At 32.6% G+C, this 267062-nt stretch overlaps 4 protein-coding genes, 3 long non-coding RNA genes and 1 pseudogene across 43 annotated transcripts; 4 read left to right on the top strand and 4 right to left on the bottom strand.

The window, feature by feature from the left end:
• Positions 1-10556: 10556 nt before the first annotated feature.
• Positions 10557-33560, bottom strand: LOC145331365 (uncharacterized). 3 transcript variants are annotated; one of them, XM_080175987.1, is made up of 15 exons: positions 33487-33560; positions 32257-32323; positions 31497-31533; positions 30744-30813; positions 30246-30302; positions 29899-29959; positions 28305-28356; positions 27736-27865; positions 14901-14974; positions 14412-14458; positions 13512-13590; positions 12592-12731; positions 11648-11701; positions 10903-11201; positions 10557-10726 (listed from the first exon to the last, which is right to left on the bottom strand). In XM_080175987.1, exons 2-15 carry the CDS (start codon positions 32312-32314, stop codon positions 10595-10597), a joined length of 1290 nt encoding a protein of 429 aa, XP_080032113.1. In that variant the 5' UTR covers positions 32315-32323; positions 33487-33560; the 3' UTR covers positions 10557-10594. The 3 variants fall into 3 exon arrangements, with proteins under 3 accessions (XP_080032113.1, XP_080032114.1, XP_080032115.1); XM_080175988.1 differs by having other exon boundaries at positions 10903-11174; XM_080175989.1 differs by lacking the exon at positions 32257-32323 and having other exon boundaries at positions 10577-10726; positions 33487-33539.
• LOC145332983 (5S ribosomal RNA) lies at positions 14504-14621 on the top strand (annotated as a pseudogene).
• LOC145331366 (uncharacterized) lies at positions 21410-23344 on the top strand. Its single transcript, XM_080175990.1, has 4 exons — positions 21410-21488; positions 21945-22025; positions 22497-22635; positions 23031-23344. The coding sequence occupies exons 1-4, from the start codon at positions 21413-21415 to the stop codon at positions 23209-23211; spliced, it is 477 nt and encodes a 158-aa protein (XP_080032116.1). The 5' UTR covers positions 21410-21412; the 3' UTR covers positions 23212-23344.
• On the top strand, positions 24919-27036 carry LOC145331367 (uncharacterized). Its single transcript, XR_013883708.1, has 5 exons — positions 24919-24983; positions 25188-25238; positions 25810-25881; positions 26438-26493; positions 26814-27036. It is a non-coding gene; the product is annotated as an uncharacterized LOC145331367 (long non-coding RNA).
• Positions 33561-37304: 3744 nt separating the features above from the next.
• On the bottom strand, positions 37305-239028 carry LOC145331869 (MAP/microtubule affinity-regulating kinase 3-like). Of its 30 annotated transcripts, none has more exons than XR_013883931.1 (41): positions 181692-181888; positions 161592-161641; positions 161394-161446; positions 160869-160910; positions 160204-160292; positions 145768-145814; positions 145038-145152; positions 144124-144321; positions 143719-143826; positions 143082-143356; positions 134625-135124; positions 79721-79822; positions 76152-76304; positions 72280-72370; positions 68897-68975; positions 67463-67548; positions 67128-67187; positions 66643-66751; positions 66034-66100; positions 64821-64865; positions 60009-60083; positions 59441-59492; positions 58781-58866; positions 57931-58309; positions 55275-55363; positions 54910-55083; positions 51081-51232; positions 49441-49623; positions 49183-49267; positions 48666-48817; positions 46295-46369; positions 44570-44642; positions 44065-44153; positions 43074-43157; positions 42040-42153; positions 41773-41839; positions 41374-41478; positions 40710-40764; positions 38436-39773; positions 37964-38051; positions 37305-37631 (listed from the first exon to the last, which is right to left on the bottom strand). XR_013883931.1 is itself a non-coding variant. In XM_080176729.1 (39 exons), exons 2-39 carry the CDS (start codon positions 161629-161631, stop codon positions 39715-39717), a joined length of 4389 nt encoding a protein of 1462 aa, XP_080032855.1. In that variant the 5' UTR covers positions 161632-161641; positions 181692-181889; the 3' UTR covers positions 37305-39714. The 30 variants fall into 30 exon arrangements, 18 of the variants coding, with proteins under 18 accessions (XP_080032855.1, XP_080032853.1, XP_080032854.1 ...); XR_013883932.1 differs by having other exon boundaries at positions 37979-38051; XR_013883933.1 differs by having other exon boundaries at positions 37979-38051; positions 38440-39773.
• Positions 168225-173542, bottom strand: LOC145331872 (uncharacterized). Of its 2 annotated transcripts, XR_013883939.1 has the most exons (5): positions 173454-173542; positions 172607-172693; positions 170798-170854; positions 170062-170127; positions 168225-169156 (listed from the first exon to the last, which is right to left on the bottom strand). It is a non-coding gene; the product is annotated as an uncharacterized LOC145331872 (long non-coding RNA). The 2 variants fall into 2 exon arrangements; XR_013883938.1 differs by lacking the exon at positions 168225-169156 and having other exon boundaries at positions 169883-170127.
• On the bottom strand, positions 175088-177457 carry LOC145331873 (uncharacterized). Its single transcript, XR_013883940.1, has 3 exons — positions 176717-177457; positions 176065-176160; positions 175088-175183 (listed from the first exon to the last, which is right to left on the bottom strand). It is a non-coding gene; the product is annotated as an uncharacterized LOC145331873 (long non-coding RNA).
• Positions 239029-243288: 4260 nt separating the features above from the next.
• On the top strand, positions 243289-257756 carry LOC145332690 (ras-related C3 botulinum toxin substrate 1). 5 transcript variants are annotated; one of them, XR_013884265.1, is made up of 9 exons: positions 243289-243452; positions 243868-243959; positions 244733-244822; positions 245881-245955; positions 246514-246636; positions 249184-249281; positions 251104-251169; positions 254006-254593; positions 255959-257756. XR_013884265.1 is itself a non-coding variant. In XM_080177709.1 (8 exons), the coding sequence occupies exons 1-7, from the start codon at positions 243410-243412 to the stop codon at positions 251159-251161; spliced, it is 579 nt and encodes a 192-aa protein (XP_080033835.1). In that variant the 5' UTR covers positions 243289-243409; the 3' UTR covers positions 251162-251169; positions 254006-257756. The 5 variants fall into 5 exon arrangements, 1 of the variants encoding a protein (XP_080033835.1); XR_013884268.1 differs by having other exon boundaries at positions 254006-256975; positions 257130-257756; XR_013884267.1 differs by having other exon boundaries at positions 254006-256990; positions 257130-257756.
• The last annotated feature ends 9306 nt before the right edge of the window (positions 257757-267062 follow it).

Genomic DNA, 267062 nt, shown 5'->3' with positions numbered 1-267062 from the left:
TTTGGTATATTGATTTCTGGGACAACAAAGAACAATATTATAAGCGAAGCAACTCTATAATCAAGTCCAAAAATGTAAGTATGTCCATAAACATTATCCTGTTTTTAAGCAGTTTTTCAACAAATTTACCTACAATTTTGATTCGACATTTATACATTTATGTTCCGATTTTTCAGTTCAGATACTATATAAGTGTTAATGTCCGTTTGTCCTACCGTTTCAGTGCTTCGCTTTTATGGATGTTGTCATCCTTGTTACATTAAAATGCCCATTATTATGTAGTCAAAATAATTGAAAAAATTCAGTTTAACTTGAGTAGTACCGAGAGTACTGTAGTATTTACAGCCAATCAAAAGACTGAATCAGCTCAACACAGCTGAGCTTGTATAAATTTCATTTTTTTCCGCTTTGATTTTCCGCTTACAAACGCAAATTATACCGATTTTTTAAAAGCGAAGCTTTTTTTAAAAGCGAAGCTTTTCTATAATTAGGGTCGGTCCGTCCGAGATAGATAGCTTTTATTCATTAATTTAGGCATGTTAGAATTGTCCTATCGATTTCAAAGTTTGCATGATGATTCCTGTAGTAGTTAGGTACGATTTAGAAAGCGTAGCAACTCTATAATCATTACCAGAATGTCTGTATGTCTATTTGAAACATGTTGATTTTTCTACTTTTTTAACAACGAATTTTTATGTGATCTTATTATCCGTTTGATCTGATTTTTGGTATATTGATTCCTGGAACAACAAAGAACAATATTATAAGCAAAGCAACTCTATAATCAAGTCCTAAGAATGTAAGTATGTCCATAAACACAATCCTGTATCAAGCAGTTTTTCAACAAATTTACTTACAATTTTGCTTCGACTCTTATACTTTTATATTCTAATTATTCAGTTTAGACACGATACAAGTGTTAATGTCCGTTTGTCCTACCGTTTCAGTGCTTCGCTTTTATGGATGTTGTCATCCTTGTTTCAATAGAATTTGACTATGCTTTGTGGTGTTTTTATTGTAAAAATGTAATCAGTTACCACAAGTTCCTGACAAAGATAAGGTTAAAATTTTTTGTCTAGGTGACGTCATTTAATATTGTAATTATTTCTCTAGTGAGCAATGGAAAATCTTTGAAATTTTCATAGAATGCCATTTTAGAATGCCTAAAACTTTTTTGTTATTGAAGCTGGAGGCTTCAAATTTGGGGTATTGGGTCTGCATGTGGCAGTCTTTCAGTAGTTAGAGCGGTGTATTTCTTGCAGGCTTCCTTTAAGAACAAAAATATCACAAATGTCAAGTGCAAATATAAGTTGAAAAGTTGTAAAATATCTAAAAATAAACTTGCTAAAATTAACTACTTTTGTATTTTTCATCTAAAATGTTGTTAACTTTTTAGCTTGCAAATAAATTTTTTCTAATGAGAATGAATTAAATAATATATATTTTTTTTCTTATTGGTTCTGAACTTAATACTTACTCTAATTTTAGAGGAAACAGTTGGTACTCAAGTATCTAAAATGAAACCAAATAGAGATAAAAATCCCAACTGTGATATATTAGTGTATGAGAGAGAGGTCTTGATTGAATTACAAACATGTGAATTGTCATTAACCAAACCTGTAAATCTTCCAGATGAATGTATAGTAATGTCTAAGAAAAGTCTAAGAAAAAGAATACTGAAATTACAATCAGAATTAGGTGGCAATGTAGCTGTTCACTCCAAGCACCCAAATAGAGAAACAATTACGAATGCAAACGAAGGAAATAACATCATAATGGAAACCAACAACGTTATATGCCAGAATAACCGGTCTGTAGAGGATATTCCTGCAAGCACATCAGAATCTGATACAGCCACCATTGAAGTTGTCGAAGATAACTCAGGACTTAAATTACCAACAGACACATATAAAACTTGCACAGGAAACAAGATAAGTGTCACTCAAACAATTATAGATTGCCTTGACTGGAAAGAAGTGTCATCAACAGAAGTTGAAGGAGTAAAGGAAATTGAAGTTGAAATTCGAGGAAAACTGAAGATAAAGTCTTCACAAGAAGTTTTGGCAATGAAAGATTTACGCACAGATGTTATTCTTAATTTGAATAATTGAATTATTTTTCTTTTTATACATTTATCTTCATGGTATTTCTTTGTGATAATTCTTAAAATGTATTGCAAGTTATTACCATTTAAAAATGCATTTATGACCTATAATCAAAACAGAAGTTTTCTTTTTATTTATAAACTATGACAAAGCAATATACTTACATTCTGACCTCAACATATTTTTATAGTTATAAATTAATAAAACTAAATAATATCGTAAAAAAATGATTTTACATTTTAATATTCCTGGAAAATTGTCTGTAATAGTATGCTATGATTTTTAGTATAACTGAGAATCGGTTCTAATCCAGCAGATATTACAATCGGTTTCGAAGCCATACTGGAATATGTATTAATTTCATTGTATTATATCGTAATATAGGCAGTTTACTACAGCTAGTAAAATGATTATAGAATTAATTACAATATTTATGATTTTTGTTTAATTTTACAGAAAAATTATCTTTAATACTATACAATACATTTTTCAGTATGGCTCAGAACCGATTATAATCCAGCGGTAATTAATCGAATTCAACGCCATTTTGGAAAATGTTTTAACAAATGTTCATATAACGCACATCACCGTGAGAGAGAAAGTTTTACACTGACTTAAAGCAAAAAAATACAATGACTTGCGTTTTTATAAATTTCACAACTGTGCACTAAAGGGTTGGTTGGTGGTTGCCTAGAAATGGGGGAGTGAGAAGGGGTATTAGGGGGGTGTTGGACCCTTCCCTGAATTTTATATGGGGTGACGCAAATTTCAGATCTAAGTTTTCGCTATTTGATTTACTATTTTTCTCTATAAGATAAAAGCAATGCTTGCTAGATTATCTAATTCGCTATAATATAAAGAGAAATTTTTCTCAAATCGCCGAATCTGGGGTCTGAAATTTGCGTCACCCTTCCAACCTGACGCAAGACGCATAACTGCTACGACCGTGGCATAATTTTGTCCACTATCAAAAATTTGATGCTGGCTATGATGAAAGTGGTACCTTTTGCTTGCGCGGTACATTTTTAGTATGGGGGAAATACCTTGGCCTATAAACAGGTGCTTTTATTATACTATGTACAGTTAGGACAGAGGTTGTGAAATAAAGTGTTGGTTGTCTGTTGCCTAAATTCCCTAGGTGGTGAAGCAACACGTTTAGTTAATTTATAAGGGATCTAAAGGGATAAGAAAATTGCCGATAAATTGAAGTACAAACCAAATGATGATGACAAAAATTACCCCTGCTTTAGATTAAAATTAGTGGGTGAAACGTTTAAACACTAAACTTAATGAACCAACCAATAAAAACTCAAAAGTCCTAAAAGTTATCAAGAAATCGTTATTATAAAACTTTGGGGACTAGTGTAATATACAGCCCATTGTCCTCTCATTCTTTCGCGCGGTCAATTTATCGATGCTCTGAGGTCTTTGGACGAGCACTTCAAGTCATAGAGAACCTCACCTCCTCTTTAGTTTTAAGTTTAAACAAGGATGACAACATACATAAAATTAAAGCTCTGAAACGTTAGGACAAACGAACAGAATATAAATGTATAAAAGTCGAAACAAAAATGTAACTAAATTTGTTGAAAAAGTGCTTGATAATGTTTAGGGACATACTATTTTTAGGACTCGATTATAGAGATGCTTCGCGTATAACATTGTACTTTGTTGTCCTAGGAATAAATCGGATAGTTTTGACTTTCTTAGTGTTGCTTCGCTTTTTAAATCGTACCTAACTACTTCGGGAATCACCATGCAAAGTTGGGAATGAATCGATAAGACAATTCTAACTCTTTAAATTAACGGCCGAACCGACATTAATTATAGAAAAGCTTCACTTTCAACAAACTTATCAAACAATGAAAAAGTTATCTTTTAAAAAATTTTATTTTTAACACAAATAACAAATGATGGGATTTTAACGAAAGGACTTTTTCAAAAGTTTAAAATATAACATATAATGAAATTTAATGAAACATATAACAATTTAAAAAATGAAATATGATTACCTATATAATATACAATATTTGATTTTATGATAATAATTTAAATCTGCGGCTCACAAAATTTAGTTGCACATGAAACAAAGTATAGTGTCCAATAAAAAAAATGACGTCATACAATACAAATTATTAAAAGCTTTGCGCCTTAGTTTAATGACCTTAGTTTTTAAAATAAAGTATCTTTTTCATTTAAACCATAGGCCTCACCTTTCACAAAAAAATGTAATCCCGGGTTTAAAAAATATGGGGGGGGGGGGGGTTCACAAGGGCTCTGGTAGGAAATTGACAACTTATTCATACGTACTGTACTAAATCAATCATTACTTGGACTAATTTAACCAAATTAGGTTTTTGATATTTCATACAACCCCCTTGAGTTATTCATTACAGTAAAATACAATTTTAAAATTTATTTACTGTGTAAATATGCATAAATATGACGTTTTTACTGACAGTTATGTTGATTTTTACTCAAAGCATATATCTTGTAGACAATAAAATGATTATAACTTTCGTTCTATTTAAGATAAATTGATGAAATAAAAAGTACATTCAATTTTATTAAGCTGAAAAGTCACTTATTGATATTATGAAATAATAAACCACTTTGAGTGGGGGAGGGGGGGGGGCGTTGAGTATCGAAATAAGAAACTAATGTAAATTTCTTTTCTACAGTGGGTTTTAATGATTCATATAGCAGCCAAACTGTTTTAGGCAATACCCATTTGTCTGTCTGTCCCTCTGCCTCTTTTGGATTTCAATGAATTATCTAGCTTAGCCTAATTGTAATTTGTTAATGCCTCAAAGACTCTCTGTTACTATTTACCTGTCCCTCTGTCTGTCTGTCTGTCCCTCTGTCTGTCTGATCATTCACAGGTTCTCTATTGGATTTTATCTAATTAATTGTCTATTTTAGTAAAACTTTGATAATTCTTCTTGCCCGTCTGTCTGTCTATCTACTGAGTTTCTACCCTTGGTCTAACAGACTTATTCACTTAATTTATAAAAAATTAGATTTACCTAATAATATGGTGGTATCTTGTACCAAGAGATACACAAATAACCTTGTATTGAAAAAAAAACAAATAAAAATGATTCAATTTCTTCTATGAAGAAAAGTGTAATACATGTTCCTTTATTCTCTTTGTACATCAAAAATATGTTTCAAATTTATAATATCAGGTTATATTCCATTAATTTATTAACAACTAAATTTTTTGACACCCCACTTATGACTTTTAACAGCCCCCTTTAACTAAAATCAAGGGTGATATTATTAAGATTTTACCAAACCTACTTTACATAAGAAATTTATTACATTTTAAAAATTTTTTTATAAAAAGAGGATTGGGATATATCTCCCTCCCAACATTAACTTTAAAAACTATTGTAAAATATATCAAAAGTTATAAACATATATCTATCAAGATCATTAAAGGAATTAACTCAAGTTTGAGGGGGGGGGGGGCTTAATGCAACCATCTCGTAATCAATGCCCAAATTGCACTTAGAATTCGAATTTTGTTACAAAACTTGGCATGAGTAATCCTTGGTACATCTATTTTCCCAAAATGGAACAAAAAGTTGCAAAAGTGACGGCTAACAGCTGGCGGCTCAGTCCTTTAGCCGTTTTTGGGCTATATTCAGGGCGAAACTATCATTAATTGCATAGGAATCAACTTTTTGAAACATATTTTTGCTTTAAATATCCATTTTTAAAATTTCTTGTACCAGCTGCTAGAACTGGCTAAAAATGGCTGGGAGTGGCTAAGAGTATGAAGAGTATATAGGGCTTGTGACATGTCTAGGGGTAGGTTTTTATTGGTACTGAGCTCAAAAATACTACTATAAATAGTGGGGTCCATCCATTTGGCAGCTGGGGCTGTTACACAGACTGTTAAAAACCTACCTAGAGACACGTCACAAGCCCTATCTACTCATTCTACTCTTGGCCGCTCCCAGCTGAGCTGCGGCCATTAGCAAGCTGCCAAATGAATTTTTTTGTGGTATTTTAAAAATTATTAAAATAAAATTAATGGTCTTCTTATCAATAAAGGGGGGTTTGGTGCTGGAAGGTGGGCAAAATTGATATATATTGAGCTAAAATTTTTAAACTACCTAGTCCAGTAGTTACTGCATCTAAAAGAAAAACAAAATTAAATTTTTTTTTTAAGTTAGGTAAGAAAAACTGCAAAAATGGAATTTGACTTTGCAGATTTCTTGCTACACCTTCATATGTTATTATTGAGACTGCTCCATTTTTTTGGTAAATTTCAGGTTTATATTGACATACTAGAATTGAAATTTTGTAAAAATCTTTAAAATTGAGATCACACAAAAGAACTAAAAAAAACATTCTTTTTGCAGATTTCAAAAACTTTGAAGTGCTCGTGAGGTCACAATTATTGCATCACAGAAAAAAATATTTAGCATGGGTCATTTTTTTGCTTAAATCAACCACATTTTTACTGGGGGCAAAAATTTTTTCAAAATTTTTTCATGGTGGGATGATTTAATCTACAATATATACTTTTGGCTGTTGACAGCTGTTCTCAGCCATTATTGGCAGTTTTCAGCGAAATCTAGAAATTATAAAAGTGTTTTTAGTAATATGTCCTTGTCCATGACATAAAGTTATAATGTTAATTAAGAAAAGTTTAATTCCATGGAAATATTCAATTTTTTATATCCTTATAAGCCATTACCCAGCTGCCACTATTTTTGGTAGTATTTTTCAGCTCAACACCCCTTAAAACCTATCCCTAATGGATGATTCCTACGTAATTATTGCTGAAAAATGGCTAAACAGCTGAGCAAACAGCCCTTAGCCATTACTTTTCCAAATTTTTGTTCCATTTTGGGAAAAAATCTACCAAGGATTACTCATGCCAAGTTTTGTAATGAAATTCGAATTCTAGGTGCCATTTGTGCATTGATTACATGATGGTTGCCTTAACCCCCCCCCCCTTAAGCTTAACTTTTTGTTAAATTTTGAAAAACAGACCTACTAAGGATTACACAATACACATGCCAATTTTCATAACAAAATTTGGATTAATTGATTATGGGATGGTTACATTAACTCCCCCCCCCCCCCTACATATGTATGAGAGTTTCCTCATGTCTCAATTTACTAATTAAAAGTTGTACAGTACAGTTGTACAGAATATTGCAAGATTTTTTTAGTAAAGTCTGGTAATTAATTTAACTAAAAATAGATAGCATAGAATTATCTGAATCAGTGACTTGCTTAAATACACCCTCCTTAAACAACCCCAATCCCACTTTAAGGGGTGTAAATTTATTTCCTTTATACCCCTTGGAATTTATAGAGGGGTGTATCTGAGGGTGTAGGCTCTTGTCAAGAGGGTGGACATGGGTGGACACCTAGGGAGGTGTATCCATCCCCCTTAATTTTACAAGGGTGGTGTAAACAACCCCTATACCAACCTTTTGCACGCCTTTGATCTTAACTATACTTTTAGAGTACATAAAGTTGTAAATTCAGTAACTATTCTACAAAAATTATCTTCCTAAATTGATATATGATTTTCAGGGTAATCTCCGGTGGACTAAACATTAAAATTTTATGGAAAAAAAGATATCTTTGGAACATGCATGTCTTGAAATTATCCCCCCTTTGTACTCAATACGCATTATTAATTCTAAGTGCGTCAATTTTGCGTTTAAAGATACCCTTAGTTTAAGCATTAATTTCTCCAAAAAATGATGAAAAAAGATAAATTTTTTTTTGATAAAATGATAAAAGTATATGTAAAATGAAATAACCAGCAAAAAAAAATACAAAATTACGTTAAATAGAACGAAAATTAGAGCGTTTTGTATGCCTTATAAAATGCGTATTTCTCATGAAAATTGTAACGATTTAGTGCCTTGAGTAAAATGTTTACAAACTTCTCGCTTTTATAAGAAAATAGAGCCTTTGTGGGTTCAAAATGGACATTCTGGAAGCCCATTCGTGCAGGAAATCAATAGCGTTACGGGCGTACTGTCGGACAGACAGATGGAGTGACGTATAGAACAATGAATAGTTAAGAAGTAGCGCAACCATTATTTTTCTTATTCTTTTGTTGAGCTGAAGAACAAGACGACCTTCTCTCCTGGTTATATCTTGATACTCTAAATATATATGAAATGTTACAAGGATGACAACATCTATAAGTAGATAGATAGAAAGGCGGAGAAATAGAATAAGAGAAGACTAAGAGAAGAACTAAAAAAGGGATCAAATCTTATTTATCTATATTAGCTGTTTATTTGATGCGTTTTAATTTTTGAAGAAAACTTTCTTATGGTATTTCTAACATGTATCAAAATTAAGTGCTGTCTGTTATGGACGGTGGGACGGACGGACCTTCATTATTTCAAAAAATTGATATTTGAAATTAAACAAAAGGCACTTTTAAAGCGGTTCCCTAAACCTCCTTGGCTACTATGTACCAAATATAACCTAACTTAACCTATCCTAAGGATATAATAACCACCAGAAAAATCTACTCCCTCCCCCCCTATTTTCAATTTATTTCATAATAATTGGGGGGGGGGGGGGGGGGGAGGGGTACTTTGCCCATTATGGCACTTTATAAGGAAGGCCACCATATTAACCTGAACTCTGCTGTGTTGGATTTTAATTTTCTGAAGTCATTGTTGCTTCCACTTTCAGTCTTTCTCTCTGTTTCAGCCTACAGTTATTTCAGTGTATTAGGATTATTATTTAAAAGGGAAAGTTGGGTCGGTTCGTCTGTTTGTAACAGATGGCACTTATCGCTAATTTCATGTTAGAATTGTCCTATTGATTTAAAATTTGGCAAGATTATATATAAGAGTTAGGTACGATTTTGAAAAGTAAAAAAACTCTATGATTATCATTACCCGAATGTCCGTACGTTTATTTAAACTATGCTGATTTTGTACTTATTTGTATAAATGATTAAATTATATTAATCTAATTTTTGTGACAAAATATAATCTAAGTATCTCTTTCATCATATACTAAAGTACTGTATCCTGTATTTACCTAATTTTACATCACATTTGTAAACAATTATAATAAAAATTCTGCTTTTAGTTCTCGAGGAATTTCTCCGAGGCTCGGCATCCAGGCGTCAGCCGCGAGTAAGCCTTAAATTTAAACTAATTTGGATGCTTTGAAATTTATTTTTGGAAAAGAGGGATTGTGATATTTGGGTCAGTTTAGATATTTAGGTGGTGTTTAAAATTATAAATGGTTTATTTCCCTGTTGCTTACAGGCGGCTGATGCATGAAGGCCGAGCCCTGGATTTCTTCCCTTTTCTTTTCTTAGCGTATAATTTCAACTTTAACGGTAAGATTTTTTAAAATTGACCCATCCTAATAATTTCCTTAAATCTAGAAACCGTAGCACTTCTTGGTCTGACTGCCACCCTTTCCTGTAGAAGCTCTTTATAGTGCCTATATAAAAAAAATGACTCCATACAATACAAATGACCATTGACAGGCCAATACACAGACTAAATTACCAATTGCAGTCCAGTATACATTTTAACTGACCAATGGTGGGCCAGTATTGCGTCATTTTTTAAGACACTATAAAAAGCCCCTTTCCTGTAATACTTCACCAGCTTTCTTTATGGTAGTATCTTCTACAAAATAAACTACCTTCTAATCATCCTATTATATAAAGTTTTAAAAGTTTTTGTCTGTGGCTTAAGATTTCAATACCTACTGAACTAATTGAGTTCTCCTTTGTCAGAGAAGCTTTATATAGATCATGGGTTTTATAATACGTAATTTTTTATTAAGTCATGTATTTGTTTTAGGATATTTTTCTGCCTCTCTTTACCTCTTAGAAAAAGAGCTCCTAGATGCTAGGGTCACAGCCCCTAGTATGTAAATAAAGGGTGTAAAAAAACAATATCTCATAATTTTCATTATAAACCCTACTGGTAGAAGTTGATTAAAGTCTCTCCACAGATCATGACGTCATACGATAAAATAACCAATGAGAGACCAGCATAAATTTTATCATTGGTCAATTACAGGGTATACTGGCCTCTTATTGGCTATTCTATCGTATGAGGTCATAATCTGTGGAGTGACTTTAATCATCTTCTCCTGGTAGTGCGAAATTCTCTACAAGGGCTAGGTATGGAGCTGTGGTGCTCTGGAGAGATAAGATGATATACAATTTAATATTGTGTTTTAATTGCCATTGTTTTTATGAATTAGAACCATTGAGAATTAGTTTTGAACCAAAACTGTAGTGTTTATAATCAAAATTGTGGGCGATAGAAATCTATTACAACCTTTATATTATTGAAAAAGCGACTGAAGCATAACACGTAGCGCATATTCGCTCATTGTTCGGGAGGTTACGGGTTCAAATCTTTCTTTTAAAACTAGAATTTTAAAAAAGTGCTCCTATAGGAAAAGCCGCTAATATACTAAAAAGACAATCAGACGGCCTGTAATACTTTTAATGTTTATTTCTTAAAAGTAGTTTTTCCTTTATGGATTTTCTCAATTGATATCTTTGGTATTGGAAGATTGTTTATGGATACCCTCTCAAGGGTTGATTTCATTAAAGATTTCGAGGATTTGATTACATTCTCAACCTTAAAATTTAGTAAAAGATATTTGTTTAAATAAAAGTAGATAATAATCATTAATTGTATTATAAAGCTTTCTGTTGATATAAAACGACAAATTCTAAGATTACAACCCGAGAGGCCAAAGATCCGGGATAACAAAACTGGTATTAATTCTATGATCAAATAAATATCTAATTAACCTGTTCGGTATTTTCTTTATCACTGCTTGCATCTTCATTATTAAGATCATCTTGTTTCATTCCATTAACATTATCATTAGTAGTAATAACATTAGCTATTATGTCAGTAAGTACTTCACCAACAAGATCTTTATTTGAATATTCATCATGCAGTGTAATTTTATTAATGGCGGATTTTTCATTTTCATTGGTATCATTTTCAATGTTGTCATCATTCTTGGCGTCGTCATCAAGATGGAATAGATCAGCTTCAGTTTGGCTTTGTTGATCAACTTGAATAAGGATTTCTTTGTTGGGATCTATAATCATACAATAATAAAGTACTATAAGCCTTTTAAACGTTTATTATGAAGAAAAACTATAGATATCATTGTATGTAGCTGTATGGCTGTATGCCTACCTTTTCTATTGACGTCATAGTAGGGGGATTAATAAAGGTAAGGTGGAAAAAAAAACAAAAAAAGAGATGTGGTATAGGGTATTTCCTGACTTCAACAGAATAGGTAGGCCTTACGCGGTGATATCTATCCCCATTTTGCTAGGGCACTATAGACAGCTATTCATTGTATGCTAAACTAACATTCAAAAAGTAATTAAATCAATTTTCAAAGAAGAAAAACAAATTTGATACATATGAAATATGAAAAATCCCTTCCTGTCTTAATAATTCTACAATAAAGATTTCAAAATGTTAGTAAAATAGTTCTATTTAGTATGTTAAACCTGAAATAATAAGTAGATATACCTTTATGATGGCTGCTACCACATTGTGTTGATCTATCTTTCTTTGTTAGAAAGCCTACAACAATTAAATAGATTTATTTCTGTCGGAATTCGGTTTCTAAAATTCCCGGGCTTAGCGGTCATTCTTTAAAGCATACATGAGATTTCACATATTAACATGCGTCCTTTGCAATTATCAAATATCTACATATATTGGAAATAACTATAAAATATATAATGCGGCATGAATCTATCAGCGATTAAAAAACCCCATGGCTTGCCAAAACAATTTCTCTAGATGATTAAACAGTGACAATAGTTTTTATCGCCAAGCAGGGACAAGTGACTAGGATTCTGACAAACAATTCTAAGTGAAAATTTCCCTTTAATCCACTGTGTTCTTTTCACCGCTTCTTACCCTTTTTCCTTTGAGTTACAGCACAAAACAAGTTTTATGCCAACATAACCTCACATAAATATCCAAACTTTCAGCAATTTCAAATTGAATTAATTTGCTGTAACAAAGCCCCTGTCTTCATGGAATTTCTAGCAGACAAATATTTTTGTTTTAATTTATATACATAGGGTTCAATCTTATCAAGCAAGGCTTAAATAGAAATATAATTATATACACTAAAAGGTTGTCATATAAATTTTTCATTTATCTAATGGACAGACGGACTGCTGTATAGTCATAGAGTAGCTACGCTATCTAAATACGGAACCTTGCAATTGATAGATAAAGCGTGGATATATTGACAGGGAAATATTTGTCGTCAATTTAGGTTGACACAATGGTCCTCATTTATTGGTCAGTTAGTTCATCTAGTAGAAAGGGAGGGGATATGGTAAAAGGGGTTATTTTTGGGTATTAATATTTTAGCCAGATGCGAGTATCTCTTTATTAGAGTAAATGAAAATATGGCGCAACATCCAGGTAATAATAAATCGATTAACATTGCATACCTAACATATTGACGGATTTATCTTCTATGTCTGTTTGTGTAGCAGCTACATTGTTAGAGAAAATACTGATATCAGTTTGAGCTGTTGAATTATTAATCAACAGCTCCACGAGGTCTGTGCTTTCAGGAATGTCTATATCACTAAAATTAACAGATAATAATTATATTAACCTTATTACTTAAAAATTATATTCGTTGGGTAGGGAAAAAATGCAGGGATCTAAAGGGATAAGACAATGACCGATAAATTTATGTATATTCCCGATGATTATGCACAAAATTACCCCTTCTGTAGATGACAATTGAAACGTTTGAATCAAATTAATGAAACAACCAATCAAAATTCAATAAAAGTTCAACGAATAAGAAAACGTTAATATAAAACTTTGGAGACTGGTGTAATAAACCGCCCAATGTCCCTTCCCTTCCTGAAAAAAATGAGTCATATAGCAGATATTCATTTTCATAAAAAAATGAATATAAAAACCTTTTGTAAAAAGATATGTATTTATCTTTTGAAGCATGACCGACAGACTGACGGACCAAGTAAAGTACGTACTTGATCAGAGAGAGAGGGTGCAATAGACTGTTTATTACTCTAGTCCCCAAAGTTTTATAAAAACGTTTTCTTATTCGTTGGCTTATTAACTTTGAGGACTTAAGTGAATTTTGATTGGTTAATTCATTAATTCGTTTTAACGACTAATTATAATCTACAGAAGGGGTAATTTTGTGTGTCATGTAAATGTACATTAATTTATCTGTCATTGTCTTATCCCTTTAGATCCCTGATATTTGATGATCATTTCCATCTTTCTTTAATAGCAGCCGAGAATTTCACGTTTCCCGAACAATTTCTTATAGATAGACAGTTGGACATTTCAAAATATAGAGAATTTTCTCTAATAATAATTATTCTACCTTTGAAAATACTGAGAATAAATTTGTGTTTTAAGTTGATTACCCTTGCAACTTCCACCACTGTACTCAGACATAATTTCTAAAATAAAATGGATATAGAATATACATGGATATTAAAAGAGGGGGAAAATATCGTCAATTTAGGTTGCTAACATGGACATCACTTATTTGTCAGTTCGTTCAACCAGTTGGAAGGAAGGGGTTGACGCATGAGGGGTTGATAGGGGGAACGTTATTTTAGCTAGCTTAGAATTCATGACAATCTGATGTAAGATTTAAGAAATAATAAATCCATTTGAAATAAACTAGATTTTTTTCTCCAGGAATCTTAAGGAATATGATTAACGAAAATGAAGATTAGAATTATTGATTGAAAAGTTTTACATTTACTGTTTCTGAGTCAAACATTAAAAGAAGTACCCAAAGTTTTTAAATTTAATGTCCCCTCACTTTCTGGTTTTCCCAAAAAACTTATACCTTAGAAAAAAGCTGACCACCCCTTCATAAAATAGAGACATGTATTCCGTGGAACGACTTTAGAATAATTTCTACTATTCCTTACGAAAATTCTTATGAAAATCAGATGTTAAAAGGCTAAAACTTGCCAAACGACTTACTTTCCTATGTTTCAAAGATAAAGAAATAGACTAACAAAGTTTTGTGGGGCGATGTTTTAGAGATCTTAAATTCGATGCTGTCTAAAATGGTGCAAAAAATGGGGACAAATTTCAAATTGATTTGACGGGGCTGTTTATTTACGTCACAAGTGAGGGGAAAGAAAAGGGAAGGAGGAAAGAAACCCTCTAGAAAAGAGATGGGGGTATGACGTCACACGCCAAAACAATTTGAAATTTGTCCCCATTTTTTGCACCATTTTAGACAGCATCCTTAAATTCTAACCTGTTGCATTTTCTTGAGGTTCTACATTTCTTAAACTTTCCAAGATCCTAATAAAAAAGATAAAATAATTTCTCACATCTTTGAAAATCATCTTCTACGGCCATACCATATAAATGCACCAGTTCTCGTCGGAACACTGAAGTTAAGCAACGTTGGGCCAAGAAAGTACTTGGATGGGTGACTGCCTGGGAATACTTGGTGTCGTGGGCTTAACCTTTTTTTTATATATAACCCAACCAATCCTAACTGAACCTCAAACAATTTTTAAAAATCATTTTGCATAGTTATATCTACGGCCATATACCATGTTGAACGCACCAGTTCTCGTCTGAATAATGAAGTTAAGCAATATTGGGCTTACATGGGAATACTTGGTATCCTAGGCTCAGTATTTTTGAACTAATCCTAACTAAACCAAGCACAACTTTAAAAATCTTTGTAACTTTATTTTTTTGTCAAAGAAATATTCAATTAAATGTTATTTATTACCTTAATAATTCTTGAGTAGAAAGATTGACAGGATCTGAGTAAACACCAACATAACCAACTCTTTCATCTGGAGTCTAGCAATTGCAACAATACATTAGTCTTACCTCTGTATTAGATATGAATTTCTGCTTTTTAGTAGCAATACTACTCTATAATTCACATTGTCTGTCCGTCTGTAAGTCCTAACGCTAGGGGGGAAACTATTTTTTTGGCTCCTGAAAGACAGCTGAAATTTTTAGTTATATTCCTATGGTATATGCTCATCTAATCTATACATTATTTTGTCCGTCTGTCTGTAAATTGGGGTGCTAGTTCGATTCCTAGATTTTTATATTTTCGTAATTTTCTCGACTACTTTTCAAGACAGACGACTGAAAAAAATTCACAATCTATCTACATATTTCCATCAAGTTTCATTGATATTTGTATATTTATTTGGGTGCTAGATCGATTCCTAGATTATTTATGATTTTTCGAACCTTATTCAAGATACACGGCTGAAATTTTCAGGGATTGAATAAGTTTACACTCTACATATTTCCATCAAGTTTTATTGAGATATGCTTATTGGTTGGGGTGCTAGATCGTTTCCTAGTTTTTCAAGTTTTTCTTATTAGCTTAATGCTTTAAAATACCACAAGCGGATTTGCCCCTAGCTTCTAGGGGCTTTGCCCCAAGAGATAATCAAAAAGAATTAAATTTTTTTTAAAAAGTACTACTGGTGCCTTCCGTAGTTTAATGTTCCCCAGAAAAAAAAATTTTTGGAGGGGGGAAATTTTCATTTTAGGGGGGTTGGGTTTTTCCCACCCCCCAAGGAAATTGCTTAAAACCACCACAGGACCAATAGGTATATACCCTGAAGAGTAGAATCCGATCGGTTCAGTGGTTACCGAGATCCCTCGGTACAGACACACAAACACACAAACAAACAGACAGACATCTTGTTACTTTATTATAAGGATTATACATATTTAAAGGTTACGTGATTTATTCTATTTGAGTTTTTTTATGACATACTCAACATATAATTTTTTCCAGGTGTCTATCCATAAGTTTTTAGCTTTGCTACTTATGAATTTTATCATCCTTGTTTTTATTGTTCTCTGGATATCCCTCTTATTGCAACTCCAGGGAGAATAGTTTTTTTTACAAAGCCCAAATTGTGTTTAAATTGTTTCAAAAATGATCCATGTGACGTCATAAAAATGAGGGATTATCCATCTCTTTTTTAAGGGGTTTCTTTCCCACTTCTCCTCTCCCTCATTTTATTACGTCACGTGGATCATTTTTGGCACAATTTTAACACCATTTGGGTTTAATCGTTTTTTTTTAACCTTGTGACAATAAGGGGTTGGTACACTATGATAATTTAACTGTAAGGAAAATCGTATTTTTGAATGTAGTAAATAAGATGTGGCTATCATATTTTAAGATCACATGCAAAAAGCCCTATGAATATTAAATTGTTTATTTAATACCTATATTTGCGACAACTTTTATTTAATGAAATCTTCCAATTTTTAACATGTACAAAACGGGCTGCTGTATTGCATCAAGATCCATGACAGATCTATATAGGAAGTAAACGTCTATAAATGAGCTCGAATCTCCCAAACATTTATTGCTCAAAACTCATAGTGCTTCAATTATCACTATTAAATTCTCATTGACCAGAACGATAATACCCATTATTCTACTTTTTGCATCATAAATGTATTTTTTATATTCATGTTGCTATTTAGATAACATTGATGTATTTAATTTGTATTCATAAAACAGAAAAACTTAAGTTTATAATATAGTAAACGTAAGAAAACTTAGTTTTATAATAAATTGATTTGTGCGACACTCCCCGTAATGCGGTCAGATATTAAACTAATCATTTTAACCCTTTCAGGACGAAAATTTGAAATGAAAAATATTAGGATTTTAATCTTTAAAAAATTATATAAAAATGAAGCAAAACGTTAAATCGTGTATTGTTACATTGTTATATAAAACATATTACTGAATAAATCAGTTCACAGATATTCTAATACGTTAAAGTTGTAGAAATCTTTACGTGTAACAGAGAGAGAGAGAGAGATAGAACGGGGAGAGGGAGAGAGAGAAAGAAGGAGAGAGAGAGGGGGGAGAGAAAGAGAACGGGGGGAGAGAGAGACAGAGAGAGAGAGAAAGAGAGAGAACGGGGAGAGGAAGAGAAAATATTTAGATTTTACCAAAAAGACAAGATATTTTATTTTACATACTAACGTCATGGTGATAGGGTAACTATGTAAAGCAATGGTAAAAAATTATGATTTTTACTTTGACTTCATTGCAGGACATAACAATTTCAAGAATTTTATTGTAGAGTTTGAATTCAATAAGACAATTCTAACATGCCTAAATTAACAATCAGAACTATCTGTTAGAGACGTACGGATGGACAGACAAACCCCCACTGTAAAAATTTTTGCTCTTAACAAGAAATAGATCATTAACAACATTATACAACCCTTTTACCCAATTTCCTTCCCTCTTACTGGATGAATGAACTGAACAATAGTTAAGGCCCATACTGGCAAGCTATGTAGGGAATATTTACAAAACTTTTCAGCCATTGAATAGCAAATGAGAAAATCACATTTTCCTCTAATCATAGCAAACAGACGAACGGAAGGACATTTTGAATTATAGATAATCTTCGCTTCTAAATGAAAATGAATTAATTAAAAATTTTATTATCTTTGATAAAAGCTGAAAAAAAAATATTTTAGAGCATTAACGATAGATCGACGGACAATTTTATTCATAGAGTAGAGGAGCATAGGTCAGCAAACATAAAAAAGCCTTCTGTCTTATCCCTGAAAGATCAGGCCCTCTACGAATTCTTAATTGACCGGATTTTATACTATAATAATTGCATCAGCCTTTTACCTTTTCCCTACAGATATTTAATGTTCTCAATAGAATTACAGACCAGCGAACAACGTGAGCTGTAGGCTAGTTTACGATATATCATGCACTTTAAAGGAACAAAGAAATATGCAGAAGAACCCAGAATAGTATTACCGCATTGTATTACATACAGCTTTCCGCGGGTATTAAAATGAAAAATTAAAACCGGGTTGGTTAGCCCCGAGGGGCTAAAGGTCCGAGATAACATAACTGGTATCAATTTTATGATTTTAATTTTGATATTCGTAGAAAAATATCTTTAATTATCAACTGTCTAGAATGGCTAGCTTTAATTTCATGTGTATTACAAATAAAAAAATTCTTGATAAAAAAAAGATGGTTATCTTAAATTTCCATTTCAGGTTTTAGTCTAAACAGTAAAAAATCCACTATCAAACTAAATAGAACAAGGATGCCAACATCAGTAGTAAAAGCGAAGCTCTGAAACCGTACGACAACCGAACATTAACACTTGTAGAGTGTCAGAACTAAATAATCAGAATTAAAATAGGTAAAAATCAACATGTTGAAAATGGACATACGGTCATTCTGGTAAGATTATAAAGTTGGTATGCTTTCTAAATAATACCTAACAACTACAGGAATCACCTTGCAAAGTTTCAAATCGATAGGACAATAATAACATGCCTAAATTGACGATAAAATCTATCAGTTCCGAACGGACGGATCGACTCTAATTATAGAGAAGCTTCACTTTTAAGAATGCTCTAGAAAAATAAAGAATTTCTCTTTTTCGAAAACAAGTCAAGCTTAGTTTATTCTTGAAAGCAAAATGAGTTACTGCTCACGAAATCTTTTGACATTAAGTAAAAATTTAGTTAAGCATCGGTATATAAAGTTATAAATATAGAAAAACTGAAATAGTTATACCTATCCTTTATACATTAAAATATTGTCTAAAACGTTTAGGTGGAAACGTGGTTTTCTAGACTTCTATTCAAGATATCCGCCTGAAATTTTTAGAGATTAAATAAGTTTACATTCTTCATATTTTCACCAAGTTTCATCAAAATTAATTGTTGTTCTAGATTGATGCCTAGATTTTTTAGTTTTCATAATTTTTTGGACTCCCATTAAAGGATTAAAAAGTTCAAATTCTTCATAATTCTATCAAGTTTCATTAAGATTTGCTTATTAGTTGGGGTGCTAGTTCGATTCCTAGATTTTTAAGTTTTCAAGATTATGGATGTTGTCATCCTTGTTTACTTCCGAAAGAATTGATAGATTAACAATATAAAAAAATTATAATAAAGTTTTTGTTAAAGAAGGTGTATCAACTTCTTTTTTTATAGCTAGCCGGTTCTTTTAGTAAGTAGTAGATGTAAAATTTTTCATAGAATTCAGATATGCAATCGGTTTTTTTGTAGACCTCTTATTTTTTAAGTAATTAAGTTTTTTAAAAAAATAATTAAGTCGGTTTTAAGGTACTAAAACGCAACAAAATAAAAGAAGAAAATGGCCAGTAAGAACAAAAATAGTAAGATCTTTAATTTGACACCTTACTTTTAAAATTCTGTTGAGTAATTATTGAAAAAAATCTATTTTTTTAACCTCGGTTTAATAAAAACTTTAGACCTAAATATTTTCTCAAACAGACATAAAAAACATGGGTTCATATATACCTTTAGAATCAGAAAAATATTACGAATCCATTGTAAGCAAAATTGAAAAAAAGTAAAAAAATAAAAAAATATAAAATGGCCAATTGTATTTTTTGTTCTGGCAACACTATCGTCTTCCCTTTTTTACCCCCTCTTTACCCCCTCTATACCCCCTTCCCATTTTTTTATACTCAATTGAAGAGTTAAGACGTTGCCTGTACAATGTAATATGATATTTTCATATAATTCCTTTTATTGTAGTTTATATACTATATTGTAAACTTTTTTTTTCAATTTTGCTTACAATGGATTCGTAATATTTTTCTGATTCTAAAGGTATATATGAACCCATATTTTTTTACTTGTGAAATGATAAAATTGAGTTCAAAGTTTTTATTCTCGTGGGTTTAAAATAATCGATTTTTTTAATAATTACCTGACAGAATTGAAAAAGTAAGGTGTCAAATTAAAGATCTTACTATTTTTGTTCATAATGGCCATTTTCTTTCTTTTTTTTGTTGCATTTTAGTACCTTAAAATCGACTTAATTTTTTTTTTTTTAAACTTAAATTACTTAAAAAATAAGAGGTCTACAAAAAAACCGATTGCATATCTGAATTCTATGAAAAATTTTACATCTACTACTTACTAAAAGGACCGGCTAGCTATAAAAAAAAAAGTTGATACAACTTCTTTCACTGTAAAAGGTGTGAAATGTAAATTATTTATTTATCGCATCATATTATAAACAGCTTTCCACGGATTTAAAAATCAAAAATTATGAGAGTAAAACCAGGCGCGGGCTAACAAAACTGCTATTGATATTATGAGTTTTATTTCAATTTTGGTGAAAAATCGTCTGTAATACGATGCTATACATGATTTTTCAATATGAATGAGAAACAGCTCTTAACCAGCGGATATCAATCGGTTTTGAAGCTATACTTGAATAGAAAATATTGATCACAATAAAGTTTCTGTAAATGACGTGATGTGTAATAACTAGGGTTGGGCCGGATACTTTTTTGGCCATATACCGGATATCCGGCTGATTTCTAATACCGGATATCCGATGACCGACCGAATATTGAATATGCCGCTAATATCCGGCAAATTACCCAGGGAGTAAGGGAGGGGACAATGGGCAATTAATTCAATTTAAGAGTTATCAAAGAAAGGGCATGAAATCCAGTTAAATCCAATAAATTTGTAGGAAATTATAAAGGGATTGTTAATTGAATAATAGATTTCCATAGCGTCATGTAAAGTGAAATCACAACTTGTTTTTGATGAAATATATTGAGGTTTTTTGTTGTGATTTTTATATTAAAAGATTATTGGACCCGGCCAGCTGCTAGCAAGAATATGACTGCCCCTTTTTATTCTGTTTATTTCCCTTGCCCCTTTCCCCCACCTCCCTTCTCCCCGTCTGCTGCATTCCAAACTAACACAACAAGTGTTTATTTCCCTTCCCCCCACTTCCCTTATCCCTTCTCCCCGGCTGCAATATTCAAAACATACATAACGAGTAGCGGCATTCTATGCGCAAGTCCCCAAACTCAGTCAGAAACTGCTAAATTCTTGCACATTCCCTTTAAGCCAGTCCCCAAAGTCTGAGACTCCTAAAAATTGAATATTTGATCCATTGTCCCCTCCCTTACTCCCTGCAAATTACCAGTTTTCTGTTTTGAAGTAATGAATATAACAATAAGAATATATAACAACAAGCGCTGCGCCCCTAGCATCTAGAGGCTCTATTCTAAAAGATAAATAAGGACAGAAAAATAGCCTAAAACCATACCCAGACTTTATCTATAAAATAAAATATCCTAAAACCACCTTAGGAACTATAGGAAGCTTCAATGTAAAGGAGAACCATATCGGGTCAGCAGTTAGCAAGATCCTTCGCTACAAACAAAAAAAAGCTTACTACTTTATATTATAAGATTTATGTATAATTTAGTTTTGATACATTTGGTCAGCTGTAATGATATTGAGGTTTTGAAGGAACTAAAAGAACGCCAAGGTATTACTTTTACCTACCTCGTAAGGGCAGGATTCTCCTCCGATTTTATGTGATCATCTAGAGAATCCAGAGCATCATCAACGTGTAATGGAATGCGATACTCTAACACCCAAAGATGTTAGGTAAAGTAACATCCATCAGACAACCAACTCTCTGTGATGCACGACCTTTGACTGAGAAGTCCTAACTGTGCATGGTAACGAGTTGCGCCTATTTTGGGCCAAGGCATTCCCCCCACTCTATTTATTAATTAATTTTATTCATTATATTATGGCGGTGAACGGCGGGAGCGGCATTCCCGCCGCATTTTTTTTAAAAGATACTAAAACTTGGGGTATTTAGTGACACAACTAAAAAGATTTTATCTAATTATCTCTAAAACTAAGGCAGTAGCACTCAAAATAAAATTGCCCCCCTCCCCTTTACCAAATAAAGTTATTATTTCTTTGATTTCAGGTACTTGTGAGCTAACATCCCCTGTAAATTTGATCTCAAGCTCTAGAGTTACAACTGTGCAGGAAGATTTCACTTTGTCAAGTAAGCTATAAGTTTCAGGGAGAAAGGGGACATTGGGGGTGTTATATACACTAGTCCCTAAAGTCTTATAATAACGTTTTCTTATTTGTTTGCTTAACAACCTTGAGGACTTTTATTAAACTTTGATTTAACGTTTTAATCAACAATTGTAATCTACATAAGGGGTAATTTTTTGTATTATCATTGGGGATGTACATAAATTGATTGGTTATTGTCTTATCCCTTCAGATCCATGTATAAGTTGACATTAATTTCACCAGAAACAGAAAATTATGGTCAAGTGCAGTAAGTGCACGGTAAAATTTTCCTGGTAACGAATATCTACAAAAGTCTATGAATCTATAGTCTTTACGTTCCGCCGTTTTTTTTTGTGAGAAGCCTTTAAAGTTCATAGATTTTTGAAGATGATCGTTACTAGAAAAATTTTACCGTGAACTGCACTTGACCAAAATATTGATTTCTTAATTTTAGGATATTTATTACCTCTGAATGGAAAATTTACTGCTACGAACTCAAATACTGCTACTCCACGTCCTTCATATGAAGCAGATAATTCAGAATATCTATCTATTAATCCAACTATTACTGGTGGTGTTCTTGGCTCAAGTTTGTACGTTTTTTTTTCAAGCATCATTAAATCAACAATCCTTATAATAAAGTAACAGGATGTCCCTCTATCTGTTTGTATGTCTGTCTGTTTGCCTGTCTTTTGTCTGTTTGTTTGTCTGTCTGTTTGTAGCAATGGATCTTGCTATCCGCTGAACCGATCAGGTTCTCCTTTACATGGTAGCTTCTCATAGGTCCTTAGTAGGTTTATAACTAATTTGGGCTAGAGTACCACCACCCTTTCAAGAGAAATCTCCCCTAAAAAAAAAATTACCCCCCCCCCCAAAAAAAAAATAAGATTATTTTTAAAAACTAAAATTAAAAATGAGGGGGGGGGATTGGTTGTCAACCGCCCCACCCAAAAAAAATTATCAATTTCTATACTCTTTTACTATTAAGGTTTGAGATTAGTCATGTTTTTGGTTACTTGGGAAGCAATAGCTCTCTGGGTTCAGAACATTCAATAAATGGAAAAAAATATCCTGCTGAAATTCAAATTTCTTTTTTTAATCGAAATTATAATGACGAAACTCCAGATAGTTTGGTAATTGCTTTCTTATTTCAGGCAAGTTTCATTTAATAGTTAATTGTTTTATTAGTTTAATCTTATTTAGTCTAGCTTATGAAAAATTTTGCTCTTTACCTGAATTACCTTGTCAGATTTGCCAATATTCTGTGCCCGCCAGGTTGGGGATATTCCACAAATTTTAAATCTCAAATATGTATAATCTAAGGGCAAGGTAGACCAAAAAGTTCATAACCCAAAATATTTCTTTTTAAATCTTGAAAATGAAAAGCTCATGCTGGTTTACTCAAATTTCCCTGAAATTCAAAAAAGTGTTTATTCCAACTTTTGATCAGACAATTATAATGATAACATTTTAGATCAGCAGTTCAGATAATGAAAATCTTCAGCCTTATTTCAATCTGGTAGATCAAGTAAATATTCTTTTGAATTTGATTGAAAACAAAATCATTACTTATTATCAAACTGAAAGTGTTTAATTAGTAATTAATCATATTTTAAGTTAAATTCTGGCAGCACATTAGATGGTAACCAGAGGTAAATGAAATTATATTTAATTATTTTTTTCCATTATTCTTAAAATTCTAAAAAAGTTTAATGAATTGCTAATCTGAGCTAAATAAATTCCTTTTTATTTGAATTTTTTTAATCATTGTTTAAAGTTATTTTTTTAAGCTACTAATGCAGTCTTTTGTCATTGGTAAATTTTGGCTTTATATTTAGTTTTTTTTATTTATATAAATACTTGAAATTTTGACAAAATCATGATAAATATATTTGATAGGTTATTTTTAAATGATATAATCCCTATGGAAAGACTAACTGGGAGTTACTACCAATATACAGGAAGTCATCCTTTTGATTCTTGTGCAAATGCGAATTGGATAGTTTATGAAGAACCTATCACTGTTTCAGAAATGCAACTAAACAAATTAAGGTTAGTCATTCTTGCTATGTCAAAAGTTTTTAGATTGGAATTGACTTTATATTCAACCTACTTTATAATTTTTAGTTGGTTGCAAAGAAAGATATTTTCTTGTATTCATTTGAATCCGGTGGATAGGAACTGGTTCTCATCAATACGAAAAAAATATGTCTAGCATCATATTATATCCAGCTTTCCACGAATATAAAAATGTACAATCATAAGATTAAAACCAGTTTTTTTAGCCGGTGCCTTCGGCATCTCGGGGCTTAAAAGACTAGTTTTAATCTCATAATTGTACATTCTATATCCGCGGAAAGCCGTTTATGATACAATGCAAGAAATAACTATTACTCTAATCTAAATTGCCAAAGTTTTGGGATTTAAAAGCCTTAACTACCCAGGGAAAAGGGAATGTGATTCTGACAAACAATTTTAAAGGGAAATTTCCCCCACAAACCCCTTCCCTTTTTCTCCCCCCCCCCCTTCAATTATATGAAAAAGCAAGTTATACTCCAACTTTACTCCAACAAAATATTAAATTTCCAATTGGAATTAATTGGCTGAATAGCAGCCCCTGTTTACTACCAAAATTGTTGATATTCTGATTAAACAATAACATTAGTAGAATAATATTTTAATCTGATAATGTTTACAGGTCAATATCCATTGATGGTCAAACATTAAGTGATAAAAATAGACCCATTCAACCAATTGGAACTAGAACACTTATTTATAGGTAAATAAATTTAATTTTATAACACCAAGGATTCAGTATTAGATTGCATTTTTTGGTTAAAACTTTAATGTAGAATATTTTTTATAATTTATTATAGACCTAAAGAGCCAACAGTTGATGAAATAGTAAGAGATGCATTTGGTGTAGCTGTTTTCAGTTCAGGTGAAGGAGAAGTTAGTTTTTATTAGTTTGATTTCCTATCAAGTGATATATTTATTATAATTTTAAAAAAAATAATTATCATTTATACATATTTATAAAGGTGTTTTTATTACATGTATAAGTTTTAATTTTTAAAAAGTTTAAAATAGAAATTTAACTGTTTAAAATCTAACATTATATTATTTAATTATATATTTCTTTTAGGAATTCTTTTATTTGGGAACATCTTTTCATCAATGTTCTTCATAGCTTTAAGTAGAGTTACTTACTTTGTTACAAAAAATACTTTTAAAGAGGGGATTATAAAACAAACTTGAAAGTATCAAGCACAGTATTAGCAAGTTTGGGACAAAATACCTCGTTCCTAGCCTGAAAAAATCTCAAAAAACCTCTACAAATTGGACAATTCTCAATAAACTCTAAAATTGGTGGTTTTTTAGTCATTTCTAAGGCTAGGAACGAGATAAATCGGACAAAGTTTCCTGATTCTACTCCTCAAGGCCTTTCTTGGGAGCACCATGAAGCCATAGTTCTGATGAAATAAATTTTTGACCTCCATAAGGGGGGCCTCAAATTTTCAAAGTGCTTGTACCGTCGCAATGTTTGCATTACAGAAAAAATATTTGGCATGGGTCATTTTTTTGCATAAATCAACCATATTTTGGCTGGGGACAAAATTTTCTAGGATAGGACACTGTAATGTATATGTTACTTTAGTAGTAGTTCATAGAATGTTCTTCATTTTATCTATTTTCTTATTTGCTGTTTGAATGATTGATTTTTAATTTTTTTAAAACCAAGATGAGTTGATTTAAATTTATTTTAGGAGCAATAGCAGCAAGTGCAGTTAGCATGGCAATGGCATTAGCTGGTTCTGTTTTGACTCCTGGATCTTCAGGTAAACAAATCATCATACATTACATCATCAAGACTCTTTCATGAAACATCTTTTGTGTTTTGCAAAGGTTAAAACTAATATATTTTCGGAATCCCAACAATAAAGCACTAATCATTCTCTTCAAATTTTTTTTAAAAATGTATACTTCCGTATAAAATTTAAGTTCCAGTTAAAGGATTTATTTAATTTAAAGGGGACTATACATGAACGAAAGCAAGTACCTTTTCGCAGTGATTCTAAAGGTTTTTTTGGTGTTTTGGTTTATGTTTGATATAGTTATACTAACTAAAAAAATTACGTTTCACCATGGGCTTGTAATTCTATGAATAAAAATTTGAAATGTTTAGCATTTTTGATGAAAAATCATCAAATGCTTTGAAGAGTTCAAAGGTTCAAATTAAATAACACTCCAAAACATAATCAAATGCTAAAAATTACAAAAGTACACTAATAAACTCTTTACAATATTAAAAGTTACCATCTCTTTTTAAATGAAAAGTTTACTTTTGTGTCACAGCAGTTTGAACTCAACAAAAGGTTTGATGATATTATTTAGGACTTAATATTGATGGTTTGCCAGTCTTGCCAGTCTGTCTTGCTAATGAATGTAGGGTAAGACTTGAATATTAATTACTAAAGACTTTAATTAAAAGAATTGTCAAACTGCATATTACATATGTATATCCGAGAAAAAATCATAGATATCATAGATTTAATTTTTTTACATTTTAAAGCATTCATAAAATTTATTTGAAACCTAAGTTGTCGATTATTAAAAATTTTCTACGAACGACTTCTACAATCTATATGACGTCACAGGAATCAAAAGTGACTCAAAAGTAATACAGATTGGGCTTCGCCGCAAATTCATATTTTATAAAAAAAAAGTTAGCAACATCAAATCTAGGAAAATTGATATTTTTTCAACCCAGGTTAGGATTGATAATGAAAGAACAAGATGCTGCAGAAGAAGGAGAATAGGACGGAGGCTTGTTTGTCCTAGAACATGTTGAACATTTTTATTAAAAATTGTTGTTGTGTTTTTGATCAAAATATTTATATTTGCTGTGATTTACTTGTGTCTTATTGCTTTTTTCATTAACTTATTATTAATTTATAATCGAGTTTTACAGTAAAATAAATATTAAATTCCAAGTCGAGTTTTGTAATGTGTACATTGACTTATTTCTGATATAGCAGCGTTATGTACTAATTTACTTTGATGCAGTTTATTTGACGTTTTCCCCCAAAAGTTCTTGTTGAGCACCGAAAACACCCATTAATTTTTGTTTATATGTCAGATTTAGTTGGGTTATATTGAATACTGAGGAACACAGTAATAGTGTCTGACTGATTATGACGTAACAAAAAAAGTTAGCCAATGAGAGGCCACTATAAATTTTACCATTGGTCAATAACAGCCTCTCATTGGCTTATTTCTTTTTGTTACGTCATAATCAGTCAGACAATATTACTGTGTTCAATACTGAGTAGTCCTGCAGAGCTATGCAACTGCAGGTATAGGCCCTGCAAGGATAGGCATCCATACAGGAGTTAGGAACAGGAAAAAATACTCCCCCTTATTATCATTTTATTTTAAAATTAAGGGGGTTGGGTTTAGTGTTCAAAAAGAAAATTTTTGGATAAAGGCAATTTTATTTGATAAATTCTTAACAAAGCCCAATCTGTCATACTTTTGATTCATTTGACGTCATAAAAATGAGGGAGATGAGAGGAGAAGTGGGAAAGAAAACCCCTAAAAAGATATGGACAATCCCTAATTTTTATGACGTCACAGTTATCAATAGTAGGAAAGATTGGGCTTCGTCAAATTCTTGCAAAAAGTTGTCTTACCAAAATAAATACTGTAGCTGAGGATTGCTTTGTACAAAAATATTCTTGTTCAATGCCAAATTTTTCAACAACTTGCAAGTTTGTGTCGCTGATGACTGCAAAATCAAGGTTAGCAATTCCACCTTCAGTCCTAAACTCAGAAAAATTACGATAATTTATTTTTTGAAATTTTGTTGTATAGCTTTTAATTGAATTGACTATTAAAGAAAAAGATTAGAGGGGGCATATGCTATAACAAACTCTACACAAAGGGTGGGGACCCTGACCTGATTTTGTAAAAAATTTGATAATAGTTAACAATACTACCCACCCAAAAAAAAAAAAAATTGAGCGTAATATCCTTATCAACAGATTTTCAATGACCAAATGGAAAGGTTGCACAAGGCGGAAGCGATGGGGAGATACAGTTATGTATCCCTTTCTCCCTCTAGAGTTTTACTCTAATTCCTTATCAGAGGGAAAGGAGGGTTAAAATTAATATATTTTCAAAATTTGGGGGGCAACACCCCTTCACCTCCCCCCCTTGGACATCCCAGTAAAGATGCTTAGCTAAAAATTAAAAGTTATACCTTGGAAGTGTTAGCCAATTTTGCAGAGAATATTTTGATTCTACTGTACATCCTACAAATAGAGGAAAAATAACTATAATTTGTAGTAACCAAGCTACTCTATAACTAGATTTTATCCGCCTGTCCATATGTCGCTTCTAGCTTTGGGGACTAATACAATTTACTGACAAATATCAAATATTTAATAATTTACTTTGAAAGGATGACAACATCCACAAAAGCCTTAAAGTAAATAGGATGAATATATCACATTACATAGTGTTTCTTAGCCAAAAATCATGTTTTAAATGGACGTACGGACTTTCTGGAAATAATTCTAGGGGAGCTACGCTTCCTTTACTGTAAATGTTACAGCAATTATTATGTCAAGCTTGAAACCGATAGGATAATTCTAACACACCTACAATAACCAGAAGTGCTAACCGTTACTAACGGACGGATCGACCTTAATTATAGAAAAAGCTTTGTTTTAAAAAATAATGGTTATTCTTTGCGGGCATATTGAAGGTCCAGCCGTAATTGTAGAAAGCCTTCGCATTGGTCAAAAAGGAATAAAATAAAGAAGTTGTATCAACTTTTTTTTTATAGCTAGCCGGTCCTTTTAGTAAGTAGTAGATGTAAAATTTTTCATAGAATTCAGATATGCAATCGGTTTTTTTGTAGACCTCTTATTTTTTAAGTAATTTAAGTTTAAAAAAAAAAAATTAAGTCGATTTTAAGGTACTAAAATGCAACAAAAAAAAGAAAGAAAATGGCCATTATGAACAAAAATAGTAAGATCTTTAATTTGACACCTTACTTTTTCAATTCTGTCAGGTAATTATTGAAAAAATCGATTTTTTTAAACCCACGAGAATAAAAACTTTGAACTCAATTTTATCATTTCACAAGTAAAAAAATATGGGTTCATATATACCTTTAGAATCAGAAAAATATTACGAATCCATTGTAAGCAAAATTGAAAAAAAAAGTTTACAATATAGTATATAAACTACAATAAAAGGAATTATATGAAAATATCATATTATATTGTACAGGCAACGTCTTAACTTTTGAATTGAGTATAAAAATGGGAAGGGGGTATAGAGGGGGTAAAGAGGGGGTAAAAAAGGGAAGACGATAGTGTTGCCAGAACAAAAAATACAATTGGCCATTTTTGTAATTTTTTATTTTTTTACTTTTTTTCAATTTTGCTTACAATGGATTCGTAATATTTTTCTGATTCTAAAGGTATATATGAACCCATGTTTTTTATGTCTGTTTGAGAAAATATTTAGGTCTAAAGTTTTTATTAATCCGAGGTTAAAAAAATAGATTTTTTCAATAATTACTCAACAGAATTTTAAAAGTAAGGTGTCAAATTAAAGATCTTACTATTTTTGTTCTTACTGGCCATTTTCTTCTTTTATTTTGTTGCGTTTTAGTACCTTAAACCCGACTTAATTATTTTTTTAAAAAACTTAAATTACTTAAAAAATAAGAGGTCTACAAAAAAACCGATTGCATATCTGAATTCTATGAAAAAATTTACATCTACTACTTACTAAAAGAACCGGCTAGCTATAAAAAAAAAAAGTTGATACACCTTCTTTACCTATAATAATGCAATCCAGTTCATTGAATTTACAATTTTCATCAGAAAGTGTCAGTAAAACCTGAAATACTTATATTGAAGTAACAGGATGTCTATGGGTTCAAACCGAAGGATATCGCTATAACTGCTGAACCGTTATGGTTCTCCTTTACAATGTAGCTTCTCATAGAACCTGGGAAGAAGAGAAATCCACCTTAAAAAAACCTAACTTTTTTTTACATTTTTTTTAAAAACTGAAAGTAGCCTCTAATAGCGTTAGAATTATTAAAGCTGCTCACTTTCCATCATTAAAATTGTATAAACTTCCTCTAAAAAATAGTTTTGCAGATCTCAGAAAAAAAACTCACATTTTGATTATGAAGAGTAAAGTTACTGCTGTAGACAACTAGTAGCACATATCTACCCTAAAATAATACAAAAAAAAGTTATTATCATATTTAAAAGTGATTTAAATTGATAATTAGTAAATTAATCGACGAATTATGTTTTTTAAATAATAAAGAATGTTTTTTTCTCGTATTCATTCGAATCCGGTGAATAGGAACCGGTTCTCATCCATATAAAAAAAAACTATGTCTATCATCGTATTATATCCAGCTTTCGACGAATATAAAAATGTACAATCATAATTGTACATTCTATATCCGCGGAAAGCGGTTTATGATACGATGAAAGAAATAACTATTAAGTGATTGGATTCGCCCCAAGATTTGTCTTATAACTCATAAGTATTCTTTGAGGAGGAAGGGGGTGGAGTACCATTTATCAAAGTTTTAAATTCAAAGAAAATTCTTTTCGATAGGATAATATATTTTACAGCCTATTACATTGAAATAAATTATTACCATTGCTTCTTTAAAAGAATGTTTCATTAGTTTTTGATGTTTCTTATGCCTTGTAGCAATTTTAGAACGTCTGAAAGAATAGTTATTTATCGCATCGTATTATAGACAGCTTTCCGCGGATATTAAAATTAAAAATTATGATATCAAAACCAGTTTTGTTAGCCACAAGGGGCTGGTATTAATTATAAAAATTTTTATTTTAATATTAGTGGAAAATGGTCTGTAATACGATGCTATGCATGATTTTCAGCATGACTCAGAACCGGTTCTAATCAAACTGGAAAATAAAATTTATGAAAGCGCACCTTCTCTTTAACTGGGCCATGTCTGTAACTCAACTTCAACGTAAAAGTACTTTATCCCCAAAAGTTTTTGATTTATATTATAATTCTATTTGCGTTGAACGCCCCCCCCCCCCCCTCCGGTTTTTTCTATCTCATTTTCTGTGTGTGAAAGATAAAGAGCCCAAACTGCGTGACTTTTTAAGTATAAGTATGACACATAACTCAGAGTTGGAATTTTTTGAATATCTCCATCTTGGCGAGCACAGGATGCCAGCAAACCTGGCAGGGTCATCCAGGTAAAGAGCAAAAATATTTACAAGGGACCCGACTGTAAAGGGATATGGTAAAAGAAAAATTGGAGGTGATTGATTGGATAAAAAAATATCATAAATTTCATTTAAATCTCTATATACTTTATTATTACTATTAAAATGCATTTTTTAAATATTAATTTTTAAAAATAATTTACCTTATATATTGAGAGGAACATATCAGAATTTCTTCTCCTTAAAATTTTTAACTTTAGATAGGTAAGGGTGGGGAAGTTATTCTCTATAACATATCTATAGTATAGATATATATACAAATAACTACCTCACCTCTTTTGCAATGACCTTTTTCGTCTGCTAATACACACCACACCATTGGTTGATTACCAATGACCAAATTGAGACTAGGCATAAGGACAGTGAGATGAAGAGATAAGGTTATTTAACCCTTTCTCTCTCTAATGTTTTACTCTAATCTTTCCAGTATGCCTTCGAAACTGATTAATATCCGCTGGATTAGGACCAGTTCTTAGCCATACTGAAAAATCAGGTATAGCATCCTATTACAAACAATTTTCGGCTCCTCGGGGTTAACAAAACTGGTTTTAATCTTAAATTTTTCATTTTAATATCGCCGGAAATTAGATATTTCATTTTAAAAAGAAGAAACTATTCCTTGGACCTACAAAGGCTTTCGATCTGTTCAGCGTTTTTATTGAGATGTACATCCTACTTTTGTAATGTAAGGCAAAGACATCCAAGCTTTTTCATTTGGGGCGTGCAGGGCAATTTAAAACTTTGGGGGTTTGTATCATATAGGCAAGGACGTTCAACCTTTTTTTATTTGGGGAGGGGGGGTAAATATTAAAAATTAAACCCCCCAAATTTATTTGGGGGAGGGGGGTAATAACTTCTTTACTCCCCCCCCCCCTTGGACGTCCCTGATGAAGGATCATATACCTTTAAATATAGCTTTTCCAGAAAAGTAGGGATACTTCTGACCTGGTCTTAATACCATTTTAAAATCCTAAAAATATATGGTACATATATATTAATTACTGAGTATGCACCTAAAGCCTCTAGGGCACTTTATACTTAAATACAGGATACTGTTTATGGACATACTTACATTTTTAAAACTTGGTTATAGAGATTCTTCACTTATAACAGTGTACTTTGTTGTCCTAGGAAACAGTATTCCAAAAATCAGACCAATCGGATAATTTTATCACGCAAAAATTTATTGTTAAAAGGTTAAAAATCAACATGTTTAAAAATGGACGTACGGACATTCTAGTAACGATTATAGAGTTGCTACGGTTTCTAAATCATACTTAACTACTACAATCACCAGGCAATTTTGGAATCGATTGGACAATTCTAACCTGTTTAAATTAACAAAAAGATCTAACTGTCCTTGACGTACAGACCGACTCTTATTATAGAAAATCTTCGCTTTTAAAAAGATATTTAAAACTTATACGCTTTAATTTTGAATATTGCCATTCTTGTTTAAACTATTGCATGTACTATTCATAAGGATTTAATTTGCGTATCTTTCAATCAAGTAAATTTTACAAAAAAGTTGAAAAATATAAACTTCAATAAAAATTTATGTTTTACTTTTTATCTTTATTATCCTATGTGAAAATCATCTGAATCTTTTTCATTACCCTACATACTGACATAAAATTTTGAAAAAAATAAAAAACAGCCAAAAACATGCCCTAGATCAAATCCACCCCCTGATTTTAGTATTTAGATTAATTAGTCCAGCCATTTGTAAGATCTTACTGAACACATATAAATATTACTTCTTTAGAATATAGGATACTAGTTGCCTCGCCCCTAGTCTCTAGGGAAGTGCGGGAGATTTAATTAAAATAGCCTAAGACCAACCCAAGTAAATATAAAGCTTTCCTTAAAAATACTACAAATTCAGACCATCGATTTCCGAGATTTTAATACATCAGAAAAAAATAACCATTTCTACTTTATATCATGGTATATGAAACAACAACAATAGATGCGCGGAAACTCATGGATATAAACGTACGTACGGACATGCTTTAATTCTAGAGTAGCTTTGCTTACAAGATTCGCTTATACATAATTTAACCACCGCATTTTGTTATTAAACCTGTTTATTTTCAAAACGTTCTGTAAAAAATCCTCTAAATACAAAATCACCTGACTCTCAATTTGTTGTTGTGTAAGATTTAAAATATTTCACTGTATCTCAATGCCTAGGCCTAAACAATACTAAAAACTTTACACTAAGGAAAGTCAAATTTAACAATGGTGTGTCCAGTGATAAAGTACCTGAGACACTTCTACGCTTTTTCACGCAAAAAACACTCCACCCCCCCCCCCCCCGCCTTATTTCTGAAAAAATTTGTTAATATAAGGGTTTGGGGGGGTTTCATTTGTATATTTATTACCAGATTTGGGTACTGGGTAGACCTGCAGGATTAGGGCACTACAGTTATAGTTCCAGCATGGATTAAACATTGAAGAAAAAACCACTCCGCATTTTAGTTTTTTTCTTTAAAGTTCCCAGTGCTCAACAGTTAATTTGTGTGAAGCATCCTCTTTTATATCTAAACTTTAAATCAATATATAAAACGAAAATTTCTAATGATAGTCATAGAATTCTATGAATATATTTATAAAAATAGACATACGGAAGTTCTGGTATTGGTCATGGAGTTGCTATGCTTTATAAATTGTACCTATCACCTTGTCAAGTTTGAAATCCATAGTAAAATTCTAACATGACTAAATAAACAAAAAAATATATAAAGCTTTGCTTTTAAAAAGTTTATTATATTTCCAAATATTTTGTTGGACACACTTTGGCTTTGCCTTATAAGGAACAATTACATTGCCCTAAGTAATAGAGTTAATATAGAGACAGACACACTCTAGAAACAATCAGTCGATATAAATCCTTTATCAAGCTGCAGCCGTTTTCAAATTTTAAACTTAGCAGAGAAACCTTTGTTCTAGCAACACTAGAAGGAGAAAGGGTTAAATAACTGTATCTCCCCATTGCACTGTCCTTGTGCCGACTCTCAATTGGGTCATTGAAAATCAACCAATGGTGTGGTGTGTATTAACACAGGAAATAATTTGATAGCAGACCAATAAGGTCATTGAAATAGGGAGGGAGGTAGTATCAGCATCCTACGATACAGCCGCTAGTATTATATTTAAATTCCAATTTAAGAACTGCATCAGTGCATATGCCATTAGGTCAATTATCAGCAACAAAAAAGAGCTCTAGACTTTCATGATTTAAAACATCGGTCTATTCTCGATCTAAAATTACGCCTACTAACTTCCTAGACTAAATATGTTAATGCTTAAAATATTTTGCATGTATTTTAAATAGTTTCTTTATTTTGTACTAGCGCCTACGCTCGTCATTTAGAGGGCTCTGTATTTAAATGGTCCTGAATGGGTTAAAATGTTTAGTTAAATGTTAAATTTTAGTTTAATATCTGAACACATTACGGACGCGTCGCTAGTATCAAATTATTTTAAAACTGAGTTTTCTTTGATTTACTATTTCATAAATTTAGATTTTCTATTTTATGAATAGAAATTTAATACTTGAATATAATTCAAATAGCAACATGAAGTAAAAAAATATTTTATTCTTCATAGAGTAAATAATGGGTCTTATCGTTCTGGTCAATGAGAGTTTATTATGGATCGATTATTGGAGCCCTATGAGTTTTAAACACACTACTATTGGAAGACTTGAGCTCATTTATAGACGTTTATTTCCTACATAGATCTGTCATGGATCTTGATACAATAAAGCAAGCCGATTTATAAAAAACCTGTCAAAAATAATTCATAAGGTAAAAACATAAACAGTAGTCGCTCATAGAGGTATAGAATGACAGAAGAAATTTTGTTGTTAATTTATATTGCTATATACTATAGTCCTCAGTTATTGTTGGGCACATTACTCTAATAGGAGGGGATGGGGTAGAAGGTGTGGATTGGGGGTAATTCCAGCTGTATAGAGTTTTCCGTTATACAAAATCCTGAATATGTCATTGAGATGGATCATGCACATTAAGGATAGAGGGGGCATTAGCTATATGTAACTCTGCCCACAGGGCGCGGGTACCCTGTCCAGATATTGTATTGGGTCTTTGCATGATGTAGCTAATAGCGCCGGAAATATAAACACAGCCGAGTCCCTGCAAAAGAACCAAAAGCAGTAAGGTAGCAGACAAAAAAAGTCTCCAACACTTGGGCCAGATAGTTGTCTGGATTATACATACATTTATACTTATACTTTTGTTAAATATACTATTTTATTAAATTCATTTATCAATAATTATTGGCAACCGTGTTCCTTTAAATAACCCTTTTAACTAACAATTATAAAGTAGTATATAAAAGTAATATATAAATGTTATTGTTCAACTAATTTATTTCAATTTTGTCATTATTTCAACACTTCAATATTAGTCTACATCATAATGTATAATGTATATGGATTGATTTCAATTTGAAGCTTTGGTATCGATATCAAGAATAATTCTTGTATCGATACTTTCGCCATTTTTCTATGTGATCTCAAATGTCGTCTTAGGGATGTGAGAAAATTAAAATCTTGATAATATAAAATGTCATTAACTAAAGTATTTTGATGGATAAGATTGCTAGGACTTCTTATGTTTATTAAAATATAAATAAAACTTTCAGGGAGGGAGTGGACATAGAGCTGTTTATTACACAAGTACTCAATGTCTATAACATTTTCCAATTTGTTGGCTTAACTACTTTGGGGACTTTGATTTTCTTGTTCATAAGTTAAGTGTCATAAAGTTTCAACCACAAATTGTGTCCGAATGTTTAAACTATTAATTGTAATCTACAGAAGGTTCAATTTTGTATTTCATAATTGGGAGATGTACATCAATTTATCTACCATGGTCTTATCCCTTTAGATCCCTGTATAGAAAATAATACTATAAATTTCTTAGGATTTAAACTAAATCGACTATAACCATTTCAATACCAATGAATGCTGCCCCGAAAAAAAGAACATTTTAAATTAGAGTAGTTAGCAAGATCTTCAAAGACAAACAAAATCCTTACTAATTAAATTAAACATTTAGGTTACTACAGTTTTGGGGTCCCAAGAGCCATACAAATGACGGGGAAAGCTTAAGAAAACATTAATTGGTGAAATAAGTGAAAACTAAAATTTTTAATTATCTGAATTTTTGTAGTTTTTAATGCATACTTGCAGATTCCTTTGTTAAAAAAAATTATAAGTCTGACTATTATTGAAAATAATGATTTTATGAAAAAAATCTTAGAATACCATTCTTTTAAAAAATGACATTAAAATCAATAGAAGAGAAAGATGGATGGGTAGATACCAGGGTTACATAATAACCAAACAATGCTTCGCTACTAATTAACTTTATCATCCTTGTGTAATCTTAAAACAAGGATGACAACATCAATATAAGCGAAGCTGTGAAACGGTAGGACAAACGGACATTAACACTTGTATAGTTTCAGAACTGAATAATCAGAATATAAATGAATAAGAGTACAAGCAAAATTGTGAGTAAATTTGTCTAAAAACTTTTTGATACAGGATAATGTTTAATGACATACTTACATTTTTAGGACTTTATTATAGAGTTGCTTTGCTTATAATATTGTACTTTGTTGTCCTAGGAATCTGTATACCTAAAATCAGAAAAATCTGATAATTAGATCACATAAAAATTTGTTGATAAAAAAGTAAAAAATCAACATGTTTAAAATGGACGTATCGACATTCTAGTAATGATTACAGAGTTGCTACGCTTTCTAAATCGTACTTAACTACTACAGGAATCGCCATGCAAAGTTTGAAATCGATAGGAGAATTCCAACATGCCTAAATTTACAAAAAAAAGCTATCCGTCTCGGACGGACGGACCCTTATTACAGAAAAGCTTCCTTTTAACAAATAAGCAAGACAGTTGACAATTATCTCACATTTAATTATAATATTATATGATCAGTTAAACTTGTAGTAGTAGCATCGTATCAGACAACAAACAAATTAATAAAACAAAATAGCAATCAGTTATTTATAGTTAGCCACAGTCCAATTTAAGTTTGTACAAAAATAATAATATTAATAGCATTAACAAATAAAATGCCTTTTTAAAATAAAGTTATTATACTAAAATTGTGCAATATGGTTGATTTTTTAGTAAAGTGATTATATTTTGAAACACACTTAAATTGGATTGTGTCTTAGTCAGGATATTTTGAACATGAAAACATTCTTTATATTTACCTCCCTAAAATTGTATTAAAAAGATTCTCTCATTTGTTAAATACATTTTTTGTCTATAAAGAGGCTAGATGCAATTTTAAGAGAGGATATTTAAGGGGGTTGGGGGGGGGGGGGGGGTCCTAATTTTATTAATTTACTTTACTAGGAAAATACTATCATACAAAGCAGGATTAGAAATAAAAATATCAATAGCTAAAAGATATCAAAATATATATGAATCCAATAAAGGATTTCTTTTTAGAAAATGTGTATTATTTACCTAGACCTACTTAAAAAAAATCCCAATATTTGATACTTTATTTTTAAGTCAATTTTGGCCAGGAGATAAATAATAACTGTAGAGAGAGATACTATGTTAGGATAAAAACTGGTTTTTGTTTATTGTAAATCTTGGGATATGCCAACTCTATTTTGCAATGCTGCACTAAAATAATGTAATTTTTTATAATTCAACACAGGTTTCATTAATCAAAATTGTAACAAATAATAAAATTTTAATAATATCACCAATTTTCAATAAATTTTCTCTCAAAAATTTTAACATTTTTAGTTCAGCATAGCAATTCTCTACATATTTTTCTTGACATCCTCAAAATTTAGATGGAATGTAGTCTGAACTATTTAAAAAAAAAAAATAATGAATTAGTATCATAGAGAATGCATTGGAAATGGGCGGGGGGAGATTTAGATGAGTAATAAGGGGTGTATTGTGGGGGGGGGGGGGGTTGAGCATATCAACTAATGGTTAATAACACCATTCCACTCAAAATTAAATAACAGCAATAATTAACTCTAAAAATAGGCATACCTACTTATAAATGTTGCACTAAATAATTGTCACATAAATAATAATAATTCATTTTGTTTTTATTTAATAATAATTAATAATAAGTATGGGTAAAGCAAATGACATTGTTCCTATCTGCATATTATTATTATTATTTCTATAATTAGGTATATAAATCATTTTTTCATCACTAAGGATCTTATCTTTGTTTCAGTGTAATATATTTGTGTGTATATTTAGTTGCTTGGTTGGTAATCATATAGTGGCAATTTGTTATAATTAAGTCATAATAAGTGGGGCATGATAAAACACTAAATAATAATAATATTATGTATCTACACAGCTGTTATGTGCCGTGGCAATACACACTCTTACAAATTATCACTAAGGAAAAATATAAAAATTCATATAATAATGTTTTTATGTCTTCTTAATTATGATTAATGTATGTTTCAATATTATATGATAGATGTCGCCATTGCATAATGGCGGGTTTTCTTTTCTTCTTCATTATGTGTGTGTATATGTGTGCTCTATATTCAATAATAATAATAATCTATTCTGAACAACATAATAATATAAAATAATTAACTGGGTTGGAGATAAACATGAATTATATTGTCCTTGTTTAGTTTTTTTGTGTGTGTGTATGTTCTCATCCACTTTTTAAAAAGTGTTGTCGATGGACTTTTTTTGCTAATATACATTTAACATTTTTTATTTATAATTTATATTCATCAACAATAGGTTTGAATCACTATGCTGTATTCACTGATCACGGAGACAGATATTTTGTGGCTGTCAGAGCGATGAAGCCCTTCAGACAACTGGATTAACAGGAAGAAGGTTATTTAATTGGAGAAAATAAGGGATCTGAGGGAAAGAGAGAGAAAGTGCTGTTTCTTTTATTCAAATGATGACTTTTTTTAGCCATCATCGTGCTAAAATTTGGCCGCCACCAAACTGCCGGAGGACCAAAAAATGCTTCTTTAATTTTTCTTGTTGAATGTTGTGTGCGGCATTTATGCGCAACTTTTAAATATTACCACGTGGTGTGTAATGCACAAAGTAGCTTTTTTTTCCATCTCAAATCAACACAACTTTCATTTTTGGGAGATTTTTTTATTCACTTGCTATGAACTGTTCACTCACAATTATTCTCTCTCCAAGGAAGTTTTTTTTTCATCTTCTTTTAAATGTTAAATTCTGGTAATTATTGAACAAACTATCATTGCTATTGTGTTCTTTTTTTAATATATATATCATCTAAACTAATTTTTTAAATAACTGGATTTTGTTTTCACAGTTTCAGTTCATTCGCAATCTTGGACGCGATATTCTTGAAGCCGATGGAGGTACCTGAAATTATTAAGATTGTTTATAACATTTTTTTAATTGTAATAAAAGAGGCAAGATCTCTGTGTGTTTACTATGTAAATATTATAGTAAAATACTAGAGGGGAGAAGGGGTTAAACAACTGTATCTCCCCATCGCATCAACCTTGTGCAACCTTTCTATTGGGGCATTGAAAATCAACCAATGGTGTCGCTTATATTAACACAGCCAAGTAGCAGAAAATAATTTAAAAGCAGACGAACAAGGTCATTGAAAAAGAAAGGGAGATAGTTGATTGTAAATACATCTATACTATAGATCTGTTATATGAACCAAAGGAGCTTTCTAATTTTTGTACCAATTAGACTATCTTTACAGAAAAGCTTCTTTTATGTCAGGTGAGGGGGGACCTCCACCATCCCAAGAGAAAAAACCTCTAACTCACATGAAACTAAAATTAACGTTGGTGAGTCACCCGCAATGCCCCTCCCCCCTTCCCATTGATAAATAGTAAATCCTCCATGATAGTAATTATTCAATAATTATTAGGGGTGTTATATATTCTGCAAAATTGACCCTGAAAAAGGGGGGGGGGTTAAAAATAAAAATATGTGGTTGGGGGAAAAAAAATGTAAAAATTAATAGAACTCTTTCTCTCCTCATTGATGTAAAATAAATAAATGAATATGCAAGAGGGGGGATAATATGGATAAAATTAAGAGTTCAGTAAATATTTTTCCATTTTTCCCCTTCCTTGCCGGAAAAAAAACAGAAGGCAAAAAAATAAAAAGTTTTGCAGCAGGGGAAAAAATGAATCTTGTGCAGAATATACACCCCTGAGAATTATTCGAGATTTTTTTTGGCAGTCAACCGATCATTTATACTAAAGAAAATTTTAAAAATGAGACAAGCGACGAGAATGAATTAAAAGAGACCTATAAAGATAAAAAAATAATCACCTGAAATCCTCTTAAATCTGACACCATTCAAAGAGAGACGGGGTAGCTTGCACACCTGGAAAAAAAGGTAAAATTTAAAAAAAAAACTAGATGTTCATAATAGATTTTTTGTCCTAAAAATGTCAGTATGTCCTTAAACAGTATTCTGTAATTGAGAAGTTTTGCAACAAATTTGCGTATAATTTTGTCAAAACTTATACATTTATATTTTGCATATACAGTTCTGACACTTCACAAGAGTTAATGTTCGTCTGCCATACCGTTTCAGAGCTTCGCTTTCATGGATGTTGTCATCCTTGTTATAATACAAAAGGGGCGAAGAAAATCATTTTATTTGAAAAAAAGTAGTAAAACATTAACTACGTGATAGATTGTACGAGTCTAAAGACTTAAGCACATTGATTTTGACACAAAAATTATCTAATTTCAAGTACAACAATAGAGGAGGAAGGGGTTAATTAACTATATGTCCCCTTCCCGAAGACCCTGTGCCGACTTTCAATTGAGTCCTTGAAAATGAACTAATAACGTTGGTAATATTATCACAGCCAAATCGGTACAAAAGAGCAGAAAGCAATTTGCTAGCAGACGAAAATGGTCCCCAACGGGGGATTCCAGGAAGTTGTCTTGTTATACATCTATATTTATATATATTTCTTCATACCTCAATCTCCCATTGTACAAGTGTGTCAGTATTAGGATCTCCGTGCACGCACAACAACAGAAATCTTTCCCTCTGCTCGTAATCACAATTGTTGGCGTCCAAAACCTGCAATAAATAGGTATTAATAAGCTATTTTTGAAACAATAATAGCGTTAAGTCAATTCGAAAAGAGGCAAATGATTTACTTTTTTTAAATAGGTACTTTGCTTATGCTACTCGCTAAAAACATAAATATTTTTCTTATTATGCTATCACAGGTTTCATTATAAAGAATAATCACTTAATCACCCCCCCCCCCCCCTCTCCAAAAAATCATCCTAATTGCACTTATCAAGGCAAGGGAGGTTACGGTATTAACACGTTCTCTTATTTGTTGTTATGAAAACTTTGGGCAGTTACCTTTTTGATCTCTGCCATGATTTCATTGGGGTCGCGTGACGAGGTTGTTTTCATACTCCATGTAAACCTGAAACAATCATGTGAATTAAAATTTCTGAAACTGCTGCTTAAAATATTTTATATCGCACACAAGATGAAATTTCCTAATTTATACTAGGGTTGGGCCGGATATCCGGTAAAAATCTAAGCATGTATGATTTTTAAAAATGGCGGGAAAATTAAGCAGAAAGTGGCGGGAAATTTGGCGCCAATTTTAAATGTTGTTACCTGAGTGACCTAGGTTTGACCTCTCCACTCTCGCCGCCACCAACACTGGATACCCCGGTGGATTTACCTCCCGGGGTCCCACTCCCGGGAATGTTCAAGGAACCCTCGTACCCTCTGAAATAAAATAAAAACACATGTAGGTACAGAGAAAATATTGAACCGCTAAAGAATGAAGAAAACTAAAAATATTGATAAGAATAAAGCTGCCAATTATTTGTGAAAATGTTAAAACAAAGAAAAATAATATATATGTATATTATTACTATGGTTTTTCAAAACAAGATGATTTCACCAAGCTTAAGCCTATAATTGGACACTATTCAAGATATTGCTTATTATTTTAATGGACTTATTATTTACTTTAATATTCGACTGCTTCACTCATAAAGGTGATTTTCTCTTGGGCTTTTTTTGAAATAAAAATTGTGAAAAAAATATGCAATTTAAACTAAAAAGGTGGCTCTAAAAATTGACAATTGCTGCATATAAAACTGGGCTTTTATTTGGTTTCAAATTCTTTATATACTAACATTTCTAACTACTATGTTTTCTTTAAAGCAATTCAAAGCAAAACTTTTAAAATACTTTTCAATAGTATTTCTTGCAAAAGGGTTGTAATTTAATAAAGGGGATTGTTAATAAATGTTAATTTTTTAAAGATGTGCTATTTTTGTATATTTAGCAAGTTTCTTGTTGTCTGTTTTGATTCTTTGAAGCAAGAATAAGATTTGATTTGATTAGATAATTTAATGTTTGCTAGCTTTTAAGGGTAAAAATTGAGATCCATACAAACAAAAAGCAAAAATTTAAGAAAGGAGGAAAAGAGTTTGTACTGCCCCTTGTTTTTTTATTATTTTATTTGAGTAGGTATAAAATGTACACTTAAATTGCTTTAGAGCCAATTTTAAATTAAAACTCCAATTGTTTTACAGAATTACAAGCCTTACCCTTAAAGCTCATTGCAAACTGATAATTATTTCTGTTTTTATATAAATATTGTGGTTTCGATTTAAAATAAATGTTAAATGACTCACAGATGAGGAGAAGTAGAATTGTCCCCAACTTTGGTGAGGAAGGCCCGGGAAGGATTTCCATTCTCTGATCCATCCGCGTCATACCTAGGGAGTTGACAGGTAGGGAATAGAACCTTGGAGCACACCCCTTCCATAATAAAACATGCAGACAAAGGTTGTGCAAATAATGGGGAATTTAATTTTGTTGTTGTTGAATGACAAGTTATCATAATGTTAAAATAGTTAGTATTTTTTTTAAGGCTAATTGTATTATTTGAATTTTGTTAGTATTTTTCTTTTCAAAGCCCAGAATCATATGCAGCAATTGTTAAAAAGTATTGAAAATGTGATAATCTACTTTTAAGCTTGTGCTGAAAATACAATCATATTTGTGAATTTTCTAGTAAGGGTTCTATTCAATTTTAAATAGCAAATTACAAATTACAAGGCTAAATAAGTTATTGGGTAAAGTCAATTGGTTAGTAATTGCATTAATTTGCTTTTCTAAATACAGGTTGGGTTTTTGCATTTATGGGGGAGAAGAAAGGGGGGAGGGGATAAAATATATTAGTAATTCCTTTACTTATCCTTTACTTAATCAATTATGAAGTATTAGAATCCATTTTATAAATTATGATTATGGGTCATGAGGTTTGAGCTACATTTGAAATACATAAAATTGGTTAGGATGTTAAAAAAGTTCTGCTTTCAAATGGAGCCCAATTAAAAAGAACACTGTATTATTTAAATTTTTATCACATATTTTTTTCTTAACACTTTATTTTTCTTTAATTGATATATTAATGTAAGGGGGGTGAAATTCTTTAATAGAAAGCCAAAACTTGACATGTAACACTGAATTAAAACTTAATTTTAGATGATTCTTACTTTGACAAAATATTTTTCTCTTAGGGCAGTTTTAGGTTGATTTAAAAAAAATTGTAATACAGTGTTCTTTTATTTCAAAATAATTACTGATGTGAATGGATGAAAAAAAGAAGAATATATTTACGTTTCAGTTCCATCGTACCGCTTACTGAACTTTGAACTCAGCTTAGAGAAGAAGGAGACTCGGTTAGCAGAGTTCAATGCAGAGGTATCCTACAAAAAAAAATAAAATAGAATTTCAAAAGGATTGTCGTAATATAAAATTCCAGCGACTACGCCCCTAGAGGAATCTAGGCACACTTAAGGTTGTTGTTTAAGATTGAATATGAGTTTTTTTTCAAGAATTTTTTTAGGTAATTTCTCTTTGGAGGGTGGTGGAACCCTCCCCAAAAATAGTTATAAACATTCCCAGCACCTGTGAGGAGCTACTCTGAAAAGGATAACCATATCGGTTCAACAGTTGCCAAGATTCTTCGTTACACACAAACCGACAGACAGAAACAGACCCTGATACTTTTATATGAGAATAAAAACTTATTGTAGTGATATTAATAAGCAAATTGATTAGCGCTAGAACTCCCCTTTCTTCCAAATACAAAATTCCAAGAAAGGATTTTGTATATTTTTACCTGAGTGGAGAGGGGTACCCCAAATTGACTAGCCGTTGGTCTACCTCTGGTCTGACCGCTACAGAAGGTTGCCCTATTACAATAAAAGAAAAATTAGGTTCGTCTAAAACACAAAATTTGATTTAAAAACAGGCATTTCATTTTTTACTTTTAATAGAGACACAAAATATTAGCCAACTTATTTTTATGACAAAAAATTATTTTATCACATACTAAAAGTTTTATTACTAGTTGTGCTATATCAAGTAGTGTTTAAAGGGGGGGGGGCGAAAGTGACACTTTTTGAAACCAAAACTAAAAGTCAAAGGAACTCAACTAAAAAAAGAGTTACAGGTCTGATATTTTGCATGGCAGTTGCTTTATAGGGGTACAATAAACCGCCGAAAACCGCCGAGAAAAGGCAACAAAAATTACGGCGGGAAACGGCGGTTTTCGGCGGTTGCGCCGCCGTTTCTTCACAGTTCCATATTGTACCCCTATAAAGCAACTGCCATGCAAAATCTCAGACCTGTAACCCTTTTTTTTAGTTGAGTTCCTTTGTTGACTCTTAGTTTTGGTTTCAAAAAGTGTCACTTTCGCCCCCCCCCCCCTTTAAAAGAACTATTTTTCAGCATTGATACTTCATAAAGAACTTATGCTTATTCTTTTTTTATGCGCTTTTGATTAAGTTGGTAATGTTTATTTATATATTCAAAGTGGCATTTAAGCACAACATTTATGATTGTACAAAAATTAAATTTCTTTCTTGCCCATAAAACTTAGATTTTCTATAAAAAAAAAATATAAAACTGAAGGTACTGAAGGGTAGTAATAATACAATACAACAAACTTATACTCACTTATAACATGGAAGAATAATAATAATGTAGAACTATATGCAATCTATCAATATACACAAAATAGGGCTCAACAATAAAAAAAAAACTTTTTTATTTAAACAACTTTATTTTAGCTGAATAAATGAACCATGCTTAAAAAAACCTAAATAAATATATTTCGAGCAATAGTAAAAGCTTTAAGATATTACTGATTATTGTATATTAACTAATAATCAAATAAATCTAATAGCTAGATGACTAGGTAGGTAAATTAGATATAAAGTAACAGGGACAATTAGAACAATTTTTAAAACAGAAAAACGAGATTTTGAAAAATACATTGAAATATAAAAATTCCTGATAACTTGTAAGAATTTGAAGTAATATAATTTTAAATTCCAAACTCTTATAAATCAAACAAAAAAGAATACAAAAAATCTAAAATTTCAGTCAACACAAATTTCATTTTTGGGTTCATCTAAAACTATTATGGAAATCAAAATTATGAAAGTTATGAAGTCAAATTAATAAAAGCTATAACTTTCATATTCTTGAATTCAATTGGGGTGAATCATTGGGAGGGGATATTACCAATATTAATCAAACCAACCATTTTTGTACAATAGTTTATAAATTGTAAGTATACTTCTAAACCAATATATGTACATTAAGTATATATAATAGATTTATAATAATATAATTTTATATACAGTTCCTTTATATATAGTTATGTGATTTTAAATATACAGTCAGACATTTAAAATTGTATTTTATTATGTATCTGCTGGATTCTTTAGATTTTATCATGGACTTACATATTCTAAATCATATTAAAACGTCTCAAAAAATACTGAATGGCCAGATTGATATATTTTCCTGTAAAAAAAACCTTATACAAATACAATACCTGGTTCGGTCTTGGCGTTGGAAAGCAGTGTTGCTTCTGTTTGCTACTGCACCAGGGGACAGGGTGGCTTTCAGGCTGAAATTAGTAATACTCTTTGCAAAACTAGAGAATAAGTATAAATTGGACTCTTTGCAAACTAGAGAATATAATTTTGACTCTTTGCAAACTACTGAATATTATTTGGACTCTTTGAAAACTACAGAATATTATTTGGACTCTTTGCAAACTAGGGAATATAATTTAGACTCTTTGCAAACTAAAGAATATAATTTGGACTCTTTGCAAACTAGGGAATATAATTTGAAATCTTTGCAAACTAGAAAAAATAATTTGAACTCTTTGCAAACTACAGAATATATTTGGACTCTCTGCAACTATAAAAAAATCGACTCTTTGCAAAATAGAGAATATAATTTGGACTCTTTGCAAGCCACATTAAAAAAATGTAATTCTTTGAATGCTTTTATTTCCACCTCTCTTAATAATAATCATTTCAAGACTTACGAACCCAATTTGTATTCCCCTTTAACGCTAAAAGACTTTTTAAAGTTTTGTTTTTAGTAATCAGCTAGATAAATAAACATAAGCAGAATTAAACTTTCACTAGCTGATCACTTAATTCTAGTGCTCGCACAAATGCATAGTATTAGTGTGCTCCAAGTGCAGTTTAATGAAAGATAGAGTGATGGAAGAGTATAGGCAGGGCACAGGAATGAACTCTGAGAATCATTACAAACAAACATAAAAAGATTAGAATGATTCAGTAAACATTGAAAATAGAAAAACCTTTGATAGCTAAGGTTAACTATCTTTTCTGTTTACTTAAATCTTTCCTTGAATCATTTATGTCTTTTTTTCTCAGAATCCTAAGACCAGTCCCTGTTTAGTTTGTCTACAAGACTGTATATGATTAGAAAAGGAGAAAATTAAATAGATTAAGAGGCAGGTCTGTTTGATGGCTCATAACATGTAAGTAAAAAATTTAATACAAAAATCATATACAGACTTGCACAGTGGTAGAGAGTTTAAGAAGAAGCTTAGCAATAATATTTAAATAGAGGGTTTATCATTATTGTATTACATTCAAATTAGTATTTAATATATAGAAATACAGATAGTTAATAAGAATTAACTACACAATAATACATACACAAGACATAAACTTTAAACAAAAGCTTATATCACCAATTATTTAATTCCTTCACCAAATTATAGATATCCCAATACTATTACAAGTCAAATGGAAAATAAAAAGATACAAGATATATAAAGTACACAAAGGGTGGAGGCGGATACCAATGCAAAGGAACCCAACCAAATGAGAGTCATAGTACTATTATTCTCCTTGCCATTTTCATTGTTGTGAATGGATATATATACATTACATGGATATTGTGACATGTGAAGTTTTGTTGCCAATTTAGGTTGCTAATTTAGTTACTATCTCTTGGTCAACATATTTCTCCCTGTTTAAATGAAGGGGATGGGGTAAATCAGTAAGTTAAGGGGGGGGGGATCTGAGTATTGTTATGTTAGCCAGCTGGAAGTATCATTATATTAGAATAGGCAAATATCTGGGGCAATATCCAAGTAATTCTATATCCATTAAATGTGACATTTTGATAAAATAGCGGAGAATTGACAATCAAGACATCTGATAGTTAGCAATAAGTGACACCACCATTATCAAATTATACTTCATTTATTCAACAGTCAGACAAAGTCACATTGCTTTAAATCCTTTTAGAAGCTGAGTTCTATTGAAAAGGTTTTATAAGTGGTAATGCCGCCATCCCCCTTCACTAATAGAAGTAATTACTATAGTACAAAGTTGTAATATGATAAAATTAATTTTATATCAGTTAGCTTAGGTTGAACAAGTCAATACTTTGACATGCAAAGGGTTTCATGCACACTAATAATAAGATTTACAGGATTAGTGGAAAGGAAAGTGAAAATATTTACAATTATTATGTCATTTATAATTAAATCTTCAATAATGAACAATTTTATATGCGCCCTATTAAGAAACAATTCTATAAAGCCATAAATTGTCATATAGTCTATGGCTAAGTCAAAGAAAAATTGGAAATGGTTAAGTTTATTGAAGGGGCCATTGAAAATGTTTAATCAAAAAGGCTTTTGCCTGAGTCTTTTTTTCTATTTTCTTTTTTTATCATTTTCATTTTTGGACACTGGTTGAAAGGATTAAAAGAATAAGGGATGGGATAATACGATCACCAAACTTGCATAATCAAAAAAAAATCAAAGCTGTCAAATGCCCTGTTTATTATTTTTGTGCGCTTTTTAAACAGTCATGCGCGCATATGCTTTGAAACTATATGTAAAAGATCGCGGCAAACGATCGCACCTTGCCCTATCATCAGAAGTTGGCCCTGCAGACGCGGGATGTGCGGACAGAACTCCAGTGCCGCCGTACACTGTTGCATTACCGCTGGCCGCAGCCACGCTGCCGCTGTTCCCTGCCTCCGCAGAAATGCTGGCACTCTTTACATGGCCCTGCAGGTGCAATTTATTTCATCAAATTTCTGGTATATTCATAATGGAAGGAAAGTATTGTAGAGATATCCAGAACACTAAAAAAGAATTATTTTCAGCATAGCATCCCATTTGATGGTGGGAATAAAAAATACTAATAAATATCATTTTTAAGCAGCCAAGAGTTATAAAAAATATACATTTGGATTAAAACTTTAAGCTGTTAAGATTTTTTACTTTACTTTTTGACCTAATAACCTAGATTAGGAGTTCCTCTCAGCAATCCCCACTTTATTACTTATTTTTCTGTTTTTTATCTCCAAATTTTGGAAGTAAGGAAATATTTTTGAAGACGACTTATTTGATGATGAAATAACATGGCATTCCTGTCTGGGACGAGGTGTGGCCGTCTCTGAAGCTGTGGCACTGCAAGTTTCAGGATCAGATTCTACTCCACTATGGAGCAGACTGGCACTGAGACAAAAAGATTGCCTTCAAATTTGTGGATTTAATGTGCTCTATGACTATTTAAGGTAAGTAATAAGGACATATTATGAGAACATAATTAAAACTAAATTCACTTTTCCCCTGTTTTGTCTGCAGTTGAAATATCCATGATAAAAAAAGTAATTTGGTTGAAGACAAACCTATTGAGGGCAGCCACACTAGTAGGAGTAGTTGTGGTGTTGTTTGTCCCACCACCTCCAGAGTTGTTACTGGCCGTGGACTGACTGTTGTTGTTGTTGGATGATGAGTTGGTGGCTGCTCCTCCCACAGCTGTGGCTGGACCAGACACTGTGCTGTTGTTGGATGTGGTAGGGGTGCCACCACTGCAAGGGCAATATATTAAGTTTTAACACAGGTTTTTTTAAAACTTTTTTTTACATTTTTACAGGTATAGGTTCCACATCTTCTTTTAATTCAGGATATAAAATATACTAATATTGTTTTATTTTAGGGGATTTTTAAAAGTTTTTTCATAAAATTTGTGGAGAGACAATTATGATTTATGATTTCCACAGGTCAAACTCTTGACAAATGACAGAGGAAACCAATTTCAAAGGATTACAAAATTCTTTGACATCATCTCTATTTCTTTACCCCCATCTTTTCTTAGATCTTATATAAAATTATTATCTCATTAGGGTTGTTTCTCAGTTTTTGTTTAATCAGATACCAGATTTAATTAAGATTGAATTCATTCAAGGCATTTTTTTTTACAAATAAATTTAACAAGTATTCTTTTAAAATAAATTTCTTAACATTAGTTCAGAATTTTATTTTTTTGAGTGAAGCCTAATTTTTCCCCTTCATTCTAAAATGAAATCCAATTCATCTGGCAGTTCCAATTTTCATTTCAGCTTTTCCAATTCTTACACTTTTTATTAAGAAATCAAATCCAGAAAGAAATTTGACTTGTTGTTTTTGATTAAATTATTGCTAAAAATTTGTATTAAATTTTTTATGGAAAGTTAAGTAATTCACCAATGAATGATTGTTTTATCTAGATTTTAATTAAATTTCTTATCTTAGTTATTAATAACATACAGTAGGTAATAATTATGTAGACATAAAATATTAATAATTGTTATCTTTAATAATATGAGTAATAGAAAGAGAGGACAAGATAGAAGTTTAGAATAGAGAGAAGCATAATTCTATAGAATATTGATAGATAGATAGATCAGATTATTAGGAATAAAATTGAAACAAATCTCACAAAAATAACTTACTTTGAATTATTTTAATATTTCAATAATATTACTAAATATCCAAGAAAACACCTTGACCCAGCATACAATTTTAATGGCGTTTAATTACAATCATTGCTCAATTTTGTAACAAAAAATATAATGTTAATAAAATACAGCATTAAGCAAGCTGAATGTAAGAAAACACCATAGATGAATAATCTAATATATATGACATGCATTTTACTCCCCTCAACCATTATAAGGTTAGTGTGCGCGATCATAGAAAAAAAAAAAATATAGATGATTTTTTTCCAGTTTTATTTTGAAGGACAATTCCCGAAATTTATACAGAATACTTTTAGTTAGGTATGTTTGCTTTTTTATCTATTAAAATCCAAATGTGACGGAGACATGTATTTTGAAAATCAATTTGTAGAACATAAAGGAAAAGGTTTTATTTGGGTATAACTTCAATAAGAGCTCAAAGTTTTTAAACTAGTTCTACTGTTTATTTCAGAATTATAAGTCTCCAAGTAAAACTTTAATTATTTTTAGAAAAACCAAAATCCAAAAGATTGGAACAAAACTCTTACCTTGTATTTAAATCTCCGCCAATACCCTTATCTGTCGAGGAGGACTTTTGTTCGCAGCCAATCGCCGACCGCCGATTGACCGCCGCATTGCCAAAAACGGCGGCTCTACCCGTTGCATTTGACATGGTGTTGGATTTTGTGATGCCTCGCGACTAAAAAATTAGAAAGAGGTTAGTTCGGTTTCAATGGTATTGGCCGCTAATTTAAGCAGTTGTCATAGACTGAACGGACGGATTACCATACGAGAGACAGGTTTGGGCATTCAGAAGTTCAGCCCTAGTTAAGTGTTCTAACCAGGGGTCTAAAGGGATAGACAATGGCCGAAAAATTAATGTACATCCTAAATGATGATACACAAATTTAACTCTTCTGTAGATTACAATAAGTTGTTGAAACGTTTGAAAACTCAACTTAATGAACAATCTAATCAAAAGTCCCCAAAGTATTCAAACCAATTAATAAGACAACGTTATCGTGAGACTTTGGGGACTAGATCTGAACAGTGAAATGTAATATTAACGCTTGGATGGTTAAATGGCTTTTAATCATTATGTTTGTCAACTCTTTAAAATCCGCTAAATGTATAATAAATTCACACAACCTTCTCTAAAATTTAAAACAAATAAAATCTTGTTTGAGATATAATAAAAGTGTTAAGTATAAAATGCTTAATGTTTGAAAACTTGAAAGGTTTCAATATATCTGCAGATTAGATTCTCAAACTATCACAACTTAACGCAGTAGTTGTTCTAGATAACTTTACTTATTTGTACAAATTTTGCAAGCTATGATTATTTAAGAGAAAATTTGAATTTTAATTGCTATGACATTATAACCAACATATATAGTATAACGCCATTTTTATTATGACATTATGATAGCAGTCTTATGTTGATGCAATAAAAAAATTAAAAAAACACGATGGAGACGAGAGAGCATTGGTTTTTTTTAATTGGTGCAAGAACCAATTTTTCAAAATACCAATAAAAAGCGAATGAAAATTTAAGGTCCGGTATCTAAAGAGAATAAACTTAGTGAAAATACTTAGGGTATCATTCAGTGAAGATACAAAGAGTATCATTGAGTAAAAATAAGAGAATTATTCAGTGAAAATACAAAGAGTATTATTCACTAAAGATACAAAGAGTATCATTCAGTTAAGATACAAAGAGTATCATTTAGTAAAGTGATATTGTCACTTTTCTTGCAAATAATCTCTTTCTAGTTAAAAAATTCTCTTCCTTTATTCTATAGCAGGCGCAGCTACTCCATGGTTTATCTTTCACTATCATTTTCGCACAATAGCCATAATTTTTGTACTTCTTTACATTAGTTTAGTTTTAAGTAATTTTTTTCTTTTGTGTTGTGAATTTTTTGTATAGGGGGGTATCCGACCCGACAGAAAATAACCTAAAACCTATGTGTGAGAAAAAGGGATATTCCAAAGTCCATTTGGTCCAACGGTTACCAACTGTATTCTACTTTGTAGCTTAATACTTGTCTAATATGAGATTTAACAGATTTCTTTGAATAAATATCCCTCCTACTCATAATCACGGTTTGGTATTCAGCGAATTAATTCCATTTGAAATTGTCGAAAATTAAATATTTTGTTGGAGTAAAACTTGTTTTCTAATGTTGTAACTAAAAGGGAAGTGGGTAAGAAGGGGGATAAAAAAGGGAGGGGATTAAAGGAAAATTTTCACTTAGAATTGTTTGTCAGAATCACATTCCTTTTTCCCTGCTCATGATAAAAACTAGTTGAGTAGAATTTATCAGTTTGTAATTTCTCTAAATTATGTTCTGAGAAAAGGGTCGTGTACTGTGCGTTCTTTTCTCAATCATAGAAAAAGGAATATGTAAATTAAAGAAATCTGCAAAGTAAATTTAAAATTTTCTGCAACAGTAAATAAGTTAAAAACAGTATATAAATGGAGTTGGGACAAAAGTCCGAAAGGTTTAATGTAGTTCTTTTCACCCATTGTTAACAATTTAAAACTCCAGTGTTAAGTACAATTAAAACATTCTATAGGAAGATATAAATAAATTTTCAGGTATCTGAAAAACAGGCAACTATAATTTTCTTAAATTTACTTTCTATAAAATCAGAATTTTCAAAATTCTTTTCCTATTAGCTCTGACATGCTTTAACAGGAAGGAAGAGAAAGAAAAATTGGGTTATGGAAAAACGTTAAAAAGAGCTAGAGCAAATATAACAAAAAGAAAAAATTAAAAGATTAGACTGTAAATTTTAAAGAAGTTATCTTACTCGTTGTCTCAAAAACTATGGATACTTTTATCTTATATTAATACTTAAATTGGTTTCAAACTACTAGTATTCAATTAATAAATACTAGCGGCTACGCCCCCTAGAAGCCTCTAGGGGCACTTAAGGTAGGAGCGGGAAAAGTCGACCTCATCCCATTTTAAATTTGAGTTTCAAAAGAGTAAAAATATACACCCTCCCCAAAAATAGTTTAAAACCTTCCCAGGACCTATAACAAGCTTCACTTAGAACAATATCGGTTCTGCAGTTAGTGAGATCCTTCGGGACAGACAAAAAAAGCTTACTACTTTATATAATAGATAATCTACAGAGAGAGTAGTTTTGTTTACCATAAATTTGAATTTTCATCAACATATGGTCCATTGTCTTATCCCTAAAGATCCCTACAAAACAAGTAGAAATTCGAGAAAGGGAGAAGACAATGTTCGTTATATCATAACACAACCCACCTTTCCCCCAAAGTTCTCTCATAGAAGATTTTTTGGGAAGATTAATTAAACATCCAATGTGCAATATATTAAAAGGTGACTGCAAATTTATTTTTATAAGTTTTATTCCCAGCCTTGCATTAGAAAGAGAGCAGAGGAAAAGGATTTAGGCCAATGCTAAAATTTGCACACCAAAACTTTCCAACAAAATTTATTTTCAGTTTAGGCCACTGAAATTGACAAATATTATCATTTGTAAATAGATGATGGTAGATTAAAATGATGACTCCATGACTAATTAGGTCCAAACCAGAGAGAGAGATGACAACAGTCTGTTTAATACACTAGTCCCCAAAGTTTTATAATAACATTTTACTATTCGTTTCAACCACTAATTTTAATCTGCAGAAGGGGTATTTTGTGTATTATCATTGGGGATGTACATTAATGTATTGGCCATTGTCTTATACCTATAGATCCCTGGGTCAAAACACTAAGAAACTATAAAATGATGAAAATAGATAAAACGTAATGTCGAATTTCCTTAATCTTTATCGGAAGGAAAAAAGTAAGAATACAAATTCCTATCCAAAACTTGGGGCAATTATTTCAAGTTTTGTGTAGGAATTATTTGATCCTAAATTTAGCTGATTATTGGTTTTACTTTGCCCCTAATACAAATATATTTGTTGTCCAAGAAAAAGACAAAAAAGCTACAACATCTGAACAGACACTGAATTCTGTAATAAAAACTATTTTTTGCCTATTCCTCGGATCGCCTATACATATCTTATTTAGATGTATCTCTGCACCAAATCTTGCTTAATGATATGCATGATAATATTTGGTAAAACGCCTTTCCGACAACCGACTCTATGACTGCACGACTTTAGTCTACAAGTCCGAACTGTGCATGGTGGTGAGTTGAACCTGCTTTGGGCCAAGGCATTCACCCCTACTTTATCTATTTATGCCACACACCTGACATAGCAGCAGTAGGAACCATTTTTAACGTCTTTAGATATGGGCCGAGATTCGAACCTATCTATCTATCTAACGTGTGGATGCGCTAAGTTTTACACCTCAGTAGTCGCGGGTAATTAACAATTATTACCTTAGGTGAGGTTGTCGAGGCATTGGATGACGTTGGCGTGGAGCCTTGCGGCGTGTTCGAGGCGGTGCCCGCCGTTCCGCTTCCGGTAGAGCTGCGTGGAGTCTCTGGCTTGGTTAGGCTGCTTCCACCGCCGCCCCCTGCCGTGGCAGGTCTCGCCTTAACAGGGTTGAGCTTCTAACCATTTCATAAATAGAAATTCAGTATAGGCAGATGTTGCAATTATTTCAAATACCATATTCCATATACTTTAAGTGTTAGCTTCTAAACTACAGAAGATTCCTAAAAATCTTAGGTTACTTTTTAAAAATAATCCCGTACGTACGAAGCGAATTATTTCGGCGCGTTTTTTGAGAATTTATTTGTACCTTGATTGTAGCTGAGTCGACTGTGTTCTGGCGCTTAAAATTTGAGCTGGTGGTTCCGTTGTTGGTTCGGGGGGCCGCGGTTGGAGGACCTAAATCAGATGCTTCGTTTAGTTTAACGCATTTTGAAGGGCGCCACTTTTAAGGGACGCCTAATTTGAGTAAGAAAAAATATGGGTTCAAGATTCTTAATAACATTTGGTGTACAATCTACAAAAAATCGCCTATAAATTGATGCATTAAAAATCCGCTAAAATAAATAAAAAGGAAGTTTGATTGTCCAATGTCAAATGTTAATAAGAATATTCCATTTTACTAAGAAACAACGAAGATTTTATAACATGAACATTTTGTTTCGCCCAGGTTAGTTGGAAGAATTTCTAATGACATAATTTTTTTCCGGTAATGCTTCGAAATCGATTAATATACGCAGGATGATAACCGGTTCCGAGCAATACTAAAAATCATGAATCGTATCGTGTTGAAGACAATTTCTCACAAATATAAAATAAAAATGATAGAATCACAGCCAGTTTTTTTTATTAACCAGGGACTTCGAGACCTGAGGCTAACAAAACTGGTTTTCTAATTATAATATCCGTGGAAAGCTGTCTATCATACGATGCTGTAAACAAGTAAAATTTCATTCAATGCGCCTGGACAAAAATGGCTTTCTTAAATATCACTCTTCAAAATTGAAAATATATTTTCTTCAGAAATCTGTGACAAAACAAGTACCTTACTAAAATTACGGAAAACAGAACTTTCAAAAATAGTTTAGCCTTATTAAAAATTTAAAATGGTTTATTTTAGTCAAATATATCCTAAATTTATATTCCATTTCCTATAAATAAATATATATCTGATGTTTAATGAAGGAAATACAATTCTAACCTTTTTAACCTTCATATTAAAATATAAAAACTAATACCTATTAATTTTGAAGAGAGATATTTAAAAATCATGATTTCTGATTTTCTATTTTTTGTAGAAAAAGAAAAGAGACAAATATTTGGTAGGAAAGGACAGACATAATTGGATAAGGTAGAGGATACAGGGATAATATAATGGACGAATAATTAACTTTCCCCAAACTCATGGGCATAAAATTCTGCATTCAGTAGCTTGTATCATTTAAAGGGAATAATTTCGATGCTTGTTGCTTTGTCTTTTTTAGGCATGTGTAATCAAATGGACTTTAAGTTATCATCCAATATCCTCTCCCTTCCCAGATAAAATAGAAAAATCTTGAAAGGTATTATTTTTCAGAATATTATTTCCTGCATAAGTTTAAAAGAAAACAGAATTCAGGAAGAAATAAAAATATAAAAAAAATCAAAAGGGATGAATATTTATAATTTTGCAAAAATTTAAATACTCAAGCTTCTTTGCTCAAGTATAATTTTACAAAATATTTATCCCTAGATTTTTAATAAAACAGCATTAAACTAAGTGTGGCTTTTAATTAGCAAGAGTCTATCCATTATCAAACTGTTAAAAAAAATCAAACTAGCTAATTAAAAGCCACACTCTAAAGAGCAAATAAAAACAAATCCTGATAGTTGGGTTGGGTTGGGTTGGGGTCAGGCAAAACAACTCAAAAGGGGGTATTTCAGTTGCAGTGTTACTTAATTTTGAGAAAAAAATAAAGTTTATGTTTGAAGTATTTTTTGGGGGGTATATTCATATATTTTTTATAAGTGACCTGTACATAAAATACAATATGAAGTAATGTATCCAAATCACTTTTTCATATATATTATGTAAGCATTTTTAATTGCACCATTTCTCCAAATGTTTAATCTTCTTAGTTAAAAAATATATATTGTATGTAAAGTATTTTTTGTTATGTACTTCAAAACAAAAACCATTTTATGACATAATTGATATGTTTATGATAAAAATCTATTTTAATTTCTATTTTGGGTTTTATTTAATAATTGGGTTTACAGCTCATGCATTTGGGTTTCAATTGGGGTTGATAATTCTTTATAAAAAGGTTGAAAAACTTGAAAGAATTACTAAATCTAAAGAAATTAGTTCATTTAAGGCTTCATAAAACAAACAAAAGCCTTTAATATTAGTGAAAATCTTTGGGATATAATAATATGAAAAAACAGAATAGAAATGTATGAAAGGGTTAACAAGAAGACTAGAGGGGTAAACTAAATATTTTCTAAAATTAAATAAACACACGCACACTCCACTATAGTTAGATCCATTGGCCATCTTGGTAAGAATCCATTCATTGATGACTTGGTATAATTTTCAGAAAGAATATTTAAAAAAGGTGTCATATGAAATTAACAATTAAAAAGATATTTTGGATGTAATATTAATTTTATTTGATATTGGACATATAAAAGAATGGATAAATACCAAGAAAGACCAAAAACCCATCTATGTTCCCCTTTCTCTGACTCTCTTCAATTTTCTCCCATTAAAAAACCAGTTGTTATGTACTGCCTGTACTATATATATAAAAACCACCCAACAGAAAATGCGAGAATTAGTTTTTATTGTTATTTTTGTACAGCTAACAATAGTTTTATTAATCGTTGTTTTTCCATGTTCTATTATCTAGGAAATTTTTAAAATAAATTGTACAAAAATTATCTAAACTAATTCCCGCATTAGCTGCCCAACAACAACTCTCTACCAGCATTTGTTTGAAGTTGCTGCGGCTGTTGCGCGGCGTGCTGCGCCGAAGACTGCAACTGCGGCGTCATCATCACCGCCGTAGCGGCTGTTGCCGCAGCCGCGTTGGCCGCTGCCGCCGACGAAGTTGTATCCGCACCCGTGGAACCGCGTCGCGGCTTGTTGCTCGTCGCCGAAATGCTCCGTTGAACACCGCGATGGCTGGAACTGCTCGAACCGCCGCCCGCGTGCGCCGGGCTTATCACTGAGTTGAGGTTGATTGCACCGGCGGCAGCGTGCGAGCCGTTGCCTCCGCTCTCGCCGGCGGAGCTGGGGGGCATGCCGCGCAAAGACTGACTGGACCCGGACCGACTTGATTCTGTTTCCAGCATGAAAAGGTTCTGAAAAAAAAAGATAAATAAGACTTGATCGAAAACTCTGCTTTGTTATTCAACCCCAAAAATTTTTGGAGGCCAGTGTTTTGGAGGTTGTTGGAGCCATATAATGACGAAAAACAATCACAAAAATTTACTTGATAGAAGAAGTAAAAAAACAAATTAAAAATCAAAACATACATAATAAGTTTTTTACGCGGTAAAGAACCGTTTAATTATTTCTCTCATCGTATTATAAACACCTTTCCGCGGATATAAAAATGTACGTACAATTACAAGATTAAAACCAGTTTTTTAGCCCAGAGATGCCAAAGGCACGGACTAAAAAACTGGTTAAATTCTAATGATTGTACATTTTATTCGTAGAAAACTGGATATAATACGATGCTATACAAAATTTTTCAGTATGAGTAAGAACCGGTTATATAATCCACCGGATATTAATCGGTTTCGAAGCGGTACCGGGGAAAAACTTACATCTGTGTTTCTTCTGCCAAGTAATAAGTAGGATGCGAAGCAATCATCAAATTTCTGTTGCTTCAAGGACTCTTCTAACGTTGTCTAATCACAGAACATCCAAATATTAAACCCAGTATAAAAAGATATTAATTCAAAGTAAAAGTTTCACATGTAAAAATCACGAAACCTTTTCCAAAAATTTCATATAAAATTATATAAGCCTTTTTATTCATAACAAAGAGGTAGTTGCACGAAATGCATTTGAAATTGATTTTAGTGAGCCACATGTTTTTTTCCTGTTTAATACTTTACACATATTTATAAGGCATACCTATTGTATTTGAAAAAAATTCATTTTTCTACTACGTAGTTTGAAAGATATTAAGACTGAAATAGTGACTTTTACCTACACAAATTGGACATTTTTGGACGTAACTCAAAAACTGCCAGGTGAAAGCTTATTTTTATTTTAAATATTTTCATGGCTAACCTGTACATAATACATATATATTCTACGAAAACATTTAAAGGTTCACTTCTGCAAGTGTTGGGGGAACTCGTTAAACAAAAGAAACTTTGTAAATACTACAGTAGTCCATTACAATCTCATAAACGGATGAACATCCAGTAATATTAATATTGGCCATTATTGGCAGGTTGATATTTGTATGCTTTCCTGAGGGAATCCCATTTGCTGCAAGATCTCTATCCGCTTGATATCATTCCAGTCCTTAAAAAATAAGGTATTTCTTAGTTTTACATTAAATTGCAATCCATGTATTGGCAGTTTCAGCTTTTGCAACGGCCAATCCAGGTTATGAAAGTACCAAAATACGCATAAAATAATGGGAGTTTGTGTTGTAATTTTTTTATGCTTATGATGAAATACATAATATATCTACCTACCTATTTTAAATTAAATATGTTGTGATGACTTTTTTGTTTATAATGAGAGATATATATGTCATTAGCATGTCCCAATGTTGTATCGTATCCTATTTCTTGAGAACCCTGTTCTAGCCCCAGAAATGAAACCACTGTGGCACTAACCCAGCAATTGCAAATATGAATGGACACATGGACAAAGTGATACATAAAGCAGACATTCATTTGCTTTCAGGGAGGAGAAACAGAAATGGGGATTTGTAACCTGACCGACAGACCAAGTAACATACTATATATACATTAGAAAAGACGTTTTCACAAAAATGAGCCACCTATCTCCAATAGAAGCTGAGAAATTCACCTGAACTGGTTCTGTGTAAGGTTTCAGCTCCTCCTCTTCATATCCCATGTTCATCCAACGATCTTTCATTATCACCTGAATTTTAGAACAAGATTAGTTGTCATCAAATATCATGTCTTTTTTAAATAAAAAAATACTACCTAAGGTAAAAAACTTGAAAATCCCAAGAAACAAGTCGTAGATACACGAAATTTTTTTTTAACAAACACACACACACTACAACATACACACACACACACACACACACACACACACACACACACGCACACTCACACACACACAAACTTTTTGGAGACCACCAGTTTTTTTAGGTTCCTAGAGCAATACAAATAACTAGTGGAAGGAGTAAAAACTATATCAAATAAAGTAGTAGAATGTCTTTGTCTGCAGCTTCAGGATTCTATATCTACTGAATTCATTTTATGGAAGCGTCTAGGTCCCTGGGTGGCTTTAGTCATATAATTGTTATTATATATCTTTGTTTGGTTTTAGGCTATTTTCCTACTTTCTTTAATCCTTCGAACACAGAGGTCCTATACGCTGGGGGAGCAGCTGCTAGTGATTTTAATTTAGTATCATTGCAACAAATTCATGAAATCCTACTATTGACTATGTAAGTAATTATCCTTGCTTAAATTGAATTGTCTAAGCCAATTCTTTTTATACTAGCGCAGGTACTCAATAACAAGGACATGCCCGGTTATCTGTCCGTCAATCCATAATACATGTAAAAGGTCCTTAGCTAGGTCCTAAAACTAAACTGCATTATTTATCACTCTCTGTATCAAATCAATAATAAATATTGCTAAGGTTGAAACCAATTTGCTGGAATAGAATCCAATTATTCTAATTATCAGAAATGAAGCCAGGGTAATAGGATAGGCAATGAAGAAAAGTTATTTAACGCATCGTATGATAGACAGTTTTCCGCGGTAAAATGCAAAATAATAAGATTAAAAACCAGTTTTGTTTGACAAAGGCCCGGACAAAACTGGTACAAATTTTCAGATTAAAAAAAATATTCGTAGAAAATTGTTTGTAAGAGTGCTATACATGATTTTTCAATGTGGCTCAGAACCGGTTCTAATCCGGCGGATATTAATCGGGTTCGAAGCTTACTGGAAAGAATATGATCTTAAGATTAAATTAATATTTGTTAATGCATGTTCATAAAGTATTTCATCAATTTAAATTTTGTGATGTCAAAAAATGAAGTTTCAGAATTTTTATTAAAAAAATTATTGCTTATCCCTATAAGTTGATCAATAAAGTTGAAAGGAAGTAATTAATTTCTTTGTTTTTCTAATTAATCATTTACACCCATTAATAATTAAATAATTAATAATTAAAATTCAAGGATATATGTAAAAATTTAACTACACTGCAATTAATATTGAAAATTAATTTTTAATAAAACTGTTTTTATTTTCATGTCGGGCCAGTTGCAATTAAAGGAAGTATAATGGGAATGTCTTGATCAACAAACAGGCGTAATACAAAATTTTATTGGCCCTGTGGGACCGAACGCCTGGGCCAGAAAAACTGGTATTGACATTATGATTTTTCATTTTATTATTCGTGGAAAATTAAATTTAGTAGGTAATATATGATACTTGATTTTTTAGGTTCCATCGGGATTCCTCCCACACGGGATCCCTCCCACGGGATTCCTCCCAAACGGGATACCTCCCACAGTATTCCTCCCACACGGGATCCCTCCCACGGGATTCCTCCCAAACGGGATACCTCCCACGGTATTCCTCCCACACGGGATCCCTCCCACGGGATTCCTCCACAACGGGATACCTCCCACGGTATTCCTCCCACACGGGATCCCTCCCACGGGATTTCTCCCAAACGGGATACCTCCCACGGTATTCCTCCCACACGGGATCCCTCCCACGGGATTCCTCCCAAACGGGATACCTCCCACACGGGATTCCTCCCACACGGGATTCCTCCCACACGGGATCCCTCCCACGGGATTCCTCCCAAACGGGATACCTCCCACAGTATTCCTCCCACACGGGATCCCTCCCACGGGATTCCTCCCAAACGGGATACCTCCCACGGTATTCCTCCCACACGGGATCCCTCCCACGGGATTCCTCCCAAACGGGATCCCTCCCACGGAATTCCTCCCACACGGGATCCCTCCCACGGTATTCCTCCCACACGGGACTCCTCCTTAAAATGTTTCAATTTTTTCCCATTTTCAATTTTTCAGGGTGGGGTGACCTTCCACATCCCTGTAAAAAAAAATTTTTTTTTTATTTTTTTTTTTTCATTTTAAAAATTGAGAGTGTGGTGACTTCCCACACTTTTTCATTTAAAAATTTTTGGGGGTGGGGTGACCTTCCACACCCCCCTAAAGAATTTTTTTTTCTTTCATTTTCAAATTTTTGGGGTTGGGGTGACCTCCCACACTTCCATAACAATTTTTTTCAAATTTTTTTTTTTTATTTTCGGGGGTGGGATGACCTTCCACACCCCCTTAAAAAAAAAAATTTTCAAATTTTTTTTTCTATTTTCAATTTTGTTGAGGGTGGGGTGACCTCCAACACCCCCAAAAAAAATTTTTTCATAATTTTGTTTTCCTTCATTTTCAAATTTTAAACTTTTCAGGGGGATGGGGTAACCTCCCACATTCCCATTTTTCAAAATTATATTTTTCGCCATTTAAAATTTTTTTATTATTTGAAAAAAAAAATTTTAGGGGGGTGTTGGAGGTCACCCCAACCCAAAAATTTTAAATCCAGAAAAGAAAAAAATTTGAAAAAAAAAATTTTAGGGAGGTGTGGAAGGTTACCTTACCACCGAAAATTGAAAATGGAAAAAGAATAAAATTTGAAGAAAAAAAAAATTTTAAGGGGGTGTGGAAGGTCATCCCAACCCCGAAAATGAAAAAAAAAAAATTTGAAAAAAAAAAATTTATGGAAGTGTTGGCACAGTGCCTTTGAAGGTGCTTTGACTTTAGTGTCAGAACCTAAATTGGGACATAGTGCATTTCATTACCCTAGGTTAGGTAACTTCATTTCACTTTTCAATAAAATCTAAAATGCAGCAGTTTTTGAGAAAATTAAATTTGAAAATTTTAAGTTCAATTTTCACCCACTAGGAGTTACCGCATAATCATGACAAGAAAAGCAAATCTTATTTATTTAAAACTTTGAACAACTTTGCTTTTATAAAGTTCTTCATAAAACCACTCCTGAAGTGAGTTAATTAATGGCCATTTTTATCAATTGCTTTGCTAAGGTCACGGAAATTCAGCCTTAAATAAATCATATATAGAGAGGTTTTATGACTGACTTTATAAAAGCAAAGTTGTTCAAAATTTTAAATAAATAATCTTTGCTTTTCTTGTCATGATTATGCGGTAACTCCTAGTGGGTGAAAATTGAACTTGAAATTTTTAAATCTAATTTTCTCAAAAACCGCTGCATTTTAGATTTTATTGAAAAGAGAAATGAAGTTACCTAACCTAGGGTAATGAAATGCACTATGTCCCAATTTAGATTCTAACACTAAAGTCAAAGCACCTTCGAAGGCACTGTGTTGGAGGTCACCCGAACCCCAAAAATTTGAAAATGAAAGAAAAAAAAATTTTTAGGGGGTTGTGGAAGGTCACCCCACCCCAAAAAATTTTAAAATGAAAAAAAAAATTTGAATAAAATTTGAATAAAATTTTTTTTGGGGGTGTGGGAGGTCACCCCACCCTCAACAAAATTGAAAATGGAAAAAAAAAATTTCTTTAGGGGGGTGTGAGAGGTCATCCCACCCCCAAAAATCTTAAAATGAAAAAAAAAAAATTTGAAAAAAAATTTTTAGTGGGTTGTGGAAGGTCACCCCACCCCAAAAAATTTAAAAATGAAAAAAAAAAAAATTTTAAAAATTTTTTTTTACGGGGGTGTGGAATTGTAAATGGGAAAAAATTGAAACATTTTTAGGAGGAGTCCCATGTGGGAGGAGTACCGTGGGAGGGATCCCGTGTGGGAGGAATACCGTGGGAGGTATCCTGTTTGGGAGGAATCCCGTGGGAGGGATCCCGTGTGGGAGGAATACCGTGGGAGGTATCCCGTTTGGGAGGAATCCCGTGGGAGGTATCCCATGTGGGAGGAATACCGTGGGAGGTATCCCGTGTGGGAGGAATTCCGTGGGAGGGATCCCGTGTGGGAGAAATACCGTGGGAGGTATCCCGTGTGGGAGGAATTCCGTGGGAGGGATCCCGTGTGGGAGGAATACCGTGGGAGGTATCCCGTTTGGGAGGAATCCCGTGGGAGGGATCCCGTGTGGGAGGAATACCGTGGGAGGTATCCCGTTTGGGAGGAATCCCGTGGGAGGGATCCCGGTTGGGAGGAATCCCGTGTGGGAGGAGTCTCGTGTGGGAGGAATACCGTAGGAGGGATCCCGTTGGGAGGGATCCCGTTGGGAGGAATCCAGTGGGAGGAATTCCGTGGGGAGGAATCCCGTGACTACCGATTTTTTAGTATAGCTCAGAACCGGTTCTTATCCAGCGGATATTATATATCGGTTTGAAAGCCATGCTGGAAATATAGATTCTAAAACTGTTTCTCGTATTCATTCGAATCCGGTGGATAGGAACCGGTTCTCATCCATACGAAAAAACTATGTCTAGCATCGTATTATATTCAGTTTTCTACGAATATAGAAATGTACAATCACAAGATTAAAACTAGTTTTTTTAGCCGGTCACCACGGGGCTAAAAAACTGGTTTTAATCTTATAATTGTACATTCTATATCCGCGGACAGCCGTTTATAATACGATGCGAGAAATAACTATTCTTACCTCAAGGGAAGCTCTTCTTGCTGGGTTTAAAACAAGAAATTTCTTAACAAATTATTCAATCATTCTCCATCCCAAGCTTTTATATTTTTAGAAGATTTTTTTCTCAATAATACCTATGAATTAATTTTTTCAATGAAAAAGTACTTAAATACTTTGATAGAAACGATTACAGATATTTAGGTAGTATCCTATGTCGACCAAAGTCTCCCCCCTCAACCCCTCTATACTTAAAATGATATTATTTTTAGGTAGGGTTATGCAAGGAAACAAGGAAAAAGAATATACCTATGCGGTTGATTTTTAAAAATATATAGTGTCCTAATTTATAGGTATAATATGAAACTATATGAACAAGACTATTTTGGCGTAAGCTCAACGTTCTGCTATAAATTAGATGTGAAACTTGTGGCTGGCTAAAATAAATAACTCCTCATCTACCCAAAGTATCCCATTTCCTCCCCTCCTACTGGAAGGACGAAATGACCAATAAGTGATGTCCACGTTAGCATTTTTCCCCTGTCATAATATCCACGTATATTTGTTGCATTATAATTTTGTACTTCTAAGTATAAATAAATGTTGTAAGTTGCATGTTCTTACGGATTATTAATATCAAATATTTCCATAAAACTAATAATAAAAGAACATATTATATCAAAGCTTAAAAATATTAAGTATCGTATTACTTACTATTACACAAAACATTATCTTTTGTACCTATTGATGTTATTATCGTGTATTGTAATTAACTTAAATAAGAAATGATGATTTTATGCGGTTTCTCTTAAAACACCTCATCCCCTTCACCTTTTTCTCCCCTTCTTACCCACTTCCTTTCAGATTCACCAAAAAACAGTTTTACTCCAACAAAATATTTAATTTTCTGCAATTAGCCATTGTTTCTTAGTGTTTGGACCTAGGATCATAGAAAGAAAACGAAGTTTCGGGTTTCGTCGCATTTTTACAGTAGCTTTTCTCCTAATTCTAGCCCCTGCGGGGAGGCTCTAACCCATGCGGGGTAATCATTAACAATTACCTAACCTAAAATAACCTTTCAAAACTTACTGTAAAAATGCAACGAAACCCGCAACTTCGTTTTCTTTCCATGACCCTGGACCTAAGAGTCATGGAGAAGGACGAGACACTTTTGTATAGCCACTAGGGCTATCAAGCTCCACGCTCAAATGAATTATGTAGAATGATTGTATTCCTTTAATAAATGTTCACAGTCAGTACTCATGTAGAAGGGAATTCTGTATTTGCCTCGTAATACTCGTTCTCTGCAATAAAAAAAAGTTATTGTTCATTTTTCAAAATTCATTTTAATGTTCTAAATAATCAAGGCTTTTTATGCAAATAAATATCTAACCCCTATGCAGAAATAAAAACCGACTAAGTCCTTAGGAAATGCAAATGAAGAATTTTTTTTATGGCGAATAAATAAGAAAAAACAAATGTATGTCGTTTTTTTCAAAATTTAATTAACATATAATCACTGCTTTACATTCTAACTCAGGATTTATTTGTTGTATTCCGTTACTTAAACTTTCATATTTAATTACTTTTTCTTTTTATTTAGGGGGAGTATGCAGTGCATTACCGTCAGATCAACAGACCGATAAAAAAGGTTTACAGAGTAGTGTCGTGGTTCAGTGATGGCATTATAAGTCACGATGGTGAGAGTTTGTGTTGAAAACTCCAAATGTTGACTCGAATTTTTTTAAATCGCAATAATAATCACGCAACTTCCTCCAGGTTATGTAAAAATATTTTTTTATGTGTTGAGGTTGCGTGATTTTATTGCAACACAAACTGTTCTTACCTTAACTCTCTGAGGGTGGAGCCATCGAATGGTAGACTGCCGGAGACAAGGGTATACAGGATAACACCCAGGGACCAAACATCAACCTCGGGACCGTCGTATTTTTTACCTGGAATATTTATTCAAGTAAGAATTTAATTGAACCCAAAAATAACCGAAAATAGCATCTAAAGTAATCTACATCCTGCCTTCGCTCAATAAATATAAGCTCTATACTAAAAAATGGCATAAATTTAGCCCAAGCTTTTATATGGCAGGTGTCCTTCCTAAATATCCAAAGTTTTTTCTGTCTGTAACATAAAATTCTAAAAAATACTGAACCGATTGAATTATCCATTATACATAGGTTTCACATAGGTCTCATGATAGTTTTAGGCTATTTTATCTTTAGATTCAAATCTTGGGATTGTACTAGACTATTTTTCTACCCTTCCAATACAATGTCCCTAGGTGCGCAGCCGTTAGTACCATCTTTTGTTACTTACCTTGGAAAAGCTCAGGAGCGGCATAAGGGGGGCTACCACAGAATGTATCCAGTTTATTGCCTGAAAACAATGCAAAATGTCATAAAAAATACCTTGTTTCAAAAAAAAGTAAAGGATTTTTATTTCCCAAATATAAAGAGTATATCTAGTGGTTGATTTTAAGGTATAAAAAATGTGCTTAAATATGTTGCATCCTTTTCATTATTAAAAGCACTTTGTTTCATTAACTATTACTTTTCACTAGATTTTACTAAAGCAAGGTTGACTAAATATCACTCGAATTAAAATAATAGACTTTTATAAAATAAGCTCCTCTATAACCAACAAAATAATACCTGGTACAAATTCATTGCTGAACCCGAAATCTGCAATTTTGATATTCATTTCTGAGTCAAGCAACAAGTTCTCGGCTTTTAAATCTCTGAAAAAAAAATAAAAATTATTAGCTTAAATAATAATGAAACCGTAACAAACCCAGGGATCTAAAGTGATGAGACAATGGCCAATAAATTGATATACATCCCCAATGATAATACACAAAAATACCCCTACTTAAGATTAAAATCAGTGGTTGAAACGTTTGAACACTTAACTTAACGAATTAACCAATCAAAATTCACTTAAGTCCCCAAAGTTGTCGAAGAAAACGTTATCATAAAACTTTGGGGGATAGTGTAATAAAAAGCCTTATGTCCCCTCTCTCTCCTCAGTTTTTTCTGCACATGACTGCTTTTGGTAAGCAATCAAATGCTCTAATGCAAACCTGCAATTTCAATTTAAGTAATTTTGACAACATTCAATTTAATGCTCAGTGTAAAAGATAGTAAGAAAATAAGTAAGGTTAGGGAATATTTACTAAAAATCACATTCAATTACAGAAAATGACGAAAATAAAATGAAAATGAAGTTGTTTGGTACTAAAATTAATGATATTCATTTGTTTATTTTTTCTTAAAGTGTAAACTGCAGTGAAATGAATGCCCCAAATACCAACAAAACTAACCAAGAGCTGGTTCCAAAGCTATCTAAAACATCAAAATTACAATTCAGTTAAGGCCTATGTTCTATCCCAAAGTTACTGTCATAATACTATAATTAAAAACTCTTAAGGAATTTCTTCCACGAAACTTTGAATAAACAAACACGTTCAACAGAAAAAAACAGAAAAAAAAACGAAAATCATTTTGTGCTGTAAAAATACTGAATAACTTGGATTGGGGAATAAGGTGGTCTAGTGTATACATTAGTGTGTTCAGGGACGTACAAGCTTTATATTTTGTGGGGTGGGGTGGGGGGGGTTAAATTTGTGGTTTCAAAGGTTTAAAGAGGGTATTCTAGTGTGTAATGTACACTGTACAGGGACGTCCAAACTTTTAATTTTAAGGGGGGGTAAATACCCCTTTACCCCACTCCCTTGGACCTTTATGAATGTGTACTTATATTTTAAATTCTTTTGGCTGTTTGTATTGAAATACATATTTTTGTGGGTATTAAAGTACATTCATTACTTACTACTTCTAAGAACTAATGAAAAATTAATAGGTTTTTTTTTTCATTCTCTTATTGTCTTTACATAATATAAACTTTAATGAGTCTAGGTTTTGTCAGGGAGGGGAGGAGACATTGGGCCGTTTATTACACTAGTCCCCAAAAAGTTTTATAATACATTTAATAAAATTTGGCGGGAAAGTTTATTTACATGTGTATAATTTTGGCGGGAAAATTTGTTTACTTGTGTATAAAAATTTTTGGCGGGAAAATTTATTTACCTGTGTATAATTTTCTTCTGATGGCAGTACTGAACAGCTGACACAATTTGTCGAAATTTGGCGCGGGCTTCCTTTTCCTGTAGACGTCATCAACAATTATCATTTATATTCGAATCCGCACCTAGAGGCCTCTAGGGGCCCATGAGGGGGGGGGGGGAAGTCTACACCCCAAATTCAATGTTGTTATATAAGAAAATAAAAAAATAAGGGGTATTTTTTTCTAAGGGCAATTTCTCTTTGTAGGATGGTGGTACCCTTCCTCAAAATAGTTATAGACCTTCCCAGAATCTATGAAAAACTACCTTGTAAAGGAGAACCATATCGGTTCAATGATTAGCGAGATCCTTCGCTACATACACAGATCCTGTTATTAGAAGGGCAAAATTGCTTAAAATAACTTCAAAAAGAATAAAAATACCCAAATTAGAAATAATAGAAGAAAACTTAAAAGTCATGGAGCAGGCATATTTGTATTTTCATTCTGAATATGCAAAAATATTTGTTCAAAAATATACATGAATATTTTTATTTGTTGACGTAGGTTAGTTTCCAGCGCTTTTTCTACAGAAAAATAGAATTTGATTATAGATGCAACATTTTCTGTTTAAAAAGTAGAAATCTTAATGTCCCGACAATAAGAAGGAAAGTGTCTTAATATTAGCATTAATAAGGTGACATTAGGAAGTACAATAATATAAAATACAGGTAATAATTAAGGTATGCGTATAACAGGTGTCCTACTTAATCCAATTTAATAAATAGGGCCTTAATCCTTAATTAAAGTAACAGGATGTCTGCGTGAGTCTGTCTACTTGTACCGAAGGAACTAAATAGGACCTTGAAAGGTTTGTGACTATTTTTTGAGAAGGTACCTTCACCCTCACAAGAGAAATCGTCCCTGGAAAAAAAAACATTTTTGTAATTTTTCTATTCTATAATAAAATTGAAAGCGCCCCTTAGTTGATTTAGCAAATAAAAAGGGACAAAAGGATTTATAATTTAATTTAATTGGCTTGCCCAATGATCTATTTTTAACAATCTATTGCGTATAAAAGGAATATATCTAAACAATAAAAAAACTAAATTTTTGACAGCGAATTCTATCTTTAGAACAATCAATAATATCAACTGTCGGAAATTTAGGAGAACATGAAAATGCAATTTTTAGATTTTCACGCGCTTTTTTCTGATATTTTGTAGTCAGAAAAAAAACTTAAATTATGTAATGTTTGTGTAAAATTGTTTAGGTTGTTCTCCCTTTCTGCCTGGTGTTGCATGTTTAAATGATTATAAACACGCGAATTTAAATCCTATTCATAGAACAAGTAAGATTTAGAAACTGTTCCTATCCTAATATATAAAGTATTTAAATGTTTTTTTTTGTTTTTTAATGTCTCAAATCAATCAATTAACAACTTATTATGTATAGCAGTAGGGTTTTTTTGTCTGAAGCTTATGATCTCAAAAACTACTAAACTGATTAAGTTTTCTATTTAAGTAAGCTTTACGCTTTATGTGGTTTTAAGCTATTTCATTTTTAGAATTAAGTCTTGGGATGGTTTAGGCTATTTTTCTAGCGGTCCCTTTGAATAACGAGCCCCAATATGCTAGGAGCGCAGCTTTATATTGGTCGTAGTCAGGTTTAGGCTGATTAACAGAGAAAAAATTAGGCAAAATATGATCGGATAGCATTGAAATAACGGGAGCCAACATAAATAATCCTATCTGGTAAAAACCGCATTGCAAAATAAATATTTCATTACAAGTTAGCACTGCTATATTTTACTATTTAAATTGTACTTTCTGTACCTTCTGATTTTGTTTTATTTCTTTAAATTTAAACCTCTTAAAACAAATTAGAAAAAGAAAACGCCTCCCCCCCTCTCCTTTATTAAAAGTATCTTTTTATATACAATGCCAAATAACATTTCTTGGCCTCACTAACCCTTTGGGGCTCTAGCAACCCATTAATAAGCTTAACCGATTTACCTTTACATTTTCTTTTAATATTTTACATTTTCTTACACCTAAATTACACAATCAAAATAGTGAACATAATAGTAAAAGGTAATTTTAACGTTCAAATATTTGATTACAGCCATCCATCATATAACACTGGCATTTTTGTTATTTTTAAGCCAAGCTAAATTGTTATTTATATCAGAGAAAGTTAGAAATTTAATTTGAATTAAATTGAAATATACACAAATACGTATTTATACATTTTTCTTAGAAATTCTTTTAATTTAGCTAGAAACATTTTAATCTTTTTTATTTTTTAAAGCGAAGCTTTTCTATAATTAGGTTTGGTCCGTACGTCCGTCCGTCCGTACGAGATAGTTAGCTTTTATTCGTTAATTTAGGCATGTTAGAATTATCCTATAGATTTCAAAATTTGCATGGTGATTCCTGTAGTAGTTAGGTAAAATTTAGAAAGCGTAGCAACTCTATAATCGTTACCAGAATGTCCGTACGTCCATTATAAACATGTAGATTTTTTTACTTTTTCAATAAAAAATTTTTATGTGATAAAATCATCCGATTGATCTGATTTTTTGATTACTGATTCTTATTACAATAAGGTACAATATTATGAGCGAAGCATCTTTATAATTAAGTATCAAAAATGTTACTATGTCCTTAAACAGAATTCTGTATCTAAGAATTTTTGCAACAAATTTACGTATAATTTTGTCAAACCTTATATTTTCATATTTTGTATATTCAGTTCTGACACTCAACAAAAGTGAATGTACGTCTGTCATATCGTTTCAGAGCTTCGCTTTTATGGATGTTGTCATCCTTGTTATTTTAAAATTGAGTTTATTTTTATTAGTTTTTACAAATATGGCCCAACAAAACAGTTTTAGGAAAGGGTCCCTTAATTCCAAGTCTCACCCCCCCCCCTTATCCTTATATCATATCCTGGAAAGAGTTATGACTATTTTGGTAAGGGGTTGACTTCCCTCTCTTTCTCCACCTCAAGAGACCCTAGAGGCATCTAATGGTGTAGCGGCTAGTTTAAAAAAAAACTAAAAATAAGAATACCAACTTGTTGCATGAATCATCATACACATGTAAATTAACATTTACTATCCCATAATTAGAAGTTAAATCCACTTACTACTTAAGGCGCAGCAGATATCATAGAAAAAAAGGAAGAAAGCAGGAACAAGGTATAGTCATTGGTCAACAAGCGAAAAAAATCTGAATTAATATTTGTGGGTAGATGAAAAAGTCCTATTTAAAAAAAAAGTTTTGCCCCCGAACGACAGCTGAATATCACGTATAGGTGTCACGATCTTCCCCCAAATTGATTTCGTTGTTGGTATAAGCTGTTAAGACTGTGGTTCCCGCATGGGAATGATAATTGTTAATTTCCTTCATTCTGCCGTGTAGAACTAGATAATCAAAAACTTCGCCACCACTGGCGTATTCCATTACCAGGTACAGAGTTTTCTGTGTCTCTATCACCTAAAAATAGAAAATAGTTATTTATAGACAGTTTTCCTCGGATATTAAAATAAAAAATTATAGGATTAAACCTGTTGTTCCCCCGAGGGGCCAAAGGCCGGGGCTAACAATACTGGTATTAATCTTATTCTTAATATACATGGAAATAATAATTCTATGCTATACATGATTTTTCAGTATGGCTGAGAACCGGTTCTAACCCACCGGATATTAATCGGTTTCAAAGCTATACTGGAAAAAACATTAATTTTTTTAGGGATGCATATACAATGGACGATAAATCAATCTTCAAATTAACCATCATGAACATAATTTCTCCATTGGTAAAGCAGAAATTCTTCTTTTTGTATTTTTTTTAAAGCTACTAAAGCCAGAAACTAGTGCAAAGAGTTCGAGGGGAAGAATTATTTGAAAAAAAAAGGCTTATTTTCTATTCATATAAAGACACCAAAATCCCAAAACTGACTGAAAATCAGTAACAATAACTTTAAAATTAGTTAACAGCTACAATATTTTTAAGATAAAATTCTAGAACAGAATATGAAATTGTAGCAATATTAAATTACCTAATTTTTGGAGAGAAAAAACTAAGTACATCCGCTTATTATTACTATTTAGTAAAACATAACAAGGAATTATAACAAGATTTTCTGAGAAACAAGGAGAATTAAGTCAATAGAAAGTGTAACTTATATTTTTCCCATTGTTCTATTTACAATTGATAGGATTTATCGCATCGTATTATAGACAGCTTTCGGCTGATATTAAATGAAAAATTATAAGATTACAAACAGATTTGTTAGACCCGAGAGGCCGAAGGCACATTTCATCCCCCCCCCCCCGTAATTAATTTATGGTTGCTAATATAGACCTCATTTATTGACAAAGGTAGTGGATGGAGGGGGGGAGGCCGAGGGGGTCGTTATTTTAACAAGCTGTAAGTATCAGATTATTAAAAGGACTCTCCACAGAAAAATCAACTTTGGATTTTTGAAAATCTAACCTGAAATTATTATTCTCTGTTCAATTTTAGGCATTTTTTGTTTTTGTGGCATCGCGATCGAAGCCCTTTGAAATTTTTAACCGCCTTTAAGTGAATCCTCCCGCCATTCAATTTGTGCTGCTTTAGTGATTTTTAGCTTCTATGTTGCCGCATTCATCGCCCTTCTCCGCCGCTACTCCGCTATTCATTGCTGTATGTCGCGGTTCAATACATGCTCCCCTCTCCCTTGTTCAGAAATTAAATGGAGGCTGGGGGTGTTGTGTATAGCGACGTAAGCAATGTATAGCGGAGTAGCGGCGGAGAAGGGCGTTGAATGCGGCAACTGCAGCAAAAGATGGTTATATTTGGCGGAGGCGAACACAAAATGGAGGCGGCAGGATTGTCCAGTCAAGGAAGAGGATAAATCGTAGAGCGGCCGGTTGCAATGGAGCAAATGTTCTTTAGCGGCAAACATATATTAAGTGGAGGAAAGTGTACTATATATTGTTATAGCGGCAGTACAAATAGGCGGCGGACAAAATTTTCAAAGGGCTTCGATCGCGATGCCACAAAAACAAAAAATGCCTAAAATTGATCAGAGAATAATAGTTTCAGGTTAGATTTTCAAAAATCCAAAGTTGATTTTTCTGTGGAGAGTCCTTTTAAGAGTATATGAAATTCGGGTGCAACATCCAAGTAATAATATATCGATTTTTGCACCAGAGTGTTGCCTTGACATTTTGTGGTTCGGTAACAACATTGTTAGGCAACATTATCAAGTCTATGAGGATATATTTATTTCAAGAAAGAACACTTTTTATCCTGTAATGTAAAGTAGTAAGGCTTTTTTGTCCTAAGTTATAGATTTTGGAAATTGCTGATCTAAATACGTTGTATTTTTCAGGGATGCTTTATAGATGTCTTCATTTGGTTTTAAAATTAATATTAAAGGCAGGTATGTAGTGATAAAAAACCAAATGCCTTAGCATTAAGTAGAAACCTTATTTACACCATACAAATGTGATGTTCAAAATTTAGCCTTTTAATATTTACAACCCCATTAATGGTATTTTTAAAATCCCAACTTAAATACCTACTAGGTATAAAAAAAAACATAAAAAGCTAAAAAAAAACAGTAGCGCATATGGCAGTAAAATCCAGATAATTTATATGTTAATTAATAATAATATATGACTACACAAATTTCTCCAACATAATAACATTCTATATAAAACCATTAATGACTTTTTTTTACTTTTACATTTAGTAGGCGAAGCTTTTGTGAAAATATTCCAAAATTTATCAGGATATCACTTTCTCGTATTTATTCGAATCCGGTGGATAGGAACCGGTTCTCATCCATACGAAAAAACTATATCTAGCATCGTATTATATCCAGCTTTCTACGAATATAAAAATGTAGAATCATAGAATTAAAACCAGTTTTTTTAGTCCGTGCCTTCGGCATCTCGGGGCTAAAAAACTAGTTTTAATCTTATAATTGTACATTCTATAACCGCGGAAAGCCGTTTATAATACGATACGAGAAACTATTAAAACCTTGTGCCATAATTTCAAAGGCAGCAAAACTTGTCTATATTAAAGGCCGGTACGTTCGTCCATAACGGATAGCTCTTATCTTTAATTTAGGCATGTTAGAATAGTCATATAGATTTTAAACTTGACAAGATGAAAACTGTGACAATTAGGTACAATTTAGAAAGCGTAGCCACTCTATCGAGAGTCATTACTAATATGTATGTCCATTTTTAACCTAAAGGTTATATTTCTTTTATGAAAACAATTTGAATTGTGTAAGAAAATATAGTGACAATTGGGACATGATTATAAAAATCAAAATAATGTGGTTAGGAAAAGTGGGGGAGGGGAGGGGAGGGGGGGCTTATGATTTATTGATAAGTATTTAGTCAAGTGGAAACAAAGATAATCAAACTTTACAACGACAAAAGTAGTCAAATCCAGTAGATATACAGTGGGAGGAATTTTACTTGTTGATTTTTCGTAATGATTGAAGCCTTATTTTATACTAAACGTGTTATAGAAATTATATTTACTTAAAATATTCCAAAAATGCTAACATCTTTGTTTTGCTTTTATTGATATACTGTTTGCCCTTTAAGATCCCATTAACAATTAAACCGTTTCAGTTCTCTTTTATAGCGAAACTTCAACAAATACTAGAAGATGGTTTTTTGCTGTATATTTTATTTCAAAGTCCTTTTTCTATCCCATACCTCCTTGTTCGAATACAGAGCCCCTAGATGTTAGGGGCAAAGTCACTAGATACAATCGCACAAAGCTTAGGTAATATTGTTAGAAATACTTTGAAAAGTACATAAAGCACAAATAAAGTTGCACAGTAAGTCGAAAGTTCATACACTTATAATCTACAGCCCTTTTTTTAACCCAATCATTTATTAGAAATCTGGTATTTAGTATTAATAGGTAACTGTCAAATATTTTTTTTTAATCCAGTGAAAAGGGAAAAATCAATCTTTCCTCTCAACCGCTTATGATTAATTTATTCGAAGAGAGAGGGGACAATGGGCTGTTTATTACACTAGTCCCCAAAGTTTTATAATAACGTTTTCTTATTCGTTGGCTTAGCAACTTTGGGGACTTAAGTGAATTTTGATTTGTTGGTTCATTTATTTGAGTGTTTAAACGTTTGAACCAATAATTTTACGTTAAAAAAGGGGAATTTTGAGTATCAACATTGGAGATGTACAAAAATTTATCGGTCACTGTCTTATCCCTTTAGATCCCTGAATTTGTTACCTGAAAAAGTTTAACTATGTTGGGATGGTCCAGGGTCTTCATTATCCTCACTTCTCTGAATAGTTTCTGTAATGACCCGGGGTTTAGCTGGGTTTTATCTATAATCTTGATGGCCACCTCTTTACCAGTAGGAATATGCTTCGCCAGTTTGACCTGAAATATTATTATTAGATGAAACACTGTGTATTACACAATCCATAAAAAAGCTAATAAATATATATAAAATTTAGGGGAAGAGCCACAATTTGAATATTGCTCCATATTAAGACAAAGGGCGTGTAATCAAAGGGTTTGTTGTCCCTTGATGAAAAGTGCATTAGCCCCTGTTACAAAACTCTTAAGAACCTTTAATAAGCATTTTAACCTTTTAACAAACAAATATGGTATAAAAATTACAAAACTCGGCCTTGTAAATAAAATAAATAGCTTACTAGGTATATACTTATGATTTATTAATTTCATATTATTTTTAACTAAATAATGAAGATTTATATCACACTTATCGTGTTAAAAATTGGTATATATCCACTTCCGCGCATGTATTGGTATTATTACAATGGATGTAGAATATACATGGATATTATGACAGGAGTAAAATTGTCGTCAGATTGCTATTTCCCCCGTCATTTATTGATCAGTTTTTTTATTCAGTAGGAGGGGAGGGGATAGGTTGAAGGGATTAGATGAGGGAAAAACGTTCTGGGGACCACTTATTGTAATTTACAGAAGGGATAACTTTGTGTAAAATCATTGGGGATGTATTGTAAATCAATTTATCGGCCATTGTCCTATACTCTTAGATCCCTGATATGAAACACAATGCGAACTTGACCATTAACGGACGCGATATCACACCAAAATTACTATAACTGCATTTGATAAATTAAGTAATATTAAAATGCATAAAAATATGTTCTTTTTTATCCTTAGTTTATATTCATATATATATTTATATATTTAATTTGTATTCAGGGAGGGAGGGGACATTGGGCTGATACCCAACGTTTTTGAACATGTTTTTCTCATTCATTAACTTAAAATCTAGGGTATTTTTTATAAATCTTAATTCTTAATTCATCAAAATTAGTAGTGTCAAAATGTTTGAATCCATACTTAAAATCTACAGAAATGGTTATCTTGTTAATTATCATTGGGGATGTATGACAATTTATTCCATCTTACTATATAATGATTGGTTTCTTTATGGGCATAATTTTCCTTGTTAATTTAAGAATAGCTGCCTTAATTAAACATACATTTGTCACCGGGAAATTAGCATGGAATTCTGAATTTATATTAAATTATGGAATAATTTAACATACATTAACATATACGAGGCAAATAAATTGTTAGTTTTTACTGAAAAATAATTTAAAATTTCGCAAACTATTTTAAAAATCCGTCATTGCTACCATCATTATTAAATGATAAATTGAAATGTATTGATATTTTCATCTACTTATGACAGAAAACCATATTTAGTCGATAAAAAAATACATTTTAGTTTAGAGCTACTTTACAATTTTAAATGTAATTTCGTCCATCAGCCACGAGTATTTTTTTAAAAGAAACATTGATTTTGTAGGCTAATATTCAAGATAAACGTCTGAATTATTTTGTGATGATACTTAAAATCAATAAAGTCCTAATATTTCACTTGAAAGAGATAGAATTATGAATTTTTTGAGAAGATTTCTCTTGCAATGAGTCTACTTTGAATTCACAAAAAAATATTTATTATAAGTGGCCCTCTTTCTTAAATTATAAAATAGAAAAAAAAAGTGTCAACTTATTTGGCACTTTTAATTGTAGAGTTTTAAACTAAATAAGGCTTCATTGATTCGCCCCCACACACAATCTTTGTGTCCATTGTACGCAGGGATGAGACATTGGACGATAAATTGATGTACATCCCCAATGATGATCAACACCTTCTCAAGTTATTGGTTGAAAAGTTTGAACAAACCAATCAAAATTTTAAAAAAATAATAAGATGACGTGTTTATAAAGCTTTGGGTCCCAGTGTTATTTACAGTCCAATGTCCCCTTCCTCCCTGACTTGAGATGGATTTAGAGAGTGAAATGTGCACAACTATTACATGAAATTTGAAGGGTTCTAAAGGTAGAAAGTGGTAAGGTGGTACTACATTATGGATTATTAAGATCCCAATTTTTATTCATCTTTGTAAAGATTTTTAGGGTTAAAGGGGTTGGGGGAAAAAAAAAGTTAACATTTACTTTTTTTGTAATTAAAATAATACCTATAATAATAAATCAAATTCATCCCCTAATAGTAAAACTAGAAGATAATCTTGAAACCAAATGATCTCTTAACGCCCCTCAATTGAAGTAGGGATATAATTTTCCCATTATGTAAAATCCTAATAATGTATTATATAAAAGATCTCATGTTTTTTTTTGTTTTTTTGAGGTACTATACCTATCTCTTAAACCCAATTATAGATAAGAGAAAAATAACTGATAAGAATTAATGCAACTGTCATTTTTTGTCCTTTTTTTACAATGAAATTGGATTTTGATGACCTTTCATTCATCTTTAAATGAATGATTCTAATTTTTTAATAAACTTAATAGAACCAATTTAAATTTCTTACTTTTTTAAGTTTGAAAAGGGGAGGGAAGGGGTAGGAGAAATTTCTTCGCTTTATTGTTCTACCCAGAGTTCTAAAGGGATAAGACAATGACCTATAAATTAATGTACATCCGCAATATCGATACATAAAATTACCCCTTCTATAGATTACAATGAGAGGATGAAACGTTTGGACACTCAACTAAATTACCAAAGCAGTTAAAATTCAATAAAGGTTGTTAAGTCAATGAAGAAGAAAACTTTGGGGACTAGTGTAATAAACAGCCCAATGTCCCCTCTTTCCATGGTTCTACCAATAATTTACCAGAATCCAATTTTGATTATGCCAAAACTCAAAATCATGTGAATGTATCTCAACACCCCCCCCCCCCCCCTCCCCCCCAACAAATCAAATATTGCACAATTTCTTTTGTTTACGCACTCTTTTGCGTCAGAAATTTTTACAAGATTTGTAAATAAAGAAATCCGTCAAAAGCCGAATTTTAGAGGAAAAAAAATCCGTTATGCATTTCAGTGTGTATTTGCGATATACAATCAAAAGTTATATTCAATGTTTTAAAGTTGTCAACTGACCTCTTTTCAATGCGTACGTACAAGAATTGAGCATTGAAAAGATTCGTTTTTAAACAGAAAGCTGTTTTTGCTAGCAGTCGTCGCTTTTACGCTTATGTTCATGTAATGCAAATATTAACTAACTAACACACAAGGATATAAAGGGATATGCCAATGAACCATAAATATATATAACCTTTGATGATAATCAAAATTAACCCTTCTGTAGATTAAAATTATTGGTCAATCAACACTAGTTTGTAAAAAATCAATTAAATTTTGATAAAAGTACCCAAACTTTTTTATGACAAAAAAAAATTTAATTTGTTATAAAAAATGTAATTTACAGTTCATTGTCCCCTCCCTCTCTGTGGATAAACTATACTAATATAAGAAAGGTTACCTTTGCAAAATTTCCTTTGCCGATGGTTTTTTGCAGCCTGTATTTTCCAATGTGCGGTTCTTCTCCCGGCCTGTAGCCACTAGACTCGCGACTTTCAGAACCCTGAAATTAAAGGAATACGTTAATATAAAGGAGTATGAAATTGAGTATGTATTTTGTCTGTAGCTTATCTCACTAACCACTGAACCGAAAGGGTTCTTTTTTTTAGAGGACCTTCATTCACATAGGTTCTGAGGTGGTTTTAGGCAATTTTATCTATCGGTTAAAGTCTTAGGATGGTTTTAGGTTTTTTTCTGCTTTTTTCTTCCCTTTTAATACAACCGCTAGTGTTTAAAAGCAAATTTTTTTTATAAATAGGTTATTAAGTCTGTACCTAAGCTCTTTCAGTTAATTTAAACATGTTACAACTAACCTATCGATTTCAAATTTTAGATGATGATTCTTGTAACAGTTAAGTACAATTTAGAAAGCGTAGCGACTCTATAATAGTAAGCAGAAAGTCTGTACGTTTTATACATGTTTAATTTATCTATTTTGACATTTTGACAACTTTTTTGTGATATAATCATCCTATTCATCTGATTTTTTAACATTGATTCCTAGGAAACCCAGGTACAATATTTTTATCAAAGCATCTCTATAATCAAGTCATAAAAATAAAACCATGTCCAGAATTCTGTATTTACGAAATTTTTACATTTGGATTAATCTGCATTAACCTTTAAAAACAAAACAAAAAAGTGTACTTATTCTAATAAGTCATGTTCTACCGTTTAAGTATCTAAAAGTACACATGAATTCCAAAAAATACGTTTACCAACTATTAGACAAAAAAAGTGTTTTAAATAGAATTCAATTTCAACAGAGAATTGAATTAGCAAATCACACGAAAGACTGGTTAGGAAATCTCTTTTTCTTTCTTGGAGCAAAGCTACTCTATAACTCTTCAATGGTGTTATGCCTGTCTGTCAGTAAGAGTCATAGAAAATTGTCAGAGAGAGTTTCAATCAGTGAACTAAAGGGATAAGACAACGACCGATAAATTGATGAACATCCCAAATGATGATACACAAAATTTCCCCTTCTGTAGATTACAATTAGTGAATGAAACGTTTTGACACTCAACTTAAAAAACCAACCAATTAAAATTCATTAACAGTCCTCAATTTGTTAAACCAACGAATAAGAAAACATTACCATAAAACTTTGGGGACTAACGCAATAAACAGCCAAATGTCCCTCCCTCTCTGTGTTTCAATGAGATACAGATTTTGAAAAAAGGATAAAAAATGAATAAAAGAGTGCAACGGCTTCGCTATTTCTATTGATAAAATCGTCCTTGTTTTTTTCCACTTTTTTTGCAAAAACAAATGCTTTAATTCTCTCCTTTTTTTCTCTCTTTTTAGACAATTACTTTTTAAAGTAAGAGAAAAAGGGATAGATATATAAATGTAGCCTATGGCATAATTTTATTATGAAAAGTAGTAAGGTTTTTTGATGTCTATAATTTAAAATTTCGTTAACTACTATACCAGTTATCTCTTATAGGGAAGCTTCACATAGGTCCCCGGATAGTTTTAGGCTCTTTAGATTTAGTCATCGGAAGGTTTTTGTCTATTTTTTGGCGATTAATTAATATATCTACATCCCAAATGATGATAAACAAAATTATTCCTTCTATAGATGAAAATTACTTGATGAAAAGTTGGGAAACTGCTAGTTTGAGCCAATCAAACAAGATTTTTAAATAACCAAAGTTTGAAAGCTAACAAAAGTGTTATTTTGTGAAATTTTCAAATTCCCAAATTCTATATATTTTAACATGTCTCTATGGAAAAAAAGGGGTTAGGAAAACCATAGGGGTAATGGCAGGAAATAAAACGAAGCTTTTTTTGTAGGGGGAGAAAAGGGTTTGTTAATATACCTCGTCATGTACTAATGATCATTACTCGGACCTATTGTTTTGTACATTAAAAAAGAATCAAGCTTTTTAAAGATATGTTGTGATGATATATTCAAATCTTCACGTTTTTTTGTGAAGAAATCAAATGGAAAAACCCAGATTTTCTAGGTAAAATTTATGTCAAGGGACAAAACTTACAAACCTTTGATTGCTAGTTTTGTTCACCGTCATGTAGGCCTTAACAATTCAGCGAGTTAATTAATCTAAAATTTCACTCTTGTCTTGCTGGTTTTTTTTAAAAACGGATTTGTATGCTTCGTTTTTTTTTCATTGCATGGTTGTTTTTTTATCATTTTTGTTAAAAACCTTTTTTCCAGTTTCACCTTGATAAACAAAATTACCCCTTCAGTAGATTATAATTGTACAATTTTGTACAAACAATTCGACATTTGTTAGAAAACGAATTAGTGAACGTGTTTAATTCTGTATAAATTGGAGGACCAGTAAAATTTAAAGTACAAGCATTACATGTTTTATTTTAAAAGGATTAATGTCATTGTATACAACCTTCTATTCCTTATAATATATAGTAGTAAGGTTTTTTTATGTCTGTAGCTTAGATCTTAATAACTGCCCAACCGATTGGGTTTTTCACTTTAAGAACGGTTCAAAGGTTCTATTTAATATTTCGTTTTAAGATTTTAGTTTTGGGATGTTTTTATGCTATTTTTCTGCCTTTTCTTGACCATTCTAATACTCAGCCCCTAGAGGCTAGTGGCACAGCCACAAATTCCTTAACCACTGTACACAGGTACACAACAAGGTACACAGACCCATGCATATTTGACAATACTCTATTCAAGATATTCTGCGTTGCGTGAAGTCTCGGTGATGGAGTGACATTGGACTTTGAAATTATACTGGTCCCCAAAGTTTAACAAACACGATATCTCATTCGTTGGTTAAATATCTTTGGGTACGAATCATAGATCACATCTTTAAATAAAGAAGCTGGATGTTTGTATGTATGTTTGTTTAGAAAGATCTCAGAAACAACTGGACTGCTTTTTTTGTTTTTTAATCATGTTTGCTAGTTATCAAGCGGATTTTTTTATTTCCAAGAAATTTTTTTTAAATAAAAGAACATTTTATAAACTAAAATTGTATAACATTTTTTTGCTTAAATAAGTAATAAACATAAAAACATATTTACAAAAGAAATTTTATGGTTTCCTTATTTTATCTATTTTCAAATATTAAATAACATATTTTTTGCTATATTTATAAACTTATTAGATTATGAATAAATTAATATAATTTAAACACTTTTAATTCTTTTTATCTCTACCAATAAAAATAAAGAAGTCATACTTTTCTTGTATCAATATATCTCTAAACGGATAGAGGAATGTTCCTTGTTTTCAGATGGTTTTTGGCTATTTTAACTTCTTAAGTAGGCCCTCTATAGACTAGGGGTTTTACATGCATTTCAATGTCTTTAAATTAAAAAAAAATATTACATATGAGTCAACTAGGACAATCATATCCATTAGTAGATCAGCAATGACAGACTGTTACAGTTGTCTTTAAATGATTTACAAGTTGCTTTGCCCCTAGCCTCATGGTAAGGGCGGGTATGTCAGGAATATGGCCTAAAACCGCATTAAGGCATTTATAAAGCTTTCTTGAAAAGTATAACTCATTTGGACAATTAATCTAAGAGATCTTTAGCTAGAGGCCTCTAGGGGTGTAGTACATACAAACAGGATATAATTTCTTATCCCGGATAAAAAAAGAAATGGTTAATGAGTAATAATGGAAATTAGTTTTAATGGAAGGATATTTATTTTATTTAATTAGAGAATATTCTCAGAAGAAAAGTTCTTAAGTAATATAAACACTGTATTATTTTTAATAGCGATAATATTTTATAAGTCTTAAAATTTTTGATTTAAATCATTAAAGAAAAAAATATGAAAACATTGTACTTATAATTTTAATGTTTTATGTAGACTATGAAAGGGTTGTAGTACCCTAACCCAAAAATAGTTAAAACCTTCCCTGGACCTAAAGTGCATATGATAACCATCTCGGTTTAGCGGTTAGTGAGATCCTTTGCTACAAACACATTCTGTAACTTTCATATAAAGATTGAATGATATTTAGGTCTAGATTGTGACCAACATTAATACTAGATCCCTTAATAAACCATTTACAACTTTGACATATAGTTCTGTTTATTTGGGTTTTTAAGAGGGAAGAAAGGGTTGAAGATTAGTTGCTATTGTCCTCTCCTTGCCTGCATAGTAACTGTCACTAAATGTCGCTAATCTAATAATGGTATAATTATATATTGGATGGTGATAAATCAAACATTAATTCTCACCAATATTGGACAGGGATATGACCACACAAGATTATTAAAAGGGGAGGGGGAGGGGAGGGGCATTGAAATATACTCTTTGCTAAGTTTATAAAAACAATTTCCGTCCATTTTGCTTTAAAACTATTGAAATCTGATTGGTTAGCACTAACTAGCAGAGACAGATATTTCACAAAGATTTTTAATCTACAACAGGGTTAATTTTGTTCAATATAAACATTCATTTAAACCCATTGTCGTATCCCTTAAGATCCATTATTTTGCTTTAAATTAAAGAAGTACATTAGGTACATTTTAAAGAAAAAAATCTTTTTTCTTAGTGTATTTTTCCAATCTAATTTGCATTTTAGCCCTTTTTTTCGTACTATGAAACATTTATTTTATAAAACACAAAAATACGTTTATATTTTAAGGAATTTTCATCAGAATTGAATAACTTATAATAAAATAGAGTTAATAGAAAAAGGGATTATTTAAAAATAGTTTTTAAAAAGAATTATAAGACATCCTCTTTTAAATAATTGACTAATTTCTTATTGTCTCAAGTAGCGATGCTACTTACTATATTGTCATTGCTGTCCGTCTGTCCCCCTCCCAAGAGAATTTGCCCCTGGAAAAAAAACTGAAAGAGAAGGGTTAACATTTTGATGTGTCTGTATGTATGTTTTGAAAATCCTTAAGCCACGCTACTTTTAAAATATTTACATCCTTGTAAGTTCTCTCTAGTCTCTCTGTGTGACTCTGAGAAATCTCTGAAAACAATCATAAAATGTTGAAAATTTCTCTTTTTTCTAACCACTGCGCTAATAGAAAACAATAATCATAGATTTATCAAAAAAAAAATGGACATTCCAAATTAATATAGACAAAGTTACCCCTTCAGTAAATTATTGGTAGAAAAGCTTCTACATTGTTAATATTACGAACCAATCAATCGTTTTTAGTCAATGAATTAGACAACGTGATAACAAAACTATGGTCAAAAGTAAGTGGACTTTTTATCAATAGTTTTAAAGATTTCTGTTATTGTAATCTTTAGTTTAGCTTACTCTTTTCTTTCTTGTCTCTCACTCAAAGAGTATTATAAATAGAGATTATCTTAAAAAAACCGCGCTTGCTTTTAGGCTACAAACTATCAAGAGATAATCAAATGATAACAAATATTGGGGGGGGGGGGGTGCATTTAACACGTTAATGTTCTTAGAGTAGCGATCCTTATTGCCTTTGAATAGGTACCTATGTAGATTAAAAACAGAATTTTTTGGCGTGCGCAAGAGTTGGCTAGCAAATTATGAGTAAAAATTTCACACATTCTAGCAAGAGAAATTGTAATAATGAATTCTACGGCTCATCAAAAGAGAGAAAGAGATAGAGAAAGAGAGAGGAGAGAGAGAGAGGAGAGAGAGAGAAATAGAGAGGAGAGAGTGAAAGAGAGATAGAGAGACAGAAAATAATTATAATGTCATCACACAAACATATTTCCCCAGGGAGAGAGAGAGACATGGATGAAATATTATTTTTAGTAGCGAAGCTACATTATATTAATGTATGTCATATCAACTTATTGTGTATTGCTTATTCAATAGGTTTATTTCACACGTCGTTTGATTTTATGCTATTTTCAAGACACAATTGCCTATAAAGTTAATTATCTAAGTTAAGATATCATTAAAAGGCTGGTCCAATTGGGTTTTACATTTCAGGGAAACGTTGTACATGTCTTACTGTGGTTTTTTAATATTAAACTTACACCCTGTAGAAGATTTCAAAATATTTTCTTTTGGGGGGAGTGCTTGCCCCCCTCAGATGATTTGCTTGCTCTTAAACTCTAAGCTGTACTTTTCTTTTGTTTTAAAATATTTGATTTATTTTTTGTTTAAAAAATACCTATTCAAAACTCTTTTTATACTAAGTACGAATCAATTTTTAAAAGTAATTACAAATAATAAAATAATATGTGAAAATTATATATAAAGAAAAAGGGGTAGGTACATAAAAATGATTTTATTAAAAATTTTGTTATATTATGTAAAGATTGTCAAAATGTAAGATTTTTAAGTATGTTGATTAAAGAGGAAAGGTATTTTCTGTCTGAAGATTAAGTTCTCCTTTTTCGGGAAGCTTTAGATATGTTCCAGGATGATTTTGGGCTAATTTAGCATTTAGAGCACCTAGATGCTAGAGGCGCTTCCGCTGGTAAACAATATAATGCCTTACAAATCATGTATAAGCTATAAAATCTCAAAGATGCTTGAAGCTAAGCATCTAGGCTGTAAAGTAATAAAGAATTTCTCAAAAGGAACAAGAAAAAAAATTCGTTGTGTTATTATTTTCTTTCACATATGTTAGGATGGTTTTAAGCTATTTTCATCAATTACCATTGATGGAATTATCCCTTTATGAACTGTGAGAGAAAAAATGTTTGAATCATATGCTGGGAAAAAATCTCACTTTAATGAAAAATTATCTTTTCTTTTGGTGGTGAAATTATTAATAAAATTTTCAGTTTGTCTCCGTCAAAATTACAAGGAGGGAGAGGACAGTGGCAATTAAATTGATCTACATCCCTTTCTTATACTTAATTTTTACCAGCTATGTAAGTCATATGAAAAAATATATGATTAACTCCAATTTGTTGGCCCCGAAGGGTCAAAGGCCCAGACCAACCAGGATGGATTTACTTTATGATTTTCATTTTTATTCTGTGCAAAACGATATGATAACAATAATTTCAAATATTTATTTTTAAAATGCTAAAATATTTGTTAAATATTTTCATGTACTTTTTCTACTTTGATAAAATATCTTTTTATACTTCATTTATCAAATAAATGAGATATTTTAATATTTCACAATCAAGAAAAATCTTCTCGTAACCAGTTATCCTTATACTAAAGTAACAGGATGTCTGTTTGTCTCTTTGTGTGTCTGTGTGTTTGTACCGAAGGATCTCGCTAAAAGCTAAACCTATCGGGTTCTCCTTAACAAGGTAGTTTCTCATAGGTCCCGGGAAGGTTTATAACTATTTTTGGGGAGGGTACCACCACCCTCCCAAGAGAAATCACAATAAATCGAAATTTTTTCCTCTCGAATAGAGACTCCTACGTAACATTGCAAAGTATCGTAGCAATTTGATAGAGACTCCTTCGCAACATTGCAAGGTATCGTATTATTTTTTTTAAAATACCAAACATTTAAAGTGCCACCAGAGTCCTCTAGGGGCGTAGCCGCTCGTAATAAGTAAAGGATTTATTTTGGTAACTGCTTAATTATTTTTATCACATTTAATGTGAGAATGTTGCTATTATCATATTCAAAATAAATGCTGTAATAAGCTTTAAAATATTTAAACACTAGTCTCTTATTGGACACAAAATGACGTCCAATAAGAAAAAGGAATAAAAATATTGGAAAGAAAATTATTTTATTTCAAAATTAATTCTTGGCATTTTGGAATAAAAAATATAGGGGAAAGAAAATTATTTATTTCAAATTTATTTCTGGTCTTGAAATAATATTCATTATTTTATTTTAATTCGAGTGTCAACCAATAAGAAATAGGCATGCTGTTTTAAAAGTTTGGAATAAAAATTATTATTTTTTGTCAATTACTTTTTTCAGAGTATAAAATGAGAATAAATTTTCCAACATCATTATTGATTTCATATTTAACATTTCATACAGTGGGTAATATTTATTTCAACATTTTTTGTCATTCAAAATCAAGTGTCACAAAAATAATAATATTTAACATAAAAAAGAAATTTTTAAAATAATTTTGTTTTCTTTATTTGTTGAAGATTTAAGCCCAAGCTTTTTCTGAGGGGGGAGACCCCCCTCAACCCCCCCTCTCCTGAGGGGGGAAACCCCCCTCGACCCCCCCCCTGACGCTCTCTTCTTTAAATCTTTCATTATTTCTGTAATTTATTCTAACTATCTTATAAATTTCAAAACATGAGATAAAAAGGAAATAATTTGCTGTACATTATTAAAAAATTTAAAAATTGTAAAAAAAATTCCAACATGATTTTTAATTTTAAATACAAGAATATTTTTTCCTATATGATATGTTAAATTTAAATACAGGAATAATTTTGTACTGTGGAATTGAAGAAATAAATGCTGTACATTAGAGTGGCTTGATTTTCAATGATTTTCTAATTTTAAATGTGCTACATACACTTTCTGTCTGAACATCATATAAGAGACCAAAAAATGAAAAGAAAATATTTTGAATAATGGGGAGGCTTGCTGATGCATGTAAACTTTTAGAAAGACACTTGTGGGGAGAATTTTTTTTTTTTTTTTTTTGGGGGGGGGGGCAATTATTTTTCTTTCAAAGTATAGCTTTATGCACCTTCCCAATTTTGTCTTGAAGAGTAGAATAAGAATAAAAAATCTGTTTTTAAAACTATTGATCCTAGCAAGAAAAATCCATAAATAAATTTAAAAACCAAGAGATTTTACATTTAATTTAAAATTTTTCATGCTTGGATGAATATTTTTTAAAACCAATTTGATATTCTTATATTAATCAACAAGACAAATTTAAAAAGAGGCATAAAGCAATACTTTGAAAGAAAAAAAGTTGCACCTCCAGAATAAACTTCTAAAATTTTTAATGCATGGAAACACCTTCCCCCCATTTCCCCTCAAGGACAAAATCAATATTTTATATTTAGGTTTCTTATATGACGTTTAAACTGTAGATGTTGATTACAAATTCAATGTCCAAAATTGATCCACTCTACTGTACATTGTTATAATTTAATATTTGATGTGGGTATAAACATTAGACATAGATGGTCAATCTGACCCCATTTTTTTCTTTAAAAAAAACCTTTGTTCACTTTTTGTTGTATATGAAATACAGCACTATAGGCAACATTATTTGCAACTAAATTTTGCAATGATATAATTTTTAGAAAGATAACTTTATTATAAGAAATTAAATTATTTATAACTAACTTATTATATGTTGTGTCATACCCTTTACATTATATGATGGAAGAAATATTTTCTTAAAAAAGTTCACCCAAGGAAAGCTTTAACCTATAATTTATATAATATATAATAAACGAACAATTTATAGCTGATACATAATGTAAACAAAATTCCCTTGTGCTGTCTCTAGGTTATCTCTATTGTATAAATGAGCGTACAAAAGAGGAGGAGAGAGAGAGAAGGAAATAGACAGAAAAGTGAGGGAGGGGGGAGGGGGAAGAAATATAGAGAAAAATAGACAGAGATATTTATTGTTCACCCTTAGATGATGTAAATTTTTTGATAGACTTTTTTGAATTTAAGAAAAAGATAGAGAATGAGACAAAACCAAGTATCATATTTTATTAATATTGCTTATACAAGAAAGGTCATTCAAAATTATTTCACCAATATTAAGGTCAAGTGACAAAAATTTAAATTTTCACCTACTTCGCCCCCAGAGGGGGCAATAGTAGAAGGAAAATTCAAATTTTGATCACATGACCAAAATTGTTGAAATAATTTTAATATCCTTTCTAGCATTCACAATATTACGAAAATATGATAAATAACTATTCCAATTATATAATACTTATAAAATATAAAATATTTTTTGACAAGGATAACAAAAATACTATAAAGTATAACTATGCCTGTCTGTCTGTTTGTCTAAAGCTTAAGGTATCGGTAACCACTGAACCGTTCAGACTCTACTCTTCTGGTAATATAAATACAGGTCCTGCATTGGTTTTCAGCTAGTTTTAATTTTATTTTTGTAAACAAAACAATTAATGGGGGACGTGAGAATCCCTTTCACCCATGATGCGAAGCCTTCTGCTAATTTTTTAATCAAAATGAAATAATATGGAGGAGAATCCTCCGCAACCCTTTAGGGGATTCCAAGAATGAGTATATTATAGATTGGCCTCGCTTTGAGAAATGTTGGTTTTGAATCCTACTAAATCCAGATTATAACCACCTCCTATCAAATTTATAAAAAAAAAATCTTCAGCCGCATGAAAATATCTAATTATTGTGACGTAACAAAGCCACACAAAAAGGGTGTGCATTCTATACCGCGTATTTTTTAACAATCGCAATATGTCAATAAGTTTTTTTTGTCTGCAGATTATGACTTTTATTTGATTGCGTTCACCATTAAATGGAAACTTCACATAGGTCCCGTGGTGGTTTTGTGCTATAATTATGCTTTCCCTTCGAATACAGAGCTTCTAAATGCTAGGATCTCAGCCGCTAGATGCAAATAATAGTTGTAGGTGTTAAATAACAAGAGTGAAGCAAAAGGGGGGGGGGGGTGTGCTGTTTTAAAAATTTAATTTCTGATAATTTGATGCAAGCGCGGAAGTGATCGCATTTCCACAAAGACTTAATTTGCAGGGGAGGGCAGATTAAAATTTTACCATTAACATCATTTGGTAGAAGCTACTCATTAAGTACGTAAATCCAACTGAAATCTTTAGCATAAAAAATCTAAACTCTGCTTGCTTAACTCTTAAAATCTAAAGACATATCTAATAAAAGTCTCATGTTCAGTGATTTATTGACAATAACGATTATTCTTTGTTAAATTTAAGTTTAAAATGCTGTCTTACTGACTAATTTTAAATTTCCTTTCCCAACAATAACTATTAAGTATTAAGCAAAAGGGGATAATTGTTAATTTCAAACTTTTAAATTAATCTTTAAAGATTGTTTTTTACTTCAATATTTTTACTTTGTCCGTAGGAGGGGTTTCCCTGGCAAAATTGAAAGAGGTGAATTGAATATACCCCCCCCCCCCTGTACCACTATCGGTTTTGGTTTAAGTGTCAACAAAAGTATAAGATGTCATATATATGCTAGATATCAGCAAAGCATTTTTAAATTAATTCTTTGTTTGTATTTCTCATAGAATATAATTTTGTAATTAAAAGAATATTTAAATTTTCACTAAAATTCATTTTATAAATTGTCGTATTTCTGTAGGGATAGACCATCAGCATTTTAAATCTTGATGTAGGAAGATTGATACATACCTAGAAAAAGAAATAAATATTAGTTAAGATCTCTTAAACAGTAAACTAAAAATATTTCTTTCGATTAAAATATTGCAATAATCCTCAATTACCTATCTTAAAACTAATTTTGAAAACTTATTTTTTGAAGACAAGAAAACTTTTATTAAGATTTATGTTCTAATTTTCTTTTTTATATCCTTTCCTTTGTAATTAAAGGTGGTTTAACCTAAGACATGCATTCAAGAAAATAATTGAAACCCGAAGGGCCGAAGGCTTATGATTTCTATTTTATCATTTGTGGAAAATTGCCTGTAATACGATGCTAAACATGATATTTCAGAATAACGTTATAATCCGCTCAGCCGATATAGCAATACTTTTTGAACGGAGCGGTTTATAGGGCTTGGGAAGGTTTGTCTTTTTTAGGGGAGAGCTCATCCAACTTTCCAAGAGAAATCACCTCTAGAAAAATGCCCCACAAAAAAACTATATGACGGTTTGACCGTTTGTCACTCCCTTTCCCTGGGCTTGATGGTAAAAGATAATAAAAACAGTTCCTCTCCCCTGCGGCGATATCATTGCAAAAATTTCACAACTTCGTACTTTTGTTGTTTCATATCCTTAGGAGAATTCCATCGATAATTTAATCAGTTAGAATTGTAAGGAACTGTTTAACCAAGAACATATCAGTATAGATAGACAAAAACATTATTATGGTATAATATAAGCTAAGAATTTTAGAAACTAGGTATATGTAGCAGCCTATAAACAGGAGTCATAAAAATAAGAATATTTATTTCAATTGGACTTTCTAAAGTCTACCTATTTGGACGTTATATGAATGGATTTAATATTACTTGGATCTTACATTAGATTATCATGTAAAGTGAACCTTGTAGCGGGCTAAAATAACGATTTCCCTACCACCCTCTTTACCCCACCCCCTCCCCTCTTACTGTATCAACTATCTGACCAATAAATAAGAGGGGAAATAGCAACAAAAATTGACAATTTTTCCCCTGTCCTAATATACACGTATATTCTACATCTATTGTTATAAGTAATCTATGGAGGAAAGTGATTGTTGCAAATTTAGTTTTAGTTACAGTGTTGCCACAAACCCACATAAAATCTTTCCAGTAGGTATACCTTCGAAACCGATTAACATCCGCTGGATTAGAACCTGTTTCACAGTCATACTGAAAAATCAAGTATAACATCGTATTGCAGACAATTTTCAACAAATATTTTTTAAAAATCCTAAAAATAATACCATTTGTTAGCCCTGGCATTCGGCCCCACGGGGCTAACAAAACTGGTTTGAATTTTATACTTTAATATCCGCTGAGAGCTGTCTATAATCCGATGCGATAAATAACTAATATATAATTGTGCATTTTAATCACGGTTTAGAATCTGTTAACTTATTTCTAGATATAAAACTGTATTAAAAAACTTACAAGAAATATATGCTAAAAAAGTCTTTCTATACAGCTATACAGGGAAGCTTCTTATGTACCTAACCATAAAAATTTTGGGCTATTTTTTTCCGCACACTTTAGGTTTCGTGTGAACACCCTGAGTTTCTCTGCAATAAACATTCCAGGATTCCCAGGATAAATTAGGCAACAAAAATCCGCAAAAAAAAGGGGGGGGGGGGTCTTTGTAGATAACTCTAAACCAAAGAATGAATAACATCACAAAAGGGGTAGAAAAATGTTCATAGCTTATTAGAAAGAATATTGGAATAAATAGCCACTTAACAAAAGGGTATTTGTTGCCCATCAACCAAATACGTTTCTGTTGACTTTCATATTCAAAATTAGATTACGAGATATCTACTAAAATCCCACCTTTATAAAATAATAAAAATTATCTAGAAAGTATTTTTGTTTATGAACAATATGGATTTTTTCAGAATGGCTTTGAGAAAAATTAATATCCGCTGGATTAAAACCTGTTCTCAGACATACTTAATTCATGTATTGTATCGTATTACAGAAATTTTCTACGAATACCTATTTAAAAAATCACATCAAATTAATAGTTTTTTTTCCTGGGCCCCTCGGGGCTAACAAAACCACCTACTTAAAATTGACTTAGGATAAGCCCATATAATTTGGTTGTTTTATCAAATCATTTTTATTATTTTAGCTTTTGGTGACATAAGAGACAATTTAAAGTCTAAAAATGCATGAACATTTGTAATAACTAATAACATAGTGGTAATGATGAAAAAAATCTAGGACACATTTCATCTTAATATATTTAATAAAGAACTTTAGTTTTACAATGAATCTAAGGAATAAGACAATGAACGATAAATAGATGTACCTCCCCAATGTTAAGAAACAAAAGTAACCCTTCTGTAAATTACAATATGGGGTTGAAACGTTACTTAATGAACCAACCGATCAAAATTCAATAAAAGTCCCCAAAGTTGTTAAGTCAACAAATATCGTTAATATAAAACGTTGTGGACTAGAGTAGTGTAATAAACAGCCCAATGTCCCATCCCTCCCTGTAATCAATCTAATAATGTAACTCTGGTGTATATGCTAGTATTAATATCTACAACATAACTCCCCCCCCCCCCGGGCCCCCCCATAACCGGAAATTTCAGAAATTACGGAAACTACTTAGAATTCACAGGACCAAAGAGAAACCCAAGTTTTTTGAAAATCAAATAAAAATACATTTCTAAGATTATCGTTTTAAAACATAGGCATGTTGTAATTGTTAAGGGGGGGGGGTTTAATGCAACCATCTCGTAATCAATGTATAAATGGCACTTAGAATTCGAATTTCGATCTGAAATTTTGCATGAGTAATCCTTGGTAGGTCTATTTTCCCTAAATCGAACAAAAAGTTGGAGAAGTAACGGCTAACGGCTGCCGGCTCAGCCGTTTTAAGGCTTTTTTTAGGGCAAAATTATCGAAAATAACACCAATAAACTTTTAAAAAATTTCTAGTACCAGCTGTTTAACAGCTAGAATCGACTAAAAAAGGCTGGTAGAGGCTATAAAATGCCAAGAGTATCATTTTTAGACCGAATAATGTAAAACTATCATTCAAAAAGTTGATTCCTCCGTAATTAATTATGGATTTGCCCTGAAAATGGCCAAAAACCGGCTTAACGGCTGAGCCGACAGCCGTTACTTTTTCCAACTTTTTATTCGATTTAGGGAAAATAGACCTACCAAGGATTACTCATGCAAAATTTCAGATCGAAATTCGAATTCTAAGTGCCATTTATACATTGATTACGAGATGGTTGCATTAAACCCCCCCCGGGCCCCCCCCCCCCCCCCTTAAGAAATAATCCAATCCAAATTTTTCTTGTACATTAAAATCCCTTGCACCGTGATTTGAAATACGGAAGCTTATATCAAGTATCATATTTGGAGTAACAAAAGGGAAAAGGGTTAAAACACATTTGTATAAAAATTAAAATTAAATAAAAACATAATCTCACTTACATACAAGAAATAAGACTTAAAAAATTACGATGTAATGTTGTATTTCATTTCTACTATTCTAGTTTTAAACTAAGAATCTTCACCCAATTTTAATAAACAAATTTACCACATCTGTAGATAAAATTGTAGGTGAGACAATTTTGGGCACTGGTAGTATGTACCAACCAATAAATATTTAATAAAAGTACCCACAGTTTTAAGCCAACGAATAAAAGAAGCTGTGAAAAAAAAACCAAATTTAGCCCTAATTTTTAAATTTTAGGCCATAGTATCACCAAACAAAATTTGATATCAAAGATAGCTATTGCAACCAAATCAAGGCCTTTGCGGATTTATAAAAAAAAGATATATAATTACAGTGTTATTTCAGCTTGGTTTAGACTGAAACTCTGCTGTCATACTTTATGTTTGATTGACTATTGCAATCATATTATTCTTTTGTAATATCATGTCATTCTATTTCAGTCATTGCAGGATTTACAAGAATAAATTTACAAGAATTTGGGTTTTTGGGAGAATGAAGTTAATTAAATTTTCATAAGCTAATAACATTTAGAAAACGAAGCTGTTCTATTATTATTGTTAAAATTGTCCTTTCGATTTCAAACTTAACACATCAAAAACATTCATAATACTAACACAAATTAGAGAATTTTGGTAATATAATAATCGAAGAAAATTATAAATAGTAATATCTAAAAGATTATTATTTCTAATGGTAGATAAACTGGAGGCATTAATGTTTTCTATAAATGTTATTATCCCAAATAAAGCTAACTGGCCATTCATGTATTTTTTTCTCAATGATTCTCAGAGTATTGATGTAGTAGAAAATGATGCTCTTTTATAATAAACAAACAATATCAGCGGGTGCCAAAAAATTGATAATTTGGCTTTCTATATTTGATTGGGTGTACCTCATCTCATTCCAGTTCTTTGCCAATAATTGCCAGGGTGATAGGGGTCTGAAAATGTAGCTTAAACAAGACTAGTTTATTTTTTGAAAACCTATGTCTTTAAAGTGGAAAAAGCATAGAATCCCTCTAACTTAAATAGGATCTTATTTTTGCAAAATGTATTATTTTACAATTTTTTAGTTTAGGTTAGGTAATTGGGAGTTCTGAAGAGTTTGAGCACCCCGAAGGTGACAGAAAAACACTAAAAATATGGAGCTATAGTTGTAGACTAAAGGTTCTTTAGATTTTGAGTAGAAAATATCTTTAATTAATTTCACTATTCCTATAGCCATAAAAAAGACATTAGAAAAATAGTATTATATCTATTACATATACATAGATAAGTTTAAGGAAGATATTATAAGATAATCAAAACCTGATATAAAACAGGAAATCTTATGGGTATTTTTTAGGCATAAGAATTGCTGTACTTTATTGTATTTGAACAAGGACAGTTAAGTCCATAAATAGGACAGCAATAAAAACTTAGCCAAATTAACTAATTGTTAATATTTATTCACTGTGTTTGGTATTAAAGAATGATAGGACATTGAATGATAAATCAGCCTTTACCCAATTAAAAATGCAACACCTACAATTGTAGATTGAAATCATCATGTAAAAGTTAGATTGGAAAAATATTATTTTGTATTCTTTTGTACAATTAAAACCTTTTAATTGGACATTTCAAACAACCTGTGAAAAAACTACTTTTTTTTGGATAAGGTTCAAATATAGTTAATACATGAAAAACAAAATTAATAATTGTTAAGTAGCTTCGCTACTCAAAAAAGCAACGTTATTGTTAAAAAAGATACACACAAAAAAATAGTTGAGGAATTAACGGAAATTAAAGGTTGGTGCTTCCCGAATCCGATCAAATGTATTTTTGTATTCTCCGTTCACTCTTTTTTTATCCTAAGTGGCGAAGCTACTCTATAAGTCTTTGGATTTATAGGTCGTTATTGACTTAAAACCAAGTGAATTTAGAGGATTAATAGCGGTTTTTCTTAAATAGAATCTACACCACAAAATAACTTTTTAAAAAGGCATTCTTAAATCTATTTATATAGGTTAGGTTAAGAACAGTTTAAGAGTGCCTCGCATGGCATGTAGTAAATAGGGAAAGAACCTCTAAGAGTTAGTGCTTCATGAAGGAGCTAGACTTTTGTTGTTAAAAAAATAAAATTAGATTGATTCGGTAGTCAAAATATAGGTTTGAATTAAAGCAACGAGTTACCGGAATTCTAGACACATAGAGCTCTTTATAACATCTGAATAAAACTACCTTGAAGAATAAAATAAGCTCTAGCATCATTGGACATTAATGTACCTATTATTTTTTATTCAAATCATTCTTTTTCTCCTCTTATCTAAATCTTTTTTTCTTTTGTGGCTTCTTTTCAAGTGGTTTTTTGTATCAATTTATTTAGAGGAAATATTGTTTAAAACAAAAATGAGTGCATTTATTAGTAGTAAAGCTATAAAGGGATCTAAAGGGCTAAGACAATGGCCGATAAATTGATGTACGCCTCCATGATGATACAAAAATTACCCTTCTGTAGATTAAAATTAGCGGTTGAAACTTTTGAAAACTCAACTTAATGAACCAACCAATTAAAATTAGTGTCCCCTAAGTTGTTAAGCAACGAATAAGTATAACATTTTGTAAAACATTAGAGACTATTGTTATAAACAGCCTATTGTCCCCTATCTCTCTGGAAGCTATGCCAATAAACTATTGATCACAATTAAAAGAATTCTAATATTCGTCTGTGTATAAAAAAAATCTTTCAAATGGCTTAGACATTATATTATGAAGTAGCTCTTCTCTGATTAATAATGAATCGAATAAAACAAATACATAAGCATAGCTAGGGTGTATTTGTGTGTGTGTGTATGTATGTATGTGTGTGTGTGTGTGTGTGTATGTGTGTGTGTGTATGTGTGTGTGAGTTAGAGGGAGGGAGGGGTTACTAAGTTTTTTAAAAAGGAAAACACCCCAACTTTTTATTATTTCTATGATATCTACATGTCATATTATATGGCATTGTTAGGAAAATATTTAGGGAAGTGTAATCTAAAAACAAATGTAGAACACAAAGATTTAAATAGGTTATAAAAATAGAACAAATGATTTTAGGATTTTTTGAGGTTTTTTTTCTCCAAGGGTAGGGGAAATTGAACTTTAAATTATACTGGTACCCAAAGTTTTATAAACCCGTTCTCTAATTTAATTGGTAATTTTGTTTCTAATCACTGGGGAATATGTATATAAATTTCTAATTTCAGTCTTATTCGTGTTCATTATAAAACATGAAGCATATTAAACCTATCAAACTGATATCTAATGTTCAATCTATATTACAAAATAGAATGAAGTCTGTCCGTCCGTCTGAAGCTTAAGATCTCGGTAACCACTGAACCGATTGGATTCTACTCTTCAGGGAATATACCTCCTGGTCCTGTGTGGTTTTAGGGTATTTTCTTAGGGGGTGGGACACCTCCAACCCTCCCAAAAAGAAATAAAAACCCCATTTTTTAACGAATATTGCGAATTCGCCATTTATTCGCGAAAATTTGCGATCCATTCGCATTTTTTTAGTAGGTAATAGAAGATTTAATTATACCTCTTGGGTCAAAGCCCCTAGAGGCTAGGGGAGAAGCCGCTAGTACTATCTTAAAGTAATAGAATGTTAATGTGTGTGTTTGTTTAAAATGGCTATTAAGATCTCATAAAAAGCTAGTTTAATACTTTGCAAAGTAATAAACAGGACAATTTTGTTTATCGTGAGCGCAGCAATAAAAAACATTTATCGATTTACAAAAAAGTCTTTCACAGTATTTGTAAAAAATCCTTCAAATTTAATTTTCATTTGAAATATTTTTATATTGACCTCTGTTATATAGCATACATATTAAAACTTACATTTTCTATTTTGATTTGTAAATCAGTAAATAAACTAAGGAGCTTATACCTTTATGTCAAACCAAACAGACGTATAGACAGTCCCTAATTGTAGAAAGCTTTGCTATTGGTAAGAAGGTCACAATTTCTATTTTAGATTATTATCAAAACCGTCCAAAAAAATTGCAATTCATGATTTTAAGCTTAAGTGCTTTAAGCTATAAATGTAACCAGAGGTTTAGTGGTAAGTATTCAAACTTTTTACCAACCAAAATGATCATTCTTTAAACAAAATGCATTGTCGTTCAGTACTTTATCTATCCTTATAATATAGTAACAGGATGTTTGTCTGTGTGTTTGGGTCTTTGTATGTTTGTACCGAAGGATCTCGCTAACCGCTGAACCGATCGGGCTCTTCTTAGCAGGGTAGCTTCTCATAGGTCCCGGGAAGGTTTATAACTATTTTCTTGAGGGGTGGGACAAAAAATGAAAAATTATCCCCACCAAAATTTGTTTTTACTTTTTCTTTTAAAATCTAAAATAAGAATATGGTTATAAAATTCGACTCCCCTCTACTCAATTGCCCATAGCGTAGCCGCTAGTAAACTAGATTAAGAACTACTTCAATCTGTATTCTTTATCTACATTTTTGTTTGTTTTTTCACTAGGAAAACACTAACATTATGAAGTGAAATACAGTTCACTTTATCTCAAAACAATGTAAAAATCTATGATAAGTTTAAATACACATTGTAATGCAAGCTTTCTATTTTGTGTCATAAAATAGTCATACTGTCATATTTTACTATGACAAGTACAGTCTGTTTGTCTTATATATTTCAGGGAGGGGGAGGGGAAGTTCTGACACATATAAATTTTTTTTTAAAGAGTGAGATGTCAGCTTATGAGACAAAATATGTATGTTTTTTCTTTAAATATGTGAATAACAATCAAAAAGAAGCATATTTTGTTTTATAAGTTAATCTCTAACTCTTCAAAAAAAATCTTATTTTTAATTTTTACCTGTACAGAGACCACCTAGGGGCCTGGAGCTCCAGAACCTGGAGGCCTATCCAAAAAATCTTAAATCTGGGGGAAATTAATCATATAAGAATGATTTTATCCCTAATAACCTAACTTCTCAGTCCAAAGATTAAGCCTATACTCACTGTTTACGCAAATGTGTCAGAACTTCCCCCCCCCCTTGCTGACATGTTTGAATATTTTTTAAAAATAGAAAGAAATTATTACTGTATATCTGTTATTGAAAATCTCAGAGACGTCTAATAATATTAGTGGTGCGGCCCTAGCATCTAGGAGCTCTATAGGGAAAACAAAACAAGATATAAATCTAAAAATTGAACAAAAAGAGAACTTAATCGGTTCAGTAGTTAAAAATCAATCAAAAAAAGCTTTACTATTTCATTAAAATTCCCGGATTCAAGTTTACTAACTTGATAAGATATATTGTTGATACACAAAGTAGAGATTCACTGAAAACTTTAAAAACCAAAGTTTTTATTTTATTTTGTACAATCTAATTTTAACAGGTCTATCATTTAGTAACTAGTGTCACTTGTCGCGAGATTTTATCTTTAGAAAAATATTATTTATTTATTTGGACAATTGTCCTTGGTTATAAAAAGTGTTTTAGCCCTGTTCTACTACTCTAAACCTAAACATGGATATTTCAAAACCAAAACTTCTAAACATTCTATGATATTGTACTCTTTTGTATAAGGAATGACCTTTGTTACAAGAGTTTGCAAAAGTTGTTGAAAAAAAACTAGGTTACACCACATAGAAACAAGTTAGTTTATTTTTGTCAATGCTTTAGATAAGGGATAAGTAACTGGGCGCTACATCTGTCAAATAAGGATTCTTCTAGGATTTTTAGAGCAAAACTACTCCATAATACTGTCCATAACCTTCTCTTGGAGAAATACAATTATTTCGGCTGCTTTAAATGATAGACGGATGAAATTTTTTGTGTAGATTCCCTTTTTCAATGACAATCCCGTGAATAATTTACTTTTTCATTCGATCTGTAGTCATACTACAAAAGATATGTTTATTGAAGTCCTTTTTTCATTTAGGTTCACCTAAAAAAAAACCCCTATACCTAAATCACATCTTATTTTACTAAAAGACGCCTAAAGACACCTTTTTAATAAGCATTCTCCCTGTGGGCTAGTAAGTTATTTGATTATTTCTAAAGCCATGCTATATTACAGTAATAGGGAGTAGAGAAAAACGGAGAGAGAAAAAAGAGTGAAAGGGAGAAAAAAAGTATGTTTTAAAATCACAAGATTTGCTTTGTTTTAGAATTTCAAGATACTCAATTATCTAATATATATTATTTAAATCATTTCTGAACAACTTTCTAAAAAACAAATGTTTGTTTGTGTAAAAAACAAGGATAAAATCAAACACTAATAGTGACGCAAAAAAGGATAAGTCTAAAAACAGGGACATTAGCTTTTTATTTTGATGGGGGGTCGAAATGTGGGGTTTCATAGATTTGACATGAGAATGGTTATCTAATGTAGTTTTATTGATTTAGGGGGGGGGGGGGAGGTGTGAAATTACGTCAATGCTTAAAAATATTAAAAACCAAATCTAGGGAAAAATATAATGAAGAAAGTTAAATGAGTCAAAATTGAGAAAAAAAATTTCGAGTAGCTTCGCTCAAATTGAAAATTGCCAAGCTAGCTAAGCAAAACTGTGCGTTACATATTTTCTTTATATTTTAACATGCAATCTCGTACATTTACTTGAAAACAAAATACCTAATAATTGCAAACAAAATATATAATCCTTCTATAAAAGTAATAGGATGTCTTTATGTATTTAGCAAAAAAAACTGCTGAACCGATATGGTTCTCCAATAAAGCTTCCTATAAGGTCAGGGAAGGTATTAACTATATTGGGATAGGATACCACCTTTCAAGAGAAATAAAGTTTATATTAAAAATCAATTAGAATGTTATTGTTGTGCTACTTATAAAAATATTCTTCCTTGTTTCATACAAAATACTTGAAAATTATTAAAAGAAAGGCTTACGATACCTAATCAAGGAAAGGAATAATTGTTCTAAAATTTTTTTCTATGTAGTTAAAGAATCTAAATTTTTTTCTTAATTTGATGTGAAAAAGTATATTGAAGACACTAATCGGTAAAATAGACATACCTAAAAAAAAGAAAACTAAATTAATAATATGCTAAAGACGATCAAAAAATCATTATATTGAACAAACAGTAAAAATTTTGTACTTTAGGGACGGTACATCTAACTTCCATTAATCAAATCATAATCTTTTCTTCCATGTATACAGGAACCCAAAGCTTTAAGGCTACGTTATTTCATTAATTGGCTCAACAACTTTGGGTACTTTCAATTTAATTTTCATTGGTTAATTAACCTTGGAATGTCTTTTTAAATAATAATTTTTAACTACACAAGGGGGGGTAATTATGTTTACCCTAAAGATCACTGCTTCTTTTGTACCAGTTATATTTATGAATATTTGTGCATGTCCCCGTGACTTTCAATTCATAACCATGTCACGACATCCGCACATTTCATACAAGTAAAGGGGTGGTGACACATATACGATTCTTTTACCTTCTAGGGGTACTTCCCAGTGATCTACAGGGATAAGACAAAGGCCGATAAATTGATGTATATAACCAATGATGATACCCAAAATTACCCCTTATGTAGATTACAATTAAAGGTTAAAACACTCAACTTATTGAACCAACCAATCAAAATTCACTATAAAGTCCCCAAGAATAAGAAAATGTTATTATAAAACTTTGGGGACTAGTACGATAAACAGCTCATTGTCCCCTATCTCTTGGATACTTCCATGGGTGATATCTCATAGCTTATGAACATTATTATGCATAAAGTTTGTTTAAAAAAATAAAAATATACATTTTTTAAGGCAAATTAAAGAAACCCGCGAAAATTCACTTTTGCAGTAAATACTGTTGAAAATTCTGCCTTTGAGAGCTTAGAACTATGGGATAGAGTATTGAGATTTTGTAAGACCTCTTCTTTAATCCAATGATTATGTTATCCTTAAAATATTTGCTCCTTATAACCTTGTGTGTGTGTGTGTGTGTGTGTGTTCTTGGTGGGATTACAATTTCACATAATTTTTAGAAATAGAAAGAATGTTTTACAAATAGTAAATTGGTTGTTCCGTCGGCTATGCTCTAATAAAAAAATATGACGACTTTTGTTTATGTAAATTAGGATTTTCTGCAGGGTAAAACTTGAATTAAACAGGTTTTGGGTTACAAAAATGGTAGGTAATCTAAAAAGCTTAAAACATCATTAAATAAAATTTTTATTATGAATTAGGTTTCTAAATAGGAACAATTTCAGTAGATGACTTTCTTTCGTACAGTTTTAGAGCCTAAAATAATATAACAATTTTTTATTATAAACTATTTGACAAGCATTATAAAAACACTTCAATTTAGCCTAAACTTACCAATTTAGCCACTTTTATTACTCGCAATTTTACTTTAAATGAGAATAATTAAAAAAAAGAAATTTTATTGTGATAAACTAAGATAAGAAAGCTGTAAAACAAAAAGTAAAAAGTAAAGTTAGAGAGAGTCTAAATTGTAATAATTACAGCTGAAAAATGAATTCATATTGAAAAAGCCAAAAAGCAATAAAAAGTCTGTTCGTTAAAGTCGAAACAATGGATGTTTAAGAGAAGCTTTATCATAGTTAATATTTGACCTTGACTCAATTAATCTAGGACAACAAATTCTTTCCTTAGAAACGCAGCTGAAACATGTTTTGTCTTAAAAATCTCAAAAACTGATGTAATTTTCTGGTAAGCTTTATATACAGGGAGATTTTAAGTTAATAAAAAAGATTAACACTTCCACCCCCCTGTAGATAGATTGCTTGAAAAATAGAAAATATAGAACCATTTTATTATATAAATATAAATAAAACAACTCTTCCTTAGATTAAAATTATTGGTTTAAAAGTTTGTACACTTCTAGTATGGAACAAACCAATGAATATTTTTAAGACAAAGAATATAATTACTAATTACATGGTTATAAAACTTTGGGTACCAGTATATTTAACTGTTCAATGTCTCCTCCCACTACAACGGACTAATAGAAATTAAAGAGTAGCTGCGCTTCTAAAAAACTTAATTATCTATTTTGTGACTTGTTAAACTGAATCAACCAGAAAATAAGAGATTCTCAGACAGGGATGATCATTATTTAGACAAAATGTAGGTTTTTATTAACATTGTATTTTGGCTTATTGTATTTGTATTTTAGGGGAGGGTTGACAATCAAAATAATGCATACAATAGATATAGAATACATGGATATTGTAAGATTCTCGCATACCCTGATAAAATGACTTTCCAAGCTGGCTAAAATAACGATACCACCACCTCCCCTATAAGTTTAACCCATCCCCTCCCCTGACAGGGATTAACATTTCGACCATTATATAAGGACTATATTAGCAACTTAAATTAAAAATTCCCTTATAAAAACTCTATAACTTAAATTTGGCTGCAAAAAGAAGGCTTTTACACTAGATCTAAGGTATATTTTTCGAGAATAAGTCATTATTCCTTAAAAATTAAATAGTCCCAACAATTATGTGGGGTGCTGTTTTTATTTAAGTCATTTTTAATTGCAGTTTAAACACGTATTTGTCTAGTTTTTAGTTAATTTAAAAATCATTTTAAGCATTTCAAACATTACAATTTAAACTGTGTTTTTTTTCACTTCATTTTACAACTAGCGGTTGCGCCCCTAAAGGGTAGAAAATAGCTTAAAAACCTCTAAGACTTAAATAGGAAAAATAAATAGCCTAAAACCACCTGGGACCTAAGTGAAGCTAACCTTAAATAAAAGTTTGGTTGTTATTAAGATCTTAAGCTTCAGACAAAAAAAACTTTACTATTATGCTATGATTGTTATTAATAAAGAAAATTTTCAAAAGCTCACTTTTGGTTTCCAGGGGCTTTTATATGAGGGTGGCGCATACCTACCCCCTCCCGAGAAAGACGGAATTGGGGGAGGGGGTGGCGGGGCAGCCACCGCTCCGATTGGATACGGCGGGAGAGACATCATTTCTTCCCTGTAACTGGCTACGCCGCTACTGCCGCCGTTCCGAGTCGACGGCGGCGGGTAATAGCCGCTGTGGTGGTGATGTGATCCGCCATTTTCGACTAAAGGGAAGGTTCCATGAATGAGATTTCATTATTAACCCATTAAATTGTAAATTTTTATGTTATTTTATTAATTTTCAGTATTTTATAAGCAATTAAACATATACAAAGATGAATAAAGAAAAAGATAATTTACGAATTTGAAAAATGAACAAAGAAATCTTTACAACTCAGTAGAACTAAAATCTTCTTCATGGAACCTACCCTTAACACCACCGCGCGGATAATAACCGCTTTGGTGGTGGCTCGGCGATCCGCCGCCGTTTGGCAGGACATTGTCCATCCAGTAGCCACGGGACGGCGGTCCAGCGTTGTTTCTACCGTCGAAATTATCAAACACCATCATTGTTGTATTTTTTTTTAATTTGGACTATATAAAAATTTGAATCACAGATTAATCTGACAATATTTTTGGTACTTTTTTTATGTTATGAAACTAGATTCTCTTTGGTATAGTTTTGTAATAATAATATAATTCACATATAAAATATCATGCTTGAGTTAACACACAGGGTGCAAGCATGTATATTAGTGCATGATATAATGTAATGCATGTACGTGCACGCAAATGCACGTAATCTCTGCTGGTATAGTTTGTGTGTGTGTGCACCGTAGCGCCAATTCACTATGACTAAGTTAAAACTAGAAACTAAAAGTCCCTTGTGGTGCGTGCTAGAGCCGTTTCAAGCGCATAACACCATGAAAGCCAACAAATATTTACATATAAATGTACTGTCATATTTACAATTTTAAGGCTATAGGATTTATTTTAGTAATGATATAAAGGGGGGGAGGGGGGTTTAAAGGACAAAAATAAACAATAGCAGTGAGAAAATTGGAGGTAAATGGACTTTAAGCATTAATGTTACCAAAAAGAGAGAGAAGTGGTATTAAGAGTAGGTGGTTTGTTCTAAAAAAAGGATTTTTTGTGTTATTTTTTTATATTTACCTAGTTTGATGGTTTTAGAACATGATATTTACAATTTTTATTAACTCATTTTATAGTTTATATCCTTATTTGTTTTTCTAATGTATATTTTTTAAGACTAGGCAGCCGCCTTTTTTATGAAAAAGCCGCAACTGCAACTAATTCGTCATTCTAACGGACAATCGCCTGCCGAAGCATCCAAAAAAAGCGGCCAAAACAACCTATAAAGTCAAAAATATCATAATGGCGGTCGAGCCGCCGCCGTATAAAAATATAAAAAGCCGCACTAAAAATTATTTTAGTAGGTATTTAAAACATTTATTGATCAACAAGTGGTTTAGTATTAAAATCGATTAAACAAAGTTATAAATATTTTCATTTGTTTAATTTTATGCTATTTACATAATTATTATAAGTGAAGCTTTTCAATATTTAATGAAAGTTTGTGTTGTCAAACTGTACAAGGATAGATTTAATGCATGTTTGAATCGTCCTCTAGATTTTAAACCTTGGTTGTTTCTGTAGAAAAAAGGTATAATTTCGAGAGCGTAGCAACTCTATCATAGCTTTTTAAAATTATGTCTGTCCAATCATGTATTATAACTAGGTATTGAACGACAAATTAAATCTTTATAAAATTTCAAAATGGTGATTCCTAGGATAATTAGAGTAGTATTTCACAACGGTTTTTTTACGCATTTTATGGCGTATGAAAAACTTTAACATTTAACAACATTAACATAATGTTTAAAATTAAACTTCGCTTTTATGGATTTTAAAATCCTTTTCCAGTAAACTTTATCATTAAAATATAAAAAAAAACTTCCTAATTTAACAAAAATCATTAAAATTCCACAAATATAAAGTAATACCTAATATTTATTTGTTATTTGTATTTTTATTTATCCAAATCATGTCTGTTTTATTTCATTAGGTTTTAAAACTAGAAAATTACTTTTTATTTGTAGTTTTCCTTTTATTGCTTTCAAATATTTGTTTCAAAATAACTTTTAATGAAAGATGCACAAAAAAAATTTAAGCAGTTATAATTTTAAAGCAAGGAAGGTATTTGATAAAAGTTCTTCAGTACTATATCTATAACAATTTTGCTTCAAATCCTATTATATGTAGTAAGATTTTTGTCTAATGAAAGAGTTTAAGTCTTTTAGTTATTCTTAGTCTTAAGATGGTTCAAGTCTACTTTTTAGGTCCACTCCCTCAATCATTCATCGAATACAGATCCCCTAGTGGCTAACGGCAAAGCCACGAGTTTCTAGTAAATTGCTAGAAATTATTTTATTTATGAAACTAATATTTTGCATTATTTGTGGAGCCTTGATAAATTAAATCTACCAGGTAGGTATGTGTCTGTGTGTACAAAATAATACAAATTATTTCTTAGAGTGATGGATTTAATTTAGTGTGCTAATTTGGACCTCATTGATCAGTTCGTTATTCTAGTAGGAAGGGAAGATGGGTAAAGGTATTTTAGCCGACTGGAAGTTTTTTTTACTGGTGCAACATCCAAGTAATTTCAAATATTAAAATCTCGTTTACTCTACTCATACTAAAGATGTTAAGGATAATACGTAATTTTGCTATGTCAACCACGTTTAGATACAATAGAATGAGTGGAGAAATTAACAGAACACGAAATTTAAACACCTTTACACCTATACAGTCATTCTAAGTATTTAAAATCTAATTTTAGCTTGTAGAGCTACTAGGCTGATATGGTGAAATCCTTATTTGTAAGAAAGAGTAGAAATCGCACCATTGAAGCATTTCGCCGCTTATAACTTCAGTTCTAACGACAGCAGGAAGGATGGGTACAAAGGACTGTAAAATGGCAGAGAGGAGACAATGGGCTGTTTATTACACTAGACCCCAAAGTTTTATATTAGCGTTTTTTTTATTCGTTAGCTTAAGAACTTTGGGGACTCTAGTGAATTTTGATTGTTTGGTTTATTAAGTTGAGTATTCAAACGTTTCAACCACTAATTTTAATCTACAGAAGGGGTAATTTTGCTTATCATCCTTGGGGATTTACATCAATTTGTCGCCCATTGTCTGATCCCATAAGATCCCAGACAAACAGACATTAAAATGAGTAGCCGTGTAAAATATTGCCTATGCTAAAAAATTTCTAAATTGAGAAAATGTACCAAACGGTTTTGCTCTAATGGCGCGACTCCTTAAAAGTGACATATAGCAGGAACTAAGGAAGTATATATAGGGAGGAAGTAGATAGAGGGGAAATTGTTATGTGAGGGGGGGGGGGGGAGGAGGCTTGCTGTGAATTAAAGGAAAACTAGCATATTTTAGTTTATTTGTTGTTTTAAAGGGATATTTAGCAATTTTAATCATATTTTGATTTTGGTAGAATTAAACCTTTTCATGAAAGCTTTTGGTTTATGAATCTAAAAAACAAAGTTACCCCTTCTGTAGAATAAGATTATTGGTTCCAACTGCTATATCATATTTATCATAAGTTTCCAAAGTTTTTAGGTCGACAAATGAGAAAAGATATTTATAAAATTTTTGGCAACAATTTATGTAGGTATTTTATGCAAAAAGAACCTATTTTCAATCCCTATACTAAAGTAACAGGATGTCTGTTTGTCTGTGTGTTTGTACCGAAGGGGAGGGTACCACCAACCTCCCAAGAGAAATCGCCCCTAGAAAAAATTCCCCCCTCCCAAAAATTTTTTTTTACTTTTTCTTTTAAAATCTAAAATAATAATTAAGTTATCAAATTCGACTCTCCCCTCCTCAAGTGCTCCTAGAGGCCTCTAAGGGGCGTAGCTGCTAGTATGAAAAAAGAAAAAAATGTATGAGTGTCCACTTAAAGGGAAAGAAGAAGTCAGTGAATCGTGAATTGAATACTGTTATATGACGATTAGGTGTTCACATAAAACTAGGACGTTGATGTCAAATAATAGCGAAACTTTTGCTAAGGATTATTATTATATAAAAGAAAATATCTTAGATATGAAAAATGAAGAAAATCTTAAATGATCATTTTGTTGTAAGCAAAATAGTTTTCATAGAGGGAAAATTTGCTACAATTCTAAATTAAAGAAGTAAGGAAAACCATCGACAAATCATAAGCGAGGGGAGAGGGTAGAGGGAGGGAGAGGGTAGAGGGAGAGAGAGAGAGGGGGGGAGAGAGAGGAGGGAGGTGGGGTAAGTAATAACTCATATTTTTACCAAGTAGTTAGTTGATGACCAACTGCATACAAAAATATTTTGCTCAGTAATTTTTTGATTACTGTTATCTTTTTTTCAAACAAAAAAACAACAAATGTCCATAGGTACTTAGTATATACAGACAACTACCACCCTTACTTTTTATAAGACCTCTTTCATCTGCTTCTAAATTATTTTCTTCTACTTGGCTGTGTTAATATAAGCGACACTATTGGTTGATTTAATTTACCCAATATAAAAGGTTGCACAAGGCGGTTGCGATGGGGAGATACAGTTATTTAACCCTTTCTCCCACTAATGGTTTACTCTAATATGCAAAAGACACATTAAAACATTTAATTTTGCTCGCCATGTCCTATAAATGTACAGATTATCAAAGCAGATGTTGGTAATTTTTTTATGTTAAAGGGAAAATTTGTGCTTTAAATAGTTTTTATCCCGCGCTGTGCCGCGTCTAGAAGTCTAGCGGTATTTTGCTGGATATACAACAAGGATGGTTTTCTACCATTTTCAAAGTATTCTTGATATTTTGTGGAGAAAATGTATAAAAAGTAGAAAAATATTTGTTCTTTTTAAGGTTATTTATAAAAAGATATATAAATAACTCGAAAATGCGCCCCTAGCATCGAAGGGCTCTGTATCTAAGGTGTTAAGAAAGGGGCCAAAAAAACAAGCCTATAACCATTCAAAGAATTCAATCTAAAAATAAAATAGCCTGAAATCATCTTGTGACCTATGTGATGCTTCCCTTGAAAAGGAGAACTAAATCAGTTCAGTAGTTATCAAAATCTTACGCATCCGACAAAAAAAGCTTAATTCTTAATATATATTTTGAAAGCTGGACACAAAAGTAATTTTTAAGGATTAATATTTTTGGGCTTGTGGTAGGCAAAATGAACAATTTCACAATAATGAAAAATTAAAGAAACCAACTCCCTAGCTGCTAAAACGTAGACATTTTAGAAGGAAAAAGGCCTAGAATTACATAAATGCGATCCAAAACAATTTTCAAATATGGAAGCCATGCCTTTTTTAAAATAGTGAGGGAAAAAACCAAGGGAAAAATTCCATATATATAAATTAATAATAATGGTTTGACTCCCCCCCGCAAGGGTAAATGGAAAGGTAGATAAACCTTAATATTTAGCAGGAGATACTGAGTTTCAAAATTATTCATCAAGTTTAGATTCATTAAAGCAATTATTAATTGGCATATTTTTATTACAAATACAGAATACAATTTGCTATCAGCCTTCAGAATGTTTGATTATCATAAAGGGAGGAGTAGGTTTGCTAAAAATCCGTAAAGGTATGAGTTTTAAGTTAAAAACAGTAGTAGAACGACAAAAAATTGGTGTTAACTTTTAAAAAAAATGTTTGTCTATAGTTCTTTTCAATAATAAACATAGTTAGTGAATATTATCGTTTTACTACTGTTTTTAAGCCTTAAAACTCACACCCTTACGGAATTTTAGCACAACCTACCTCCCCCTTTATTCAACACTTCAAAAATTTTAATCTTCATTTGATATCCATTTCAGCTTAATAATATACACTAAAATGTTCTATAAACAATAATTGAGGTTTGTAATGAAAATTTACACTGGCTAAATATATCATTTTTCGAGCAATAAAAATTTCCTTTTCTCCTAACCTAACCACTATCCCCCTCCTAGTTGAGTTATGGTAATTTTTACTAGCCTTTGAGGAATTCATCTAAATTGCTTAATGCCATAAAACCTACTTACATTTATTATAAATAATAGAATTAAGAATAAAATAGGTCTTGAGCAATATAAAATTTATGGAAGAAATCGTTCTTGATATATTCAAATATTGTTTATTTCTCACGTTTTTTTTATAGATTGATATGATCCAAAAATAAAACCTATCCATCTCTTAATGCATAAATATAGATTTAGTTTGGTAAAATAAAAGTTTAATTCAGTATGGTGAAACGTTACTTTAGTCTTGCCCCCACTATCCATTTAAGTTATTTTCCAGGAGCGACTTTTCTCGGAAGGGTGGAGGTACCCTTCCCCACAATAAAATAAAAAAAACCTTCCCTGGACCTATAAGAAGCTTCACTGTAAAGGAAAGCCATGTAATTCCAACGATAAAAATCGACAGATAGACAGAGACACACACATTATGTTAGGTAATATTATAAGGATTTTTAGGTCTAACATAAACTTTGTTTAAATATAAATGGACTTAAAAAAACCGCGAAAACTCACGTTGTACCGCATTTTTTTCCTGATCTAATGTTCGTTTGCCTCTATCGGAAGATAATAATAAACAAACATACCTATAAAAAGAAAAAAAATCATTAATGATAGGATAATATGCACATCAATTCATTAACATAATAATATCATTGTAACAAGAAAGAGTACATCATTTGAAACGCAGCTAAACATATACTAAAAATAGAATAAATGTCGAACTATTTAAAGCATGTCCTTAGAGGGTTATTGACAAAGGGCAAATTTTGAGGGATTTATGTAAGAAACGAAAACATTTCAAGATTAAAACAAATTAGCATCTACATCTTTGTTTCAAAATAGGTACAATTTTACAGGACAATTTGTAAAAAAGCCACGCATCTAAAAAAAATCATTAATATCGAATCATAGTCATATCTGTATTATCATTAAATAGAGAAACATTTCGAATGTTTGTTACTTAATATCTCTAAAATGTTTGTTATTGTTTTTTGTTTATTGTTGTTACATTTATTGATTATTTGCGTCATATTTTATGATATATAACTCTTTCACTCTATGATTGGGTTTCGTGGATTATTATACGGCAATATAACATCTTAATATCAACATAGACAAGAGTGTTACAATTCTGTGCTACTTATTCAGTTTAAGATCCCGGAAACAGCGTATATATATACTGAGTCTGACATGTGTAATGATTGATTTAAGATAATAATAGCCCATTTAATAGAAAGAACCCAAACTCATTTAATCTTTGGTTGTGTGTTGTACATAGGGATAAGACAATGGACGATAAACTAAGCTTCTACCGATTCTTTGGGGAAAGTAGATTAGATTAAAATGGAAGAAAAATTATTCTTCATCCAAATTCGATCATTGAACGATTCAGTTTTTTTGCGACTAAATTAAAAAGATTATTTTTTCTGATGTCATGAAAAGAAACTGTTTTATTTTATTAAAAACAGGTTTTGGGTCGAGTGAAATAATAGTTATTTCTCGCATCGTATTATAAACAGCTTTCCGCGGGCTAAAAAAAACTGGTTTTACTTTTAATCTTATAATTGTACATTTTTATATTCGTAGAAAACTGGATATAATACGATGCTAGACATAATTTTTTTGTATGGATTAGAACCGGTTCTAATCCACCTGATTAGAATCGGTTTCGAATGAATACGAGAATAGTTATTTCTCGTATCGTATTATAAACGGCTTTCCGCGGATATAGAATGTACAATTATAAGATTAAAACTAGTTTTTTTAGCCCCGTGGTGCCGAAGGTACCGGCTAAAAAACTAGTTTTAATCTTATGGTTGTACATTTCTATATTCGTAGAAAACTGGATATAATACGATGCTAGACATAGTTTTTTCGTATGGATGAGAACCGGTTCCTATCCACCGGATTCGAATGAATACGAGAAAATATGTTACCTTGGGGTAGCGAGGTTTAGCCCTCCGGGGGTTGGTATTCACCATTTTTAATATATTAATAACACAGACTTTCTATTTTAATATAATAACTAAATTAATTTCTAATTATGTCACCATTTTTCAACTACATTTTAGAACTTAATTTCATAAATTAACATTATAAAACACTTTTTAATAACTATAAACAAAATTTGTTCAAGTCATTTTTGTACATAATTTTTTAGTCAACATTTTCATTATTTTTCGTAATAAGATATCTTTTCTGTCTGAAAATATAATATTTAATACACTTTACATTACTCGTATAACTAAAGGTTTCACAAAAATCCTCTAGGGGCTTCCAATAAAGAAAATAGCCCTAATCCTTTAAATGACTCATAAGTATAATTTTAGAAAAGCAGAGTTACTGAGATCTTAAGCTTTATGGACGGACAGATATCATACTACTTTATATAATAAAAAAAAAATAAAAAAAGTTAGATTTATGTAATGCATGTCCAGTAATATCTCATGAACAACTAAAACGATTATTATAAAATAATATACAAATATTTTTAATTTTAGTATTTACAAAAAAATATTGTGAAAATCCACAACACAAAACCTTTTCTAAATATCGTCTTCCACACAAGAATTAGATTAAACTAAAATTTAATTTAAGTATAGGATAATTCTGTTCATAAGTAGCGCAACAAGTTGAAACAAAGGTTGTTGAAGCTTTGCCTAAATGATCCATGTCTCAACCATGACACTTTGGTTGAGCTTGACTTCCGAATTAGCGGGAAGTTCACGAGATCAGTTGGCGAACATACAAACCCCCAATACCAGGAACCATCAAGTTTCAACAGCAGGTTTGAATATAGATTTATTGATGAAATTATTTCAAAGACCTGAAGCTCTTATGGTTTCAAATCCCTGATATACTAGGGTAGTTCACACTCAATGAGACCAATGATAGGCCCAATTTTGTTCTCCGAAATCTTCACACTCTCATATCTCATTCAAAAGTAAAGAACGTGCGCATCCAAAATAAACAAATACTCTATGCCGCGCCACATTATGAAAGGAAAGCCCTAAAAGACGACATTTGCGCTTTGATTTTGGTTTAATGATAAGGAATTTAATTTCGAACTTGATAAACACAAAGCTTCCTCGAAAAGAGGTTAAGACACACCCCCCGTTTGAAAGTCAAATTAACTTCCTTAACGAGATTCAAGGTTTTTTTTTCGCGCTGAGCACTAGCAACATTTCTCACTAAACTCAACTCACCATAATCACATGAGAATGGCCACATCCCGAAAACGTGACAATTTTGCTCCTAACTAAATGAAACCCCGTGAAATGCATACACAATATTATACTCCTCACTAGGACTCATAATACCTCACATTTTAGGATAGAAGGATGGGGATTGGTTTGTACCATACAACATTCCATGCACATGACAATCACAAGATCACATACACAATCCTAAAATAGATAATCCTATTAATCATGATGTCGTAATATAACAACTATACTAGATAATAATCATTTCATAATCAATAGGTAATAAATCATTATTAATAAATCAATAAGTACCTACGAAATCAGGTTGAAATGTAAATGTAAACAATAATGGTAAAAATAAAACGAAATAAATCTTAGACAAGAAAATTAAGATTTATAGGTACTTAAAACTAAATTTGTTAAGCATCAAAAAGAGTAGTAAGAAAAAATTTTTCAAAATCCTTGGGCAGAAAGTTTTTCAAACCTAATGAATAAGAACTGTAATATCTTAATCAACAAATAAAACTTTTTAATACTTAAAGAATAGCAAAATAATAATATCCTCGTTAGAATTTTCATTGAAATTATGAAAAAAAATACCAATTTTTTCTTTGTAAAAAAAAAATGAGACTTTAAATATGAATTTTCAATCATTCCTTGATCTGAATAAAAATGTTTTACTTGATTGAAATTCATATATAATTTTTTTAAAAAAATCTGCTAAAAAAAGTACTTGATTTTTTTCTTAGAATAAATATCGAATCACGCAACCTCGACACATTTATTCTTTTTTGTTAAACTTTTCAGGTAAGTTTTAAAATGAATTGTACTTTTGAAAAGAAATTAAACTCAATAAAATTAAATTTGAGCATATGAAATAGAAGAATATTTAATCGCATTTCATTTGATTCTTATTTTAGGCATAAAAATAGGCATATGAAAAATGTGGCTTTTTACTAAAAAAATCTCAATTTCCATAAAATAAGAATCAATTATTAATCATAATTTTTAACAACTGCCTGACTGATACAGCATGTTCTTCTACGGGAGATTTATCTGTCAGTCTGAACAAGACTCTTGCCGTCTTTCTTCCATCCTCAATTCTCGTCACTCGGCCCATCCTCAAACATCTCATCAGCAGATTGGTACTCGTAACCAGAACTATATCTCCATCAGTTAGTGGCTCCGCCATCTCATCCTTCCACTTGGACATCCGTAATATCTTCGGTAGGATCTCCTGGCGGTAGGCAGTCCAAAACTGGGCAGATAAATCTTCCAACAACTTCAACCTGGAGGAAATTTGGTCCTCCGGTTTCATCGCCACATTGCACAACGGCTGGCGGTCAACATTTCCCAGCAGCTGGCCAGGGGTAATCAGCCGCCAATTCTCCACGTCGTTCGCAGCTTCAATCGTCAGTGGTCTGCTATTCATAATTTTGCTGACCTCCGCCAACAGCACCAGGAGCTCGTTGAAATTAACAGAACTATTCACCAACTTCTTGGACAGCAATCTCTTGGTTAATCCCACCATTTTCTCAGCCTGCCCAATATAATGGTGGGCTCGGGCCGGGATCTGAGACCAAGAAAACTCTACCTGGCTGCCCAACTTCTGCTCTAAAACCTTGCGAGCACCGGATAATTGTGTGCCCATGTCGCTTACTATGATCTTCGGCAGACAATGAACAGCTTCCAACTTGCGCAGGGACAACAGGATACTGCTGGTATCATACTTTTCCAAGGCATCTAACCACAACGCCCCTGAGAATCTGCAGACCACCACGAACACCCACACCTTCTTCGTTGCTGTCTGACTCCTCGTTTTGGCGGCAGCTCTCCTCGTAACCAGCGGACCCATCAGGTCGACTTGCACAGCTTCAAAAGGCCTGCTCGGGACCAACTTGTCAGGTAACACCTCCTTCATGGTAGCACGACATTCCTTAGCCCTCTCAACACTGCAGGGCCAACATTTCTTCACTTCCATGATGGCCAACCTCCTTGCCTTCACAATCCAGCACCAACGGCGGCTCTCAGCTAAAGTTCCACGGACACCAGAGTGAAGCTCAACATGCGCTTCTCTCATAAAAACAGCAGCTAACCAATTACCAGGCTCCAAAATTATTAAACCTGGCATGTCTTCAAATATCATTTTACGGCCGCCAGTCATGGCGTCAATGACTGGCTGTCCTCGACCAACCATTTTAAGAATCCTCATCTCCCTGGTCACATAATTTCCACCGGGACCAACGACAGGCCAGGTCAATGATACTTCATGCACTAATGGATTTAATGACGCATAATTGCCTTTAGCATCATTTATCCACTCATCCTCTTGGCTTCGTGACACAATGAAAAGTTCCGCCGCCGCCATAAAATTGTACAAAGACGGCTTGTACACAGAATCTGCGGCTGCTACATGACTACCAGCGGCTGTAGCCTTACCTTCTTGTCTGCTCTTTAGCTTCTTCAACCAGGTGTTCGCAACTTGCAGGACAGCTGCCATAATACGTTTGGCCTGTCCAAATGATCTCCTGTGCTTAAACCTAAAGACATCTTCAGCGGCTTCTCCGGCAACTTTCATTGAACATAACTTAACCATTTTGGTATTCAACTCCTCTGGGGGTAAAACCTGCTTGACTTCTTCGGCAGTTTTCACCGGCCACGCACTTTCATCCTGGCGCAACCATTCTGGGCCCAATCTGTACCTGGAACCTGGTCCCAAATCTGATACTTTGCAGGTGCTTCTGGTGCCCAAATCTGCAACGTTTTGCGTCCCCGGGACCCACCTCCAGTCATCCTTGTTGGTCGCAGATTGAATTTCTCCAATACGATGAGAATTAAATGTGTTCAACATAGCACTGTTGGAAACTATTTGTGATAAAACACACGAAGAATCAGTAAAGTACATTACTCTGATAACATCAAAGGGCAGGGCATCTCTGACGGACTTTGCCAACCTTGTGGACATTTGGCATCCCATCAACTCAAGGCGTGGAATTGATTCACACTTAACCGGCGCAACTCTTGACTTGGTGGCTAGCAGAAACGTTTCAAATCCTTGTCTAGTTGGCCACCTCAAATATGCATTAGATGCATAAGCCTCTGATGACCCATCCGAAAACATCATCAAGGATGGAAGGCCAGTTGGTTCATCCGGGACCACACAACGGTCAAACTCCAATTTAGCGACCTCAGCTCTGTCCTCCAGCGACTGAACAAGTTCATCCCGTAGACTTTTTGGAATGAAATCTTGCCAGCCCAAATTCAGCAAACATGTTTTCCGCAGGACAAGTTTAATTCTCAACAGAATAGGGCTGCAAAGCCCGATCGGGTCGAAAGTTTGGGCGGCGAACCTGTGGACCATCTTCTTTGTCAGATTCTCGTCCAAGGCGTCCTGGAGGTTGTACAAATCAGCATCCTCTTTCACCTTCCTTCCCTTGACCTTACCATCTTGGTTGACTCTTGTGGCGATGGACAACACATCGGTGGCTGGCTTCCATATCAGCCCGAGAACCTTGGTAGGCTGGCAATCATCTCCAGAATAAATGACTTGTTTGAAGGAAAAACTACCTTTGCCGATAATCCTGTCGGCCTCTTTCATCATCTCCTTGGCTTCTGGCTTCGATCCTGCTCCCGAAATAACGTCATCTATGAAGCTGTGCTTCTCAAGCTTGACTGCAACTGGAATCTGAGGTAACTTGAATTCCTCATCAGGGTAGGTAGGTATTTGTGGCTCCTTCCATAATTCAGGTTTGGCAACAATTTCACTACCGTTTATTTGTCCCTCTCCATACATCTCCTTGACCTCTGCTTCACTCTTTCCGCCGAACAGGCGGGACGTCAACTTCAGGGCTGTAACTGCCAAATTTCCCGCAGCTAACTCGCCGAAATTTACAACTTTGGTCAGGTAAATTTCAAGTGGACCATCTGGCGTCGGGGAAAATAAAACTCTCTTCATCTGGCTGTCGAACTCTGTGGCCAGGATGGAGTTATAAAACTTGGAGATATCCGCGGTTATACCAACCTTGTAACCGCGGAAAAGCATCAAATGATAAAATATCTTCTGCATTGGCGGCGGGCCTCCCAGCATTATGTTATTAAAACTGGTACCCTTGAACGTCAGAGAACTATTTGCACACAATCGCATGGGTGTGGAACTTGAATCCTCCTTGAAAGCAACCACTATTGATGAACAAGACTTAGGTCCTTCATACTGCAACTCTTCAGGCGTGGCTTTTTGGAAAACGCCTCTTCTTATGGCGTCGTTGAATACCTCCACATACATTCCATAGGTACCTTCCTTGACCATCCTGGCACGATCCTTTTCAGCAATTTTGCGGGCTAAACTCTCATTGTAGGGTAAAGTGTGAGGATCTTCAATATAAGCATATTGACCTGTCCACTTGTTGGACTGCAAGTCTAGTGTTAAACCTGCCTCAATTATCCTCTGCCTCTCACGCTGGTCCCAGGTAGTGCCGTCGGCCATAGCCTTGCACTCTTGACAAGCAGTACATCCTGGACAAAGTGCCTGCGGCTGTATGCCAAACGATTCAGACGTCAGAAAGTCTGGCAAAGTGCCTCCACTGACACTGACAGCCTTATAAGCCGACTTTTGATCTCCAGCTCCACCATCAGCACTCGTACAGATAAAACCACTACCAAAAATGGTTCGCCACAACATAGACTGGCCCACTTTCTGGTAGGTTGAAGGAAACACGTCAGGATGTGTATTTCCAATGATGATATCTAAACCTCCACTAATATATGTAAACCTTTCTGGCGGCATTTTAAATATCTCGGCGGCAGTTTCGGGGTGGACCGAGCGCATCTCGTTGGCCCCGCCGAGGGTAGGCATGACAGCTGCCTCAAACTCCCTCAGATTGCCGTCCCTATCCTTCAAATAAAACACAACATTGCGGCAGGAAGACTCACTGCCATCAGCTACAGAAATAGTTGTATATCTGCCAGTAGATTTCAGCTTCAACTTGTTGGATAACTTCTCAGACACAAGTGGCAAATTTGCCCCGGAGTCAAACATTACCGTGGCGTGGCAGGTGCCGCCGCCAGGTGCTACAACAGGAACTAACTGCAGTAAGAAGGTACAGGGGCTGGGTGCAGAACTTGACTTGTAGACTGTATTCACACCAGCACTAGCCTCATGGAGTAACCTGGAATGGTATCTGTCGCAATTATTGGTACCACAAACACCAAGCTTATCAGATTTATTACACTTGTCAGCAGTATGGCCGTCGCACAAGCAGAGTTCACATAACTTCTTCTGCTGGACAACTTTCTTTCGGTCAACCACATCCATCTTCTTAAACGTGAGGCAACGGAAAATCGGGTGCTTCTCCTTGCAGCTCTCCACAGGACATGCACTGTTCCACTTGGAAGCCTTGTCCTTCCCAGCCTTTCCATTCTTATTGTCGCTGCGGCCAGATACTTGCGCGGCGGCAGCTCTGTCACGATTTCTCTTGCCGGCGCCACTGTCATAGGACATATCACCGGCCAACATGGCACCCCTGGTCCTCTCCAGCAGTTCAACAATCTTCGGGATGTTAGGTTGGTTCATGCTACCTAGCTCCATCATAATTTTGTCTCTCAAATTTTCAGGGCACTTGTCTTTAAAAATATGAATGAGAGTTAGGTGGTTGTAATCCTTAGCTGCAGAACCAACGATGGCTTCTACCTCCTGCATCATGCTCTTGAAGGTAGCAATTGCGCTAACCACGTCCACAGGTTTATCCACAGGTTTCATCTTGTTCAACTTAGTTAAAATCCTCATGAACCGGCGAGTGTTTGATAAAAACATCTGGTCAAGAAACGCCCATTGTTCATTGTGATCTCTAATCGCTGACACTTGCTTGCGTAGTTCCGGGTTGGTTATCACCTTCTCCATACACAACATCAGACTTAACCTCTGGTCAGCAAATCCATAACCAGAACATAGATCTTTAAAGACCTGTTTAAAGTTTGGGTAATCCGTGTCAGTACCGTCGAACGACGGCAACAAACTGTTGTCCCAGCGCCCATACTGCGGGTTGGAACTCCGAATATCCACAGCAGACATACTTCTGGAGAGCATGGCAGGTGTCCCACTCTCATCCAGGTTAGATGAACGACGTTCCATCTCTCTAAGCCTTCGGTACATATCACGTACTTCTTGGCGCAACTCCACGGAAATTTTAAGCACTCCCATGTCCATCTTCACCTTCTCAATGACGTCAAGGTTCCTGGCGACAGTGCTTGACCTCGCGTCATCTGAATCATTGTCAAGCCAGTACAGAATTTTTGTGCACTGCTCCAACGACGCATAAACTTTATCTGCAACAGTTTTCTGCTCACTAGCTTCATCCAAATCACGCTTGAACTCGCGCAGCTCACTAGTCTCCACGGCAGGTTTTAGACTTTTTATTAGGTCAGATTGGTCCTTGACCTCACTAAAAATGTCACGAATTGATTTTACAGTCACATTTTCACATGAACTAAAACTTTGGCAGGCTTTTAGATTGTCATAAAATACTTTTAACTGTTCATCAAAAACTTCTAGCCTTTCACTGCCAATAGCGATAGCTCGCTCAATTTTCTGCTTTTTGGTTAGTGGCATATTGATTCACTAGGTACTTATTTCACAGAAAAATTGTCACAGTTTATTGCATCAATAATTCACTGGATGCTATTGATCTCTTGATGAATGCTAACGCCTATTCATCAGATACTTTGAAATTGTCTCAACCATGACACTTTGGTTGAGCTTGACTTCCGAATTAGCGGGAAGTTCACGAGATCAGTTGGCGAACATACAAACCCCCAATACCAGGAACCATCAAGTTTCAACAGCAGGTTTGAATATAGATTTATTGATGAAATTATTTCAAAGACCTGAAGCTCTTATGGTTTCAAATCCCTGATATACTAGGGTAGTTCACACTCAATGAGACCAATGATAGGCCCAATTTTGTTCTCCGAAATCTTCACACTCTCATATCTCATTCAAAAGTAAAGAACGTGCGCATCCAAAATAAACAAATACTCTATGCCGCGCCACATTATGAAAGGAAAGCCCTAAAAGACGACATTTGCGCTTTGATTTTGGTTTAATGATAAGGAATTTAATTTCGAACTTGATAAACACAAAGCTTCCTCGAAAAGAGGTTAAGACAATCCACTTTATTGATCCTAGGGGATAAGACAATGAAAGATTAATCAACATGAAACCCCAATTCAATTTCAATATTTGAGACTACAAAATTTGGCAGAATATTTGAGACTCTACAAAAGGTAGGTATTATCATTAAAACCATACAATTTCCAATCCATTAGCAAAAACATCTTAGCCCTTACTTTCTGTAGTAAAAGTTGGTCTAATTTTCCGATATTTGTACTAGTTTCAGGTGTTATTAATAAAATGCAGAAAAAAATACTTCAAAAAAGGCAAAAATCTACCAAAATTAGAACGAAACAAACACACATCAAAACCAAAAAGAACGCAGCAATAACAAGCTAACAATATATTACTAATTATAATTTAATAATCACAAATATTACTGGATATAATATTTTTGCCCAATAGATCAATAATTTTATCTAAGTTCTGTGTATTTTTTTTCTGAATTCGCCAAAAAATAAGGGAAATACACATTTAAATCAACCATATAATATTGCAGATTTGCTCATATAATAATTTTAGTTACATCACTGCAACACTCTCAGTAATAGTTTTCGTCAAGAAGTTTGTAGGAAGGTGATATACAAACAAACATACATATATATAGTACAGTACATACCCTGTTAGTTTGGTTATCTCCCCCCCCTCCCAATTGAAAAATACAAAATCTGTCTAAAATTGCTAGAAAATATTAGAGATAATTTTGATTCAATTTGCCAAAGAAAAAATATGTGCTATCTTTAAAATCTTATTGGGTTGACTTTTTTTTGCATTTTGCAAAAGTGGTAATGGTTGATATAACTGATGTCAACTACATATTAAATTCAATAGTTGTCATTATTAATACAAAATGACTTAAAGCTTATGACCTAATGCTTTCTTATTCGTAGGCTTAACAACATTGAGGACTTTTTTTTAATTTGGTTGATTCATTAAGTTGAGTGCTCAAACGTTTGAACCACTAATTTTCATATACAGAAGTGTAATTTTGTGTTTCATCATTGGGGATGTACATCAATTTATCGACCATTGTCTTATCCCTTTAGATCCTAGCTCGTAACATTGACAGGGTTGTATGTATGTATGTTCCAAAGATACCCATCTGAAATCCAATATATCGGTAACAGGGAAGGCAAATAATAGGGAACATCTATTTTAACAGTTTTTAAAAACTCAAGAATTTAAATTAATATTCTTGTTAAATGAAAGGCTTTTTTATAATTAGGGTCTATATGTCCGTCAGTAAATACGTAACGCTCAGCTTATATTGTTAATTTAGGTATGTTAAAATTTTCCTATCTATTTCAGAGTTATTTTTTTTTATTGAAAAATCCTTTTTTGTGGGAAGTACATTATAACTCAAGGGGGGAAGGGGATCATTTCCAACGCCCTTTAGCCTTAAACCTTACTTCAACCAATGTAAAACTCCAATGTAACGTTTTATAACGCTTGGTCTAACAGTTTAAGAGACTATCGGACATACATCCTGTTGCTTTATTGGTGCCGATGATTTGAAAATTTGATACATGAGCTGATGTGAGGGTGCTGTAAGCACGTACTAGGCCACGTGAGTTAGGTTGATAAAACTATATAAATAAATATATAATCATAATTGGGTTACCATTATTAACTTAGCTCTAGACAAGACAATTAATCATATTATTATTATTAAATATGACTTCATTCAGTAGATTGAGGTTAAATAAAAGACACGTCAACAAAGAAAATAATAATTTTCTATTACTTCACTTTATACTACAACATAACTAAACTAAATTTTCAGAGAAGATATCTAAAATAATGTTTAATTTTTATGAGAAGTGGGGAAAGTCTGGGATCTTAAGGGATAAGACAATAGCCGAATAATTGATGTAAATCCCCCATGATGATACAAAAAATTACCCCTTCTGTGGTTAAAACTTTTGAACACTCAACTTAATGAATCAACCAATCAAAATGTTATAAGGCACCAACGAATAAACATTATTACAAAACTTTGGGGACTAGTGTAATAAACAGTCCAATGTCCACTCCCTCGAAAAAATATTTTTCTTCCAATAACCTATCCATCTGTCCCCCTGTTTTGTTTGAAGTAAACATAATCCTCTAATTATCAAGACTTTTCCAAAACTGCAGAAAAAGAACAAAAATGGTTCCATAAGGATAATATAAACAAAATAACAGAACATTTAAAGCCCAGCATAGGTATAAATTCGACTGTAATAATATGGTAGCAAATAGCTATAGAAACAGCTTTAAGACCAACAATTTTGCAGGTTTGCTACGTGCTTTTGTACAGCAAATATTTGAAATATTAGATGGTTGGTTGATCGGTAATCTTTAATGGTTGAACCGTTTGAACACTCAACTTAATTAACCAACCAATCGAAATTTACTAATGTTCTCAATGTTTTAAAGCCAACGAAGGAGAACATATTATAAAACTTTGGGGACTAGTGTCATAAACTCATTGTCCCTCTCCTTCTGGATAAAATAAAAATGCATTTTTGTACGTATCCTTGCTTTTATAGCTGTCAACCTTTATTTACTTACATAACAATTGGCATCCGTGTTAGAAGATTTATTTGTAGATAGTAGGAGGTTCTTACACCCGCGATTCACAACAAATTTCAGCCTTAGCTAGCATTTCATCTATTATAATGTTAATAAGAAAAAAATATAAGGATTGGAGGTGACATTGGGCTGTTTATTACACTAGTCCTCAAAGTTTTATAATAAAGTTTTCTTATCCGTTGATTTAATAACTTTTATCGTATTCATTCGAATCCGGTGGATAGGAACCGGTTCTCATCCATACGAAAAAACTATGTCTAGCATCGTATTATATCCAGTTTTCTACGAATATAGAAATGTACAATCATAAGGTTAAAACTAGTTTTTTTAGCCGGTGCCTTCGGCACCACGGGGCTAAAAAAATAGTTTTAATCTTATAATTGTACATTCTATTTCCGCGGAAAGCCGTTTATAATACAATACGAGAAATAACTATTAATGAATTTTGATTAGTTGGTTTATTTAGTTGAGAGTCCAAACGTTTCAATCACTTAATCAAATTCTAAAGGAGGGTAATTTTGTGTATCATCATCGTGGATGTATATCAATTAGGCGGCATCGTCTTATCCCTTTAGATCCCTGAATAAATATCATGATGCCATTTGATGCAGAAAAAATTAAATATCAACCAAAAAGACTTCTGGTTACATAATATTTTTATTTGTAAACAAGGATGACAACATTCATAACCAAAAGTAGTAATATTTTGATTTAAAGTCTTAGATCTCGGAAACTGCTAGTCTGAATTGATTATACTTTTCAGTGAAGCTTTATAATTGTCTTTAAGTGTTTCTAGGCTATTTTCCTGACCTCCCTTCACTAAGCAAAGCAAAGTAGCTAATTCGTTTCCCTACTTAGAAATTGTTTTAAATTAATTAGACAAGTTATCTGGAGAAAATATCACAATTTGTGATTTATTTAAGTTAATTAATTTTGACATCTGTGATTGGTGGATTTAAATCTATCTGCGCTCTGATTGGAGAAGCTTAAGTGTCGTACATCATTCAACCAATTAGAGCGCAGGTAGTTTCCAATCCACCTCTCTTTTTAGTCAAAATTAATGAAATTAAATTGTATTTCCGCTTTTAGATAAAGAATTATACAAAAAAACAAATTTTATAGAAAATCCTTAAAATTTGATGCTCAAATCTCCCTCTAACATTAAAATTATTTCAACTTATATATCTTATTGTCTATAACTGCCAAAACCGATATTGCTGATCTACTTTTAATCTTTTCCTACCATATTGTTTTTTTATTCATAAATATTATTAAAAAGAGCATTCATTTTTGTTATTATATAAATATTTTGTTTATTTATTTTTGTACAAGGTAGGTATATGTATTTTAGTATATAAATAGATAAAGAATATATGTGGATATTATGACAGAGGAAAAATTTTCGTCAATTTAGGTTGCTAACATAAAAATCACTTAATGGTCAGTTTATTCATTCAATTGGAGGGGAGGGGATTGGATAAGGGAGTGGAGGGGAAATATCATTATCTTAGCCAGCTGCAAGTTTCACTTTATTATTAGAGTACATGATTATATGGAGCAATATCCAAGTAACAATAAATTCATTAGATAAGATTAATATAAATAAATCAACTATAATAAGATCTCTCACTTAATAATCACAGATATTTTCAGGGATAAAATAAAAGATAAAAAGTGTAGGGATAATGCCTTGGCCAAAAAACAGGCGCAACTCATTAACATTAGGACTTCCAGACAAAGGTCGTGCGATGATCGGGTTGGTTGTATATTATGATTTTACTAAACTAATAGCCCAGTAACGCATCCCATTACAAGCGGATGATGCGCTGGATTCTTTAGGTAATCAATAGAAATCGAATGTAATTGCGAATATAATGTAAATTTGACTTTATTTTTGGTAATTATCAAATGCTTCGTTTAAGTCAAAAATACATTAATACAACACAAATTAAGTAGCTTGGTTAAATTAGGCAACAAACCTATCCTGTCTTTATAATTATTGGGAGATTTTATAATACATTGTCCAAACCCTTTAACCCTGAAAATTATTAGATTACATGGAAACAATCTTTGTTAACAAACCTACCCAACTATTATTCAATAACACCAGAAAAATGTGAAAATAAACAAGGGGGCCGGGTAGACATATCTATGTCTAGGCTTTAAGACTGTTTATCTGCCATCCCTCACTAGATGCTAAGAGCGAAGCCACTGGTAGGTTAAGAAAGTAAAATAAATATCTAAAATGATAGAAGTTTAAAATGGCGGAAATGTTGAGGCAAGAATTGATAATTTATAATGTACAAATTGGTCTAATGTACTATTCTATTTATTGGTAAAGTCTCGAACATGGTTGGCCATATGATTATATAAACTTATTTAAAACAGGGTAAAGAGAAAATGATATATCCTATTATATAAAGTAGAAAGGTATTTTTGTTTGTAGTTTACGATTTCAACTACTGAACCGATTGAGTTCTCCATTTTAGGAAATCCTCAATGAATCTTTTAGGATATTCTATCTTTAAATTTAAGTGTAGAAATAGATCAGGCAATTTTTCTATTCCTTTGAAAAAAGACTTCCTAGATGCTAGAGGCACAGCAGCTCGAATGATTAGGTATGGCTAACTTCTTTAAATAGTCCATATACAATTTATGAATAATTACTTTATCTTTACTGAAGCCTTTATTTCTGGCATTTTGTAATCATAACTGAAAAACGTACTGGATCAGCAAATCAGTCAAACAAGAAACCTTTTCATTTTCTTTCTACAAAACCACTTCATTGGATAATTTCTATTGTTGAGAGCAAAACAATTCTTAAGCGTGGTTTGTCCATTAAATTTCTCTTAAATGGTTAAGTAACGTTAGGAGGGTAATACTGTACTGGGGATGGTGGATAAAACGTCGTGCCAGACCTTTATTGTAGGTTCCAAGGCACTAACATCTAAACTAAAGCGGACAACTAACCCTTTCATTGCAAGACCTTTATCTAAAAGCACTAACTGTGCATGTTAATGAGTTCACCAGTTTTGATTAAAGATATTTGTTAGGTAAAGACTTAAAACTTAAAAAAAAATTATTGGCATTTATATAAAATGTACTTTTATTACCTTATTTTAAACAGAAAAGTAGATTAAAATTCTTGAATTAAACATACTTAAATATCAAAATATAAAATGTGATAAGAAATTAATCTACAACCAATTCTTTCTCCCAATATTTTAAGTAAAGCAGAATAATGCCAGAATGTCTAAATCTATGTTTATTCTTTTTAATTTTAGTGCATCTATCCCTTTCCCGGCCAATTGCAAAATCAATAATTATTCTGTTTTTTGAAAAGTACTTCTTTTATCAACTATAGTTATACTTTTGACAGTAATAGGAAATTTTGTGCATTCAACAAGGATGACAACATACATAATAACGCAGCGCAAACAGAGATCTAAAGAGATAAAGTAATGGCCGATAAATTGAAGTACATCCCCAATGATGATACACAAAATAACCCCTTATGTAGATCAAAATTAGTGGTTGAAATGTTTTAACGCTCAGCGTAATAAACCAACCAATCAAAATTCACTCAAGTCGCCAAAGTTTTACAGCCAATGAAAAAGTAATCGTTATTACCTATAAAACTTTGGGGACTAGTCTAAAAAACAGCCCATGTCCCCTCTCTCTCTGAGCGCAAATCTATATCAACATGGACAATTATGCCCAAAAGAAGAACAGCAATATAAATGAGTACTTTTATTTGGTATTGTACATATATCACTCAAATTAACATTTTTAAAAGATATCAAAAAAATGCCTTAAACAAGAAACAGTCGTTTTGCTAACGGTCTGTACGTCACAGACCTTGGGAGATATCTAAATTATAGAGTAGCTGCGGAAATTCATTGAATTCAAAGCTACAGCTTTGCTATAAGTAAGAATATTTAGCAGATTACATTTTGTTTATTTTATAAAATTACATAATCCTGGATGTTTAGATTAGATGTTTATTATCAAATTAAAATTTTTCTTTTTCTAACATGATTTATCGTCGAAAATTCATAAAAAGCTGATTCATAAAAGTATATTTAAAAACAAATATCAGATCAAAACAGGCAAAAATTTTAAGAAAACAATATAAAAACAAAGACAATTTGATTTAATAATTAAACCAAGAAAGAACAGTCAAACATGTCTGAAATATATATGTATTTAAAGACATCTTCCTCCCCCCCCCCCTTTTTCAAGGACCTTTTTCGTCAGCTAGCAAATTGTTTTCTGTTACTTGGCTGTGTTAATATTCCCGACAATATTTATTGATTTTCAAAGAACCAATTAAGAGTCAGCACAAGGTCCTTGAGTTGTGGACATACAGTTATTCAACCCATTCCCCTCTAGTGTTTTACTCTAATAGTCAAACATAAAACATAAAAATAAGGGAAAAGATTTATTCCTCGTCTATTGCCCTATGCAATAGCTATGACTAAGGATAGTAAAGCAACCAATGCAGTTTTTATTTTTCAATTATATGTCTTCAGCATTGCATCATATACATAAATAGCTTTAACAGAGCCATCATACAATTCTGTAAGTAAAAAGACCAGCAATAAAAAATCAACAGCGTTTTTAAAATCAAACAGTATTTTTAGGCTTTAGATTGTAAAAACAGGCGGTTTCCGTGTAGCTGGACCAGAAAAAGAACTTTTTTTAATGCTTATTTTAGGTTAGATTGATCGAAAAAGCCCGTGGGGATTGTACCCCGCCGGATCAAGATCCCACATGGGCTAGAAAAAATAACCTAAACGACAAGTTTGATGTAAAAAAAGGTCTTCAATATTTCTATTTAAAAGTTTAATCCCTAAACAAAACTTTTTTGTTGTTTTCAAAGAATCTAAATAGTTTTGCATGGTCGTATGTGCAATTTATAAAAATATTAAAAAGCCATTTTCATCATTTTTTTAAAAATTTTAATCTATTTAGATTATTATCAATGCATTTAGTATTTCATTTTTTTTTGCTTGACGAAGTACATTTAGATCTCATTAACTGTTAATTTTTTGTTTTGGTTGTATGATGTCGTCATGTGGTAACTTACAAGGATGAAAACAGCTATAATAAGCATAGCATATAAACAAAATCATTTTAAGAAGGTAGGGGTTAAATGAAATGTATTTAAACTTAGCAAACCTTATATTTTTTACATAACCCTTATTTTCCACCATTTGTAGTTTGTAAAAGATTTTAAAACATGAAAATCATTGTTTTGAGACAGTTGGAACTTTGACATGGGTCGTATTTTCACAATATTATATGACGAACATTTTAGATTTTAATTTTATTTGAAATTCTAATGTTACATATTTTTTTTGTAATCATAATCAATGCCATTTTTACGCACATATTTAATTAATTCGAAAACCACGAAACAAAAGTTAAATTTTCATTATTTAATCTAAACTAAATCTAAAGAAACCATGTATATTGTATAAATATGATTGAACTATATAAAATATGCATTTTAATAATGAAAAAACAAAGCACAGGTACTTTACTGCAACCAGGGATTACGGAATAGGACAATGGACGCAAATTTAATCTTGCCCCCAAATTTTTAAGTGTAGAAGGTTAAAATTTGGTACTAGAGGAAAGAATGGGGTTTAGGTTAAATTTCATCGTCATTATCCCACCCTCCCTGGCTGCAACCCACTTCCTTTTCCACTCCCCCCTCGAGGCTATGATATCCAATGAAATCCATACTTTCTAAAAAAAATTGTGTTTTGTTGTGTGTTTTGAAACTTAATATTGTTGTGGTGTCTCTAAGGGTAAAGTGATAGGTCTAGTTTTATAAATCAGAATAAAATGAACATTTTATGAGGAAATTATATTTTTGGCCGTTAAAATACCATAATATACAAAAAAGCATAACAAAGCACGTTTTCAAAAAATTGCTAAATCAAACGTTAACTGTCCGTTTTCCCCTGAAATGACGGCCAGAATATGAGAATAGTCAAATTTCTATCAAAAATTAATTTAGCGTGAAATGATACATCATACCAACAAAAATAATAACCAAGTCTATTTTTACAATAAATATGTATTTTAGTAGGAATATGCCTGCAATAGAAATCTTGTATGTCGGCCTGTTATCAAAGGGGTACTACATGGGGACAGAAAATTAGCCTAAAACCATCGAGGGCTTTCAATTTTCTAAAAAGGAGAACAGTTCATTACTTTAAACTTAGCTTTATCCCTATTCTCTAGGGGAGGGCCGAGGCGGTCAGAAAAATAGCCAAAAACCACCCCAAGACATTCATAGCAAGTACAACCAACGCGGTCGCGTATTTACGAGATCTTTAGCTTACGGCAAAAAACCTAACTACTTTTACGCTAATAAAAGAGGCATCAAAAGCCCAAAATGGAAAAAAATATTTATATAAAATTCTTTGACGTCAAAAAACTGTTATTCAACTATTCAACTAATTTCTAGCATTAAATGCAAAAAATATCTACAAAAATATATTTTTCTTTGCTACTTCTTCTAGATATTTACTTGTTTAATCTAGGCATAATATAATTTTTAAAAATCAATATAGATAATAGGTTCTACATAGCAGTTAAAATTGAAGATACGAATAAAATACAAAACCAAATATGAGATCATTATTTTATGAAAAAATCATAATTCCAAAAACTATTTTATTGTTAAAATGCATTTTTTAGCATTGCCTCATATTATTGTTGTATTTTTTAGTAACGTAGCATTTTAAAAGTTAAACAGTACGTCAGTATTTCATTAAAGACAGCAAAAAATACTCCTGATTAATAACTAATTTTAATGGCTTCAATGTTATATGCGTAGCAATTCTGAATATTGTTATCCTTGTGTAGCGAAAGAATAGAATGAAAATACTCGAATTGGGTCAAAGTCAACGCTATTCTGCTATTATAATAATATAAGAGATTCTAGAGGGCTTAAACCCTTTAAGGGCGAATACAACCATTTGAAATCTTATTATCATTGTCATGTTAAGACTATTTGTAAAGGCAAACGGGCAGCTTTTGTACAAAATTTTAGTTTTTAACTTCTAAATAACGTTTAGTATTAAATGCGTTGTCACTCTATATTTGTTAATGTTCGTTTGTCTGACTTTCTGATATGTTAAGCTGCGCTTTTATGAATATTGTAATCCTAATTTTAAAAAAATAAAATGTAATATTATTTAATTACATAGATATTTAAACCATTTTAACCCTTTGCCACCAATCTAATATCTGTATATAATGTCATTTAAACTATTCCATCCCCCCCCCCCCACCCACCCAACCCCTTCTTCTAATGCAATTCTGTGTAAAAGTAAAAACAAAACTATAGGTATAGGTATATAATCTGTTTTGACAGATACAAAAAATACACAAGATATCCCCCTTTTCCTTTTTTAAAAAAAGCTGCTCTACATTTAGGATATGTACGTCTGTCTGGTTCAACTTGAGTTTTTGCTAGAAAGATTCATAGGACCATCGGGCACAATGCTATAAGCGCATCATCTCTATAATCAAATCCATTTAAACATATCCTGTATTAAGAAAATTCTGAACATTAAATTTTTTAACATTACTAATTCTGTTATATTAATTTAAAAACATGTTTCCTCATTTGTTAAAAATGGATGCTTCGCATCAATGGACGTTGTTAACTTTTTTCAAAACTATTTCCCAAGGCATCAAGTTTCTCTTGAAAGTGAACTTTAGATATCTTTATGTTTTATTAGATATTGAAAATAGATAACTGTAGATAAATGGCTAGGTTACATATATTCATTATTCAATGAAAATAAAGATATTTTAAGATATATAATTAAAGAGAGAGAGAAAACATTTCTTATTGGTTGACTTTGAATAATGTTTGTCTGATTTATTTGATTTTAAAATAAAGATATAAATCTAATGTAAAAAAGTAAGAATTTTAAACAAAATAAAAAAAAATATGATTTTTATACTATTTCATATTATAAATAAATCGCGAATTCACGATTTTTGTAAAATGACCCTGTATAATAATAATCGTCAGTGCAGTGTATGAACCACTAAAGTACTAAGTAAGGTAGACAACATAACTTTGCAGTATTTTAAAAGTAGAACACAATAGCATTTTGCATAAAGTTTTACATAAATCACATTAATAATCATATATTTATAACACTTCATACATTTTTTTTATTTTAACTTTTATTCCAAAATTTTAATAAATGATAAATGAACTAAATGAATGGTTCACTATATTAGATAGAGGCTATAATATATAGCGACCTCTTAAATATATGAGGGCGGACTAATGAGGACTAAATCCTATTCGCAGCCTCCTGGTGTACCCACGCCCCCTTGCCATGCTGGCCCTACTCTATATTTCCCTTCATAAGCTTACACCCCTCTCTTATAGTTAAGGAATCTTCTATATTTTCCCCCTCTCACAAATATATATCAAATCAGGCATAAAGAAATTTTATACAAATCTTTTAATATAATTTTGATTTAAAAAAGAATGCATGATAATTGAGATTTTAAGCAAGTTTATATCAAATGCTCTGCTTAAATCACAAAACGTTGTGGTAATAAGAGTCAAACGCTTTGTTTAAGTCACAAAATCAAAGATTACAGTATTTTAAATATATTAGGTCCTATTAAAAATGATTATTTATAATCTTCTTCTTACAGCTTTTTCCATGAGACCCCCATTCCCTAAAACGTGGGAAAAGGGAAGTTTAAGGTAGATATATGAAGTTCTTGAAAGAGAGGCGGTTTTCATATATATTTCCAGTAATTTAACAGTAAAATACAGGTAAGATTTAGATGTAATTTTATTGTGATTAACCAAGTTTAGACCCCGGCAAAGATGATACGAACCAGAGGTGTACAAATTGAGAGAGAGAAAAAACACATCTTCTCTTATTTTTCTCAGATATATATGTATATTGTATAATGTATATTTGAAAGATTTTATTCTACATCCGTCCAAGGGGAAGGCGACAAAAATTCTTTATTCAAACGACGATTTAAATTTGTTATTTAATGTATTAATATATTGGCAACTTACAAAATCAGTCAATTAACAATAGATTTAATGTTATTCTGTGTAACTATGAAACCAGATTTGCCTTAAATGTAAACTAGAGAAGTTGTTAAGAAAATTAAAATATTTTTTATTACATTGTTTTTCAAAGCATTTGTCCCGATCTTTGACACCGTCCTCTAAATAGTGGAGATGCATACCAAAAAAGGAAAGATTAGTAGCTTAAACAGGGGGTGGGTGGGTATTGGGACTAAATGGAGGGCTGTAGCCCCCCAATACCTGTATTTTTCGCTCTTTCACAGAAGCAGAAACCGGTAAAATAAGGCATGGAGCTATCTGCAGGGGTATTCACAGCAAACAAGAGGTCGCAACAGCGCATTGGGGGGTTAAGTTGGCATATTAAATATTAAAAAGAGGAAGGTTGTGGGAGTATTTTGGTGCAGGGAGTAAAGAGGAGTAAAAGAATGAACCACACCTGGTTTTATTGGGTGCTGTACTATAGATTTCAGTTATTAGAAATCTTAAAAATTGGGGGTATGTTATAAAAATTATTCTATACAATTTTTGTATCAAACCTTTTCAAACTTTTGAAAATGGGAATTTAAAAAATATAAATGATTGATTTTATAATAATTATACTCTAGTAATTCTAGTTTTCGTGTACTATCAACTTTGCTGTATTTCTTTTCTTTCCCCCTTTTATATAATAGATATTTGCTTGGTTAAAATAAAATTACTATCACAGGATAATTTCTGTAAGAATTAGTAATATTTTCCCTTATTGTAATAATACAAAATAACAAAACATATATAACAATTATTGAAACTTTGTATTGCAGTTGTAATTACAATGAACATAGCAAAAGTTTTTATATTATATAGGGTAGATAGGTTATTATAAAGTCTAGACATTATTAAATATAAAACTATTTGTACTGCAATTTGACTTTCTTATTTAAATAAAATACTTTTTGACACAAAAGCTGAAATTGCTTAAAATTAGCATTTATAAATGTAAAATAAGTTTTTTTCTCGTATTCATTCAAATCCGGTGGATAGGAACCGGTTCTCATCCATACGAAAAAACTATGTCTAGCATCGTATTATATACAGCTTTCTACAATTATAAAAATGTACAATCACCTCGGGGCTAAAAAAAACTGGTTTAAATCTTATAATTGTACTTTCTATATCCGCGGAAAACTGTTTATAATACTATGCGAGAAATAACTATTAAAATATTTTTATTCGATTTTACATTTTAATCACGCAACCTTCTTACATAAAATTAAAAAACTTTTAAGAAGTAGATAAAAGATAGGGGTTACTATTAGCAAAGAAATAAATGTATTGAGTATAGATGTATAGCCAAGACAACTACCTCGCCCCTGTCTAGGGGACCTTTTTCGTCTGCTAGCAAACTAAGTTCAGCTCTTGTAGCAACTTGGCTGTGTTAATATTGACAACGCTATTAGCTAATATTCAAAGATCCAATTTAAAGGGTCCACGGGTTGGGGACAGTTTTTTTAACCCTTCCACCTCTATTGTTTTACTTTAATAGCTACGGTTAATAGGCAAACCTATAGCAATAAACATTGTACAGTTATTTCCTTAATCTATTTTTTTTAAATCGTTGTTAGGAACATCAAAATATTTTTGTACCTACCTACTTTTATACGAGTGATCAATATTCATACTTGTTCCAAAAAACATCAAAAGAACTTACCTATTAATAAAAAATAAAATTAATACAAAATTAAAATATATACCTAACTAAAATCATAAAACTTATTAGGTACAAAATAAAATGTAATTGAAACTGTTTTATTCAATTTCTTCAGACAACATTTCCCCGTTCATTGCTAAGCATGCATTAACATGTGCTTTAAATTATAGTCAGCATAAATTATTTAAACAAACAAAAACAATCGACAATTTCACTTTAGTTGAAACTGCACCAAAAAATTTTAAGAAGTATTTTAGGTTAGGTAAAAGTTAGGAAATCACAGCAAAAACTAATATAAGTTTTTAGCATATGAAAATAATAGGGTGGGCTTTTTAGTGGTCCAAAGACCATTTTTGGGGATTACACTAAACAATTAAGAAGTTCCCATAAAATTGATTTTAAACACGCTAATAAATCAAATGTATATAATATATATCACAACAAACCTTATGCCTCAAAGACATCCTTGCGGCCGGCTTAGGCACAGCCGGCGGATTGGGCGATACGGTCGGCAAAACCGGAGTGGGCCCACTGTTGGACACGCCGTTAACATGTCCGTTTTCTTCCGTTTTATAGTCTTCTAAAATTTTGGCGATTTGTGGCGACATCTGGCGAGAGTTTCCAGAATTTAACTGTGAATGCACGTTGGCATAAATCGGCGGTACAGCGGTTGGTGTACCGCCGTGATGCGAGCTCTTGGGCGTTTCTGGCAGAAATCTTTGTCCGCCGACGGCACGTGGCGATGTCATTTCTGCGCCGCGATTGGTCGGCGAAACAGCGGTTGGCGATCGCACAGTCGGCATCATAATGTGGTTGGCTCGCACAGACGGCGTGCGTTTGGATTTTTGCGGCGATGTTCGGGCGGTTGGTGAGTACGGGTTGGGCGAGGGATAGCCGACACCCGTGGCAGCCGGAGGCGACACAGATTTCACGGATGCAGACATTCCTGAGATTTTATTATGCATGATATTTTATTGTTATAATAAAATTGTTTTTCCTGATATATTTTTTTGTCATTTAATTCTATGAACTACGTATTTTTACATAAATAAGTAAAATACAGCTAACCTCAAAATATATGGGTCAATATAAGAAACTTACACATTGAAATATATTCTTAAAAACATTTCAAAATATATACCTATTCCTATTATAACAAAAAATCATGTGAACTTCAAAGAAAATCTATGAAAATCCAAATTTAAAAGTCGTATGATAAAACCCAATTGCCGCGCTACTTATCGACATAATTGTCCTAGAATATTCGAAAATCAATTCCCATTCCACCTAAAAATGTAGCCTCAGATATGTAAGTGACAGATATAATTGTTTTTCCTACCTAATTACGTAGAGTTTTCATTTACCTTGGCACTTAGAAATAAGAAATAACATTATTATAATTAGACAATTATTTATTGTATGAAAAATTATTCTTTCTCTAAATGTTAAAAAAATTTCTAATGCGAAGTAATTTCTTTTCAACTTATATATTCAAAATGTAGTTTTATATTTATTTACATTTATAAGATTCTAGTTATAAAATGTATCTTAATATATATATATTCACTTTTTAAAAGGTTTTGTGATTTTTTTGTTAAGCTATTGGCTAGAAATCAACCTTATAAGACAATTACTCAAAGCCCAAAAATAATGGACTTAAAAGTGTATTAAACTGTATATAAGACATTTGCGGATATATTGATACCATTAATTTGCCTATTAGATAAAAAAAAGTATGTTTTTTTTAATATTTTTCTCTTGCTACAAATCAAATTTTAAATTTGAGTCACCAAAAATGCTTAACTAATTTTTGCTCTAGAAGAATCATTTTTTGGAGTTAGAAAGTGCTTAATACCTCATTTTAATCGCCTGGCATTGCTTTATAATATACAGGTAATGACTTGGTTGTTTATAGAACAGCTGACTAAAAAACCGAGGTTTTGTGATAATCCCACTTTTGTTGTTGCTCCATAAATGATATTTTTTTTCTTAATTTTTTTGGCTGTAAAGAAGCTTTATATATTCATATAACATCCACCTAAATTTGACTTTTGATATATTATTTATAACATCACCAGAAGGAATTGAATTTTGGAAAAAAATATCAATTTATATTTTACACTGTTATGCATTGTTCTTGTTCTTGTTTCTAAAAAATATTTATGTTATTAAAAAGAGAATTATTTAACGCTTCTATAGGTATGTTTATCATTTTTCTAGGCTAAATATAACTATAATTACACCATTTTAAAGTTAAACATCATAACATATAAACTCACTTATTGAATCTGTCTGTATTATTAAGCTGCCAATCCTTAAAACAGCTGCATTTCATTATTCTATTATATAAAGTAGTGAGCTTTTTTGTCTGTAGCTTAAGATTTTGATAACTAATGTACCTATTGACTTCTCTGTTTTATGGAAGCTTCTTATAGGTCCCGGATAGTTTTAGAATATTGAAAAAAAATATCAATTTATATTTTACACTGCTATGCATTGTTCTTGTTCTTGTTTCTAAAAGATATTTTTATAATTAAAAAGAGAATTATTTAACGCTTCTATAGGTATGTTTATCATTTTTCTAGTCTAAATATAACTATAATTTCAGCATTTTTTAAACATCATCATATTCAAGTTATTGTAATTTTTAAAAAAAAATATCAATATCAAGAACTATTGGAGCAAGTAGTAAGCTTTTTTGTCTGTAGCTTAAGATTTAGATAAGGTTTTAGGCTATTTTACTAATTTCCTTACTCTTTTAAATTCAGATATCCTAGATCCTAATTCAGATATCCTAGATCCTTGGAGCGCAGCTGCTAGTAAACAAATAAGGAAAACGATTTGTGAATAATTGATTTACTATTTTAATAACATTTTTATAATTTGTTTATGTGTTTATCCATGCCATGGTTAGCTCTTTTTGTTAATTCAGGCGTGTTAGAATTAATCTTAAATGTTGGATGATGATTTTTGTAGCAGTTAGGTACTTAGCAACTTTACAATCATTACTTCATGTAAAGGGACGTCCAGGTGGGAAGGGGGGGGGGGTTAGGTGGTTAAGGGTTACTAATTAATTTGGGACAACACCATAATTTTTAAATTTATAATTTTAACCTCCGCCCCCCCCCCAAAAAAAAAATATAAAAAGCTTAAACATCCTTGCCTCTCTGATATAAAGATTACCCCACAAAATGAACATGGGGGTGCCCAAATTTATTATTTCCCCCAAATCAAAAAGCTTGTACGTCCTTGATTATGTAAGCTCATTTTAAACATACTGAAATCAATTTGTGTACAACGATTATCCTTTTCATCTGTTTTTTAGTAGCAAAGATGCTCTATAATTCAAAATATCCCTCCGTCCGTTGTCTATCCATTCATCTGTATGTCTGTCCATTGGTATGTCTGTCTGTTCATCTGTTTGTCTGTTAGAAAGGGGGATAACGTGATTTTCTCGTCATCTATAAAAGATAGAAGGCTGAAATTTTCATGGATTGAATATTCTCTCTCTCTCTATCGATACTTCATATTTTCATCAAGTTTCATTAGTATTTTTCAATAAACTGGGGTGGGCTATATCAATTCCTACATTTCAAGTTTTCATGATTTTCTCTACTCCTATTCAAGATAGATGGTTGAAATTTTCAGGGATTGAAAACTTTGATATTCTGCATAATTTTATCAAGTTTTATTGAGATTTACTTATTGGAGTCCTACCCCAAACGTAGGAGTCCCAAATGTTGGAGTGGACAAACGCAGGAGTCCCAAACATTGGAGTAAAACGTAGGAATGGGACAAACATCAGAGTGGACAAACGTCGAGGTGGACAAATGTTGGAGTGGACAAATGTTAGAGTGGACATTGCTTAAATAAAACCTAGGAGTGTCTGCTATTTTAATACTATGACAATTTTGAATCTTTTTATACCCCTGTCTATAATATAATGATTATGGCCACAGTGCTTGGCCCCCTGGCCTAACCTAACCTAACTAAGAAAAGTAACTGGACGAAGGGGGGGGGGCTGGGTTTATATAAAAAAAAATCAAAATTGAAATGAGAATTCAAAATTAAAAAAATAGTTTGGGACTCCTGTGTTTGTCCACTCCAACATTTGTCCCAAAAATCCTGCGTTTGTCCACTCCAATGTTTGTCCCACTCCTACATTTAATTCCACTCTGAAGTTGGGGACTCATGCGTTTGTCCACTCCAATGTTTTTTCACTCCTACGTTTGGGACTCCTACATTTGGCATGGAACCGATTATTGGTTGGGGTGCTAGTTTGATTCCTAGATTGTTAAGTTTTCCTGATTTTCTTTACTCCTATTCAAAAAATTTAAAGAGGCTGGGTTTATACCACCCATAATATATTAATGGGGGTGATTACCCCTATCCCCCCAAAAAATTACACTTTTACAGGAACCCACCCCCCCCTGGATATCTCTGCACTCTCCCTTGTAGTGACTAGGCCAACTTCATGGCCTCTGGAAGCCCATTCAGTTATAAGAAGTTCACATTATAAGAGCACTCTTATAGCATCCACTCTATCATAGACGTCCAAGGGGGGAGGGTAAAGTGGCGATTACCCCCAAACGAATTTTTCATTTACCCCCTTCCCTCATTTAATATTTACCCGTACCCCCAACCATTTAAGAGGGGGTATTTACCCCCCCAAAAAAACAATTTTGGGGGGGTAAATACCTCCCCCAAAATAAAAACCGAATTACCCCCCCTTGCAAAAATTTTACCCTCCCCCCCCAAAAAAAAAAAGCTTGTATGTCTATGATCTCTATTAGCATTACATGTGTAATGCATTATAGACAGACATATAGATATTGTGAGGGATCCTACACTTTCTAACACCTTGTTTTGCATGGTAAAAATTGTTCCAATAGTTCTTGATATTGATATTTTTTTTTAAAAATTACAGTAACTTGAATATGATGATGTTTAAAAAATGCTGAAATTATAGTTATATTTAGACTAGAAAAATGATAAACATACCTATAGAAGCGTTAAATAATTCTCTTTTTAATTATAAAAATATCTTTTAGAAACAAGAACAAGAACAATGCATAGCAGTGTAAAATATAAATTGATATTTTTTTTCAATATTCTAAAACTATCCGGGACCTATAAGAAGCTTCCATAAAACAGAGATGTCAATAGGTACATTAGTTATCAAAATCTTAAGCTACAGACAAAAAAGCTTACTACTTTATATAATAGAATAATGAAATGCAGCTGTTTTAAGGATTGGCAGCTTAATAATACAGACCGATTCAATAAGTGAGTTTATATGTTATGATGTTTAACTTTAAAATGGTGTAATTATAGTTATATTTAGCCTAGAAAAATGATAAACATACCTATAGAAGCGTTAAATAATTCTCTTTTTAATAATATAAATATTTTTTAGAAACAAGAACAAGAACAATGCATAACAGTGTAAAATATAAATTGATATTTTTTTCCAAAATTCAATTCCTTCTGGTGATGTTATAAATAATATATCAAAAGTCAAATTTAGGTGGATGTTATATGAATATATAAAGCTTCTTTACAGCCAAAAAAATTAAGAAAAAAAATATCATTTATGGAGCAACAACAAAAGTGGGATTATCACAAAACCTCGGTTTTTTAGTCAGCTGTTCTATAAACAACCAAGTCATTACCTGTATATTATAAAGCAATGCCAGGCGATTAAAATGAGGTATTAAGCACTTTCTAACTCCAAAAAATGATTCTTCTAGAGCAAAAATTAGATAAGCATTTTTGGTGACTCAAATTTAAAATTTGATTTGTAGCAAGAGAAAAATATTAAAAAAACATACTTTTTTTTATCTAATAGGCAAATTAATGGTATCAATATATCCACAAATGTCTTATATACAGTTTAATACACTTTTAAGTCCATTATTTTTGGGCTTTGAGTAATTGTCTAATAAGGTTGATTTCTAGCCTATTTAATGGTTAGGCCGGATAGGTATCCGGATTGTTTCAATATCCGGTATCAGGACGGACATTGAAAATAGCCGGATATCCGGCCCAACCCTAGTTTCACCATATCTCATATTTAAAACTATCAGAAGTGCCCGCAGCATTTAGACTCCGTTTATCTTACGAGGAAGGGGGAAGAAAACAGCTTAAAACCATATCAGGGCTTTACTAAAATAGAGAACTCATTCTGATCTTAACGTAATAAGAAATTGAAGTTGGTAAATATTTTTGGTCTGATGTCATATTGCTAAGTATTGATTATTGAGCTAGATCTAGCTTATAAATATTCATAGCACAGTCATTATTTATGATTACAGCTCTACTTTATACATCACTTTGTCCGTCAGTCAGATCTTTATTGCTATACTGAGACACAGCAGTTATTAGTATTACATAATACTATGGTAAACAAAAATGCTTTCAGTCTTAAAGCTCATTCATGACGATAGGTTGGACACACTGACAAACCTCAAGTAAAAATTTAGCTGCGCTAATATTAAGCATAATTATGCTTGTTTATATTATTTGTATTCTAGTGTACAACCTTATATTTCTCTTTATTGTTATTCAACTAAGTATGGACAAGAAGTACATGCTACTTGTAGAAAAAAATATAAAACCTTCAACTTTTCTGACAATCAAAATGAAACACTTCTGGAAATTAACGCAACTTTTGTCTCGGTAATAATAATTTTTAAGTTGTAATATAAATCAATATACACACAATTATACTTAATAGCTAAGTAGCTAACAGAGGCATAATTGAACAAATGTGTATTAAGTTGTAAATTATTTTATTTATAATTGACTTATCCCTATATTTCTAGTTATTTATTGACCAAAAGGAATTTGATGATTTTTTGCAACTATTTCTCAGTACATTGTACTTTAATTTGATACAAGCGGCTGGGTCAAAAACATTTAAGGGGGAAGTACAGTAAAATAGCCTAAAACCATAATATGACTTAAAATATAAAACCAATCCGAGCACGTGACCTATGTATAGCTTTCCTAAGATGAAACTCAATAATAATACAAACAAAATCCTTACTCAAATGAATTAAAAAATATACAAGATAGTTTTGAATTTAAAAGGCAAAAATTCTATGTGAATTGAAACAATAAGTATAAATGTATTATTTTCATACTAGTTGATTCGCCCCTAGCCTCTAGGGGAGAGCAGTAGGAGTTAGGAAAATAGGCTAAAACCACCCCCAAAAAAATATGTAAAGCCTATAGGAAGAGTAACTCATTTGAACAAGTATTTTCCGAGAACTTAAGCTTCAGACAAAAAACAGCATTTCAGATATCCATTTACATATCCCTTTGTTTCATAAAATCTAATTAACCAACAATATTAATAATGATAAAAATATAATATGATACGATATAATTCTAACATTTGTATGATAATATTACAATTATGTAATATATGTTAATACTTTTATAATTCCTTTTCTAACAAGGATGAAAATATACATAACAGCAAACAGTTTCTTTATATTTGGAAAATAGAATTAAGACAAAAATAACATATTTAGTCCCCAAAGTTATGTAATAACATTTTCTAATTCGTTGACTTGGTAATTATGGGAACTTTTATCGAATTTTGATTAGGGGGTTAACTATGTTGAGTGTCCAAATGTTTCAACCACTAATTTTAATCTACAAAAGGGGGTAATTCTGTGCATCAATATTGAGGATGTACATCCAATTTATTGGCCATTGTCTTATCCCTTAAGATCATCAATGATAACAGTTTTAAATTGCGACTGTCCTTTCATAATAATTAAGGTTGAAAAGCTTCGCTATCTACAATGTGAATTAGAATAAAGACTTGATTACTACATATATTATACAACATTTTGCCAAATGGAAAGTTAAAATTGCCCAAAATATATTATAAAAAAATACCATTTTATTCGACCAAAAAATAATCATTATTGGGTCAAAGTGTAGTTTTTTTTTGCATTTACAATTAAGGCTATTAAAAGGAGCAGTAAGTTTTGAATGTTTGTTAAGATCTCGCTAACCACTGAACCGAATGAGTTTTCCATATATAGGAAGCTTTATTGGGGTTTCAAAATGGTTTTAGACTGTTCTAATAGCCCCTCCCCCCCCCCCTCCAAGGTAAATGCGGTGCAGCCGCTAATTATTTATAGATATTAACTAAGATAGTAAACAAAAGTTGGGAAGAAAGTCATTTTTAATTGTCGGAGAAAATGAAAGCAAAACAATAAATTATCCTACATACATATTACATATCCCACTAACCAAGAAGACGTTATCTAAAAGTTAAAACAAATGTTTTCCAAGTCTTTAAGTGTGATTTGGAGTTGTACAACCATTTCCACTAATGTAGCACATAATCAAATTATCAGAAATGCAAATTATTAGAAAGCAGGGATCTAAAGGGATGAGACATTGGACGATAAATTGATGTTCATTACCAAATAATATATTTGCTATTGTGATTTTATCATGTATATTGCGATTATGGATTTGTGAAAATGCGGCAATGTATGCACATTAATTTGGTGGGATAAAATGGAGGATTACTAATGGTAATACGGTAGACAATTTTACATTTGAATTGTAACCAACTTACTGAGATATTCTAATGAATTGTCAATAAATTACTGTTTATGAGTTTTACTTTTAAAATGTTAAATAAATAATATAGTCATTGTACGTAGTTACACAATTATAGAGATTAAATCCTAAAATATAAAGAAGTTAGAAATTTGTGCCTGAAGCTAAATATTTAGGAAATTGCTAACGCAAATAAGTTTTTTTTCCTGGAAGCTTTATAAGTGTCTTAAGTTGGTTTTAAAATATCCCACCATTCTCTAAAATCTGAAAGAGCCTAGAGCCTAATACAGAATTTGAATATCATGCATAAGTGCCTGAATTATTTTGTTGGCCTCGGCCGTTATCCACAGGGCTGCTGTTCTGGGAGCTGTGAGAATGGCTGCTGCTGTCTATATGCCGGATATCCGACTGATTGTCGTCCTGTTGCTGATGATGGGCAGGCTCGGGACTGCTGTTGTTATCACAGCCACCGCTGATTCCGGCCGGTCTTGTGGTGCTGTTGATTGACTCACGCCGACTTAACTTGCGCGGATGGTATTCACCTCTATCCTGTCGGTCAGTTAGACTAGACTTACTGGCAATACTAGCCCTGCAGTTCAACAGAGATTAGGATTTGAGAATATTAATTGTTAAAAAATACATAAAAATAAGACAATGAAAAATAAATAATTAAGTTAATTAAATTATGCTTATTTCTAACTTTTCAAATGCCTAATCCCTATGGGGGAATGAAACGCAGCGGGGCTAACCACCTCAAAATAACCTAACCTAACCTAAAGTAATAAACAAACATACGAAAAACTCCCCACCCCCTAACATTATTTTATTTTATTTGCTCAACAAGTCACTTTGAGTGAAATTAGATCCTTTTCTAAAAATATTTAGATAACACACTTTTTTAACTGATCTGTTGTTCTGTTACTTAATACTCATCCAAATCTGTGCCCCTGCCTTGAGTGAGTTATGGTTCTGTTAGAAGCACGGATAGAGCTGACAGAAATGTTGGAATCTGCCCAATAGTTTTGGGTGCGTGGCGTGTATTTAGCAACTTCGGTTGCACTGCAAATTTGGGTTATTCACTTGTTTTGAAAGTCAAGAACGCCTTAAAAAGCGTAGTTATAGCAAGAAAGCATCATTTTTAGTGTAAGAACAGTAGAGTATTACACAGTAAGGATAGAAAAAAGTTTTTTTTTAAATCAGCAGTAAAACATGCAAATTTTTTATTCACTAATTTATACACTAATAATCGTAAAGCTGCGCTTTTCCTAGGAAATAAACTCCAATTTAAAGGAATAAAACATTCAAAGCTTAAAACGGTTTTTAAATCACTTTTTTTTTAAAACAAGGATATAATGCCTAGAATTTTGACGTTTCTTGCGGCGAAAACTCTGTCTCAGAACTGTCATAACACTCCGCTTTTTCGGGGCAGCATGTTCATTGTCCTGTGACTGGCGGTGGCTGGGGTGGTGAGCTCCGGGAGCCGGTTGGCGAGAATAATCACCCGCCTCCGGGAGGAATCTTTCAGAGGTTTGACTAGGTTTTCTGGAGACCGGCCTGTTTTGGATTTTACAGTCACAGATAAAAAAAAATTCTTGTATGGGTTCGAAACCGATTAATATCCGCTGGATTAGAACCGGTTCTCAGCCTTACTGAAAAACTATGTATAGCATCGTATTACAGATAATTTTCCACGAAATTTAAAATAAAAATCATGAATCTAAAACCAGTTTTGTTGGAACGGGCTTTCGGCCGTTCGGGGTTAACAAAACTGGTTTTAATCATAGATTTTATTTAAATTTCTACGAAAAGCTGTCTATAATATGATGCGATAAATAACTACACTTTTTTAACAGTAATATTATGGGTAAGACAATAGGCGGTATATTAATTTAGACCCTCTCTGTATGATTGGTTGAAGAGTTTGGAAACTAGTTGTTTGGAACTGACTCAAAATTTAGGTATAGTATAGTCCCTTTCGTGGCAACGCCCCTTAGGGGGCGATTCGTCGTATTTTTAAAAAGGCTTTTAATAGGTTATTTTAGGTTATATTGGGTTAGGTGATTGCCCACAGAGTTAGGCAATTGGCCATGCAGGGTTAGAGCACCCCGCAGGTGAAAAGTTACTGTGAAAATACTAAGAATCGCCCCTTAAGGGGCGTGGCCACGAAATTTCAGAGTTAAAGAATTAGATTGAAACTTTAGTTTTTGTCTAAATGTTAGGTAAATTGTCTCTGTTAATGAAAATTTAGAATTTTTAAAAATCTGTGACACCTAGAAGAAGCCTGTTCGCCCCTGAGTACACTATCCAGAAACAGCTGTTGCACGGGATCCGTACAATTTGTGTCGTACAAATGTACCAAATCCTCCCCAATAGGAGCAGGACTAATCAATACACAGAATAATCATTCCTTTGTCACTTTCATAGACTATGGATGAATGGACACGTAGCTTTTTGAACAAATGTAATTCTACTTTAAGTAAATGTGCTATGGCTCATAGTAAAATTAGGTTATTTAATAGAAAATTTAATTAAAAATATAATGTAGTTAACTAAATTTACTTAAAGCCAAATTTGTTTTCTTAAACCTATTTTATCAATAAAACAATTTTTTTCACAATAACAAAGTGTAATTTTTCACCAAAATTATATAAATATATTTTTATCATTAATATAATGAATCACTCAGTATGTAATGCAATTATATCGACAACTATATTAATGTATTTGATAAGACTCACAACTGACTAGCTGACAATATTTGAAAAGTTTCTGAATTCCGGTTTAAGAAAGGACACAATTCTAGTGCACTGTGGTTTAGAAGAAATTAGAGAGGACAAAATTAATTTTAAGAAAAAGTTTTCCCTGAAACTTCATATTAATATTTTTAAATATGTTTTATTTTCTCGATAATATACAAAAGTTTTATAAATCCTAATATTTGTTGTCCAAAAATGCACGAAAATCACCATAGTGAAGTGACAGGAATAACTATTTTCCTAACAGCCGGACTGACCGTCAAACTTTCGCTTAGGTAGCCGCTACTTTCCCTATTACACAGCATATAACAGTTTAACCCACATTGTTTCTATTATATGTGTGTGAGTGTGTGAGTGTGTGTGTGTGTGTGTGTGTGTGTGTGTGTGTGTAAGTGAATGTATGTAATTTTGACAGGGTGACCGCAAATATTTTTTTGTTAATTAGTATCATTGAAAAATTTTTATTCCTTTAAAATTGTACATTACGTTAAAAAAATTTCTATCGTAGTAGGTATTTCATTTATTTATTAAATTTTTGTTATTATAATATTTTGTTTATAATAGATTTACATAAGACCATAAAAGAAAATTAGATGTTTATAGACGTATCAATATTCAATACTTGTAAACGACAAATGTATAAAAGGGAAATAACTCTTTGAAATATCAAAAAAATATTAATCAAAGACACCTTTTTTGTGAGACACGCTGCACATAGAATTCCGCATTAGAAGGCGAGGGTAGAGAAATAAATGGGGGCAAAAAAAGAAAGAAAACTGGAAAGAAAAACTGGAAAGGTAGAATCTTAAACAGGGTGGGCCTGTAAGTAAGCTAAGAATTTTTGCATGTGTATAGGGAAAGGGTAAAAAATTCTTTAAAATAATTAGAACTCTATTACAAAAAAGGTCTATATGTATTGTACAAGAAAGAAAAAACAGCAGTGTCAATTTTTAGCAGGTTTTTATCAATATAATGCGACATATTTGATATTTAACTTTAAGTACTTAAGTTTTTCATTTTTAAAAGGCGCCAAAAAAAGGAATTTCGTTTTTTCACGTAATCCTTATACTAAAGTAACAGGATGTCCGTGTGTCTGTACCAAAGGATCTCGCTAACCGCTGAACCAATTGGGTTCTCCTTAACAGGGTAGATTGTCATTTGTCCCTGGAAGGTTTTTAACTATTTTGGGGGAGGGTACCACCACCCTCCCAAGAGAAATCACAATAAAATCGAAAAATTTTTTAAACATTTCCGCCGCATAGTGTCGCTAGCGTAGTCGCGCTGCGTAGATGCATGAATTTAACAATTGATAACATAGACAAGTTATTTCTCAAATTAGATATTTAAAATAAAAAAAAAACATTTAAAGGCCACTAGAGGCCTCTAGGGGCGTAGCCGCTAGTTATTATAATATAGCAGATAGGTAGGTACTAAAAAAAGAACAAAACTATGGAACATATGTCTTTTTCTGTGTGTATGTGTGTCACACTTTTGCATACCTTATCATATACTTTTATACATTTGAAAACTTTTAGAACAGCAACTTAAATAGAGTTGTATAGGCTAGTATTAGGGAAGTGCTGCTTGCAATTTTATTTTATCTATTTAACTTTAGATCAATCGATGGTAAGATTCAGTAATTTTACCAGGAATCTTATGGGATAAATCAATGGATGAGAAATTTATATATATATCCCTAATTATGAAAAATGACCCCATCAGTATATTGAAATCATTGCATTGCAAAAAAAGTTTGGAACCCGCAAATAAAGATTTAATTAAAGTACCTAAAGTTTTTTAGCTAATGAAAATAAAAAAGCGTTTATAAATCTATGGGTACCAGTGAAACCTACATTAAATGGTCCTCTCCCTCCCTGAATTCAACTGAACTATAACATAGCGACAAACATACGGACATGACCTTTTAATTCAGTAGCTGCGGTTAAAAAAACAAATAAAAATTTAAGTTTTAAGCCATTCTACTTCTAATTATTTTGAATTCTTAATTGGTATTTAGGGCATCAAAAATAATATATTAAACTTTATCTATTTAACCTCTAATGAACGCAATTTCTGAACCTTTTTGCCCCCTTACTCATGACTAAAAAGCTAACTAAAACAGATTTACGTAAAATGTTTAACTTTAAATGAATTTTTAACAGAGGTATGTCAATGAACAGGATTTTGGATTCCAAAATAGTTTTGCAGCAGAAAAAAAAACAGTGATCTATAGGGATAAGACAATGGACGATAAATTAATGCATACCTCTGATTAAGGGGGAGGTAGGTTGTGCTAAAATTCCGTAAAAGTGTGAGTTATACGGCTTAAAAACAGTATTAGAACGATAATATTCACTAAATATAAATAAATAAAAATTTTTGTCAATGGTTCTATTCAATAAGGAATACAAATATTAAGTGAATATTGTCGTTCTACTACTGTTTTTGAGCCTAAGGCATTTTAGGGAAAGGAATGTTTTTAGTCGATCATCAACTTTTCATTTTAGTTTTAAAAATGATAAAAAGTATAAAAAATTTTGGGGGTCATTTCCAAGGACGATTTTTCTTTGGTTTGGGGAGATAACCTAACCTATGGATTTCTCATCTATACAAAGCTTCACTGTAAAGGAGAACCATATCGGTCGAGCGGTTAGCTATAACTTTAATATAAGGATATTTATCGTTGTCTCTCGTAGTGAAGAGGACATTTCTTTCTATTTACTGTATCAGAGCTAGGTAGGTAAAGATAAAAAGTTACAGTAAGTCAAGGACTATATGTATTAACACAGGGAGGAAGGGGACAATGGGCTGTTTATTATACTAGTCCCCAAAGTTTTATAATTAATTTTATTATTCGTTCGCTCAACAACTTAGGAGACTATTATTTAATTTTGAATGATTAGTTTATTAAGTTGAGTCTCCAAACGATTCAACCACTAATTGTAACCTACAGAAGGGATAATTTTGCATATCTTCATTAAGGATGTACACAAATTTATAGAACATTTTCTTATCCCTTCAGACCCCTGGTATGAACAGCATTTTTGTAATTACAAAATAAATACAAAAATGATAATACCCAGACATTTTTCTACTTAAAATAATAGTTATCTATCGCATTGAATTGTAGATAGCTTTCCGCGGATACTAAAATGCAAAAATATAAGCAAGTATCTAAGTGGATCGAGCTATGCCCTCCTGAAATTTTAACTACAAAATAAAGAACTTCGATCATAAGGGGGGGGTTTTTAATGCAACCATCTCGTAATCAATGTATAATTGGCACTTAGAATTCGAATTTTGATCTGAAATTTTGCATGAGTAATCCTTGGTAGGTCTATTTTCCCTAAATCGAACAAAAAGTTGGAAAAGTAACGGCTGGCAGCTGGCGGCTCAGCCGTTTAGCCATTTTTTGCCTATTTTCAGGTCAAATTCATCATTAATTACGTAGGAATCAACTTTTAAAATCATATTTTTGGTTTAATTCATGTTAAATGATAACAATAACCATTTTTTAAATTTCTAGTACCAGCTGCTAAACGGCTAGAACCGGCTGAAAACGGCTGGGAGCCGCCAATAGTATGAAGAGTAGACAGGGCATGTGACATGTCTGGGGGTAGGTTTTTATGGTTGCTGAGCTCAAAAATGCTACCAAAAATAGTGGCGGCCCATCCATATGGCAGCTGGGTAACAGCTGCAGCTCAGCTGGGAGCGGCCAAGAGTAGAATTAGTAGATAGGGCTTGTGACGTGTCTAGGGGTAGGTTTTTATGGGTGCTGAGCTCAATTCTACTACAAAAAATAGAAGCAGCCTATCCATATGGCAGCTGGGTAACGGCCGCAGCTCAGCTGGGAGTGGCCAATAGTAGAATGAGTAGGGTTAGCTTGTGCCATGTCTAGGGGTAGGTTTTTAGGGGTGCTGAGCTCAAAAATACTGCCAAAAATAGTGGCCGCCCATCCATATGGCAGCTGGGTAACGGCCGCAGCTCACCTTTAAGCGGCCAAGAGTAAAATGAGTAGATAGGGCTTGTGACGTGTCTAGGGGTAGGTTTTTATGGGTGCTGAGCTCAATACTACTACCAAAAATAGAAGCAGCCCATCCATATGGCAGCTGGGTAACGGCCGAAGCTCACCTTAGAGCGGCCAAGAGTATGAAGAGTACATAGGGCTTGTGACATGTTTAGGGGTAGGCTTGTGACATGTCTATTGCCAAGGGGTAGGTTTTTATGGGTGCTGAGCTCAAAAATGCTACCAAAATTAGTGGTGGCCCATCCATATGGCAGCTGCGTAAGAGCTGCAGCTCAGCTGGGAACGGCCAAGAGTAAATTGAGTAGATAGGGCTTGTTACATGTCTAGGAGTAGGTTTTTATGGGTGCTGAGCTTAATACTACTACCAAAAATAGAAGCTGCTCATCCATATGGCAGCTGGGTAACGGCCGTAGCTCACCTAAGAGCGGCCAGGAGTATGAAGAGTAGATAGGGCTTGTGACATGTGTAGGGGTAGGTTTTTATGGTTGCTGAGCTCAAAAATGCTACAAAAAATAGTGGCAGCCCATCCCTATGGCAGCTGGGTAACAGCTGCAGCTCAGCTGCACAGTGGTCTAAGGCCGGACATTTCGCCAAAAATCAACATTGGAATTCCTTATAATTAATAATTCATTTTGAAAATATATACCCTATCTCATATAAAACTGAAGAGTTTTTGTCTTTTCAACTACTGGTTGATGAATTATGGACTTTGAAATATGAAGGTTAATGATTATTTTCACGTCATGAATTTTACCTATTGAATTTTCACCATCTTTGGAAAAAATATTTTTTTTCAGTGTTACATCGATACAATGAAGTTTCTTCACCTATTTATATTCATAATATTACATGATATATTAGGAAACTGGTGTTTTAGAATTTTATTTTACTTTTTTCATCCATTTTATTATTGTTTTTTTAAAAAAATTATGTCATTTCCTAAATATTTTTGCAAAAAATTTTGGCAATAATTTTCAGTTTTTTATGGTTTTCACCAAAAACCGGGCCCCGTAACATACCAAACCATATATTATTCTTAAAATACAGGTATAATGCCATAGTTTGATGTTTAGTTTAGGTTGTTACGGGGCCCGGTTTATTTCAAATTTTTAACTTTATCTTTAGAGGGTAAACTCGAAAATTGCAACAGATGAAAGGAAAAAAAATTAGATTTTTTCTTTTCTGTGTTAATTTTAATTCCAAATGCATTTTAACTTATTTCTTCTTAATAACATAATATCATTAATGTTTAAATTTGTTTGTTTGTTATGTAAGATATCTAAAACAGATTTTCTAATTATAATTTGATTTTTGTTAAACTAGTAGGTATAATACCAATAAAAATGTCTTGTTGTTACATTTATCAATTCAAGGGCCAATACAATGCCTATACTCTAAAAGTAACGTGCCTAACAAAGCTGCAGCCTTTTTTAACGTCTCTAGTATGATTATGTTTTACAGAAAATAAAAAGTAGCAAACGCATTACCCTTTATGCTAGAGCCGCAGGTTCCAGCTAGACTAATGGATATAGAATACGTGGATATTATGACAGGGGAAAAATTGTCGTCAATTTAGCTTGCTAACTTGGAACTCGTTTATTGGTCAGTTAATTTATCAAGTAAGAGAGGGTATGGGCTAGAAGAAGGTGGATTTGGGGGTATCGTTATTTTAGTCCGCTGAGAGTTTCCTAAAACATGGAACTTGTTTATTGGTTAGTTCATTTATCGAGTAGGAGATGGGATGGGGTAAAGGAGGGTTATTGGGGGGTATTGTTATTTTAGTCCGCTGGGAGTTTCCCTTTATTTGACAACATAAAAATCTGGTGTAATTTAAGTAATAATAAATCCATTGCTAGGCTAAAAACCATCTGGAAATTCATTTTCGTCAAAGACATGGCATCTAAGGAACAATGCCTCCGACTTTTCAGTCATCGAATTTAATCATTTTTCATCCTATTAAAGTATTATTGCATAAGTAATCTAAAGGGATAAGACAATGGATGATTAATTGAAAATGATATCCATCCCTAAACAAATTATCCCTTTATTATTGGTAAAACAATTTGGACACTTCTAGTTTGGAACCAACCAATCAATTTCAATAAAGAGTACCCAAAGTATTTGGGCCATCAAACAAGATAACATGTGTATAAAACTTTGGGTACCAGTGTAATTTACGGTCGTATGTCCTATTCCTCGCTGCTATTGCATGCTGTATGAAACTTTCATTTGGAGGCCCAAAAGATTGTCTTCAAGTAACATATCCCTGTGTATTTATTTCGTGATTAGAAGCAACGACTTGGGTTACCACTAAAACTACATTTTTTTGATAAATTCCTTTCTAATAAAGTAACTTTTACCTATCCTTGTTTTTTATTACTAATTACATTAAGTGTTATTAATCTAAGAGAAAATAACTTCGTAAAAAAAAGGTAAAGAAACGTCAATTAGTTGTATCAAATGTATGTTGCAGAAAGATTGGTGATAGGGCATTTACCTTCATATACTCATTTCTAAAGTAATATTTATTAATGCTTCAAGGTTTTAAAATGTTTTTTTTGCTTTAAACATCAATTAAGGCCCTCTACGACCCAAGAAAAAATTATGAAAATATAAAATTTTAGCTAAGTTTTAAAGTATTTTCTAGACAAATTGGCTTTTGTTTTCCTTCCATAGATGCACATACTAGTTGTATTGGGTAATAATAAGGCGCATGCTTTTTATTTTGAACGATTCTATCAACTACAAGCTGAGATAATTGACTTTGAGTAGAGGTAGGTGAAATGTCCACCAAAAGGCCAAAATAGACCACTGTGAGCTGGGAGCGGCCATGAGTAGAATCAGTAAATAGGGCTTGTGCCCTGTCTAGGAGTAGGTTTTCATGTGTGCTGAGCTCAATACTACTACAAAAATTAGTGGCAGCCCATCCATATGGCAGCTGGGTAACGGCTGCAGCTCAGCTGAGAGCGGCCAATAGTAGAATGAGTAGGGTTAGCTTGTGACATGTTAAGGGGTAGGTTTTTAGGGGTGCTGAGCTCAAAAATACTACCAAAAATAGGGGCGGCCCATCCCTATGGCAGCTGAGTAACAGCTGCAGCTCAGCTGGGAGCGGCCAAGAGTAGAATCAGTAGATAGGGCTTGTGCCGTGTCTAGGGGTAGGTTTTTATGTTTGCTGAGCTCAATACTACTACAAAAATAGTGGCGACCAATCCACATGGCAGCTGGGTAACGGCTGCAGCCCAGCTGAGAGCGGCCAAGAGTAGAATGAGTAGATAGGGCTTGTGACGTGTCTAGGGGTAGGTTTTTAGGGGTGCTGAGCTCAAAAATCCTAGCAAAAATAGGGGCGGCCCATCCACATGGCAGCTGGGTAACAGCTACAGCTCAGCTAGACACGTCACAAGCCCTATGTACTCATGGCCGCTCCCAGCTGAGATGCAGCTGTTACCCAGCTGCCATATGGATAGGCCACCACTATTTTTGGTAGTATTTTTGAGCTCAGCACCCATTAAAACCTAACCCTAGACACCTCACAAGCCCTATGTACTCATTCTTCTCTTGGCCGCTCCCAGCTGAGCTGTAGCTGTTAGCCAGCTGCCATGTGGATTGGTCGCCACTATTTTTAGTAGCAGTTTTGAGCTCAGCAACCATAAAAACCTACCCCTAAGCATGTCACAAGCCCTATCTACTCATTCTACTCTTGGCCACTCCAAGGTGAGCTGCAGCCGTTACCCAGCTGCCATATGGATGGGCGGCCACTATTTTTGGTAGTATTTTTGAGCTCAGCACCCATTAAAACCTAACCCTAGACACCTCACAAGCCCTATGTACTCATTCTACTCTTGGCCGCTCCCAGCTGAGCTGTAGCTGTTACCCAGCTGCCATGTGGATTGGTCGCCACTATTTTTGGTAGCAGTTTTGAGCTCAGCAACCATAAAAACCTACCCCTGAACATGTCACAAGCCCTATCTACTCATTCTACTCTTGGCCACTCCAAGGTGAGCTGCGGCCGTTACCCAGCTGCCATATGGATGAGCTGCCACTATTTTTTTTAGTATTATTGAGCTCAGCACCCATAAAAACCTACCCCTAGACACGTCACAAGCCCCATCTACTCATTCTACTCTTAGCCGCTCCCAGCTGAGCAGCGGCAGTTACCCAGCTGCCATATGGATGAGCTGCCACTATTTTTTTTAGTATTATTGAGCTCAGCACCCATAAAAACCTACCCCAAGACACTTCACAAGCCCAATCTACTTATTCTACTCTTGGCCGCTACAAGCTGAGCTGCAGCTGTTACCCAGCTGCCATATGGATGGGCTGCCACTATTTTTGGTAGCATTTTTGAGCTCAGCAACCATAAAAACTTACCCCTAAACATGTCACATGCCCTATCTACTCATCATACTCTTGGCGGCTCCCAGCCGTTTTCAGCCGGTTCTAGCCGTTTAGCAGCTGGCACTCAAATTTTAAAAATGGTTTTTGCTATCATTTAACATGAATTAAACCAAAAATATGTTTTTAAAAGTTGATTCCTACGTAATTAATGATGAATTTGCCCTGAAAATAGGCAAAAAACGGCTAAACGGCTAATCCGCCAGCTGCCAGCCGTTACTTTTCCAACTTTTTGTTCGATTTAGGGAAAATAGACCTACCAAGGATTACTCATGCAAAATTTCAGATCAAAATTCGAATTCTAAGTGCCATTTATACATTGATTACGAGATGGTTGCATTAAAAACCCCCCCCTTATTTCAAACATTAATGTTTTTTAGTTGAGTGTTCCTTGTTTAAGGATAGTATGAAAATGTAATTCGTATTTATTTACACAAACAAACGAGCAAACAAGATAAAAATTTCATACATCATTGTGGTTAAGATACTTGGCATATCACCATGTTATCACCCGGCTGACTGAGCAACTGCCATCAATTTTAGATTGCCCTTTTGTCAAAAAACGAACTTTGTCTTATTTATCCTTAAAAAACGTTAAAGGGTGTCTGTGTAAATGACATCCAAGCATTAGAGTAAAACACTAGATGGTGAAAGGGTTAAATAACTGTATCTCCCCATCGCAACCATCTTGTGCAACCTTCCCATTGGGTCATTGAAAATCAACCAATTGTGTAGCTTATATTAACACAGCCAAGTAGCAGAAAATAATTTAGAAGCAGACGAAAGAGGTCTTTAAAAAAAGAGGGAGGTAGTTGTCTGTATAAACATCTATACTATAGATCTGTTATCCAGTTATCCAAGCTTTTTATTTTGTGAGGGGTAAAATGACATTTAACATTTACTTTTTTTAGCTCACTAGCAGCTTTGCTCCTAGCCTCTAGGGGCTTGGGCCCCAAGAGGTTTGATAAAACCAAATTTTCGGATTTTAGATTTAAAATGAGAATGTAAAAAGAATTTAATTTTTTTTTTTATGGGGGGGGGGTATTTTTCATTTTTTATGGGGGTTGGGGGTGTCACAACCCCCAAGAAAATAGTTATAAACTTTCCCGGGACCTATGAGAAGCTACCCTGTAAATGAGAACCCGATCGGTTCAGCGGTTAGCGAGATCCTTCGCTACAAACAAACAGACAGACAAACAAACAGACAGACATCGTTCTACTTTGTATTATAGATTATGAATTGATAGCACTATACCATTATCATTATTTAGACAAAATGCTGTTTTTTTATAATGTAAGCAAAAAAATGTAATTTGCTGTAGTAATTTTGCTAAACACCCATCCAATCCATCCAAAAAATCATGAACCAGTCCAAATCAAACATTACACAACTAACTTATATGTTTCTACAAATCACCAAAAGATATTTTTTTTGGGGGTAACATAATGCGTTTGTAGTTTGAACTATCTATAATACAAAGTAGCTTGATGTCTGTCTGTCTGTCTGTCCGTCCGTCCGTCTGAAGCTTAAGATCTCGGTAACCACTGAACCGATTGGATTCTACTCTTCAGGGTATATACCTATCGGTCCTGTGGTGGTTTTCAGCTAATTTCTCTGGGACGGGACACCCCCAACCCCCTAAAAAATTAAAATTTCCCCCTCCCATTTTTTTTGCATAAGATTTCCTTGGTCCTTTTTTTTGCAGATGATTTCCTTGGTCCTTTTTTTTCTTCTGTCCTTTTACGAATTTCACCTTAATTTTTTTTAACACCTCTTGGGGCAAAGTCCCTAGAGGCTAGGGGCGAAGCCGCTAGTGCATCATACAGTAAAAGGACCAAGTCAAAAACAATAATATTCTCTAAATTCCGTATTAGTTAGCTTGAATTATTAAATGGGCACAGATAGAGTATTTTTGAAACTAGTATTTTTATTTTCCTTAGTAACAAACTTTAATTTTTGATTATTCAAATATTTATTTTATTTTGCAAATATATAGAATTTGGTGGTTTGAACGACCACTCCAATGTCAGCGTGTCTCTACCTACTCTACTTTTCAGGGATGGCGTGGACATTGCCGGTTAAATTAATCTTAAACCATTTTTGCACCCCAATATTCATAAGCAACAAAGTGGCAAATATCCATATATGATTTGGGGGAGGAATAAATTATGGTCCATTATCCTATCACTAGATCCCTGACCAATTTATCCTGTTTCATTTTACACCTTTAATTCGTGAAATTAACAATTGTGCCTTGAAAATTATCTATTTAATTCTGATCAAAAGAGACGGTAATTTCCCTAAAGATGAAAGTGGATCAGGCACAAACCTTGGGAGCCATTATATTTCAAAAATTTTAGAAATCGATGATTTACATTCCATTAATAGTAGAATAAAGGGATCTTAAGTGATAAGACAATGAACGATAAATTAATGGACATCCAAAAACCTCAATGTTGATAAGCAAAAGTACAACTTCTGTAGATCAATATAATTGGTTGAAATGTTTGGACACTACTAGTCCTATACTAACCAATCAAAGTCAAGGTATCCAAAGTTTTTAGTTCAAATAATATAGTGGCTGGTCATAAAACTTTGGGTACCACCATTCTAATTTACAGGCCAGTGTTACCTCTCTCCCTAATGGAACAGAACATACAAAGATTAAAGTTTGTAAAGACGACATTGTATATGAAGGAAAAAATTTGCTGCAAACTTTACTGCCAATATGGGGGGAAGAGTTTTGACACATTTGCGTAATATTTACGCAAATGTGTCAAAACTCCCCCCACCCAATGTTTAAGTAACATAAACATTTTGGTCCCTTCGAACTACGTGAATCACCAAAACCTTTCTCAACCTAACCTAACCTCAATCCCTACAGTTTATTTGAAGTACAATCGCCTCATATCTGAAGCGGAAAATTAACACTATTTCATCTAGATTCCTGCATCAAAAAGCTGCATTTCCTTACCTAAAAAAAAGTTGAATAATACATAAAATGACATTTTACAAAATCAATTTGAAAGTTAAAAGAAACTTAAAGTAATACTTCCCTGAACTCTATTTGGTTTTAAATAAAGGATAAACAGGGAAAATTGTGTCCATAAAAAGCTTAATTTTGATCTCATTTTTAGTTGATCTTTTTTTATTGCATGTTTATAATGATATTATCTAATAATCAACTTTGTACAATATTAGTTTTTCCAGTATGATTTCGAAAATTATAAATATCCGCTGGATTAGAAACATTTCTCAGTCACACTTAAAAATCAAATATAGTATCGTATTATGGATAATTTTCTTCGACTAGTAAAATAAAAGATCATAATATAAATGCCAGTTTTGTTAGATTTGGCCTACGGCCCCTCAGGGCTAACAAAATTAATCTTTTAAGTTATCGTTTTACTGTCCGCGGGAAGCTGTCTATGATACAATGCGATAAATTTGAATTGCTCATCTAGTTCCAAGCAAATTATCGTTAGCTACCAATGAAACTAGTCTCGGCCATAATGACGGACAACCGTACGTACGTGAGCGCATTTCATGAAAAGAAAGCAGATTCGCTCCTGAAAAAAACTCTAAATTCCATTTTGATTGGATATATTTCTTTTGAAAAAGTTCAATTAAAAAACTAATTTCTATTTTCGAGAAACATCAAATTCAGACTTTATACATTATAAATTTCTATGAAGAAAAGGAAAAGAGAGAAAATGGTTGGCACTTACTTCTCCATATTATCAAATTCTTACATAAAATTCACAAGATCTGTGTCTGTCTGTCTATATGTATTAAAGGATCTCGCTAACCACTGAACCGATATGGTTCTCCTTTACAGTGTAGCTTCTCATAGGCCCTAGGAAGGTTTATAACGTATTTGTGGAAAGGCACTACCATCCTCCCAGGAGAAAATAAATCCCCCCCCCCCAAAAAAAAAAAAATATCATATTAGGAAGTGATATTTTTTTTGTAAAATATAATTCAATAAAACTAAAGGCAAAGACCCAGGCCAAAAAGAGACGAGTTTTATTTTCAATTTCGTAGACAAATAATCATACCATATATGCTTTTCATCAGGGCTTAGAACCAGTTTGTAGCTAACGGAAACTTATCTGATCGGAGTCATAGTGGTTAAGATATTTTATACTATATTCAATTTTGGGATGTACTTAAGGTAAACACTGATCATACAAGTACAATAATGTTAACAACAGAACCCCCCCCCCCCTCAAATATAAAATATTGAAATGCTAGAAATAGATAATGAGGAAAGGGCGTAGCTCTGATATAAAACAGAGAAATGCTCATGCTTCAAATAGGGATAGGAATTCTTTGGATTAATTCAAGTCAGAAATCAACTAGGTAGTAAACTAGGTAATCCAAATGGGTTTGTTTATGAATCTTCCCCCCAAACTTCAAAATCTAGTTTCCATTATGGCTTCCAAACCTATTAATATCTGCTGGATTAGAACCAGTCATAAGCCATACCTATTACCTATAAACCATGTAAATCATCGCATTACAGATAATTTTCCATTAATATTAAAACTAAAATAACTGGTTCAATCTTCTAAGTTTTTATTTTCATATCCGCGGAAAGCTGTCTTTAATACGAAGCTATAAATAACTATTCCATTAGATGAAAGGTTGATAATAAAATATAACACATAATTTTTTTATCTCAACAGTTTAAAATTTTCATACAGAACCTTAGTTTATGTCCTTAAATTATTCTCCAATATTCGTATCTCTTATCCCTGCTAACGACCTTCACATGAGATACCTATTCAAACAAAATATAAACATTCAAAATTAAACACAGGGATAGGGCACCACAAGTAAAACCTGTTTCCCCTCCAAATTACCATCAGAAAACTATGATTTTATTAGTTCTGTTATTAATAGCATTATATTGTTCTTGATAAAAACATATTTTGTCACCAATATCGAGTACATTATCCCTTATTAAAAACCTTGGTTAAAAATGCTCTGCCGTTAATTTAGCACATAGACAAAATTTTGATAGATTGTCGTAAAAGCTATAGGTATCTATTTAAATTATAACGTGTTTGTCCAAAAAAAAAAATAACTTCAAAAAGAAATAATTGAATTATTCATTTAAAATTTCGGCATCCCTTAGAAAAAGGTGCAAAACGAAAGCAAAAATGCAAAAAAATGTATTTCTTTCTTTCGTCTGACCTTTTAGCAAAGTTTTCTTTTCCTCCCTAGCTTAGGGATAAAGGATTGCTTAATCAAAGTGTAATTTTTAACAAAGCATTTTGTCTTAATAGGAAAATAAAATTTTGAAACCGTTTTATCCATGAAAGTAATTTTTATAGTACATAGTATATTTCACTGTATAAATTTATTTTAGCCCTATTAAATATCATTTAGGACTGTAACCTGACGCTTTTTAGCAATACGTCAACGGAGAGCGCGTATTTGAAAATAAACACCGCGGCTAAACTCAAACACTTTTTATGTTCTGATCAGGGTTTCGGATCCGCATTGATTTTATGCGGATCCGGATCCGGATCCGGATCCTCAAAATTTGGTCAGTGCGGATCCGGATCCGGATGCGGATCCGGATCCGGATGCGGATCCGGATCTTTGACAATAAAAATAAAATCACCAAATTTAAAAAAAAATTTATTCTTTAATTCGAAGTCAAAAATACTTTTATTTTCAAGTCTGAACCTAAACCTTAAAGATTGGCTCTCATCAAGAGAATGTCTGAGATTTTATATAAATTTAGGTAGATTTTTCCATTTTTTCCGCATTTTTTGGAGTCTAAGGATCCGGATCCGGATCCGCATTTTTTTGCGGATCCGGATCCGGATCCTTGGACTCAAAAATATGCGGATCCTTGCGGATCCGGATCCGGATCCGGATCCGAAACCCTGGTTCTGATACTAGTAGAAAAAGAAAATTGTAAGCAAAAGAAAATAAATAAAGTGGCTAGATGATGCAATTTTGGGATGACAAAATCTTTCAATGGAATGGATATATTATTACTTGGATCTTACACAAGATTTTCAAGTTCTCCAATACGGTGATACTCGCAGCTGGCTATAATAACGATACCCTACATCCCCTCTCCAACTATTGGATGAACGAACTGACCATTAAGCGAGTTCCATGTTAGCAATCTAAAATAACAATAATTTTCCCTGTCAAAATATACACGTATATTCTACATCCATTTTATTTGTTTTTTAACGCGATTCGTGTTTAACAATGTGGGTTTCGAAACTGCATGCCTGACGGGGCTGTTAAGGTTTTCTGGAGGCCTGGCGTACTGAATAATCCTGGGGGCGGTATCTTCACAACTGCTTAGGGAACTATACCTGCACATTTTCAATGTTGACCTTTATAATCCTCAAAGGCCAAATCCATAAAAAAAAGTTAGAGTATTGTCGGTTTCATGAAATCGCCTCTTAAGGGGCGTTTCGTTGCATTTTTACAGTAACTTTTCTCCTATATCTAGCCACTGAGGGGAATCTAACCCTGAGGGGCAATCATTAACATTTATCTAACCTAACCTAAAACAATCAAAAGCTACTATGAAAATACCAAGAAATGCTCCTTAGGAGGCGATGTAACGAAACCGACATACCCAAAAGTTTTATGTTACTTATAAAATGGATATATTACGCAAATAATAGATAACCATAAAGATTATTGAACATATTCTTTTTTAATCAAAGAAGATTAAACAAAGATCATTTTACAATTATCAAAAAAAAGATAAAACACGAAAGAAAGAGATTTATAGTATATTGTCTAATTTGCTGACCTAAAACGCAGAGAATTTGCGTCTTTAACCTAAACAAAGCATTAAATAGCTAAGTCAAGGTTTTACATAACAAGGATGATAACAGTCAAAGTAAGCACAACAACATATGATTTAGGTAACACTGTTCCTAGCAGACTGGTGGTGTCTTCTATCTAAGCTTCTAAATGGATCCTTTAACGCATTTATAGTGTCATTTTACAAGCAATAGAAGAAAAAATTTGAAGTAGAATGCTAAAATGGTAATTTTTCAAGCATAATTATATTTCTTGTGGGATTTTGCACGATCATATGTAAAAGACGATCAAAATAGCAAAGAAAAAAATTATAAATTTTGAAAAAGGATGGTTCAGTGGTTAAATATGGAATAATTTGAATCATCCCCTGCGCCGTAAATTCAAGTTAATAAGAGTAAATATAAGTATGACACCTGCCATACATAGTACATGGTTATGCAATAATGATGGTAGGGAGTCAGCTTTTACCTATATTTCTCACAAATATTTTGGGGGAGGGTACAACCACCCTCCCAAGAAAAGATACATAAAAAGAATCATCCCCTAGCCTAAAATAATTTTCTTTTTATTTTCAAAACAACAGTTGCGTTCTATGCGATGGCGTTTTCTGATTACAATCCTAATTTTGTGACACAAATGCCTGTGATACGGATATATGTGAATGGCGGCTGTAGTTTTCCTTGTCTAGATTCTAAATAATCCAAATTATATTATTTACTAAAGGCCGTGGCGTATTTTTCGGATTTGGAGTAAAAAGTACAAAAAAGCAATTTAACATTTTTAAATCATAGATTTGCCCTTTTTTATTAAAATCATTTTTTTTATTTATTGGATTCCTTAGACTTTTTGAAACTTTTTCTTCTGATAAGCTTCAGCATTGCTTAAACTGAACATTTAAATTATTTTGTAATGACCTTGTTCTGGCTCTTTAGATTTTTTTTTTTGCGAAGCTACTATTAAGTCCTAATAAAATTAATATATCAATGAAGTAGTTTGAAATTAAAGAAAATAATCGTTTTAGTTTCCTATTTGTCCGTTTGAATTTCGCGAACCATGGAACTGATTGAGTTCTACATTTCAGGGGAGTTTCACGTATGTCCTGGCAAGGTTTAAGGCCATTAACTGCCTTCCCTTCCCAAGAAGCTAGGGACGCAACCTATTTGGTAATGAATAATTCTCTAAAATGATAATTATAATCTGTTCTATTATCCTTATTGCGATATTGATAAGATAGAAAACCATTTCTCTTGATGACTAATCCAATTTTTAAACAAAGAATTCGGGAAAACAATAGCTATTTGTATATATCAAAAGAAAACAGCCAAAAATTCATAATTAACCTTTTTAATACTGGTATAAGAAATGGGTCATTTTAATAGGAAAGAATTGCAGTAATTTTGATAAACACTTTTAATAGCAGGTATTATCAGTCAATCCCAAAAACTGCCAAACTTCCTTATTTTGCTTATTGAATTTAAACAAGATTATAATAGTTCAAAAATGACAAATGAACATTTCAGTACTTTTGAATAACTTTGCTACCAAAATTTAGCTGCTACAAGAAATTACCCGAAAAGAAATTAGTCATCAACCATCCAACCAACTCATTAAAGTATAAATATACAGGATATTAAACAGAGAGAGAGAAAAGTTAATTCCAAAAACTAATATTAAAACAGGATTTAGCTAAAAGAAAATTTATTTAGAAATATAATTGAAAATATATGAAAAAAAAGTAATTTCTATCTTTTTGTAGCAAGCTATTCTTTAAGTTCCTTTTTATGTTTGTTAGTTCTTCTGTAGTGCTTTAAGTTTTGCAAAATTTATATTTCTCCCATACCTGCCCCATTTTGTTTCTTACCCCCCCCCCCCCTTCATTGGAATATTCTAAACAGCCACGCTACCATTAGAAGTACGTTATCAGGTCCTAGGACAAACGCAGGAGTCCCAAACGTCGGAGTGGACAAACGCAGGAGTGGACCCTTAACCTAACCTAACCTTTTTTAAACCATGTTTTAGGTTTTTTAAATGCCTAACCCCTGCGGGGGGCTTATTTGTATATTCATATCTTAACCTAACCTAACCTGTATAGAAATACTTAATTCACCAGAAAAATTGTCAATGTTCAAAACTAAAATATACCAAATATAAATTAAATAGGAATCTAAATTACGGAATAAACTGAACAAGAATGATGTTATTTATAAAAGCGAAAACTTTTAGTACTAATATCATATTGTCTAAAGAAAGGGAGGTTTGGTGATGATGATACTACATTAGATGAATAACATTAAGAAGGAAAAATCGTCTAACTAAAAATGACAAATCATTAAAAGTTATTCATAGAGAGCCTTAGCTTTAAAAAATTGTATATTTTTGGTTTTTAAGTAGGCGCAGTTACGCTCATCAATCTTTTAAGGCCTAGCACTCCCAGAAAAGAACAGTAAATGTTTTCTCGAAACAGCTAAAATTATCAGGACTGACAAAAATCACCAGATTACCTAATTCCAAAGGGAGAAGTGTGCACATTGCCATTTCCCCAAATCCTTGCTTAATACCTACATGATAAAACTAGCGGCTGCGCCCCCACCATCTAAGGGCTCTAAATTAAAAGGAGGGTAGATAAAGAGCCCAAAACCATACCAAGAATTTTAAAAAATTAAATAAAATATTCCAAAACCATCCCTATACCTATAAGAAGCTTCACTGTAAAGGTGAACCATATCGGTTCAGCGGTTAACGAGATCCTTCACTACCGACAAAAAAAAGCTTACTAACTTTTATAATAGGATTCTCAAGTGTAAAGGTATTCTAGCTATTTGTCCTCTAAAAAATCTGTTAAACTGAAAAGACACCAAACATGGATACACAAGAGAGGAAGACATTTGAAGCAAAGGTGTCAGATCAAACTATCATTTCTAATATCACAAGGACGATCATATCCAATAAAAGAGAGAGAGAACAGGAGAGAGAAAGAGAAAGAGAGAGGAAGAGAGAAAGAAAGAAAGAGAGAAAGAAAGAAAGAGAGAGAGCTAGAAAGAGAGCTAGAAAGAGAGCGAGAATGAGATAGAGAGAGAGAGAGAATGAGATAGAGAGATAGAGAGAGAGAGAGAGAGAGAGAGAGAAAGAGAGAGAGAAAGAGAGAGAAAGAGATAGAAAGAGAGAGAGCTAGAAAGAGAAAAAGAGAGATAGAAAGAGAGAGAGCTAGAAAGAGAGCGAGAATGAGAGAGAGAGAGAGAGAGAAAGAGAGAGAGAGAGCGAGAATGAGAGAGAGAGAGAGCTAGAGCTAGAATGAGAGAGAGAAAGAGAGAGAGAGAGAGAAAGGAAGGAAGAAAGAGAGAAAGAAAGAGATATATATAATGAGAGAGAGAGAAAGAGAGAGATAGAAAAGAAAGATATAGTAAAACATAATTGCTAAAAGTAACACAATTTCCAAGCTTCTAATGAGTTCCCAATATTTTCACAATATCATAGACACACTCTTACATCTATGACTCATCATGATTCGCCTGTTAAATCACTTTCCTTCAGAGAGAAAGTACAATTAAATTGCAAGATTTTTTTACAAAATAAAAACTTATTCATTATTATATACTTCTCAATTGGCTATGACCCTAGAGGCCTATAAATAGTTAATAATTGCTCTAACCCCAAACTGGTTATAAAGCTTCTCTAGACTAATGAGAACCATATCAGCCCAGTGGTTAGCAAGATCCTTCAGTTCAAACAAACAGAGAGATAGACAGATATCACAATTTCTTGTCTGGTTTTAAAATTCAAAATATTTACTAATCAAATGAGAATATTGTATGCAATGTTTAATTAAAAACTCCAGACAAAAATATACTTAAATTTTTTATTGAAAAATATTGTTAGCTTTTTATTGGTGGGATAGTACTGAGTATGTTTCTCTCTGATTCTATATCAAAGCAATTTCAAATCCCTATCTCTCTGTATTGCTGTGTCTTCTATTCCTTGAAGTCTCACGACCCCTACCCTTGATATAGCGTATTAAATCAAAGTTGAGAGAGACAATTTTATTTTAAAAAAAAAGACAAAGTAACACAACAATAAGAAGCTAATATAATAGGTATTTTCGTGAAAAATTTCTTCTTAAACCTAATAGCTACCATATTTAAAATATGTTCATAAACAAAAAAGTTTCAGAAATTTCTATTAACTGTCTAGGTCAGAAAGATTGACAAACGGCCGTATGAACAATTGAACATAAGTTTAGGTCTAAAAATGTTGTATTAAGAAGCGTGCAGAGAGATTCATCAGAAAGGTTATAAAGCCTAGAGAGGACGAAAAAAGAAATGCATGCCTTTCCAACTTTGATTTTAAGAAGGTTGGGGGAAGGGTGTTGACACCCCCATCTACGAGCTTAATGTTTTTTGTTTAAGAGAATATCAATCCCTACCCCCTATATCATACGGTTCTTCCTATAATAGCGGATTTGCTAATGATCCTTATTTCTTCCTTAATACGTTTTTTGCTATTTTATATTGTTTTTGTTACAAAAATATCTATTTAATATCTAAACAACTTAATTAAGTTCGTACGTCTGTTCGATATCGAGGGTTTAGTAAACTGCATTTGTTATACATATTGAAACTTTAAAATGAAAACTTATTTGAAGTTATAAAATCTAGGTATTTAAGGAAAACATAACGTTAATTATTGATTATCAATCTACTGAATAACACTTTATTGTTCGATGTCAATTATCAAAAAATTTAATTTGAACATGTTTAACTTGACTTTTAAGATGGCTCTACAAAAAATTGCAATAACATGCAAAAAAAATGAAATATTTGCTGTAATTTTAAGGTTTAAAATGACACAGAAAACCAGCACATTTAGTCGTGACATGATGCGGTGTGCCTCGAAATAGCACCTCATCATAAGTATTCTTGCATTTAAACTAAAATTATACATGCTAAAATAAATAAAGGACATGTAGTTTATTACACCTTTTGAATTTTCCCAGATTTTTAAAAATATAATTTTGAAGATTTAAAAAAATTGTTTATAAAACATTTTCTCTCTCAATAATTGTGTTGTTTTCAGAGAACAAGATCGCAATGATCCACAGTAGGAGAGATTATTTCAATTTCCTCATATCATCCCGTTAAAATTGCATAGAGGGGGGGAAGGGGAAATGAAGCATAATGAACCTTGTTAAGATTAGAAGCTTTTTTAGCAGCGTTGTGGAGCCGGAGCCGGGACCCATAGAGCCGCCAAGAGATTTTTTAATAATCATAATTTTGTAACTCTGTTTTTTAATTTCATTTTTATCAAAAATTGAACTTTTAAAATCTTCAAAAGTCAAAAATAGACTTGGCAAAAAAAAAAGTTGAGTTTTTCTTGATTTTAGGTCGGGGCCGGAGTAGTTATCTTTACAGGCGGCTCCGCGGAGCCGGAGCCGCACCAAAATCAAACGGCTCAGCAACGCTGTTTTTTATAATATTAGATTTGTGCGTCAGTCTTTATCTAGAAATTAGAATATCTCTTTTAAAAATTAAGGTAAACAATTCTAAAAATGAAACCATGCAATTAATTGAAATAAAATAAACTTCATTTAGTGCTAAAAGCAGAGTTAAATATATAGGTCATCAATAATAATAAATCAATGGTTTCTTATTAAAAATAAGTTGAACAAAAAGTTAAAAACATTACCATAATCTGTAATAATCTTTTATTTAGATTATGTCTTTGTTTCAAGACCTATAAGAAAAAAAACATTTTCTAATTTTTAATTTATCAAATTTTATAATTTATACAATTATCCTTCTTTTAATGTTACATAATTCAAGTATGGAGAGATTTCTCAGCTGTTGCATATTTTATATGCCTTTTTTTCTGGTACAAAATGCCCCAAATCAATGAAGAAAAAACGATATTGAATATCAATTTCTGTCAATGATAAGTGGGTTAAATAAAGCAATACACTGTATTTTTGGGTGCTTAGTATAAGTTAATTTTGTTACTATGGCTAGCTGGAAAGATAGTTAAATTTATATTCATAAAACCTGCTTTAGAAAATAATTTCAATATAAAATTTCAATACAAAATATAATTACTGGCTAAACTCTTTCAATAGACCTTTATATAATGCCATTCTATTTTCCATTAATTAGGAGTTTTAAAGAAAATTATTTAGTAAAGAGTTTTATAAATATCCTATTTAAAGAGTTAAGAACAATGAAGAATTTTTTTAAAAGAAAAATGTCATATGAAAAGATTCTGAATTGTTAATTACAAACTGGTTTTAAGCAATTCGGTTATAGAAATTGATATAGGGTGTACCTGGATATATTAAGAGGGGGGATAGGGGGGGGGGGGGGGGTTGGATTAGAGGTATATTAGCCAGCAGTGAGTATTACTTTATCCAAGTAATTATAAATCGATTGTCATAGGGCTTCACAAAAAAAAAACTTCCCACCCCCCAAAGAAAAGAAAAAATGTCTTATCGTTTATTACAGACATACCAGCAGATCAAACCAATCCCCAAATAGAAGTTGTACTATCTATGAATGTTGAAAATTTTAGGCGGGTAATTTAGTTTTTTAGAAAGTTGGTAAGGTGTGAGTTTGAATTTTCCATATTTCAGTTCTTGATTGATTGCGAACCAGGAATATATGGATTGGATGGTAAAATAAAGGATAAGTTTTCCCCAATTTTTAATAATGAAATTCTGCCTTGGTAGCAGATAATAAAAGAAGATTATTTTATTTTCATTTGTAAATTTAATGCAGGGGGGGGGGGGATGTCAAAACCTCACAGAATTTATTTCTCCAAATCAAGGTTTATATCCATATTGCAAAACTCTGTTCACGCCACTGCTGTCATTGACTGTTATTCCAATTCTGCATTTCCCCATTCTTGACATTAATATTCATTTTTCCACCCCCCCCCCCCCCCGATTCTATCCTCCTTATTAGCCATCCTTAAAAAATATCTGCCAACAAGTCAGGGATTAAGGAATTAATAAGCTTGCTAAAAAATAATTAAAGGTATAAAGTGACAAAGTTTGAACTGAAAGTTTTAACAGCACAATACTCTGTTGTCTACCAGAGGTTTTAGTTAACTTATCTACCCTTCCATGGTCCCTACATTGTAATGGAGAACCATGTCGGTCCAGTAGCTAGCGAGATACTTTGGTAAAGACGGCTAAAGACATCCTGTTACTTTTAAATAAAGATTTCCTTAACTCCAGTTTTCAAAATGTTGACAAAATTTTTAAAATCTATCCACCTATACCTTTATTTATGAAATAGCTATCTTCATATTTGTATACCAAAAGTTATTTAGAAACACCCAAAATGCTTTTTGGCAAATCATACTATTATAATTTTCTAGACATGATTGGTTTGTTTTGTTTACAAGAGGCATCTTCTTAATGATGTAAAACTTAATATTGCAATTTCTGAAGGGAGATTGGTTTTCTATGTTTAATAGTGTTGTGGTATTCACCATCCAAGTTTATGTATCCCCATCCCTGTCCACATTCCTATACTTCTCTGGCTGAGTCAGACCTCCACTTGTAACCGCCACTATACTCCATCCTGCTGTGTTGAGAGCTAGTTGATTGTTGCAGGCCAAAGAGTGAATACTTCTCTCCCGTCTGCATTCGGTTAGATACAAGCCTATAAGTCTAGGCTGGCGGTATCTATATTTCCCACGTGTTCAAGTACGTCGTTTCTTACCTAACTAAGAAACAGGACGTCCAAGCCTTTAATTGATATCATATTAAATATATCCTATAATAATAATCCCATTAATCTGCCTATTTCTAACCAGTTTTAATTGTTTAATAAATGTTGTATTTTTTAGAAATACCTTGTTATATTATTGATATTTAATTGTATCGAAGCTACTCTATACTCGTATTCCAGTCTGTCTGTACATCCCCTCATACGTCATTTTGGCGCAGTCTTGTCTACCACTCAATTTTTGAGGGGGGAAGGTATAGATAATTAGCGTACAGACAAAATTAAATTGTAAAGTAGCTTCGATTGCAAAGTGAAATTAATATTTTCCTGATAACTAAGTTTATTCACGGAAACAGTTTACAGTAACAATTTGTTACAGAATATTTCTAATAATTATTTCGTGGCAAACTGCCAAATAAAGATAAAAAGGAACCCGCCTTTTATTTTCACACTAGTATTTAATTTCACACATTTCCATATTTTCTCCTTAAAACAGGAAGAAAGGGATATTCCCAAGTTCTTAAAAAAGTTTCGTGGTAGACAAATCAGTGTTAACGAACACTACACTCCAGCACCATGACCGATAATGTCAAGAAAGGGGATAATGATAAAACCAAAAATCCGCCGCCTCCGCCGGCTCCGGCCGTCCCTGGTACCTCGCAGCAGCAGCAGGCTGACCCGCTTTCCCCTGAAAAAATCAAAGAACTCATATCGGAAGCGTTAAATGTTAAGTTAAACGAATACTCGTCACATTATAGAGATTTAATAAAACAAGAATCCGAGATTATGCAGCTCGAAATAGAAACAAAATGGGCAGGGTTTAAGGACACGGAATCACATCGCAGATTATTAGCCGACACCGACATCTTAGATCTAAAACGCAGAGTATCAAAACTCCCAGCGGACGGAAATCTTGGCCCATTGTTTGCGGAAAAAACGTTAAACGAAAGTCTTAACATGACTCATTTTAACACCATAGGTGATGATTCAATTAATGCCACTTTTTATGACCGGATATCGGTCCAGCAAAAGATAAACGTGGTTGAATGGGTCGCCAAGGATAGGATGACAGCCCCAGGTTGTATGGCCTATTCAATTGTAGGCTTTATAGGTCCGGCGGATAATGACAATTGGATGAATGTAAGAGAAACTTCTCTAACGGAATATGAAAAAACCTTATTAGAAAGGATTCCCTTTATCCCTGATAGGATTATGTCGTTAGAACCCCTCCGTAGACCTACAAGGTCTGCACCCAATGTAGCAACAAGACCCTCTACAAGAAATACGCCAAACACAGGCACAGCCGCAACAGCAACAACTAGCGCCGCCGACGATGACTTTATTAAAGAATGCTTTATTAAGGGACAAAAATGGGATTCCGATTTTGCGAGGGATGCCCCTAGGTGGAACGGTAGGGCCGACTTTGATAATTTCTTTTCTAATATGTGGAGGGTTGCAAAGACATACAGAATCTGTGACCCAATTCTTTTTAAGGATATTTTATACCAGCGAATTTATGACTCTAGAGGGGAACGATTAGGAGACTTAATTACGCCTGAAAGAAATCAGGCCTTATCTGCTTTAAGTTATTACCTGATGATTAGGAGGCTGGTCACTCCTTTCTCGGATCCAGAAGTAGCCTCGCAGTACTTCTACAACCTAAAACAGGAGACTAATCAACCCCTTGACACCTATTTTGAAAACAAACTTAGGGTGTTCAAACTCATGAATCCTGGCCTCATACCTAAAAAGAAGTGGAAAGAATTCTATCTTAATGTTAGCAAAAATCTGCTGTATACCAACCTTGCCATGGACATGGCCAATTACGTTGAGAGTATGCAATTTTTGGACGATTACAACGCTTACTTAAATAAACTTATTAACCTCGGACAAAGATACGTTAATTGGGATGGGTCTGGCCATATTAGCACGGAAAACCTTTCGGCTTGCTATTCTCAAGCCATGGAAATGTTCCTACCTAAAAATTCTGCGGAAACGAAAAAACAACCCATAATCAGCATTATCGAAGATAATATCCCCACTAACACGGCAATGTATAAGGAAAACTTAACCGAAGAACCTGACGAGGTTCCCTCTTGGGTAGATCATGAGGATGATCCTATTGCTTGGGATCAAATCGAGGGCGTTATAGGAGCCTTTAATGGGAGGAGTAAAAATATTAAATGCTGGCATTGTAATATCCCTGGCCATGTAGTGCAGAATTGCAACAAAAAGAAAGCTGGGGAGCCCCCAAATCCTGAGTCCCGCTTTGGTAAAACACGGAGTAAATTCACGCCTAGAAAAGCTCCAAGTAATAGTAATAAAATACCTGAGCAGTATGCGCGTAAAACTATCAACCAAATGGATCAGGAAGCCAGCGAGGAATCTGAAATAGATAAATATGTACAAGCGATTGTTAAAAATCACGTCCACTAGATGTAAAAGTGGATTTATGCGATATTAATTGTCCCTATCCCAGAAAATAAAAATTTGCTGAATGAATTTCATATTTTGATATGAAAGATAAACAAAATATCCCATGCCAAGCTAAGCTTGCAAATTCCTTAATATCAAATATCCCTTGCCAAGCAATGCTTTGGCGCGAAAAAATAAAACAAATTATTATTATTAAGTCTGACTAAGCAACACAAAATAAACTCCTCCCCCTCCTTTCCCTATCCAAATGTAGCTGATACAGGAAATTGGGGGAAATAGAGAAGTAACCTGAGGAGCATTTCACATGCACTTAATATTTCCATTTTTTAAAAATCTAATAGTCTTTATCAAGAAGCTAACAAGTGAATACCTATTTTTTTATTTAATAGTATTTATTTTTAATATCGCATGACCTATCTAAAATGTAAATATCGTATATTTTGAATGTATATATATTAGAATCTAAAACATTCTAGTTCAATTTTTAACCGCTAGGGGAACTTAAGCGAATTATCTGTATATAAACAATGATTCTTGAGTTGAATCCTCAGTATCAATTTTATCTGAGAGTTGCTCACTCTTAGCCTCTGATTTTTGTAGCTGAAATATCTCAGCAATTATGTATAATAACTTATTTATATGGATAAATATTATTGCATTTTGTACAGTGACAATAATAGAACTATATTTAATTTATTATGTATCCGAAAGATGTAGCCTAGAATGCTACCGCGGTCCGTATAAGTAAATAATAAAATTAAGAAGGGGGGGGGTCTACTGGAAAATCTGTATAAATACGAGCAAATTTCCAAATCTAATTCAGTTGTTCTTCAGTTCTTTGTTGTTATCATTTACTCTCTGATTTTTGAGCTGCAATCAAGCAGCATTTAAAAATTAAAAACTTTAATCACTTAAGATGTGATTAATAAAATCTTAAAACATTTTGATTAGATTATTTTCCGCTAGGATTACTAGCAGAATGAAATAAAGTTAGTTCTATTAGCTTCCGCTAGGATTACCAGCGGAATAAAAAGCCTATATAAAAGTGAATGCACATTATTAATCAAGGCCAGTTACTATCAAAGCAGTTACTACAAACCACATCCTATTTTTTTAAGCTGATTTCAGCATTAATTATACTCTAGTAAATATATAAACTTGTTCTACCCCATAGGTGGAAAAATTAAGTATAAATACTAACAATATCAGAATAATAAACCAGTCATCATTGACCCTCTTTATTATATTAGCCATATCTAATAATTTTTGAGCTATAATTTAGCGCTAACTTTATATTATTTGTATCGTGAATCAGATACTAACTAATGACACTATATTTTGTATAAATACAGATATAAGTCAAAAAATAAGTCAGTCTGTTTTTAATGTCTTGTTAGTTGCAAGCTGAACACTTATTTTTAAGCTACTTTGTAGCCCTTCAATCTTTCGAAAACTTTTTAGTTCAGTTTTATTCCGATAGGTTTCTATCATATATCCAAGTATATAAATAAGGACCCGTATTAAAGTTAAGTAGTTTCTTTAGAACTATCAACATTCTCATGCTTATTGAGAAATTTCTGGAGCTGAAAAGCGCTTGATAAAAAAATTAATGAAACCCAGAAAGCTATATAAAATTATTTTAACAATTAACCATATTGTTAAAACATTTCATTATTTAAAAAATTTCGACAGACAACTATACCTGGAACACAGGAAGTCTCTGTGTGAGGATTACCATCGTCTAACCGCTGAGGTGGGGATCTTGGAAAATATGCATCTTAGGCTTCGACTAAAAATATAATTTATTTTATAATGCCTATCTGTGCAAAACTAAAAGTTCTTAATCCCGTGGGGGGGGAATTCCTGCAACACGCTTTAGTGGATACAGGAAATAACTTTAGGTCCCTTATTTCTAAAGAAATCTTAGATGATAATAAAATCACATTCACCCCTGCCAATCTTAGCGCTCTGTCTGTAGATTTAAAACCAGTAAATATCATAGGACACGTGAGTTTAAAATTCAGCTTTGATGGGTCAGATAAAATATTCGAAGAAACGTTTTACATCCCTGAAACGACGTCTAAAATTATAAATCTAGGATATGAATTTCTCAAAGTTAATCGAATTAATTTGTTACTAGATAAGTTCTCCTTTGAGCTCCCCACTGGCGAGCAAATCCCCATAGAAAATTCAACAATTAATATAGTTGAAGAAAGTAAAAGCATACCCTTAATTCCTACAAATAATGTTCATACGGAACAAAACTCCCTTATCCCAGGAATAAATTGGAGTAACCAGGGGGGGACTGGGACATTAAAACAAAATAAAACATGCGTAAAATTAGCAAAGAAAACAACATTCTTGCCGGGGGGGAATACAACAATGATAACAATTCCTATTCATCAGAAAAATAGGAAGCTGTATATATCCCCAAATAATTCTAAAATGACAAGCCATAACGGCTTAATGCTTATGGAGGGTATTTATAATGTAAATGAGAAGGGAGAATGTTGGGTAAATTTTGTCAATTTAGCAGGAAAAAATATTACCTTATTGGATAACGTTAAAGTTGGATATTGCTTTGAATTCGAATCAGATTCCCCAAATTCCTGCAATAAAAGTATTAATCAAATAAATGAATTGTCAGGAACTACACTTCTTAAAAGAATTAAATTCATTAAAGAAAAATTAGACTTAGAAAATAGTGATCTTATCAAAAATAACCCAGGGATGAAGGAAAAGGTAGTAAAATTATGCCTTGATCATTTCGATATATTTTCGGTTGACGATGCCGATATCGGTAACTGCGATCTCTTACAGTATAAAATAGACTTGATCCCCGGGGCTAAACCTATTAAGGCTAGAAACATTCAATTAAACCCATTATACGAAGCCAAATTAAAAGAACAAATTGAAAATTGGCTAAGGGGGGGCGTCATTGAGGAGGGCTACAGCGAGTGGTCCTCCCCAATCTTTGCGGTAAAGAAAAAACCAACGGCTGGGGGGGAAGGCAAGCTTAGGTTCGTTATCGATTTTCGTGCGCTTAATAGTGTAACACGAAAAATTAATTGGCCCCTTCCCCTGATTTCTAGTAATTTAGAAAAATTAGGCACTGGCAATGTATTTACCACCCTCGACTTGACTAGCGCATTCCATGCGCTAGCCATTTCGGAGGAAAGTAAACACTTGACAGCGTTCACAGCCCTTAACAGGCAGTATCTTTTCAAGAAACTGCCGTTCGGACTGTGTAACGCGCCAAGTGTTTTCTGCCATTTGATGGACAGAGTCCTAACCCTTATCCCTGGCTTATACGAATTTATAATTTCTTACCTTGATGATCTTATTATTTTCTCAAAGAATGTTGAGGAACATCTGAAACATCTCAGAAAACTCTTCGGAGTCCTAAAAATAGCAAAACTTAAGTTAAATCTAGCCAAATGTAAATTCTTCACATCCGAATGTACATATTTAGGTCATATAGTCAGTTCCCAAGGACTTAAAATGAACCCCGCATATTTAGAACAAATTAAAAATTGGAGCAGGCCCAGGACAGGCAAGGAACTCCAGCGTTTCCTGGGCTTCTCCAATTATTATAGGGCCTATTTCCCATCCTATGCGAAAAATTCTTGTACCCTAGACGAACACAGAAACGATAAAGTTATCGAATGGACCAATTCCCTATCAAAAGATTGGGAAAACTTCATAAATATGTTCTCAAATTCTATAAGTAAAGGCTATCCCCAGTGGGATAATCCTAACCCCTTTATAGTAGACGTAGATTTTTCTACGAGTTATTTCGCTGGAATTCTCAGCCAAAACCAGGGGGGGGAAGAAAGAATTATTGGAATATGTTCCAAAAAATGTAACGGGGCAGAGAAAAATTATCCAAGTTATAAAGGCGAATTAGCATGTCTAGTATTTGTTCTTAAAACCTTTCTTCATTATTTAAGATTTAGAAACTTTATTGAGCGTACAGATTCGATTTCCTTAGTTCATTACAAAAAATGGCAAAAAGGAACAATAAATGGTGTAACTCTGAGATGGATTTTCTTTATCCAAAGTTTTGACTTTACAGTAATTCATCGGAAGGGTAGGGACCATTGCAATGCCGACAATCTATCTAGAGGGCAATTTTTATGCAAAGAACATAAGGAAACCGATTGTGAAAAATGTACTAGCTCATTTACCTTGGATCCTTATGAACAGGATTGCCCATACCAAGACCAGATTTTTGAGTTACATTCGGCTTCGGAAGTCGGTGTGCACAATGTTTGGCAATCTGAAACACAAAAAGATCAAGTATTATCTGAAATTCGTAGGTGGATATTCGAAAAAAAGAAGTTGTCGAGTTTTGAAAAAGCTGAACTAACCGGCCGGAAAGAGGTCCTTTTTAAATTAATGGAACATTTATACGTTATGGAAGGACTTCTAATATTTAGACAACCTCTTAGCAATGGAACATTCATTGAAAGACCCGTCGTACCCATTGGATTATATAATAAAGTTTTTGAATTGGCACATAATAATAGTATAGGTCACAAGGGGGTTAACGAAACAACACGCAAGATAAATGAAAGATTCTTCCTTATAGGAATTAATAAGTTTGTCGAATCACGCATCAAAAATTTTATTACCTGCCTAAGAAAAATAGGGCAGGTACCTAAACACAAACAACCTATCACCCATTCAGCCATTAGTCACGAGATTTTTGGCCAGGTATCAGTAGACCTTATCGGTCCTTTAACCCCTAACTATTTTCAAGGACAACATGTCCGTTACATATTTATCCTAGTTGACCTATTCTCTAGGTACATTATTGCTCACCCCATCAAGGACGCCACCGTGGAAAGCACGGTGAAGGTCATCCTTGAACAGGTGGTACCCACCTACGGCTTATTTCGGTCATTGAGGAGTGACAGGGGAACAAATTTTACTGGGGAAGTTTTCAAAAAAGTTATGGATGAACTAGGTATCGAAACTAAACTTATTCCCCCAAGAAACCCTAATAGTAACCCATGTGAAAGGCATAATCAAAGCATTTATGCAGGTCTAAGATCCGATGACCGATTCGAAAGTAAAGACTGGGCAAGAAAATTAGCTTTGACCACTTTTGTAATTAACTCTAGTACGTCTAGAAGAACGGGGTATACGCCATATTACCTTATGTTCGGCAGACAACCAACTCTCAATCTCGATTTCTTTTCTCCAATCTTGCAGAAAAGGCAGGACATTGACTGCAGGTCTTACTTAAACTACCTAAAAAATTTGGAAGAAATTATTGCACAGGTTTCCAAAAAATCTAAGATCTATTTAGAGTTTCAAAATAAATCTAGGAAGGCTTCATCTCCCCTTTTCGTTAACGACGTGGTCTTTGCATTTTTTAACCTAGTCAAGATAGGGGTCAGTAAAAAATTGCAATCTTTCTATGGGGGTCCTTTTATTGTAACAAAAAAATTCTCAGAGGCCCTTTTTGAACTCAGTCCCTTTGGATCAAATCCAATAAAAACTAACCAAGTTGTTAGTAGAGATAAAATACGAAAAATAGATTCTAAAATAGAATTATTGGGGGAAACACTTTCCTTTAACGTCTTTCCAATTGAGGAAATCGTCCCGTCTGAGGAAATAACCTTGACAATAGATAATACCGGGCAAACCGAAATAAACGATAATAAAGGTATGGAAAATGACGATTTTACCTACCTAGATAACGATGGTGACGATTTTATAGAAGGAAACCCTGAAACTAGTCAGGACTTACCCCAGGGGGAGGTGGATTGTGATGGGGGAGGGGATATAATGGAAAAAAACTCACCATTTGAGTCACAGCCCAAAGACCAAGAACCCCCTGGCGCAGATCGGTCATCCGGTCCTCACATCCACGTCGAAAATAGTTTCTTGGAAGAAACCGTCCCGTCCGAGGCTTCTTTCTTCGCACAAAGACCCAAACAATCCAGCCCTGAAAAGGTTATTAATGTTAACAAACAAAGCATAGTACCCAAGTATATATTAGAAGAAGAAAGAAAAACTAGGTCACAAGGGGGGGATAACCGCATACATGTCCAAATCGGACTGCATAATCCAATTAAAAGGAAGAAATAAAATGTATATAAAATGTATAATTATATAAAACCAAGGTGGCAAATGTATATAGCTTAATCTACGTATGTATAATAACGAAAATAAACAAAAAAAAAAAAAATATATGTTAAAACTAACTAATTAACATATTTCAGAGAAAAACGAGAAGCATAAAAATAAAATGCAGCATCATTTGGCAAAGGCACCAGGAGCTCGAGGTAAATTTATTTTGGGATTCTTGGGGCTTTTTATTATTTTGGCAAAATCAAATGCGTCCGAAATAATACAAATAGATGCGACTCAATGTGTAGCAAACGAAAATCCGCGTTTGAAAATCTCTGAATGCGCTGCGTTTCTTAATATTACCAATATTGAACAAAAACAATTTCACCTGCTGCAAAAGGTTGAAAGAAAAATTATACCTGGAATTCGTTGTCACCTCCGAACCAGTACTCATTACTGGTATTGTGGCAGATATAGCCACGTCCACCTCGCCGCTCCAGCGCTGGTGGAGATACCGAGCCTCGTATCTTATGAAGACTGTTACACCATGTCCAATACTAAAATATTTAACTTTGAAGGGAAATCGGTCTCAGTGTATGAACACCAGATGTCATACACGCATTTCATCGTAAACGGGACGCTTTCTTACCCCAACGACCTCCTTAACGGCATCGACCCCGCCTGCGAGGGACACGGCGTAGCCATTAACGGCATTTTTATCCCTGGGACATTTGAGGAAAAACAAATAGGGGTCCAGGCTGAGCCTGTTGAATTATTACAAACAAAAGCGGGCTGTTACCTGGGCAGTCACTGGGTGGGAAACAATTGTTTAGATCACAATCTGAGAATAGGCTACGATAGAATTATCTCAGATGATAAAACTGATAGCGCACAAAAATTCACTTCTCCTTGGCGAACAGTAGACATCTTTAATATTTCATTGTTTACATTTGAAGGAGAACAGGGTGCCCAAAAATATCTAGTGATCGATCCCCAAATTACGCTAGCGCTAGAACTTAAAGATAAGAAACATTTTGAAAATCTAATTCCCGAATTATTTTATTACAAAACTAATATTGATAACTTAATGGTATGGTTCACAAATTCTATAAAACCATATTTCCCACTCTTAAACGCTAAAGAAAAAGATGACATGTTACCACTAGAGATTTTCTATTCCTACCAACAATATAATAAATTAATTGTCCCCGAAACTCGCTGTTTACAGAACCATTTTCTGTCTAAAAGCAGTATTCAGACTCATCGTAAAAAACTAGTTAGGGCGCTCGGTGAGCTGGATTTAGTAATACAGTGCGATAATCTTAAAATCAATGTTTCTTTGGGAGAAAATTTACCCTGTTTTGTGGATCATTTCTCGGTTTCAATCAATAATAAGACTATGGGAATATCACCATTTTCACGCAGATTGGTTAACACCACCCATTTAACCCCGACTAAATGTTCCGAAAATCCAATTTTCTTACATTTGTACCAAGGAAAATTCCTTGGGAATCAAGGGCAGGGTATGCAAATACTAAATGTAAACCAATATCTTATGGATAAACCGATTAGCCTATTCCTATATCATTCTTGGCAAAGCCTAGAAAAAACTAATTTCTCAGAAAGTGCCGAGGAATTATACCTCAGCCAACTTGCCGCAGACTCCAATAATTTTGAAGTAAAAATAACTGACTCCTGGTTTATTCAAACGTATCATAAGGTGGTTGATTTTCTATCTAGTACTTGGTATCATATAGTGCTTGTAGTAGCAGCCATCTTTACAGGAATAGGGTCGTTATTATGCGCTGCTTTTATCATTTACATATTAGCCTGCACCAAAATTCACGCGTACAAAGAAGGAGGTACGAGTGAAACACACGAATTGCGGGATTTTACAAATAATGGGGAAAACTAATCCCCAAACACGGACGACCTGTATCAGACATATATACCTATAAGATTGTCGTCCCTAAAGGTCGTCTTTGTAAAAATATTTCCTTATTCGGTATAAGGAATTAATGACCCTTAATTTTAAGTTTATTATTTTTGTTTTAGGATATCCCAGGCGGAATTTTTCAAGGGGTTTTCACCACTCCCATGGGGCCGGTCACTCTTCATACCGTCGAGAATATGAAGAGGCACCCTTTTACAATGAAGAGGACTATTATTATGACAGCAATCATGGCTATCCCCAGGGCGGCCCTGAGGAAGCCTACTATGAACCTGACGAGAACAGGTATCAGCCGCGAGTAAAACCGCCGCGCAACCCTGAAAACCTCAGTGAACTTCAATGTGTCTCAAGATCGATCCACGTTTACCGCACCGCGAGAAAAGATGTTCCAAAGGAACTTCTTGACTTGCAAGAAAAATTGCGGCAGGCTAAAAATTTAGAGGCCAACGAATATTCCGATAAAGCCAGGCCTAGGGCCAGGCCTCTAATGGAACAAAATAGGGGAGGGGAACCGCAAAAAAATCGGGTGGAATCGCCGCCAAAACGTAGTGCCTCACCTGAATTGGAGGTAGTCGCCGTAAAATCTGCCCCAAAAGCGGTAGAAAAACGTCCGCCAACACCAACAGGCAGCGGCGGCCCAGTAGCCAAGAAGGCTAAGGTGGAAATTCAACCGCCTCCATTACCCCCTAAAAAGAAAGAGACATTAGCAGAAAGCAAAACTGAGCCTAAGGCTTTTTGGGTGACTGCTGAGGAATGGAAAAAAGTCCTATCCTCCACTGTAAAAGAAGCAATGGAGGAAGCTCTTCTCCCCTTCCAGAGAAGTCTGGAATCTAAAATTGCTAGCAATGCTTCATTTGTTGAGAAAGCATATATACAACATGGCAAGCGCCTTATTGAAATTTCCGCAGAATTACTGCGGAACCGCAAAACTTTGCGCGAAAAAATTCGCACTGTCTCTGAGGACTCGACCGTTGAGTTAAAATCACGAATGACCACGGTCATTGAGGCCACTAGTCGACTGTTGGACCAAAACTCTGACAGGGTAATTAAATATATTAATACTCGTTGTAATATTATGAATGTACCTGGGCAGAATGTGGCGACCATAGAGGCATCTCTTCCCGCTGGGGACGTACCCCGGCCAGATGATGATGGAGTTGAGCTGATTTCTCACTATGGCGGTTCTGAGTGCTCTGATGAGTACAGGCCCACCGATAGAGAAGGCAATCCAGAGGTCCTGGATCCTGCAGAGGAAAATAGTGACACAGAGCTCGATGCTCAAATCAGTGAGCTCTTTCCATCTGGAATTGATCTACCTGTGAATCCGCAGGCTGGCGCTGCCTCTGAAGATCCAGTAGCCACGGCTCCCTGTGAGGGCGTGTTAGCCCTCCAGAATGCTGTTGCTCCAGAGCCTCCAGCAGCTCCAGAAGATCCTACTTCCTCAGAACCCAATCCTGTTGATATCGTAGAGAGGGCTATGGCCGCAATCGAAGAACCTGCGAGTACAACATCAACCCGCAGAAGCAGGCGTGCAGGTCAACTGTGAGGGAATATTTCATATTCCCTCAGAGGGGGCAAGTGTGGTATTCACCATCCAAGTTTATGTATCCCCATCCCTGTCCACATTCCTATACTTCTCTGGCTGAGTCAGACCTCCACTTGTAACTGCCACTATACTCCATCCTGCTGTGTTGAGAGCTAGTTGATTGTTGCAGGCCAAAGAGTGAATACTTCTCTCCCGTCTGCATTCGGTTAGATACAAGCCTATAAGTCTAGGCTGGCGGTATCTATATTTCCCACGTGTTCAAGTACGTCGTTTCTTACCTAACTAAGAAACAGGACGTCCAAGCCTTTAATTGATATCATATTAAATATATCCTATAATAATAATCCCATTAATCTGCCTATTTCTAACCAGTTTTAATTGTTTAATAAATGTTGTATTTTTTAGAAATACCTTGTTATATTATTGATATTTAATTGTATCGAAGCTACTCTATACTCGTATTCCAGTCTGTCTGTACATCCCCTCATACGTCAGTGTTTTATAAGAGAAGCTACTCTATTACTAAGATATGTCAGTATTAATCATATTGTATCATATCATAGAAAGCTTCCCGTGGATATCAAAAAAAGAATAAACCATTTTTGTTAACCCTTAAAGGCCGCAGGCCCGGGCTAACTTGTACAATTTATCATTTTAATATCCGCGGAAAACTGTCTATAATGCGATACGATAAATAACTTTTACCACATTTGGATAATGAATATATCTAATGTGAAATGATGAATTTGAAATAAAAGATAAATAAATGGGAAGACGTATACCTAAATGAGTAATCATTTCACAGTCACACCTTTTTAAAATCAAAAGTACGTCCAGTAACATTCATAAAATGAATTAAACATAAAATTTTAACAGGACAATTTGTCTATTAGAAGCGAAACAACGTTAAACCTAGAATGAATTAAAGAAAGACAATAAACTGTAATACAGTAGTAATTATATATCGCATTGTACTATAAACAGCTTTTCGCAGATATAAAAATGTACATTTTTATATTCTCAGAACACTAATACGATACGATACATAATCTTTCAGTATTGCTTAGAACCGGTTCTAATCCAGCGGATATTAATCGGTTTCGAATCAATGCTTGAAAATAGTTAACAGTAGTTGAAAAATAGTTTCTGAATTTGTTGTAAAAAGTTATATTTTAGCGCGTTTTTCAGGTCATTACAATAATTTTTCCTCTCATGCTGTTCTACACTTGGACCAAGGGGAAGCTTCTCGTCGTTGCTGCAATAACAATAGACAACACTCCACAGACTGATCATTTCACTTTCACAACTCACAATACAATAACTCTAATCTCGTACATCTAGTGGCCTGCCTTGGAATTTCATAACGGTTTTAAGATTTTTCATTTTTGTTTGCTTCACTTTTGTTAAAATATTAACTTTTAAAATAAATCACTAACTTTAAAAATTCTGAAAAATAAAATAATTTAACTTTTTGATTTTTTGTGATTGGATATTTTTATGGTTTTGACACATTCTATTATAGAATTTTTAAAAATCGCTTTTTAGTTTTTGATATAATGTTTATATATTTTTTTAGATTTATGCTAAAAGAGTAATATGTCAAACACCCTCCCATTATAAATCCTATAATACATATATTATATATTAAAAGCCCCCCCCCCCCCTCCCTACCATCTTAAAAACAATTTAACTTTTAATATTTTAATGGGAATTGCTAATTTCTCAAAAAGAAACATTTATTTTATAACAAATATTACAAATACTGGTACATATCCCCCCCCCCATTATATCTTAAAAATTCATATGTATATCCAAAATAGTTTTTTTTTTATATTACATAGCTCCGCTTAATTAGATATTACCATCCTTGTTTCACACATGGCGACTATACTATAGTGTATATAAAAATGTCCAAATCCGATATAAAAATGATGGGTATCATTAAATAAATTTCAGCCTTTCCTTTGTCATAGTTAAACAAGAACACATTCGTACATAACAAAGTAGAATGATATAAAATGGTAGAAAAAGACATTTTAAGTATATAAAATGCAATTCAACACATTTTTAAACGACATTTTAAAGATTCAAAAATCTGTTTATGGTAGCATTAATATACTCCCCCCCCCCCCACAAGTTAAGAAAATATTTGTCTATTTGATAAACCATCATTAAGATACAAATATTAAATCAGAAAAGAAGTCTTTATATTTTACTAGCGGCTAAACCAATAGAGTCTAGTGGCTTTGTATTAGAAACGCTAAGAAAGGGCAGAAAATAGCATAAAACAATCCAAAATACAAAATAGCTGAAAAGTAACCTGGAGTCTATATAAAACTTCCATAAAATAAAGAACTCAATCGGTTGAGTAGTTATCAAAATCTTTAGCTAGAGACAAAAAATCTTACTACTAGACATTCAGAGCAAGAAAAGCAGTGAAACATAGAACACATATTGCATGTAAAAAAAAAGCTTGGTTGACAAATGTCTAAAATCCATGCTGAAAATTGGCGTGAGAAACCGCACAGAAAGCGTGCATCAGGAATGTGTCAACCCAAGAGAAAAAGCATTTTAGTTTTTAAAAGTTTTGACACAATATGCAGTTACAAGATACAGCTTATTATGCAGTAGAATTATTTACACAAAGAGAAAAGTAACATCAATAATGAATGGTGGAAAAGTCAGGGATCTAAAAGGATATTACAATGGCCGATAAATTGATGTAAAACCCCGATAATGGTACACAAAATTACCCCTTTACATGATTAAAATTAAGGGTTAAAACGTTTAAAAACACTTAACTTAATAAACCAACCAATCAAAATTCAATAGTGTCTCCAAAGTTGTTAAGCCAACGAATAAGAAAACGTTATTATAAAACTTTGAGGATAAATGTAATAAAGAGCCCATTGTTACTCTCTCTCTCTCTCAGTGGAAAAGTTGTAGACAAAGATTAAGTTCAATTCAAATAATAGAATAAAACCTGCCTTGGACAAATAATAAACTTCCATGCAATCTTACAGAAAGACATGCATCTTGTTTCTTTAGAATCTAGGATTTAAAGTAAAAGCTTTATTTTTAAAGCTATTTCATAAATTTAAATCTACAAAACAACATTTAAACCAAACTTTTCTTGAAAAACAATAAAAGCAAAACCTTTTAAAAACTAAAAAGTTCTCGGAAACGCAAAATGCAAAGGAAATCTTTTAAACAAATTATCAAATTCTCCTTTGTTTATATTTTCACATCAAAAAGTGCTTCCTTAAGCACAAAAATTGTATCCTTATATTTTTCGAACATTTTTTGTTTGTGAAATAAAATGTTAAACTTTCTTATTTTAGTAGCGAAGCTACTCTAAACGAAAAGCATATGTTAATTTAGGTAAGCTTCACATGGGTCCGTGCTGGTTTGCAGCAATTTTACTTTTAGATATAAGTCTTGAGATAGCTTTAAGCTATTTTTCTAGCTACCCATTCTGCTCCTTTTAATATAGGGCCCCTATATTGTAGGAGCGTAGCCGCTTGTTTAATGTATTGTTATTGTTTAAAAGCATTCGCTTCTATAGGACATAACAGACCCTGCTCAGGGGTAGCTATTGTAACAATCAATTCTACAAAAAATCACGAAACATTTTAAAGTATTTGGAAGTATATTTTGTTTTCTCATGTAAGTGAAGAGGGGTGGGTAAGAAGGGGAGGAAAAGGAGAAGGCTGTTGAGGGGAAATTTTCTTTTAGAATTGTTTTTCAGAATATCATTCCCTTGACCATGACCCTGCTAAAGGATATTGTAAATGTACTTTTTCTAAAGGTTCTCTTTCACAGTAAGTTATTTGGAAAAGCATGAAAATTCATTTATGCAAGTTTTAAAGAGAGAGAAAAAACAAGGACAAAAAAAGTAGCGACGTACCTAAACATAGCGTAAGAAGTTTTATTAGACATAGGAGTGTAAATCACACCCAAAGTTTAATGTCCACGTTATCTTATTTGTTAGATCAAAAACGATGGGAAGTTTTTAGAATATATTGATTGGTTGGTTTCAAGCTAGACGTGTTCAAACTTTATCACAAATAATTATACAAGGGATAGATTTGTTTATCATCATTGGGAATGTATATCACTTTATCTTCCATTGTCTAATTCCTTAAAATCTGTTTGTGTCGGATGAGGAGTTGCTTCGCAGAATTTATTTTCTTGAGAAAAATATTTTGTACATCTTCATTAATTTGAAATAGAAGGCGTCGGTGCAATAAATCAAACTTTATAACACCACTAATTAAAGTCTTTCGTAGAATGTCTCTAAAGTATTAGCAAACCTGCTTATATTATATTAGTTATTTATTGCATCGTATTATAGACATCTTTCTGTGTATATTAATATTCGTGAAAATTATCTGTAATACGATACTATACATGATTTTTCAGTATGGCTGAAACCGGTTCTAATCCAGCGGATATCAATCGGTTTCGAAGCCATACTGAAGTACAAAAACGGAGATTTCTATTTGTTTTTTTCCTGCTACAAAAGGCAAAACTTGACTAAATATTAACATGGGAAAATTTTTATCTTTCATTGTGGACGTGGATAATTAAGAAATCTTTTCGGCAGTAAGCAATCTAGTTATTATAATCTATTATCAAGTTAGAAAGTAAATAGTGGTTTTTCTTGAAATAAACTACATTATTAATTTTAATCTAAGTTATAATTACGTTTGAACGTCTTAAATTAATGTTTTTGATAGCTATTACTTATATACGACAAACATTAACGTTGTTAGAAGAAAAAGATACTTTTGTCAGCTTTTAAAAAATGAATTAATCCTTATTATAAAGTAACAGGATGTGTGTTTGTCTGTGTGTCTGTCTGTACCGAAGGATCTCGCTAACCGAGGAACCGACCGGGTTCTCCTTAACAGGGTAGCTTCTCATAGGTCCCGGGAAGGTTTAAAACCATTTTGGGGGAGGGTACCAAAACCCTCCCAAGAGAAATCACAAAAAATAGAATTTTTTGCACAGGAGACTTGAACGCAACATAGCAAGGTAACGTATTATTTTTAAAAACACCTTTAGTGCCACTAGAGGCCTCAAGGGGCGTAGCAGCTAGTAAAATATAAAATAGTAAGGAAATGCCAGCATATGTGATTTAAACAAGCAGCACCCCCCACCCCAATGTAAAATTAGTTAACCTTCCCCCTAAACCCCCATCCGAAGATAATTTGCCAGGCCCAGGCTAAATATTGCGATTTGCAAAAATTTTGGCAACAATATTTGGATTGCAAAACCTATTTTCTATATTTCTACTTTTTTAAATTTAGAAAAGCTACTTTTATATGCCAAAATAAATTTAAGTTTGAGCAAAAAAAAATGCATCAAAAATCTTCATGTTATAAGTAAAATACCAAGAATAGGTTTAAGATTTTCACACAAACTTGAACATTTTTACTTTTTAAAAATATTTAAGTACATCTGTTAAAATCAAATCTAGGCGACCCAGCTCTGATGAAAAAGGAAACAATTGTCAGTAAAATAGATGAGTACATAGGGTAAAGGAGATCTAATAAATTTATGGACCAAACATTTTGATACACTAGAACAAGGCAGATACAGATATCATAATATGGAGTTTGAGATTTTGAGGTTGTCATAGAAAGGTTATTAAGTTAATTTTTTAGGAAGGGGGTGGTGGGGGAAATTTATTTTTATATAAAATTAGAAAAGCAATTTGAAACATTTTCTTAAGTGTGAAATTCTGCCATGCAATGAGAGAAGATTAAACTATCAAAATGTTACATCCAATAGTTATTAGTTGCTTTATGTTGAAAATTTAAGATTTGGAAGGGATAATTTAGCTGTTGTTGATTTGTTACAACTTCACAACACAACAGCAACTTCCATAACACAAAACAACAACAATCATAAATATAGGAGGAGGCAACTTATCCGCAAATCAAATAAAAATCTATAATTCAATATAAGAGAATAATCATATTGAGAAAATTACAGGGAAGGAAAGGGACATTGAGTTGTTTATTACACTAGTTCCTAAAACTTTAAACAGCGTTTTCTTTTTCGTTTCAACTACTAATTCTAATGTGTTCATTGTGTGCATAATCATTGGTGATGTACATCAATTTACCGGCCACTGTCTTATCCCTTCAGATCCCTGAAAAATAATACATTTTGTTTTTAAAATGTCCTTACAAGAATCTCCATTCCGTTGCATTGCTAGAAAAAATTTTCCAGGCAAGCCTTGTACTTTTTTGCCAGTCGTTTTGTCTACCCCATTATCACTGAACGTATTGCACTTATCATAGAACAAGGAAGGGAGTGTCCGGTCGTCATTTTTTGTAGCGAAGCTACAATACGATTCATCCTTGAAGAAGTTTTTTTTGAATAAGCAATTATACCTATCACAGCTGATCAATTATGATCCATAAGAATCTTGTTTTCTAAATAAAAGGGGGATGTAGGTTGTGCTAAAATTCCGTGAAGGTGTGAATTTTAAGAATTTGAAATAGAAGTAGAACTCTAAATTTTGTATGGCAGTTGCTCTAATATAGTACATATCCACGTTATACTCCATTAAAGCAACTGCCATGTCAAAATTTTGAGTTCTACTTCTATTTTAGATTCTTAAAACTCACGCATTCACGGAATTTTAGCACAACCTACCTCCCCCTTTTTTAGAGAAGAGCAGATTTAAACAAAATAATATATACGTAAATTTGCATAAATCCTTTATATAGAAAGTTTTTTTATAATATTAAAATAAAGAAAAAAAAGTACTTAAAAATCAGTTTAAGCTCGATTTTTCACGTATTTATGCATTATATTTTAAATATCAATATCTTTAGAAGTACCTAGCTAAAAAGGTTCAAAATAGTTAAAAAAAAAAAAAGATTAAATGTAAACTACTCTCTTCTGTATTCCGCTAGAGGCCTCTAGGGGAACGTACGATGTTTTCTGTTCAATTTATGTTAAGATCAGCTGTTTGCCAAAAAAAATATTTTTTTTTCACCTCTAGATGAGGTTAGTTTTTAGGCGATTTATCTTAGGAGTGTGCTGGTTCCCTCCCCCAAAATAGCTATAAACCTTCCAAGGACCAGTGAGAAGCTACATTGTGAAGGAGAACCATATCGGTTCAGCGGTTAGCGAGATCCTTCGGTACATACAGACAGAGATCCTGTTACTTTATTATAAGGGTATTTTTCATATTAAGAAATCTATCTTGTTGCAAAAGGTTTTTTTTAATCCTATAAAAGGAATCTTAAAATTTTTATAGCAAAGCTTCTCTTTATGTGTTATGCAATGGAATTTAAAGGGACACATTCTTATTAACGGCTTCGAATCTAACTATTTCCCAGTTAAATAAATGGATGCAAAATATACAGCATGACCCTCGAAAAAGTATTTTTAAGCATCTGCAGCCCTTATTTCTCAATGAATTATTAAAAAATGCATATGTCCTTGTTCTCTATAGTATTCCACGTAAGTAGATATAAAAATATTTTTTTTACCTCCATTAACACCGGAGATTTTTAGTGCTAAAGTTTTGAAAAAGTGACTGAGGAAAAAGTAACTTTTAACATGAAACGACTTTTTTAGCAAAATTAAGCTAGAAATCCTTTTATTTTTGTTACTAGCAGAAACTTTATACAAAAATGAAATAAAAAATTTAGTTTTTGAGTAAAAAGCATTTTTTTACACATATTTTTTGAGTCTTTTTAGTTTAATGATATTTTGAAAAACTTACTTATTAGGCAAAATTGTTTAAGATTAAAAAACCAAATAAATCTCTATGAATATAGCAGGAAAATTGTTTTTGTTTCACAATCCTAACTTTAATAACAAAAAAGTTATAAAGAAAATAAAAATAAACATAATGATTTTTTAGTCTAAAAAGCTTAATTTACCCCCTATTAAATAATTGAGATGTCAGAAAAGTAGGCGGAGCAACTGTCATAATTAATCCTTTTCTATAAATAAGGGTTAATAAATAACCTAAAATTTGCAAATAATCAATTCATTCAGTAGTATTTTTTGCCATTAAAAATTTATATTTTTTGGTGGAATAAAAAAGAAATATTTAGTTAACTTGTTTTTCTTTGTGTTTCATTATTCAGTTGCCAGAAAAACATAATATAACCATCCAAAAAATAAGAGAAACAAAAAAAAATTCTTTTTCTCAGTCACTTTTTCAAAACTTTAGCTCTAAAAATCTCCGGTGTTAATGGAGGTAAAAAAAATATTTTTATATCTACTTACGTGGAATACTATGGAGAACAAGGACATATGCATTTTTTAATAATTCATTGAGAAATAAGGGCTGCAGATGCTTAAAAATACTTTTTCGAGGGTCATGCTGTACGTGGATATTATGACAGGGGGGAAATTGTCTCCTTAGGTTGTCATTACTTAATCATTTATTGGTCAGTTCGTTTATCCAGTAGGAGGGGAGAGGATGTGGTATAGGGGGACTGAGAGATCGTTATTTTAGCCCGCTACAATGTTTACTTCAACTAATCATATATCCATTGTAAAATGAAACCAGTTGCCCGCAGAAACGTAAATAGAAACAGTATTTGTTTCCGCAATCAACCATACACGACAAATTATCACAATCAGGTGAGCAAAGAAAAACTGCCATACTTGTCCTATATAAAACTTAATCATTTAAAAGCTTATTTGACTATTTGACGCAATCTTTCTTGGTTTAAAGGGCGAATATAGGTTTGATATAATATGAGCTTATTTCAAAGGTGCCATTATATAGATTATAAATAACTTAAGGATATTGACATATCTAATTGTATAAGTCTGTTTATAGCTTAAAACCTTTCTAACTCAAGATAATATTATGTAATAAGTGTGGTTCCCTAAGAACTCAATTACCCTAGCATCACACAAGGCTTCGTAGCAAGGTTGAATTAAAAAGATTTTGTTAAAGGATAGTCGTAATAACGTGGAAACCAATTAATCAGGGGTAAATATACCCATCTTCTACCTTAATACAAATTATATAAAGTAAAATATTTAAAAGTTTAAAAAAACATCAAATAATGTAAAAAGTAAAAAAAAATAATTGATAAAATTTTCTTGGAGGAAGAATGATTTCAAATCCCTGTTTTTTTAAGGTTCGTGTGTGTGTGTGTTAAAATTGCGTACATCAGGGTTTTTATATTTTCCAGAATTAACCAATGATCTTTGTACAGAAAATAAACTTTAAGACGTATTATTTACCCTAGTCAAAACTTTTACGCAAATTATTTCTACGCTTTTTAAAAATTGAATTAAATAGTATATAATCTAAAATAATAAACATTTAAATTATCATTTAAGATGCGTGCCATTGTAATAGTCAATCAAACTTAAGCAAAATAGTCAAAAAAAAGTCTTGTAAAGGGCTAAAATAAACCGTTTGTCGTCAATCTCATTTATCATATGTTCAGTTGAAACAGAAAATTGCAAAATCTACTTAAGGATTTTTTTGAATTTTTAAATTTGGCATAGATATTCTAAAAGTATGAAATGGCACCTTTCATATAAGCTCATATCATATCGAACCTATATTCGCCCTTTAAGACTTCCAAGATTTGAATAGTGCATGAACTGGTCTAGAAATGGTTTTATCCATGTGGAAACCAAAATGGGATGCGAAGCCGTTTTTGGGATATTATCTTGTAATTTGAGAAAATTCATAAAATATTTGGATTGACAGCATATATTAAAAAATCAATGTTTTGATATTTCTATCAACTATGAAAATGTCTGCATACGTATAAGTGGATTTTGTGAGAAAATCGTAATATATGCTTCTCCTAGCTGGCTAATAGAAAAAAAACCGTCAGATTCCCCCCTTATAACTTAAACAAACGAATTGATCTATATCAATAGATGTACAGTATACGTGGATTTTAAGATACTGTAAAAATCATTGTCATTTTAAATTAATATTTTTCCTGTCATTTGAAGGTCAGTTCGTTAACCCAGAAGGAGGGAGGGGATGGGATAAAAGGGGATTAGCCCGCTACAAGTTTCACTTTATTAGAGTACATATCCAATAATGTGTCTTTAATTAATAAAGAAATGGATTCAGATCCACATAACTGGCGGAATCCATGTGTAGAAACCAAGTAACCACAATAGGCCAAAGTTGATTTCGAAGATTGTTTTAAAATTTCATTATTTTAGATTTTTTGTCTTAATTAGACTGAAATTGTAGTGTGATTTTTCTGAAACTTATTGTCTTAAGGAACGGCCTTATGCTGGGATAAAAAATGACTACAAGGCAGGCTTGGTGCATATTTAAAATACAGAATTCCTGTGCAACTAAAAGGTTCCTTGGTGTGCATTTTATTTTTGTGGTCTACAAAACTTTGATTTACACTTTAAATAAGATTCTTCATAGTTATTTATCGCACCGTATTATAAACAGCTTTCCAATCCGCGGTTATAAAAATGTACAATTATCAGATTAACAACTTTGAGATGCAGAAGATGTTGGCTATAAATACTGGTTTTAATATTGTAATTTGTTTATATTCGTAGAAAATTGGATATAATACGGTAAAATACATGATTTACGGACTCACTGACTGACTGACAGACAAAAAGAATCATACAGTAGCTTCGCTACTAAAATTACTAAGATTTAAGATAACAACTGTAAGCCTTTAAATACCTGAAAAAAGTAAAAAAAGCAGTGAATAACAATATCTTCATAATAATGAACTTTTAAATTAACAGACATAAAATTACTACATAAATTAATTTTGACCATTTAAAATACATATTGATTACCTAGTGCATTTTCAAAACATCGATAATTGTCCTATAAAAAATTTTTAAAAATTAAAAATTCATAGTTTTGAAACAAAAAACATTAGTACCTAGCTTTTACTTAACCAATACCTATGGAAAAGAACAATACGTCTTAATAACATTTATACCAATCCTTAGATGCAATTGTTGGTTTAGAGTATATATTTGACCATATCGTTAACTGTTTTATTAGTGTTCATACATTTTCAACCAATAAATTAAAACATTTTCTTAAAACTTTATTTTATTTCAGATAATATGCAGTAAATTGTCAAAAGGGTAGTTGCACAAAGTGCATTTAAACTTTAATTTAGTGATATGAATATTTTTTTGTTTAATAGTTCAAACTACATCTTCTATATGGCATACATTTGAAAGAATCTTAATTAAATATCAAGACTTGAAAATTATATTTTTTTGATGTATGCAACTTGTATGGCTGTCCTGTTTTCATAAAATCTGCATGATGACTATTTTGGTGGTGCCTAATTGATTTCTATCTATAGTAATACAAAATTTTGTATGTTAGATGGTATTCTTGTAACTTATGCTTGCAATAAAACTTTTAAAATGCACTTCCTGCAACTATCCCTTTGTATGAAAACGTTATAATCATTAAATCGACAAATAATTAGTTTTCATTTTAAATCGAAAAATTCCATAGATTTTTATTAAAATTTTTAGTGTTTTTTTAAGCACACCAGTACAATGATATTTCAGTAACAGACAATATTATAAAGTGCATCTACTAAGTAAGTTAGTATTTCCCAGCGAGGTAGAGGATAATATATCTTTATTAATATTAAAAAACACCTTTCTGTCTCCAAAGCTACCAATAGCAAATTTTCACACTTAAAAATTTGGGGCTAGATTACTTGTACTAATTTTCGTTAAAATTGGATGAAGGATTTATTTATCATCACTTGTCAAATCCTTGTCAATTAATCACCGACTTTCAGGGATGTAATATTGAAAGATAATTTGACATACACCAAAAATACAATAATAATTCCCCTGAGCCCTTCTTTAGGTTTATATTATAGGTGCAAAGGTTTGATCAAGATTTGATACTACTACCCCAAAGTCTCAAGCCAATGTACTTAAAGCTTTGGGTACCAGAATAATTTTCAGTCCGATGTCCTCTCCCTCACTCCATGCAAGTAATGCACAGTGTAATCTTTTTAATTTCAATAAATGGAACATTTACTGCATTTGGGGGATTTTTATTGCTTCTGACCAAAATTAAGAAATAAGATATCTTAATGCATGTTACTTAATATATCTAGAACAGCTGTGTTGATTTAACTCAGGGATAGGTCAATATTAAGATAAAATTTGGTTTCAAATAAAAAATAACCTACGTTACTGTTATTGTTATCAAAATCAAAGAAATAAAGTTAGCTATTTTCCAGTAAGGCTTCGAAACCGATTAATACCCGCTGGATTAGAACCAGCTCTCAGTCATGTATAGCATTGTATTACAGACAATGATCCACGAATATCAAAATAAAATCATAATGTTATTTCTCGCATCGTATTATAAACGGCTTTCCGCGGATATAAAATGTACAATTATGAGATTAAAACTAGTTTTTTTTAGCCCCGAGGTGACGAAGTCACCGGCTAAAAAAACTAGTTTTAATCTATGATTGTACATTTCTATATTCGTAGAAAGCTGGATATAATACGATGCTAGACATAGTTTTTTCGTATGGATGAGAACCGGTTCCTATCCACCGGATTCGAATGAATACGAGAAAATTCATACCAGTTGGCCCAAACTAACAAAACTTATTTTAATCTTAGCCTTATCATGTTGATTTCTGCGGATAGCTGTCTATGATACGATGCGATAAATAACTATTATTTATTTTTCGTACCATATTCAAGCTACCTACACAAGTAAAATATTTAAAATAATTCAACAAATATAAATTTTCCTATATAAACAAAAGATTACGAAATCGCCTTAAAATATAATAATAGACACGTTTAGTGCATTATTATTATCTAAAATACATAAATTATGCCATAAACAAGTATGGCAACATCCATTAATAATAAAAGATATAATCTATAAGTTTTTTATAGCATAAAATGACATAAAAATGGTTAAAATAATTAGGCTTATGATATTGAGATAGGACAATTGAAAATAAATAATTCTTACCCTCACTCTCCCAAAATTATTATGTGGTTAAATTCTGCCCTGGGAAGATTCCGCTTATAGAGAAAGATTAAATCTGATAAAACTGAAAGCCCCCACTAAGAAAATGGAAGTAAAGAAATTTTAAAAATCTTTTAAAATATTCAATGTTAAAATTTAAGATACAAAAACGACTATTTCTTACTGACGTACAGACCCAAATATTGAAACAGCTTCGCTATTATTTCTTTTTTTTAAGTTCCGACGACGTGTTTTTAATGGCTTTAAGAATTTCCTATAACACACTTTCCACTCCCGCCCCGGTGTGTGATCGAGGCGGGTATAACCTCAAAAATGGCCAACGGCAATAGCATGAAAGAAAAGTTTTAAGGAGCGTAGCTGCTCCACAATTCTGAATGTATGTCTGTCCATATGATATGTTGCAGGAAAAATGTTATTTTCTTCAATAATAAATATAAATGTGAAAAATTAGTATAATAATTTCCATTAATTAAAACCGAACGTTTGCTCTATAACTCACTTTTTTTGTCTGTCCATCAATTATAAAAATGGTATTCTATAGGGGGAAAGTAATTTACTTGGCTGCTGTACGAGATAAAATTCTTTTTTTTGTGAAGTATCTGTTCCATTATTAAACTTGATATAAAAGAAAAAATAGTTTCCTTTATTGAAAATTTACTTATAAATGCTGTCATCCTTGTTTTTCTTCGTATGTATTGTGCTTCGATTACTGTAGAATATATAATACAACTTAAAAATCTAAATTTAAAAATTGAAGAATATTACTTTTCTTTTTTTTGCGTTAACAGAAACATTTTGTTTAAATAAGGATGATTTTTCGATGTCTTAGCTACCTTTTAATTTTTAGCTTCTTTTTTATTTTATATATTTAAAATTTATATCAAATAGCTCAAAACTTTCTACCAAGCTTAAATGATATTAGGATCCTGATCGGTCAAGCCGTTTAAGAGATTTTTTTATGCTGTTGAGTAAAAATAACCTCATAAACAAGAAATTGGAAAAGAGTGATATACATTTTCTATTGTAGAATATTTAGAATAGAATTTCTAGAATAGGAAAAATCCTCTATTTTCACTGTCTACGTACCCAGTGAAGTTTTATATTGGTTAGGGACGTAAAAGCGGACGAAAAATTAAACCCAAATTTTAATAATAGTTATTTCTCGCATCGTATTATAAACGGCTTTCCGCGGATATAGAATGTAGAATTACAAGATAAAAACCAGATTTTTTAACCCCGAGGTGCCGAAGGCACCGGCTAAAAAAAACTGGTTTTATTTTATGATTGTACATTTTCATATTCGTAGAAAGCTGGATATAATACGATGCTAGACATAGTTTTTTCGTATGGATGAGAACCGGTTCCTATCCACCGGATTCGAATGAATACGAGAAAGAAATTTCCTCACTTTGTTAGTCTAATTATTGGGAAAAGGTGAGTTCATCTTCTAACTATTTAAAGATATCCTAATTTAAAGAAACTATTTAAATAGGGGGGGGGGGGGGGGAGGGGTGGTTATTTTTGTACACTGCCACCCCCCCCCCCCCCCCCCCACCACCGTCTACATAAGAGAACCAATTCTTTCTTTAGTTAATGGATTCTAAAATCAAGAACATAATTTTTTTCTTTTTAATAATAGCATATAGGGTCACTATATCGAAAGGGGTAGATCAGAGACGCAAGAAAAAAGCTTAAAACCGTCCCAAGACCTAAATCTAAATATGAAATAGCTTGAAACCATCACAGGAATAATGTAATGATTACATGTAAAAAAGAACCAAATCCGTCAGTAGTTTTTGAGATCTTAAGCTTCAGACAAAAACCTTCTTACTTTATATACTACTAGGATATGTACTATAAAAAAAAGCTCTTATAGCTACTACTTACTGATATATTTGTACTTGTTCAATAAAAAATGTAAATGAATTGAGGAAACATGAATTTACTTTGCCTTGGCTAAATTAGTTTAAATAAAATTGCATGACCAATATTGAAATAGTTATTTCTCGCATCGTATCATAAACAGCTTTCCGCGGATATAAAATGTACAATTATAAGATTAAAACAACTTTTTTTACCCCGAGATGCCGAAGACACAGACTAAATAACTGGTTTTAATCATATGATTGTACATTTCTATATTCGTAGAAAATAGGATATAACACGATGCTATCCATAGTTTTTTCGTATGGATGAGAACCGGTTCTAATCCACCGGATATTGATCGGTTTCGAATAAATACGGGAAAATAAATTAGGTTTTTATATTTATACAGGGATAAATATTGTCAAAAAACGGAGGGGGGGGGGGGGGGGAATTCTATTCAAAAATAGATTATCAAATCAACTCACAAACTAATGCGTTAAGCTTTGTTCTTTTCAGTCTGTTTAAAATTCTTACACAACCTAACCAATTAGGTTAGTATCTTAGTATCTATAAGACTGGGCAGGTTTTTATCTATTTTGAGGAAAAATGCCCTTTTAAAACAAATGCTTTTTTAGTGTTTTTTTTGTATTTTACCGATACATTATTATACACATTTATATGTTTTTTTCAGAATATTTTTCCCTGGCAAAGAGTTTACACTGTTTAAATATTGCCTGTCTAAATAAAACACAATTTCAACGAAAATAATTTTCACCAACTTTTTAAACAATTAAAAGTACATCTAATTATTTTAATATTACTTGTTTATTAGAATTTTAACATTTTGCGATCTTTGTGTGCAGGTAATTATTGTGTAATTTAAATGAGATGCGCCATTTTATAGGCTAAGACATTCCACACTTTCTTTTCTTTGGTTTTTTTTCGATGGGGGAGGAGGTTCTGTACAGTAGGATGGACGGAAAAACAGACAGACAGACAAACACCCTTCTTCTTTGTATTATAGAATTTTGTAAGGATATTACTACCATGAAAACTGCAAAACATATGATATTATAATATTTATCATAAATTCTTGAGAAATTTCATTAACTTTTGAGATTAATTTTCTTTAAAACTAATTACAAAAACATAAGAATTTGTTTAATATATTACGTAGATTTTAATTAAAAAGGATCAAAGAATGTAGTAGCAATAACAAGGTTTAATTTTAACAACAAACATTACAGGAATATAAATTAAACAACAGTCAGACGGACATATGACTATTTACAAATAACTAGTTATAGAGTAGCTGTGCTTCTAAAATTGCAAGAATTTAATCATATTTCTTTAGTGAAGAAATGAAAATTTGATAATCCTTATTTAACCAGAACACGCTTCGTCAGTTTAAGAGGATTTTCTTCAGTTTTCATTTATTTGTTAAAAATAAGGACAAATAGAATTTAAATAAATTTACTTATTGGTGCCCAAACTTTTAACCCATTAATTTTAGTCTACTTTGGGATTAATTTTGTTTATCATCATTACATATTCACTATGAATTATCTTATCCCTTTAGATCGCTGCTAAAAGCAAAGATTTTTTACTTTTGACTGTCTCTTCAACCATAATTAGAGAAAGGTAATCAGAGAATTTTGGTTTTCTGTCCTTAATCCAACCATTAGATCATTTTTTTAGACGGATAGGTTCCAGGGATCTAAAGGCATAAGACATGATGTACTTTCCCAATGATGATACACAGAATTACTCCGTCTGTACACTACAATTAGTGGTTGAAACGTTTGGACAATCAAAATTTAATAAAGGTCCTCAAAGTCCCCAACGAATAAGAAAACGTTATTACAAAATTTTGGGGACTAGAGTGATTGCAATTATAGCCCTACTCCTTGCATAGGTTCTATATAAGTTGGGTTTATAAGTTAAAAGGATTGAAATATTATCCTTAAGAGAATAGCAACTCTAAAACGAAATGTTTTTTTTGTTCAACTGAGACAGAAATGTTCAGTCTAATTCTTATAATTCAAATCCTCGCTGTTTTGGTAGATTTTCAATAGGAAAGTTTTATTTTCCACTGAATAATTTTGGTTTGAGGCATTCGTTCGACTAGAAAAGCAATAAATAATAAAGACTTGATAATTTATGTGCTTAGATTGCATTAAAGGAAAGGGTTAAATATTCTTTAATAGTTATTTAATATTTATCGCATCGTATTATAGACAGCTTTCCTCGGATGTTGAAATGAAAAATTAAAAGATTGAAACCAGTTTTGTTAGGCCTGGCCTTCGGCCCCTCGGGGTATAAATTTTATAATTTCTATTTTAATACTCGTGGAAAATTGTCTGTAATACGATGATATACATGATTTTTCAGTATTACTGAGAACCGATTCTAATCTAATTAGATTCGAAGCCATACTGAAATTAGAATTCCCCTGTTTGTTTTTGCGTTTTCTAATGAAACACAAAATATCTGTTCTCAGCCATATTTAAAAACAAAGTGATAGCTAACAATATGTCATTTATTTTCAATCATTGGATTATATATGAAGTAAAGAATATTATATAGATGGATGTGTATGTGTGTGTGTGTATGAGTATAATTGTAATGTAAATCGCTGTGATCAGAAAATAAAACGAAATAACGGCAGAAAATTGCGCTACCTTCCCTTTAAATACAGTGTTCTTGTAATTCAGCGCGGTAAAACAAATAGCGAATTGTTTTTAGAAGCTTTTAACACCGCTATTTAACTAAATATTTGTTCAAAATCAAGTGTGTTAGGGTTATTTGATTTAACTTTTTTGACGGCCAAATATGATGATATGAAATTGTAATCTAACCCAAATAACCCATTTTTTTCTTCTATAGGTATTTAAAATTTGGTGGAAACGTGCGACAACTTTAAAATGTGAACCACAGTCTGATCACTTAATTGCTGGGTAATACGACAGCTTTCTACTTGAAAATTTATTTCAATGGTACTTTTAAATTTTTTGAAATTTTTACGTGGATTTTTTTCTCTTTTTATATAGCCAAAGTGAGCATTAATTGGGTCAGGATAGCCTATACCATCTTTTGGGATTATATTTCAATGTTGCTTTAAATGTTTGCTTCAAAACTTACATACTAATGAATAATTGAATCAAAAAAAGAAAAGAAATATAAATGTAGATAAATGGTCATGTTTATGTTTTTTATATTTCTGGGATTAGATTCCAAGGAAACGTTCATTGGCTTTGGTAAAAAAAAAGGGAGGAGGCGACATTTTCACCATTTATTGACATTTGGAATCGAGATAGTTTAAATGTTTCATATTTATATAGGCCCAAATAAGATGATAATCATTTTTTTTCTTATTTATTATTTGATCCTTTGTGAACAATTGACAAAGTTGGTAGAAAATACCCCCCCCCCCCTCTCTCTTTATTCAGTATTGAACAATTCTACAACTAAAAAGCAATTTCCCTTACATTAGATTTTACACCATAATTATGGAGTATGGAAGAGTGTGAGAGAAAGACTTTGGAAGAAAAAAGTTTCTGCCTACCACAGGGAGGAAAGGCTCTTTATTACACAAGTCCCCCCAAAGTTTTATACTGCCATTTTCTTTTTTATTGGTTGACAACTTTGGGGACTTTAATTAGATTTTAATTGGTTGGTGAATTAAGTTAAGTGTCAAAACGTTTCAACCACTAGTTGTAGTCTACAGAAGGGGAAGTTTTTGTGTAGAATCATTGGAGATGTACATTAATTATCAGCTATTGTCTTATCCCTTTAGATCCCTGACTACCTACACTTGAGGACAGGGAAATTTCACGTGTAGAAAAACTAGAATACACTAGAATCCAAAAAACAATTTTAGTTGAAATATAAAAATTTTTTTGACGGAAATAAAAATAAATCTGGTGGTGTCCTACCTCTCCCTGTTTTCTCGTCTTTGTCTTTTTTTGCAGGGAGAGAGAATGGTGTTATCAATAAATATTGATATTTCCGACACTATAGGCTAATATTCAACGAACCAATTGAAAAACATGACAGGGTCCCCCCATCCAGTGGGTAGTTCGTGCCCCCTCTATTCTTTTACTCCTTACAAAAAAGTTCTAAACCATTAATCCTCAATTTTTATACCCCGCCTTCAAATTATAATTTGAACTTTCCTTCCGAAAACATATCCCTCCCCCGTTCCGTGTGAATGTAAGTGTAGTTTTCATATTGAAATTTTGTCAACTTTTTTTATATTTGAACAATACTATACCTACTAGCGACATATATTATACAGGGTTTCCGCGAAGCAGTCATTTTGGGGGCTTTATTTATAAGCTACAATGCTTTTTACCATAATTATTTTATAAAAGAATTTAATCAATTAAAATAAAGTTACACCCAAAAAATGTCACATTGTTTAAAATTAGTGTTAAATCCTTAATTTTTCTATATTATAACTTATTACAGCTTTTCACATGGAAATTTCAATTTGTTGTTTTTTAAAACACCTTACATATAAAAACAGCTTATAGAGTAAATCGCGACACACAAAGACCCAGTGAATATAGAATAGATTACTGTAATCAGAATTATTAAAACCCTTAAATACAAAAATGTTAGTAAAGGAGAGAAGGAGAGCCAAATTAACGAAAAAATACATTTTTATAATTGTAATTTCATTAGGTTATGAAATTCAGAAACGCCCAAGCTTTTTATTTTGAGGGAAGTAAAATGAGGGGTTAAAAGATTTTGAGGGGTACTCTAATGTATTTTTAAAAATTTTGAGGGTGTAAAACGAGGGCTTTCACACCCCTTTACCCCCACACCTAGACGTTTATCAAACCCAATTACTCTTATATTAATAATTTAAAATCTATTATATCTAATTTCAATCAACGAAATACTACATATATTTTTAAAATTACACATACACACACACACAAACATAACCATACATATACACACAGCGCGCTGAAAACCGGAAATATTGGGACATATGCACAATGGTTTAAAATATGATAAAAAATATACATAACAAAGGGCCATTTCCTATCGTTCTTGTATAATTTTGTTAGGTTTAAAACTAATTCTTATAAAGTATCTGGGCTGAAAATAAACTAAGAGAAATTGCCATTTTTAATAGGTAAACATTATTTGCTGCTATATTTTCGGAAGCCCTAGCCCTTTAGGATCTTTTCTTAACCTAACCTATTATAGGGTGCATTATGAAACATCATGCACTAGATTTACTAAGCCCTAACCCTTACGGGACTTTCGTCTACACTATTTAACCTAACCTAATCCATTGTGGTTAAAAAGGTGCATGATGAAACAATAGAATGCACAACTAGATTAACTAAAGGGACAACCTAACTAATGCAATATCAAACATTCAAAGGGGTAAATATTCTCCAAGGGTGGTTTCTTAGAAAAATTTAGTTGCTCCATCGCTTGTGAGGCAAAATTATTTTTGTAAAAAATCCTCCAAAATCACATAAAAAATCTACAAAAATTAAATAAAATCTTATGGAAATAATTTAAAAGATTTTATGTGTGATTTTAGAGGATTTTTCAAAAAAAGAATTTTGCCTCACCAGCGATCCTAATTTTATTTAAGAATCTAACTCATTTAAAAAAAAAACTTAATAATTCTTAACTTTTTAGTACTTTTGAAGCTATAATATTTTAATCTATGAATATAATCTGAAGATCTGAAATATATTAATTTTCTAACTTTGACAATTCTATATACACCCCTGAAATTTGAATACAATACAATAGTTTCACAAAGCCTATAGACCTATTTCCCTACAGACATTTATAGGAAGCTTGGGGGGGGGGGGCTGGGGGTAATACACCCTCCTTTACAAGCAATTAAAATTAATGTTTAATTGAGCATTTATATTATATTCAAAGCATTTACAGAGCAAGGAACTAGAGTATAAAAAAGATTATACAATTTTTCAATAATATAAATCATTGCTGACACAAAATGTATTGTTTTCCTTTAGTAAGCTATGGAATGCTTTAAATATTATCTAAAAAAAAAAAAATACGACAATAGCCGTTCCCTTATCCCTTATTTAATAATTAAGTAATTCTATTTTCAACTTAAATCAAGTAGAAATTTTCATGAATGGAGGAATAGGACAATGAGAATCTTTTTTTATTGCACAAATTTAGGTCTGTAAAATTCTGCCGATGATAGCTGTAAAACATTCGTGTAATAAAAGGGTTTTTAACCGGGGATTTTACAGAGATAAAACAGTGGAGGATAAATTGGTGAACACTCCCCAATTGTTAGAAACAAAATATCCCTCTGTACTGTGTAGATTAAGTATGTTTGTTATTAGTCTCAACAGGTTTTAAGTGAACGAATGAATTTATTCCCATTGTCCTCCCCCTTAGTCCCTGATTAATATTCTATAATTCTAACCATAGCTTTGTTCCGCTTTACTTCAGAAATAAATTAACATTAAATTAATAGAAAACAAGGATGAAAACACCCATAAAAGCGAAGCTCTGAAACGGTAGGACAAACGGACTTTAACACTTGTATAATGTCAGAACTGAATAATCAGAATGCGAATGTATAAGAGTCAAAGCAAAATTGTAAGTAAATTTGTTGAAAAACTGGATAATGATTATGGACATACTTACAATTTTAGGACTTGATTATAGAGTTGCTTCGCTTATAATATTGTACTTTGTTGTCCCAGGAATCAGTATACCAAAAATCAGACCAATCGGATAATTAGGTCACATACAATTTTGTTGTTAAAAATGTAAAAAAATCAACATGTTTAAAATGGACGTACGGACATTCTGGTAATGATTATAGAGTTGCCACGCTTTCTAACTCGTACCTAACTATTACAGGAATCACCATGCAAAATTTAAAATCGATAGGACAATTCTAACATGTCTAAATTAACGAAAAAAGCTATCCGTGACGGACGGACGGACGTACGGACGGACCGACCCTAATTATAGAAAAGCTTCGCTTTTAAAAAGGGAAGCAAGGATATTGCAACTAAGGAAAATTTCTACCATTTAATCAGTTGATACTACATGCCATATATTTGCTCTCTTGATCAGGCCTTCCAATATGCCTGTAACCAAAAGTATAGGTATACACGATCTCTCATTCACTTTGTAAAAAAACTTTTGATCTTTTAATCAAATCAGGATTGGTTAGTTCAAACTAGCTTTACAACTTAACCTATAGGTTTAATCTATAGCAAGGGTAATATTATTTATCATCATTGGGGATGTTTTTCAATTTAAAGTCTTTTAAAAACCCATAAGGTTCATTATTCATAATTCGAAATATATATATGTAGTAACTATTAGGAGCAAGTTATTCATAATGTTTCTAGCATGTCAATCTTACCTAAAATAATGGATTTACATTATTACCTAGTTAGAAAAAAAATAACAGTACATTTTTAGGACATTTAATAGACGCAGCTTTATGTAAATTAAGTGACAATCAATAAAAACCATCTCTTTTATACGTTGAAATTATTGGTTGATAAGTTTGCATACCCCAATTGAGCAGGAGAGATTGTGTTTCTAAACTTTGTGTGCTAGTATAATTTACAGTTTAATGTCCCCCCCCCCCTTCTTTATTCATCTTCGTATTTCTTTGTTATCTTTTTAAAAGCGAAGCTTTTCTATAATTAGGGTAGGTCCGTCCGTACGTCCGTCCGTCCGTAACGGATAGCTTTCTTCGTTAATTTAGGCATGTTAGAATTGTCCTATCGATTTCAAATTTTGCATGGTGATTCCTTTAGTAATTAGGTACGATTTAGAAAGCGTAGCAACTCTATAATTATTACCAAAATGTCCGTACGTCCATTTTAAACATATTGATTTTTTTACTTTTTTGACAACAAATTTTTATGTGATCTAATCATTAGATTGATCTGATTTTTGGTATACTGATTCCTGGGACAACAAAATATAATGTTATTAGCGAAGCAACTCTATAATCAAGTCCAAAAAATGTAAGTATGTCCATAAACATAATCCTGTATAAAGCAGTTTTTCAACAAATTTACTTACAACTTTGCTTCGACTCTTATACATTTATATTCTGATTATTCAGTTCTGACACTATATAAGTGTTAATGTCCGTTTGTCCTACTGTTTCAGTGCTTCGCTTTTATGAATGTTGTCATCCTTGTTTTACAAAGAAGACTTTATAAGCAGGTGGTTAAATGAGAAAGAAAAGCTGCTAATTTACATATTTAAGAAAGCTTCATGTAAACCCTGAAACCAAAGCTGATGGGAAGAAAATCAAACAACCGCGTAAATGAAATAACTAGGTATTATTAATAATCTTTAAAAACAAGTATATTTGATCAAAAAGCCATGAATTTTATGCATGTATTCAAGGGTCCAACAAAAAAAAACAAGTTTACATGTAATAAATAGAAATTTTTAAAAACTTCAATCGTAAAACGACGATATCTAAAACATTTTCGTAATTAAAATCGATAAGTATAATACCTAAGGATTTTTTGGCTATTTGAATAAGCTATATATTAGTGTAAATGATCGAACACCCAAATTTGAAAGTCCATATTAATTGGAGAGAGAAATAAAGTTTTGAGAAAATCATGCAAATTTTGGTGGGAACTTTTTTCAACCTTTTGGAACATCTTGACTACAGTTTTTTTTTATTTAAAACGGTATTTAAATTATTTACTTTATTATGAAAAAACTAAATAAATAAATCCTATAGGTAATCAAAAGTATTTTTTGTCTAAAGCTCAAATTATTGATTACTACTGAACAAATTAAGATCTCCAATTTGAGAAAGTTTCACATAGTAATCAGAGTGGCTTTAGACTATCTAATTTTAAGATTTAAGTCCTGATAAGGTTTTGGTCTATTTTTTAATCTTTGAATACAGGGCGTCCCTTAGATGCTAGGGGCGCAGCTACTAGTATAGATTTAAAGAAGAGACATTCAGCCGAAGAAAAACTAATTTGCCTTTAACCTTAAGTCTGTTTATCAAGAATTAAATTGACTAAAAATAAGAATAAAGTTAACATTTAAATTCAAAACAAGTAAAAAGCTATCATTTAATTGTTCTAAATACTATTACAAATGTATTTTCATTTCATTTCGCTGTTTAAACAAATCACTTCTTAATATAATTAAACACTTAAGAGTTAAAAAAAATATACATTTAAAAATTCACACTAAAAGTCTAAAATTGTGACTAATTTTCATTGAAAAACTTAAAAACTCTTATCTTGTTCAAATAATAAAGATAAAGCTTTCCAAATGTATATTTCATTTGGTGGTCTTTTTTGCCATTGAAATTTTTAGTAAGTTTCTTATTTTTAGTACCTAGCGAAGATACGCTACAGTTTTAGTATCATTAAGTGTGTAGTGTGTACATCCGTAATTCTATCGTCAATATCCATTTGCTTGAAGATATCCATTATAAGTAGCACAACAACTAAAAAACTGTAAACATTAATAAAGGAAAAAGTGTTGAATTTTAGTAACTTACTTTATTAATAGACGGTCTGCTATGCCCTAGTTACAGAGTAGCTTTGCTACTAAAAATAGACCTTGTTATATCCTTATCTTTAAACGTATTTAATAAAGGCAATAACAAAGACGTTGTTACTCGTTATTATATGATTCTTAATTAGCTAATCAAACAATAAGTTATCTGAGATTTTGAAAGTAGTAGCTTTAATAGTTTTTTATCGCACCGTAGGTATTATAGACAGCTTTCCACGGATAATAAAAAGAAATTATTAGACTAATTTTATACTTTGTATGCTATGTTCTATAATTTAACTTTGTAATGGTATGTTATTTAATTTCTTCTATCACGTAGCTACGCGTAATAAACCAAGCAGTCTATTAATAAGTGCAAAACTCGATAAACCAGATGTAAATAAGAAAAATATAGCAATTTCTCTCAAAGTGGTTTGTTGAGCCCAGAACTCCCCTCCCCACCCGTTGAAAATAAGAGAGAGAAGAAAACTTCTGTGAATTCGAATTATTGGTTGAAAAGTTTATAGACTGTTGACGAATGGGGGACCAGTGTAATTTACAGTCCAATTTCCCCTACCTCCTTGCATTTGAAAACAAAAACTCTCATTAATCAAAACAGGATAATATTGTAAAAATAAAATATTTAAGGAGCAAAAAAACACACCATAATTAAATGTTTTTATACAAAAATTTAAAATATAATAAAACAAAGAAAATATGTTGATTTTTAAAAATTTCCATCTAAAAACACTCTAAATATTACACCTAATGAATAAAAATGAATGCTTAACAACAATTTTTATAATCAAATAAAAAAATGTTATGTAATCAAAATTAAATATAAACAAAAATAGTTTTAAAAATCTGACAAAACCATAAATATCCCATCTTTAGAGGTAGAGCAGATACTCTATAATTGGGTTTGAACGTCCTTACGTGGCTACCATGTAGGAACAGGGATCTAAGGGGATAAGACAACAGACGATAAGTTAATGTACGTACATCTCTAATGACGAGAAACAAAATCAATAGATAAGAACTTGATAGATTTTTATGTATACTTGTTTAAAACTTTCAACCATTTTGGCATTGAAGATTATTTTTAGAAAAATCAATTAAACTCAATGTATAGAATACACGAAAATGTTTTGAAAATAAAGGACATGTGTTTCGTGTAGGTTTTAAATAATTTTCGCAAAGCTACACAAGATACTATGGGTTATAGGATATGTTTGTTTGTCTGTGTGTCTGTTTGTAACGAAGGATCTCGCTAACCGCTGAACCGATAGCTTTACAGGATAGCTTCTCATAGGTCCTGGGAAGGTTCATAACTATTTTAGGGGGGGTTCCATTCCACCACCCCCCCTTAGAGAAATCGACAAAAATAAAAATAAATAAAAAAACATTTTTGCAATTAGCTAAAAGCATAACTAAAAACATCTAGCGGCGAAGAAAAAATCGCTGTCGGCTTGCCGATTGATGGATGAGTGATACTAATCATATTGAGTTAAAAATGTATCTTCTCCCCAATAGCAAAAGAAAACAAGTATTAAGTATTAATCCTTCCCCTACAAAAATCTTTTTAGTTATTACGTTTTAAATTACGAAAAAAAGTTTATATTCTAAAATATTAACCATTGCCGAATCTGTTTTATTACAAAATCCTTAAATTTTTAAGCCAATTGCTCATCCCATTATCTGACTCGCAAACTACTAGTTTAAAATGGGCATATAACAACTAATGTAATAATACAAGGCCCCCCCCCCCCCATCAATCCTTATATGTCAAAATTTATCAAAAACTAAAAACAAGTTTTATAACATTAAAATAGCATAAATTCAATATCTAAATTCACTTTTTAATTACATGAATATAAATATTTCACAAGTACATAATAATAATCACTTGTTTATCAATAAAATGTGTTTAAAATTTAGTAAATTTTGAAAAGCACTGCACGAGTTGTAATCCTTGTTACAGAGTGACAGTCCTGACTAAGCACTGCGCTAGTACAGGCACACTAGGCACACCTTAAAAGCCGTTTCCGCGATCTTAAACCACATAAAATCACACTAAAATACCTCCCGGCACAAGGCTTCATAACCTAATGTAACATAACTACAGCAAATCATCTCTAAAACCAGACCAGAAAACTTTCACATCACAACTGTAATTTTTTTACACAACCAACGGTAACGCAATTTCAACCATGAGCTAACTCTAAACAAAAGCTAACGTTATATAATTTTGTTTGGTATAAAATATGTTTGTTTTGTATCAATATAATTAAATAAACAGATTATGATCAATTAAATACAAGTGTAAATTGTTATCTTTTAGTAATTTAAAAAAAATAAACCTCTCTAAAAGAAAAGACTTTGTTTTAAACCAATGAATTTTATTACATAAAATAAAGCTATTTTATACCTAATATAAATAGGTAAATCATTACTTTTTGAATTCAAAATCAATATCTACTCTTTAACTAATCCAAATAAAATTCATGTGAATTTGTAAAAATTTCGTTTTCTTCATTCTCCACTCTCAGTGGCTTTAAGCCACATATGAGGCCGTTCCCAAGATCTTAACTACCATTGTTACAACATCACAAAGACAGGCTAGCCAAAGCTACAAACCTACTGTCAAAGGACTGCATGACAAGGCTTCAAACGAAACTGTAACCAACTGGGAGCCTTAGAATGGGAGGGAGAAAAGGGGTATAAAAATTAGGGGGAAGGTGCATGTTAAATTATCTACCTGTTTTAAAAATGCAGACATATAATATGTAAAGAGAAATACTGTAAAATAAATAAAGCCTTACATTTTTTTGTTATTTGAAAACACCATTAGAAAAGTTTTTATATCCTATTATATAAAGTAGTAAGCGTTTTTTATCTGTCCCGAAGGATCTCGCTATCCGCTGAACTGATATTGTCCTCCTATACATTTAAGCTTCTTATAGGTCATGGGAAGGTTTTAAACTATTTTTGGGGAGCGTGTCTTCACCCCTTTCCTCTCAAAAAATTATTTTTTTTTACTCTTTTGAAACTCAAATTTGTAATGGGATTATGTCAACTTTTCCCCCTCCAACCTTAAGTTCCCCTAGAGGCTTCTAGGGGCATAGCCGCTAGATTTCAATAAAAGAGAAGCTTTTCTATAAATTAATAAACACTTAGACGTCAGGTCCAAAAACTAAGTATAACAAAGTGGAGCCAAAGCGCTACTTTTCTGTCCAAATATCTATCCGGGGTATTAGGTTAAGTAGCACTCAACAGATAACCAACTCTTTGATTGTATGGTCATTGACTATAGGTCCTAACTGTGTATGGTAATGAAATGCGCCTATTTTGGACCAAGGCATTCCTCCTAATCTATAGCAGCAATACGAACCTTTTTGACGTTTTAAGTTAAGACAATGTGTTGCGCCGAGATTCGAACCCATCAACTCACCAAATATATATGATATCTATTGGTTTCTAGACTCTCATCCAAGTGCATATATTAAAATTGAGAAGAGGGCCCACTCATAACAGAGCTACAATTATTAGAGTGACCAAACCTGGGAGTAAGGGATGAAAAATAGAAAGAAGCTAATTTCAATTTTTTTCTATTCCTACATTTTCTTCCATTAATGTCAAACATAGTGAAATCATAATTGAGACCAACTGTATTGCATGCTAGGATCCAAAAAGATTAAAGGGGGGAGGCGGATGTGCCACTTTTTGAAACCAAAACTAAAAGTCAACAAAGGAACTCAACTAAAAAAGAGTTACAGGTCTGAGATTTTGCATTGCAGTTGCTTTATAGAGGTACAATATGGAACTGTGAAGAAACGGCGGCGCAACCGCCGAAAACCGCCGTTTCCCGCCGAATTTTTTTTTGCAATTTATCGGCAGTTTTCGGCGGATGCGCCGCCGTTTATTCACTGTTTCATATTGTAACCCTATAAAGCAACTGCCATGCAAAATCTCAGACCTGTAACTCTTTTTTTAGTTAAGTTCCTTTGTTGACTTTTAGTTTTGGTTTCAAAAAGTGGCACACCCGCCTCCCCCCTTTATTTAAAAATGACTGTTTTAATATTGAAAAAAATTTATCGCATCGTATAATAGACAGCTTTTCGTGGATATTAAGATGAAAAATTATAAGATAAAAACCAGTTTTGTTGTCCCGAGGGGCCGCAGGTCCGTGCAACAAAACTGAAATATATATTTCAATATTCAAGGGAAATTGTATATAATAAGATGCTATACATGATCTTTCAGTATGACCGAGCACCGTTTCTAATCCATCGGATATAAGTCGGTTTCGAAGACATACTGAAAAATCTATTCCAAAAATAATATTATTTGTCTGCATCGTACTGTTATTTGAAAATAAAAGTTAGTGGACAAAAACCGATGAGTTTCGTAGACTCTAAAATTATCCTTATCTGGTTGTCTGTATGCGTGTGTGTACTGTGTAATAGACTAGGAACAAGTCCATAAATGAAGGGATGAAAATTTGCATAGCAGTCGAGCCAATTGCATAACATTTTGAACATATCTTTAATGTTGAAATTAACTCTTTCCGATAGATCTCATAATAAATTATCACAATATAGAAATAGTTTTATCGTAATATAATATTAAACAGTTTTCCACTTTATATACAGATGGCTCAAACCGCTTCAAATGCAGCGGATATTAGTCGGTTTTGAAGCCATGATGGATTTCTCTTCAGAAGGTGTAAAGAAGAACCATATCGGTTCAGCGGTTAGCAAGATACTTCGCTACACTGACATTCTGTAACTTTTTCAAAATAAACTTATTTAAAGCCTAAGTACTACAATTTAAAAAATACCTAGCATAGAAACTAGAAATCTTTTTAACTGAAAAATTTTTCTCATCACATAGTTAATAAATCAAACATTTTTATATGACAGATTTTATCACAGAATAATAGGGTAACTGCATACGAAGAAAAACTAATTTGCCCCCCAAAATCTGTAATGTTAGTGTTCTTTCTGTGTCATTTTGTACATTGAAATGATATAGAAACACCAAGAAGCGAATAATGTTTCAAGTATCGTTTAAAAACCGTTTGATTTCCCGTGGATTAGAACCATACAGAAAAATCATGTATAGCATCGTATTATATCCAGTTTTCTACGAATATAAAATTGTGTTATCATAAGGTAAAGTTTAAAGCCAGTTTTTTGGACTGTGCCTTCGGCATCTCAGGGCTAAAAACCAAGTTTTAATTTATAATTGTACATTTTTATATCAGCGGAAAGCTGTTTATAATTTGATGCGATTAAAAAAAGCTATTCTCAAGATGCTATATCCCTTACCTACGGATGAATTTTATTTTTACATCAAAGTAATGACTCATTTCACGTCTACAGACTGGGATAAGATTAGCCAATTTGGAAATAGCAAAATAACAAATTCATGAAAAATGGCCAAGCAAGCTAATGAAAAACTACCAATCCCCCTCCCCCTTAATTTCAGTTTATTTCAAAATAAAAGGGGGGTGATACTATATTCGACTATGCAATAACTAATAAATTGATGCACATTCTCAATGATGATGCACAAAATTACACCTTCTATAGATTACATTTAGTGGTTATCTCGTTTGGACACTCTTCTTAAAAACCAACAAATCGAAATTTAATAAAAGTCCCCAAAGTTATGAAGTCAACGAATAAGAAAACGTTATTATAAAACTTTTGGGACTAATGTAATAAATAGCCTTATGTCTCCTCTTTTTATATAAGCACTAAAAAGTTATGTTTTTTTATTCCAACGTTTAATAAGATGTTACTAACTTGTATACTCAATAAGACTGTTTACAAAGTGCATTAATCATAACAAGAATGACAAGTTTCATAGAATAGAAAGCTGATTTTTTTATGAATCAGGAATCTAAGGGATAAGACAATTTGGAAGAAAAATTGATGTAAAAGATTTGATACTAAGGATTGTACAACCTAATCAGGAATTGATGCAAGTGAACAGTTTCCAAAGTAAATATCATAAAATAAATCCTTACTTTATTGGTCCCATGATTTAGATTAAAACCTGTAACTTTTTTACTAAGTGCAATATTTTAAGCAAAGCATCTCTGTAATCAAGTAAGTATGTCCTTAAACAGAATCCTGTAGAAGTTTGTTTAGTACATAAAATAATATTCTGCTTATTTGAAAATCTATAAGTGTTTTAAGTTCGTTTTTTCTACTGCATTATTTCAGATCTTTGCTTTTGTGGAAGTTGACACTCTTATCCTATTTTAAAAGCTGTTTATTCTTGCATTTAAATATCCCTGCCATGCTATATAACTGAAGTACAAATATATAGAGAAACATTCATTAAAGTTGCTGACAACTATAATTAAGGATAGGGCATATACATCATCAAAAATATTTCATACAACAGGAATGGATATTGTGAGAGATTTTCGCATTCTCTGACAAAATATTTTCCCCAGCTGGATAATGTTAAGATATCCCGTACACCACCCGTGTGACCTTACCCTATCCCCTTGACCATGTAGAAACATTTTGACCAATACATAAGGAATATATTAGCAACCTAAATTGACGACAATAATTCCACTGTCACCATATCCACGTATTCTATATTATTAGTACAGAGCTGGATCTTTAAATCATTTCAATGGTGCGCCAAATCGGGGTGCGCCGAATTTCAGCCAATCAAAGCGCGGCATTTCGTAAAATGCTGTGCTCTCATTGGTGGAAAGTTGACTCATCCCGATTTGGCGCACTATTGAAATGATTTAAAGATCCAGCTCAGAGCGACAAAGATTCTATCACTAAAATATCTTCCTTGCAATCATTAAATAGCTTTCGTAACTGTTATCTCTTATCGTTAATTAAGGTATTTTTTAATTCATTGAAATTCCTAGGACGTTTAGGTATAATGTTATAATCTATATAAATAGGTCTTAAAGTGTAAGTTCGTTCAGACTTCAAAATAATGTTGAATTACATGGGTTGTTGTTTTATATTTGTTAATGTTCGTTTGTCTGACCATCTTTTATGGATGCTGCTATCCTTATTAAGAAAATAAATCCCTATCTCTAATAAATGTCATAAAAAAAAACGATAAAATAAATTAGATTTCCAAATTTAGATAAATATCTAAATTGATCATTTGATTTTCTCCCAATAGTTATATTACATAAATCACATTTCAATATAAATCATGTAAAAATAAGTTAGGTTAATACCTATTAATTGTATTTCCAATTTTATTAAGGAGGATTTTGCAGGATATATGATTTCTGGAGCCGGAGCTGGAGCCATTATTTTCGTTAAAAAACGGCTCCGGGTTAGATTTTTAAAAAAGAGATTTTTTGTTAATTATAATTTTGTAACTCTGTTGTGTCGTTTGCAAATGCCCCTTTTAAGTTTTTCAAGTCCATTTTATTCAAAAATTGAACTTTTAAATTCTTCAAAAATCGAAGATAGACTTGGCAAAAAAAATATGTTTATTTTTTCTTGATTTTAGGTCGGAGCCGGAGCCGCACCAAAATCAAACGGCTCCGCATCCCTGAAATAAATAATAATATTATACGTATATTTGTATGCAAGCCACCAGTCTTAGAAACTTACTGAGTGGATTCGCTGCAAAAAAAAATTATCTGAAAAAGTTTTTATTGAAATCTACAATTTTTGCAAGGCTAATGAAAACTAGTTTATGCTCAGTTTACCTAGTTTTTAAAATGTATTGATTTAATTACATCATTGTGTATAACAAAGCTAGGTAATGCCATAACACGCAAATGAGAAATAAGGGGGGGGGGGGTTAATGCAACCATCTCGTAATCGGTGAGCAAATGGCACTTAGAATTCGAATTTCAATCTAAACTTTTGCATGAGTAATCCTTGGTAGGTCTATTTTCCCTAAATCGAACAAAAAGTTGGAAAAGTAACGGCTGTCGGCTCAGCCGTTCAGCCGTTTTTTGCCTATTTTCAGGGTAAATTCATCATCAATTACGTAGGAATCAACTATTTAAAACATATTTTTGGTTTAATTCATGTTAAATAATAGCAATAACCATTTTTGAAACTTTTAGTACCAACAGATACCGTCTAGAACCGTTTGATAGCGTTTTGGAGTGGCAACAAGAATAAGGTGGAGATAGGTTTCGTGAATAATTTGTACTATAGATATCCAAAAAATGGCAAAACTGCCGAGCCGCCAGCCGCTAGCCGTTACTTTTCCAACTTTTTGTTCGATTTAGGGAAAATATACCTACCAAGGATTACTCATGCAAAATTTCAGATTGAAATTCGAATTCTAAGTGCCATTTGCTCACTGATTACGAGATGGTTGCATTAAAACCCCCCCCTTATGTAATGTCCTCGTATTTTATATCAATTTTATTACATAATTTTTATCACAAGGTATATAAATATATAATGGTAGTCTCTGCAGCTAGATATAAGGTGTCAAATCTAAACCAAACTAGTGCATGTTCTATGCAACTTTGCTTAGGGTATTTTTAGTAACCAACTAATATATTTAAGTGTAGCAAAAATACTTGTTGATACTTGAAATTCTGCTATTGGTAGAGAGTAATAAGGGATATAACTCATTGCATTGCAATAGAAATGTTATTTTGGCCGTCTATATTGCTAAACACTGAAATGATTTCTCAATTTTTTTTTGGGGGGGTCTATGGGTTTTGGAAATAGTACACCCTAAGGGTTTATTCTCAAAACATACTTATGTAGTTTGGTTGGTGGCGTCTCTAAATCAGTTTAGTTAACATACCTAAAGTAAAAAAAAACGTTATTAGTTAATCAACAGTAAATAAAAGATTATTTCATTAACATAATCATACTTTGTCTTAAAACTTTTTACCAATAAGTATGATATTATTAGCTAAAATATATCCAAACTCTAGAAATATTATATGCACACCTAAACCTAACTTCTCACCCTATACCTTTTCCCCTCCTATTTTTGGCACTATTTACTTTTTGGGATGTATTCACAAAATTACAAAAACACACATTTTTGTAAGCAAATTAGTATGGATGTCTGAAATTATAAAAAAATGAAATTATGTTAGAGAAAATCAATTTAAAATAAATTGGATATCCTTACTCTTACAAAGGCGAAATTATGTTATTAGGATTTGTTTATAGTTTATTTTCATATACATGTTGCTTTTCAATGTTACAATTTGCTATTTCATTTTTATAGCAAGTTTTGGAAGAACACCCAGGTTTTTTTCGGTTACTCTTGCTTCCTGCCTTTTAATAGAGCTACAAATCTTATGAAACAAAGCATTATAAACGTAAATTGATTTCAAATTAAATCGGTTTAAATTTCTTTATTGAAAGCAATTAAAACAAGAGTTTTCATGAAAACTTTTGCCTTTTAGAAATAAAAGATTACTGTCCTTTCGTCTACAGACATACTATCGGCAAAAATGAAAATCTGACAGGGGTAGGTAAACCCTGGCAGCTGGTTGAAAATAACAAAGAAGAAAAAACAATGAAGCCTTATAATCAAGTAAAAGGATCTGTTATGTGTGTATCGAAGGATTTCGATCACCGCTGAACCGATTTGGTTCTCCTTTACAAAGTATCTTCTCATGGGCCCTAAAATGTTTATAACTATTTTGTGGGAGGTTATCACCACCCTCTCAAGAGAAATCATCCCTAGAAATTTAGAAAAAGATTAATTCCACAACAAAAAGCAAATTCACTGGAATTAAAACTTTAACCCCCTTCCCCCCATTCAAAAAAATATAACAAATTATGACAAATCAGTCTGTATTCAATTTTTCAAGACTTCCACCTTCTTTTAAACAAATATTGAATTCGTCTGGAATTGAAGGGTTATAGTAATTCAAATAAAAATCTATTAATGATTTAAATCTTAAGAAATGGGCTAGAATTTAAACATGTCATGACGGCATTCAAATCATAGCTTTATAAACCATCCCTTTGATTGACTGAGCTGAGTTAACCCCCCCCCCCCCATGTCTTTAACTTTACAGTCAAGAGCGTGAGGTCTATAAGTAGTAAGAAATTTTGTTATTACATAATTAAGATTAATTTTTTAAGAATGATTCCCAATCCCTTTCGTTTAAAAAATTCAATGATATTGTTAGATTTCGTGTTTCTAAACCAAACCAAAAACCTTAGGAACACAGAACTAGATTATGTAAATCAGTTTATAAAAACAAAATATCCTAGGTACCAGATAAAATAGTTTAAGTTAGACAGAAAGACGTCATAAATAAATTTTGTAACAACGTTAAACTTTTGTAAACAACCGCTGTAGGGTTACGTAGGACTATATGATATAATCACAATTAAAATTAATAACTCAAATATTAGAAAACAAATTTCTTTCCAATTCTCTATATAGCAAAGCATTGGTAAGGTTTAAAGTGTTTTTCCAATAATAAAAATATTTATTATGTATACTAATGTATCGCATCGTATTATAGCAGCTTTCCACGTAGCGTAAAATTATTAACTCAGTTTTTTAGACCCAAGTGGATGAAGGCCTGGGAGATCAAAACTGGTATTGATAATAATAATAAATTAATGATACGATGCATGATTTTGCAGTATGGCTAAGAACCAGTTCTAATCCAAATAATATGCAAAGAAAAGCTTCACATTAAGGTTTCAATCTAATTCAATCAAACTGAAAGGAACACCAATATTCAGAACTGTGTTTCTAATATCACTTCGATGTTGCACCAGATTTTCATTTACTCGTATAAAGTAATACTCGCAGCCGGCTAAAATAACGATAGCCCCCACCATCCACCCCCTTTACCCTACCCCCTCTTCTCCTACTGGATGAGCGAATTGACCAATAAATGGGGTCCATGTTAGCAAGCTCAATTAACTACAAATTTTCTCCTGTCATTAAATCCAGGTATATCCTATATCCATTCATTGAGAACTGTGTTTCTATTATTATGCACCAAGCAATGAATATATATGTAGTGCAAGGTCTTTATTGAAGTTGCAGTCAGGTTAAAGGAAAATTTGCATAGATCATTGACAGAACATTTTTTGTTTGTTTAATTGTGTGATACTTTTTATGGAAGCTTAGTATGGAAGGGTTTTAGTCTATTCTTCTACTCCTCTTAACCCTCTAAAGAAAAGAACCTAAATGCGAGGGTCGAAGAAACTAGTGCTATAAAACAAAGTAGCTATGTGTGAATGTCCTACTGCTAAAACAAGAAAACTAATTTTCAAGAAGGATTTACATTAGTCTTGGTAAAGTTTTAGTTTATACCTTTCAGACGATTGGGAGGGAAAACCCCCCCAAACATTACATGTTTAAAATTGATGAATACCTGTCCCCCCATCCCTGGTTTTAAGTGGGTGTTTTAAACACGCTTCTTCTTCACAAATACAAATATTAGTCACAATATTATGTACATATAAATACATGCATATACAGGATGTACCAAAAAATTATGTCTACAAACTATCAAAACCATCAATATTAAGAATAGGGTTGGCAATCCGGATCCGGACTCCAGAATCCGTCCAATTTTTTGGCCAATTTTGGAATCCGAATCCGGAATCCGTTTTTTAATAGCGGATTCCGGATTCTTAATTGGTAGACTAAAATTAGTATCTTGAGTTTTTTCCTTCAACTCCCTCTTTTAGAAGGCAAAGATCACCGCCCCCCCCCCACACACACACACCACTATCCCCCCCCCCGCCCCCCATCTCTTCCCACATAAACCACGAAGTTGAGAGATCAGCTGGTAACGTCAACTAAGCCCTCTAATTGGCTGTACAGTGGTCACATGACATCAAAATAGATTTAATTTAATTTCACAGCTTTTCATGCTTGATTTTTTTTTTAAAGCCTTTTAAAATACTGCTAGAATCCGGAATCCGAATTCGGAATCCGCCAAAAATACGAATCCGGAATCCGAATCCGGCGGATTGCCATCACTAATTAAAAATCTGTATTAAGCTAGCTGTCTGGAACCAGAAAAATAAAAGTAAAGCAAATTTTTAAAAAATCAATAAAAACCTTTATATAACAAGCATTTATCTAGTGTTTTTTTATGCTAGTTAAGAACTCTAAAATTGTTGAAAATGTACTTTATATGGAAAAATATAATATGTAATCTTATTTTAAATGCATAGGTATAAATGTATTTTTCTTCTTCTTTATTTATGAGTCATAGTTAATGTCTAAAAGAAATTGTTTAATTGTAATTAAGTTCTACAAATACTGTTCTTCCCTTCCCTTATTTTGAAATAAGTTGACATATCACATAAGAGGTGGGTATATTTATTACTTTTAATCATGTTAGATTAGGTTATGCTGGGTAACCCGGCAGGGTTAGAAAACCGCAGGTACAGGCACATCTGGGTTAGTGGCCAATGCCAGGGGTTGTGCATATTAAAATTATCCTATTTTTATTTAAGGGGGGTATTAAGGCTCATCCGGCACTATGTGTGATTGCACCTATTAATTTCCAGTGTTTTTTATCAGAATAATCCCTAATCCTAATTTGCTGTGGTTTTTCCACTGAATTACACCAAAACTTTTATTAGTATCTCCAAGAAACTTTTTACAGAAAAACAACAATTAACTTCATTCTACTGTAATCATTGAATAAGGGATAAAGGAATTGCTCTTATCAAATTAAAACTTTTACTTTTTAAATTGTTTTTAAAACAACAACTAACTTCATGCTACTGTAATCATTGAATATGGGATAAAGGAATTGCTCTATCAAATTAAAACTTTTTTCTTCTTAATCTTTTAGCGCAGCACCATTTTCAACATTTCATCAAGAATATGTACTAATGTAGAGTAGGTATGTACAATTCCTAAAATATGCCAAAATTCAAAATGTGTTTAAATGACCCAACGAATAATATCCTACCTATAATATCAAGCTGATAAATAGGGTAAAATAAGGATACTTTTAGATCGCTAATCTGGTCATAAAATGTAATTAAAGTAATGATAATGAAATAAAAGCGTTAAAAACAAGGAGTTATATTTCACTATTCATTCATTAAGTAAGTACAAAATGAAAACAGGCAATAGGCAACATCAAAATAAAAAAATAAAATGTATGATTGAATTTTTTAATTTTTTACAGCTGCTTGAAGTGATACATCTAACAAATGGACAGTAAAATTAATCTAAAACACTTTCTTCTTCTTAATATTCAAATAGCACAGGCTAGGTGTCTCTCAATGGCAGAATTTTTTAAATAAAAAAGGGGGGAGAGGGTTTATTATGAAATGTATTAAAGTTTCTACTAGCCGAAAACCATCAAAAAATAAACAAAATATTGTTTATTGTATTCGTAATGAAAAACTATAACTGACTGTTAGATTTCATCAACTAGAGGCTCCGCCCCTAAAATCTAGAAGCTCTGCATTTAAAGGTGGCCAAAAATAGTCTAAATCCATACTGAGGATTAAATCTAAAAACAAACAAAAAAACACTATCATGCAAAGTTCCTATATGAAGCTTTAGAAAATCAGAAATCTTAAGATTCAGACATTAAAAACCTTACTACTTTTTATAACTTTTATTACTTAAATTAACTATATCAACGCTTTTCTTGCACTAAAATATGTAGGTCTTTCTATATTTTTTTCTTTTTTAGGAAAATGAAACATCTGGTTTTTGCAGACGTCTATTTGAGTTGTCTTTTCCTTGAAATTCTAACATAAATTCAGGGAAGGGACTTTGGCCTGTAAATTTTAATATACTAGTCCCCAAATTTTTAAAAAACACGTTTCTTATTCATTAGATAGGTATAACCTTTAAGTAAGCTTAAAAATTTTTCTCGTATTCATTCGAATCCGGTGGATAGGAACCGGTTCTCATCCACACGAAAATTATAGACGGAAAAGTTTTATTGCTAGTTTATACAATGCAAATAAAAGTTATTTCTCGCATAGTATTATAAACAGCTTTCTACGAATATAAAAATGTACAATCATAAGATTGAAACCAGTTTTTTAAGCCCGTGCCTTCGGCATCTCGGGGCTAAAAAATGTTTTTTTAATCTTATAATTGTACATTCTATATCCGCGGAAAGCTGTTTATAATACTATGCGAGAAATAACTTTTATTTGCATTGTATAAACTAGCAATAAAACTTTTCCGTCTATAATTTTAATCTACAGTAAAGGTTATTTAGTTCATCGTAATTTGTACATTTATTTATCGCCATTGTTCAATCCCTTTTAATCCCTGCATAAATAGATAAGGATAAATTATCAAAAAAATAAAAAGATTTAATAAAGATTAAATAATACAGTAAGTAGGAATCTTCCCCAAAAAAACTTTAAATACAATTTTCTGCCTTTGGTATATAAAAATTGGTGAAAGTAATAATGAAGAATTTTTATTTCTCAATTATTCAATTTTTTTTCTAATTTATTTAATTTTAAGAGTACAAACCCCTAGCCTTGTAAAACATTAGAAAACACAACCAAAAAATAAATAAGGAACCAAATTAACATCCTAGTCTAGAGAGTTCATGGGTTTTGGGGAACCGTAAAAATTATAAATTTTTAAAAACATAAATAAGCAGTTTGTTTGGTAAAATTTTTAGATCTTAGCTCTAGCCACGTCATACATAAAGACGTTAAAATTGACTAACTACTGCTGCTATGTCAGATAATTAGAGAAGGGACAAAGCCTTGGGCCTAAACAGCTACAGCGTGTTCTGATAGGACTATAAGATAAATAACGTACATCAAAGGGTTAGTTGTCACCCATAGTTATGTTGTTAGTTTACGTACTTTTCAGCCATTCTCGAGATATTTATCAGGTTTCATATAATATCCCAATTCTAAGTGTTTTCTATTTTTTGGGTAGTTTTTGACATGGATTGTCTAGGTTTAGTTTAAGATTTGCAGAAAATTGTCTGCAATACGATGATATACATAATTTTTCATTATGGCTGAGAACAGATTCTAATCCAGTGGATATTAATCGGTTTGTAAACTATACTGGTAAAAATATTATTTTTATGCATATCTTTAGCAGATTTATCTATCCCCTTATTTCAAGTGTAACTAAAAAAAAGTTGGAAGAATAGTTTTTGATGCCAAAATAGTTCTAAAATCATATCCCCAGGGCTAAAGCTAAACATTTCAATCATGGATGGTGGGATAGGACAATGACAATGAATAAATCTTCTTCTCAATTAAGTGTAAGGGTGACCTTATCTTTAGTATTATATATCCTACTTTATGTTTTTCTTTGTCTATCTAAAATCTTGTTGGAAATGATTGTTTTTACTTCTCAGGAAAGCTTCATTCAGGTCCTGGGATGGTTTTAGGCTATTTCCCTGTACTCTTCTTTCTCATTCTTTTTCTCCTACTTCGCCCTCTTTTATTACTTCTGAACATCGGCTCTGTAACTCTCTTTGTCCGTTTGTCAAAAATTGATTTTTTTGTTGCAATTTTAGAATCAAAACACAAATCATACTCGAAACCATTTTAACTTTAAATGAAGCTATATATGTAAATAATATAAAATTGGTCTGACTTTTCAAACTTTGAGTAAAGCACAGAATCTAACAAGCTTCTTTTTTACCTCCGGGATAAAATTCTTAAATATTCCTATCAAGGAGGGAACAGGCAATGGAAGATAAATTAAGCATCATCCTTTTCTCTAAATACAAGCAGACTGTAATACATTTTTGATAATTCTAGGGTGGGGGGGGGGGGGTGGCTGGAGATTAATATCTCCTCCATTGTCTTATCCCTTAATATTTTGGGCGAATTAAACGGCTCCAAATATAGAAGTGTGGGTTTTTCATTCTTTTTAGGTAAATTAAAGAAAAACACAATTTTATGTAGATTTTTCTTATTTAAGTGAAAATAAATATAATGAAGATCTTTAATACTTACAGAAGTGTAGAAAAAAGAACTTCATTGATTTTATTTAAGGTTAAAATTAAAGATTGCGTTTTTCCAACCCTTACTTCAAAAGGCTGCACTTTTTTTGTAAAAAAAACATTCATGTTTTTAATTAAAAAGTAAAATAAAAAAGATCAATTTTTTAGACTCCTCTAATCAATAATGCATATATTTAAGTTAATTGCCTTTTTAAAGAAGACAACTTAGGGTAAAGGGACATGAATTCGATAGGTATATTTATTTAAGGATCAGGTCACACAAAAAAGTTAAAGTATAAAAATACACAGCTTTCAAAATTTCTTTCATTAAAAAAAAATAACTTATTTAATAAAAGATTGTTGTTTATCATTCATGTAACCTTATAATAAAGTAAATGTATGTGTGCGTGTCTGTGTGTACCGTAGAATCTCGCTAACTACTAAACCGATATGATTCTCATTGTCCTTTGAAGATTTAAAATATTTTGGGGGAGGTTACCAACACCCTCCCAATAGAAAGCACCAAAAATATGTATATAAAAGCCGCTAGGCGGCGCCAGTATCGAAGAAACATGAATAAACATGAACAACAAACAGCAGATCTACTTAGATAGTTTAAACGAAAAAAAAATTAATTGCCACTAGAGGCCTCTAGTCGCTTGCAATATATTATATATAAAAGCTGATATTTTTAAATGTATATAGATTATTTCTCTTGAGGTGGCATATCCCTGTTGGTGTATATTAATTGGTGTTTAAATGCCAATAAGTATTTGCTCAACCATGAATTAGTATTATTATTCCAGGCGTTTTCTTTTTAGTAGCGAAGCTTCTCTACACCTAAAGTTGGTCTTTCCGTCCGTCCGTCTACGCCAACGTCACAAAAGGGAATTAAAAATGTAGGATGAACTATTATGGACCTTTTTATTTTAATTATGAAGACCCCATAACATTATAATCTGTCTTTTAATAAAGGTATCATTATTATGCTAATGCTTTATATAAAACTAGCGGCCACGCCCCCCTAAAGGCCTCTAGTGGCACTTTGAATGTTTTTTTTGGTTCAAGTCTCTACGATACCTATCTATTTTGAGATCTAGTCTCTACTATACCTCTTTATGTTGTTTTCTCGATTTTTTTGTGATTTCTCTTGGAAGGGTGGTGACACCCTCCCCCGAAATAGTTATAAACCTTCCCAGGACCTATGAGAAGCTACCCTGTTAAGGAGAACCTGATCGGTTCAGCGCTTAGCGAGATCCTTCGGTACAGACAGACAAACATCATGTTACTTTATTATAAGGATTGCTATAGCTAAGCTGCTTGTGTATATAAATATCTTTGTTTCTTTCACTAAAAAAAATTATATAAAGTTAATTTCAACTTTTGTAATCAATTTTGACAACAAAATTAGTTGAAGATGATTTTGATTACCTATTTTAATTTATTGAAAATTCTTCCAGCCGTTAACAAGATCTTTATGGACACATACATCTTAAGACATCTTTATTGGGAAGTTAGTTCACATAAAACAACTGGCAGCACCAGTAGTACTTAATTTTTTTTAATTACCTCAAGGGGCATAGCCCCTAGAGGCCAGGGGCGAATCCGCTAGTGATAATAAAAATCAATAACTAATATGCCACTTTAAAACAAAAAAAGTGAAAGAGAAAAGAACCCCCAAAGAAAATGAACTAGTTTTCAGCCTTGATTAGAGGTTAGGAGAGCTACCTAGAAAGCATGAAAACTATACAACTTCTCTAAAAAAAATACCCCTAGCCGAAAATTTGAGAGAAAAATTTGGTCCCTTGCAGGAATTTAAAGGGATAAGACAATGGCCGATAATTTGATGTACATCTCAAATGATGATATACAAAATCTACCCATCTGTAAATTACATTAGTGATTGGAACCTTTGGACGTTTAAATTAATAAACCAACTAATCAAAACTCAATTTAGTCCCCAAAGTTGTTGAGGCAACGAATAAGAAAACGTTATTATAAAACTTTTGGGACTAGTGTTATTAACAGCTCAATGTCCCCTCCCCTCCCTGGATACCAGCGCTCTAATAACAGAAAATCTAGTATACTATGTGTAGGTGTAAGTTTAGTGATATTTTAGAACCTCAGGCTTAAATAATATACATTCTAATAGTACATATATACATTTTCGGTAGCTGTAAATTGGGAAAGGTTTCGTGATTTTTAGAATAAAATATTAAATAAGACGTTTTTAAAGCGAAGCATTTCAATCATTAGGATCGATCCGTACGTAATGGATAGAATAGGCATGTAAGAATTGTACTATCGAGTGAAGACTTTGCATGATGATTCTTGTAACTGTAAGGTATGGCTTAGAAAGCTTAACAACTTTATAATTGTTACCAGGAAGTCAGTACGTCCATGTAAAACTTGCCGATTTTAAAACCTTTTTGACAAAATTTTTAAAATTATATTATTATCATATTCATCTTATTTTTATACATATTTTAAACAAAGCATATCTTTAATTAATGAAATGGAAGTATGTCTTTTAAATAGGTATACTAAAACCTTCTAAGTATTAAAATATAATGCAAGCATTTATTAAAACCATAAATCTAAAATTTTCAAAGGTTTCTAATTGAAATCGATGCTTAATAGGCAAATTTTCTAATTTAAATGTTTTGTCTGGGCTGAATTAAAATATACTAATCTCGAGAAGGTCAAAATGCCTCAAAAGGAGGATGTGCTTAAGGACCATTTGGGCAGGGGGGGGGGGTTTACTCGAGAACCCTTAGAGCTAGAGGGAGCTAATTTTGGATTTAAGCTTCTATGGGGCCAAAGTTACTTTTAAAATTATCGTCGACCCCCCACCCCCCCCCAAAAAAATTTTTTTTTTGGGGGGGGGTAAAAATTTTTTTTATTGCATTTCTCGCCGAATTAGGCAATTTGGAATCATTTGAGACCATGTTATTTTTTTCAAAAATTTTTCGCCTTACAAGCAACGGGGGTCCCGCCGCCGTTTTTTTTTTTAAAGATACCAAAATTTGAAGTAATTAGTGACACAATCAAAAAGATTTCATCCAATTATCTCTAAAACTAAGAGAGTAGCATACTGTATTTAAGATATACCTTCATAAACGAGAATTTGAAAAAAATGACTAAGTCCCCCCCGCAGGGTTGCTTGTTAAGGGAAAAATTTTTGAAAAAATAACATGGTCTCAAATGATTCCAAATTGCCTAATTCGGCGAGAAATGCAATAAAAAATTTCTTTTTTGGTGGCGGCGGAAAACGGCGGCGGACGGCGGGAGCGGCGGTCCCGCCGCCGTTTTTTTTTAAAGATACCAAAACTTGGGGTAATTAGTGACACAATCAAAAAGATTTCATCCAATTATCTTTAAAACTAAGAGAGTAGCATACTGTATTTAAGATATACCTTCATAAACGAGAATTTGAAAAAAATGACTAAGTCCCCCCGCAGGGTTGCTTGTAAGGCGAAAAATTTTTGAAAAAAATAACATGGTCTCAAATGATTCCAAATTGCCTAATTCGGCGAGAAATGCAATAAAAAAATTTTTTACCCCCCCCCCGAAAAAAAAAATTTGGGGGGGGGTGGGGGGTCGACGATAATTTTAAAAGTAACTTTGGCCCCATAGAAGCTTAAATCCAAAATTAGCTCCCTCTAGCTCTAAGGGTTCTCGAGTAAACCCCCCCCCCTGCCCAAATGGTCCTTAAGCACATCCTCCTTTTACAATGGATTTTATATTAATGTTATATGGTATATTAATGGATGTTGAATATTCCTGGATATTATGAAAGTGGAAAAATTATCGTACATGTTTATTGTTCAGTTTGTTCATCCAGTTGAAGGGAATGGGGTGCAATGGGGAATCTTTATTTGAGCCTGCTGCAAGATTCACTTTATTAGATAACTGAAAATCTATTGTAAGATCCAAGTAATAATATATCCAGGGGCGTCCAAGCTTTTTTTGGGGGGGGGAGTAAAATATTTTAAGGGGGGGGTAAAATGGCGCGCGAAGCGCGCCGCAAATTTTTTTTACCCCCCCCAAAATTTTTACCCCGGGGGTAAAATTTGCTTGGGGGGGTAATTACCCCCCCCCTGAAATCTGTTGGCAGGGGTAAATTTAGTTTACCCCCCCCAAAATTTATCCCCGGGGTAAAATTTTTGGGGGGGGGTAATTTAAATTTTATGGAATATATAGTATTAAAAATGCGCGCGAAGTGCGCAAAAATTTTTTTATTAGAGATTTTTTATTTTGGAGGGGGTATTTAGTAATTTACCCCCAAAAATTGTTTGGGGGGGGGGTAAATACCCCCTCCTAAATGGTTGGGGGTGCCTACGGCACCCCCAGGGTAGGGGTAAATTTTAAATGGGGGTGGTAAAATGAAAAAAAAAATTTGGGGGGGGGGGGTGATCGCCCCATTACCCCCCCCCCCCCCCCTTGGACGTCTATGAATATATCCATTGGTATATAAAATATTATATCTTAGGTAATTGACGAGATTTTTGCAGTATTGCGAAAGATGAAGAGTGCTGAAAAATTGGGCAGATCAGAGAATCCTAGCAGGCACAGTGAGATTCTACAGGTAGATTATTTTCAGAAAGATCTTAAAAATATCTTCTGAACAAGTCAATAAATGTATATTCCAGACAACTACCTAACTACCTGCCCTAAACAGCATGGACCCTTCAGCTAGCAAATAAAAATAAATTTTATTTAACTTTATTCTCTCAATTAAGCTGTTAGTAGCTTCGTGTAAAAGGGGGATGTGGAAAATAACCATTTGGGCAGGGGGGGGGGATTTACTCGAGAACCCTTTGAGCTAGAGGGAGCTAATTTTGGATATAAGCTTCTATGGGGCCAAAGTTACTTTTAAAATTATCGTCGACCCCCCACCCCCCCCCCCAAATTTTTTTTTTTTTGGGGGGGGGGGCGGGTGGATTATACTATAGGATGTTTCTCATAAACGACTTGAGATAAATGGAGCAAACCTTGGGATACAAGTTTTGTAGGCCTATATTTGATTTTAGAATTATCGTTGACCACCCACCCACCCCAAAACCCCTAATTTGGGGGGGGGGGGGGCGGGTGAATTATACTATAGGGTGTTTCTCATAAACGACTTGAGATAAATGGAGCAAACCTTAGGATACAAGTTTTGTAGGCCTATATTTGATATTAGAATTTTCGTTGACCACCCACCCACCCCAAAACCCCTAATTTGGGGGGGGGGGCGGGTGAATTATACTATAGGGTGTTTCTCATAAACGACTTGAGATAAATGGAGCAAACCTTAGGATACAAGTTTTGTAGGCCTATATTTGATTTTAGAATTATCGTTGACCACCCACCCACCCCAAAACCCCTAATTTGGGGGGGGGGGGGGCGGGTGAAATATACTATAGGGTGTTTCTCATAAAAGACTTGAGATAAATGGAGGAAACCTTAGGATACAAGTTTTGTAGGCCTATATTTGATTTTATAATTATCGTTGACCACCCACTCACCCCCAAACCCCTAATTTTTTTTTTTGGGGGGGGGGGCGGGTGGATTATACTATAGGGTGTTTCTCATAAACGACTTGCAGCAATTTATTTTGGGTGCTACTCCCTTAGTTTTAGAGATAATTGGATGAAATCTTTTGGGCTGGGTCACTAATTACCCCAACTATTGGTATCTTAAAAAAAACGGCTGCGAGACCGCCGCTCCCGCCGCCCGCCGCCATTTACCGCCGCCACCAAAAATTTTTTTTTTATTGCATTTCTCGCCGAATTAGGCAATTTGGAATCATTTGAGACCATGTTATTTTTTTCAAAAAATTTTCGCCTTACAAGCAACCCTGCGGGGGATTTAATCATTTTCTTCAAATTCTCGAAAAAAATAACATGGTCTCAAATGATTCCAAATTGCCTAATTCTGCGAGAAATGCAATAAAAAAAATTTTGTTTGGTGGCGGCTGTAAACAGCGGCGGGAGCGGCGGTCCTGCCGCCGTTTTTTTTTTAAAGATACCAATAGTTGGGGTAATTAGTGACCCAGCCCAAAAGATTTCATCCAATTATCTCTAAAACTAAGGCAGTAGCACCCAAAATAAAAGTCGAAACAAAATTGTAAGTAAAGGGGGGGGGGGGGGAAATGTGGTGACTCGTCACACGACATACCAGCAATTTTATTTTGGGTGCTTTGACCTTAGTTTTAGAGATAATTGGATGAAATCTTTTGGGCTGGGTCACTGATTACCCCAACTATTGGTATCTTTAAAAATAAACGGCTGCGTGACCGCCGCTCCCGCCACCATTTACCGCCGCCACAAAAAAAAATTTTTTATTGCATTTCTCGCCGAATTAGGCAATTTGGAATCAATTGAGACCATGTTATTTTTTTCGAAAATTTTTTGCCTTACAAGCAACCCTGCGGGGGATTTAGACATTTTTTCAAATTCTTGAAAAAAATAACATGGTCTCAAATGATTCCAAATTGCCTAATTCGGCGAGAAATGCAATAAAAAATTTTTTTTTGGTGTCAGCTGTAAACGGCGGCGGGAGCGGCGGTCCCGCCGCCGTTTTTTTTAAAAGATACCAATAGTTGGGGTAATTAGTGACCCAGCCCAAAAGATTTCATCCAATTATCTCTAAAACTAAGGGAGTAGCACCCAAAATAAAAGTCGAAACAAAATTGTAAGTAAAGGGGGGGGGGGGGGGAAATGTGGTGACTTGTCACACGACATACCAGCAATTTTATTTTGGGTGCTACGACCTTAGTTTTAGAGATAATTGGATGAAATCTTTTGGGCTGGGTCACTGATTACCCCAACTATTGGTATCTTTAAAAAAAAAACGGCTGCGTGACCGCCGCTCCCGCCGCCCGCCGCCATTTACCGCCGCTACCAAAAAAAATTTTTTTATTGCATTTCACGCCGAATTAGGCAATTTGGAATCATTTGAGACCATGTTATTTTTTTCAAAAACTTTTTGCCTTACAAGCAACCCTGCAGGGGATTTAGACATTTTTTTCAAATTCTTGAAAAAAATAACATGGTCTCAAATGATTCCAAATTGCCTAATTCGGCGAGAAATGCAATGAAAATTTTTTTTTTTTGTGGCAGCTGTAAACGGCGGCGGGCGGCGGGAGCGGCGGTCCCGCCGCCGTTTTTTTAAAAGATACCAATAGTTGGAGTAATTAGTGACCCAGCCCAAAAGATTTCATCCAATTATCTCTAAAACTAAGGGAGTAGCACCCAAAATAAAAGTCGAAACAAAATTGTAAGTAAAGGGGGGGGGGGGGGGGGAAATGTGGTGACTTGTCACACAACATACCAGCAATTTTATTTTGGGTGCTACTCCCTTAGTTTTTGAGATAATTGGATGAAATCTTTTGGGCTGGGTCACTAATTACCCCAACTATTGGTATCTTTCAAAAAAAATGGCGGCAGGACCGCCGCTCCCGCCGCCCGTCGCCATTTACTGCCGCCACCAAAAAAAAAATTTTCATTGCATTTCTCGCCGAATTAGGCGATTTGGAATCATTTGAGACCATGTTATTTTTTTCAAAAATTTTTCGCCTTACAAGCAACCCTGCAGGGGATTTAGTCATTTTTTTCAAATTCTCGAAAAAAATAACATGGTCTCAAATGATTCCAAATTGCCTAATTTGGCGAGAAATGCAATAAAAAAAATTTTGTTTGGTGGCGGCTGTTAACGGCGGCGGGAGCGGCGGTCCCGCCGCCGTTTTTTTTTAAAAGATACCAATCGTTGGGGTAATTAGTGACCCAGCCCAAAAGATTTCATCCAATTATCTCTAAAACTAAGGGAGTAGCACCCAAAATAAAAGTCGAAACAAAATTGTAAGTAAAGGGGGGGGGGGGGGGAAATGTGGTGACTCGTCACATGACATACCAGCAATTTTATTTTGGGTGCTACGACCTTAGTTTTAGAGATAATTGGATGAAATCTTTTGGGCTGGGTCACTGATTACCCCAACTATTGGTATCTTTAAAAAAACGGCTACGTGACCGCCGCTCCCGCCGCCCGCCGCAATTTACCGCCGCTACCAAAAAAATTTTTTTTATTGCATTTCTCGCCGAATTAGGCAATTTGGAATCATTGGAGACCATGTTATTTTTTTCGAAAATTTGAAAAAAATGACTTAATCCCCCGCAGGGTTGCTTGTAAGGTGAAAAATTTTTGAAAAAAATAACATGGTCTCAAATGATTCCAAATCACCTAATTCGGCGAGAAATGCAATGAAAATTTTTTTTTTTGTGGCGGCAGTAAATGGCGGCGGGCGGCGGGAGCAGCGGTCTCGCCGCCGTTTTTTTAAAAGATACCAATAGTTGGGGTAATTAGTGACCCAGCCCAAAAGATTTCATCCAATTATCTCTAAAACTAAGGGAGTAGCACCCAAAATAAAAGTCGAAACAAAATTGTAAGTAAAGGGGGGGGGGGGGGAAATGTGGTGACTCGTCACACGACATACCAGCAATTTTATTTTGGGTGCTACTCCCTTAGTTTTTGAGATAATTGGATGAAATCTTTTGGGCTGGGTCACTAATTACCCCAACTATTGGTATCTTTAATAAAAACGGCGGCAGGACCGCCGCTCCCGCCGCCCATCGCCATTTACTGCCCCCACAAAAAAAAAATTTTCATTGCATTTCTTGCCGAATTAGGCAATTTGTAATCATTTGAGACCATGTTATTTTTTTCAAAAATTTTTCGCCTTACAAGCAACCCTGCGGGGGATTTAGTCATTTTTTTCAAATTCTCGAAAAAAATAACATGGTCTCAAATGATTCCAAATTGCCTAATTCGGCGAGAAATGCAATAAAAAAAATTTTGTTTGGTGGCGGCTGTAAACGGCAGCGGGCGGCGGTCCCGCCGCCGTTTTTTTGTACAAGATACCAATAGTTGGGGTAATTAGTGACCCAGCCCAAAAGATTTCATCCAATTATCTCTAAAACTAAGGGAGTAGCACCCAAAATAAAAGTCGAAACAAAATTGTAAGTAAAGGGGGGGGGGAAATGTGGTGACTCATCACACGACATACCAGCAATTTTATTTTGAGTGCTACAACCTTAGTACTTGAGATAATTGGATGAAATCTTTTGGGCTGGGTCACTGATTACCCCAACTATTGGTATCTTTAAAAATAAACGGCTGCGTGACCGCCGCTCCCGCCGCCCGCCGCCATATACCGCCGCCACAAAAAAAATTTTTTTATTGCATTTCTCGCCGAATTAGGCAATTTAGAATCATTTGAGACCATGTTATTTTTTTCGAAAATTTTTTGCCTTACAAGCAACCCTGCGGGGGATTTAGACATTTTTTTCAAATTCTTGAAAAAAATAACATGGTCTCAAATGATTCCAAATTGCCTAATTCGACGAGAAATGCAATAAAAAAATATCTTTAAAAAAAAACGGCTGCGTGACCGCCGCTCCCGCCGCCCGCCGCCATATACCGCCGCTACCAAAAAATTTTTTTTATTGCATTTCTCGCCGAATTAGGCATTTTGGAATCATTTGAGACCATGTAATTTTTTTCGAAAATTTTTTGCCTTACAAGCAACCCTGCAGGGGATTTAGACATTTTTTTCAAATTCTTGAAAAAAATAACATGGTCTCAAATGATTCCAAATTGCCTAATTCGGCGAGAAATGCAATAAAATTTTTTTTTTTTTGTGGCAGCTGTAAACGGCGGCGGGCGGCGGGAGCGGCGGTCCCGCCGCCGTTTTTTTAAAAGATACCAATAGTTGGGGTAATTAGTGACCCAGCCCAAAAGATTTCATCCAATTATCTCTAAAACTAAGGGAGTAGCACCCAAATAAAAGTCGAAACAAAATTGTAAGTAAAGGGGGGGGGGGGAATGTGGTGACTCGTCACACGACATACCAGCAATTTTATTTTGGGTGCTACTCCCTTAGTTTTTGAGATAATTGGATGAAATCTTTTGGGCTGGGTCACTAATTACCCCAACTATTGGTATCTTTAAAAAAAACGGCGGCAGGACCGCCGCTCCCGCCGCCCGTCGCCATTTACCGCCGCCACCAAAAAAAAAATTTTCATTGCATTTCTCGCCGAATTAGGCGATTTGGAATCATTTGAGACCATGTTATTTTTTCCAAAATTTTTTGCCTTACAAGCAACCCTGCGGGGGATTTAATCATTATTTTCAAATTCTCGAAAAAAATAACATGGTCTCAAATGATTCCAAATTGCCTAATTCGGCGAGAAATGCAATAAAAAATTTTTTTTTTGGTGGCAGCTGTAAACGGCGGCGGGCGGCGGGAGCGGCGGTCCCGCCGCCGTTTTTTTAAAAGATACCAATAGTTGGGGTAATTAGTGACCCAGCCCAAAAGATTTCATCCAATTATCTCTAAAACTAAGGGAGTAGCAACCAAAATAAAAGTCGAAACAAAATTGTAAGTAAAGGGGGGGGGGGGGAAACGGTCCCGCCGCCGTTTTTATTAAAGATACCAATAGTTGGGGTAATTAGTGACCCAGCCCAAAAGATTTCATCCAATTATCTCAAAAACTAAGGGAGTAGCACCCAAAATAAAATTGCTGGTATGTCGTGTGACGAGTCACCACATTTCCCCCCCCCCCCCCTCCTTTACTTACACTTTTGTTTCGACTTTTATTTTGGGTGCTACTCCCTTAGTTTTAGAGATAATTGGATGAAATCTTTTGGGCTGGGTCACTAATTACCCCAACTATTGGTATCTTTTAAAAAAACGGCGGCGGGACCGCCGCTCCCGCCGCCCGCCGCCGTTTACAGCTGCCACCAAAAAAAAATTTTTTTATTGCATTTCTCGCCGAATTAGGCAATTTGGAATCATTTGAGACCATGTTATTTTTTTCGAGAATTTGAAAATAATGATTAAATCCCCCGCAGGGTTGCTTGTAAGGCAAAAAATTTTGAAAAAAATAACATGGTCTCAAATGATTCCAAATTGCCTAATTCGGCGAGAAATGCAATAAAAAAAAATTTTTGGTGGCGGCGGTAAATGGCGGCGGGCGGCGGGAGCGGCGGTCTCGCAGCCGTTTTTTTTTAAAGATATCAATAGTTGGGGTAATTAGTGACCCAGCCCAAAAGATTTCATCCAATTATCTCTAAAACTAAGGGAGTAGCACCCAAAGTAAATGTCGAAACAAAATTGTAAGTAAAGGGGGGGGAGTGGTGAGTGGGTGGTCAACGATAATTATAAAATCAAATATAGGCCTACAAAACTTGTATCCTAAGGTTTCCTCCATTTATCTCAAGTCTTTTATGAGAAACACCCTATAGTATATTTCACCCGCCCCCCCCCCCCCCCAAATTAGGGGTTTTGGGGTGGGTGGGTGGTCAACGATAATTCTAAAATCAAATATAGGCCTACAAAACTTGTATCCTAAGGTTTGCTCCATTTATCTCAAGTCGTTTATGAGAAACACCCTATAGTATAATCCACCCGCCCCCCCCCCAAAAAAAAAAAAAATTAGGGGTTTGGGGGTGAGTGGGTGGTCAACGATAATTATAAAATCAAATATAGGCCTACAAAACTTGTATCCTAAGGTTTGCTCCATTTATCTCAAGTCTTTTATGAGAAACACCCTATAGTATAATTCACCCGCCCCCCCCCCCCCAAATTAGGGGTTTTGGGATGGGTGGGTGGTCAATGATAATTCTAAAATCAAATATAGGCCTACAAAACTTGTATCCTAAGGTTTGCTCCATTTATCTCAAGTCGTTTATGAGAAACACCCTATAGTATAATTCACCCGCCCCCCCCCCCCAAATTAGGGGTTTTGGGGTGGGTGGGTGGTCAACGAAAATTCTAAAATCAAATATAGGCCTACAAAACTTGTATTCTAAGGTTTGCTCCATTTATCTCAAGTCGTTTATGAGAAACACCCTATAGTATAATTCACCCGCCCCCCCCCCCAAATTAGGGGTTTTGAGGTGGGTGGGTGGTCAACGATAATTCTAAAATCAAATATAGGCCTACAAAACTTGTATCCAAAGGTTTGCTCCATTTATCTCAAGTCATTTATGAGAAACATCCTTTAGTATAATCAACCCGCCCCCCCCCCAAAAAAAAAAAAAATTGGGGGGGGGGTGGGGGGTCGACGATAATTTTAAAAGTAACTTTGGCCCCATAGAAGCTTATATCCAAAATTAGCTCCCTCTAGCTCTAAGGGTTCTCGAGTAAACCCCCCCCCCCTGCCCAAATGGTTATTTTCCACATCCCCCTTTGTAGAATTTTCTAAATTTTTAGCAATCTTTTCTTTTCAGTTTTGTGTTTGTCTTTAATCTGCCAATTGTTACTTAAACATCATCATTAGAGAGACAGAGATAAAGATTCTAAGAAATTTCCTCAAAGTTCGTAGCAAACCCGATTCCCTTACTTCAAATATAATCAAAAGTAAAGAATTTTTCTGTATAAATAACCACTGCAAGGGGCTTAAAAGTAATTTTACAAATTGCTATGGTTAGCGATTCGTTAACAATTTTCGTCAAAGAAACAAATGTTTTGTTTTTGTTTGAGAATACCAATCCATGTGCCCACGTCATGCACTATTTATTTTCTCAAATATTGTGCATAAGTGATATCAAACAACTTCATACTTGTCTCCTTCATGCAAAAGTGAATTGAAGAATTTTTTTAAAATTCTTACAGCGGATGTGACACTTTTTGTAACCGGTGCAGACCTAAAACAAAAAATGATACCAACCCCCCAAAAAGTTAAAGTTAGAACACTAGGATTTGGCATGCATGACATTTGATTTAATAAGGTATAATTATGGATTTTGCTTCGAAGAAATGGTGGCGGAACCACAAATCCACCCCGACCCCCCCCCCCCCCCCTTAAAAAAAATGGTGATTTTAATATTAATTAAATTAAAAATAATAGGATGTATAAATATTAGGCTTTCTAAAATGTTTTTAAATGTATTACCTTAACACTTTAAAATGACCCACTCATCTATTAATTATCTTTGCATAAAATATTTAAAACTAGGTACCTATGCAAAATTGAAGTAAAGATTAAAGTTATTTTACCCATTCTTTTATCCAAAATTTGCTTAAACTCGTTTTTAACGTGTTAAAGCACTCACACACATGAACACACACACACACCCACACACACACAGAAAGAGAGAAAATTCATACATGCTTCATAAAAGTTAAGTTACACCTAGGAACTATGGACATGGTAATATATTCAGCAGTTTTTAACTTGCAGTTATGCAATATTTGCATTTCTACTTGGTAGTATTGTTTTGTGAAAAAATCGAAATACCTAGAAAATAAAGATTTTTAAAATTTGTTAAAATCATATATTGAAATCTCTACCTACTAATCTACTTTTACTATATAATTGAGTAATATTTGATCAGTTTTCTGTTTGATTAAAAAATCTGTATTCCTCTCGCTAGCACGTTCACATTTTCTCAGAGAAGCAGGGATAGGTAAAAAACAATAATCTTTATTTTTCTCAATTCTGTGGTGTAAAATTTTGTGTTTAGTAGTAAAGGCAAGGTTGCGGAGCCGGAGCCGAGGAGCTGCCATATTTTGCTGGAGCCGTTATTTTCGTTAGAAAACGCCTTCGGCTCCGGGTTAGTTAAAAAAGATATTTTTTATTAATCATAATTTGGTAACTATTGTGTCGTGTGCAAATGTCCCTTTTAATTTTTCCAAGTCCATTTTCCTCAAAAATTGAACTTTTAAAACCTTCAAAAGTCAAAAATAGACTTTTTCTTGATTATAGGAGCCAGAGCAGTTATTTTCACAGGCGGCTCTGCGGAGCCGGAGCCACATTAAAATCAAACGGCTCCGCATCCCTGAGTATATGTATACAAATTGGGAGGAAGAAATATTGTAAATTAATCAATATCTATCATGAACCTCTCCCTCCCTCCCTGACATTTCCCACATTTATTGGATAGAAAAGTTTAGTGCACAATTTTCTCAATCACTTATCAAGAACTCGCCTCAAAATTTGAGTATGAACGAACAAGAGCAAATGATTAAAGCCCATAACATCTTAGGCAGTAAGTATTATGGTTATGTACCAGGCTTTAGTTTTATACACAGATTAGCACAAATATGAAGATGTAAATTGTAAATACATCATCAGTTTACCTAGTTAATATAACACCTACATAAAATAATTGTGTACTTTTGCTCTTTATAGCTTCTGATGCTATTTTACTGTATTTTTTTTCTTTGTCACCTTAAAGTGAACAAAACATTTGATGACTTTAAGACAAAACTATATTAGCACTTTTGAGTGAAGAGAAACTTTTCAGGAAAGCTTTGCCTTTATAATTGTGTTATGAAAATAAGTACAATTCCATCTTAACCTAATTTCTACATACTACCGAAGGCAAAAATTTTCACAAATTAAATTAATCCAAATCAGGCCCAAAACTTAGACGGATTACCAACCCTAGTAAATATATTGGGGAACGGGAGGTAGATTAATTAGATATTTATTATCCTCTCTAGCCCTGCATAGATCTATAAAATATTGAAAATGCATGCATATACAACTAAATAGAAAATGATTTACACACTCACACACACAAACCCAACACCCCACTCACTCACACACACAAATATATGGAGACGACAAAACAAATTAATTCAAATTAATACAAGCATATGCATTCATATTTGTCATAGACAAATAGATTCACTATAAAGTACATTACCAGATTAACAAAAAGATAATTCTATAACATGTAGTAATAAGTTGTGTGTATGATTGTTAAGTTCTTGACAAAAGATGGACTGATGGTTCCCCAATATTTAGGTAAATCATGACCCAGAGGTGGATTCTTTAAAAAAAATAGGGTAGTTTAGTGAGGCAAAATTATTTTTGTAAAAATTCCTCCAAAATCACATAAAAATCTACAAAATTAAACAAAATCTTGTGTTAATAACCCTTTTTGATATTATTTAATTTTTGTAGATTTTTAATGCGATTTTGGAGGATTTATCATAGAAATAATTTTGCCTCACTAAGCAATCCTAATTAATTTTTAAGAATCCACCTCAGGACAGTTTTTAGGCTTTGTGGCAGAGGGGTGTATCACTCCCCACCCCCCTCAATAAAAAAAAAAGAAGGTATTATCCGTATCATTGATAACAAACTTAAAAGAATCTATACACCCAAAATACTTTTTTCTTATGAAATATAATTAGGTACCTAATGAAAACTAATAAATATTCTTTGAAATTTAGATATTACTTTTTGGTTAGGTAGGTACTAAGGTAGTACCTATAGTTTATAATTTGTTTCCTACCTATACTTAATTCTTTTTTTAAAAATAATGAAGAAAGAAAGATTGAGTTAGATATGAACGATTTAATTTTACAACATTGCAATTTTTAAAAGTTATTTAAATATGACAGTAAATGACAAAAATAAATCTTAGCTGGATTGAAAAATAACATATCTTGCAAAATAGTTTAGTTATAATTATAAACAGGCATTTGATTTTAAGCATATATACTGAGCAATAAATAAGGACTAGATAATTGGAATTAGAACATTTAGAAACAATCCTACGAAGATAAAAGTCAAACATAGATTCCTATTATTTGGCCTGGTGCAATATTTATTTCTATTTAATACAAAAAAAAGAAACAACTACTGATATGAAAAATATTAACCAACGAGATTTTGTTAAAACTATTCTACTTTTTTTCAAGGGGCTGAAATTCAGATATAGACAAGGATGACAACATCCATAAAAGCAAAGCTCTGAAACGGTAGGACAAACGGACATTAACACTTGTATAATGTCAGAACTGAATAATCAGAATGCGAATGTATAAGAGTCAAAGCTAAATTGTAAGTAAATTTGTTGAAAAACGGCTTGATATAGGATAATGATTATGGACATACTTACATTTTTAGGACTTGATTATCGAGTTGCTTCGCTTATAATATTGTACTTTGTTGTCCCAGGAATCAGTATACCAAAAATCAGACCAATCGGATAAATTTGTTGTTAAAAATGTTTTAAAAAATCAACATGTTTAAAATGGACGCACAGACATTCTGGTAATGATTATAGAGTTGCTACGCTTTCTAACTCGTACCTAACTATTACAGGAATCACCTTGCAAATTTTGAAATCGATAGGACAATTTTAACATGCCTAAATTAACGAAAAAAGCTATTTAAAAAAGTAAAAAAATCAACATGTTTAAAATGGACATACGGACATTTTGGTAATGATTATAGAGTTGCTTCGCTTTCTAAATCGTACCTAACTACTAAAGGAATCACCATACAAAATTTGAAATCGATAGGACAATTCTAACATGTCTAAATTAACGAAAAAAGCTATCCGTGACGGACGGACGGACGGACGGACCGACACTAATTATAGAAAAGCTTCGCTTTTAAAAAATAGACTGTAAAATAAAACTTCATTATTATGCCCTTGCCCTTTGGTAACTTGTGTATTTCTTTAGCAGAAGAAACTTAGATTTATTGAGTTAATTTATTATGGTCACACCTAAGCCTATATATTTTTGTAATATCAACCAGTATATTCCTACAACTTCTTAAATCTCATTATCATTTTGTTCACCTTACATAAATGATCTATTACTTTTAATGTTCATTGTAATTTTTATGTGTCTGTATCTAGAAATGAAATACAAATAATAATAGGTATTATCTTTCTATAGGTATTGCTTGATTCTCTACCTTATAAGAGCTGTAGGAAGCCTTCTTTTTGCTGCTATACCCGGCCGACGCAGAACCTCCACTCGTGGAATTCGAGTTAGAGTTGCTGTTCGTCGCGTTGGCCGCCACCGGGCCGACCGAGGCGGTCGCCCCAGCCGATGCTGGCGGATTCAAACTCGCAGCTGCCGTGGCCGACGAGTTTGACACATGGTCGGCCGGCAGCTGCTCTGGAACAGTGGGTAACGTAAACATTGCTGATTTTTTATATCTATGTCACAAAGTATTTTCACAAAAGATATTTCTTGTGGTAGAAATACCTATAATTCTATGTATAGCACTGAGAAATATAATTTCACTAATATAAATAGGTGTTCGTTTACCTATAATGGCACCGAATATAAGCTGCCTGCGTTGGTAACTGGCAAGATAACGTACTGTAAGTAAATCACACAAAAGCACTGTTTATGTATCAATGGTCACAGTTGGAAGCTGGCTTCATGGTTTATAGAATTATCTACTTGATCTAATGTGGCCTATTGTAGAATAAGCCGTCAAGAATAAATGGCCGAATGCCTGTTTCCATAGTCTGAAAAAAATAAAATAAACATTAGTTTGACTCTTTAAGAAGTAGATATCTCTCTAATACAAAGTAGAAAGATGTCTGTCTGTTCTTCCGTCCGTCTGTCTGAAGCTAAAGATCTTTGTAATCGCTGAACAGATTGAGCTCTAATCTTTAAGAAAAGATAAGGTTTATAAATATTGTAAGTTACATTAAATCTAATATAAAAAAGAAAGAAAAAGATTAGCTGATAAGATACAAATAAAAAAGGTTGAACGGACTTCTTGGTAACGATAATAAGGTTGTTACGCTTTCTAAATCGTACCTAACTACTATATATAGAAATCACCACACCTATGGACCACATCATAATCTATATATTAACAGACAATAAACCTATTTCAACATATGTCTACAGTCTAAAGTATTACAATTTTTATCTTTATATTTAAAATGTCTGCTCTAAAATATTTTAAAATATAACATTTATTAAATAATTTTGGCCTTATAATTAAAGGAATCGGCTTCGTTATTTCATTATAATTTCAAAATAGTCTTTAATTAAATTGATTTAATTATCTTAAAAGCAATAAAATGAGATATACAATCCCCTGCCCAGGTTGGCATCAATAACAAATTAATCTAGATTAAGATCTTAAAACTTGACAAAATTTTTGAGGGCAGCAAACACTTACCTTTAATCAAACACATATAATGGCTGTATTTAGCACTTTGGGGCCGTTGATTTCACTCGGCCAATGAAACGGCTGTCCTAAATGTCACTTAAATCGGCGGCTGTCGCCATTCTCTAACACTTTCGTGTGGGCGGAGGGTTTGTTTTATGTCTTGACACTTGATTTTTGTGCAAATATGGCTGCACAGACTTCACAGTACATGTATATCTGTGTAAAGGGAACTCACTCCTTCCTCTTTTTTTCAGTCAGTGGCTGCTAGTAGCTCTAGTTGAATGGTCCTATGGCCATAAAACCATTAACGTAACACTAGACTTGCAGCCTTGGCTCGCCCCATTCTCTGGTGTCATAGTCCAACTTGTAGGAGACAATTTTGTGTGTGTGTGTGTTTAGGCCCTGTGGAACTAGCATCATGTCGCCAGATGAGAGAAAAAAAAATATATATATACTATAATAATAAAATAGTTGGAAAACTGAAAATAAACCTCCTTAGGCCATACATGCTTTTAGCAAATTTTTATAAGTATCAAAGCTCCTCATAACTGAAATTGTCAGCCCGTCAGACTCTACAACAACAATTTTATTTGAAGGTAAAAATTTTTATGACCGGTGCGCACCCACAGACTGCCATTTTATCCATTAATCTGTAGACAATAGTCATTTTATTTGCTACTTAAAAAATCCAAAGTTAAAAAATATTTCTAAATAATTGGCCTTTACAAAAATAGGCTGGCAACAGATAATTTTGGGCCAGGTAGAATAATAAACAGGGCTGGTATTGGCTGAACTACAGCTGTACCACCCTGTCCTAGTCTCCTATTCGTGCATTTATTTAGTTGTCACCTGCTATTCGCGAATTATTCCACCACCGACTCACCGTTGGTTGTTATTATTTTGAATCGCCTCTGATTGGTTAAAAAGATTCAAAATCATCTGTCATTCCTTGAAATAAATTTTGCGCATTTTTTATTGGTTGTATGACGTCAGAGCTTTACTCCTATTGGCCTATAAATGTAAATAAGAAGCAGAAAGTTGGATAGGCAGGTTTCGTGAGTTTTCATGTATAACATCGATTCTGCGACAAATAAAGCCGAAAAATAATTTTTCCTACAACGAAAATGTATGTTTTTATTGAAATTTAGATTTGGTAATTTGTGGAATCGTCCTACGTGTTTGAAACTTTACTCTTGATTAATGAAATTTCAAATTTAAGATAAACAAATGACTGCACAGTTCATTTTGTAAATTTTATAGAAATTGTAAGTTGGCGGCCATGGAATTATGTTTATGCCACACCAAACTATTTTGTTATCTCTACAAGTTTTTTATACAAGAGATATGCTTTGCTAGTTGTGTTGTGGTAGTCTTGATTGATTTGTTCTAACTAACAGTGTCCTAACTTTTAGACCAATATTTTTTATTTTTAGAAGCAGATTTTTTTCAGCATGATTCATAATTTATTGTCCATTGTCTTATCCCTTGGATTGCAAGTGCAAGCTAAAATCCGAGTGGGGGTCTCTAAGCATTTTTATTTAATATTAATAGATGTAAAATATTAAAATGATGGTTTTAGGCTGTTTTAATAGTCTTATGTATGTTTTGATATCTGTATATTATATGTTACTAGTTACTTCACCCCTGGCCACTATGGTCTATTTAAGGGGTTTAGTGGAAATTTGGTATAGCTTTAATCAAATTTAAATATTTACACTTCTACCAGTCCGAATTCATTAAAATAAAAAGTTATGAGTAATATGTTACATTAGGCAACTTTTTAAAGTTGGTCATGTATAGGTGCGTGCACAGGAATGTGATTGGGGGGTAACCAAAAAGGGGTGATTTTTAAAATATAATTTTTGTTACTACTCTGTTATTTTTTAAGATAATTGAACCAAATTTTTAACCTGATTCAATTACTACCCTAGATAAACGATTATTAATAAATAATAGGGATTTCCCGCCGAAACCGCCGTCTACCGCCGAATTCTGCCGTGTTATTTGCTACCTCATTTGGCTGTTTGGAGTCAATAAAAAAAAGTGATATATTTAAATAAAAGTATTATAATACACCTTTTACTATCCACTTACAACTGCTTTTTACTATTTATAATTTATTTAAGAGAGGTTAGGACGTTTTAAACTTAAAGAAAATGAATATTGAGACTGGATAATCGAGCTTCCCATTAAAGATATTGATTAATTTTTTTTTGTAAAGTATCTTATGTGTATTTTTCTACTTGTATAGTTTACTATTATAAGATTATAAGTATCTATTTAAATTTAGTACTGTCCCTCAAGGGCCTACAGGGGCCAACACCGCCACCCCCCCCCCCCCCCCTTTTTACTACCAAACCAGAAGTTAAAATTTTACTGTTTTTAAAGGTATTATACTGAGTTTAAAAGAAAAAAAAGATTCTCATAACTCAACAAAATATTTTTTGGTATCTATGCCCCCCCCCCCTCCCCCCACCCCTCCTATCTAACCAAAAATAAGATAACTATCATAAAATTGATATCAAACAAAATTTAATTCATTTTATAACAGTAAAGAAAAGCCGGTAGACCAAGTAATAGACTAAAACACTATTTGCCAGCTAAATTATAACATATCTTACAAAAAAAAGACAGAAGAAACGAACACATTTACTCTTTGAAATCTTAATGTTCTTAGAGTTTTACAGACAGATGAGGGGACCAAGTGAACTAAAGAGTAGATGCTTGTTGGTGAGCTTAACTATTACCAAAAAATCAGCTTTCTTACAAAATAAAACTGCTTAGTAGATCAAATTTTCCCTACAGATATCTTATGTCTGTAAGAGATTGAGAATTAACAACAGTCCCACGGACCAAATAAATCTTACAGTAGATGGTTGTTTGTACAGATAATGTTCATAAAAAGATTTTCTTTCAACTGTCTTGAGTCGTAGCAAAGAAATTCACGATGTTTACATATCGATTCATACAGACTGACGGACTTTGCGAATTTGAAAGTAGCTACGCTACTACAAAATTCATTTTTGCACTTTCCTTCTAAGGACTAGAGTTGCAAACACCTTCCCTAAACACTAAAATCAAAAAAGAAATGACCTCTATGCAAAAAATGTTTTGTTTTCTAAAATCTGCGGGCGGCGGCTTTTTTTTGCGGGAACTGCGGGTAAGTCGCGGTTTTCCTTTAAAATTATTGTTCCTCTAGTAATTACTGATTAATTTTAAAAAGTTTTACTCAATTATCTTTAATAGTAAAGGAATAACAGAGAAATTAAGATTGCTGTTATGGTTTGTAATTTCCCCCCCCCCCCCTCAAATTTAGGTTTTACAGGCAATTTTCAGATTAAAAATTTTTAAAGTTGCGCTACCGACCCCACTCTAGAAACTTCACTAAAAGTTGTATTATATTCTCAAAATTTAGAATCATATATGGTTTGGTATGGGGTCGGTAGCGCAACTTGGAGTAAAATGAGGAAAACTAATTTTTTTTGCTAAATTTTTCAGTAAAAAAATGACGAAAATTTTTTCATAAATTTACTTTCAAAGCATAAAATTAACACTTTTATGGTAAAATATATAATAAAAATGTTTTTATTTATTGATTTGGTATATATATTTGTAAAGAATATGAACGAAATTAGTTTTTAATAGATATTTATGCAAAAAAAAATTATTTTTCATATCTAGGTAGAAAATAAAAAGTAGATTTTTGACCTTCAAAAAATATTGATTTGACCCAACTTTGAAGTAAAAATAAACTTAGTTCCAAACGTTATTTTTTCTTTTCCTTGTCCATTATGCATGGGCTGGGGTATGTAAATCAATAATATCAAGTTAAAATAAGAAAATTTGATCATGACTTTTTTGCCAAATTTCCACCCTTAGACCGTTGTGCTGGCCTCTTAATAGAGAAGGACTGGGGGTAGTCAGGGGAAATAGCTAGTTCAAAACCAGCCCAAGACATAATAAAGCTTTCCTAAAAAGACAAACTAATTCGAACTTGTATTTTTCGAGATCTTTAGCTTCAGACAAATATATAGGAAATCATATATGTAATATATATTTATAAAAATCTAAAACACTGCATGCTGACACTCTTTAAGTATAAATAATATAATGATTTACTACGCTTTCTATATAGATATATACCACTAACGCCAAGTTCGAAATCGTTTTAACCATGTCTAAATTGGCCCTAGAACTAACGCAGGAGTCCCAAACGTCGGAGTGCACAAACGCATGAGAAGTGGACACTTAACCTAACCTATATTTTAATCCATTTTTTAGGTTTTCTAAATGCCCTTGTATATTCATATCTTAACCTAACTTAACCTGTATAGAAATACATATAATAATATTTCAACACTCACTGCTTTTGTCCACTCCGACGTTTGGAACTCCTGCGTTTGTCCTAGAACCATCTAAATTAAAGTCCAGAGTTATATTTTATGGAAGGACCTATCTTAAATGAAGGCCTTAAATATTTAAAGATAAAATTAATTCTAGGTTGAAAATTTTGACACTGCTAGTTTGGACTTTGTAATAATAAATCAATCTCTGTAATTTATAAAATATTTTTATTATTTATATTTCAGATTGATTTAGAGACTATATCTACACTTATTAAAGTGTATTTGCTTCTGATTTAATGATGGTCTAATGCTGTTAATAACAACTGAATAACAAATAAAAGCACATAACAAGTGACAAAATGCAGGCGATAAAATGTGTTGTTGTGGGGGATGGTGCTGTAGGTATGTACATTTTTTCATTGCAGATTTATCTTCCCTTACTCCCTTTTGTCAGACTAAAAGAATATTGACTCCTTGTTAATTGACAGATTTGTTAATCTTAAATGTATATCTAGTCCTATATAGTCCTAGCACGCAAGGGCTCTGCATTCAAAATTATATAAAGATCAGAAAAAATCCTTTAACAACCCTAGGACTTATTTTTAATTTTAAATGCCGAAATTAATTTCGGGGTCTAATAAAAGCTTCTAAAAAATGGAGATCTCTATCGTATTAATAAATATCGGAAAAAATACTTGATATATGAATGAAACAAATTCAGACAGGTACCAAAAAAATCTATTTACTACTTATCAGATTCCGCAGTCTTAGTTTCCATATTACCTTGAAAAATTGCTTTATCTTGTTTTTTTTTCAGGAAAGACTTGTTTACTAATCAGTTACACAACAAATGCTTTTCCCGGAGAATATATACCCACAGTTTTCGACAACTATTCTGCAAATGTTATGGTAAGCCTTACACCTGGCTCTTATTTATGATAAACAAATATTTACTCCTCCTGTAGCAGGGTGGGGAAAAACCCAGGGTTTTTTTTAAAAAAGCCCAACCCAACCCGTAAAAACCCTTAAAAAAACCCTTAAAACCCTGGGTTTTTAAGGTTTTTTTTGGTTTTTTTTTAAGTTTAAAAAAAAAACCTGGGTGGTTTTTTTTTGGGTGGTTTTTTTTGAATGCCCACCCTGTCCTGTAGTATTAAGCGCTATTGTTTGAATGATTTAGAAATTGTTAATTTGAACAAGCCAATCATCATTATTGAAAATATTGAAAGTTTCTAAGCTAGCAAATGAGAAATCGTTTTAAAGAGATAGTTGTATGAAGTGCATTTGACAAGTTTGATTGCAAGCATAAGTTACAAGAATACCATATAGCATATATAATTTTGTTTTCTTACAATAAATCTATTAGGCACCACCAAAATAGTCATGATGCTGTATTTGTGAAAACAGGACAGTAACTTTTGTTGCATATATCCGAAAAATTTGATTTTTAATTATTGCTATTTTTAAAACTATCTGGTAGAAGATTGAAATTCTTTCAAATATATGTCCTATAGATGTAGTTAGAACTATTGAACAGAAAAAAATATGCAGTTCACTAAATTAAAGTTTAGATGCACTTCGTGCAATTACCCCTTTAAGTACCAGTTCAATGTATAGTCCAATGTCAACCTTACTTTTTTTAAATAATTAATAGTATAATTTCTGTATTGCTTTATCTATCTTAGGTTGATGGTAGACCGATAAACTTAGGATTATGGGATACAGCTGGTCAGGAAGATTATGACCGACTCAGACCTCTTTCCTATCCACAAACAGTAAGTATTGTAGAATAGAGACGAATGAATTATAAGTAAAGATGTATAACCTAGAGAGACAACTACCTGGTTTAAGTGGTATGGACATTTCTCGTCTGCTTGCAAGTGACTTTCTGATCTTTTGTAGCGACTTTTTTGTGTTGATATACCCAACGTTATTTTCTGATATTCAAAGACTTAATTTAAAGTCGGCACAGAGTCTCCACCCCATGGACTAAGTTACATATTGCTCGTGTCCCCTCTATTCTTTTGCTTTGATTAGAGACGCAAGATTTGATTTAAATTCAATAGGTATTATTGAGAATCGAGGTGTTTTCATTTTAGTATGTTATGTTAAGCTGTAATTGTCTTAGAAAAAAAAATAGAAATCTTCATGTTTTGTTGTTGAAAAGAGGACTATCCACGAACGAGAGCACATGATTCTAAGTACCTCCCAGCATTGATCCTAAGTATTTTCTTTCAGAATATAATAGGTAACCATATATTATTTATATATTGACGAGAAAATTTATGTTTCACCATGTTTTTTTAGGTATTTTAATTGATTTTGAAAACTTTTATGAAGCTAATTCTTTTAATAAATGTATATTTGATGATACATATGATACTCGTGTTATATAGATTGTAAATTAATCCATATTAGCATTAATTTAAACATACATATGAGATATAGTAAAAGTGCTTTTACTTTTTTTAATTTTTATCATTTGACAACATGGACAATTAAAGACACCCCGAACTCAACAAAACGTTTGATAAAATTTTAACGAAAAATGGTGGACATTCTTTTACTTTTCTTCAACTTGAAGTGGTGAAACATAAATTTTCTCGTCAATATATTAATTATTGATAGTGACCTATTATATTCTGAAAGAAAATACTCAGGATCAATGCTGGAAGGTACTTAGAATCACGTGCTCTTGTTCGTGGATAGTCCTCTTTGGACGCTAAATATTTTTCCAATAATATGAGATAACTCTTACTCTTTGTACTAAATATAAAGCTTAAATAAAAAATAAGTATAAAACGTACCTAATTAACCTTGATTTATTTTTTAGGATGTATTTTTAATATGTTTCTCCCTGGTAAATCCTGCTAGTTTTGAAAATGTTCGGGCAAAATGGTACCCAGAGGTTAGTTCTTCATTTTTCCAGTTTGTTGAGTTCAGTAACAGGGATCTTGAGGGACAAGGCGATAGGAAATAAGTTGATGTATACTTCTTTTGACCCCTATTGATGATAAACAAATTTACTTATTCTGTAGATTGAAATTTGTTATTTGAAATTTGATAAATCAATGTCCCTATTGACTAGGTGAAGTTTTTTTTCTTAGAGTTCTAGGATTAGGTATGATTCAATTTTATGGGGATTTCAAACATTCACAAACCTTTTTTTACGATTGAGACTGAGATTTTTCCAAGAACTATAAAATATTTTATTCTGTATTTCTAGTTGCTTAAAAAGCTGTTCACAATATCAAATGCAAAAATGCATATTAGTTATTTAGTTCATTGAATCGATAATGATAACGTTATTTTAACAGTTTAAAAAAAAAAGATTTTTATCACTATCAAGAATTTGGGTTGACTTTTGAAATGCAATTTGTTAAAGTTAAGTTAATACCTATCCAAATTAGGAACTATTTGGCTAAATTCAATGAACTTCTTTGAATAACACTCCACTCATCTGTAGGTACGACACCACTGCCCTGGCGTGCCAATAATCCTTGTTGGAACCAAGCTTGACCTGCGAGAGGACAAGGAAACTATTGACAAACTGAAAGAGAAGAGGCTGTCACCCATCACCTATCCACAGGTTAGACAATAGTTATTTCTTGCATCGTATTATAAACAGCTTTCCAAGATATAAAATGTACAATTTTAAGATTAAAACCAGTTTTTTAGCCCCGTGATGCCAAAGGCACGACAAAAAAATGGGTTTTAATCTTATGATTGTACATTTTTATATTCGTAGAAAACTGGTTATAATTCGATGCTAGACATAATTTTTTTTTCGTATGGATGAGAACCGGTTCTAATCCACCGGATATTAATCGGTTTATATAGAAATAATAGAAAACAAATTCTTAAAGTCCTAAAGAAACTTATTGAAGCATATTTGATGCCCCAATCAAAGCTTTCTTAAAATACATTAAAATCGGACATTAAAACAGATTCGCCACTTTTAGCCAAAGACATTACTTTTACAATTGCTAGTTGCTTTTCTCCTAGCCTCTAGGGAAGGCGAGATAAAAATCTATAAACTAGCACAAGACATTCGTAAATAAACGTACAACCCAGTCCGACCTCTTCTTTTTGAGATCTTTATTTTCAGACAAAAACCTTACTACTAATTATATATTAGAATAGGTATAAAATCAAGAGCACAACTTTTTAATGTCGGATTAGTTTTTAAATGGACTTAATGACCTTCTAACATTGTTGGTAGAGTCTCTACGCTTCCTACATTACACCTTAATTATTATTATAAGATTTAAAATTGATAGTACAATTCTACCAACGCTTATACCGATAAGATATATCAGCGATTCATCAAAAATACAGAATAATCGCTTTTGAAATTGTCTATTCAATTTTGAGATAAAAAGAAAATGAATCTTATTTTTAAATTATAAAAAACTTAATCAATAAAATATCTTATTACAAATCTCTAACTGGTATTCTTGATTAAAAACCCTAAGATCTAATATTTATTACATTTCAAATCTCAGTACAAACAAAGTAAGATGATAAGATGCGAAGTTATCCTTTATTTATGTGGTATGGCGTCTAATTAAAATTAAACTATTATTAGGGAATATATTAGTTTTTTTGGCAGTATCAACTTGCTTGCAGCCTTACCAGCGTGTACTCTATGTATGCTATTTACGCACTATTCATATCTGCTGTTCTATCTTTACACATGAATGCCTTATCAAAATAATGAATAGAGCAGCTTCGCTACTATAAAATGTCTGTTGTATTAAAACTATTTATTGATGAAGTAAATGTTATTGAGTCAGCAATATTTATTTATGATTAATTGACACATTCTCCATAATTTAGTTTTAAGGTTGGAGTTTAGAATTCCTGCATAAATGGCGAAATATCAAATTTATGCAAATAAAGGAAAGAAAAATTTTAAATTTTAGACCTATCAACAAACAACTCTTAAACTTTTGTTTTCTACAAATCACATCTATTCTAGGTTTGCACCTGTTTATATACTTGGGCATTTCCCTTTTTTTTGTTATACTCTAAAGCATTTGATCTAGTAGCAAAATTTTTAATTCTTAACATCTTTGTTTATATTTGGGATGTAATCAAAAAGAATAACGTTTTTTCTTGTTTTAAAAGTAACTTAGCTAAAATATTGTGACTTGTAATAAAATGAACAATTTCAAATGAAAAATGAAAAAAAGATAAACAACCCATTAGGTATTAATATAAGTTATTTAAAGTTCAAAATTTTCAAGATATTTCAAACATTAATGTCGATGCAACGTTTAATTTAAAATGGTAATTAAACTTCTCTTATCGCACATTATTTAATTGTAGAAAAGCTCATTGAAAAAAATCTTCCAATAAATATACTTCATAGATTTTTAATAACATTAAGAATTTTATTTCTGACCACTCCTTCTAATGCATTGTTGCTAAGCTTTTGGGAAAAGATAATAATTCTTATAAAATAAAGAGCTGATATTTTAACCTTACATTAAATGTTTTTATTTAAATTAAATGCATGGGGCATCACGAAGAAAAAATAACCCACAAAATAGCTTAAAACTATCCGAGGATCATGAATTCTCTGACAAATATAGAATACAGAAGAAACAAAGATTTTTTTTTGTAAAAAAAAATAATTCGAATTATTTTCACTATTTCTGAGAGCTCGCTTCTTATCATTGAATTAAAAGGAAGTGTTTGTTATCAAATGCTTAAAAAAATATTCAAGTTTAAATTTCAAGATAATGAATATTTATTTACAAATAAAACATGATGTATTTTTAAATTATGATAATTTAAATTATAGAATCAACCTACCATTTTAAAACTTTGTATTGGATTCTTTCGAGAATTTTGTTACCTACCTACTTTGAATATTATAACAGATTTATTGGTCAATTCCCCTTATCCAGTAGGAGAGGAGGGGGTGGGGTAAAGGGGGTGAATTGACCGTTGGTTGTTTTAGCCAGCTGCGAGTTTCACTTTATTAGAGTACTTTAGAAGCTGGTGTAAGATCCAAGTAATAGTAAATCCTTGAGTATAATGAACTTAAAATTTTAATCATATGACGCAGCAATAAATATAATGATCTGTCCTTTAAGATCATGAAACCTTATAAATTGATATGTTTTAGGGCTTAGCAATGACAAAAGACGTGGGCGCAGTGAAATACATGGAGTGCTCAGCACTCACACAGAAAGGCCTCAAAACTGTCTTCGACGAAGCTATAAGGTAAGTTGGTACACCGACAAACTTCCTACCACGACAAACGTCCTAATGCGACAAACGTCCTAAACCTCATAATGCGACAAACGTCCTAATGCGACAAACCTCCTAAAGGGACAAACGTCCTAATGCGACATCTCTTAAGTAAAACGTCCTAAAAATTTTCAAAAATTATGAAATAAAAAAATCTTCCAAAATTTGAGAACAAAATCCACTAACGTTAATACAAAATAACAATATAAAATCCAATATGGTAATAAAACACAGGAACATAATTTTTAATTGAATTTATTTATTGGATAACTTTGCACACAGGCTGAAAATTAAAAATCCGTCCGACAGTTTTCCCAAAGTCTGCGTTGGCCATCGAATGGCATGGTTTTGAACCCGATACAATCATGCATAACAAAAATCGACCTTTAATTTTTAAAATTCTTTTTTTTAAAATTTATATTCGAACATTTTAAAATTAAGTTGTGAAAGATTTAAATTTTTAAAATATTTTAGGAGGTTTTACTTAAGAGATGTCGCATTAGGACGTTTGTCGTTTAGGAGGTTTGTCGCTTAGGAGGTTTGTCGCATTAGGACGTTTGTCGCAGTAGGACGTTTGTCGCAGTAGGACGTTTGTCGGTGTACCGGTAAGTTTAATTATCAAATTATGGCAGCTGTCTTACATTCACTAGGATCTGGAGGGATAAGACAATGCAATGGCGATAAATTGATTTACATTACCAATTCCAAAAAACAATATCTATTATTATAAAATTCTAAGTACCTATAGTTCTTGAGCCAACGTATAAATTTTGGGTACTAGTTTAATTCCAGTCCAATGTCCCCGCCTTACATATTTTTTTAAATAAGATTAACTCAGGGGTGTATATTCTGCACAAGATTCATTTTTTTTCTCTGCTGCAATTTTTTTTTATTTTTTCTCTACCTTAAAAAATGAACAAAATATTTTCCGAACTCTTCATTTTATTCATTTCTATCTCCCCACCCTCATATTCTTTTAGTTTTTTTTACTAAGGAGAGGGGAAAATGTTTTCAGTTATCTTAATTTTTATTTTACATTTTTTCCCAAAACCACATATTTTTATTCCCCCTCCCCCCCCCCCCCCCCCGTCAGCAGGGTCAACCATGCAGAATATACACCCCTGGATTAACTCAAGTTTCGACTATACAACCCAACATAAGAAATATGTTTTTAATGTTATGTAGGTCCATAATGAAATAATAAAATGTTGGACTTGATCGGTATGTATGCATTGATGCAATGATTTACTCGACTTTTTAAAACACACACATTTATAAACTTGTTTACCTATCTTTGCAGTTGTTTGCAAATGCATGACTCAACAAACACCATTTTAATTAAAATATCTATTAAAATTGATCAAACACTTTCAAAGTTCATCAATTTATTAGTATTTACTTCTTCGTTTTCTTTATTTTTTTTTGTGTACTCTTTTTTTTCTCTTTTAACTATTTTGGTTAATAGAAAATATCAGCAGTTTCCCTAAAAGTACCTTGTCGAGTAGAGAACCTTCCCCCCCCCCCTCTATTTTCTAAGATTAATTGAAAAAGAGAAGAAGTTTTTCATCTGTTTGTTTATAATTTTCAGTTATGTTATATTATTTGAGTACTGGGTAGCCCCGCTGGGTTATGGTGTCGATGATATTGGCTTCACTTGGTTATGTACCCTCCATGGGTTATTTTTAGGGGGAAAATACCTTACGCCATTTTTTTCAATTTATTTTAAATAGGTGGGTTGGATTTAGCGCTCTTTTAAGGGAAAGCGCCAAAATATCAATTAATATTCTATTTTCAGAGCTGTGTTGTGTCCTGTGCCGAAAATCAAGAAAACAAGACGGTGTATGATCTTATAAAAACAAGGAAATTCATCTTAATTTGCATATTATGCTGTTTACAGTACTAGCGGTTTTGCCTCTGATATACAAATTAGCCAAAAACCATCCCAGACCTTTTGTGACGCTTCCCTAAAATGGAAAACCCAATCGTTTAATTAGGTATAGTAATCTTAAGATACAGACAAAAAACCTTACTGCTTTGTATTATAAGATAAATAACTCTTGTTCGAGGTAAAATTCGCCTTTTTGGAATTGACAATTTAGTGAATTCTTTTTAAATTTTCTAGCGGCTGCTCCCCTTGCATTCTCTTATAGATTAAAATAAACTAAAAATTACCTTGACTTACTGAAGATTCCCTAAAATAGAGAACTAAAACTTTTTAATCGCTATCCTTCGAACAGTTTGATAATCTGACTACTAAGGGAACTTTTGTATACAACCTTTAAACTAATAATTTCAATTTACAGGTTGCCTAATTTTGTTTAACGTCAATGGGACACAGTGGTCTAAGGCCGGACATTTCGCCAAAAATCAACATTGGAATTCCTCATAATTAATAATTTATTTTGAAAATATATACCCTATCTCACATAAAACTGAAGAGTTTCTGTCTTTTCAACCACTGGTTGATGAATGATGAACTTTGAAACATGAAGGTTAAGGATTATTTTTACGTCATGAATTTTACCTTTTGAATTTTCACCATCTTTGGAAAAGATATTTTTTTTTAGTGTTACATTGATACAATGAAGTTTCTTCACCTATTTATATTCATAATACTACATGACATATTAGGAAACTGGTGTTTTAGAATTTTATTTTACTTTTTTCATCCATTTTATTGTTGTTTTTAAAAAAAATTTATGTAATTTCCTAAATATTTTTGCAAAAAAATTTAACAATAATTTTCAGTTTTTTAAGGTTTTCACCAAAAACCGGGCCCCGTAACATACCAAACCATATATTATTCTTAATATACAGGTATAATGCCATAGTTTGATGTTTAGTTTAGGTTGTTACGGGGCCCGGTTTATTTCAAATTTTAACTTTAACTTTAGAGGGTAAACTCTAAAATTGCAATAGATGAAAGAAAAAATTTTTTTTTTTCTTTTCTCTGTCAATTTTTATTCCTAATGCATTTTAACTTATTTCTTATTCATAACATAATATCATTAATGTTTAAATTTGTTTGTTTTGTAAGATATCTAAAACAGATTTTCTAACTATAATTTGGTTTTTGTTTAACTAGTAGGTATAATACCAATAAAAATGTCTTGTTACATTTATCAATTCAAGGGCCAATACAATGCCTATAATCTAAAAGTAACGTGCCTAACAAAGCTCCAGCCTTTTTTAACGTCTCTAGATGATTACGTTTTACACATAAAAAAAAAGTAGCAAACGCATTATCCTTTATGCTATAGCCGCGGTTTCCAGCTAGACTAATGGATATAGAATACGTGGATATTATGACAGGGGAAAAATTGTCGTCAATTTAGCTTGCTAACTTGGAACTCGTTTATTGGTCAGTTCATTTATCAAGTAGGATAGGGTATGGGCTAGAAGAAGGTGGATTTGGGGGTATCGTTATTTCAGTCCGCTGCGAGTTTCCTAAAACATGGCACATGTTTATTGGTCAGTTCAGTGATCGAGTAGGAGATGGGATGGGGTAAAGGAGGGTTATGGGGGGGTATCGTTATTTTAGTCCGCTGCGAGTTTCCCTTTATTTGACAACATAAAAATCTGTTGTAACATTCAAGTAATAATAAATCCATTGCTAGACTAAAAACCATCTGGAAATTTTATTTTCGTCAAAGACATGGTATCTAAGGAACAATGCCTCTGACTTTTCAGTCATCGAATTTAATTATTTTTCTTCCTATTTAAGTACTATTGCATAAGTAATCTAAAGGGATAAGACAATGGATGATTAATTGATAATGATATCCATCCCTAAACAAGTTATCCCTTTATTATTGGTAAACCAATTTGGACACTAGTTTGGAACCAACCAATCAATTACAATAAAGAGTACCCAAAGTTTTTGGGCCAACAAACAAGATAGCATGTGTATAAAACTTTGGGTACCAGTGTAATTTACGGTCGTATGTCCCCTTCCTCGCTGCTATTGCATGCTAAATGAAACTTTCTTTTGGAGGCCAAAAAGATTAACTTCAAGTAACATATCCCTGTGTATTTATTTCGTGATTAGAAGCAACGACTTGGGTTACCACAAAAACAACATTTTTTTGATAAATTCCTTTCTTATAAAGTAACTTTTGCCAGTAACCTATCCTTGTTTTTTTATTACTAGATTAAATTAAGTATTATAAATAATCTGAGAGAAAATAGCTTCGTAAAAAAAGGGTAAAGAAACGTCGATTAGTTGTATCAAATGTATGTTGCACAAAGATTGGTGATAGGGCATTTACCTTTATATAATCATTTATAAAGTAATATTTATTAGTGCTTTAAGGTTTTCAAATGTGTTTTTGCTTTAAAACATCGAATTTAGGCTCTCTACGACCCAAGAAAAAAAAATTATGAAAATATAAAATTTTAGCTAAGTTTCAAAGTATTTTCTAGACTAATTGGCTTTTGTTTTTCTTCTCTAGATGCACATACAAGTTGTATTGGGTAATAATAAGGCGCATGCTTTTTATTTTGAACGATTCTATCAACTACAAGCTGAGAAAATTGACTTTGAGTAGAGGTAGGTGAAATGTCCACCAAAAGGCCAAAATAGACCACTGTGTGGGACTATACAGCAATTGTCCTTTGTCTTATCTTAAGATCTCTGAATCTCTTACACATATACCTAGTAATGTTTTGTTGAATAAAGATGAATTATTATAATCAGGCTGACAAAAACTACACCATTTGAAACCTGGCTCCTGGCTATTAAATAACATTTTAATGTAACAAAGCAAACCACCGATCTAGCAGCAATAAATAAATCCTCGAATGACAACAACAAAAAATGCGCAAGTGTCAAAAGAAAACTTCAAAATCATCAATCCTTTGAGAAAAAAATGGGTTATAGAACTTTAGAAAATGCCCTAAAATGTGCCCATCAAAAATATAAGCATGCAAAAGATCATTTAAAAGCTATTGGCTGACTTAACCTTTAAGGTTAAACAGCAAGTAATTTTAATTGTACACATTTAATTGTCTAATACAGAAAGTGAATTAAAAGAATGAACAATAAATGGTTAGATACAAATATCATATGTTTATGCTTACCTACATAAAGTATATATTAAAACATTTACCAACCTAGATGTTTCATTTCTTGGCTTTTGAAATTATATAAATAATACACATTTAGGAAGTGATTACGCGATATAAAGTGAAAAATGATAAATTCTATTTATATTTCCATCAATAAATCCAACCCCTCTTTCTATGTATCTTAACAGTTTACTCAAATATAATGAAATATCATACAAGTTTTATATTTTATTTATTTTTCAATTTTTAAAACTTTTCCTTTTTGAGACAGATCTCTTAACATTAACATAAGCAAGCCTATTCTTTAAATACATAATAAAAATATATCCTTTTTTTATTAGGGTCAAGCGGGGCATTAACCGGTAAGGGGCATTACCGGTAATTTTTTACCCACCTTCAGAAAATGACATTTTTCTCCATGTTTTAATCGACTGACAGAAAAAAACATAAAAGCAAATTTGTTCCTTATTAAATTGCCTACAAAAAAGTATAAAATGAAATTTTTGTGAGATGAATTTTAAGGGTACTTTTTGGGTCTCAAAGTCGGACGAAAATTTTTTTTCTTCAAAATTTTTTTCACCTAGGTGTATAAAGATCGACCTACACAAAAACTGGTAAGACCTAGAACTGATCCGTATAAACCTTTTGAACTAAGAATTGCCCGCTCTTTCCAAATCCGTTGAGAGCTTAAATGTAGAGTTAATATTTTTTTCAAAAATGACCAAAGTTCGCGCGGGGTATTTTTCGGTAACGTCGAAAAAAAAATTCAAATTCGATTTTTAAGATCAATTTTCAGGTTTTCTTTTGTAAAATCTAAAATTCAATATGGGCTTTTTAAGAATTAGGCCAAAAAGTGAATAGAACAGGTTTTTTTATATAAAAAAATTAAATTTTATTTTTTAAGAAAATTTTTGTGGGAAAAAAAATCGAAATTTCTCGTCTTTTAAAAAAAATGATTTTTGACATAGAAGGAATAGTCCGATCTTTATGAAAAGTTTTGTGGATAATCCCTATAACCTATACTAATTATGATTATTTATGTTTGACTGGCCGTTTGGCCGTTTTTCATCGATTTTTTTTAGGTTGAAAAGACGTTACCCACAATGCCCCACCGTGGGGCATTTATCGGTAATTTCTTTGAGTCCAATTATGACAAACTTCTAAAAGTCCTAGGATAACGTCCTATTAGGACCTGATAGTCCTTTCCGTAAGCTTTCTAATGGTCTTGGTCCCATTTAAAAATATTAATATTTACCCCATTTTTTTTTCAAAAAACCAAAAAAATTACCGGTAATGCCCCGCCTCACCCTATAAAAAAAAATACATTTTCTTATAGCATTGTAACTTAAGTAACTGCATAAATATAACTTTCTTTAATATTAACATTTATGTTGAATTACAATATAAAAAAAAACATTGTCTAAAGTTATTTTTACCAAGTCTAGTATCAAAATCTTCAATTTCTGAAAAATTGTAAAAAGTGCCAGTTTCTGCTTTTTAAAGGCTTAAAAATTACAAAAAATGCTGTTTTTCAGAAATCGTAGATTTTAGAAAATATGCTGAAATTATTTTTCTAATTATAGTTCAAATAGTCCTGATATCATTCTTAACCTTTATTGTTTTTCAATATATGAAAGGGTTATGAAGACATAAAGGTGGAATTTTATATTGTGAAGATCTCGTTATCAAGAATTAAGGGCACTTTCTTTTTTGTGATCATCTAGAGTTCAGTGCATCATCCACTTGTAATGGGATGCGATACTCTTTTAACACCCAAGGATAATATGTTAAATAACAGACAACCAACCCCTTAATTGCATGACCCTTGTCTGGAAGTCGTAACTGTGCATGGTAGTGAGTTGCGCCTGTTTATGAAGCAAGGAATTCCCTCTACTTTTACTAATATATTCACGTCCCAGATATACCAGCACTAGGCACTATTTTTAACGTCTCTAGTATGGCGCGATGTTGACCAGACTCGAATCCCACAGCAAGCAGGCACGTTAACCATTACGCTAATTTCGCGGGAACTTCCTTTAATACCTTGATACGAGATCTATATACAAAGTCCTCTTTTAGGTTTACTAAACTCATTAATATTCTTTGGTATGAAACGCCTATAAAGACTTTCTCATTATTTTACTTTTATCAGAAAGCGATATTTTATCTGAGTAAAACAGGTTTTTCTTCAGATGAAATATTCCTTTCTGATTTTATTATTGTCACCGTTTTCTTCCGTATTTAAGTTAATTAATCCTGGTTTTGTCTTATTATTATTTTTATCATTTATAGAGAAATTGTAAATTTTTTCTATGTATTTTTATTTAAGAGTGCTTGATTGATTTTCACGAATGTTTTTAGCTTATTTTCTGCTTATTTTTCTACCAAAATTATTTAATTTAGTTTGTTTAGTAAACTTACATTTATAAAAAAAAAAGTTAATTTTTGAACTAAAAATTTCTCTCATACTGTATTAGACTAAAAAATAGGTATATGGGTAGACGATTATTTTATAAAAACTGAAATTTAGTTAGAATTTATACCTTTAGTTATATTTTTACCGCATAAATTCATGTTATTCTAACAATTTAACTATTCAAGTAATTTATTGGAATGTGAATAGTTATTTATCGCATCGTATTATAGACAGCTTTCAGCTGATATAAAAATGAAAACTGGTATTAATATTATGGGTTTTTATTTTAATATTTGTAGAAAACTGGCTATAATACTATGCGATACATAATTTTTCAGTGTGACTGAGAACCGGTTCTTATCAAGCGGATATTAATCAGTTCATAGCCATACTGCAAAAAAAGATTCAGCAAAACAAAGGAACGTATAAAGGGACAAGTGGAAGGGCACTCCTGGCAAGCCAACAAAAGAGCCAAACAAATTTTTAAAGAGTGACTCATCCCCCCTCCCCCCAAAATCTATTTTTGATGTCCTTGAACAAAGATTTCATATTTGTCCTTAACTTGTGTGTTTGTCATGAAAACGTTTCTGATTTTTTTTGTTACCATTAAAAATGAGGGTTTTTAAATGGGAGAATGTTTAAAAAATGTCAAAATTAATATTTTAATCAATATAAAAATCAAGAAATATTTTTTATGACAATATGTTTAAAATACCTACCTTATTGTCAAATGCAGAGTTGGGGTTTTACAGACAATAAGGCCGTCTGCGTTTTAATTGATTGATTTAAACGCAGACGACCTTTTTTTGTCTTCAAAATCCAACTCAGTAGATTTTACAAGTTGCTTATTTTTTCATACTTTGTGTAAATACAATAATTATGTTTTATTAACTGTAGGGTTTATATAATTATTATTATAATATATCAATGATTAGCCATGTTCAATAAAAACGTATTAATTAAAATATTGATTTTTCTCGTATTCATTCGAATCCGGTGGATAAGAACCGGTTCTCATCGCGGAAACCTGTTTATAATACGATGCGAGAAATAACTATTAAAAGCCAAAATTTTCCATAATTAGGGATGGTACTCTTTAAGTCCGTAACGGTAAGCTTTTTTCCTCCTGTCGATTTCAAACTTTGCATTATGATTTTTTAACAATTAGGTACGATTTATAAGCGTAGCAATTGTTACCAGAAAGTCCGTACGTCCATCTAAAACATGCTGATTTTTAACCTTGATGACAAATTTTTTTAAATATTCGGCACCTCGGGGCTAAAAAAATGGTTTTAATCTTACAATTGTACATTCTTTATCCGCGGTAATCTGTTTATAATACGATGCGAAAAATAACTAATATCCTTTTTACAATAGGAATCTAGTGTTTGGTTATTCCACTAATTATTTTTTCAAATGCTTTCTCGTCATTTTTATCGCCTTGGGGTACCCAAAAATATAGGTACATATGATTAGAAAGGTAGTTTATTTTTGTAGAAAATACAAGCCTAAACAAAGCTTACAGGAAAGACCAAGAAGTGCTACTGGAAATCTTGTATACTTATTTTAGAGTATCAAGATATAACCAAGAGAGAAGGTCGTCTTATTCTTGAGCTCAACAAAAGAATAAGAAAAATAATGGTTGCGCTACTTCATAACAATTATTCTTGTTCTTCAGCCCAACAAAAGAATTAGAAAAATAATGGTTGCGCTACTTCATAACAATTATTCTTGTTCTTCAGCCCAACAAAAGAATTAGAAAAATAATGGTTGCGCTACTTCATAACAATTATTCTTGTTCTTCAGCCCAACAAAAGAATTAGAAAAATAATGGTTGCGCTACTTCATAACAATTATTCTTGTTCTTCAGCCCAACAAAAGAATAAGAAAAATAATGGTTGCGCTACTTCATAACAATTATTCTTGTTCTTCAGCCCAACAAAAGAATACAGGAGTGTATATTCTGCACAAGAGAAATAACTTTATTTTATTCATATTATCATTCCCCCTCCTACATATTCTTTTAGTTTTTTTTTACCAAAAAGGTGAGATAAATGGAAAAAAATGCTTTCAGTTCTCTTAATTTTTACATTTTTCCCCCCAACCACATATTCCCCTACCCCCCGTCAGCAGGGTCAAATTTGAAAATATACACCCCTGAAAGAATAAGAAAAATAATGGTTGCGCTACTTTTTAACAATTGTTCTTTAGTACCACAAAGAATAAATCATGTAATTGAGACTTTGTATGTTTACTAGCGTCTACGCCCACTAGAAGCCTCTAGGGGCACTTGAGGTGGTAAGGAAGAAAAGTTCCTCCTCTTTTCAGTTAAAGTTTTAAAAAGAAAAAGTAAAATAACTTGTAACTTTCCCATCAATATGGAGCATAATAAAAAATAAAACATTTACAGCGGTCTGACTGCTCCTAAGCAGCTTTTACTTATTACAACAGATTTTTTCGGCTTCTGCAAAAGACACATAGGCTGAAACTTATTGCCAAATATTCCCTTCATTAGCACTAGATCTTTTCATGAAAATACCCTTTCTCGAATTTCATTCTTCTGCTAACCTAAAAAGTTACTTTAGGGGCCTAGAAATACATGTACAAAATTTCAGCTCTTTATCTCTTCTGGCGACCTAGCGCCAGGCATGTAAAATATCAACAGATAACGGTAGCACGGCGGTTTTAACAATATCTCAGTAATGTGCAGGTTTTAGGCTCTTCTGCATATTTCAATTTAAACACATAAGGCCAAAGATATTATATCCAAAAAATCTTTTGTCAAAGTCTACTCTACACCTAGCGCCAGTCAGTTTTCTAAAATCATGCATTTTATACCTGTGAAAAATGAAATCGCCAGCGCTAGGTGTAGAGTAGACTTTGACAAAAGATTTTTGGGATATCATATCTTAGGCCTTATGTGTTTAAGTTGAAATATGCAGAACACCTAAATTCACCTTCCAAGCCATTCTCTATGCATTTTAAATTTTTTTATGAAATAACGGGATTTCAAAACTGCCTTTTGAAAAGGCCCAAAAAGTATCTTTTTTTGTCCCTTTTTTCACTGTTTATAGTTACAACTTATTAAGATATTATTCTCAGTTAAAAAAAAATTGGCGCTTCCAGCACCAAAACCGGCAAAAACAGGCAGTTAAACTTCTGTACCCCTACTTAACCCCCTAACAGCCCCCCCCCTCTATCTTGGCTCCTGTTACAGATAGAGACGTAAAACTTTTTTCTGGTGGTTAAGTGTATTTTTAGAGAAAATTACTTTCCTAGTCATAGCGGTCAGACCGCTCCTTATCCGCTTTTTAGCAGCCAGCCGCTAAATATTAAAACTGCTGTAGAGCAGCCAATTTTAAACCTAAGAAAACCAAATTTTATGACGAACTATTATTTTTTATAACAAAAAAATACCTTTTCTGACCATCGCCAAAAAACGACAATTAACGGAAACTGCCAATTTTGGCGGTAAAATGGCGGTTGGCGGCGCTAAAAAATATTTTTATCTGTTTATAGTTACAATTTATTAAATTATTATTCTCAGTTAAAAAAAAATTCGCGCTTCCAGCACCAAAACCGGCAAAAACAGGCAGTTAAACTTCTTTACCCCTACTTGACCCCCTAACAGACCCCCCCCTCTATCTCGGCTCCTGTTACAGATAGAGACGTAATACTTTTTTCTGGTGGTTCATGTTTATTTTTAGAGGAAATTACTTTTTCTAGTAATAGCGGTCAGCTTTTTAGTAGCCAGTCGCTAAATATTAAAACTGCTGTAGAGCAGCCAATTTTAAAGCTAAGAAAACCAAATTTTACGACGAACTATTATTTTTTATAACAAAAAAATACCTTTTCTGACCATCGCCAAAAAATGAGAAATAATGGAAACCACCAATTTTGCCAGTAAAATGGTGGTTGGCGGCGCTAATTAATATTTTTATCTGTTTATGATCACAATGAAAGACTTCATACAAAAATTGGCTGATTAAGGTCCGGAAAGGGGCAACACAGTTAATTGTTGAAACTAATGTAATAGATTTTTATTTTAGTCAGATGCCAGACACAGGCAATTAAATAAATTAACATTTAGAAATAGGAAAGAAAACAAAGTCATTCCTAATTAGGACAGAAGTCACTGGAAATTGATCTAATTGATCTAAGGAAGGCTACTTATGTCCTTCATCTAACAAAATCTAACTTAAGGGAGGTGACTTATGTCCTTTGTCTGACAAATTTTTACATTAGGAAGGCTGCTTATGTCCTTCATCTTGCAAAACTTAGCTTTTCTGTCCTTCACATAGCTAATTCTTGCAAAACATAGCTTTTCTGTCCTTCACATAGCAAATTCTTGCAAAACTTAGCAAGTTCTTGCAAAACCTAGCAAATTCTTGCAAAACCTAGCAAATTCTTGCAAAACCTAGCAAATTCTTGCAAAACATTGCAAACTATTGGAAAACTTTTCTGTCCTTCACATAGCAAATCCTTGCAAAATATAGCAATTTCTTACAAAACATAGCAAATTCTTGCAAAACATAGCAAATTCTTACAAAACTTAGCTTTTCTGTCCTTCACATAGCAAATTCTTGCAAAACATAGCAAATTCTTGCAAAACATAGCAAATTCTGGCAAAACATAGCAAATTCTTGCAAAACATAGCAAATTCTTGCAAAACATAGCAAATTCTTGGAAAACTTAGCTTTTCTGTCCTTCAAATAGCTAATTCTTGCAAAACATAGCAAATTCTTGCAAAATATAGCAAATTCTTGCAAAACATAGCAAATTCTTGCAAAACTTAGCTTTTCTGTCCTTCACATAGCTAATTCTTGCAAAACATAGCAAATTCTTGGAAAACTTAGCTTTTCTGTCCTTCACATAGCAAATTCTTGCAAAACATAGCAAATTCTTGGAAAACATAGCAAATTCTTGCAAAACATAGCAAATTCTCGCAAAACATAGCAAATTCTTGGAAAACTTAGCTTTTCTGTCCTTCAAATAGCTAATTCTTGCAAAACATAGCAAATTCTTACAAAACATAGCAAATTCTTGCAAAACATAGCAAATTCTTGGAAAACTTAGCTTTTCTGTCCTTCACATAGCTAATTCTTGCAAAACATAGCAAATTCTTACAAAACATTGCAAATTCTTACAAAACACAGCAAATTCTTGCAAATTCTTGCACAACATAGCAAATTCTTGCAAAACATAGCAAATTCTTACAAAACATAGCAAATTCTTGCAAAACATAGCAAATTCTTGGAAAACATAGCAAATTCTTGGAAAACATAGCAAATTCTTGCAAAACATATCAAATTCTTACAAAACATTGCAAATTCTTGCAAAACATAGCAAATTCTTACAAAACATAGCAAATTCTTGGAAAACTTAGCTTTTCGGTCCTTTGCTATGTTTTGCAAGAATTTGCTTTGTTTTGCAAGAATTTGCTATGTTTTGTAAGAATTTGCTATGTTTTGCAAGAATTTGCTATGTGAAGGACAGAAAAGCTAAGTTTTCTAAGAATTTGCTATGTTTTGTAAGAATTTGCTATGTTTTGCCAGAATTTGCTATGTTTTGCAAGAATTTGCTATGTTTTGTAAGAAATTGCTATATTTTGCAAGAATTTGCTATGTGAAGGACAGAAAAGCTAAGTTTTCCAATAATTTGCAATGTTTTGCAAGAATTTGCTAGGTTTTGCAAGAATTTGCTTTGTTTTGCAAGAATTTGCTATGTTTTGTAAGAATTTGCTATGTTTTGCAAGAATTTGCTATGTGAAGGACAGAAAAGCTAAGTTTTCCAATAATTTGCAATGTTTTGCAAGAATTTGCTATGTTTTGCAAGAATTTGCTTTGTTTTGCAAGAATTTGCTATGTTTTGCAAGAATTTGCTATGTGAAGGACAGAAAAGCTAAGTTTTCTAAGAATTTGCTATGTTTTGTAAGAATTTGCTATGTTTTGCAAGAATTTGCTAGGTTTTGTAAGAATTTGCTATGTTTTGCAAGAATTTGCTATGTTTTGTAAGAATTTGCTATGTTTTGCAAGAATTAGCTATGTGAAGAACAGAAAAGCTAAGTTTTCCAATATTTTGCTATGTGATGGACCAAAAACCAATTTTATGCAAGATCAAAAAGCTAGGTTTTGTGAGGTGAAGGGAGGCTACTTATGTCCTCAATCTTGCAAAATCTTTGTTAAGGGAGGCATGTTATGCCCTTCATCTAACAAATTCTCACATAAGGAAGGCTACTTATGTCCTTCCTAGGAAGGTGACTTCTGTCCTAATTTAGGAATGACTTTGTTTTCTTTCCATGACCCTAGAAATATTATCTATTTGTCTACAAAGGGTTAAAAACAAAATCAAAATATACAAATCTAATTATTAAAAACATCAAGATGAGCTTTTCCATCCTATTACATATTATCTTTCTTATTTTCCTTTTCAAATGCAAGATGTATTTTCAAAATTTAACTGTTGATAGAAAGATTCTGGATCATTGACAGAAAACGAAGTTGCCGGTGATTCTTATGTGCTAGTATGCATAAAATGACTTTAGAAATGTCTTCTGATTTTAGTTGAAAGGTGGATACAATAAGTGAAGGACCTATTTTTATAGTATCTAACAAAAAAAGTTTATAATCAGTGATAGTGAGAAAAATGTTGTCTATGGTTATATAAACTTTTGTAAAATATTTCATATTGATATAGTGTAAAAAATAATTGTATTGATGGGGGGGGGGGGAAGGATATTTTATTTAGGGGGGATAACAGGATGTCTGTTTTTAAGTCTCTCTGTACTGAAGGATCTCACTTACTGCTGAACTGATATGGTTCCCCATAACAGGGTAGCTTCTCTTAGGTCCTGGGAAGGTTTATAACTAATTTGGGGGAGGGTAACACCACCTTCCCAAGAATTTAAAAATCTAGGAGTCAATCTGATTTGACACACAAAAAGTGTAGAAAAGTATGAAAAAATATATATGATTGATCACATGGTACCTTCTGAATAAATTTTGACAAAAAAATAAATAAAAATAAGGGACAACAAAACTTATGTAGTACAATAAAAAAATAAGGAATTTTTTGGTAAAAAATTTGTCATAAAATTTGGTTTTCTTAGATAAAAATATTAATTAGCGCCGCCAACCGCCATGTTACTGCCAAAATTGGCAGTTTCCCTTATTTGTCGTTTTTTGGCAATGGTCAGAAAAGGTATTTTTTTGTTATAAAAAATAATAGTTCGTCGTAAAATTTGGTTTTCTTAGCTTTAAAATTGGCTGCTCTACAGCAGTTTTAATATTTAGCGACTGGCTGCTAAAAAGCGGATAAGGAGCGGTCTGACCGCTATGACTAGAAAAAGTAATTTTCTCTAAAAATAAACATGAACCACCAGAAAAAAAGTATTATGTCTCTATCTGTAACAGGAGCCGAGATAGAGGAGGGGGGTCTGTTATGGGGTTAAGTAGGGGTACAGAAGTTTAACTGCCTGTTTTTGCCGGTTTTGGTGCTGGAAGCGCGAATTTTTTTTTAACTGAGAATAATATTTTAATAAATTGTAACTATAAACAGATAAAAATATTTTTTAGCGCCGCCAACCGCCATTTTACCGCCAAAATTGGCGGTTTCCGTTATTTGTCGTTTTTTAGGCGATGGTCAGAAAAGGTATTTTTTTGTTATAAAAAATAATAGTTCGTCATAAAATTTGGTTTTCTTAGCTTTAAAATTGGCTGCTCTACAGCAGTTTTAATATTTAGCGGCTGGCTGCTAAAAAGCGGATAAGGAGCGGTCTGACCGCTATGACTAGAAAAGTAATTTTCTCTAAAATTACACTTAACCACCAGAAAAAAGTTTTATGTCTCTATCTGTAACAGGAGCCGAGATAGAGAGGGGGGTCTGTTAGGGGGTTAAGTAGGGGTACAGAAGTTTAACTGCCTGTTTTTGCCGGTTTTGGTGCTAGAAGCGCCAATTTTTTTTTAACTGAGAATAATATCTTAATAAGTTGTAACTATAAACAGTGAAAAAAGAGACAAAAAATGATATTTTTTAGGCCTTTTCAAAAGGCAGTTTTGAAATCCCGTTATTTCATAAAAAAATTTAAAATGCATAGAGAATGGCTTGGAAGGTGAATTTAGGTGTTCTGCATATTTCAACTTAAACACATAAGGCCTAAGATATGATATCCCAAAAATCTTTTGTCAAAGTCTACTCTACACCTAGCGCTGGCGATTTCATTTTTCACAGGTATAAAATGCATGATTTTAGAAAACTGACTGGCGCTAGGTGTAGAGTAGACTTTGACAAAAGATTTTTTGGATATAATATCTTTGGCCTTATGTGTTTAAATTGAAATATGCAGAAGAGCTTAAAACCTGCACATTACTGAGATATTGTTAAAACCGCCGTGCTACCGTTATCTGTTGATATTTTACATGCCTGGCGCTAGGTCGCCAGAAGAGATAAAGAGCTGAAATTTCGTACATGTATTTCTAGGCCCCTAAAGTAACTTTTTAGGTTAGCAGAAGAATGAAATTCGAGAATGGGTATTTTCATGAAAAGATCTAATTAGCACAATAATTAAGTATTAAAAAATATGCTAGTCTGACTGCTTTTAAGCAGTTTTTTAACTGCTTTTTCCCTTTACAACCTTCAAAGACATAAACCTTAATTTTTTAAGGTTTCTTTATTTTAAGTTTTTGCTTATTCTGTCTCTTTCTTTTCTTTGTTATGATAACAGTTTATCTGCTCTATAACTCTGTCCGTTGGTCTATTTCATAATAGATTTTTTACTTCGCTACTCATGGATGTTGTCATCCTTGTTTCATATTTGTTTTATCTTAATAAAAGATTAAAATTGGGAATTAGTATAATTATTTGTGTTTGTTATCAAATCTAATCTATGTAAGTATAATTAAATTTTTCTGTCTGTCCGTAACGTCATGAGGTTGGTGTAATTTTCTCGGCTTCTAGTAAAGATAGATAGCAGGAATTTTAGTTGTTCTCATCAAAACTTAAAAATCATGTAACGCACCGTTATATGTATTATTTCTACAAAATTGATAGTAATCTTATAATTTTTTTCATTTTGATGTCCGCGGAAAGCTGTCAGTATCTTTAATACGATGCGATAAATAACTATTCTTTGTTTAGCTTACTATTATCTAAAACAAGAATTTTTAAGGCTGTTTTAATGCGCAGGGCCTTGCAGGGCTTATTCGATTTTATGTTCGGAGGGAGTAAACATTGGACTGTAAATCACACTTGTACCCAAAGTTTTATAACCACATGATCTTTTATTTTCATCATCTCAAACTTTGTGTAAATTTTATTAAATATGATTGGTTGGTTCAGTGCCCAAACTTTTCAACCAATAAGATTAACCTACATAAGGGGTACTTTTGTTGAAAAACATTAGGGATGCATATGATTGATCGTCCATTGTCTTATCCCTTTAGATCCCTGGATTTTACATTGTTTTAATTTGACTTATAGGGCTTAATATTTACCCCTTCAAAGTGAAACGAGTTTTTAAGATGGTGTTAAAAAACAACCAAATCATTTTTTTTTAAAAAGCATTCAAAGATACATATAAGAAGCTGTTTTGTATAAAAGAACCGATTCGGTCCAGCGATTAACGATATCTTTGGTTTATACAGAATGGCTAAATGTTGATAAAATTTTCTATCATATACATTTTCATGAGAATTAATGTTCAATTTATTTTAGTTTTTAAATCTTAAGTAGGTATATTAGTAGCACCATAATAATAAAAATCTTCTAAATAAAAGACAAGACAATGGTTCACTCAGCTTATTTAGTTTAAGTTTGCTCCAAACCAAGTAGAAATCATTAAAATTCAGTGAAAAAAATCTCATTTTTTTCTCTGCTTTAAAAAGTTACAGGATATCTCTCTGTTTGTCTGTACTTTACTGTTTCTCGTTTACAGTGAAACTTCTTATATGTCCAGGAAAGGTTCATAATTATTTTTAGTGAGTTTATTTCCATCCTCTCTAGAGAAATAACAACCCGCAATTATTCTTTTAAATCTAAGATGAAAAGTGGAGGTCAACATATAAACTCCCCCTCTTTCAAGTGGCCCTAGAGGCCTCTAGGAGCGAAGCTGCTTGTATACAATCCTTATAATAAAGTAATACGTTTTTTTTGTCTGAAGCTTAAGACCTCAGTTAGTAATGAACGGAATTTTTTTTGTGTTTTTTCATGAAAAACTAATGTATCTCTCAGGATGGATTTAGGCTATTTTCCAGACCTCCTTTGCCCTCCTCTAG

Source organism: Acartia tonsa, chromosome 11, assembly GCF_053477335.1.
Source record: "Acartia tonsa isolate MP-2025a chromosome 11, ASM5347733v1, whole genome shotgun sequence".
Taxonomy (NCBI): Eukaryota; Metazoa; Arthropoda; class Copepoda; order Calanoida; family Acartiidae; genus Acartia; species Acartia tonsa.
This window is presented reverse-complemented; position numbering and strand designations above follow the sequence as displayed.

Coding starts and splice junctions, on each gene's coding strand:
- LOC145331366 (XM_080175990.1), top strand. CDS start 21,413: ATGTATAATTTAGTTTTGATACATTTGGTCAGCTGTAATGATATTGAG. Junction 21,489..21,944: donor GGAACTAAAAGAACGCCAAG/GTATTACTTTTA, acceptor CTTTGATTTCAG/GTACTTGTGAGCTAACATCC. Junction 22,636..23,030: donor GGTGTTCTTGGCTCAAGTTT/GTACGTTTTTTT, acceptor TTTACTATTAAG/GTTTGAGATTAGTCATGTTT.
- LOC145331365 (XM_080175987.1), bottom strand. CDS start 32,314: ATGGTATTAAGACCAGGTCAGAAGTATCCCTACTTTTCTGGAAAAGCT. Junction 31,534..32,256: donor TGGAAAAGCTATATTTAAAG/GTATATGATCCT, acceptor AAAAATTTTAAG/GAGAAGAAATTCTGATATGT. Junction 10,727..10,902: donor ATAAAGAAAATACCGAACAG/GTTAATTAGATA, acceptor CTAAATTTTAAG/GTTGAGAATGTAATCAAATC.
- LOC145331869 (XM_080176727.1), bottom strand. CDS start 161,631: ATGCTGAAGCTTATCAGAAGAAAAAGTTTCAAAAAGTCTA. Junction 58,867..59,440: donor GCAGCAAATGGGATTCCCTC/AGGAAAGCATAC, acceptor TGTTCTGTGATT/AGACAACGTTAGAAGAGTCC. Junction 58,310..58,780: donor TTGGCAGAAGAAACACAGAT/GTAAGTTTTTCC, acceptor TTTTTTTTTCAG/AACCTTTTCATGCTGGAAAC.
- LOC145332690 (XM_080177709.1), top strand. CDS start 243,410: ATGCAGGCGATAAAATGTGTTGTTGTGGGGGATGGTGCTGTAG. Junction 243,453..243,867: donor TGTGGGGGATGGTGCTGTAG/GTATGTACATTT, acceptor TTTTTTTTTCAG/GAAAGACTTGTTTACTAATC. Junction 249,282..251,103: donor GTCTTCGACGAAGCTATAAG/GTAAGTTGGTAC, acceptor TTCTATTTTCAG/AGCTGTGTTGTGTCCTGTGC.